The sequence below is a fragment of the Thermobia domestica genome, chromosome 3 (assembly GCF_964235325.1).
Source record: "Thermobia domestica chromosome 3, izTheDome1.hap1.1, whole genome shotgun sequence".
NCBI lineage: Eukaryota > Metazoa > Arthropoda > Insecta > Zygentoma > Lepismatidae > Thermobia > Thermobia domestica.
Window position 1 is genome coordinate 251,740,569 of NC_137456.1, and position 227,245 is coordinate 251,967,813.

At 34.9% G+C, this 227,245-nt stretch overlaps 1 protein-coding gene and 1 long non-coding RNA gene across 8 annotated transcripts; one reads left to right on the forward strand and one right to left on the reverse strand.

Annotated features, from left to right (window-relative positions):
• Positions 1–8,464: 8,464 nt before the first annotated feature.
• LOC145681013 (uncharacterized) lies at positions 8,465–135,321 on the forward strand. Of its 7 annotated transcripts, none has more exons than XM_081752282.1 (6): positions 8,483–8,618; positions 95,642–96,020; positions 112,848–112,977; positions 117,851–118,008; positions 127,839–128,038; positions 134,040–135,321. In XM_081752282.1, exons 3-6 carry the CDS (start codon positions 112,863–112,865, stop codon positions 134,962–134,964), a joined length of 1,398 nt encoding a protein of 465 aa, XP_081608408.1. In that variant the 5' UTR covers positions 8,483–8,618; positions 95,642–96,020; positions 112,848–112,862; the 3' UTR covers positions 134,965–135,321. The 7 variants fall into 7 exon arrangements, with proteins under 7 accessions (XP_081608405.1, XP_081608408.1, XP_081608409.1 ...); XM_081752281.1 differs by lacking the exon at positions 8,483–8,618 and adding an exon at positions 89,521–89,853; XM_081752279.1 differs by lacking the exon at positions 95,642–96,020 and having other exon boundaries at positions 8,465–8,618.
• Positions 70,580–87,103, reverse strand: LOC145681612 (uncharacterized). The gene is made up of 3 exons (XR_014130835.1): positions 86,879–87,103; positions 72,067–72,208; positions 70,580–71,097 (listed from the first exon to the last, which is right to left on the reverse strand). It is a non-coding gene; the product is annotated as an uncharacterized LOC145681612 (long non-coding RNA).
• Positions 135,322–227,245: the final 91,924 nt, after the last annotated feature.

Consider the following 227,245-nt stretch of genomic DNA (forward strand, 5'->3'; position numbering starts at 1 on the left):
TTATTCGAAAATAAATTTGAAATATAATTTCTTTAATACTAATTGTCCGAAAGTGAATAGTTTTCATGTTGTTAAACAAAGTATTATGCGCTATATGAAAATATAAGGCTTGCACTAATATTTTCGCTATATGAAAATTCTAAGGAAAATGGGAACTGTGCATTTCGAAAGACATATTTTACATTTAAAACGTTTTTAATCAGTCCAATGAGAATGTAACTGTCTGAAAATTATGCTTTTCATATTATTTTACAAAATAGCTTGAGACACAAGGCGTCATATTTTCAAACCACCGCCCAGCTGAATTTGATATTTCTGGAGTTTGTATTAAAATGTTTATGAAACAGACTCAGTGTATAAATTTAACAGTATATCATCGAGAGATAAATTTACAACACAATAAACAGTTATACAATTAAATATGTTAAGAATTTAGAAGAGAAAATATTAGTGATATAGTATGACTATTAACTTAACATCTGAAACGTACTTCAGAGAACTAGGGATATTAATTTTTGTTAATCACATTTCTTATTTAGACAAGATCAACTCACAATAAAATGATCTTCTCGATCACACTGTCCATCGCAGGTACACAATAAAGAGCACACTTACCCCAAGTTTTGACACTTGCAAGAATGTTGGCAAAGAGTCTTGCAACCACAGAGAATAAGTTATCTACAATGCGCAGAAACTTCTGGAAGAAAGGACCACAGAGGATAATGGGCACTTTCTGGAGAGCTTGAGACCAGTAATACCCGGCCTGTAGGGCAGCTCGCAGACAGTGTTGAAATAAGGCTGCCTCTGTAGGTGGGATCCCTTCGTAAGAACAATTCTTTTTCGTCATTAATTTTTGTCGACAGTCGTTAACATTTAGTAAAGAACTAGAGCGATCGTACAGGAGTACGGTGAAGCGTTGAAGAGCTGCGAAGTCCTGAGCTGAAATTTCAGAAGGAGTAACTGAAAATTTGATGAATGTATCCGTTATTTCAGGGAATGCTTGCCACACCTGCCAATCTGTCTTCTTGCCATGACCACCAAAAGCGGACACTGTCACACCCTGTAAATGCGTGCCAAAAGAGCAGGACTTTTGAGTGAGACTTTTCTAGGCTTGTTGCAATTTCATGGACAGGAATATATCTCTTATTTTTACCAGTCCCATATTCAATCCACAAGTGTGATACATTGAGCTCAAAGAATAAAGCAACGGCAATAACAACAACATCAGAATCGACAGTTTTAATTGAGATATTCTTATGTCCATGGTTGCTGGCATGCAATGCATGCAAGAACATGCGTGTGTCTGCTTCTTCTTGTTTGCAGGGCATAAGGCTTGTTACGTCCATATTGCTGATGCGGTATCATCACATGCACACACAATCGCTCTCTTACCATCCGAATCACTTATGTTCTGTAAGTGTTTACACAGAAGTCGAAATAAATCAGTTTTGTTTTCAGAATTATTCAAAAACAATGCCCATTTTTTTGGGAGTGAGTGTGGAGTCTTTCATAAATATTCTTAGTCCTTTTTCTCGTTGGTCTCCTTCTTCTTTTCTCAGACTGTCGAATCATAATTGTCAAAGACTATGTCCATTCTGACGACATCACTCGCAAACTTTTCTAAAAATGGTTGAAATGTGTTAGTGTAATACATAGAAAACGTCTGTCGTGGAATAGGCTTCAGCATGTGAGCTAATACTGCTCCATCAAATATAATACGGTACACTAGGTACATCGTATTGTGATGTTTCAAGTGGTTCTAAGCAAGAAGTAACATCTGATTTTGTTCCCTTGCGCAATTGACCATTTGAAGAGAGTGACGGAGGATACGAAAGGTTTTCGTGAGCAAAGGAATCTTTGACGTCTCCACCTAGACTTTGACAAGCTATGTATAAGCGAGAAAACAGGCTACAGTCACTCTTTAAAATTGACTCATTGAGTCCTTTCTTCGTTCCTTCTTTTTGCGATGTGTGAAAAAGCGAAAGTTTATTTCTTTTAATCGGCTCTCTTAAAGGCGCCCAAAATTTGAATTGGGCCGAGAAAAATAAATCATATAATATTATGCATAACACATATTTAAGAGTCGAAGGCAATCTTGGATTTATAACGTCATATACTCGCCTTTCGCCTCAAAGAAAAGACAGTAACTTATGTTACTTTATGATTCTACATACGAAAAAAGATATTGGTGGTTGTTGCACGTTTCTATCGTTTGTCTAATGCGAGAAGTAAATAATTTTCATAATCCGTATGTAAGCCATGGCGCCATACTGTGTTTATGATGTCATATACTGGCTTCTAGACACAAAGGGGAGCCAATCACATGTTATGTCAAGATTCTTCACATCCAAAGAAAGATATTGGCGGTTATTGCATGTTTCTATTATTTTTTCTGTGGCGAGAAATTCCCATTTCTCATACCGGAGATAAACCGCGTCAGCCATCTTGGATTTATGACGTTATAAAGGGTTTTCAGCACTGACAGGAGATAAACGCTTGTGATTTGCTATTCTCCACGTTAAAAGGAACATACTGGTAGTGGTACTATGTTTCTATTATCAAAGGGCCAATGGAACTACAAATGCCATATAACTACATCTACGGATACATTCGAACATTATTCACCAAAGTTCGACATTTAGTCCTACAAAAAATTGATTATCTCAGTTATTCGTTGAGATACATCAATGATTCTGGTCGCGTTCGAAAGCTATTGACATGGCCTTTGACGATTGTTTCAAAGTATTTTTCCATAATCATAGCAGTTTCAAAGGTATTTGCTATAAAACATAGAAAATCGTTTTGAAAATAAACATTTTTCCAATTTGAGACGCCATATTTAGAAATGGCGGCAATATAAGGCAAGTATTTATAATGACAATAGAGGTACAATGTATTCTCTGCAAAATAAAGGAGAAGCGAAGTTTCTACCTTGAATGGTAATCGAGTTATACATTTTTAAACTCAGTTGAGTCGAAATTCGTTGGCGGCCATTTTGATGACGTCATATACCTAAAACAAGACCCCCGCCGAGGTGGTTCTATATCAGGATTTACTTATTAATAGGCCTATCATCCCTGAAAGTGGCATGTTGGTATCACATTTTGCATGATCCAGTCGCTAAGCTACTACACTATTGACGAGTGCTCACATATTTCAAAAGAAACAGCACATTTCTATATGTTATGAGTCCTGAGAAAAAAATTGGAGGTGTTATAACTTGAATACACCTCGTACAAGTCACAGCTAGGGTATCAGAGTGTTAAGAACTGATAATAGTCCAGGGGCGACCCATTGGTCCTGTTGGATCGAAAAGGTAGAGAGCAAATTATTACTGGACTTTGTCTAATGGTACTAGCGGCTGATTTTTGGCTTGGTCACATGTTCTGAAAACCGTGAGTTTTTTTTTTTTTTTTTGGGGGGGGGCAATATGACCGCCAAGGTCAAAGGTCTCCGAAAAATTACTCAATATTAGAAATCTTTAAATATATTTAAAACGGTTGAGTTTGTTGAAAAATAGCCTTCTGCAAAAGTTGTTCAGAATCAAATTTACAGCAAATTCACTGTTTTTGCCTTTTTCTCCAGTGGTGTAGCGTGATCAAAAATTTAGAGGGGCACTATTTCCTAAACTATAAATATCTGAATCATACAAATATCAATATGATAAAGAGGTAAGTAGATATTTCAGGGAAGAAATTTGGGGCATGTACCTTCATGTTCTAAGCCCCCCCCCCCCTCCGAAAGCGACGCTCTTGTCTAAAACCTACCTTTATCGCAAAAATGCGCGCAAAGTTAAATTAAAGTTAAATGAAAATATAAATATTATGATGCACGAAACCAACTCGAATGGGTGATAACTAATCATAGAATTGTGAAACAAGAGAGATGATCAGTTTTACTGACTTAGTATTTTTGCGTATGAATACCTTTCGTGAAACTTGTACTCATTTGATAAATGAAATGGAATATTACACTTTTTGAGGCATGTGTTATAAAGTAAGGGGGTATAGGAAACGAAAATCATGGAGTGAATGTTGTATGTTACTGGGAATTGAAGTATTGATCTCATGGTTGATAGCTAAGTGTTGTATCATTGATGGAAGGTATAGAAATAAATTTTGTAGCAGATCTAAAATGAAAACTTGCTTGAGAAATCAAACTTTTTCCCTACGTGTATAAACAGGTGTTGTTTAGAAGGAATGCAGTTGATGCAGATACTAGCAGATTGCAAGTGCGAATTCTATTACTAAACGAGGCAAAAGATACGAAGTGAAATATGTTTGTTGCGGGGGATCGATGTCCGAACTTTAGTATTGAAGATTTATTTCTTATGATGGGGTGTACATGGAAATTTTATAAATATATGTTTTATTAGAACCGAATGAGATTTTAAAATATATCGGGTTTTTCGATCTTAGAAACAAGGGGAAACAGAATTGCATAGAAGGTATGTATGTTTCTTGGTTAGGTCAGCGTACTACGAGAAAAGAAACTAGTGGGAATCTTATAGTGGCGTAGCAACACATTTTTATGGTAATTGATATATTTGTAGCTTACTAGATGTCGTTTCACGTTAGAAATGTTAAGTTTAGGGATGACTAAAGAATGGAGAACTTAGTATTGTATTCTATATGAAGTTTGAAGATATATAAGTGATCACCTCTGTATATATGGGTACATATGTATATGGCTGGATTTATGTTTGTAGCTGTGTATGTAATTGTAAATGAAGTCTGGCCGTGCAGCACATATACGTGTTACGCTATGTCAGCACTTTTAAGATGAGTAAAACTGAAGAACGGTAAATTAATTATGCGAGAGAAGATGGGGGAACTCCGAGAAACCCACTACATTTTATAAAATAATCCAAACCTGAGGTTTGTCATGAAAGTGTTTAAATAATTGACCGGTGGAACGAATCCGGGATCCCAACCACCAGAGTTAAAATGAAATCTCCGAGTTTTTTACGTCCCACAGTTATGCCAGTTAGGCTAAAGGAGACTGTGAAGATAAGATATGAATGAAATGTTGGAATGAAGAAAGTGCGAGGAATCGGGGAATATCATTAGAAAATTCATATATTGTTTATCACAAACTTACTTGGTTGTGATCAAACTATAAACCATCAAAGGTAACCACTTTATCACTAAACCAGTACGGTACCGAAAAAAACATATACAGTTGATAGCTAAAGAGAGAGATGTTATTGCTGAACTGTGTCACATGTTTTGTATATTCTTTTGTAACTTGAAGAGAAATGCTACCTACATTTTACGAAATTTTATTAATATGTGGAGATTTTTTTTAATTTGGTGGGGCTCCAACACCACTCTATTCAATGAAAAGCTTTAATAATTATTTTTGATTGATTGAGTATGCCTAGCAGGAGTTGAACAAGAGACCGCTCCCAGCAAAGGCGAGAACGTTACCGAATACATCAGTTAATTTACTCAAAATACAATAATTTTGTTGAATTTCTTTTGGGAGAATTGTTTCCTCTATTAACATAATTATTTAGTTAGACTAATAAGTAAGTTGATTAAACATATGAGTTGAAAAGTACTATGCTGGGATGTTAACAATTGTCGTATGTTATTTTTCGAGTTTTTAAATAGAAGTGTTTGCTAGACATACGCTCGGGTTAATTTTTCGTACATACTTTGATTTTTTGTGGGCTTTTTTGTAAACTATTTTGTACTGTTGATACATATGTAGCTTAAAGTATTATTATTATTATTCATACTTTTTAGTAACGATATAAAGGGCATGAACAAACTTGTGAATAAGAAAAGACTGAGGGACACACACAGAAATTTTTGTCGGGCGGGTTACGGGACATAATAAATGTGTATATATGGAAAAATTAGATTACAGAAAATTCTGGAAAGGAAAGAAGTTGATGAAATTAGAGCATTGTAGTTTGGTTGGAATGCTAACTATACTGAAATTAATTTATTTACTTGGAAGCGAACTTGGGATTACATATACTGAAGATCGGAGTTTTTAACGGTAGGAAATATTATTGTATTCTGTTTGTTAAAATCAAATTCTTATTAATGTAAATTGAAACACAGTTAAACGATTTAAGATTTACAGTTTGAAGAATATTATTCCTCGCAGAGCACACAATCCGGAAAACAGAGAAAGGGCGAAATCTGCATAGTCCCTAAGTGGTAGGCAACCCAATATGCTTCAGTCCGCTTTGTATTATCTAATCTGAAGAACATCCACTAGAAAGAAAGATATCATGTGAATACACTATAAATAAAATGTTTGTAGTTTATTATTATTATTTGATTACTCTAACATAAGCTTTGTTATATGGAAAGCTGATGAAATTTTTGGTAAAGAAACAATTTGATCGGACCGTGAAAAATTGTTCACTTGAGTTTAGAGTTGCAAAAACATATACGTTTCCGCTGAAAATCAAACGATGGTGTCCTTACATGAAAGACATAAACGTTATTTGGTTAGGCATGAACTAGATTTATAATATAAGACTAATATATATATATTGTAGAAATAAACCCCGTCTTTAAGATATATTTTAAGTTTACGTCCCGCATTTAGGCTAAAGGAGAAGTTAATGTTTTTTCTAGTTTCGTATTATAAAAGCTGTATTATAAAAGCCGGGAAAATCCACGAGCAGAATGTTTGTCCACTATAATTTATAAAATAATTCAAACCTGAGGTTTGTCATGAAAATGTTCAAATAATTGGCGGGGGGCTGGGATCAAACCCAAATACCGGAGGTGAACGCTCTACCACTGAACGACCTGCCCTTACTACTATTGGTAAAAAGTTAGGTTATAATATAAGAAAAAGGAAAAGTATCGTGTCATTTTAATATATGTATGTTTTAAAGTCTGTACATTTTCATAATAGAGAAAACTTCCTGTTTTTATAGGATAAAATAATTGTGCGAACATTTAATTTATACTACATTGCCTTAGAATTAAGCTTATTATTTTCTGATAGTATAAAAAGAAACATTTCTTTATTATTTCAGATTATGGATTCACAATTCCCATGCGAATATCCGCTGTGTGCTGTTCGCTATTGTGAAAACAAAATAAGAATGAGGGGGCTAATAAATTTTATTATTTATCTGATATAACACATGGGCTGAAAAGTTCCGGGCCTAACACATAGATGGCGCTAGTTGTATTGCAGTCACCTTGTTTTCAGTGAATACTAACCTTCACAAGACAGCTGTGAGAATTTCATGATATTCTATTCATTCGTCTGTGAGTTATTGTGCTAAGAGTGACCCTACTTGTGTTAGTTTCAAAACAATGGATCAAAAACAATTTCGTGTTTTAATTTTACACTGCTTCTTGATGGGAAAAAATACCGTTCAAGCGAAGCAATGGCTTGAAAAGTGTTATGGGGACTCCGCTCCATCAGAAACAACAATAAAACGTTGGTTTGCTGACTTCAAACGTGGTCGTAGAGACACCGATGATGCAGAACGCAGTGGACGTCCAAATGAGGCAGTAACATCAGAAAACATAAAAAAAATCCACAAACTTGTTTTGAATGATCGAAAAGTGAAGGTGCGTGAGTTAGCTGACATCGTAAAGATATCAAAAGAACGTGTTGGCTTTATATTGCATGAGCATTTGACTATGAGAAAGCTCTGTTCAAAGTGGGTGCCGCGTTTGCTCACTGTTGACCAAAAACAAGAACGTGTTGATGCTTCTGAGCAGTGTTTGGCCATGTTTAAACGTAACAAACCGGACTTTTTGCGTCGATATGTGACCATGGATGAAACATGGATCCATCACTTCACTCCGGAATCAAAACGATCGGCATCTGAGTGGACAGCAACTGGTGAACCTCGTCCAAAGCGCCCGAAAGCACAACAATCGGCTGGCAAGGTTATGGCCTCGGTATTTTGGGATGTGCGTGGTGTAATATTCATCGACTATCTTGAGAAAGGACATACCATCAACAGTGACTATTATATAGCGTTATTGGAGCGTTTGAAGGCCGAAATTGCAAAGAAACGACCGCATATGGCAAAGAAAAACTTTTGTATCATCAAGACAACGCACCGTGTCACAAGTCAATCAAAACAATGGCAAAACTACATGAATTGAACTTCGAATTGCTCCCACATCCACCGTATTCGCCAGATTTGGCTCCCAGCGACTACTGGCTGTTCGCAGACCTGAAAAAAATGCTCGCCGGTAAGAAATTTCGCACGAATGAAGAGGTTATCGCTGCAACTGAGGCCTATTTTGAGGCAAAAGATAAATCGTTCTACAAAAGTGGTATTGTATTGTTAGAGCGGCGCTGGACTGATTGCGTTGCTCTTCATGGAGATTACGTTGATGAATAAAGCTAATTTTGAACCAAAAAAACGGTGTTTTCTTTGTTAGGCCCGGGACTTTTCAGCCCATGTGTTATGTCCAAATAATAAGAACAATTTAAAATGGCATATATGTACTGCCTGTGTTAATACAGTGATGTTAGATATTTTCACAAAAGAAAAAAAGAGACATGAAATTTTGGGTCTACCGTGGGAGTTAGAAGGGAAGTGGAGAAGAAGAGAGAGACTGCAATTGGTAGCAAAGAAGCAAATGACCGAAAAGAATGTGGAAGAAGTAGAAGAGGTAATGCATGATAACTAATATGAAGTAATTTTAGGATTATAAATAAATAAGAAAAGAACATGTAAATGATAAATGTAAAATACATATATAAATATATATATATATAAAATTGTGTGGGTGAAGGTAAAAGCGAAGTGTATTTTTTCTCCTTTTTATTCTAATATGTGAGTAAGTGAGTTATTTTAAAAATTGTGATTTTTACCCAAGAGCGCTGCTATTTGAGACATGAACCTATATTTACAAAACTCATATCATTATTCAAATAATATTCTGTGATCTAAACTATCGTGAACCACTTAAAACGTACATTGAAAAAAATAGTTTGTTTGACACACATACATTAAGAGAAAAAAAAGTGGGAAGAAAATAGTTTTTATTTACAGCCTCTAACAGTACGTGAAGGTAAGTAATTTTGAAAATCCTGTAATAGAATCAACGGGCATACGCAGAACAGGAGGGTCATACGCGAGCAATTATAATGATTAGTTGATTGTTTTCTTTTACAGAACTTTGATTTTTGGTACAATCTAATGATAAGAGCTAAGCTATATAACTCAACGATTTACAGCTAACATAGAATGTGAACCACATAAGCAAATTGAAGTTGGATTTATCATTCCAAAATTATTATTATTATTATTATTATTATTATTGCTGTTTTGATTTTGCATACATATGGAACCTGAGTCGAATTATAGGAAATTTTGTTTTTTCAGTTAACACGAAGAATTGTTGCTAATATACGTTAAATGTTTAGTTAATGATATGCAGAGAAGGAAAAGGTGATTTCAGTTAGAAGCTTAATACTGAAAAAAATGAATTCAGACATAAGATAGGATTATGATTTTTCCTCTAGTTATCAACTAAAATGAATATCCTTTTAAAGGCGACGAAAAATGTAGAATTTGGATAGTGATTGAACATCTTACGTAAAAGTATAAACATTCCACTACTCTATCTATCTATGTATCTATCTATCTATCTATCTATCTATCTATATATATATATATATATATATTAAATACATAAAAATGCTTGGTAACGGAAATATCTTTTGTGGTGTGTCTGAAACAAGTTTTGATCCTTCTTACTTAAATAATCCTTCACCTCTATGGATCACTGATTGATTTTTTTAGAAAGAGAGAGCATGGGACAGCCTTAAAGGGTTCTTTTACCCCCCACAAACTGTTGTTAGTTGTCGCCAACGTGACCGCTGTCAGAGTTGGTACAACTCCGCCCCCACTTGGGTAGTTAAATTCCAGCAAAATGAGAAAGCTTTTCTTCCTTCCTCCCTATTCTCAGTTAACAATATATATATATATATATATATATATATATATATATATATATATATATATATATATATATATATATATATATATATATATATATTTCAACTACGAAAAAGGGCAAGGAATTGAGGCAACATTGGTTTCTAACTCAAAAGAATCATGAATCTCTACCACGTGTCGTGTAGAGTGGCGAGCGGGAGGGGTGGACAAGGTTTTCAGAACTCTGTAAGTATATTACAATGGTTCATTCTATTTGACGAAAAGGAAAGTGAAAATTTCTTTAAAATAGTCTTTTTTGAGTAAGGGGAACAAGTTTATGAGATTAGGAAAGACTTGTCGGACAATGCTTTTGTTGTTAGTAAAATTACTTCTAATCACGCTCTGAAATATAGCATCCAAGAAATATAATTCCAACATATAGTTTTTATATTATAGGTATAAATTTTAACGGAGGATCACTGTAATTTGAGATAGCTTGTTGTACAAAAAGCAGATGGAACACAAGCTGTCTTATTAGGAAATAAGGTCTATTTTTTCATTAAAGAACACGGAGAGATATGAATAATGAAAAGAAAAAATCCATAAGCTTCGTGTTGCATAAATACAAATTTTGATTAGTACAAGCTTATCCACACAGTGGCGCTGTTTTTTCAATAATAACTAAGTATATATATATATATATATATATATATATATATATATATATATATATATATATATATAAGGTAGCTATTCTATGATTTGGGGGTTATTCCTTGATGTAAACAATCTGAAATTTCATGGAGAATTCGCATATCGTTAAGAATTCGAGTTTGGTCTATGCATTGTAAAGTAAGCTTGCGAGGGAGTAAATTTTCATAAAAACTACGATATGACATTGCTTTCATGTTATATCTGTGTCAGCACATAGGTACAGTGATAAGTATCAGAATATTTTCACGGTCTCCTATACTGTTCCCACTATTCAGATATTTTGAGAAATATCTTAATAGAAAAACAAAATGTATTGCTAGTAAATGAGAATATTTTTGCAATTTGGTTATGTCATTTTTTTATGAACGTTAGCTTTATTTTGAGGGAGCGCAATAGTGAAGCCTTACGAAGGATTCATATAGTACTAGTACATGTTTGCTGTAGGTGAAATGAAATCTTTGAGTTTTAGGTTAAAGGAAACGGTGATTTTTTGTAGCATTGGTTTCTTGGAAGGTAAATAGAAAGTGGAAGGAAAATCCAGGAACACAATGTTGTTCACTACAAATTATAAAATAATCCAAACCTGAGGTTTGTCATGAAAATGATCAAATAATTGGCGGAGGCTGGGATGAAACCCTGGAACCCCCCGCATTAGAAATAAACGCTCTACCACTGAGCCATCGCGCTCCCCTCGCTCTAGGATTCAAAGACAACGGAAAATATTTGAATGTTTTATGCTTCGAATTGGGGGAGCATGGTTTATGTGGAAAGCTTAATGACTGTACAACATATTTTAAATGGAGGTGTGGAGGGAGTATAACTCATAAATCATAAAGAAATACTTTATTACAGAGTGAAGATTAAATGAAGTATCATATGTAAACAGTGTGGCACTGACTCATTGCTCTGGAAAAATTCAATGAGGGACCACTCTATCAAAACAGCACTGGGTCATCACAGTGCTATGATGAACCTTAACTAGTAGAAGTAAACACTCTTCCATTGATATATCGCATCCATACATCAAAAGATAAACTAATCAAAGATATTTGGGTGTTGATAGTAGCAAAAAGTTAATGTCGATTGTGATAAAGTGTATGTTTTCAAATATCACCCGTAAACTATATGAACGGCAAAACTAAAAATGTAAATTAAAAGGAAAGCAGTTGGAAATTTCTTATTGTCACAAATTCTGTCAAGGAATTTGAAGCTTAAAAATCTTATCTGTTGTTTTCAAATATATGGAGAGGTATAAAAAGAAAATGAAAAAACAATATAACATTCACGAATTAGATAACCAAACCATGTACGAAAAATAAATTTTAGATGCCCTAGAGCAGCGTTTCCCAACCGGTGTGCCGCGGCACACTGGTGTGCCGCGAATGGGCCGCTGGTGTGCCGCGAGAAAATCGAAACAAATTATTAATTCTATACGAACCAAATTGCAAGACAGGGGAAAATGTATATTTATATTTCACATTACTATGAACCTCTACTATAAATCTACAATTTTAAATTTCATACTGTGTTATTTTTCTGTACATTTTTAATGTTGAAAAACGTATTTATCATTGTCATGACCATTATTACTTCTTTATTGTTGCACACTATTTCGTAACTTGAAATTTTAACATATCATTCAATAAATTCAACAAAGCAAGCATGCTTACAAATTACCTACATTTGTGTTTTAAAAGTATAGGAGATTTGTTTATTTGTTCGTTATTTAGTGATCTTCCCTTTTAGTTAGAGGTTAGATACAGTTTTCGAAAGAGAAAGTGGATTTTTAAAAACCCGAATCCTATATTTCATTGCTATTGTTTTCTATTTTAAAATTAGAATGAAAAATAAGTATAATGATTTAGCACAGGGGAAAATCAGTGATCGAACTTTCTTCTCTGTAAGAAGGAAATTAGTAATCACATTAAAATACCACGGTAATTATATATATATATATATATATATATATATATATATATATATATATATATATATATATATATGGGTGTGCCGCGAGAATTCAAGTTACACCTGTAGTGTGCCGCAAGTTGAAAAAGGTTGGGAAACGCTGCCCTAGAGGTAAATGAAAGGGCAATATTAAAACGAGTTTCAATAGGGGAAACCTAGACACAGATGGGAGTACACTATTAAGATGAATTTCAGAAAAAATAATGATGAAAAGTAAAACATGGCGTAGCCTCTGGATTCCATGAACCATAAAACTTTGATAGAGCGTGGAAATTTTAGGGGGAAAACCTATATGTACACTGTAAACTAAAAAAGTAGGCAGTCAGTGTAAATAAGAGGGGAAATAGTCAATAGATAATCATATAGAAAATGAAAACAACCAAAGAAACAGAGAGAGAGATACAAATAGAGACAGAGAGAGAGAGAGAGAGACAGAGACAGACAGACAGACAGAGAGAAAGAGAGAGATACATACAAACAGAGACAAAGAGAGTGCATGTGTTAGAGAGAGACAGACAGAGACAGAAAAACAGAGAAACACATAAAAACAACTGAACTTTTTCTTCTATATTTAGGCTTGTATGGACATAATGTTTGCTTCCTAAGGTACAACATTAGAATATTTTACATATGTTCTCTTAAAAAACACAACAGTTAATGTTGTTGCTATCCGATAATATATCTGTAATAGTTACTTAATCATCCGACTGATATGAATGAAGTAATTTGTACTAGTAGTGCAATACTTCAATAAACATATGTACGTTTATTATACATGAAACTTTTGAAAACGTGATTCTATATGGCATGCATATAAAATAAGGAAACAAGAGTTCAAACTGAAAATTTACTTTTAGTATAAAACCCTGAGATGTGTGAACAGGTCACATAATACTTTAAAATATGTATATTTATTCAAATGTACAAATTATATCGTGTTAACTTCTCATATGTACAAATGATATTACTAATACAAACTAAAAATAGGATATATGAATAGAATTTCAAGTACATGCAAACGAAATTAAAGAATAGCGTTTTATCAGTAGAATTACGGATGAATCTCGTGATATTAAAAATAGGATATATCAATAGTTATATAAGACAATGAGATGAACTTATAAATAGGATATATGTACGATAATATAAACATTTATCGATAGACATTTTGTCTTCATTTATTTATATTTTCCATTTGCAAATATATATATATGTTAGTGTCTATAATTCTTATAAAGTTGAACTTACCAATGGTACATTACTTTCAGGAAACATTTAAATATCAATGTACGAAAATTAAATATGGTGGCGGGAATGTTAATGTGAACCCGTTTTGTTCGCCATTTTATCGTGCACACGCAAATGGAAAAGCCGCAAACGGGACGCAGCGAAAAAAGCGTACCGGCAATTGCGGGGGATACTTCCGGCATCCGGGACTAACAACGCCGGGCAAGTAAGATGGCACACGGATGCGGCGCTCGGGCAAAGTAATGGCGGTAGTGGTACGTCAAGTAGAAAACAGATGGCGTTGCCTATGGTAAAAAATGGCAGTGACTATGGTAGATATTGCCAACTTTTTCTGCATAATTCATATATTATCAACGGTAAGGCTTGTATATACCCTTATATCTTATACATATAGACAAGTAAAAGAGTTGGGTAGTACATGTAGACGAATAAGACAGTTCATATTGTGCATGTAGTACACCCTCCAACGCTTAATATTTTAAAATGGGTGACATTCCCATGTTCCTAAGGAAACATGATCCCTGCTATGTACTTGTGTTGTTATGGATTTAATACTAATACCGACAACCCCATCCCCTACATGACTACTAATGTTAGTTAAACGTACAGTCTTAAACTTGCACCCTCAGGCTTACTAAGTTGAAAAAGCATGGCTAACTTTTCCTATAAAATGTATTGCTATGTAGAGTACAGCATATATAACGGTTAGCATTTGGTATATGCGATATAAAGGCACTATATGCGTGGTGAACGGAATAGGTAATGGATAAGACTTAGTAAACGTGAACATTTCTGCTAGACAAGATATGTATTCATACATAGTATTTGATTTACGATACACATTTGGTAAGCACATACATTAGACACAACAAAAATTTGCCGATTTTTTTTGTTTTTCGAGTTTTCTGGACTTCCTATGTAGATTTTCAGTATATCCTTTTAATATTCTTATTATTGAGGTACAGATGCATGTCTTCACTGTTCTAGTTTTTTTCATTTTTTAGTCATTTAACACACTTAATACTTTGATAACCATATGTCAATGTCAGTAACACTATCATAATTTAATCATACTCTTTTGTTTTCAACTTTTTTCATGTTAGACCTGAATACGATGACAAACCATGGTTTTCGTACAATCCTCCATGGTTTTTTAAAATTATTTTCTCAATTTTGTTACGATCTTAAAAATGATCAAAATTAATTTTACTTCAGCGTTCTACTGTCCAAAGTGATTCCTCTAATTTTAAATACATAATCAAGTTTCCCCGTTTTAACTTCTTTCATTCTATATGCAAAATTGTTTAGCCCCTAATCCAATAAACATGTCAATTTCCCACCCCCTTCTAAAACTTTACTAACATCGGTGTTATTAATACGTTCACACACATTTAACAACGAGTTTCTATAAGAATTTAAATAGGATCACAAATGAAATTTGCTCTTCCGACTAATTTATTAGAATATAAATAATTAGTATTTTCGGAATCCAGTTAAAAACGAGTTTCCAAAGGAAACGATCCTTAAAATAATCACTATTTCAGAATTTTATTCTTGGGAGGTTTTGTAGTAAAACGAATTATTTGTAGGTTCACAGCATAGCTATTCTTAGGAGTTTTTTACGTCGTTGTATAAACATAATGTTGTACGTGTCAGTAAAAAACATGGTCTGGTCCTGCAATTGTCAATAGGTTATGAAGCAAAGCCTTGCGCCGAACATTTAAAATTTTCCATGGTTTTATATATGATAGAATGATATGTTGCGATCCATTGGGTAATACACTTTGTACCTCATATTGTGATGCCTATAGATAACATTTTTTAGAGTATCCACACTTACAGATTGCGATAAATTGTTTCCATATATATATATATATATATATATATATATATATATATATATATATATATATATATATATATATATTGCATTTTCCATATAACGAGTTGAAGAATATTTTGAAAATATACCTCAGACCAGGGTTCGAATAAATATTTTCCGTTAAATGAATGCATTCATGTCCATAATAGTCTGCAATATATTTCTCTTTGTCTCCTTTAGTCTTACACTAGCTGGTAAATCCTAGACTCCTGTTTCATTTTTAGGAAGGAATTCACATAGTCCCGGAAAAAACTATCCGGATAATTGAAATTCCCAAATCTCAATAATTTGCAGAATTTTGTATCCGAGCTGTAAAGCTACATGAAGTTCAGGGGTACAGTACGTACTAGTGATAACACGAACGGAATCGCAGTGCATGCAATTCTTAATACTTTTATCCACACACGTGCGGCATAACCCAAACAAAAGGCGTCCATTACACATGTATATAATAAAATTGGAAAATATGTTTTTTGAAGGTAAAATGATGAATTCCATGAATACTTCCTACTTGTGGAATCTTCGGTCCACTTATGAATTTTTGATTTACTTGCAGGCAATGGCTCACGTGCCATTACCCAAGGGTATAACAATATTACATCATAATATGCTACGAACTCTTCGTTGCTGCATTCGTACAATGCATTCAAACATTCGGTGCGTCCACCATGAAAACTATCCTTAGGTACCATGTGATCCACAAGATCTTGACAGTGTTTAAATAAACTCTTGTAATTTTTTGTCGTTTCTCTACATTCGCATTCCCACATTTCAATCACATTAAGATTTATTTTTTTTTAAGAAATGCTATTTTCGTGGTCATACCGGTCTTGTAGCGATGTACCTTGCTTAGAGGTGGTATTTAAGGGTCGCAGTTCAGGCACCCGTGATAGTAACTCATGAAATTCGGACACTATTTTTTCCTCCCAAATCGTTTCTCCAATCCATTTCCGGAATGGTGGATTTCATTACCAGTACATTGCCTTTAGGTTTTGACGATCACGATGATCGAACCCATAGAGTAAATATAAGGCAAATTACATCAGTATTGCCAAACTATGAATAGTTAACGCGACGATAAAACATTGGATACCATTTGTTTTATCCTCAATTAAGTTTGAAAATTTAATGACATCCTTTCTACATTATTCCGTCATTCTCTTTTACAAGTTGTATTGCTCGCAACTTAAAACACGTTCTTCGTACCAGGCGATAAGTTGGTTTCGATCTGCAGTGCTCCTTAAATCATGGTCAAAATACTTTAGCTCAGCCTACATAATTTTGGTTTAATCTGAAAATGAAACTAACTGAATCCATTTTTATCTCCGCATACAAAGCATATATCATCAAGCTTCGTGTCCTTAAACATGTAGCATGCAAGAATACAGTTCACGTTATGTTCTTGTTCTCCCTGTTCATTTTTAGGAAGGAACATCGTTTCGACATCAAGAAGGTATCTACATGCTGCACCGTAGCTGTTTCAACAAAACAAATATGCTCATCGTTTACATATGTATAACATGTTTTACAATAACGTTCACCACATTCATGTTCGGACTTATGTGAACGCATGTCAACCATATCACCGTATAGACTCTTTCCGCAAACAAATACTGTTTTATGATTGACAAAGCATTCATCCCTAGAAAACATTCTATGACAATCAATGAACTCGAGTTTAATATTATTATAATTATTACACATTGTGATACTATTCACACATTGTGTATTTGAAGATACTCTTATGATTTTCTGTATGATGTCCAAACAATACTGTCAATAACTTTTCTTGTTTAATAGCGTTCATGAAATATAATTAACGCACCTCGTAATATTACTGTTACTATTTTCTTTTTCGAACTGAGTATGAAATTACAAACTAAATGTATCTGGGTACGATATTAGATTTTGAAAAGTGATAGTGAGATTTTGAATATTTTAAAATAACAAAGGTAAAAAAGGTATTGTTTAAAAAATAATATAAGAAATACTTTTAACGAATAATATTTTATGTACAAAAGAAAATTTTGCTGATAATATAAATTTAAAAATCTTGTGTATAAATATGTAAAAGTTATGAATCATGAATAAAGTACGACATACAATGCTATATAATATTTTCAGTAAACGCAAAAGGAGCCATAATTAAAAAAATCCAATAAGCAATATAAAATTTATTTACAATTTATACCTTTTCAATCATTTGTACATGTTTCACTAACAAAACTAAATTAAAAATTATAAAAGAAATCCTCGAGGAGTAATTCTAAAATTAAGTGAATATAATTTTTGTTTAATAAAATATATAACGCATAATTAAATGCTCATTCATCAATTTCAATATTATCCTTTGATACAAATTCTTCATATAAATCATCAAAAGTCTGTATATTTACTATAGCACGCCATGCATTATAGCATATCATAGTCTAAAGTAATGCATTCATGTTCATCTAAAATACTTCTATTTTCAAAACAGCCGTGACCCAAAAGTCGACATTGCGGGTTCCATCTTGAAATACATTCTAACACAGGGTTAATTTGCAGTAAAAGAAGTACAATTATACACGCAATGATTATTTTCTATATGCATTTTTGTCTTTAAAAACAGTTGCACTAACTGTGAAATGTAAGAATCAGAAAACGAAACGCCTTCGTATGATAAATCTATTTAAAAGCGTTTTATTTTTGTATAAGTACTGCTTAAGCAATGTATCTTGAAATAAAGTTCAAACACTATGTCACGAGTTTTTTTCTTAACCCTTAATACCGCAAGGTATTTCAGTTACACAAAACCGCAAGGTGTGTCCAATGGACTCATTGCGATTTTTCACCTCATTTCGTTTTCAATACTTTAATATTTTATTTTTTCTTAACTGCAATTTTGTAGAAATGTGTATTTAAAATCAATAAATTCTAACGTAAGTGAAATATATAATATTCAGTGTTTCCAACCCCTTTGCATTACGAAAATCTTTCAGTTTTACGTCCCACGGATATGCCGGTTAGGCTAAAGGAGACGGTGATTATGAGAGATGAGTGAAATGGTGGAATGAATAAAGTGGGAGGAAACGGGAGAACCCCGAGAAAACCCACGAGCACGGTGTTTGTCCCCTTTGCATTACGAAAGATAAGAGACAACCAATTTGTAAAAGTAAAGACAAATATACTCATGTTCATAGATATATTTTCAATATATGTTCATAGATATATTTTTGTATATTATTGACATAACATGGATTAGGTTGTACATTGAACATCAAAATACTCTAATATAAGGAAAAATATATAATATTCAGTGTTTCCATCTCTTTGTACTACCAAAGATAAACAACTACTTTGAAAAATTGAACACTAATGTTTTCTTCACAGACTTGTTTGGTATTGTTGACAAAACATTCAACAATTCACACATTTAACATCACTACATTCTACATTCTAATACAAGACAATATATATATTGTTCAGGGTTTCCATTCTCAAGTATCTAATGTATGATAAGCTACTCATTTGAAAAAATTTGAAAATATTTAATATTTTCTTAGTACATATGTGCTGATATATCATTGACATTACATTTTTGTATATTTCCCCTTAAGAGTTACCCATGGTGCATTTCAGATACTTTCTGATAAGACTTGAGTGCTCATAGCAGACATTCTTCTTGTAATTATCACACACTTGTCTCTGCATTCTGCACTCTTTGGGATTACATATGTAGCATCTTCTCTTGGACGTAGATTTCAGTGTGCCAACACGTGTGGATGATATACTTCACTGAGCTGCCGAAACATCACGTGTCACGTCGATTGCAGTAAGAACAGGTCTCTGAAGTCCTAATTTTCTTCTTCGATGGATTTGAGGGAGAACCAAGGATTCCGCCAACTCCACAAGAAACATATGTCGTCTCGAGTTCGCTTTTCTTATATTCCACTGAGGATTGATATTCAACCACACAACATAGGCGGCGGCAACAGCAGATACATCCAGAAGATTCATGAAGAATGCTAGTGGCCATCGATTGGTTTTCCTTTTGCAGGAGTAGCAGTGTATTAATTGATCTAAACTATCAACGCCGACTTTTGTTTCATTATAATACAGCATTATTTCTGGCTTCTTTTCTTTATCAACAACTATATAGTAAGTGCTGTGCATATTTGACAAAAGAATAACAGCCTTTTTCGGTTTCGAGCAATAGGAAACTAATGTGAACCCGAAGATAGATGATTGCTCAACCCTGTTCTGGCTTGGTTTAAATTCTTCAGGAACAAATGGTTTATTTTTTCTCACAGTGCCTACTATTGTTAGACCGTTTCTTAGTAAGGTTTTTCCGAGTTCCATGTATGTAAAAAAATTGTCACAAGTTATATTTCTGTTAGTTCGATAATATGGTTCCGCTAAAGATAAAGCAACTGCCTCTAATATTATTTCGTGCTTTTATTTTGGAAGAAGTTGGAACGTCCTTATTCCAACGGGTCCCATTTTTACCTACATATTCACTTACACTTGAACGAGAAGGTACTTGAATGTCATTATCACTATCCGAAGCACTTTCTTGATCTTCATGTTCAAGATCACGATCAAGATGTTCGTGTTCACGTGATCCGCCTCACTCGAATCACTTTCAAGTGTTTCATCAAATAGCAATTCTTCATCTGAGTTTATACTGTAATGTGAACACGATTCATCAGCAGCAAGTATTGGTCGATTTCTGTATCATTCAGTTTTCTTTTTGCCATATTTACACATAAAGTATACTCACAAACACAAAGGAAAATATTTCAAAAGATAAATAACCTGGAATAACATTCACCAACACAAAAGCAAGGGAAAACAAATGAATTACTAAAGGCGCATAACAATATTGCAAGCCACATCTGTCAAGAAAGCAACTACATACATACAAGAGATACTTTACTAAATTTTATCAACATAAATATCGAAAAAGAGACAAACAAAGAAAGACAACACGAAAGAAGAACGCAAGTAAGAACGAGGGGATGATAAAACGCCTGATAATTGATTCAAAATTTTTGAAAATACAATTATTCAATACATTTTAAATATGTGTCCATTGGACACATCTTGCGGCATTAACAAACTAAAAGTATTAATCCCGCCATATGCAACAAGAATCAGCACCTAGAACGAAATTACTTCGGTAATATAATGCTATTGAGTAGTTAGAAGCATATCTAGAAGGTAAAGAAAATTTTAAAAATAATAAAGATACAGCTTCCAAAAATTCAAAGCTATGTGTCCATTGGACACACCTTGCGGTATTAAGGGTTAATTACAAATTCCCACACAGCACGTTTCAAAGTATTATCACACTCTAATGTACATGAAGTCTTTCATCTAGTATTCTTATTGAACAAGCAAAGCAAAGTAATGGTTCATTCACTTGATATTTTCAGAGTTCTTTTACGCACAACTCACTTATGTTAAATCGATTGCACTTACAGTTCACAATATCTAATTCAGGAATTTCAATATGTGAATTAGGATACACTTTTTCAAATCGAATTTAATCATCATATCGATAAAATCTAAACGAATCAATATTTTTCTTTACGAAATAATATTTTCAGTTTATCTTGTTGTTCTTCAGAAATATCATCATCTACAAAAATGACTTTATGCCTATTAGCAGATTTAATTTCTTTTTCTCTCCAAATATACTCGGAAACACATACACGTCTACTACACATCTTCGCAAATACTGTTCTACTTAAACATTCTTAGAAATATACAAATGCGGAAGCGCACAAAACTTTCAACGAATGCGCATGCGTGCTACAAAAGTTAACATTATTTTTCTCCAATCATATTCATGCCATGTAAAAAATATTTGTGCGAAAATATGTCTTGCAAAATTAGAATCAGAAAATATCAAAGGAAATAGAACGTTTTCATAATGTTTGTTAAAAATATATTGAATAAGAATATAATCCTTCTTACTATGAATATTGTGATTTCATATATATTTTCATAATTTCCTTGTACGTATCGTATTCTGATAAAATACTAAGTTTCCAAGTCCAACACATGTTTACTTTTTAAGATACAGCTATGTATATTATTTTTCAAACCGTTAAAACATTCATTGCAAAAAAAAACTTTGGTATCCAGTTAATTAAAGTGGACGTAATACAATTAATGTCATTAAGTGATTTCTTACATATGCAATTCATACTTTTGCTACTGCACAAATGCGTTTTCTAAGAAGAAAATAAACTCAACAACTAACAAACAGTATCGAAACTGTTTCTTCTCTACAAGTGTTGCCGTGAAACATTTATTTCGTGTTATAAACTCTGTCGTTCTCTAAAGTATGAAACATTTGTATTGCAAGTTGTAATACTTTAGTAGTTACTTAGTTGGTTTTGCCTTTCAAGTTTCTTCTCTCCAAGATTATTTTTTACTCATGTTTAAGTTTAAATAGTTTCTTAAAGTGTAAAACGATATAACGAAAAATTAAAATAATACACACATGAAACGATACTAATTAAATAATAAATGTAAATGCAAAAGAATATAAATGAAAAACATGTATTACTTTCCAACATTTTCCTTCGTAAAGTTTTTTCTATTTATTTTATTAAGTTTTTTTCGCAAAAGAAAAAGACAACTTTTTACTATAATGGGAAGTTTATTTGATTCTATATTTTGCAATTTATCATACAGTTACAAAAATTGAAATTACAGCAGTCATATTGCAATAGTTATTAAACGAATCAAGCAAACATGATCTTTGCGCATACAGTGTGTTTCATAGTGCAGATTGTTTATTTTGCAAATTAATTATAGCTACTGGAATTTTTAAACAATCTAACGGAAGTAAATTGTATTCTACAAGTGATTTAATTAAACTATGCAAATTTAGTGTATCACATGAAGTTAAACAAAATTCATGATTTGAAATTTTAGAACCTTGTATGTCAGTAATGTATTCATTAACACATGTTAAAAATTCATGTTTACGTTCCAATAAAAAAAACAAATTCCGTGTTCACGCATTTTTTCGTTTAAAGTTTATACTTGAGATTTCACTATGTCGTTCTTCATACAAATCAATGAGTTAATTGGTTGTATAACAGCAAAAAGTTCCAATATCATGAAGAAATAGACAGTAATGTTCACAAGAAATATTGTTTAAACGTAAGTTTACACATAGTTTTTAAAAGACAAACTTCACTAATATGCTCATCATCCATTAGTAAGTAAAATATAAACACAAATTCATGATTAAATGTAATCATATAGTTTAAATGTTTTTTCTTGTACTTCAAAGTAATTACACACGTTTCATTTTCTGCCAATCTTTAAACTATATATACAAACATAATTCACTTCACGAATGTTTAATTTATTTTCACATTGGTAAACACTTACTTCGAATATGATTTCTTCCTGTCCTTAGTTTTAAAAATTTCAATCACTTCACTTAAAAGTTTGTTGTCCCTTTGTTCAATGGGATCATAATATGTTTCGTAAAAGATCTCTTGTGTACATATTCCAATCATATGTGATTTTGCATAGGTATAAAACAGTTCATCGATTTCTATTTCTATTAGATTTTGTACTGCCCTTTCCACCAATTATTCTTCAGACATGAAGAGGCATTCGTTGCCGTTTTGGTTCTCATCCCCTTCAGCAGATCCGTAGCATATTAAAATTTTGTTCGTCTCCCAACAATTAACTGCTTTCAAAATACAATTTGGGTCCACTAAAATTTTCGCACGTACAATCCAATCTCCAAAATTCTCGTTAATAACGAAGGAGATGAAGGTGATGACGGTGTAACTGTTGGTGATGGTATCTGCCGCCCTTCAAAATCACTTTCATCTGATAATGAAATAATATCATCATCCGAAGATGACGATAAATACACTTCAACAGTCCGGGGAATCTGGTCTGTGCTTTGGCTTTTTCCTCGGGAAATCAGTTTTTCCTGTCTTCATCTTCTTTCTCGGTGGTGATGGTGGACACAGTAGTGTCCTTGTCCTCAAAAACTATCTTGCGTACGGTAGCCATAGCAGCTAATACATACATTTTACTAAAATACCGTATTGCAACGTTTACGTCAAACAAAATGGCGTTCTAACCACACCATGTTCATACAACTCTCCTATCCTGTTCAAGGGCAAAATTATTTTTATCATGCCAGCCATGTATTTTTCAAAAATATTCAAAACAATCCATACTCCCCCTATACAAGAAAGAAAGCAAATCTTTACAAAAAGAAATTGTCCCCCCAAAATTCTCATGTGTCCATTTTCTCTTGTAAATACGGTGTGTGCGTGTCTTTACTCATGGCTAAACATTCGTAAACATTTATTATTTTTATTCTTATGTTCACATGAATAAACTCAAGGTTAACACTTTTCTCTTTTTCAAAATTCCATATGTACTCTCATTTCATCTTTAGTCGTTGTCGCGTCCGCACACGCGGGTGTTTTCCGTTCGCGCACCTTCCCGCGCCGCGTTTCCGCCACCGGGTTCTAACAAGATTTTTTAAAATTATTTTTCATAAACATCCCACCTGCAAAAGCGATGTATACATATTCCCACGCTATCGACATCTGGTACTATTCTTTCTTTTTGTTTACAATTCATCTTTCGCAAGTCAACAACAATCATTGTCATGCCATTTATTCTTTTTAAAACATACACCTGCTTAGCGCTGTATACACGATTTCTCTCTCATCCTCTGTTATCCTTTTTCTTTTTCTTTAGTATTCAACGTTCGTAAATTAACAACCCTTTTCCTACACCCAAACTCTTTTTCGCAATTATTCTTTTTTAAAAACATACAGCTGCATAGCGTTGTGTACATGATTTCTCTTTTATCCTCTGTTATTACCCTTTTTCTTTGTTTAGTATTCAAGGTTCGTAAGTCAATAACAGCTCTTCTCCCCTAAAAGCATTGTATACATGATTTCACTTTTACTATCTATTATTATCCCCCAATTATTCTTTTTAAAACATACAGCTGCATAGCCTTGTGTACATGATTTCTCTTTTATCCTCTAATACACTTATTCTTTTGATTAATATTGATAGCTCACAAGTCAACAACAAACCCTTCCCCTCTTTTCCCAATTCTTTTTAAACATACAGCTGCATAGCGTTGTATACACGATTTCCCTTTTATCCTCTATTATTATACTTTTGTTTAGTATTCATAGCTCACAAGTCAACAACAAACCCTTCCCCCTCTCTACCCAATTATTCTTTTTAAACATACAACTGCATAGCGTTGTGTACATGCTTTCTCTTTTATCCTCTATTATCCTTTTTTCTTTTGTTTAGTATTCAAGGTTCGTAAGTCAACAACAGCCCTTCTCCCCAAAAGCATTGTATACACGATTTCACTTTTACTACCTATTATTATACTTTCTTTTGTTTACATACCGTCAAAGGACTCCCCACACCTATCATTTTCTATTCTCTTTTGTTTACGTTGCCCACACTCACTACAGCCAGGCGTTACTTTCGAGTCAATATTTAGCCATAAATCTACTCTCATTTACATTGACTGCATTGACAAAAGCAGGAGGCAACGAATAAGAGGAGGATGCATGAACGGGATTTCTTCGCTCCAAACGCTAATGCTCATAAGATTGTATACACACAGATTTTCCTTTGTGTGCGTGAGAAACTTTTGCGAGCGCAGTTCGTTGCACGAGATCTTGTAACTGGACTTTTATACCGTCTAACTGAGCGATCAAGCTATTTCTTTCTTCAGGCAGACTTACAGTTTCATTTACGTTCTGAGTAGTACTATCTAAAGTATTTTCTTTTTGCTGTATAGCATTATTACCAACAGAATGTATATTGTATTCATCTGTTATTGCCAAGGACTTCGATCGCTGACTACGCATGCTGACAAGAAAATTAACCCTTTCCTCTAAACCTAAAGACTTTGCTAACTCAATAACAGTCTTATAAGATTTTCTTACGACTACAGAATAGAACGAAGGCAATAACCCATCGATTATCAAGTTAATTTGTTCGGTCAACGGCATCTTCGGATCGTACTCGAGTATTAATTTCCACTTACGAAAAATGTAATATAAGACAGATTCAGAATTTAACTGTTCCTTATTTCTCATTTCTTGCTCTAAAACTTGCGAAATTATATTATCGTCATAAGCTTCTATTAATTTCTTCTTAATCTGTACATACATGAGATTATCATATTCTGCAGTTGATTGTAAAGCTAACAGATAAGCACGAGCCCTATTTTCTAAACAATACGGCAACAAATGAGGTTTCTGTGCGTCACGTAGGTTATGAAGGACAGAAAAATCCTCAAAATGACTAAAAATGACAACTGACTGGTTCAATTTGCCAGAAAATCGGGGGTTCTAAACGAACTAAGGCAGAAGATATAGCACTAGCATTATATATATTTTCAAATCACACTTAGAATAAATATCTTACACTATATATATATATATATATATCGAACACCAGTGTAAATAACACTTCTTATATACTAACAAAAAGAAAAACAAAATATATAAACTTGGCAAAATTTTCTCTTCTCACCCACTTAATCAACTAAGGAACTATGAAACAAAAATTACTCTAACAAAGCAAAATAAACGTAGCGAGGTTGGGCAAGTGGTTAAAAATAACTCTACTCAATTTCTGTCAACAAACTATAAATTACACTGTACAAATTACTCAAAATGCATCGTTATTACCGTTTAAAATCTCAAAAGTACCTGACTTATCTATCGAATTTAATCGTAGAATCATAATCAATCGAAATTTTAAGGTCGTAACAAAGGCGAAGGCTCACAGCATCTCCATCATGCTGTGATGAGCTGTTCGAAATATTTGAAAATTTGGGATCTTAAAGCATCTACCACCATGTACCGGTGCTGTGTCATCAGTTGTAGCTCAGAATAATCTCTAAAAGTACTCATAGAATAATGTAACAATTGGGGATGGAACTGATGCACAACTCCGTACTTAACAAGTAAATTATGATTGACTTTAAAATTCAAATGTTTCTAATTTTGAAAAATGACTAGTTATAAGAAACAGGTGAGAAAGAGAAAGGATGTAACTAAGAAATAGGAATGAGCACTAGCCTGATAATTCCAACAAGGCTGGCGTCGTCCTGGTCATCTGGAACGATGAAGGGTTTGCCATGGAGGAACCTGGATGTTTTGGTAACAGCCAACAACTTGAACTCAATCCTGCTGGACTGCTACGGGCGTCGAACTCTCTCCGTGATGCGTCTCTACAATAATGCGTCTTTAGGATATCCTCTTACATCTTCATTCCACTAATCTCAACTGACGAAAGTATCTGAGGCCATGAACCGGCAGAAAGTTATTCTTTAAACATGGAGTCGGTCATCCTCCAATGGTGGGATCTGCTTGTCTCCGATGATCCTTCACCTTCCTCAACTTCATGACGAATACTCCTTGTGTTCCTCGTGGTTTTGTTTGGCTGTAGAATGAGTTAAGCGTCCAAAGAATCGGGAAGTATCAGGCTATGCTTGAAGGTATGCGGAAAGGTAAGAAGGAACGTAGTCGAGTTTATTAACAAAAATGTGTTTAGACCAGGTGTCTGAGAATGTACAATCCTGATCAAAGGTTTCTTCCAATGAGTTTTCAAGAGTTCATGATTCTTTCGTTAATAATGTAACTTAATAAAATAATCAAATTTAGTAAATTAGAGTTTATACAATTATCTCATCGTCACTTCATATCCAATACACAGTTACTTCACAATAGAGTACAATGGTTTACATATTAAATTTGGGAGTCATCGTTCCCTTTGATGAGTATTGATTTTGGATCCTTATTACGTTATATGGAGGCGTATTTAAAATTATTCCCTTAAATTTGATAAGTACTTTGTGATCCATTTTGTTCCGCTTCAGGATGAGCATGGATACCTTACATGTGTTGCAATCGTCCCAAGTTCGATTTTTGGTGTTAGTTTCAGGAAATGTTGAATTTAACGTCCCCGCGAAAACGATGAAAAGTGATAGGACGAAATAGGGGAAACATGAACTTACTTCGTTGTGGATTGAAGCAGAAACCTCACATATTAGAGACAAGCGCTGAGCCACCGTACTCCATTCAGTGCCAGCAGTTTCGCGTATGAAAAGAAGACGAGCAGATTTAAGCGGATTATGTTACATTACACATTTCGGTGCGAGCAGTTTTTTACACTAGGTTTGTTTCATTTAGAAAAGGAGATCTGTGTTATTTTTCACTTCGTGTACGACTTTGACCTTGAAGGAAACCTTGCTGACTCAGTGCTAAGCGTTGGCATTAAATCGTATAAACATAACCTTATTCTTTAGTTGGATGTATTTAGAGATGAATCAGACTTTCAGGATTGTTGGTTCGAATCTAGTTGTGTTCGTTGTAAGTCAGTGCCTGAGCGATACTACAATAATAGTTGCGTGATTTTTCAGTGTTGCCACCATTATCAGAATGAATCGATTCATTTAGTCGGAGCAGTTTCGTGACGAAAACACAAATTTTTTATTTCGTACACAAATTTTTCTGAAACAGAATTTTGTTTTGTACACAAAAAAATTCTGAAACAATTTTATTTTGTATACAAAAATTTTTCTGAATCAGATTTGTTTCGTACACAAAATAATTTCTGAAACAATTTTATTTTGTGCACAAAACTTTTTATTTCGTACACGAAAAAAGCTCTGAAACAAAAATTTAGTTTGATTTTTTTTCGCAAAACATTGATTTCAGAAAATTTATTTTACCGGTAAACTGGTTCAGAAAAAGAAATTAAAATCGCAATACAGAAAAAGAATTTGATTTTAGGATGTGAAATAAAACACAGAATTTGTTTTTTTCAATTTTCTGTACGTTTATTTTTATCATGTGAAATAGAATGCAGAATTTCTTGTTTTCTCCATCATTGTATACATTTATTTTTCTTCAAAGAAAGGCGTGTCCGTGACGGGTACAAATTCTGTAAAGACAAAATAAAACATATGAATATACGTGGTAATATTTGTTTCCTGTGAAAGATGAAAAATGGATTAACAATGAACAAAAACTAACTGATCAAGAGAGAGAGAGGTGAGAAAAAGAAAAGCAAATGTGACGTACCTGAATTCCTTTTTTTTTCCACTGGTTTCTGCAAGGTGATGCGACTTGAGTTTGTCTCCGTTCGTGCATCGTTGAAGCATGTCTCGTGTTGCAGTTGTCTCTTTACCCATCTTTGGGAGGTGATGGTGGTGGTTTAGGGAAAAATATGGATGTTATTCTGTTTTCGCTCTTTTATACCCATAGGACTGTGTGTCTGGTGTTACTCGGCGTGTTTTATAGTTGAAACTGCACTTCTTTTCTTTTCTTCAGGTTTTGTGACAAGATGATCGTGGGTTCTGTAAATTTTGTGTGGCGTGCTAATGGAGATTTTTTCACTGGATTGATTTACGATCATTTACTCCAGACTATTGAAATTTAACTTTTGACTTGCTGTATAATTGAGTGTAAATCCACGAATTTTGCATACATAACTGGTTGATTTCGTGTCGGGGTCGTAGATTTCTAAAGCGTACTGTTTTGGACCACCAGACACGAATTTGTTTATGTATGCTTTTGGTCCAATTGATTCCAATTGACATTGAACCAAGTAATACTTTTGGTTCTATTGTGGGCTCTAATGGTCATTGCGTAAATATCACGGAATCTGTATCGAAATATAGTACTCTTTCTTGCAGCAATTCTTAATATTTGTAGAGTTCCAGACGAGCTTGACACGTTGTAAATGCTCCAAGGGCAACATTAGCATTGTGATTTTGTACTGGAACATCTTCATACTGCCAATAAAGTTATAACAACGAATCATTAACAGGTAAAATTTGGTTGACTTTTATATCTGGAGCAGTTAATTTCTTATAGTTCTTTGGGGTCGTTAATGATGGTCGTTTGGCTGAAATTGTCTCTTATAGCGAGTCGTCCCCAGAAGGCATTCAAACAGAGTTTTGCAAGACTACGACGTACTGAATTTGTCATTATATTTGCTGCATCCAAAGTTATGTCTTGAATATACTGCTGCTTTTCTTCGGTGACGCAATTGGCAGGCCATCCAGAGGCTTCTAGCTTAGATTTCAAAAATGTGTTAACCCTATGGGGATCCCATGATACAATTTGTACCATACAGGGTGTTTCATGGTGCATTAACTCCTATTTGAGCTTTTTCGTCCGGTTTTTTTTTTTTTTCAAGTCCAGAGACATTGTAGAAGACATTACGTATGGTTTCACACCTTCCTGCGTCGAGACATAGGAGGTGATGACGTCATAAGTCTAAAATTTATATTTTCGTGTAATACCTTTTGGGGGGGGGTATGTAAAGTATTTTTGGCAAGCTTATTTTTGCACGTAGAAGATTGAAATTTTGCACAAACATGCAGTCCACCGAGTAGTATTTACCAGATTTTTTCAGATTTCTGCGTTAAAACGGGGGATCCAGAGGGTCAAAAAGTTGAAAAAGGGATATTTTTACTCAAAAATCCCGTTTTTCCTCATTTTCCCGCCTTAGACACATGATGGAGACAAGTGAATGGTACCGCCTGAAAGGCAGTTCTATTCTGAAGAGAATGATGTGCGACACATGGCTCTAGGGTAATTAGGGAAGTGTCAGGGAATTTTTATCAAAATATACTTCTGTATAGGGGAATTTTCGACATTTTCGGTATTATTTTTGTGCTGGCTTATTTTTGCACCTAGAAGATTGAAATTGTGCACAAACATTCAGTCTACCGAGTAGTATTTTCCAGATTTTTTGATCAGATTTCTGCGTTAAAACAGGGGGGTACAAAGGGGCTAAACGTTGAAAAAGGGAAATTTTTACCAAAAAAATCCCTTTCACGGGATTTTCCCGCCTTAGATACATGATGGGGGCAAGTGAATGGTACCGCCTGAAAGGCAGTTCTCTTCTGAAGAGAATGATGGGCGAAACAAGACCCTAGGGTAATTAGTGATGTCTCAGGGAATGTTTAAAAATTTCCCTCTGTATACGGGAATATGGGACATTGTCGGTATATATTTTTTTGACGGGCTTACTTTTGCACCTGGAAAATTGGAATTGTGCATAAACATTCAGCCCTCCGAGTAGTATTTACCAGATTTTTTTCAGATCTCTGCGTTAAAACAGGGTGGCTCCAGGGGGGCTAAAAGTTGAAAAAAGGATATTTAGACTCAAAAAATCCCGTTTTTCCTCATTTTCCCGCCTTAGATACATGATGGAGACACGTGAGTCATACCGACTGAAAGGCAGTTCTATTCGGAAGAGATTGATGGGCGAAACATGACCCTAGGGTAATTTGGGATGTCTCAGGAAATTTTTTACCTGAGATCATGGTGTTTTACGGTAATTTGGGGCATGGTGGGAATTCCTGATAAAATTTTCCCCGCCCTTGGTGTTGAAAGTAGAAACTTGAAATTTGGCACACACATTCAGTATACTAAGTACTATTTATCAGATTTTTTTAGATGGCTACGTTCACACAGGGCCGCTCCAGAGGGGCCCAAAGTGCGAGAAAAATTTTTCCCTCCGAAATTTTCCCTTTGACATCATTTTCCCCGCTCCTGGTATATGGTATGAACATGCAAGTGGTATCATTTGAAAACCAGCTCCATTCTGAAGAGAATGAGGTATGAACCATGATCCTAAGATAAATAGTGACGATGCAGTAGCTGCTTGACTGAAAGTCTAAAAAATAGCCCAAAAACCCCGGATCTCTTAAGGGTTAATGTATTCGCTGAATAATCCGCCAGTCTTGGTTTCAGGATCATATACGGTGATGTCGTAATCCCAAATTTCGTAAATTTCAACGATTTGATACCCAAGTTCAATGGCTTTTTGAATTTCATAGGACAACCACGTTCCTGTTAGACTTCGTTCACAGTTGGAATGTGTACATTCAGAATCTTGATTTAATGCTGTTTATATTTTATATTAATTCCTTTTCTGAAAAAATGGAACAAAGTAAAGGTAAAATGCCTGGTACACCAAAGAAACTGAGGGAGAGAAGGGGAGTTGTCGAAAGAAGAGAAATCGTATAGGGCTAAGAAATTCAAAACGAAATGGATAGAAGACGAACGATTCAAACATTGGTTAAGACCAGCGCCAGAAAATGAATTAAAATGCAAATGCATTGCTTGTAACGTTATTACTTGTTGTGGGAAAAGTGAAATTGAAAAACATGCAGCCGGGAAGACGCACACTCAAAATGTGAAAACAATAAGTAATGTGAAACAGCGTGTCTTCGTTTTCTCAAGGAGAAACTTCCAATGAACAAAATTTCAAAGATAAGGTTAAAACTGCTGAATTTAAGTTAGCTGCGTTCGTTGGTGAATATAATGTTCCATTTCAGTCGGTAGATCATCTTGTTCCTGTGCTGAGAGAAATATTTCCTGAGTAAAATAGCTCAGGAGATAAAAATGGGGAGGCAGAAATGTGTAGCGTTATTGAACAATGTTGTTGCCAAGGTAGAAGTGAACGAAACGGTACAAATTCTTAAAAACACTAAATTCTCTGTTCTCGTTGACGAGAGTACGGACGTATGTTCAGAAAAATATTTGTGTTTTGGTGAGATACGTTTCTCTCCTTAATAGACGCGTCAGAACAGAACTTTTAGAATTGATTCCTTTACGCGTAGCAGAATATTCCGCAGAAGATTTATACAACGCCTTCAAAGGATACCTAAGATCCAAAGAAATTTCCTGAATAATATATTAGGCATTGCAAGTGATGTAATGATAGGGACTAAAAATTCTTTTTTCACTAAGCCTCAAGAGGATGTTCGAAAAGTTTTGTTAATGAAATGTATTTGCCATTCTGCAGCCTTAGCTGCGAGCAAGGCGTGCTCAAAATTACCGAGATCTCCTTCGAGCGGTTTCAAATTACGTGTCGGGTGTGCTAAACGATGCTTTCAATTACAGGAGTTACAAGAATATTTCAATGTAGAAAAAAAGAAAATACTAAAATTAAGTTCCACAATAGGGTGGGCCGAAAAACTCATTTTTTTATTTCGAAGTTGTAATAGCGCGGAAAAGTTGCGAACTATATAGACAAAGAAAAATAAAAAAAAAAATTATCAAAATCGGTTGACATCTTCCGGTCGCGCATAGACCCTAAAGTTTCACAAAATATGGAAAAAAAAATCATTTTTGCGATTATTTTTTTAAATTTTTGAGTTAAATGTTTTCGTAATGTAATAGTTTTTAACGTCTTCAAATAGAGCCTAAAAACATTGTATTTTAATTTGGTTCAGATCAGTTGATATCTTCCGGTCGCGCATAGGACCTAAAATTTGTCAAAATATTGAAAATGTTACATTTTTACGAGTTTTTTAAAAAATATCTTTAATAAACTGTTTTTAAACATAATACTTTAAACATAATACAAACATAAAAATAATATTTTTATTTTTGAACATGAGAACATTGTGATCTATTAAGATGTGAATAAATTAACAACTTCCCATTGCGCAATGATCCCAATGCTATAGAAAAACAGTGCCTAAAAAAGATAGTCCTGTGATATGATGGGTGATAACAGTAACAACGTGCATGGTACTTTTTGACTTGCTCTATATTTAAAAAGCTTAAATATTTATTAAGCTCATTCAAAAAGGTTTCGTAGAATTATTAAGGAAGAGCATTACCCGCTGATTCAAGAACCCGGCTCACTGTAAGTTGGCCACGTTACTCCAAATTCTGGAATCTCTGAAGATATTGTCAAGTCTGTAATTTCTTAACTGTCTGAGCGTGGTATTTCTCTTGAAAATCTAATTGTCATCGGATGTGATGGTACTGCTGTGAATACAGGTTGAAAAACTGATCTGGTTCGCCGAGTTGAACTTCATTTGAGGAAACCTGTACAATGGGCAATTTGCCTACTTTATTTTAATGATTTATCATTCCGCCACATGTTTGAGCACCTGGATGAGCCTAGTTGTTCTAAAGGGCCAATCGGTGAAAAGTTCGTAGGCTGCCAAAAACTTCCGGTGGTTAACTTCCAGAGTATTGACTGTCAGATCCCAGAGATAGACAGAAACGTGCTTAGCAAAGATCAGCAATACCTACTTCATATATCAAAGGCAATAAAATCAGGAACCTGTAATGAAGATTTGGCTGTACGAGATCCTGGGCACTTATCACATTCGAGGTGTTGCCAAAAGCAAACAGAACTCTCAGATTGTACATTAGTGAAGAAAGTCACTCACCTGAACTTCAAGAACTAGTTTTGTTTATACAGGGTGCGGCACGTAAAACCGGCCCGTAAAGTGAACACATAAAGTGAAATATAATGTATTGAATATGATTAACTACAACACATAAATGAAATGTAATGTATTGAATATGACTACTCACCTTCACAGCAGGTGCTGAAAGTGTCCTCCGCCCACTTCAACACACATGTGAGCACGATTGAGGAGATTCATATATACCCTTGTCAGTTCTTGTGTTGTAATGCTATTGGTGACATCCTGGATCCTGGTCTTGAGTTCTTCAATTGTGTGTGGATTTGTTTCGTATACTCTTCCCTTTAACAGTCCCCATAAGTAAAAGTCACACGTGGACAAGTCTGGTGACCGAGGAGGCCACAAGCCTTTGCTGATTGTCCTCTCTGGTGTAAACATCTCATGTACAAGGGACAATGATGCAGCTGATGTGTGGCATGTTGCACCGTCCTGCTGAAAGTAACATAACTGACGCTCCTCTTCGGTCAAGTGTGTATAAAACTCCTTCAGGATTCTCATATACACGTCACTGTTCAGGTGTGCAGACAGATGGTCGTCTGTTCCTGGGAGCATTTTGAACCGATCATGTACGCCGCCATTTTTCAATCAATTCCTGAATGGTGCTTTTTGCTGGCACAGAACGTCCTGGAAATTTCTCCCGAAAGAAATTCTTTGTTTTCACAAAAGATCCAGTGAGAATGAACCCTTCAACAATGGCAACACGCTCGGGTATCGAATACGGCATTATCACACACTGACACTCACCCGGCTTAACACAACGAGGCCTTTTTCTCAACTGGTTTCGACAAGTTTCACTGACTGCGGCTGCACGTGACTGCTGCAGGTCACGTAAGTCGACCCGACCTCGACACTAGGCATGGGCGCGAGACGCGAGAAGTCTCGTCTCGTCTCGTCTCGCAAACGAGACGAGAACGCGAGACGAGACTTATAATATTTTGCGAGACGAGAACGCGAGACGAGACCTGATATCTTTTGCGAGACGAGACTTAAACAAGTCTCGCGAGACTTCTCGCGGTCTCGCATAGTTTACATTTGTGATATTGATATGGTATTCTTTTGCAAGTACCATCATACATATTGAAGAGAAGATAGTTAATAATGTCAGGATCAAGTTTTGTAATAAACATGGGTGTACCGACAGTAGAGCGCCAGCAAAGGGTGATGGCAAAAGAGCGACGACCAGGAGAGCGTTAGCCAAGAGATCGACGGGTCAAAAGGAGACGCACAAAGAAAGCGACAGCCAGGAGAGCGACGGTCCAAAAGGGCGACACACAGAGATCGATAAACTATGGATCAAATGCTTGAAACGTGGTCATAATTCAAAATCAGTAAAAATGGACAAAAATTGCTATAATGAGGCTTTTGATCTTGTTAATTATCAATTTGACATCAAATAAAAAAAATGGAGGACCAAATTTGGAAAAAGTAAAATTGGCGAACTGGACTTGGTACATTGGTGCATTTGACTTTGTTGATTACAAACTTACTAATTAGACATTAAAATTTAAAAATTCAAAATGGCGGATCCATATAGCGGACTGTGTTTGAAAAAGTTTGAGATTCGAGAGGGAAAGATACTTTGTCTACTTCAATAGCTAGGACAGAGTCAATCTACCAGTCATTTATTAATTAAAATATAACTTAATGAAGTCATTTTAATTTTTCAGTTAAATGATTGTTCTTCTCCCCCTTATTTTTCGAAACCTTAGTCCTCAACCATATAGAATCATTCCACTTGAAAGCGAAAAATCGAGCAAGACGGTCGATTATGTGAATGATAATAACCAGAAATATATATATATAAAGTTCTAAACCGTGTGGAACAAAAAGGCACAGTGGAATACTAACAATATTTTGATTCCAGCAAGAAATATGCTTCCTCCACAAGTGGTGAAAATTTCAATTTGTATTTAGACTTACTTCTGTCCCGGCATGTGTTTACGTGGCTGCACGTTCCTTGCTGCTTCACGTTCCTTAGCAGCTGTAAAATTCCACAAAAACATTCTTGTAAACAAAGTCCGGGTGTAAAAAGGAATGCAATCACAAACGAGAATCGAGTTTTTCTGTTTTCACTCCTTTTAGTAGACTCAGTTCACGATTGTTTGTAATTGCTTGCAAAATTTGATTTTGTTTGTAGCGGTTTCAGACCCTGGAATGCAGACAACACAACAATCTTGATGTAGCGTTGGAGCTTCAAAAGGCTGTAATGGTCACATCTGTTTTGGAGATTGATATGTATTGCTTTCTTTTCTTTTTTTCTCTTTCTTTCTTTCTTTCTTTCTTCTTTTTTGAATTTTGGAGCAACAACAACAATATAAAGTGACAACAAGAAAACAGATACTTTAGTGAGGCTCAGAAACAAATTTGAGCGTTTTAGTCATTTCCGATCAGAAGTTAGAGGGGGCATAGCTCAGCATCCGTTCTCTATGCACTATATACTTTATACCACTAGCACTAATAGGAATTAGAAACACAAAAGATGATTTTCTTTTCTATAGAAAGTACAGATGATACTTATTATTCTCTCAAAATTACGTTCCCTTTGACACAACAAATTTTTCAATATTTCTTCCGAAAATATAATTTTGGTTTAATTCATCGACTTGGACTAAAAAGATCCAAATATTTCGCAACCCAAAATGTGTATTTGCGTCACTATTACGTGGTAAAAGAAAAAAAAGGACTGTCCACATATCTATAGTGCAATTTTCAATTTATTTATTTATTTATTCATTTTCGATAGAGCTCCAAAAAAATGAACATAACTTAAGATTCAACTATGGCCGTATCTTCAACATGAATGGCGTGCATTACAAACTATTTCATTTTCCTTCCTATCAGATATTGATAAGTGTTGAGACAAACACTCAAATCTCGAATGCGACCGCACGAAGATTTTGACATAATTTGTCGTTTCCACATGGAATAACTCTGTAGGTATTGTCTGCATGTTCAGCCGAATCTCCATGGAACTTATTCCCTTCATCACCTTCGTTTGAGTCGTCTAAATTTTTGTCAGCTTCCGTGTTGGAAATAATTAGAAGGTTTACAGCTTCAGATGACAAATTCTTCATTTTCTTATGGAATGATTTGCCCAAAGAAGAAATGAAAGGACCTGTTGTTGCCAAAAGCCTTCGGAACTTATCATCCATGTTTTCAATACGAAAACAGTTTTGAGAGAAATTCTGACAAGCTGACAAGAATTCAGACGGTTCAGACGATGAATTCGATAAAGATTCGGCTGAACGTGTAGACACTTATATGGTTGAGGATGAAGCTTTCGCAAAAGAAGGAGAACAACAATTGTTTCGCTGAAAATATCTTCAGTATATTGTCCACTGATTTCGCGTGTTTATTCTTTATATAACTCCTCTTATACCATTACCACGCTAAATAAACACCAAAAATGAATTGAATTCAGGCCTTGTCATACCGAAATTGAAAATGTTTATTATTTGCCTAAACAAAGAGCTAAATTTCCGTATTTTGTTTTGTTTAATCTTGTTTTTGAGGCGAGAGATAGAGACTGGGCGAGACAAAATCAAATCTGTCTCGCCTCGTGACCAGGACTGGTTATATTCAAGAAACAGTTCACATTTGTTTCGAGATAATACATTAACGACATCTCAAGATAGACTAATTTTTCCTCTTGTCGCATCTCGTGAGCATCACTAGTTAATATAAAAACTACTGTCATAATTATGAACTCCCCAAAAATGTTAATGTTCTACAAAATTGATACCTTAGAAGTGCATGGTTCTCATCAAAACATCCCTTCCACACAACATCATCACCTGAAATCGTAGAGACAATCGTAGACGAAGGCAAGTCAGTAACTAATAGTTTATTTCTAAACTTCTGGGCTAGCATTTATTTGAACATTTACTATAAATTATGTTGACTAGTGGAAATAAAAAAAAATACAATTTTCCTTTGTATTATGAAATTTGTATTGATTTTTTATGTTTTACTGTTATTTTGGTAGTTTCAAAGTATCTAGTTAACGGGGTAAGTGTTGTGACTTTCCGGCAACACTGATAGTTGCTTAGTTAGCTGTTCTTGTTTCTTCAAATGGTTTGGTCAGGTTGTCACAATTACTGATTTCATAATAGGTTTAAGTTAACAAGGTTAATCAAAATCTAGTTATTTTAGGAGATTTCCTCATGACAAAAGATTCAAGAAATAAAGATTGTGTTAGTTTTTCTTTCTCACTACTTTCACAAAATGCAATAAAATAGATTCTTCCATTATCTACACTGTTTTCTTTATTTTCTCTTTGGGGTCGTGAGCCAAGATCTTTGGTCATAAAGTTCTTGAGGAGGAGGAGGCAAATAGGAGAAAAAAACCGACACGTTTTGTCTTGTGTATCCACCCTCCTCCTGATGATGAGACAACATCTTGACAAATCATAAAAGCAGGATAGCAAACACCAGTACAATACATTTTTTTAAAAATTTCTTTATTGAGGACATATTTGGAAGCTGTCTTTTCGAAAGATTTTGTAGACGGAAACAATGAACTTAGGTAACATTGCATATTCGCGGCTGCGGTTTCCGGTCTTCTGTTATTGCACCCTCGGTAAAAATATCCTAGTTCAAAAATATACGGCTCGCTTTGATTTTTCCTTCAGTGCAGAAATTCGACGTCAGAGTATACCATATCTTCTCTCTCTCTCTCTCTCTCTCTCTCTCTCTCTCTCTCTCTCTCTGTTTCTGTCTGTCTCTGACACTCTGACTTTCTTATAATATATATGAGGGAAAAAGACACGTGTTTAGTTCCAATGTGATGTAAAGCCTCTGGGTTTAGAACAGATTTATTCCCTCTGCCCACCAAATTGTTTTCTTACGGTAACTTGTTTTATGAAGGCAGAAGGGCCTATTGGCTTGTTTAAGAAGGAAAATTTTTTAGTCAAAATAAAGCAGTTGTTTCTTTCCGTAAACATAAATTTAGGATAAATGGATTTATGGCTGCAAGATGGATCCTCTCACCAAAACCAAAACTGATATCTGCTTAGCTTTTATTCGTCAGAAAAGGAGGGGGAGAAAAATGCTGTCGGTACTCCACTACTTTTTTATGGTTTTGTTTTGATTTTGAGGAAAAAACTAGTGTTTCAGATTGCAAACAGTTTGAAATATTATTTCATAATAATAATAATAATATAAATAATAATAATAATAATAATTTTATTTAAGCTCATTGTAGTCTTTCTTGTAGTTATTAAAGATTAATCTCTTAACTCTCAATTGTTAAGAAAACGTTTAGATGAAAGTGCATTTAAGTTGTGAAATATATATTACTAACGCTGCATGTTTACTATAAATACGGCTATTTGAGTTACCGTTCTTACCAAGTTATTTGAAAGCTTTTATCTTGCAAGTAAAATTACTCAAATGTAACGTACCGATTTCATTCATACTTCACATAAACAGAGACTACAGAAAACTGGCATTTTTTAATACCGAGAATGTGGGGTGTAAAATCAAGCATTGTGAATCGGAATGAGTGGATAAGCATTGTGTAACAATGCAACTATGAAACAAAACTATGTAAACTTTGAGTATACATTATTTCAAAAGGGTCGAATGAAGACTACATTATTCCAGTATTGATTTGCGAGACCGCGAGACCAACGCGAGAAGTCTCGCGCGAGACCGCGAGACGAGACTTCCAAATTTTTGCGAGACGCGAGACAAGAACTTATTTCTGCGAGACGAGACGAGACGCGAGACGAGAACAGCTTTTGATTTTGCGAGACGAGACGAGACTTGTTTCAGTTCTCGTCTCGTTTGGTCTCGCGCCCATGCCTACTCGACACGCCATCTCTTGGTAGGAAGGTAGATTATTTAAGTGTTGCCAAAAACACAATATACCAGAATATTACGACGGGCCGGTTTTACGTGCCGCACCCTGTATTAAAATCATACATGCCAATGTGGTTTACTATCAAAACAAGTAAACACTTTACAGACGGCCCGAAACTTGTTTACCAAGCAGTACAGTCTACCAGGTATTTGCCAAAACCTTTGCTTGATGTTGTCGACCCTGTGATCGAACGGAATGTTTTTTCGCCCACCCAGAACACATACTGTTAGCCATGACTCAAGATGACAGAGAACACAAGAGAGCTCGGACTGCGAAGAATTCTGAAGGCAAGGCAGAGAGATGCAAGAAGAACATTCATGCCACCAAAAATCAACTTTAATGCGCAAGAATACTCAGAAATTATCAACTGGATGGATTGTGAATAATTTTCTCCCCCATTGTTGGCAGAAATCAGTGACGACGAGATCAAATTGGACATCGGCAGTGATTCAATCCCTGACTGGAATATTACTTTCAAGCAATTCCCAGTTCACACGCAGGCTGTTGAACGCTGTGTAAAACTCGTCACGGAAGGCTCAGGAAAAGTTTGTGGAGCTGAATCACAAGATGCATTTATAAGAACCACTCTCCTGTCCAGATCATCTATGCCTAAATTCACCAGTAAATCAGTCTTCAAAGTACCTTAGGCTACAAAATAGAGAAGAGCACTAATGGACACTGGAAAGATTCAACTAACATGGATTATTTATTTAGAACTGTTTCTTCCTCTTTTTTAATAAAAGTAAGTTTATTGTTAAAAACTACATTGTAACTTAAATAAATATTTAAGCTTTTTAAATATAGAGCAAGTCAAAAAGTACCATGCACGTTGTTACTGATATCACCCATCATGTCACAGGACTATCTTTTTTAGGTACCGGTACTGTTTATCTATTGCATTGGGATCATTGCGCAATGGGAAGTTGTTAATTTATTCGCATCTTAATAAAACACAATGTTCTTATGTTCAAAAATAAAAATACTGTAAGTATTACGTTTAAAAACAGTTTATTAAAGATATTTTTTAAAAACTCGTAAAAATGTAACATTTTCAATATTTTGACAAATTTTAGGTCCTATGCGCGACCGGAAGATATCAACTGATCTAAACCAAATTAAAATACAATGTTTTTAGGCTCTACTTGAAGACGTTAAAAACTATTACATTACGAAAACATTTAATTCAAAAATTTAAAAAAATAATCGCAAAAATGATTTTTTTTTTCATATTTTGTGAAACTTTAGGGTCTATGCGCGACCGGAAGATGTCAACCGATTTTGATAATTTTTTTTATTTTTCTTTGTCTATATAATTCGCAACTTTTCCGCGCTATTACAACTTCGAAATAAAAAAATGAGTTTTCTCGGCCCACCCTATTCCACAAGGTGATTAGCACTTCATCAATGTGTTGTTTGTTCAAGAACTGGGACGTGCTTCTTCATTATTTCCAGATTGCCGTGTTCCAAGATCATCTTAAGAGTGCTGAGTTTATTTTGAAAGAACTGAACAATCAGTACAAAAAAAGCTTATTTGTTGTTTCTCAAATACGTTTTAGAATATGTTAACAAATTCAATGCCCTATTTCAATCCCGAAGTGTACCGATTCATAAAATATCAAAGAATGCAGTATTATTGTTAAAACAAATATGCCAAAATTTCCTTTTACCAGCAGTTTTGAAAGATGCAAATTCCCTAACGTCTCTAAACGTATCAAATCGCCAGCACTTCCTTCCCTTGAATGAAGTATATGTTGGGCCGGAATGTAGAGATATTCTTTGCGAACTTCCTGCTGATGGTGTGCACGATTTTAAGAACAAATGTTTGCAATTTTATATTGTGGCTGCTGAAGAACTTTTAAAACGTGTATCCACTACAAATTTTTTGTTCAAAGAAATGGCTTTCCTGGATCCGAACATTGCCCTTGTTGTTGAAGGAAGAAGAAAACTTTCAGAGCTAAGAGAACTTGGAAAATTCTTCAATGATGTTGATAGAAACCAAGTAACAATAGAGTTGAGAAATTTACCAAACTCTTTCACTGAAGAACAGAAAGCAGTTATGAGTAAAATGGAAATAGACGAAATGTGGCATGAAATTTCAAAGACCAAGGATTTCACCGGGGAGATACAATTTCCCAGTGTGGGAACATTGTCAAAAATTGTACTTACTATCCATTTCATAAAGATAGGCCCCTGACTTCGAGGTGCTGCTGTGACGTCCAGTCAAAACTTATACTGCATTGTCGTACCTCGTTGGAATTGTTGAAATGTTGTCTTTTCAATACTTAAGACATACAAATTTTCTTTGTACTGTATAATGAGAAAAAAATAGAAATTAATGAAAAAGTGCGTATTTTTTCGTATTTTTTTGGTAAATCAATGTTTGTAGGACTATATCTCGGAAAGGAGTTAACATGAAATAATTTCCTGTGCAAGATATGTAGATGCATATATTACCTGCAAGTTCTGAAAATTTCATTACTCAACACGTAGTAATTTTCTTGTTATTCAGCAAAAAGTGAGACATCATTATCTCTGAATTGCGGCGGTGTATTAACAATCTGAAAAAACTTTTAGAAAGATCTTAAAGTAGCTTTTTCAACCAAACTGTTTTGACTTGTTTTAAAAGATAAACAATCACAAATATGACATTATGATTTTCTCTGCTTTGCGCCCTTCGCTATCGCAGTTTATACGGAGTGCTACGTTGCCACATTTTCCTGACGCGTATACACTCTCAGCCGGACGGGTATTTAAACTTGTTACGCACTGCCCGTCACTTTTTAGAGATATTTTTAAAATGTAATGTCTCCACAGATTTTAAACCAATTTCTTAGAAATTAACAGGATATACAGTAAATGTACCATTTTTCAAAATTAGAAAAGCGAACTCTTATCTTGTTTGGATTTGCATGTGATGGTCCTCGAAAATTTGTTGATTTTTGTCAGTTCTTCACTTATTGCACGCAGTACAAAATACACTTGCACAGAAACAAAAACACGCACAAAGTTTATTATATGATACAACCTTAGTTGATATGTAATATTGAGTTTACAATTCACAGAAAATCTGTTTTCAGATCTAAGAGCTCCAAGCTACATTAGAATCTGCCTTTGAATAGGAATGACGCGTTTTTTTTTTCGGCGCAGCCTCAGGTTTACTTGAAACAGAGTTACTATCTTGTTCACTCCCGGATACGCCACTGAGCACAGAATAATCAATGTCCTTACTATTAATTACTAACTCATAACCGTCTGAGTCAGAGTCATTCATCAGTTCTGCAATTTCATTATCGCTAAACATTTTGCCTCTTCTTTTTGTAATACCGCCGCTCGTGAAGGAATATCCACTTTTTTTTTTTTTTTTTTTTTATCAAAAAGCACAAGATATACTCATGAAAATATAAATGCCGGTTCGTCCGTCTCATTGCAATGAACCCATATGATATGAATGCGTGTGTAAGTTTTTGACGCCTACGAACCGAAGGGAAGCATTGAAGACTTAATCAGTGCGACGTGATTAGACGCAAATACATCCCTCGTCACCTACTCATTGCATTGTTTTCTTTCGTTGAAAGAAAACAAAGGACCCATTCTGTGTTACTGTACATTCGGCAAGGGAATTGATCGCAGAACTTGGGTGAACACGTGATTGCCAAGGCACATTTCTTTTTAACCTTTAACATGTTCGTAAGCTGGAGAGTGTGTATACTGATAGATCTTGAGGTAGAAATGGAGCAATTGTTTATAAATATTAGGGAAGATAGCAGGAGCAGCGATGAGTCAACAAAGTCATGACGAAAGTGAATGAAGTAAATAGATTAAGAGATGAGTTTTTGGATGTGTTACTTCAACGTTTTATTTCGATTACATTGAGATGTGTACAGTCATGTCCAAAATTATTGTCGCATATCTATAACTGTCTTCTTGTAAGAATATAATTTGATAATGATTTTGCAGGGTACTTTTAATACTGATACTATATGTAGAATCGGGAAATGTATATTTGTGGTATATTTCATAGGAAAAGAATACGAAAATTAGCATGAGTAAAACAAAATGTTGCTAAATGGATAAGAAAATTTTAGTTTCGTTTTATTGTTCTTATTTACTGCTCTTTTGACATGAAATTTTCCACATAGCCTACATGTCTTTGCCGATTATACACATACTAACATTATAAGAAATACCAGGCGAATTCGTTATCAAATTATATTCCTACAATAACATATTTATAGACATGCGACAATAATTTTAGACATGAGTGTACATGCATTAATGTTTTTATGATGTTGTGAAAGATTATAATAAATACTTTTTCCTATTACATTCTTATGAAGTAGGCTTCGCGCTACAAGCTTCCTGAACGCGACAACACAGCACGACAGCGTTGCCGCACTTCCATTTACTGTATGCTGTTTCTTCATATAAGCGCGGGGAATTTAAAGATTGGGTTGCAACATGGCTCACCGCTTAACGCAGAGAACATGTTGAAGTAAACATATTTTTTTTTAAAAAAATAAAAACTCTACCAACTAACCCCTTTTTTTGTTAATAGTTCCAAATATTTGGAACACTAGACTTCCAAATTTTCGAACAGTATTTTGTACGTTTCTCTACCTACCATGGTAAAGGAGATCAGAGCTTCGCACATTTGTTTTAATTACACAAAAAATATCAAGTGATCAAAATTGAACTTTTCACAACTTACAGTTAATGGATGCATCTACATATTGTACACAGGAAATTATTTCACGTGATCTCTTTTCTGAGATATAGCTCTATAAACATTGATCTACCAAAAAAGTACGAAAAAATACGCACTTTTTCATTAATTTTTATTTTTTTCTCACTACATAGTACAAAGAAAATGTTTATGTCTTAAGTATTAAAAAGATAACATTCCAGCAATTCCAACGAGGTACGACAATGCAATATAAGTTTTGACTGGATGTCACGGCAGCACCGCTAAGTCAGGGGCCTATCTTTATGAAATGGATAGTAGTTTGCCACACTCAAATGCGGAAGCAGAAAGAATATTTTCTTCAATAGTGACAGATGTCAAAAATAAGAAGAGAAATCGGATAGGTGATACGTCTTTAAATGCTATTTCAATAACAAGGTCACATTTTCAATCCAAGGGCATAGACTGCAGAAATTATAGAGTTAAGAAGCAGTGACGACGCCAGAGGGGGGGCAAGGGGGGCGAGCGCCCCCCTAGTAGCTACTTCTGCCCCCCTGACTGCCACCTAGACTGCCCCAGTAGTACTTGGTCCTGGATCTATCCAAAACTGGGGGAGGTAATTACAATAGAAACCTATTGTATTTGTAAGAGAGAAGCACCAGCGGGGCGCCCGGAGACAATGGGTAGAGAGTATAGTTGTATAGAAATACACTATTGTTTAAATGACATATGATGACAGGTAATGGCTGTAGTACTATTGTATGTATAGTACTGACACAAAAGAGAATAATAAAAGAGAAACCTTGGAAACTTGTTGAACAATGCTAACTTGTTATAAAGAATAATAAAAGAAAAATCTTGGGAAAATCATTGAACAAGGGTATAAAGAAATAATAGAACTATACAATTCTTTGCAGATGTATGTAAAGAGAAACCTCGCAGCTGTATGCGTTAAAGAATATTAATTTAGGTGCTGAACAATAGCGGATTGTTATAAAAAGAGTTTTTAACCCGGCGGCGGAAACGCGGACGCGGCGCGGGAAGGCGCGGGGGCGCGAACGGAAAATACCCGCGTGCGCGGGCGCGAGCGCGTGACGTCATTTGAAATTTTTATTTAAATATTCGTTTTAAAAAATAGGCATGTATAGTTTTGTTAGCGATGGAGAACCGTCAGTTTGTAGAAGACGTTGATGTGAAGCATAAGTTAGACGCTGAGAGTGAATATCCAGATTCTCCAGATTGTACATTTGATGAAAATGAATTAGAAAGATATGAAAACGATAATATAAAAGTTTATGCAAGTGATAGTGATGCGGGAATAGATAATGAAGTGTATGAATTTTCGCAAGATAATTCAGATTTTGAGGCAAAATCAAATGACGAAGTGGTATCAAATGTGGATACGCCGCCATGTTCACCTGATTTATCAGAATTAAGTTGGAACTGTGAATGTGGTGTTAACTATGTGGATGTGAACTGTGTAAGAGACTGCATTGCGAAATGGAAACCAAATGATTATTTAATATGCTATGCATGTTATTGGCATGATACATGTGAATGGTCTCATGAATGTTTTTATTGTAATGATGACGTTTTAGACATTCGTGTTTGGTCTGTGTTAGTGAATCCTCGTGTACAGGAGGAATTATTTGACATTTATGCAGAAACACATACAGTTATTACAACATTGACAAGAGATTATTTTAATATTACATTTGGTGAACTATCAGTGGATGTGAATGTGCGAAAAGAACTTTTAAGTATTTTCCTTGAAAAAGACAGATCGAACGAGTATAGTGAAGTGTGTTAAGAAAACGTACTGTACATAATGTATTTCGAAAATAATTTTTGTGTATCATGTAGTGAAGAACATATTACTGAAGTTTGTGTTTTAAAAACTATAAGTGCATACTTACGTTTTAATAATAATATTTCTTGTGAACAATGCTTGCTGCATCTTGAACATCAATGTTTATTTCACGATGATATTGGAACTTTTGCTGTAGGATATTTATCCAACGACATAACTGTTATTGATTTATATGAAGTGTTTGAAGAACACCATAGTGAAATTTCAAGTATAAACTTTATACGCAAAACGCGTGATTGTTTAAAGAACACTGAATTTGTTGGACAAATTATACCATTTTTCTTAGAACGTAAACATAAAATTTCACCATGTGTTAATGAATACATTATTGACATACAAGGTTTTAAGATTTCAAATCATGAATTTATTATACGTGAATTTTGTTTAACTGCGTGTGATGATACAGTAAATTTGCATTGTTTAATAAAATCACCAGTAGAATACAATATACTTCCATTAGGTTGTCAAAAACAAATTGAATGGTTAACATTAAACTTACATGGATTAACTTGGAATGATAAATGCGGTTATACCGTATCACACATACGTAACCTTATATATCAACTTTGTAAACAAGATGCAACCTTTTATTGTAAAGGTGCAGAAAAAACACTTTGGATTAAAAATATTTTTGCACTAGCTAATGTTATTGATTTGGAAAGTAAACAGTGTCCACCATTAAACACAATGCATGCAAATGTATTTAATGATTATTGTGCTTTTCATGAACAAAATATTAAACTTGAGAAAAAATCAGGATGTGCATTTCGTAATGCACAACAGTTATGTTATTGGTGGAAGTTTCAACGTACTATAACATTAACTAATGCATTTGCAAAGTTGTAAAAAGGATATGATATGTTCTTGTAAATAAAAATACAAGATTTTCAATTGTAAATAAAAAATTTTTATTAAACTAATCTACTTGTTTTTTCTTTTTCATTATATTGGTTACATGATTGAATACAATTTTATCATTTTGTTTAAGATTATTTTTTTGAACAAATTTAAACATTCGTTAAAGCTTTTCTTTCGTACAATATGATGCAAAAAGTACAACACAAATTGTCCACACAAGATTGAATTATCATCTTGATATGCGGAACTATTTGTAAAATATATTTTACAATTTTTATTTAAAAAAGTTTTTATTTCTTTTGGAAATGGTAATGCTAGGCTATCGAAGTAGTATCCTCTTTGATTTTCATCAATGAATACACACACCCAATGTGTACCACTTGAAGATGAATTGCTTAAATTTATAATAAGTCCAGCCGGTGGTTGCACAGTTTTTGGTATTCTATCAATAGGATAAATGCCATGCACATTTGCACCAGTAACTTTATCACGAAGTAACACTTTTATTAAATCATCCGTGTACATAACTTTTGTTTTTTAAATTCACATCACTTCACTTCACTTTATACGCGTATATGTTGGAAGACCTAGTGGAGTATATGGAATATTCTCATAAAACGAAATAACATGTTTAAAATATTCATGACAGAGTTTTTTTATAACTTTTCCAATAACGATGAATGGTGCTAACGCATAAAAAATACTTTTGACAAACTTCATAGTATGATACCTTGCAACTCTTTGAATAATCAAGCAAAAATATTACAATATACAATGTTTAACACACTTTGTACCAGTAGGACACATGTAATTCATATGCTTAGAAGTGAACAGTTATACTTCTTTTATTAAAATGATACTTTTAAAAAGTATTATCAGTATATATATTTCTATCTTTATCAATTTGAATTAAAGAATCAAACTGAGCGTACACAATACATGTTATAGGCTCAGTTAAATTTTGAGAAAAGGAAACTTTAATATTTACAGGTGCATCACGCACAAGGTCCCACGTACAATCATCTAATGTTGCTGTAGGTGATAGAATAAATGCATAAAGAGTATAGCCGTGTGGATATTCTTCAGGAGTAATAGTATGTGCATCATCTTTATAATATAAACCAGTACCGGAAAACAGAGAATGGTAACTTAGAAGGTACAAATTGTTTTGAAAATCGGGGGTGAGGGGACTGGGAGGAAAAGATTTTGATCCAACTTGTAGCTGCAGTTTGTTAACGTTAAAGTGTTGAAAATGAAATGGATTTAGTTCAGATTTTCCATTAAATGCCGAATTGGAAACAAACCCGATAACAACACCTTTAGGTACGTTACCCAGAAAAATATTATCAAGATTGTATGAATTAACGTTTGCAGGAATAGTATATGATCTTGTTTGTACTCTTGTAAGGGGATATTTTGCTGTTTCATGATTCATATTAGTATTGATTTCCATTGCCAAATGAGGTGCAACATCAATGCGACGTATATGTAAAGTAACATCTTCAAGTTTTACTTTATAAGAAGTATTTGCAGGAGATAATAAACAAAAAGCATCTTTACTACGATGTAATTTTATACGAAGACCTACTTTATTTACAAGTGCTCTTGGTAATCCAGCAATATCTGTATACAGACGACCATACATTTCAAACGATTTACTATTTTTAATATAATTAGCACGTTGTTGAAAACCTACATTAGCATTACCTATGGTATCAAATTGTTTAGCAGTATCTTTATACCACATACCTAATTTCAAATGTGTATCAGAAGCATCACGGGAATAATTTAATAATGTTTCAAGGTACGCACGATAAGGATAAAATCCTGATGAAGAAGTAATTAATTTATCATTTAATGAAATGTCAATTTGACTAAATAATGAATGTAGAAAATTATTTGTTGGTGCTACAACATCAGTGTCAGCTAATGCTGTATCATCAGGTTTTGTAATTTTACAACGTACGTAAAGATAAAGATATGCAGTATGAATAAATTCTCCTGTTTCACCGGGAATAAAAAATTCAATAGGTCCATCAGAACTTAATGTTGAAATTGGACGGTATTCAGCATTAAAGCAAGATTCAATTGCAGTTTGTGTCATTGGAGTACTAAATAAATCGAAATCGTTAGTACAGCATTCCACACTGTTTGAATTAAGTAGTGCCATTATGAAAATATATCTGTAACACGACTTATTTTTCTTTTTACTTTTCTTTTGCTTTTGCTTTTGTTTGTACGCTTACGTTTAGTTGGAGGTCCAAAGCGAACAATTGCCGGAGCTTTACGCTTGCGTGGCCGTCTCTTACCACTTCCAGTTAATAACTGACCAACTTTGTTAGCAGCTTTTGTCTTTAATGTTTCACTAGCTTCTTTTACACGCGCACGAACAGATTCTTTAAATGGTTTATCTTCTAATACATCACCCGCTACTTGTATTCCCGTTTGTAATGCTTGTCGACCTAAAGTTTTTGCACCCTGTTTAAGAAATGGTAATGCAAAACGAAATAATCCTTGGAAGAAACTACCTATACCATGTCCACGTTGATATACAGGTCCTGAAAAGTATGGGATACCATGTCCGTAATGCCGTCTAAATTTCATGTTTAAAATATAATTAATTAATTACTTTTTATTAGGAGAGCGCTTAAAATGAAGTGTAACACTTAGTGTCCCAGAACGAAATGGCAAATTTCGTCCTGCATGGTCTTTTAATAGTATTTCAATACTGTTAAATGAAAACTTTGCAAGTGGTAGATAATGAATATCTTGAAATGTTAATGTTTTTACTTTACCGTATTTTACATTTGATGTTGTTGCAATACGTAATAAAGGTGCTTTTGTATCACCTAGAAACTGATATTGTATGATATCAGTATAAATAAAAATTTGATGAGGATATCCAATATCAACATACGGTTGTTTAAATCCACGTTTATACAAAACAAGATCTTTATGTTGACGAAGTCCTAATTGCATTGCTAATGTTGCTGATAATAAGGCATATTCAACACGATCACTACAATCTACTTGTACAATATTTGATAAAGAAAATTTTATATCTTTTGATATTTTATTTAATTCATCAATAATATGATGTGCAGAGTGATAATATCCACTTACAATTTTACCTTTTTGTGCTTCTTCATTTTTTATTTTATACCACATAACATTTTCTCCATCGTTAACATTATAACATGTTAAAGGAACATGTAATTCACTTAATCCTACATGCCAATCGGTTTCTGATAATTGAATATTATTTTTTAGTTGATTAATAAAATGTGTTGGACTATTTGTAGGATATACATCAGTACTTGCGTTTGATACAAGTGTAATGTAAAAACTATCATCAATACTTTCAGAAATCATTTTCGTTTAAAGTGAAGTGTTAAGTTTGAAGTTCCAAATTGAAATGGCAATTTTAAACCGTGCTCATCTTTTAAGTTTACTTCAATCGTGTTAAAATAAGATTTTACAACTTTAACATATTGTGGTGTGTGAAATAGAAAACATTTTACATCTCCGTGCTCAATATTATAAGCACTAACTTTACGAAGTACTGGTCCAATATTTTCTTGTTGTTTTACAATATCAACACAAACATTAAAAACGTTTGGTATATTATATTCTAAATTGCATGGAAATTTTGCACGTGTTACGCTTGGAATATCTTCATTAACTGGTTTTACAAAAACAGCATCTGTAAACTCTGTTGTATTTTCATTTATAAATCCCAGTAAATGTTGCAATCCGCGTGTCATTCCAATAACACAAAAATCTTTTAATTTTAAAGAATGTCTAATTCCAACTTGATTTTTATTTTTATAATATTTTAACATGCGTAATTCTTCAGGAATCATTTCTAAAATGGATGTAATAGAAGTATAGTATCCTGGTGTAATATCAACATCTACAATTTCAAGTTCATCATTAACGATGGTTTCAATTACAATTTTTTCATTTTTACCAACATTATAAAAACTAAAAGGAACATTAAGTTGTGTTAATGCAACATACCATTCTCCTTCACTTAAGTGAATAGGTTGTGCTAACTTTACTATAAATGAAGAAGTTGTATTATCAGTAAAAATTTCACTACTAGCATTTGAAGGAAGAGTAACATAGAAATCATGTTCTATCATTGAACTCATTTTGAAGACTGAACAGAATTTGTTTTAATCCATGAATTCATACTTGATGGATATCCCAACCACTTTACATACATCATATCTTTTTTTCGTTTTAGTACTTTTTCAATTAAAAATGTTTTGTTTGAATTTACATTTACTTTTTGTAATTCTTCTATGTAAAATATTCCTTTAATTTCCTCATCATTCCAATCTTTTAATTTATATGTAATAGGATTTGTCGGAATACATTTATCAACAATAAAAATTTCTTGTGACCATTTTGGTAAATATCCCTTTTCTAATTTATGTTTATATTTACTAACACGCACATAATCACCAGGGTGAAATTTACATGTTAATTTGTTTTTATTTGTTTTATTACCGTACAACGTATTCAAAATTTGATCAACATTAGAGTAATTTACATTGGCCGGTGCCATTTTAATACTACTATGATACGAATGATTATAATTTTTTACAAATTGATCTAAGACATCTATATAACGGTATGTATTTTTAGCCGTAAAATAACGATACAATTTTTCTTTTAATGTCCTTATAAAACGTTCAGCTAATGCACATTTAATTTCTGAATGTACACTATAATGATTAATTTCGTATTCTTTAAATAAACGTTTTACATGTTGATTATAAAATTCTGTACCTAAATCGGTTTGTACATTAAACACGGGTAGTTTAAAATTTTTTAAAATTTTTTTGATTGCTTTTGCCATTTCAGGACCTGTTTTTGTTTTTAAGGGAACACAATACGCATACCGTGAAAAAATATCGATACAACATAATATATACTTATAATTTTTGTTATACTTGGCAATATTTTGCATATCTGCTAAATCCATTTGTAATGTTTCATTTGGTGCACTAACATAATATTGTTTACGTTGAAACACTTTACGTGCTGGTGCATGTAATGTATATGCATCTTGAGATGCTAACCAATTTTTAATTTTCTTTTTTGATAATTTTGTTTTTCCTTGTAATGTTTTAATACTTGATAAAGAAGCAGGATTCGTATAATCATAATATAATTTTGACAATTTTCCCATTTTTATTTACATTTTATATTCTTTCCAGTTTTTAAAAATATTTGTTACTAGTGTTGGACTTTGTGATTTTTTAACTTTGCTATGTGATTTCACTATAGGAGTAGAAATAAATTCACGTGGTACATTAAGATCATCCAATAAAATTTTAAATTCGTGAATGCCTATAGGATTTCTTGAATATTTTCGTGTACGAACAACATCATTTATTAAATCAATAATATTAGAACCTGGTATTATTTTTCCTTGAATACGTACTGTTCCTGATTGATCCCAATGAATTTTATCAGAACTTGTTAACTGTTTTAATAATAGATCTGTTTTCCTTCGTTGTGTTTTTGGTACTGATTGTAAAATGTCTGATACAAAGGGTAAAATAGAATTATTTTTTTCTTCTTCTTGAGATAATGATGATGATGATGTTTGAGGAACATCTTTTTCAATAATAGGTAATGTAATTGGATTTTGTGAAACTGATGAAGTATAATTTAAATATTGTTGTAATGCTTGCTGATACAATTTCCATTTTTCTTCAATACTAAGATTACGACGTTGTAAAATACTATTCATTTCTTCATCTAAACGCGATTGATGTGAATCTATTGATTTTATATTCGCATGCATTTGTTGCATTGCATTTTCAGGCACTAATATCATTTTACGAAATTCCGACATAGTTATCTTCCAAACAAACTACTTGCTACTGCACCAAGTAATGGTCCTAAAATTAATGGTAAAAATGCCCCACCTTTCTGTAATAAAATTTTCTTTTTCTTATTAAGTGCTGTACGTTGTGCAGATAAAGCACGCAAGATCTTTTTATGTCTACGTAAACGTTGCTTCTGACGCGAATTCAACGGAATGTTTCCTTTTATTGTGTTTTTAGCAACTTGTGAAATAGTACGTATTAAATCACCAGATGCATGTCGTATAATTTGTTTTCGCTTTGCGCTTTTGCATTTGCACAAAGCACGGAGAGTATCAAAGTGTTGTTTCACCTTCAACATCTTGAACTAAACTAAACGTAAATGATTGAATTACTGTCTTTTACATTTGCATATACATGCAGTGTTTCATTAGGAAAAATATTTGTACGTAATCGTAATGCATCATTTGTTTTTTGAGTCAAGTCAAATAACAAATAAGTGTGAGGTTCACGTGTTACATCTTCGAACACATTCACAACTTGCTTACTATATCGTGGCATAATTTGTCTTGCTAAATATTGTATTTGTAATTTATCACGAGGATTTTTAAATACTATAATATAATGTGCATTTAAACTTATATCACGAGCATGTTTTCCTTTTGGAAATAAATTTTGAACAATAAATATTACTGTTAATTTTTTATGATGTGCATATTTTGTAAATAAGTTTGCAACATCACCATTGGTTTCAGACATTAAGTCATCTAATATTAATATGATTGTACGTGGGACCTTGTGCGTGATGCACCTGTAAATATTAAAGTTTCCTTTTCTCAAAATTTAACTGAGCCTATAACATGTATTGTGTACGCTCAGTTTGATTCTTTAATTCAAATTGATAAAGATAGAAATATATATACTGATAATACTTTTTAAAAGTATCATTTTAATAAAAGAAGTATAACTGTTCACTTCTAAGCATATGAATTACATGTGTCCTACTGGTACAAAGTGTGTTAAACATTGTATATTGTAATATTTTTGCTTGATTATTCAAAGAGTTGCAAGGTATCATACTATGAAGTTTGTCAAAAGTATTTTTTATGCGTTAGCACCATTCATCGTTATTGGAAAAGTTATAAAAAACTCTGTCATGAATATTTTAAACATGTTATTTCGTTTTATGAGAATATTCCATATACTCCACTAGGTCTTCCAACATATACGCGTATAAAGTGAAGTGAAGTGATGTGAATTTAAAAAACAAAAGTTATGTACACGGATGATTTAATAAAAGTGTTACTTCGTGATAAAGTTACTGGTGCAAATGTGCATGGCATTTATCCTATTGATAGAATACCAAAAACTGTGCAACCACCGGCTGGACTTATTATAAATTTAAGCAATTCATCTTCAAGTGGTACACATTGGGTGTGTGTATTCATTGATGAAAATCAAAGAGGATACTACTTCGATAGCCTAGCATTACCATTTCCAAAAGAAATAAAAACTTTTTTAAATAAAAATTGTAAAATATATTTTACAAATAGTTCCGCATATCAAGATGATAATTCAATCTTGTGTGGACAATTTGTGTTGTACTTTTTGCATCATATTGTACGAAAGAAAAGCTTTAACGAATGTTTAAATTTGTTCAAAAAAAATAATCTTAAACAAAATGATAAAATTGTATTCAATCATGTAACCAATATAATGAAAAAGAAAAAACAAGTAGATTAGTTTAATAAAAATTTTTTATTTACAATTGAAAATCTTGTATTTTTATTTACAAGAACATATCATATCCTTTTTACAACTTTGCAAATGCATTAGTTAATGTTATAGTACGTTGAAACTTCCACCAATAACATAACTGTTGTGCATTACGAAATGCACATCCTGATTTTTTCTCAAGTTTAATATTTTGTTCATGAAAAGCACAATAATCATTAAATACATTTGCATGCATTGTGTTTAATGGTGGACACTGTTTACTTTCCAAATCAATAACATTAGCTAGTGCAAAAATATTTTTAATCCAAAGTGTTTTTTCTGCACCTTTACAATAAAAGGTTGCATCTTGTTTACAAAGTTGATATATAAGGTTACGTATGTGTGATACGGTATAACCGCATTTATCATTCCAAGTTAATCCATGTAAGTTTAATGTTAACCATTCAATTTGTTTTTGACAACCTAATGGAAGTATATTGTATTCTACTGGTGATTTTATTAAACAATGCAAATTTACTGTATCATCACACGCAGTTAAACAAAATTCACGTATAATAAATTCATGATTTGAAATCTTAAAACCTTGTATGTCAATAATGTATTCATTAACACATGGTGAAATTTTATGTTTACGTTCTAAGAAAAATGGTATAATTTGTCCAACAAATTCAGTGTTCTTTAAACAATCACGCGTTTTGCGTATAAAGTTTATACTTGAAATTTCACTATGGTGTTCTTCAAACACTTCATATAAATCAATAACAGTTATGTCGTTGGATAAATATCCTACAGCAAAAGTTCCAATATCATCGTGAAATAAACATTGATGTTCAAGATGCAGCAAGCATTGTTCACAAGAAATATTATTATTAAAACGTAAGTATGCACTTATAGTTTTTAAAACACAAACTTCAGTAATATGTTCTTCACTACATGATACACAAAAATTATTTTCGAAATACATTATGTACAGTACGTTTTCTTAACACACTTCACTATACTCGTTCGATCTGTCTTTTTCAAGGAAAATACTTAAAAGTTCTTTTCGCACATTCACATCCACTGATAGTTCACCAAATGTAATATTAAAATAATCTCTTGTCAATGTTGTAATAACTGTATGTGTTTCTGCATAAATGTCAAATAATTCCTCCTGTACACGAGGATTCACTAACACAGACCAAACACGAATGTCTAAAACGTCATCATTACAATAAAAACATTCATGAGACCATTCACATGTATCATGCCAATAACATGCATAGCATATTAAATAATCATTTGGTTTCCATTTCGCAATGCAGTCTCTTACACAGTTCACATCCACATAGTTAACACCACATTCACAGTTCCAACTTAATTCTGATAAATCAGGTGAACATGGCGGCGTATCCACATTGATACCACTTCGTCATTTGATTTTGCCTCAAAATCTGAATTATCTTGCGAAAATTCATACACTTCATTATCTATTCCCGCATCACTATCACTTGCATAAACTTTTATATTATCGTTTTCATATCTTTCTAATTCATTTTCATCAAATGTACAATCTGGAGAATCTGGATATTCACTCTCAGCGTCTAACTTATGCTTCACATCAACGTCTTCTACAAACTGACGGTTCTCCATCGCTAACAAAACTATACATGCCTATTTTTTAAAACGAATATTTAAATAAAAATTTCAAATGACGTCACGCGCTCGCGCCCGCGCACGCGGGTATTTTCCGTTCGCGCCCCCGCGCCTTCCCGCGCCGCGTCCGCGTTTCCGCCGCCGGGTTAAAAACTCTTTTTATAACAATCCGCTATTGTTCAGCACCTAAATTAATATTCTTTAACGCATACAGCTGCGAGGTTTCTCTTTACATAGATCTGCAAAGAATTGTATAGTTCTATTATTTCTTTATACCCTTGTTCAATGATTTTCCCAAGATTTTTCTTTTATTATTCTTTATAACAAGTTAGCATTGTTCAACAAGTTTCCAAGGTTTCTCTTTTATTATTCTCTTTTGTGTCAGTACTATACATACAATAGTACTACAGCCATTACCTGTCATCATATGTCATTTAAACAATAGTGTATTTCTATACAACTATACTCTCTACCCATTGTCTCCGGGCGCCCCGCTGGTGCTTCTCTCTTACAAATACAATAGGTTTCTATTGTAATTACCTCCCCCAGTTTTGGATAGATCCAGGACCAAGTACTACTTGCCCCCCCCAGACTCCTACAATCTTTAAACATTCTACACGTAGCATTTTATATGACTATCATAACCAATCTCATTGTCAAATTGTAGTTTACTTTCCATGCATTTACTATGTGGCAGAATAGTCTTCAAGCTTTCTTCTTTGAGCGTCTGGGTATGCACGCATATTTCTGGTTTCTAATTTAGCGCCTTTTGAGGTAAATTTCAGTTATACTTCTTTCTTATGATTTTTAATTATTGTGCCTAGCGAACAATAGTAGATTTGGTCGACTTGTTTTCTTCTCATTGGATCAACTTCGATTGGAAACAAAAGAAAGGTAAAACCAGTTACGCAACTTGTTTGTATTTATCCAGGTTTGAAGTTTTCAGTTTCATATTTTGTTTTATTTAAAACTTCTTTTTTCTGAAACAGTATTCTCGGCTTTCAGTATTCAGAGGATGTGCTTACAACAGCTTAGTTTGCAACTACCAGGGCTTAATTTTTTGAAGGGGATAAAAAGAGTTGTGTTTTCCCTTCCTGCAAATGATAATAATAAATTTATGGAATTAAATTGATTCCCAATAAAACGTATTGTCAGAGTGCTGATCTTTCGTTAGTAATTGGTATATACTAGTGCTCCCTTACTCATTTTGTTTCAAAGTACTGACGTGACGTCTACCATATTGATTAGGAACTGCTGAAAAATTCGTAGCCCAACCCAGAAGGAGTGCACGTGGAATGGTGAAGTTTTACTTCTTCTATACTTCCCCCGAGAGTCAATATACTACCTTGTACAGTGCTCCAGTTTTTGCAGAAAAGTTAAAAAATCTGAAGATTTCCTCGTACCACTGTTCGTAGCACTACCCCTGTCAGATCTAAAATGGCGTCGTTTCAAGTGTTATTTAAGTTTGGGAAATAAGTACACGTAATAGACGGAGCTAAATCTGCGGAATAAAAATGATGATCTAGACATTGAAATCCTAGATTATGCAATGTCAGTTGTGTTCGCAGAGGCTTGATGGACAGGTGTATTCTTCTGAAGGAACAGAATTCCTTTATTTTCATTTTCCGCGGCGTTGAACTTCGAATTTTTCTTTCAGTTTTGCAAGAAATGTAGAGATTCTGGATTATATATCTGACCGTTGCGGAGGTAGTCTATGGATACGACTCCATACTTATTCCAGAAGAATGTTGCAAACAGTTTCTCAACCTACTTCTGTGTCTTGAACTTCTTGGGGCGAGAGAGAAATGAGTGCTACTACTCCATTGACTGTTGTTTCGTTTCAGGATCATAGTGGCGCAACCATATTTCATCTATGGTTACTATTCGCGAGCGAAATTGATCAGCATCAGGGTCAAACTGGAAGAAGACTTCTCTTAATGCCATCACTCTTTTATTCAGGCTATGTCCACCACTGGCTGAAATGCTGTAATTTTCAAGAATAATGTCACAAATTGCATCCATGACTTCGGGAAGAGTCATTGCTTTTAATCATCCTGGATGTAAAGCATAATTTGTTGAGAAATCGGCACGTTTATACTAAGCCACTTATTTCTTCACCACTGTATATAACGGAGGAGAGTCCCGTGTTGTTTCACTGATTTCCTAATTAATTTACTTCAGTGACTTTCCTTTGTGGAACAAAAATGTTATAACAGTTAGGATCTGGATGTTCGTGAAATTCGCTGTTGGGGCACACAATCACTTCAGAGGCCTGAGAAACAATAAGAATTTCATTATTAATATGAAAATTTGTATTTGTACATACAGAGATACAGATGGTGATCAGAAAAATGGAAACACCTAAACGAAATTGCAACTTACCAGATTAATATTGTGTCGGGCCGCCTTTCGCCTTCAGAACAGCCTTGATGTGACGTGGGATGGAGGCATAGAGGTCGTGAAAAGTAGCAAGTGGAATTTTACACCATTCCTCGTGCAGGGCATCCGCCAGTTCTGTGATAGAGGTGGAAATCGTCGCCGGAGTCGTGTTTCCAAGACGGACCACAGATGTTCAATTATGTTCAGATCTGAGGATTGGGCGGGCCAGGGGAGATGTTGAACTTCATCCCGATGTTCCTCAAACCACGCTGCAACAACGCCAGCTGTGTGAATGGGTGCATTATCATCCTGGAAGATGGCGTCATTGTCCGGGAACAACATCTGGACCATAGGATGCAAGTGGTCTCCTAAAATTGCAACATAATCGTTGGCAGTGATTCGTCCGCTAAGTGTGACCACAGGACTCAATGAAAAGCATGATATGGCGGCCCACACCATCACCGAGCCGCCGCCATGTTTCACAGTTGGGCGGAGACACTGCAGATCATAAGCTTCTTTGGGCGTTCTCCACACATAAACACGGCCCGTGGTTGGGAATAGGATGAAGGATGACTCATCCGAACATATCACACGTTTCCAGTCCTCAACGGTCCAAGTTGATGGTCGCGGCACCATTTGCGGCGTGCGAAAGCGTTATGGTCCCTGATGAGCAGCTTGGCCCGTGCAACACACCCCGCGAGTTCATGTCATGTAATTCGTGGCGGACTGTGATTGTCGAAACAGGGTGGGGGAGGTGCTGATTGAGTTCCTCCGTCACTTGCTCCGCAGTGGCACGACGGTTCTGCGTGACAATACGCTTTAATACCCGGCGTGACCTGTCACTCATGATTTTCTTCCGCCCACTGTTCCGCTTCCCCGATGTGGTTTTCCCGTGTGTTGTGTAGGCCGTCATCACCTTCGACACAGTCCCACGCGACACACCTAACACAATAGTCACTGCCGTCACACTCACTCCACATAAACGCGCACCAACAATTTGCCCTCTTTGAAAATCTGAGAGGTCTCCCATTTTACACTATCTCCGTCTGCTGCAGCTACTGGACACTGCTGTTCCACTGCGCCTGACGTAGTATGGAGACCGACCTAACACACCACCACCAGCGGTCCGGCGCTGCGGGCGCCACGACACCACTGCCAACCCATACATCTGACGTGTTGCCAACTACAGGTGTTTCCATTTTTCTGATCACCATCTGTATGTTTCCCTAACTACGGTTTCATTTTTCTACCTAGTACCTACATTCCTTCTGGATTGCACAACGATATTTTCAGTAGCTCCTCATAAATTCTCTCTCTCTCTCTCTCTCTCTCTCTCTATATATATATATATATATATATATATATATATATATATATATATATATATATATATATAGAGAGAGAGAGAGAGAGAGAGAGAGAGACGTAGCATATAGTTACTAGACGAATGTGTTACTTGTAGCATACGGAAAATAATTCAATTTATGTTTAGGCTTCAAAAGTTTCATTAAAAGATATTTCATGTGCAGACGTTACTTATTTGTTAATTTCCAATTTTACGTGAAATAACTTTAATTTATAATCATATAGGTCTAATATAAAAACAGCAACGAAATACACAATGTAATGTAAAATAAGTCAAACGTAATATGTCATTTCTGGTATGCCAAATAGCCGCCCCCCCCCGAAAATGTATCTGCCCCTTCTTTGCCCCCCTAAGAACTTAAAGCTGCCGTCGTCACTGTTAAGAAGTCACATTTGCAGTTGCATGCAACAAATGTTTTGTATAACAATTGATTCCGACAGAATTCTGTTGCAGAAAACAACAATATAAGCAATGAGGAAAAAGAACGGAATTGCATATTACTTTTTTTTTTGCAACAATGCAATGCACCAGTGGCGGCGTAGGGGGCGGGGCGAGCGGTGTCCCTGCCCCGGGCCCCACTTTGTGGGGGCCCCCGACGGTAGGTAAAAAATAATTACTAAGGAACCTTGTTAGCATGAGCCGTACAAGGGACGTCAAGGTTTATAATCCACACCTTCCCTAAATGTAAACGCAATTAATTGTCAATCAATATTACACCAAATAACGGATGAAACAACAGAAATATCAATATAATAAAGGTAATCAGTGCTGGATTTTTGTATAAGCTAAACAAACTATAAGCTTCGGGCCTCATTCTCTTGGGGACCCGAAAGAAATTTAAAGAAAATACTGAATGTAAATTAAAAATAATTAAAATAAAAGTTTCATTATCTTGGAGGCTCAAAAAAAAAATAAAAAAATAAAATAAAATTGAAAGGAAAAAGCTCTGAATATAGGTGAAAAATAAAGTAAATGTTTCATACTCTTGAGGGCCCCAAAGAATTTTAAAGGAAAAGGCAGAATGTAGGCGAAAAAATAAAACAGGCGTTTCACTTTCTTGGGGCCTCCAAGAATTTTTTAAATGAATGTAGGTGAAAAATAAAAATTTTACTCTCTTGGGGCCCCAAAGAAATTTCAAGGAAAAAATGTATGTGGATTGAAATATGAATAAAATAAAAGTTTCACTCTGTTCAATAACCTCAGAGAAATTTAAAGAAAAGCTGAGTGTAGATTAAAATATAATGAAAGTCAAAGTATACTGTGTTATTTACATTCTAAGGTCTTATGATGCAAGTATTGGGGCCCCGTCTGCTAGCCTGCTTCCTAAACTATCACTGTTTATTTATTTATTTATTTATTTATTTATTTATTCATATATCAGTTCAAGAGAAGGGTAGAAAGAAGGGATCAACGTATATAATGCTTTGTTAGGGTACTAGCATTCTGTTCCTAATTAAAAGCTCTTTGGTGCAGATGCTACAGTCGCTGATCCACTTGTTTTCCTTTTGTCTTTATTATTTTGTCTTTTACAAGTCGCACTTCAGAGAGCGAAACCCTTTTGTTTAGCTGGTTTCCCCATTTCTGCTCTTGGTTTTTGGCGTATCGTATGAATTTACATTTCAGCCCACAAATTTAGAGTGAAGAAAATGTTCAATAAGAGAACAAGTGCTCAAATAATCAAAATACTTCAGCATTATATTTAATTCAATTCCTGATTGTTCTCATATAGAACACTTGCCACAAATAATTCGATTTGTTGACATACAACGTGATTCTGTTCAAGTTTGGGAAGCATTTATTGATTTCATCTCTGTCGAAGGAAAGACTGCTGAGAGTATTTCTGCTGAAATACTGAAGAAACTTCAATGTGATAGGCTTGGTATTAAGATTCCAGAGGCCAGTCTTGTGATAATCAGGCTACAATGGCCGGGCAATATTCTGGAGTTCAAACTTTGATACAGAATATATCCTTTGGCCATTTTCGTTCCTTGTAACAATAATTCATTGAACCTTGTGGCTTATATGCTGCGCACATTAACGTTCTGGTGGTGACTTTGTTGGGAGCAATGGAACGTTTGTTGGTATTCTTCTCTAGATCTACTCACCGATGGATGTGCTGCAAAATCACGTAAAGATTGGTCTGAAACGTGAAAATGACACTAGAGGGAGTTCAAAAGCAGAAGCTTTAAAGGCACTTTCTAGTCAATTGGATGAAGTAATTGATCTGTTGGAAGATGTGCGTGACACTTCGATTGAAATGCTTGATACTAAAAGAGATGCTGGTCTTCTTCTTGCAAGCATCCAGTCATTTAACTTCATCGCTTTACTATATTTCTGGTCTGCAAATCTCTCATATATTGATCGGATCCAAAAATGCTCCCATCTCAGGATATGAATTTCAAACTCTTATTCAGTTACAGAGCCTGGTTAACACCATTAATATCTGGAGACTCGAGCTAGGCAAGGAAAGCATATCCACAGCTGACAGAAGTTGCAGGGCATGGAACATAACTGTGGGTACACATAGTAGAAGGAGATGCATGCCTGGAGAAGCAAAGAATGAAACCCCCACCCTGACTGCACAGGCCGAAGTGTGAGAGCGAGGAAAGGCTAAAAGCATGTTGCTCTGATTTGGCTTTGTTCTACCCGAATGACTTATTATTCCAGGATTGTAAGGATTTAATCCGTTCACTAAGGTGTGCTCAGAAAGCTAAAGAACAACTTGACTTTTCACCACAAGGTATTCTGAAATATGTATCTTCAATGAGGCTTGAAATTTACTAAAGTTTGGCAACCGCTCTTCAGATTTTGATAACACTGCCCGTATCTGTCGCATAATGTGAAAGGTTTTTCACCAAAACGAAACTGATAAAATCATACTTGCGTTCCACAATGAGTCAGAAAAGATTCACGAATCTAGCCATTCTTTCTATCGAAAATGAAGTAGCATCCACTGGATTCTGATAATATAGTTGAGACTTTCGCTGCTAGCAAAGCAAAGAAGGTATCATTCTGAATGTTGGTGGAACAGGCTAATATGGTAGTGGAACTACTGTCGAAAGTAGTTTCATGTTCCAAGTAAAGACAATAAAAATACAAAAGTACCAAAAGAAAATGAAATCTTTGTTTTACGTCCCACGGTTATGCCGGTTAGGCTAAAGAGGTCGGTGATGATGAGAAATGAATGAAAAAATGGAATGAAGAAAGTGGGAGGAAACGGGAGAACCCCGAGAAAACCCACGAGCACGATGTTTGTCCACCACAAAGTCCGGGACCCCAAGCACCGGAGATCAACGCTCTACCACTGAGCCACCCCGCCCTCAAAAGTACCAAAAGAGTAATAAAAAACTGTCAAGATTTGTCAATTGACTGGTGATAGGTGGTAATGAAAAGTAGGATGGTATAACTCGTAGTAGAATTCTGTGCTCACGTTCTATAATATCCCCAATTATTCAATATATTCAGGATTTTTTTGTTATAATGTATTCTAACACTAAGTATGTTGCAAATAGTCATAAGTAATAGAATATAAACATGACTGAATTATTAGATAAATATAAAATAATCTAATCATAAAACAAGTGCGAAATCTGGAAATAATAGTAAAAAAACAAGCAGGAGTGCTTAATTATTTATTGATATTTCGGCAAAGCAGCGGGACTAAATAGATCGTACATTATCACTGGAGAGAAACCGAATGTTAAAGTGAATGGAGCTAATTGTAGAAAGAAAAATCTAATCAAATAAAACCCATCTAACGTAAATTTAGACAGGTGAGAAACATGAATAAACTTAACCATATGAGAAATTGCGCAGGAGAAACACCAAAGGCGAGAACCGAACAAAAATATTCTAGAAAACATAGAGCTTACATTTAAAAATCGCATCGGTTATATTGTTATTTGCAATTTTTGCAATATCAGCTCATTGTTACGTTTTGTACGTAAATTTGTCTCTAACTGTATTATTAGAAGCATTACTTCCACTATTCCATCTATTTACAGTACGCATTGATACTATGATAGTATAGGGGTAGGATAAATTCTGGATTCTTGATTGTTATGTTTTGTTTGTTCTTAAGATTGTTATTTATGTAGTGGGTTGTAGTTTCCGTTACACTTGTATCACTAATCCTTTTTCTATCGTGTCCTTTGTTTAAAAATGAATAAAAAAGAAAAGAATATGTAATGATAATCGTGGTCCAATTTTATTTGTAGATACCAGTCTGAAGGCGGTTCTAAGCATTTAAAAAATAGACAGGGATGCTGAATGTCAGCCCTATTTGTTTAATATATCCCAGATTATAATGATCTAAACACCCACACCAACGGAAAAGGGGGAGGAGCAAACGGAAAGAATGATTATGTAAATGAAGGTAAAAAATAGAAGTGTATAAATCACGATTGTTTGAAAAGGAGCCCCAACCTACTTCACCGGTCCCGGGCCCCAGTTTGCCTTACGCCGCCACTGCAATGCACTACGAACTTTAACTTATTTTTAATAGTGTATATACGTATTTAAATTGTGCTATCGTAAAACTATTAACTTGTTTAGTACTTTTAAAATAGTTTAGTTGTAGTGTTCCTGTGTATCAATCGAAACGAACTTCCAGAGACGGAATATCAAAACTCATGTTTTGGGCGTTAAACTACATACTCCACAATCTATCGATATTTCTATACTAATAGTTCGTGTGTAAAAGTAATCGTAAGTGTACATAAGGTGATCATAGCAGAAAATAATAATATTTGGAGGAATCACTGGCGACTGGTGAAGTAGGATCACTTTGGTAAGAAATATTTTTATTGTAGTCTGTTTCCTTCCTCGTTTTCAACTGTTTCAGCTTCCTTAGATTTAACTATTTGATTTCAGTAACTTGTCATTAGTGTTCTAATTTTTAAATAGCTCCTAAATATTTTTTAAGGAAAACTATTCAAGGGAACTGAATCCCTTGGATTCGGAAGTCTTCGCTCCAGGGGCGTCATTTAGGGGGGGCAGGGAGGGGCATTTGCCCCCCTGAGTTTGAGATATGTATATAGATGTTATCAATAGTAGTAAATCAGTGAAACACGCGAAATTTTATTTATATCAAGGGGTCTTGCCCTCCCCAAGCAAAATCTGAAATGACGCTCCTGCTTTGCTCCTTGCGAGAGGTCGCGAACTCAAATCCCCGTAAGCAGAGGTGTCGTTAGCCTATTGCAAGGGAGTGGGTACATCCCTTAAGTCAATATGCGCACCCCAGTTTTTCACGGAAGGTAACATTGCAGTAATAACAGATCAAAAGCACAAATGTATGTTGTGGAAATATGAGCACGGTATAACAATCCATAGAACGCAATAATCCTCTCTTTAAACAATGATTATATATATTATATATATATATATATATATATATATATATATATATATATATATATATATATATATATATATATATATATATATATATATATACGAAAGGTAGGGAAATTTTATCTTGAAAAGGGAATTTTTGAGCATTCCCGAGGTAAATTTTAACTTGAAGACCTAGCATCACTGGGACGAATCTATACGCTATCTCAGACTAGTTGATAGGAAAACAAGAACACTCCCCTACTCTCCTCCTCTTTCTCGCCGCAAGAGGGGAAAGCAGGAATACCACCCCTGACAGGGAAGGAAACGTTTGAGACATTCATATCAGTATATTGTTTAAAATCTAAATTTTCCACTCCACTACGCGCGCGCTTTCTGTCAATGTGAAGGAGTTTGCTGTTCCTTTTAGCTACTCTTAACCCACCCATCATTCACAACTTCAATTAATATGTTATTTTAAGAAAAGGATATAGCATTGTTTATGTATTTTATAGGACTAATAAATATTGATTTGACCATAACAGTTATTTATAAACCAAATTTATGCTGATTCTTTTATTTGACATATGTTCCCACTGTAAAGAAAGAAACAAAAATAGTTGTATATTCGATTGGACATCGAATACGTGGAATATCGCTGTGAAGATTGTATGAATTTAGCGTGTGTGAACTCTATAGTGTGTGAAAATACTGTTGTGCTTGTATATAGTAGGGATTGTATTAGTGGATGTATGTGTAATACATACAAAAATATATTTATTTATTTGTAACGTGTTTTTAGTGTGCGTGTTAAGCAAGATTCTAGAATCTCTTCCAGTTCTGTGATAAAACATAAACGCGGAAAAGCTTTGAGAAGTGGTGAGAGGCCTGCGTTTTGAATGTGTTTAATTCTTTGAGAGAACATCATCCTCATTTAAAGGTAGAACAATTGGCCGACATGACTGCAAAACAGACAGGGGTGGGACAAGCAACTGTGTACAGAATCCGACGGGAGGCTAAATTTAATGAAAATAAACTCAAAAGTCCAAAAAAAAGACGCGCAAAAGCACTTCCCTACTTGAAAAATACGACGATTTTACGAAGTCGGCTATTCGATCGAAAGTACATCAGTTCTTTTTCCGAAATGAGTTGCCAACGTTAGATACGTTAGATAAAATTGTCAGCAATAAACACCGATGATGACCTTCCATTTTTCTCTCGTGCAACTTTGCACAGACTATTAAAAGTTATAAAATTTAAATACGCGTTGCGCAACAGGAAAGGTTTCATAGTTGATAGGGATGATATTGTGACCTGGAGGAGAAAGTATCTCCGCTATCTTCATGGAAAACTGCAGGCCAGTAGCCAGTCCAAAAATGTAAAGGGGGTCCGGTAGAATTTAGGGGGGATCCAATCACATTATAGTTCATCAACATATTATTGTTCATTTTCAAGTCTACAGTGAAAATTTTAGGGAAGCCAGTAAAAATTTAGGGGGGCCGGCCCCTAGACCCCCTTTGATACGGGCCTGAAAAGGAGTCGACACACTTTTTAGTTTTCTTGTCATATGTTGTTATATTATTGTTGCCATATGTTACGGAGGAATGGGGGCTCAGTGGTACATTATTTATTTCCGGTCCGGTCCTTGGTCATGTAAATTCGTGGCTAATGGCATCGTGTCAGTGAGTTTTCTCGGGGTTCTCCCTTTGCTGCCACTTTCCTCTTCCATCAATACTTCCTTATCATTCATTTTCCATTATCATAGTCTCCTTTAATCTATATGGCATACGTGCGAAACGTTAACTAAATATGTCCTTTCATTTTTTTCATGCATATGTTGGTGTATTAACAAAAAAGAAACCTGATAAAATCATCGTGCTGATACAATAAATTGTGTACAAGGTCCAACCCTGCCATCAGTTGTAATGCGCACTCGAGTAGCAGACATAGTCCGCTATTCCAACGCTTCTGCACACCCCCGCTTTTTAAATTAATGAGCATACTTAAATTGAGTTGACAGTTACTTGTTAACCTGTTTTGGTTACTCTGTTTAATGTGTTAAGAACGAAGAAGTACGTACACATTTACCTGAGAGTTTCAATCCGTTATTTACACACTGTTTTTTTTAAGTATCTACATAGCAGCGAATGGGGGTTTGTATTGCTAAAGAGAACAGCAACACAACCCCCGTCTCAAACTGTAGGCAGCTAGCAGGTGGGTGGTGGGGATAGAAGTTCCTATCAACTTGTCTGAGATAGATTTTAGGATCAACTAAATAGTCTTTTCCCGTTAGAGTATGTTGATCTGTGTCTTCTGACAAGCCTTAAAGATGCGTATAGCATAACATAACTATGTTCGGTGACACTACCCCAAGGGCGTCAATCCTGGGGGGGGGGGGGAGAAAAGCTCATGTAAGACCCCTTATTGTATTTATGAATATACAATGTTTGGCATAATTTCAGTGTAATTTGTCATAAAATCTTCATATAGAGATGGTGATCAGAAAAATTGAAACACCTGAACGAAATTGCAACTTACCAGATTAATATGGTGTCGGGCCACCTTTCGCCTTCAGAACAGCCTTGATGCGACGTGGGATGGAGGCATAGAGGTCGTGAATGGTAGCAAGTGGAATTTTACACCATTCCTCGTGCAGGGCATCGGCCAGTTCTGTGAGAGAGGATGGAGGTGGAAATCTTTGCCGGAGTCGTGTTTCCAAGACGGACCACAGATGTTCAATTATGTTGAGATCTGGGGATTGGGCGGGCCAGGGAAGGTGTTGAACTTCATCCCGATGTTCCTCAAGCCACGCTGCAACAACGCCAGCTGTGTGAATGGGTGCATTATCATCCTGAAAAATGGCGTCATTGTCCGGGAACAACATCCGGACCATAGGATGCAAGTGGTCTCCTAAAATTGCGACATAATCGTTGGCAGTGATTCGTCCGCTAAGTGTGACCACAGGACCCAATGAAAACCATGATATTGCGGCCTACAGCATCACCGAGCCGCCGCCATGTTTCACAGTGGGCGGAGACACTGCAGATCATAAGCTTCTTTGGGCACACATAAACACGGCCCGTGGTTGGGAATAGGGTGAAGGATGACTCATCCGACCATATCACACGTTTCCAGTCCTCAACGGTCCAAGTTGCATGGTTGCGGCACCATTTCCCACACAGCAATGAAATATTTTCAAAACGTTTCTAAAACGTGCCATCATTTTCCTTCAGAAAATGTATCCTACTTCCCTTAAGGAAATATATTCCATATGTTTTTGAAAACATTTTCCACATAATACTGAAAACATTCTCTGAATATACTCAAAAACGTTGTAGAAATATTTTATACGCCGTTAGAGAAGATTTCCAAAAAATGTTTCCTGTACGATTTCCAAACATTACTGAAAATGTATTTGAAACGTTTTATACAATGTTAACGGAATGGTTTTTAAAATGTTTCTCATGGAATATTTTAAAATTATTTACCAGTAACACAGACAATATTTTCCTACATATGCCAAAATATATTTAGTGAATATTTTTTGTACATCTCAGAAAATATTTAGAGAATAGTTTCTGTGCATGACAAAATATTTAGGGAATATTTTCTGTACATGACAAAATATTTACAGAATATTTTCTGTACATGATAGAATGCGAAGCCCATAGGCCAACCCGGTTACCATTGCAGATACGGAAACAAGGTAAGATATAGAAGGAAATTTTTAAAATGCAGCAAGTTTTGTATTTATATTAGTATACTGCCCAATAGTAACGAGAAGTACAAAGCTGCCACTGTTGGATAACACTGAATGAAAGAAAGTGTGGTTTGAAATTATTTGGACCAAAGGGAACGGAAAGACACAATGAAAAATATAGTGCAAGACCCAATTTCGCGTCCTTCGTATCTGCTCTTCCTCCCCCCCCCCAACACCGTGGTTGCTACGCCACTGGCGTAGATATTGCATTTGCATGTTTATTCTTCACTGTGTCTCCTTTCAATTCTTCTTGGTGTAGCTAATTTTAAACCACACATTATTTCATTCGTGTAGCCCAACATGATGTATGGTAACGCATTTTCTTTATTGAGCGGTACACTAGTACAAAAACAAAAGTGTTGCTGGAATTTAAAAGTGTCCTTACATATCTAACCTTGTTTTCATATCTGCAATAGTAACCGAGTTGGCCTATGGGCTCCAGCCTTTTGCGTCATTGTGTATATATAATGGCTTCTTCCTGGGAACAAATAGTGGGTCGAAAACAAGGCGGCCATACTGTGACATAGCAGCTGGAAGAAAACATAATATTCTTCTGTCCAATTTTACCTGCTTAGACGCCTTTGCCTCACTCTGTCTTCATGACGAAAAACCATTGCGGCCCACAGACTCAGACAAAATAAATAAATTAATTAATAAATAAAAATAAAATAAAAAATAATAATAATAATAAAGAGTGTAAATTGTAACTACAATAATGTTAGCTTGTTCTCATAATTTTAAGCATTATTTTTTACTCAAAATCTTATTTATACAAATGGTTTCTGGGTGTTCCACTGGTGCTACTGGTATGTGACCACGTCGGGGTGTCTTATGTGACTTACGAGATTCAAACTGGATATCAGTGTGTTCATAATCGTCGCCTGCCAGTTTTGAAAGCGGCTGTATTGGATCCATAAAAAAAAAAATGAGGTTTAGACATCCAATTCAAGAAACAATTGTTGGCAAACCTTTTCCTATCTTAAAAATAATAAATTCAATATAGCCGCTTTGAAAACTGGCACGCGATGATTGTGAAGACTAATTTGCAGTCTGAACCTCGCAATATGATATAAGACACCCCAACATACATACACGGCGTGGCCACATACCAGTAGTAGCAGTGGAACACCCAGAAACATTCTGTGCATAAATAAGATTTTGAGGAGAAAAAAAATATGAGAGCAAGCTAATATTATGTAGTTATAATTTACACTGTCCACTATAATAAATATGCATATATATCAGTTTATATCGGTTAGTAGTTAAATAAAAATATAAATGTACACTATTCTGGTTTTATTTATTTAAATTCTCTTCAGCAGAATCTTCATGCTGCTCGTATTATTTGTTTCTATACATTAAGAACAATCTTCTCAAATATCAGAAATTCACATTTTAACTTGTAAAAACTTGTTCCAGGAAATTATGTCACTGACACGCTAATTCAATAAAAATCAACAACAATAATATTTATGGATGTTGCAAAAAATATGTTCCACAAATCTACGGCGCATGGGGAATAGATCTTTTCACGAAATGTCACTTTTTTGCTACTTTCAAGAAATATCACATTGCTGAATAACAAGAAATACTCATTTGCTTCTGTATAATCTCACTTTTGATTACCACAACTAACTATAAATTCGACGCTGCGAATTGTCAGTTAAAGTTCTGTGGAACTGCAGCTGAATTCTTAACTGATTTTCTTGTTCGTCTCTGTATGACATGTTGAAGCCAAATCCCAATAATCTACGCGATCTCATCGTTAGTTACGTTTCTCTCGTGTTGCAGTTTCTGAAAATAAAAATAATAGGCAGTGTTTAATAACATAATAACAGCAGGGAATGATTAGAGATCAATTATTACATCTTAAACTTACAAAAATATTTAAAATGTTTGTGTAGGACCTACAGTAGGTTGTGAAGACAATAATGTGTTACAAAAGTAACATCCTGAAGAAAGTGTAAAGGGCAAGGAAGACAACAGCTAAAGCTGAAGGTGACATACCTCAGACTGTAGCTTAATTACGGTTGTTTTAACATGTTGAAGTTGTCGCACTTTTATTTTTAAAAAGTATAGCATTTTATAAATATTAAACCTAATATTAAAAATAATAATAATTTGAAAACATGTGGCAGCATTTGAGTTGATGAAGAACTAGCGTCTCATTCCGAAGGCTCCGATCTCAAATCTGGGCCTGATCATTCTTTTTCCCCTCAGTCGCACAAGATGAATGCCGAGATGGTTACTAAGGCTTTGATGACCGCTACCTTGCTCGATTTCTTTGCCACGGAGCAGGCCATACATATTACTTTGCCTTATACAAATGAATAATTTTGATAATGTAGGAATTAATCATGAAATGCTCAAGAAAACTACCAACATGACAGAACAATTCAGTAAAAAGATGAAATATATTTTATACATATTCAGCTCTCTCTTCCACGGACACTTAAATGTAACGTGTCACTTGAGGACAGGAAAATTGCACATTTTGCTAAAATAAGGATTTCCAAAGCCTTTTAAATGTTATAACAGCGGTTGCAGTATATGCTTTTGGGAAATAAAGTTCACAGGAAGATGGTTCTGAGAAGTATTCATGGCACAATAGTAAGTATTTAAAGCGAAGAAAATAAAAAGGGCACCAGATTTTTTTTAAATACAATATTTTAAACATAGTGTATCCCTCTTCAAATGACAACTTCTATATTTTGTTTTCCACTCTGAAAATGAGATTAAAGAACAGTAGGGAGAGTTTCTTACCTATTATTGTGTTAGTGGTTAACGAGAAAAGCTCTTTCCTTTTGCAACGTGCCAAATAAATTGCTCAGCTCACTTGTCTTTTTCATGATGTTTCTTGTGATGGCTTCTAAGCTGTGGCCTCCCAGTTTTTCATTTCTTAGACCTGTAATGAAATACACATTAAGCACTCAAGTAATAGTAATGGAAATTTAGAGCATACAACTGATGCCCTTAAACAAATTACATTGATTTTAAACGACAGTCTCACCGAGTCAGTTGCAATTGGCGCATCCTCAAAAATTAATATTTGCACTGACGTTTTATTTTTCCAATAAAAGAAAAATTACATACTAATTTTCAAGCAGTTGTACAGGTTTGGCAAAAACCATGGTTTTTATTGAAAAAAAGTTATTTTTTGTTTAAATAATTTACTCTATGTATTTATATTAGATATGGACAGAAATTAATTTGTTTCGTCTTGGTGTTATTATGCAACAACAAGGTTATGCTGAAAGGGAATCCAAACCGCTTCTCGGGTTACATCCAAGAGAAATTGTCCATTTGGACACGAAACCGGGACTAATTGGTCACAAGTGAGATTGTCGACTCACTCACGAAGGACTCCTGATAAAAATACGTTATACTGATCTTTACATAGGCCTAGTTGTTAATATAATTGTCAAGAGTCATTTCGGAAGGACAAAAAGATAAGTAGTTACAGAAGTAAAAACATTATACAGAATTACATATAAATCAAGAAACTCCCGCCTTAGCCATTGGGAAAATCCTATTATTAGTTTAAATGTATTTGTATGTAATATTTTAAGTTCAACGTATCATATTAAATGACAAATTTATTATGTAGATAACATTCAACAAAATTAAAACAAAGTCGAATCCAAGCTGATGTTGGAAGCTACGTAGGCAGTTGATACATTTTGCCAATTTCTATCAATATATTTAAGCAACCTTGGCTTCTTTATAAAACAACAGGCATTCAGGCAAGTAGAAATATACAATTTGGTTTCGTTTCGTATGTTTAGCCTTAACATCCTTATGAAATACAAAAGTTATCACGAAGAAGACTTTCGCTTAAAGGGACACCTAATCGCTACTTGGTTTACACTTGAAAGATGGGTTGTGGTTCGACCGAGAATTGAACACGGGACCCCTTGATTAAAAGATGAAAAGTAGATAAACATAATGCAGATGGTGTGATATGTGGAAACGTCACCATGAAGTTCACACGATTTAAAGCATTTTTCGTTCTTTTTTTCTTTTTTTGGTTTAAACCTGTTGCGTTTTTTGAAAAAAAAACAGCTGTTTAAACCAGCCAACCCTGCCGTTGTAAATTAGAAATTGATGAAAGCAACGTTTCTATAAAAAATATTATGAAATCTACAGGAAGACGAGGAGCATTTCACCGGTCGTTCAGATCTCCTACGTAATACTAAGCGCAATTATTGTATTACTTTGTACTCCTTTTTTTCTCTTCGCTCAAACAATACAGACTACAGAAGAAAAATGCAATATAGAAATTCTTTGAACTAAGCATGACGAAAATATTACTTCAACACTAGCAACAAATTAAACAGAATATATATATGCAAATCATTATCGTTATTATTTGTTTTAAGCACTATATCATGATAAGGTCGGAGCTTTAAGAACCCCTCAGATTAAATATTCTATAACGTATATGACTTCAAATAGAACAAAACAACTAAACACATTGAAATTTATTTTGTGTCACAAGAAGTAATGGCATTTTTGAGAGCATCAGTAGCATGAGATTGTCGGACAGACGAGAGAGCAGAGTATATACAACGAGAGCTACATTAGGTGGACGAATTTAGTTGGATCTTAGCAAAATACGGTTTGCCCAGTTAACGGGGCGAGCTTAGGTAGTTTTGCATTACATGGTTAGTGGGTTGGCTTTAAAGCTTACTCAGAATTCATTGTTACGGATGTATTACGTAAAACAAAAGGATCTACATTAGCCATCTTTATAACGGAATAAACACACAACAATTCTTCAGAATAATTATGCACTTTGTGACGCTTATTACACCTATGAAATATCAGGTAATATTTTTCAAAATTCGTATTAAAATAAATTATTCATTAACACAAGCCAATTTATCACTTGCTTGCACGTCCAAAGTTTACCAAGCTGAGCCACAATATACGGTGACAAACTTCAATCATACAAATACAGCAACTTCTCTCGTTAGTTCGATGGCCTGCATAGAATTTTCAAAATAAATCACTTACTCTTCTTGAAGATTTATATAAATACGTATATTTCTATTGTAAGATATCTTATTTTTTTATAAAAACAATCCAAAACTTGTTTGAATCACTATTTCTTTCACGCCACCACACCTTGCGCAAAAACGTAAAATGCTTCTGCACATTTTCCTTTTGTTCTTCTTCTTCTTCTACTACTCTGCAAAATCGTCTCTCGTTCTGTCCTACACCCTTCAATGTACACTTAGCTTACGATTTTAGATTCTTATATCGTTAGTACGCCTAAAACAATGATTTATAGTTTAGCACTATGCAAACTAGCTTACTACAGATGTAAATTATTTCTAAATTGTTAAATTACTGATTTTTTAAATAATTTGTGGCCAGTAAAATAGCATAAATATCTGAGATTCGCAAAACTATACGCAAAGAGTGTTATGGGGGCCACACAAATCTACATATGTGACATGTACGTTACATACTCCCGCCTCTCCATTAAAAATTTAATGGTAATTACATTTTTCTTAGTCCAAGCTTAAAATTTGTTTATATACTATAATAAAACTTACTTAACATAATGTTTACAGTACAGTTCTCTCTTTAATGTTTAGGGTAATCTTTTAACAAATCCTTCCGTTTCTCATCCGTACAATCGAAGATTTTTAAGTTTCGAAAGTTTTCAGTACCAAGAACTTCACCTTGTAATGTGTGTAATAGTGCTCGATTCCTCAATACCTTTACTACTAGATACGGACCTGAATACACATTCATCCATTTAGCAGATTCTTTCTTTAAGATAGATGACAAGTAGTGAGTGCGAAGCATGACTAGTTGTCCTTCCTTAAGTTCGACCTGTTGTCTATTACTGTTTGCAATACTTTTATCCTTACCGGAAACAATTATATACGGAGTTTTATCTTCCACATGTTCTACGTTCTTGGGCCATGGAAAAGCTTTCCTAAAACTGTCAACACTGGAATAATTCAAAAATGACTCACCAGGTACTCCATTTATACTAGTGCAATATGAGTGGTTCAAAAGACGATGGATTTCCACTAAATACCGGTTCCATTTCGTCTGATCCTGTCTACTATATAGACGAATCAACCTATTCAACTCCTTATGGCTTCTCTCAGTTACTCCATTCGAAGTGGGAGAGTAACTCGAGGTGAGGATATGGCGAATTCCATATTTCTTACAGAAATCCTTCCACATGTTAGAAGTAAACTGTGAACCACGATCTGATACGATTTGTTCTGGATATGGTAATAAATGGAAATATTTCTTCTCGAGGCTCGTGACGATTTCCTTGGTATGAGCAGTTCGCAAAGGGAGAAACGTCACAAAACGTGAGTGTATATCAATTATAAACAGGATATAATGATATCCTTCACTAGGAGGTAACCTCCCTACAATATCTATGCCTAGTTTCACGTGCGGCGCATCCGACTCAATATGGCATACTTGTCTAGTGATTGCTCGAGTAGAAAACTTTGTCTGTGCACATTCTACACAGCTGTTAATATATCGTTTAAATGTATATCTCTGCTTCCTCCAATAGAAGAACGACTTAGAGAACTTCAGACATTTTCGTACTCCAAAATGCCCCATTGAGTGTATGGAATTTACTAATTCTTCTACGCAGCTTTCTGGGATTACCAGAAGCCATCGAGAGCTTTTCGGCGGTCGTAAATATAAGAGCTCATTATATAACGTTAACTTATTGTTCGAACTTGTATTTCCCAACTGTTGTTTCAGCTTTAAGCACATGCCATCCTTTCCTTGTTCTCGTTTTATCTTCTCGTAATCAATCTCAGAAAATTGTGACCTCGACAGAAAATTGATGTAATGCACTTCTGGTTCAGCTTCAACATTAGGAGGGCTACGACTCAAAGTATCTGCAACGGTGTTCTCCTTTCCAGGCCAATGCTCGAACTTCAAATCAAATTTTTGCAACTTTAACAGCATCCTCGTTGTTCTTGGATCAAGACCTCTTTGAGTGAATGCATTAGTAGCGGCTGCATTATCCGTGTGGACATAGGTCTTTCGTCCTATGATATATTGTTGGAAGTGCTCGCACAAAAATAGTATAGCTAACAACTCAAGCTGTGAGATAGAGAGAGATAACTCATGCGGTTTCACTCGACGGCTTGCAAAACCGATAACTCGCTGTTCCTTTTGATCTATGTCCTCTTCACCTGTCGGGTATTGTGCTAAATATCCAGCTAGGTTTTCCATGCATGCATCACTGTATATATGGAAAGGAAGAGAGAAATCTGGTTGGTCAAGTGCCGGCGGATTACTCATAACTACTCTAAGCTTATAAAACGAATCAAGTGCTTCCTGATCGATTACAAATTTTCGATCCTTTTTTAATAAACCATAGAGTTTTGTCGTAAGCTCTGCATATTTAGGAATAAATCGATTTCTCCAGTTAACTAATCCCAAAAACCGTCTAAGCTGTTTTCTAGTTTTAGGTATCGGGAAGCATCTTATAGGCTCATTTAATTTAGGGTCTACCTTTATCTCTGTTCCACTCACTGTGACCCAAAAATTTTATCTCAGTTTTGAAAAATTCACACTTCTTAAAATTTAAAGAAAAGTTAGCCCTTTCAAAAATGTCAAATACTTGTCTTAGATGTTCTAGATGATCAGTCTGTGTAACACTTTTCACAAGTACATCGTCTAAATAGAGAACTACAAAGTCACGAGTTGACTCATCAAAAAATTGCGTCATCACATGTTGAAATATGGCTGGAGAACTTTTAAGACCTTGCGGAAGCACCGTTAAGACGTATTGACAACCCTTATAAATAAAGCTAGTACAATCGTACGAAGCTGGATGAATACTTATTCCATAGTATGCGCTGGAAGCGTCGTAAGTTGAGAACCAGTGAGCCTTCGCCACACGATGAAGCAGATCATTAATCGGCTCTACCTGTACTTGGGGAGCAATAATTTTTTCATTAATAGCCCTCAGGTCCAGTACAGGACGAACTCCTCCAGATGACTTCCTGACTACATGAACTGGATTTTTATACGGTGATAACTTTTTCTTGGCAATACCTAACTTCAACCATTTTTCAAGCTCCGCTTCAAATTCCGCTTGCATATTTTGTGGCACAGGATAGATAGGTTTAACGAGTGGCGAATTATCTTTTAATTGTATTCGATATGGAGGCGCTTTAACTCTGCGAGGGTGTTCCGAGAACAAACCCCGATATCGCATCAGTATTTTACGGAGTTCTTCTCTAATTTCATCTGGTAGATCATTTCGTGAATTTATATACTCATTAATATCTTCCTCGTTTACATTACAATCAGAATTTAGGGACGATTCGGTGGTAGTCATCCTTTCTGGCTTTTCTTCAGATGACATATCTGGCGATGTAGCTTGGCAGAGTACAATTGGGTCACACATAAAAGTCCTTTTTCCCGTTCTTTCTAAATTAATCTCCAAGTCCTCATACGGCACCTTCACTAACATCACACTAGGCTGGTCAGTAGAAACTGTCACAATATTACCATTACTATCTCTCATTGTAATCTTCTTTTCACCTCTATCTAAAATTACTTTAAACTGATCCAAAAATGGACATCCAAGTAGTATATCGACGCGCAGATACTGAATAACAAACATCGTCACTTCGAAAATATGGTCCTGAATACTTAAATTAAACGTCTGTACACCCTTAACTATAAATGTTTCCTTTCCAGCAAACGCTCCCAACTTTAGGTTAGAATATGGTCTCAGCTTCGCTGATGGGAATCGTTTCTTAAGTTTACACCAAACTTCCCAATCCATAAGAGACAGTTCAGATCCGGAATCAATAATACAGGTTAATTGCAGTCCCCCTATATTTCCCTTCACTGTAGGGGAATTTGAGAAATACCTGACCTCGTTTTCCTTCTCAGATTCTTCTTCCTCCACCACAAAATTTACATCAAATCGTACGAATGAAGTTGGATTAGACATATCACCTAAAGAATTTTCTTCTAAGTTAAACCTTGGAATATTTATTGGGCCACGAATTTCGTTTACAATGGGGTGTTCAGATTTTTCGCAGTTATCCTCCCCCACTAAACAAGGTAACTGCGGGGCTAGTTTGTTGACTTAGGGATTGTTTCGTCTTCATCACTATGTCTAGGATTTCTAGAATAGTGTCTACTCTGATCGTTCTCGGAACTACCTTGGTTATTGCCATTGTTATTACATTCAGAGTTATGATTTATATTTCGATTATTAAAGTTATATCCGTAACTATATCCTCTTCCTCGTCCACGACCATTTCTCCTATTATATGAACCGTTTCCCTTGTTATGAGCCAAATGTTTCATTATTACCTGACTGTAATCTTTGATTATTCCTATTCCAGTGAGGCTGATAATCTCGATTATTTCGATTACCACTAAAACACTGGTATCCATTATTGTCACTATTACTATTTTGGGAACTTGGTGGTGATCTATTGTTAGTTCGTGTATAAGTCAAAAATTCTGTCTGGCTACCGGATTCCACTTGCGTTTGAGGCATCTTATTGGTTTTAGTTTGCCGCACAAAAAACCTTTTAGGTGGAGGGCGAGAGTCAATAGAATTCGTTTGTCCTGCTAACGCAGCTATTTTTGCCGTTAACTCTTTAACATTTTTGCATAAATGAGAGGCTATAGTCCGGGACTCTTCTGGCGGCAAACTTTTTACTACTAAATCCACAATTTCAGCTTCATCCGGATTATTAACAATTTGGAAATAATCGTCTATCAATCGCCAGGTAAACTCTATCAACGACGAATCCTTCATTTTGTCGTATCGGCGAGATTGTAACTCCCACTTTTGCGCCCGTTCGAGTTGATCATTACAGTACATCTCCCGAAATAACCGTTCAAAATCCGCATAAGACTTAATACTATGTTCGACACTTTTATACCACGCTCGGGCATATGATGTTAATTGCTCTTTTGCGATTTCTAAACGTTCCTCATCGGTTAGTGACGGGTAGTTCGATAAACATCTTTGAAGTTTTTCCAAGAACTCACGAGGTTTTCCTTTTGTAGTATTTCCATCATACGTAGGGAAATAGCTACGGTCACTAAGTTTAGGTTTCTTTATTGATACTAACTTGGAGTCAGGTACAGTCTCTCTGGGATTCTCATGCGAAATAGAATTAGAAGTAAGATAGTTACACGTTACCGTCTGAGTATTGCTATTGGGAGGAGGTTTAATATAATGGCCATTATCGTATACTCCGGGAGTAAATACTCCACATCTTAGGCTTGATTCCGTCGTCTGTGCATTTCCAACTCGCGAATAAAAACTAGGGCTTGGTTGAGAGATGAAAACTCCGCTGGTCATACCTCCAAACAAATAAGGTGCTGACCAGGTGGTATTTACGCCTCCAGTTGTAATAATACTATTAGTTACTCAAGTAGTAGCTGCCTTTGTGGAATTGATAGCGGTTGGTGGCTCCCCACTCACGGTCTTGAAGGTCGTTTCATTTATAATCGATTTATCTTGGTTTATTCCTTCATACCTTCTCTTCCGAGAAATTCCTAACTCGCCAGTATCAAGAAGTGTTGGCTTTAACTCAATAGCTATTAGTCGGTTATTAATTTCACTAATATCCTCTGCAGTTTTTCTCTGTATATCATTTAACTTCTGTTGCATTCCCCGCGTAGTGGCATCAATTAATTGTAAATCCATTTCTAACTTCTCAGACTGTTTACGCAACTTGCTGACATCCCCTGTGTAAGAAACCATATTCGATTCGTAAAGTTCAAACCGAGAAGAAATGCCCTGAACGGTGGTATTTACCTCCCTCAACCCTTCTTGGGTTTGCATGGTCTGCTCCCGTACAGCAGAAACTTTAGCGTCAACTTCAATAACCTGAGTTTCAAAATTTTTAACTTGTTCGTTTACTGCTCCTATTCTTTTCTCTATCGCGTCATTTACGCGCTCGTCTACTTCTTTAATCTGAATCTTGAGATCATCTGCTGTCGTTAGAGATATAATCTCAGAATTAGCTCTACTTAGACCGTCATTTAAATCCTGCTGTACTAAGTCAATTTTCTTATCGATAGCATTAGTGATACTTCCTACTCTACGACTCATATTGTCGAATCTCACAGACATGTTCTCAAACCTATCCTTACAATCATCCTGTAACCTTTTAAACTGGTTTTCATTGTTTAATTGAACAGCTTGAATCTGACTTTCTAAATTCTTTATCTTACGATCTACATGAGCAGTTACTCCACTTATCGTGGCGTTTATTCTAGTAACCATAGTTTCCATTTGATTGTTTAAGTTAGTCAACCGAGTATCCATAGTTTGATTATTTTGCTGCATCATTACTAATTGTGTCATTAAATCTGACAATGTTATCTCCGTAGTTTTCTCTTCCGAGCGGTTGTCTTTATTGGGTTCGCTTCTCTCGATTGCATGCTCTAAAGTATTCCCATTAGCCGTACTACTTATGTCACTTGTTTCATTTCCCTGATTGGAAATTCCCTTGCTTATCGGTGTCGACTGAGGTTTAAGACCAACACCAATAAAACCATTCGTAATACTCGTATTCGCATTCATCGTACCATTACTAACGGTAACTGATATTGGCGGTTCCTTCCGACAGTACAAGCATCGCCACCCCTGATCATTTTGTAATGCTACGTTTTGTTCATCTGTCTCGGGTAAACCCAAGCAATTGAAATGATACCATTCATTACACTGCGTACACTGTACCCAGTACGTATATAAGTCATGTTCAGTACGGTCACATATGTGACACGGTTTATTTTCAGAGTTATTACTCCCTTTAAAGGTATTAGTCGAATTCGTTGAATCCATCGTTTACAAAATATACTCACACAGTTCAAACAATATAAATGTATCTCTTTGCTTCTTTTCATATAATAGCCTCACCACTAACCATGCAAGCTAACTTCCTAATATTCATTTTGCTCTCTACTCTCGTCTGCTCTCTCACTCTTAGTTTTTTTTCTCTTCGAAGACTTCACAATCTTAGTGATTTCCTTTCGAAGACGAGGACATCAGAATCCTGTCACGGTCGCCATTTTGTAACCTTCCCTTCCTTGCCCCTCTCTGTTCCCTTGTTAGCCCTCAGTAGATTTCCCGATGAAAACCACTGGAGGCAAACTTCATCCGAAGAATTTTTTTTACCGTGTTACTTGCTCGCACAAAGAAACTAATTGGGGCAAAGAAAGAGAGGTAAAGTTTGGGAGAAAAGACGTAGAAGGCGAGTGTAATACTGATAATTAGTTCTTTAGTCATTCAACCTTAAATTATATATATACGTATATATCTGGAACACAATACTTGCGATATCTCTAACATTTACGCACCTACGTCTCAGAATATAACCGACGATTAGTCACTAAAGAGTAATATATTAGTATTATTAATTTTCTAAAAGAATACGAAAGCTAATATTATTAATGAAGTTACTATTTACATTTACGTAAGATAACTTTAAAGAAAATTAACGAATAGAATGAAATAAAGAAATAGCACAAACTTACCATATATATATATATATATATATATATATATATATATATATATATATCGATATATTTCAATAAAATGAATATTCTGCAACGTTTACAAATACGGCAGGTGTCTGCACATAGAAACCTTTAAATACTTCTCAAATTTTATGTACTGTCTCAGGCTATTTAGTAAAAAAAGTTTTCTTTTTTTTTACGAAGATCCGTAGGAACGATGACTTTAGCACAATGGATTTTTTTACACTAATCGCTTTTAGAATGTCTCACTCGTTTTGATGATGCACTGTTTATAAATGTAGTCCTATCATCACACAAATGGTGGACGCATCTGATAAGTTTTGAAAAATATGCAGTTACACATTCCGGTATTTCACACTATTTATAACGTCTGTAGTTTACATTTAGAAAATACTCAATTTCATACGAGTTACAACGTGCTATTCACTTAATTACTGTGTATGTATCACACGTAGTTTCATATTAAACTTGACATTCAACTTCACAATAATACAACAAAATACTAAGAATAACTGTAAAGGATAATATCTAATAAAAGAGCTACTCAACTCCACTGTATGACTTTACGATGGATTCCAAAGAAAATCTTTTATCTAAGAAATAATTCAGTTACTGAGAATAGCATATAATTAATATTAATTGGAACTATTAACAACTTGATTCGCACTATAGCTGTGGAAGGAATATCATAGGATAATTATCCGGTCAAACCTTTAAACTTCTTAATACTTCCTAATCTATATGTTTGTATTAGCGTCTTCCGTCTTCGGAACTACTCAACACCATCCTACATGTCAATAATCTCATGAACGTCACCGCTTCAAGCCGCTACTTGAATCTGATTGATTTTTTTTTCAAGTTGGAAATAACTCACAAGTAAAAGCTACTGTTTTTTTTATTTAATTTGATTTTTTTGTACTGTTGCCAACGATAATAATCATAAATTTTCCGCTTCCAATATCAGTAGTATGCAATATGTAGCATTTCACCGGTCGTTCAGATCTCCTACGTAATACTAAGCGCAATTATTGTATTACTTTGTACTCCTTTTTTTCTCTTCGCTCAAACAATACAGACTACAGAAGAAAAATGCAATATAGAAATTCTTTGAACTAAGCATGACGAAAATATTACTTCAACACTAGCAACAAATTAAACAGAATATATATATGCAAATCATTATCGTTATTATTTGTTTTAAGCACTATATCATGATAAGGTCGGAGCTTTAAGAACCCCTCAGATTAAATATTCTATAACGTATATGACTTCAAATAGAACAAAACAACTAAACACATTGAAATTTATTTTGTGTCACAAGAAGTAATGGCATTTTTGAGAGCATCAGTAGCATGAGATTGTCGGACAGACGAGAGAGCAGAGTATATACAACGAGAGCTACATTAGGTGGACGAATTTAGTTGGATCTTAGCAAAATACGGTTTGCCCAGTTAACGGGGCGAGCTTAGGTAGTTTTGCATTACATGGTTAGTGGGTTGGCTTTAAAGCTTACTCAGAATTCATTGTTACGGATGTATTACGTAAAACAAAAGGATCTACATTAGCCATCTTTATAACGGAATAAACACACAACAATTCTTCAGAATAATTATGCACTTTGTGACGCTTATTACACCTATGAAATATCAGGTAATATTTTTCAAAATTCGTATTAAAATAAATTATTCATTAACACAAGCCAATTTATCACTTGCTTGCACGTCCAAAGTTTACCAAGCTGAGCCACAATATACGGTGACAAACTTCAATCATACAAATACAGCAACTTCTCTCGTTAGTTCGATGGCCTGCATAGAATTTTCAAAATAAATCACTTACTCTTCTTGAAGATTTATATAAATACGTATATTTCTATTGTAAGATATCTTATTTTTTTTATAAAAACAATCCAAAACTTGTTTGAATCACTATTTCTTTCACGCCACCACACCTTGCGCAAAAACGTAAAATGCTTCTGCACATTTTCCTTTTGTTCTTCTTCTTCTTCTACTACTCTGCAAAATCGTCTCTCGTTCTGTCCTGCACCCTTCAATGCACACTTAGCTTACGATTTTAGATTCTTATATCGTTAGTACGCCTAAAACAATGATTTATAGTTTAGCACTATGCAAACTAGCTTACTACAGATGTAAATTATTTCTAAATTGTTAAATTACTGATTTTTTAAATAATTTGTGGCCAGTAAAATAGCATAAATATCTGAGATTCGCAAAATTATACGCAAAGAGTGTTATGGGGGCCACACAAATCTACATATGTGACATGTACGTTACAATATGCTAGGTGAAATATTTACATTCGCCTGCCGCAAATCACTTAAGAGACAATAACAAAATTAGCGAAAGAATTATAATTTTTCAACAAATATTTCGAGCGGCACGCCAATAGTAAACCTGCACACAGAATTAGGCAATACTCTAGCAGGCTGTTGTACCAAATTTTGACGCATTTCTTGCATCTTCCAGTTTCTTTTTGCAGAACATGCACTAAATGAAAAATCCTTTAAGTTTCACGTCCCACGCTTATGCCGCTTAGGCTAAAGAAGACGGTGATAATGAGAGATGAGTGAAATGAAGAAAGTGGGGGAAACGGGAGAACCCCGAGAAAACCCACGAGCACGACGTTTGTTCACCACAAAGTCGACACGGCGCGAGCTGGCATCGAACCAGGGACCCCAAGAACCGGAGGTGAACGCTCTAGCACTAAGCAACCGCGCCTCCCTATGCACTAAATGAGGAGCTCTAGAAGAAAAGGCGAAACAACTTGTGCTAGGTGGCCAGTAAAAAAACAAGAACGCTATTTAACCGAGTCAGGGCAGAAGCACAGCAGGGGGGCCCGAGCGACAGCGTAGGGAGCAGGAACATCAGCGACAGGGGGTGGCGGGTACGCATAAAAGAGGATGGTCATTCACAATATTTGTAATTATTCTTATCTTCAAAAACACTTAATTTCGATCCTTTTTTTAAAACAAAAACACCTTTCACAGCTAATACACGTGTGTTACACCTTCTTTCTTTCTCACCTTTACGACTGAAAATAGTGTATGCAGGGCTATTGCCTCTGTTCTGAATTTTTCTTCGTGAATACATCTTTTCCACACTTTGCGCAGTTGATTTTACGCGCTTCACCATACCATGACTCTGCATAAACTTTATAATCCTTCTCTCTTTACTACACAATTCTTTAAAAAAAAAAATCACATTACGGCCATCGCAGATGTTCACAACTGACGTATGAACCGGAAATTCCCGTCGCTTACTCTTACCCTATTTGCATTCAAAATCCATTTCAATAAGATGTGCAATGACAGAAATAACTTACATTCACACTCTTATTCCTTCACGAAAAATACTTCACATTTTACCTATAAATTTTGCTCTCGATGTAAACGTCTGCTCGAATGAACCCCACAATTATCATAACCCAGTGGTGTATTTAAGGGGGGCTTCCGGGTTTAAGCCCATTGAAATTGTACTTACTATATTAAAGTAAATAAATTATCTTTCAGAATTTTTTCATCTCCAGGAACAAAGTTAGCCAAGCGTCTGTCCCCTAAAAAAAATCGTGAATACGTCATTAAAATGGTAATATACGCGCCATTATCCCTTGATCAAAATAGAAGAGTACGTGCCTGCTCCCTTCGGAAGCACCCCCTTGGGCCTCCGCCTTCACCCTCCATGACTCGGTTAGATGGTATTCGTGCTTTTTAGTAGCCCCCTAACACAGATTGATTTCTATTTTTTGTACTGTACTTCTTATCCACACATCAGGACTCAGTATAAATACGCAAATCGTAAAAGAATTGTAACTTTTCGACAATTAATTCTGACGGTCTCCTTGAATTTTATCTATGCCAAGTGAAAAATTTATACTTCGCTTGGCGAAAATCATTGAATACACAACAAGAAAGAAAGTGGCGAAAGAATTATATCTCAGTAAGTATTTCGAGCAGTGTTTCTTCCAGACCTGTTTTTGGGAGGGCAGTGCCCCCCGGAGCATCCAAAACAATACTTTACAATAATAACTAGAATAGTATTAGCAATGCCCCCGGAACATTACTTCTGAAAGAAACAGAGATTTCGAGTGGCACGCCAGAAGTAAATCTACACGCAGAATTATTATAACCTGTCATTAAAATGGTAATATACGCCTGGTAACTCTTTACTTTGGGCAAGGTAGTAATATTATAAAATACAAATCGCCGAGCGAGCGTTAGCGATTGAAGGCGGATTAGAGCCCCGTTATCTTCTGTCTTTCCTTCTTGAGAACTGTAACTAACTGCAGGAACAGGTTCAGATGAATGGTTTATTGCCACTGCCTTGCCTAAAGTAAAGACTTGCCCACATCTTTTCCCTTTGGAAAGCATCTACTCGCTCCTGTTGTCCTCCACCTTCGCCCTGTTCTGATTCAGATAGTATTGTTGCGGGAAGTTTCTAGAACACAGGTCCCCATATAGGTTAACAGATTTCTTTCTCTATACCAAAGTAAAGTATTTAATTCACATAGTATTGCCGAGCGAGCGTTAGCAAGTGAAAGCGGGTTAGAGTCCCGCAGGGCACGTTGATTTATGTCTATATTACATATAAATGGGAAGGGAGACCTGTGTTCTAGAGCCCTGCCTATTGGTGCTTTTTAGTGGCCACGTAGGCTGATTTGTATTTTTTGCACTGTAGTTTTTACGTGATACATCCGGCCCCGTATATATATATACGCAAATCATAAAATAATAACTGTAATTTTTCGACAATTACTTCTGACGCTCCCTTAGAATCTCATCTATGCCATGTGACGTATTTCAAATCGCCTATCGAAAATCACTTAGGAGACAATAAAAAGAAAGTTATTAAAATAATTCATTTTTCAGCAATTATTTCGAATGGTGAGCCAAAAGAAACCTGCACGGTATTTTATGTATAATCATAAACAATGGAAATCTAGCCTCCCACATGAATTTATTACAGACAATAAAGCTAAATTTTACAGACAATAAAGCTAAATTATTTTATGTAATCGTTCTACTTACCGACTTTTGTTGTAAGCTTCATTTCATTTCATTTCGGCCTCCAATTGGACACCTTCTTCATAGGCACGACCGTTCAGATCCAGATGCCTTCTTCCTATTTATATAATAAATATAACTGTAAAATGGTAACATTCGAATTAGTGTTTCACATGAATCTTTGATCTTTAGAATTGCCGGGATTCTGTCACAATTTCACAGGAACAGATCAACATTGAAATTCAACATATCGCGCAAGGAATGCTGGTACTTTTGAGAAACAAATGACGGTTGATGTAGCGATGCTATTTTGCGATCTGAAATAAATGCCTGTGCGATGTCACCAAGATATTATAAATTTCAAATTTTTAACAAATATATTTATTTGATGCTGCTATAATTAGTATAATGATTGGTAATAATGCTACTACGATACTCTTGTGAGAGAATTGATTCAACATTCGATAAAATATTCTGGAAATAATTCTAAAATATTGCATGAAAATATTTCATTTAAGTTATAGGACAAGGTAACAAAAACATTTCCATACAAAATTAATAGGCGTTTTAAAAATATTTCTCATATTACGAACGAATCTATTTTTAAAATATTCGAAATATTTTAAAAATTATATTTCATATGTTTTCTTGTAACAATAGAAAAGATTGCATATGACATGTTGGAAAACATTTTATTCTGTTCACAGGCCTATTCTGTTTTCTTTATCATGTAGGCCCTATGTAAAACATTTTTAGTATTACTTCGAAAACATTTTCTCTTTCAACTAGAGGTAAAAAGTGCGGGGGGATGCCGCCCCCACCTGGCAAAAATATGTACGGCGTCTCCCCAGTTCCTAAAAAAAAATACAATGGTCAAAGATAGTCAGGGGCAATGGCGTGACGTCATCCGCTACCTACCGTCCCCCCACCTTTTCAAATCCACTTTTACCCCTGCTCTCAACATTGAAAACATATTACATTACATTCAACACAATATTTCTATTACAATTTGTGAAAATTTTCCTTACATTATTTTCTACTAACGTTCTAAAAATGCGCATCCTGTCAGTGGCGTATTTACGATTTTGTTTCGTGGAGGGAATTTTTGCTAACTTTATTCCTGGACATGTGAAAATTGTTCAGGATATTTTATTTACTTTAATATAGTAAAACAAATTTTGGTGGGACTTAAGCCCGGAAAGCTTATTTAAGGCCACTGCTTCCTGTACTTCATTAAATGTTCTCCAAACACATTTTAAAAAATATTTCCGGCAAATATTTGGGATACTTCTCAGATCTAACAAGGAATATGTTTTCTCTAATAACGGAAGAGTATATTCTGAAAACAATGTAAAAATGTTTCTATAATAGACCTATATCAGAAAATGTTGTTCACTAAAGACACAAAATATTTTCCAAAACAGAATGGAAAACATTTTTCTATTCATTTTTAATGTTTTCTTTTATCTGCTTTAAAGTTTTATATTCAAAATTTGATAAAATATTCTGGAAATAATACTAAAATATCATACGAAAATGTTTAATTTAAGTTATAGAAGAAGATTACCAAAATACTTTTGTAAAAATTAAGTAAACCTTTTAAAAACATTTCTGAAAAATATTTCTTATATTACGAAATATTTTTTTAAATATTCTAAATGTTTTTATAATATATATTTAATACGTTTTCTCGTGAAAATAGAAAATATTGCAAATAACGTATTAGAAAACATTTTTTAAATATGTGGAGTATATTTCGTTTCATTGTTTTCCGTATGACATATGGAAAACATTTTTAGTATCATTTCAAAAATATTTCCCTTCTCAACAGTGAAAATATATTAAATTAGATCCAAAACAATATTTCTAATATATTTTGTGAATATTTTCCTGGATTTACTTTCCGGCAAGCATTCTCAAAATGTACTCCAGGTAATTTTTGAAATGTTTTACAAACATTTTTGGGAAAATATTTTCGGGAAATATTTGGAATATATTGGGGAAACCAGCATGGAAATGTACAGAGAAGGAAAATCTTTTGGAAACCAAGGAAAATATTTTCTTTTGATTGAGGAAATATTCCTTGCTGTGTGGGTTGCGGCGTGCGAAAGCGTTATGGTCCCTGATGAGCGGTTTGGCCCGTGCAACACGACCCCGTAAGTTTATTCCGTGTAATTCGCGGCGGACTGTGATTGTCGAAACAGGGTGTGAGAGGTGCTGATTGAGTTCCTCGGTCACTTGCTCCGCAGTGGACGACGGTTCTGCGTGACAATGCGCTTTAATACCCGGCGTGACCTGTCACTCATGATTTTCTTCCGCCCACAGTTCCGCTTCCCCGATGTTGTTTTCCCGTGTGTTGTGTAGGCCGTCATCACCTTCGACACTGTCCCACGCGACACACCTAACAAAGTAGCCACTGCCGTCACACTCACTCCACATAACCGCGCACCAACAATTTGATCTCTTTGAAAATCTGAGAGGTCTCTCATTTTACACTACCTCCGTCTTCTGCAGCCAATGGACACTGCTGTTCCACTGTGCCTGACGTAGTATTGAGACCGACCTAACAAACCACTACCAGCGGTCCGAAGCTGCGGGCGCCACGACACCAGTGCCAACCCATATATCTGACGTGTTGCCAACTACAGGTGTTTCCATTTTTCTGATCACCATCTGTATATGCCTTCTGCATCTGAATACCCTCCCCCAAATTTACAGAGAAATTGCCGTCCTTGACTATCTTTTTTTTTCTTAACAATCGTTAATTTTCTCAATTTTACTTTGAACCGGCTAATCGTCCACGCTGTTCAATACTGTAACATATAAATCGATTATAATTTTAAATATTAGTGATGAAGTCGACTGGGCTCTTTAGCTGTAATGTAGATACCTGCAAGGTTGATAAGATAAGGCAGTCAAGCTTTTTGGAAGTTTATCGTTGGCCTAAAGTTTATCGTAAAGAATTGAGATAGGCCTACTGAAGGTGTTACAATTGATTTGTGAGTAATTGACTGTGAATTTACTTGTGAATGTTTCCAGCAGGGGCGGCTTTAGGGTTTTAATTTTGGGTAGGCCCGCTCCCTCGCTTATGTATACATATACACATTTGATTGATTAATGACAGTAGGAAATTACCTTTACAGTAGTGGTTGATGCTATTTGTTAAATAATTATCTAACATTAATATAAATAGTGGAAAATATATTTACTATTTATTGTATCTTAGAATTTATATATTTTTCAAAATTTTTGGGACCCTAACCGCTGAAGCGGCCACTGGTTTTGAGGGAAGTAAATATTAGTAAGAGGTTATGAGAAGGTTCTAGAACACAGGTCCCTTTATATAGGTTAGTAGTTAGGTTGGTTCATTTCTGTACAAAATTTAATATATAATTCATACAGAATTGCTGAGCGAGCGTTAGCGAGTGAAGGCGGGTTAGGGCCCCGAAGGGCATGTTTTCGGTCTTTATTACAGCTAAATACAAAGAGGGGACCTGTATTCTAGAACCTTGCCACAGATTATATTACATTTAATATTTACCGATATAATAATGCTCATCAAATACTGCATTAATTACTTCTCATTAAGTTAATTCGACATACTCGAATATTTACCAATTGCATATGAGAATATAGTTCAGATCTGCAATAGTGTTTCAACTAGAAATTTTCTACATATATCTTTCCTTTTTGACATGATCGACTGTAGTTGCTTCAAGCATCGTATCCTGTATGTAACGTGACATGTCTCGGTGAAAGTTACCACCAAGAGGATATATTCTGTAATTATTAAATACAGCATTTTATACACCATGAAAATAAATATTTGTGCGAAAAACTCGATCCACAAAAGGTTTATGCTGTATAACCGGACCACATGAAAATAATAATAATAAAAATGGTTGGATTACGTAGCTTAGATTAGGTTCAGTTACATTCAAAACAGAGGCGTGTAAACTTTTACAATTTGGAATAGAAAATCACTATGTGGATAGAAAGATGGCGTCGGATGTATGGTGTAAAAATTACCTTTACAGTAGTGTAAGATTAGGTGGCCCCTAAAAAGCACGAATGCATCTAATCAGGTCAGGGCAAGGTAAAGGTTATTGGCCTGCGTGATAGCGCGGGTGTGTCCAAAGGGAGCAGGCGCATCAGTAACGGTGGGTACGCACGTATACGCGGGTACTGAAAAACAGGCGGGCTTTGGCAATGATATGAGTTTTTGTGCCACTTGTCATGCTTTGACTAGTAATGCTCCACTTATAAACGTAACATGCGATACAGCTTAAGTACACTGCAGAAATACGCCCTCGTACTGACGACCTAGGAAGTTAGGTTGTTTCGTTTGTAATTGGAAAACTGAAACATGATAGATGGTCACAACCTTGAAATAAGTAAATCCTTTAATACGTGCACCCAATGCACACGCGCTATTCACTACTAGAGGGATGGTAAATTTAATGATAAAGCATAAGATAATGGCTTGTTTAGTACCATTTCCACACTGCCTTTCTCGTCAATAAATCACAATTCTTTTACGATTTGCGTTCAAATACGGGGTCCGGATATATAGTATAAAAACTTTAGTGCAAAAAACGCAAACCAAGTTATGCTAGGTGGCCTCTGGAAACTACGAATGCTATCTAACCGAGTCAGAGCTGGGCGTAGCCGGGACCCGAGCGTCACTCAGGGGGTGCGAGCGAAGGAAGCAGGCGCGTCAGTGAATGTAGTGAAAACGAGTGGGTTTCGGCAGTAATTGAGTTTGAATATCAATTGTCATGGTATAGTGGTAGTAGCGCTCCACTTGTAAAAATAAACTATAGCTTCTGTAAACTATACAGAAATAAACCGGTGGTGGAAAATAGTATCACCGGTCATCTTTCATATGCACTCACTTAGGTAAATGTTTCGCAGAAGGGGTCCAGAAATAGGCAAAACATACAAAAATTTACAGGAGAAATGGAAGATGCAAGTACTTAGACCTAACACAAGCTAACCAAATCTAACCTAATGAAATCAACTAACTTAAACTAACATAATATTATTAGAAGTAAGCAAAATTCTATAACTTTTTGAAAATTAGCTGGAGCCATATACTAATATAATCTAACGTAACATAACCGTAACTAATCTGAACCAGCCTAAACTAAACTAATGTAAATATAAACTACCGAAATTGTAACATTTCTTAGAAAAATTAGCTGGATCTCTTCTGCTAAATATTGTCTCTGAGCTATTTTATCCGTTGTTAAAACATTTATAATGATTTTACACTAGTAACCCTAAAATTATAAACATAATACAGCTGTATTACTTTGTATTTCATTTTGTTGTTTGCAGAAATTTGATCCTTATAAATATGTCTTTTCATGGAAATTATTAAATTTTATTTGTAAATCTTGTAAGATGTGGTGCACCAAAAGTATACCAGCACCCTTTTGTCTTTTTTTTTTTTTTTTTTTAATTGGGAGGTATCCAATTTAACAATATAGCGCCTGGTATTAATATCAGTGGGATGTGCAGTATGGTTAGCATAGTAATTCTTCAATTATGTACTTTTATTAAATAGAACTATTTCACAATGTTGATAAACGTCATTCGGTCAGACAGGAAATCTCTTCACCTGTATGGCACAAAAAGGGTAGGATTTCCTGCAAGATATGACGTAACATTTTTCCGAAGTTAAATCCTAAGATATTTCCTAGGATTGATCTCGTAGTGTATAGAGAGCCTAATATTCAGAACTGTAGTAATAGTTTAGGTGGACGAGAGTTTGTTCGGCAGATGCAAATTTAATATCGGTCGAATGTGCCGCATTCTGAAGTGGATAGTAGCTGGTACGCAGTCTATCGAGAATACGTGGTTAAATTTAAAGAGGAATTTAAATTTAACTTATCGTTCTGATAATTTGATGCTTCATTTCGCTTATTTAAGAAAGAGAAGGTTTGCTGCTGATTGTTCCATTGACTTGGTGAGATTTAATTTATTTTTCTTCGTCATGCTGCAGTGGTTTATAATTAGTGGTGAATGATTTTTTTCTTATTACATTAGCTTTATAGTAGTGGTTTGATTATTTATTGTTGTTTTAGATGTTTTTATGGTACTTGAGCGGGGGATTTGGGGGGCGGTAGCCCCCCCATTTATATCTCAAAATTGATAGTCACCGTTTCACCTGAATTGATTTCTCGGAAGTCTTCGGCGTCAGTTCTCAAGTATATTGCCCTTGTACGTAGCAATTGAAGAGTAAATTCTTGATGAGTGTGGTAAATCATTTGGTTAGCAATCATATTCTATTATCATTGTCATGATATATTTTAGTTTGCTGGTGCGAAGTTAGATTACGATTACTTATTAGGTGGTCTGCAAAACTCGTCCAGAATTTACTTTTCGATTGCTGCGATTCATGGGATTATTTTTGGGAATTTATCTCTGAACTGTTTCGAGGAATCGGTTCCAATGAATGTTCGGCATAAAGTGCACTCTTACCCAAACATCCTCCTAACTTGAACTGTTTCGCTCACCTGACTTGTATTGTATTTATTTCGTCCTTTTTTCATACATTTAGCACTATTGCACTTTCACTCATTCTTCATCAGAAGCTAAAATAAACTCTCCAATTCACCCGGTAAATTTCCTCAACTTGGTCAGCGATAAAGCCTTAATTTCACAAAAGAAAAGTAATACTTATTGTGGTGCAGGGTTCATAGAGTAGTAAGGTTGGGTCATATCGGAAAATATACTTTTATTGGCTATAGGAGCAGAGCGAGAGAAGCACAGACACAGGACAGACGACGTTTGGCATTTACAGAATAAATAATTATATTAATTGTTGCGTACCTTTTTCTTAATGGTTAACTGTTTGTCTTTGGGCTTCGTTTTAGTTGAGATTTTCTTCTTTAGGCTGAAGTTGATTTTTCGAACGTTATTGTTCCTATTCATGTACTTCATTTGAAAAAAGCATCCTAGTTCTCACAACAGCTTGAATAAACATCCTAGTTCTCACAACAGCTTAATTAATGATTCATGCACATTTTTCATTTGTATTTCCAATCATTTTATTTGTACATTTTTTACTAAACAATAAGTTGCTGGTTGCCATTTACATAATTGAAAATCAGCTCGAATCCTTTTGCTTTTGTTGCTCATTGCTTTGATCGAACGTGGAGACCACCAGTGGCGCAGATTACTGTATCATTGGGGTAGGGGAATTCAGGTATATATATATCATTGTCAGTAACCAAGTGAAAATTCAAACAAATACAGTATCAAATTTCTAGGGGTCCAATCAAATTTTGGTGGGATGGGCTCCTGCAGACCCCAGGATCGGCGCCCATGGAGACCACCAACCACCATAAGGCATAGAAACTCTGCCCAACTCTCAAATGCTTTACCTAATTGGGAGGAAAACATCTCTATATTTTATCTATTAACTTGCCATATTTTCTTCCTCAATGAGCGATGTATTCAGCAAGGTACGGAAAACTTTTCACTGGTTTGTTCCGTTGTAAACACACAGCGGAAGTTGAAACATTGAAGTGGTCATTCTTTCGGGACTAGAGAATTCATATTTTGTATATAGTTTTCATTTCTAGTACGAGGAATCCCTGGTTCAATCCCAGGTTATATAAGCTTGTAGTGGACAAGGTGTCTATGGTTTTCCCTTGGGTTCTCCTGTTTCCACCTATATCCCTATTCCATAATTCTTTCATAACAATTCATAAATTATCTATCTCCATAAGCCTATAGGGCATAGTAATGGAACGTGAACCTGAATTACTTCATTTTTTGTTTACACACATGCCTTTTACATATATATATATATATATATATATATATATATATATATATATATATATATATATATATATGTAAAAAGTACTATGTTTGCACTGGAGCTTCCTCGTGGCCATATGATTAGTGTACGTACTTTCAGCGCTGGAGATCGGGGTTCGATTCGCAGTCACAGCTCATGTTATATGGTTCGGATTTGACGTTAAGCAGGTCTCATATAGCCTCGCTGCTGCTGAAGTGTACATTAAACTCTCATATGACAAGAACAATTACTTTGCACTTTTAGTTTTTTTTTACTGTACTTAGCATAATTGGAAACTGTGCAGCAAGACATTCTTTTCATGTCAAATTTTGTAAATAATTTACAGTTACAAAACAGTACCATACAAGACAAATTCTACTTAAATTTGACCTAAACATAGTATGTAACACCAGTCATACCCACACATATATATACAATAGAAGATCAATCAGAAAACTAAAATAATCATTAGTACTAAACCTCCGAAATAAGCCTATATATATATATATATATATATATATATATATATATATATATATATATATATATATATATATATATATAAAGTACGAAGCACTTCAATAGCCAGAGCAAATTGCGGAAGCAGAATTTTCTCTCTCATACTTATAAAGCTCTCTTATTAATACTTTAGTTCTTAGTTGGGAAGAATAATGTTAGGAGTAGTATTTGGAAGCTCATTGTATCCCTTGGGATATGTAATTTAATCAAACAGAATGATAAATACTCAAATCAAACCAAGAGCTACTACAATAATTTCAAAATTTAATTTTTAACAGTTCAGCCGTTTCCTCATATTTTACGAGGGCGTGTTAAAAGTTATCTACACTTTTGTCATAACTTTTCTTACATTGCTCACTTTGTGTTCTGTCCTCATATATTTTATTGTTATACTGTTGTGGTAATGCTGTGAAAGTGTGATCATAATTCCTCCATTTTTTTTCCTTCTGTTGCAGATATATCATGGCTGCTCCATTAGAAGTTTGCACCAAAGAGAAACAACGAGCAGTAACCCGATTCCTCTGGTCGGTGGGTGTCAAAGGATCAGACATTCAACGCAGACTATCATCGCAATATGGGAGAAGTGCACTATCACGTAAAACTGTTTTTGTGTCTCGAGAAGTTTAAAAGTGGTTGAACAAGTGTAACGTATGAAGAGGGAGCAGGACGGCCATCAACCTCCACTACACATGATAATATTCAGCAAGCTCGAGAGATGGTTCTGGCGAATAGGCGAATCACTATCGATGAGGTAGCATCTGCTTTGAACATCAGTCATGGCTCTGCCCATCAAATCATCCACGACGAGCTGGGTTTTCATAAAGTCTGTACACGGTGGGTACCAAAATACAGCGCAATTTTGACGTGCCTTCGTATAATTAAAAATCGGAAAACCAAATTGTATAGAAATTGCTTCCTTTTCCCTTTAGAAGACATATTTTTGCAAACGCTGACTTGTGTGACGTGTTCAATTACTTCTAATTAAGAGTTTGTGTACCAAGATTCAAGTCCCTAACTTGGAGTACTGGTGAGATACTTTGTTTTTGGGATACGATTTGAACCCTGTTTGTCACGCCTTAGGATAGACATTTGAACAAAAATGACATGACATAAATTCGGCTCGAGCCATGTGCAAAATATGTTCAAACATTCATTTCAATCGGCTCAGCCATTTTCTCATGAAAAGGCCACACACAGCGTCCTTTTAATTCCTGCTGTAAAATACTTATATGCTCCTATCGTGACGTCATGCTCAGAACAAATTTAAAATGGGTGTGCGCTTTACCTCCCCCTGATTGTGGTGCAGATTTTCAATAGAAATCCCACTGAGAATTAGATGTACAGTGCCTTTCTGACCAATCGACTCTTAGTACTTTCAAAGATCGTATGTTGTTAGTTACTTTGTATTCCTCGATGCAGGTTAATTTTTCTAGTACATATCCGTTATAGCTTGTAAACACTGTTTCATAAAAGAATATTCGTAAGAAAAACTCGTAGTATCAATGCGTGGTAGGTAATCAGTAAAAGTAAGATTTCTATATATTCCAATTCAGAGCAAGAAGCTGTTGTTGGGCTACTCAATTTAATTTAAAACATAAAACACTTAATTTGAAGACAAAAATTCGCATCTCCTTTAGCCTAAAGAACATAAGAGTGAAACGTTAAACTAAATAGTTTTATTTTCTTTCTTCATGTGGTTCTACATCTGCTGAGGGTCACGATATTAAGTTCAATTAATACACATTTACTGTGGTAGGGCTTGCACAAATTTTACGCGTTGCGACTGTCGTTTTTTACTAGACATGCTTGTACGTATCAGAAACGTGAACATTCAGAAAAACTGAAATATCCAAGCTGGAAGCATTTGAATTGTGATGTTGGCGCAGAATGCAGAATGCGCATATCCTAGACCGAAAGGAGAAGGAATGAAGACATAGTAAAGGAAGCTAATGAAGGACGACAAATCATGAAGATAATAGGAAAAAGAAGAAACAGCATGCTTGGCTATCTTTATTCGGCACTCCGATTGGATCACCGTGTTGCTGGAAGGGAAAACGTAGAAGGAAAACAGGACTAAAAAGACCAAGGATAGAATACCTAAATGCAGTTACAAAGCAGAGACCTTATCAAAGTATAAAACAGCTCTCCCAAGGGAGAGAGATAAGTTTTAAAATTTTCATGTTGCTCTTGTACATAGGTATTCGTTTTGCGACGCCGGAGACTGCAGAAGCATATGTGAACAAAGGTAAGAAACAAGGGACATAGTCATTCTCTCTTTCACTTGAATGGTGCTTTCACTAATTCCTTTGAAACATTCCTTGATCTTTGTATATTTTACATTATGAATGCCGCAATGTTCGTGCGTTTTTGCACAGTCGTCTTCTCTTCCTTATTTGTTATTGCATGTTCGTGATGATCTCATTATAAACTTAATTTTATTAATGCGTCCCTTTACAGCATTGAGGTTATATCAGACAAGCAACTACAGTTTAAGGGGAAATTCGAATCCTCTCCATGTAATCAAATTGAATGCTCTCTCACCAGAAATCGAATCCCGTAATACGTGTACCAAAGGCTCACATGCTCCTTTTAGGATCTTATGGTACAATTTGTACCATAGGAGTGTTTCATGGTACATTGCGTTATAACTCTCCTATTTGAGCTTTTTCGTCCTTTTTTTTTTTTTTTTTTTTTTCAAGCCCAGAGGCATTGTAGAACACGTTACGTATGGTTTCACACCTTCCTGCGTCGAGACATAGGAGGTGATGACGTCGTAACTTTAAACAATATATTTTCTTTTATTAGGCATATGTTCAATATTTTTTGGCGGGCAGCTGCGTTTTCGAAGTGGAATTACCCAAAATGGCAGATTGAAATGTCACGTATCCATGTAGACAATTGCACAATACGTTCAGTACCACCTCTTGTAAACGGTCTATTAATAATAAAAAGTCACTAACAACAATGTGGGTACATACTATGCCTAAGGGGAAGTCGTACGGTGAGGTGAACCTTGACAGCAGCCATCTTGAATTCAGGCTGTAAATAGGAATAAAGTTTTGGGTTGGACTAGAATTCAAGCAGAAAAACATTGGTAGCAATAGTTTTAAGATACGTGCATTTGGTAAAAAGTTACAGGCATTTTTATTGTGTATGTTTCCATGTGCACAACTCCCGAATGAAACAGCTGTCCCTTTCACCTGGTATATGGTATGGGCATGTAAGTGGTACCATTTGAAAGCCTGCTCTATTCTGAAGAGAATGAGGTGTGAACCATGATCCTAGGATAAATAATGACGATACAGTAGCTGCTTGACTGAAAGTCTAAAAAATACACCAAAAACCCAAGATCCTAAAAGTTATTAAGGGGAAATTCGGATCCTCTGCTTGTAATCAAATTGAATGCTCTCTCACCAGGAATCGAATCCCGTAATGCGTGCACCCAAGGCTCACGTGCTATTCACTACTAGAAGGAAGGTAACTATAGTGGACGGTATCTAATGATATAGCATAAGATAATGGCTTGTTCGTACTACTAAAATACATAAACCCTAATTTAAAAAATAAATAAAAAGAAAAGCATGAACACTTTCAGACTAAAATCAGTTTTGAACACTTGTGGTATTTTTCTATTTCTGGGACTTTGTACTTATTTCGAGCAGAAAGCATGACAGGTGCTGTGACGACTTCTTTTATCTTGTCCATTTTATACCAGATTTTGGCACTTGGTTCTGGCCACTTCTAGCTTATTGCATCACTATTGGTCATAGTACTAATTTCAACATCGTCTCCAGATTTTGCAGTTCCGCGGTGGTTCAGTGGTAGATTGTTCACTTCTGGTGCTGGGGTCCTTGGTCCGACCCCAGCTTGCGCCAAGCGAGCTTTCTGGTGGACAAACACCATGTGCGTGTGTTTTCTGGGGTTCTCCTGTTTCCTTCCACTTTGCAGTTATAATTCCAGGGAAGTATTCGCCTCCATATTCAACAATTACATACATGTTAGATTTAATATCAATATCTGAAGTCATTGGATAACTTGCCATTGGGATCTTCATTTAATGAGCTGCTGGAAGTGTTATGAAGTGAATAAGCATCTGATTCTAGAGCTACCTGTATCGTCCTCCATTCTTTAGGTTGACACGTTTTGTTCTCTCTTGTTAATGTTCTTCGGCTTCCACGCTCTTCCCTTTTACGCTTCTTTTCTGCTGCTTTTTCCATCTTGTCTTTTTGTGCTGTTTCGTGATACTCCTTCAATGTTTTGAAAGGTAGCTGTGAACGGTGCTCTTTTCCTTGATCGACTTCTTTTCTTCTCTGAATCCTCAATCTTCGGCCAATGTAGATGTTTATCCCAAATAACTTTTTGTTGGTCCAGCCACTGGCTCTGGTGTTTCTGAAGGATGTGTGGTAAAAGTAACAGTTACATTTTTTGATGAGTCAGTTTGTTTATTTTCAGATGTTGGTAAAATACTTACGTTGTCTTCCAATGTTATGACGTTGCCCACTGTGAGTGAACTTACATTCTGATTTCTAATTTTTACTTTACAGTGCCATGTTTGTTGGTCAGTGGGAGTGATGTGGTGCAACTCGTAAGCTCCTTGCCCATGTCGGTCCCGCGCTGACCTATGTTTAAGGAGTGCGTACGGGATTGCTAGAGGAGTTACGTTATTTCTTCCAGCGAGTGGTCCAATGTGGTGTTGCTTTGACAACACGCTTTTTTGGTATCAAGTCGTGTAAATATCTTTCAATTCTTCGGGGCCGGCCTTTCCCTAAAAGGAGTCCAGAACACGAGAGAAATAGTAGGGTCTCTGTAAATGAAGATTTGTTGGAAAGTTCGACTCCAGTGGTTTGCTACTTTGTAAATAAAGAAAAATCTCTACTCCATGTATCAGTAGTGGGATTAAGGGCTTGTTCCTATTTATCAATAAAATTAGAAATTACTCACCTCGGACAGACATTACGAAACTGGAGACTGGAACATCGTTCATGGAAACAATGAGGAGAACTGAGTCAAAGAAGTTGCTTAAGGTAGCAAGCCATTAACTTAAGCAACTTAAACATTGCTTATGTTAGCAAGGTACAGTAGTAACATAATGTCAACTGAATATTAGTCACGTAGTGATTTAATATTAAGATCTCCTAAACGCAACCGATGAGGCGATTGAATCAGAGCTGTCGAATTAATATGTAGTAGAAGTAGCTTGGATTAAAAATCGGGAGTCAAGATGAACTGCTTCCAGCCAGGTCATAAAGTCTTTCAGTCTATTTATATTCACGGAATTCATGAAGATTGATTATTATCGACTCAGAGTTCCACCAGACATGTCTAGTTCTCTCCGTTGTTTTCAGTATTATCATTTCGGGCACACCAACAAGTCGTATACTTTGACGGCAGCTATTATTCTTTATGAGGAAAGTCGTGGTGGAGAGTCCTGTATAGTGACCTAGCCTTATTGCGTCAATTGTGAGGTGATCTTTCTTCTTGGTCTAGGGCTGTCCAGTTTTCTAGAAAGAGGTGTATGCGAGCGCTCATGTCCACTGCCGATGCTAACCATCTTCTAGAAGAAATCATTCCAACCTCTCTTCCTATTCTGTTTACCTTTGCTACAGCTACTTCTGGGAAGTGGGTAGCGATCGAGACTGTCGATATTTCCACTTAAACTGGATATTTAGATCTAAGAGACCTGATGTATAAACCCTGGTCATACTGTTATCTAACGAACCTCCAGAAACATCATGTCCATATTAGTAGTACCAAACTAATGACATCTCGTCGTCACTCACTATACATAACTGGCTTCAAATAAGTCAAAATACATCGTTATTTTAAAGACCTAGTCATCTCTCAGAGGGAGGCGAAATCTCAATCGGTTCAAAAACACCTTTGATTTAACTGAAATCGGGATAGGGTGGAAGACGAACTAATGGATAAGTAAGTGGACAGTAATTGGTTCACAAAGTTGAAACCTTAAAGACTTCAATAGCCACCTTTATGAATGGAAACAACTATTATAAGTTTGTAGGAAACGTATTTTCAGCGGCGGGTCTTTCCTTTGATGTATTACGTGCTATATAGAAACGATAAACGCACTGATGGTCGAGCAGCTGTTTGCGTTTCCATCGATTTGTCGGATGTGTTTTTCGTTGCAGGCATATCCACCCAAATTCTTGTTCACAAATAATTGTAATGCTAGTTTTCTTAGCTGACCCGATCACGATTTGGTCCTAGACCCGAAGTATTTATATCAGCCAATCTACTTTAGATGTATCACCATTTGAGCCACCCGTTTTGATTATCGTACATCTGAACGCTTACCACTGCTTCTGGGGGTCTATTCGCAGAGAAGATTGTGACCGTCAGATGACTGACTTTAATGAAATAGTTGGAATATTCGTTCTCAATGATCGCAGATCTTCTAATTTCTCTACTGACCTTGGTACTTATTCACATATTGATTTTTATGCAGTACGACCATAACTGGCTCATGTGAAGTGTACATCCCGCCCTACACCAGTGATTTCTTGATAATAGCTGCAGACCTGCTTTTAGCCAAACTGAATCACATTATCCGCTTCTACTTGAAACGCTGATTTGCAAACTTTTTTTTTTAATTGAGTGAAATTTCACCCGTCTGATAATTTTTCTGTAACTGCTTCTGTAGATCTATTTGAACAGGCTGTTACAGATGCTGTATGTGGCTCCGTTCCGGACAAGTGCCTACGTGGGTGAGTTTAATGGTGTTTCGAGGACATCAAAGAGACTATCAAACTTGTCGCCACGCTGTTGCCATTTTCAATCTGCATCCCTCTGTCGAGAATCTCCAACAGTTTTGCATTCTGTTGCTTGTGCCATTAAATCATCGAAGCGCCAAAGTTAAAAAGACTCTCCCTGAATGACTGGGCACAATGTGTCTATGGCATAACTTTGGTTTGCTCATTCAGTATTCATAGTACTGTACTATTCCTAGTGTGCCTATTTAAAAGTAGATCGTTCTTAAAGCAAACCTCACAAAGGTAGGCCACATTTTGGGCTAACACTTTTCTTCTATTTCTGACATCGTACACTGTTGTGTAGAGACTTTTCTATTTTCATCGAGCGGAACCATTAAACTTCTGTAATGTTAACCTATCTTTCACTGCTCTCGAGCTAGGCTCGTTTATGAATTGTCCAGGGATTGATCATATTTTCTAGCTTACGATATTTTCCACTTCTCGCGCGATAATCACCTTGCGATATTGCAGTTGTGTACGATTAGCATGTGGTCAGAGGAGAGTTTTCTTTGCGATGACGTGAGGTTCTTGTACTATCAGTCTAAATGAGAGACATCTACAGGCTTCAGAGTCACGAGTTTTTGAAGGCATGGTGAACAACCGCCTGTTGTAGTACTTCAAGTCACATTTTCTCTTGAGCAACATCAGTATGACATTTCCATTCTTCCAACCACTACTGACAATCTTGCTTATCTCAACAGCCAGATTCAGGAATCCTTGTTGCATGGAGAGGACTGTTTCTGTATTCTTTGATTTGAAAAAGGCTTCTGACAGAGCATTGCGTTACGAAATATTAAAAAGAGTTCACGACTGGGATCTTTGTGACCATGTACGTAAGTTTGTAGCGCACTTTCTGGAGGAGATTAGTTTAGGGAGCACGTTTTTCACAATTTCTGCAAGAAAACTGCGTTCCTCAAGGCTGTCTTCATAGGTTTACTAATTGCTATCGTCGTTAATGGTGTTCTGCCGCACATTCAACCTCCTGTCTGTAGCCTGCTTTACGTTGATGATTTTGTGTTTTATTGTAACTGTCGAATAAAACAGGCTTTCTTTTCTTTTCCTTTTTTTCTTAGGAAACTCTATGAACTAACTCCTGCTCCCCTCCCCCCAAAAAGGAACTTTACTTATTGATACGGAGATTTAAGTCAAATAGTTTCTTTTTAAACTTATGATTTTAATCATATTTATTTTGTTTAAAATACAAGTAAAAATGCGATTCTTCTGACCATTCTGGGACACTAATCAATTGTAAATCTGAACCTTGTACCTTAATCTGTGTGATGGTAGAATCTTCATATTGCAAGTTTAAACAAAGTACTGTGTTTCGATTTTTATATCACAGTGAATGGGCCAACAATTTTGACAATGTACTGATTTAATCATTTCATATTGTTGGAAAATGAGGAGGGAGTTTCAATTCATTTGATATTCAATACTCATACTATTTCAGAATAGTACATATTATGGTAATGTATCCGAAAGGGGGAAGGGAGGTCAAAATTTATATCAAAAATAGAGTGCATCAGGAGTCTCTCGAGTTAGGAAAATGGAAACTTGGCATAAAAACTTCTCATTAAAAATAATTTAGCATGTCTCTCAGTGGTTTCAAACCGGAAATTTCTATAATTTTACCTCCATTTTCAAATCCACATTGTCTGTCTGATCATAATGGGAAAACGGTTGAATCGTTTGAACGAACCAATCGTAAAGAAGGTGGAAGAAGGAGGGGGGGTTAAAATGTATTCTACAAATAAGAATATCTAACGAGTCCTCATGTTCGGAAAATGAAACATCGTATATGGCTACTTTATTATAAGTAAGTGGCCACGTGTTTCAGCGTTTTAGGAAATTCCGCTTCTAAAGGAATTGCCAATTTCTATTCTATGATATTCTCAATATATAAAGATAACATCGACGTTGTCTGTTTCATCGCCACGGAAAACGGGTGAAAGTAGGGTAAAAAGTGGATTTAAAAAAGTAGGGAACGCCGTGCGTATCTTTGCCCATTATAATTTCTTAGGAAGTGGGGGACGCCATGGATATTTTTTTGGAAGTGGAGTAACGACGTCCCCCCCCGCGTTCCGTCTCATTTTTCCCCCTGGGTGAACTAACTAACTAACTAACTAACTCTATGGCCTATGGAACCCGGAGGTTCAGTGCCGCGTTCACAAAAGCTCTCCACTGACTTCTATCCTTAGCTAATTGCATCCAGTTTCTACTTTGTATTCCTATCTCTGCGAGATCCATCTTAATATTGTCCTCCCATCTGCGCCTAGGTCTTCCTAATGGTCGTTTTCCTATGGGTCTACCAGTCAAGACTTTGAAAGCGTTTCTACTTTCTTCCATTCTAGCCACATGACCTGCCCACCTAAGCCTCCTAGACTTGACGACCCTAACAATGTTGGGTAAACCGTATAAACTATGTAGTTTACCATGTTTCACAACCATACAGAACAACAGGCATGATTATCGTTTTATATATTTTAAGCTTCAAATTTCTCGACAGAATTCGCGACGACAAGAGATTTTGAACCGAATAGTAACACGAATTCCCTGCTTTTAGTCGACATTTAATTTCTTCGTGAATATGATTTTTGTCTGTTAATATTGATCCTAAATATTTGAAAGTATCCACTTTATCAAAAGCATTATTTAATATTTTAACGCCTCCACAATTTGCCGTATTACGGTCCCGACGCACTTCCATGTATTTAGTTTTCTCTGCATTTACTTCTAAACCCATGTCCCTGCAAGCGTTTAATAAGATCTCTGCATTTATTTCTAGTGTTCTTCTATCATCCCCTATTAAATTTACATCATCAGCATATGCCATAACCTGGTGAATGCCGTTCAACTCTAGGCCCTGGTTGCTATCTTTGATTTTCCTTATGGCGTATTCCAGCACAAAGTTAAATAATAATGGCGACAACGCATCTCCTTGTTTCAGGCCATTTTCGACGTGGAAGCTCGTGGACAAAAATTTTCCTACCCGGACTTTACTTTGGGATTCACTTAAACATATCTTAATTAATCTAATTAGCTTTCTCGGTATTCCAAGTTCTGTAAGAACGTTGTATAATGTTTCTCTTCTAACCGAGTCGTAAGCCTTTCTAAAATCAATAAATAGTTGATGTACCGGGGTATTGTATTCCCACTTCTTTTCGAGTATTTGGCGAATGGTAAATATTTGGTCGATAGTTGATCGATTTCGTCTAAATCCGCACTGATAATCTCCAATAATTTCATCTGCGTATGGGGTCAATCTTGCTAACAGAATATTTGAAAGGATTTTATAGGATGTTGACAGAAGAGAAATGCCTCGATAATTATTACAGTCAGTTTTGTCGCCTTTCTTGTGAATTGGAACAATGATTGATTCTTTCCACTCTTGTGGCAATTCTTCCTTGTTCCAGATAAGGAGAATGAGTTTGTGTATCTTGTTCCACAATTTTTCGCCTCCAGCTAAAATTAACTCAGCCGGAATTTCATCTACACCCGGAGATTTGTGTTTCTTCAATTTCTTTATAGCGGCTTCCACTTCTATTCGATTGGGTTCTGGAATATACGGTTCTGCGGTGTGTATCTCCTTTTCTCCACGCACATTAGTTTTTGGCTGCGTGTTCAGCAAATCGTCAAAGAAATCTTTCCATCTATTTAAGAGGCTATCCGTATCGGTGAGAACTGTTCCGTCAGATTTCTTTAATATATAAGCACGAGGTTGATAGCCTTTCTTAAATTCGTTGATCCCCTTATACATGTCCCGAATATTTTTATTTTTACTATTATCTTCAAGTTCCTTAATTTTAGCTTTCAAAAAATCCCGTTTCTTTGTTCTATAAGTTTTGGAAGTTTCCCGCCTGATATCTGCGAAATTTTGTGTAGTTGTTTCATTCGGATTTTGTAGCCACCGTAATTTTGCCTGTTTTCTCTTCTCTGCTAGTTTAATGCATTCTTGGTCGAACCATGGTTTGTTCCTACGTATTTCCGCGTGTCCCAATTTTTCTATTGCTGAACTTTTAATGCTATCTCTAATTTCAATCCAAGTATCCTCAACACTAGTGCACTCCGAGTCTTCTAAAACCGCGAATCTATTCGAAACTTCAATCTGGTATTCCTCTCTTACCTGGCTCTCTTCTAATTTCTTTAAATTAAATCTCTCCGTTTTCGGACATTGAATATTACCTTTATTCAACGATAATCTCTCCCGTATTATCGCTACTACCAGGTAGTGATCAGTGTCACAATCAGCCCCTCTAAACGACCGGACGTCAATTATGCTAGATTGTCTTCTTCTATCTACTAAAACGTGATCAATTTGATTATGTGTTTTTCCGTCTGGTGATGTCCAAGTGTATTTATGAACGTCGCGATGTGGGAATTTTGTACTCTTCACGATTAGGTTTTTGGATGTTGCAAAGTTCACGAGTCTAACACCGTTGTCATTACTTTCCTTATGCAAACTTTCGTTCCCTATAATCGGTTTGAAAATATCCTCTCGTCCTACCTTCGCATTGAAATCCCCTAATAGAATCTTCATATGGTATCGCGGGAGTTGGTCAAATATCCGTTCCACTTCTTCGTAAAAACTATCTTTTATATCGTCACCCTTATCTTCAGTTGGAGCATGTACATTTAAAACAATAATATCACACCACCGTCCCTTAAGAGTAATAAAAGAAAGTCTGTCAGTAACAAATTCAACCCGTTTAATTGCTGGTAATATTCGTTTGTGAACGAAAAACCCTGTTCCTAACTGGTGATTTTTATTTCCTTCCCCGTAAAAGAACGTAAAATTTCCGGAATTCTCAGATCCATTTCCTTCCCACCTAACTTCCTGAACTCCTACTAAGTCCATCCTGTATTTCTCTAACTCACTCGTTACAGATTTTAACGCGCCTGCCCTATAAAGACTTCTAATATTCCATGTTCCAAATCTCATGTCCATTTTCTTTTGCTGATGTCGTGCCAAGTTATCAGTCCTTGTCCGAGGCTTTTGTGAATGTTTCTGAACAAGTACCTTTTTTCACAGGATGAGGGTGTTAGCCTTACCCAAATCCCCAAGCTGGAGGACCACTCCTAGTCGTCTGTCCGCGACTGCTTATTCAGTATATTCGCAGCTAACCTCTATATCTAGAGGCCTTCTCCTCGATCCGCAACCTGAGGACGCGCCATGCCGTGGTGACAGGAACCCACGTTAGCATAGCCCCCTGGGTGAAGGGGTTTGAAATTATTTTTTGAGCATTTGACTTATCTTGTAACTTTCATGAAAATACATATTCTAAGGGAGAAGAGATTCAAAATTTATGACAAGAGTAATGTATCTGACGAGCGCTTCAAGCTAAGCATATGGAATTCGTAACATTAAATAATTAATGAAAATAAGTTGTAGCATGTGTTTGAGGGGTTTCGAAAATTCTGCCTGTAAAAAGGAGAAACATTTCTGTAATATTTTAATTTTCTATTTTGTATTCATAAAATGACGGAAGAGAGAACACAGTTAATCTGTTTAAGATGGATTGCGAAACTGAATGAAAATGAACTTGGATTGATCTGGGTATTTGTCATTAGCTCTACATTAGGATTGAAATGGTATTCTATGGGAAGAGGGGGAAGGAGGTGTAGGTTATTCGAATACAATAACGGCCACATCGTTTGAAAGTTTTATTATTATTATTATTATTATTATTATTTATTATTTATTATTTATTATTTAAAAATGATTGGCACTTGGGTCTAGTTGAGTTTTTGTCTTTCCATTTCGATTCAAATACTAATCGTAAGAGGGTGGAAAAGAGGACTGAAATCTTTCTGTCAAGTATTTGCCGTAAATCTATTCTTCCTGTGGTAAAAACGAGCATTTCAGCTAGTGGTGATACTATAGTAGGAGGAAAAATAAGAAAATATATTTAAGAAGAAAAAAGAAAACATTCTTGATTAGAAGCACCTTGCTGCCAGAAGATATTACATAGTGTAGCATTACTTTTGTCATACTGGGTGCAGGTAACTTGAAATTAAATACTTACATTCATGCACAATTCATACTGATATGCAAGTTTACCTTGAATGATTTTACAATTTTAAAGCAAAAAATACTGATATTCAGTATGGAAAAGTTATGATGAAAAGAGTATGAAAAATTATATTCAGTTTATTAAAAAAAGAACTTTTAAAAGAAGAATATATATATACTAGCGCAAGAATATTTTTCAGTTTGCGAAGTGGTAGCGTACTATACACGTGCATATTTATTTTAGTTCTTTATCAGAATTATCTTTCTTTCGTCCAATTAATTGCGAAGTGAATTCTGAGGATAACTGTGGCCACCCACTCATAAATATTAGGAGAACAATAATATACTGCTACTAGGTAACTGTCACGTGTGTGAAACACCTTCGAAAAAACGTAACATAAATGTCAGGAAACCCTCGATTGCATTTTTATTCAAACATCATATAAGAAAGAAACTTGAAACTCTGTATTTTACCGGTTAGTTTTATTATTATTATTATTATTATTATTTAAATCGTAATTTTTTTTTTCAATTTTGTGACATCAAAACTCGAGGGACGTTAAGATGGAGGCCATTCTACAAAGTGGGCGGCGGTAATTTTGTCACCGGAAACTTCGTCACCGGAAAGTTCGTCACGGTAATTTCGTCACTGGTAATTTTGTCACGATAATATCATCACCAGTGTCTTTTAGAACATAATACAAGTACAATGAATGAATCGAAAAAGTTTTTGAAATTGCTTTCTTTAATCTTCAACTGAAGCAAATCGAAATATTATAATAATAATAATAATAATAATAATAATAATAATAATAATAATAATAATAATAATAATAATAATAATAATAATAATAATAATAATTATTATTATTATTATTATTATTATTATTATTATTATTATTATTATTATTATTAAATAAAGAGTTACATATTTTAGATATCGTATTTGAGATAAGAGATAAAAGTTTCCAGTAATTCTATCAGAAATATTATCAACTCGTGTACAGCATTGCTTTTTTTCACCTGACTCACTCAACGTGGAGAAAGGTTCAAGAGATTGGATTCACAGAACGGTGCAAGAGCAATGACTATTATGGGAGAAAATGAACGGATTGGCATTTCTTCCCGCAACAGATGTGCATCAGGAATACAAGAGGCTTCAGAGGAAGAGCTGAAACTTCTGGACAATTTTGATAGTACTTAATTTAACAAGTTGAAGAAATGGTTTCAACTAAGCTACATCAAGATGCTGTGGGTCTACCACCAAAAAAGAAACTAAAAGAGTGTTTCAGATTTTGCAGAAACGGCTCCAGTCTCTGTGCATAACGTATAACATTGGAACTAAATGTTTGAAAAAAAATTGCTTGTTGTTTCCTATCATGTTATGAATAGTAGAAAATCAATCTGTAAAACTCTTATTGCATTATAACAAGTTATATTTTTTTTCTATTTTCTGTTCTGAAATTTTGAAAACTTAATATTTGAAATCCATTAGCTACACATTTTGCCTGTGCTTTTAACATTTTCTGAAGCTGACATTATGTTCTTTTATTATTGTTTGTTCTTGCGTCAAGTATCCGAAACTTCGATTTTCCAGAGTCGAACACCAACTGAATTGTTTTCCAAGTTTGATTAAGATAAGATTAGCTGTTTTGGTCGTTTACTTTGTCTCTACTTAGTTCAACAAAGGTGAAAAAATGACCATGACAAAATTTCCTACATTCTAATATTTTGGTGACAAAATTACAGGTGACGAAATTATTATGTCAAAATTTCCGGTGACAAAATAACCTACATGATAATATTTTGGTGACGAAAATTCCGGTGGCGAAATTTCCGGTGACGAAATTACCTAAGTTCCTACAAAGTAGCTGGGAGCTTTGCTCTCCTTTTTTATTCATTTTTTATATTTAACCAGTTTTTACTTTAGTACATTTTCCATTTTATTACCTAGGTACAATCTTTACTGTGTTACAAATATTTTTACTATATTTAGCGCCACTTTTCTTTCTTCTATACATAATATAAGTTGAAAAACAAATTAACTGTCGACCGGCCAATCGTCCATATTGGATGGGCCATTTTGTGATACATTTTTATTTTTAAAGAATAATCAGTGATATAGTCGACCTTGGCTTGATTAAGCTGCGACTCTGAAACTTTATTCCTCGGAAGAGGATCAAGACAAGACAAGACATCAAAACTCAAATCCACACCAACGAAGGAGAGGCAAGTATATTATCGACCAGTTGTTTGAACAAAAAAATTATTTAGGTACTTGAATTAATTCCACTAACAGAATTAACTCTTTACTTTGGGCAAGACAGTGATATCCTGTTAGTGTTAGTATTATTCATATGTTGTCACTGATTTCTTGCTGTTCCTTATTCACATAGATATTTTCTCACTAATGTCGTTGCTGTTCCTGATTCATATAGTATTGCCTAGCGAGCGTTAGCGAGTGAAGGCGGGTGAGAGCCCCGCAGGGCACGTTGTTTTCTGTCTTTCGTTCTTGGGAACTGTATCTGTAACTGCGGGAACCGGTTATTGTCACTGCCTTGCCTAAAGTAAAGATTTGCCCCACTGTTCACTGTTTTTTGCAACAAACATTCATGTTTATTTCAAAAGAACGGTACAGTATATCTTATTTAAGGTATTGCCCTTCGTAAGCTACAACCTTCTTTCACCTTTCGGGTTACATGTCTTCTACGATAATAATATAAGAATAAGGTTCTTTTGAGGGGATCCACTCATCGAACCCTTTGTTAATATCTTCAAAATATCTGAAATGTTGTTCAGAAAGGTCATGCTTCATCAACTGAAACAAATGTTTATCTGAAGAAGCGACGTCTGGTAAATAGGGCGTGCGGGGTAAGTCCAAAGTTTAGTTCACTAGATTTGCAATATGTGGTTTGGCATTGTCATGCAGAATAATAATTATGTCGTGTTTTTTGTCATATTGCAGGCGTTTTTGTGAGTGCTTGATTCAGATTGAGTAACTGTTCGGTAGCGTTCAGCATTAGCGGTTTGACCCGGTTGCAGCAGCTAATAATAGACTACACCGACTTGGTTTGACCAAATGTGCAGCATGATCTCGTTTCCATGAATATCCTGTTGTGATGTTGATGTTGATGGTTCGCTGGAACGCGCCCATTACTTCCTGCGCTTAGGATTGTCATATCGAATCCACTTCTCATCGCCAGTCACAATTCGGTGCAAAAATGAATTTCGTTCTTGTTTCTGAAGCAGCAATTCACCAATGATTAAATATTTCGTAACGTCTCATTCTGTCAATTCCCATTCTGTGGTACCGAGTTCTCTAATTTCTGGGTTACTCTCATTGCTTTTTACGTCTATTGACAGTTGACGCATTGATACTTAGTATTTCAGACAATATAAGCGTATGAGATAAATCTTGTAGTAATTTCTCTTATTCTTTATCTTCAGATTTTTCTGCTTACCAGGACGCTCTTTGTCACTCACATCAAAAGCGTTGTCTTTGTATCGTCTAAATCAATTTTTGAAAGTTGATCCAGATAAAGCGTGCTCTCCATAGACCTCCACTAGCAAACGATGACTTTCAGCAGTGGATTTCTTGAGATAAAAGCAGAAGGGTAGTACTACCCGCATTTTTTTTAAAGGGTTAGGGAAGAAAAATTTTGACATTTTCAAAACAATAAATGATTCTTTTCTTTTTTACTCCAATCTAAGGTCACTCACTGCTATTAGAGCCTATTGATAAACTTCTATATACGCCTAGTTGTTTTACTTTCCGCTATGTTACAATAGCGCTAGTCCTCTCTATTAGTCAATGGTAAGAATAACTTCCAGCACTTAACGTCTTCAGGTGTGTGGTTTAATAAAGAGGAAAGATGATAAACGGAGAAGATAAAAGCACTGTGTCCTGTCTTGGAAGTACATACCAATCATAAATATTGTTTCTCCTTACTGGAATGGCTAATGCGGAGCTTTAAATGCTCACGTATCCCAGGCGCTACTCCTGATAAGAACGTAAATCCTTTAATATACATCGAGTAGTCACTCAGATTCCACTTCAAGCTATAAGTTTCATCGTTATGTTCTCACTATTGAAGAAGAACGATAATTAAGCCCAATAATAAATCTACCGTATTATTATCTTTGTTATTATAGGAGCGAGAGGCTTAATATGCATAAAAGTAAATCATTATCTGCATTTCAAAATTCGATACTTATCATCGTTATATTGTTTTATGAAATGTACTCGCTTCAAAAGTCTTTCAAATAAGGAATGTACAAAGAGAGAATGAAAAGAAAAGGATTATTTCTTCAACTGGAATCGACGTGTAAAAACCAGGTATTATTTTCTATTTTTAGGACTGTATCCATTCTGGCAAATGCTACGTAAGTGTAAGGGGAAGTAACACAACTAAAGTGCTATGTTGGTAATTTTGAATGTTGTCTTCTGGTGAGTCTCAGAAACCGTGGCAGTACAAATACTAATTTTCCGAAAGAAACTTTCGAGCTTCGTAAATAACAACATACGAAACAATCCAAACTCTGATACCACATGAATGAAAGGCTAATAACCATTGGAATATTCCGAACTTCAACTATTTTATAAAAAAAGGAAGAAATGCAAACTAAATGTAGTGGTTTAATCAATAAAAGGAATTCTGACCAAAGCATGTATTATCTAATAAATAATAGCGTTACAGTTTCGGCAAAGTATCTTTGCCTTCATCAAACACAGTATCGCTATTATTTGTTAAATAATATATGCTTTGGTCAGAATCTCTTTTATTATGTACAAAGCTAGAGTGAATGGTATTCAGTGGTTTATTAAAATTGTTAGGGTTATACATTTAGTGTATAAATTTTGTTATTATTTATTTATTTTTTCAGGAATTCATAAAAAAAATGGCTTTGTGGATGTCTCCCTGTACGCTTCAAAATCTAGCCGGAAAGAAGTTAATTGCTAATCTCCTGCATTGTACATTTACAGATGTTGAGACTGGACCTTTGTATCAGTTGCGTAAGTTATTTTGTTTCGTACTGTTTTCTGTGTCGGTTCGTAGTGAAAGGTGTGAAGTGTAATTGTATAATAAATTACGTTACAAAGTCTATAAAAGTTGTATTGTCACCACGCTTATAATATCGAATGTTTCTTACGATTTTAATAACGATTTTGGAGGTATTGTTATTATGCCGTATCCTTCAAGATAAAGTATTTTTATTTAATATAGTGTTTTTCGGTCGTGAAGATTCATGAATTTCAGTAATCATGAAGTCATAAAAAGTAATCAAATTGTGCTTCATGTCGTGAAGTGTTTAAAATTATAGCTGTTATTGCTACTTCGGTAACACTGGAAAACGCAATTTGTTGCAAATGATCATTTATGAGGGTCAGGGGCGTACGCAGGGGTTGAGTCGTGGGGGTCCGGACTCCCCTCCGAAATTTCGACTTTTGTGTAAATCTAGCCTAATTTTAGGGGCAACTTTAGGAACTTTAATATGAAATACTCTCATATTGAGTTTGGACCCCTCCCGAAATAAATTCTTGCGTAGCTACGCTACTGATGAGGGTTATAGCTTGACATACGAAGTTCAGCTTTGATGGAATGACAAGTAACTTGAGTTCGTGTTAATATGCAACTTTCGTTGTTTCTCGTTATTTTCGCTACTGCTTGTGCAGTACCGCGAAAATCAAAGGTTTGTCACTATGCAAATGTTGCGGTTACATTTTCAATTTTAAAAAAATCGGGTGTGATTTTGTACAATTGTGGCTTGCGTTTAGCTAAGTTGCTTTGATACTGCTTTTCCAAAGACGAAGATTGAAAGTCCAGTGCAACTTCGTCCACATGAGACAGTCTTCATTTTCTTCTGTGATGTTTGTAGAATTATTACTAAGAGTGACTCCACGATAACAAAGATGCAGAGTAGCGCAGACTATTTAAAAACACTCAAAAGTGTTAACGTAAAAATCTACAATCCGAATAACGATGGAACTTCAAATTTATGCAAAGTGTCTTTTAAGTGAAAATAAAACTAACCAGTTACAAGAAAGCAGTGGCGTGATATTGGAGAGGCCGTACCGAAACTAATGCAATGGTCGATCTAACTTTTCTTTTAACTGACATAGATCGTCCAGACTCCAGATATTGTTTGATTCATTCTGTATACAAGTTTGTAATAATTCTTCTCTCATTGCAAATAAATAATGGACGCAAAGTACAAACAACGTATCGTTTGAGTTCTTGATAATAGAGGGATGCAATCGGTTCGGTGTCCAGTAAAAACTGTAGAATATTTACGAAGAGGAGGATATTCACAAGAATGATGTGCACAAGTTAATGAAATAGTTTATAAAGAAAAGCCAGCTGTGGTAACAAACCATACAGCGATAGACCATCAATTGCAACCACTGCGACAAATTTTCGACGATTGAATTATAATTGGTTAAGGGGAGCAGACGAGTTACAATCTGCGATCTCACTGCAAAGTGAGCTGTCATAACAATACAGTACAAAAGATGGTGGAAGACTTAACTTTAGTTTCTGTTAAATAAAGTATGTGCGAAGTGAATACGTTCGCAGTTGACATCTAATATGTAGAAGAAAAGGACGGTTATTTGTGATCTTATCTGGTGGAAGAATTCGATTTATGTGTATTTAAGAGACAACGAAACGTGAGCGTAATTTCCTGATTCAGAGACGAGAAAAAAAAATCAGTCCTAGGAATTGTGACACTCCACTCGTCTAAGGAATAAAATGTTCAAGAATCAGAAGGTGGTGGATTTATTGGGAGAGATGATAACATCATTCTCATGATTTTTAGTTTTTAATGTGGCTGCACTGTGTCCCAGTGTATATAGTTATATCGAAATATGTATATAAAGATACTTACTGATGTGCTTATATCATATTGAACATTAACATTATTTGCGATCATTTTAATGCAAAATATAACATTTATTCTCTTATATGGTGGTCTCTCGCGTTAAATCAAAACTTTATTCAGCTGATTACTTCGAAATATTTTCCAAAACTTCAAGCATTCAGTATATTCAATGTAGTCATTGGAAATCCAACCTTGAAAGGTGATAAAGGTTAAAAACTCTACCCTGATTCGTATTTTGTCAAATATTTTTAAAGGGACTGAAATAGAATTGATAGTTCGGAACAGAAATGAACAATATAAGGTGAAAATTTGGAATAACTGTAATTGTGATTATGTATCCATAACACTATTGAGAACCAGCTGAGTTTAAATTAGTTACCGTACTGAAATAATAACATATTTCAAAATATTGTGCATTATTTTAACTCGTTATTATTTTGTTGGATACGTAATAGGAATTACTTCTTAACTTCTGTATAAGTTTGACAGTCATCAGTTCCTTTTCTACGAGAAATTAAGATTTTTTTTTTCAGAAACGTTGTCTATTCCCCCCTTCCCATATAGAACTCAAAATAGTCTCTGGTGAATACAAGAACTGGGGGCCAGATGAGAAAGAAATGTTTGATGTATGTTAGGAAATAGTGAAAACGGGAGAATGAAGATGTTCCCATTCATCTCATCCCAAGGTGGCCCGTGGGATTACATCTTGTTTATTTCGGCAAATACTGGAAGTAATATAGCTAGCATCACACTCCAGTCACCTTTATCCCAATGTTAGATGAACCCTGATCTCTTTGCAACGAAGGTAGATAAGAAAACAAATCTCGTCTCCATCGGGGATCGAACTCAGGCCAGCCAGTTTTTAGGCTGACGTCTTACTGTTTGCGCTTCTAAGGGAAGAATAGTTATTTATTTATTTATTTATTTATTTTCAGACCGTGATAATTTAGTTGGAACGAAACAAGGAAATAACACTGACATTTTTATAAAAAGGCCTTGTGTCCATCTTAAACACAAATTAAACATAACTTTCTTACAAGGCTGTCTATATTCTTTATTATAAATTAACGAGAAATGTTACAGTTTCGGAAGTATATCACTTCCTTCTTCAGACTACTATTCCAACTGAAATCATAGATAACATAACATAACTTGTTATCTCTACCAATCAAGAATCTTTTTTTTTATTATTATTATTATTATTCATTAAAATTCAAAATATATGCCCATTGATGTGACAATTTTAAACTCTTAACAGAAATAATACATTTTTAATTAATCTTTATAATTCTTTTAACATATATTAACTAAATTACATACTAATTAACTATCTAAATATTGAAATTTTCTACCTAATATTGAATACTAAATTTTCTACCTGAATATTGATTACTAATTAACTACGTGAATATTGAAAAACATATAAATAAAATTTAACCCTATATTGTCCTTATATTCTACTTTTCTTCTTTCTTCCCTTTTCAAAATGTCCTCCAATTCTTCATTAATACTCAAGCCACTATTCAAGTTCATAGCTTTAACGTACACTTCTTTTATCCTCTTCGCTTCTTTCCACTTCCTAACCAGTTGTTTCCCTTCATATTCCAATATTTTCGCTCCTTCCCAGTTTACTTCGTGGCCTGTTTCATCTACGTTCTTGTAAATGGCATTCGTGTCTCTCTTCAATCTTACATCATCTTTATGCTGTTTTAAACGTTCTTGCATTCTCTTCTTGGTTTCTCCTATATACACCTTATCACACATCCCACACGGTACTTCATATATCACTCCTTTCTTACATAATTCCGCTGACGTTCTCATCTTCTTTTTCTTGATGATATCTATTATCTTCATTCCTCCTTGCCTGTACGTCTTAATACCTTCTCTCTTAAAAATTCTTCTTATCTTCTCTGATATCACCCCTGTACTTTCAATACCATGCCATCTTTTCTTCTTGTCCTCTTCTTTCTCTTCTTCTTTCTCACTTTTCTTCCTTCTCTTCCTGCTCTTTTTCTTGTCCTTTTCACTGTAACCGTTGTCTTTCAATTGTTCCCATAGTCTTTCTATATCTTTCTACTTTTGATCTTCCTTCGTATTTATCATTTTGATCTTCTCTTCCATATTCCTAATGAAAGTAATTTTTGTTCCTTCATCGACATCACTTCTGGGAAGAAGTGAAAATATTGGAATATGAAGGGAGACAACTGGTTAGGAAGTGGAAAGAAGCGAAGAGGATAAAAGAAGTGTACGTTAAAGCTATAAACTTGAATAGTGGCTTGAGTATTAATGAAGAATGGGAGAACATTTTGAAAAGGGAAGAAAGAAGAAAGAAGAAAAGTAGAATATAAGGACAATATAGGGTTAAATTTTATTTATATGTTTTTCAATATTCACGTAGTTAATTAGTAATCAATATTCAGGTAGAAAATTTAGTATTCAATATTAGGTAGAAAATTTCAATATTTAGATAGTTAATTAGTATTTAATTTAGTTAATATATGTTAAAAGAAATATAAAGATTAATTAACAATGTATTATTTCTGTTAAGAGTTTAACCTTGTCACAACAATGGGCATATATTTTGAATTTTAATGAAAAATGAGAAAAAAAATGATTCTTGATTAGTAGAGATAACAAATTATGTTGTGTTATCTATGATTTCAGTTGGAATAGTAGTCTGAAGAAGGAAGTGATATACTTCCGAAACTGTAACATTACTCTTTAATTTATAATAAAGAATATAGACAGCCTTGTAAGAAAGTTATGTTTAATTTGTGGAAATAACACTGTGAAATGTACAGAGTAATTGGTTAAATATTTTGTAAAACTGTGTTCGCTTTGTGTGTTAAATTCTGCTATGCATTAGTGTAGAAGATGATCGTATTAAGTCCATCTTACTTATTCAGCTTTGTATATTAGTTCAAATCTTTTCGCTTTGCGAAAATGGTATATAGTGTAACATACACTACATGTATAGTTGTACAGTAAATATATATATTTTTTTTCAGCTAGTGTAATTGTAGAAGAACTGTTTATGCTTGCTCTTTGCTTAGAAAAGAAATTAAAGTGGAGAGATGAATACAAAGTGTTTTTAACTCCGAATGTACGGTGGACGTTTGTAAAGTTCGACGAAGACCTTCTTAACTTTGTGGATAAAACCTGCACGGTATGTTATAATTTATTTTGCTTTGCATACTAGCGATATTTTGTTTCTGTTTTCTGTGTAGTAAACTGTCAAGTCGTAAATTCCAATTTATGTATTGATAGGATAGATACTTAATATTAACGAGGTTGGGTTTTAAAATCAATCCACAGGATAGTGTTTGAAATTCTAAATACAATGTTTACCATTCTTTCGTTTTCGGATGATACCTTTCGTTAAAAAAAAGTAAGGGAAAAAATACGTTTCACAATAACACTCCACTACTGAAATTTATAATGAATTGAGAGGGAGAGGGTAAACTTTTCTCTCCTCTCCGCAATGTTAAAAAAAAATGTTCCTCGATTACTTGTTATTTTGTATTCTGTCTACGGGCAGGTTCTTTGACTAATGAGTATATTTCCTTTCTTAAGTTTGGGCTGAAAATGTTTCTCAGTCTTCAGCTTCCTCTTTTAAATCAAAATATTTTTTTCTCATTTTCTTTCAATCTTTTCTTCTATGGGGTTATGAAGAAGACAATTTCTTCGCAAGATGTGTTCAATCCAATTGTCTTTCTCACTTGTACAATAGTGCCTAAAGCATTCTCTTCTCTCCTACCCGTTTCAAAATATCTTCGTTTGTTACTTTCTCTGTCCATTTTATCTTCATCTTCCTCCAACGCCACATCTCAAAGTTATCAGATTACATTAGATTTATTTATCATCTGTAGACCACATTACATGTACGTTTGTAGAAAATGGTACCGTATAGAACTTGTCAGTACATAAAATAGATACAATACTTAGAACAAATACAATGCCCTTGTTTCTAACAACTTGTGGAAATACCAATTCTATAATCTATATAAGAATGATATATATAGATTTAATTACTGTATATGTGTATTTTTGTTTTTATACTTGCAGCGTTCTATTGTTCCCCAACCGTCTTCTTTGTACTCAAGCAGAAAATTTACCCTAACCGCCATAATAAATAACACTCCAAACAAGCCATAAACGACACGTGTGTAGTGTCGAGCTGATGCGTTGTTGCCATCGCTAAACTTATATTAACCATTACATATGATATTAATATATATCAATAATAATAATAAAAAGAAGAAGCATAAAAGCAATCCAATAATAGTAGTATGGACAGGTGCGGATCAAGGACCGATTTCTGGGGGTGGCAATGAAAGATTCAGTTCCTTTCTCATTGGGCCTTTGCAGCACTATACCTGTAAGAAGGGGGAGGGAAGAGGGAGGAGAACAACTAAACAAGTTTGGTACGTAGAAACATTATCATTATGGAATTATATGATTTAACAATATGCTATATTTAAGAGTAAAATAAGCACATATCAAGATACTAACGACTGATAAATTTTTCCGTGACTTCATATACAAATTGGTTTATATGAAATGAAATCTTTCAGTTTAACGTGCCACAACTATGCCCTTTAGGTTAAAGGAGACGGAAAATTAAGGCAAGTGAATGATGGTGGAAGAATTAGTGAAATGAGAATGTAAGAGGAAATCCCCGAGCAAACCCCACAAACTTACCTTGTCGGGGATCGAATTAGCAGCTACAAGTATCGCCAAGCAATCCTAGCCGATTCCATCACCTGATTCCTCTTTTTAAGGCGACAAAAACAAAATTTAAGTTTCTTGAGAAGCTCTCAAGCATTGTTACCTCATAAGGAAAGCTTAGATACTGCTTCCAAATGTATCAACAGTTTACCCACGATTAGCGATTGTCCCGTGCTATGAAATTGATAAATCTCTCTGCTAATTAGATCATACGAAAAATTATTACCACTTTATTACTTATTAATTCTACCTTTATAAAATTTTACTTTTCTGTTCGTCTTCTTTTTGGCATGACTGGACGTCTCTGTATGTTTCTCAAGGTTTCTCTGTATAATGTTAGAATTTTAACTATTTCTGAAATTAATCTTTTCCCAAACAATTATGTACATTGCACACAAATGCTTGATTCTGTTAGACTATCTGGAAGTGCTGGTCTCTTCGGGATCCGAAGTAAAATGCGCAGCAAAATTTGCGGGAGAAATTATTTCATTTGTATCCCAAGGTCCCCACATGTTTTCTGAAATAACGACCAACTATCAACAACATAACGGGGAAAAAGCTGTAACAAAAGTAACGAAAACAAAAACAATGAAAAATTAACGAAAATAAAAGTAATGAAAAGAAAAACAATGAAAATAAAATTAACGAAAAAACTAATCATAACATAACTCAAAAAGGACACGCATTGTCTTTCTACCTAGACTACACAGCAGAATTAGTAAGCAAGAGGGTGAAAATTGCAACATCACTTTCTCTTTCAGCATGTCGACTGGAAGACCACCCTTAACTGGAAGGACTCGTTGAAATATCCGTCTCATGCAACAAAGAAACATGTGGTTTTCTTCTATGGTGTTCCACTTTCTTTGAAGCCACCTGAGGACGTTTGTCCGCGCCAATAATACTGTCTGATATATACAATAGAAATTTAATTAGTTTTCTAATGTAGATATTCTCTAACTTCCGTAATATCCAAGTCTCCTAACCATTCATTCCGATACTCCATATATAGCACTTCATCACGTTTTTTTAGCCCAATGTGAAGCCTGCAAGTTAGGAGTGATCTTTTCTTATTAAATGCGTCTTTGGCTATAGCAATTCTTAATCTGATTTCTTTGGTGCAGTAAGCGTTTCCCTTCAAAAAGGCTTCTCAAATATTTGAATTGATCAGTCTCCCAGGTATTGAACTGATCAGCCTCTTCCAGCTCTCGTTGTTCTACTCTGATCTTTAAGGGTGTGTTTCCACGAAATATTATCATAACCTCCTACCCAACTCTGTTGATTTCCATCCCATATTGTTTCCCAATGTTAACTATTTTATCCATCATCTCCTATAGTCCTTCAGTTCTAGCTATAATAACCATGTCATCCACATACTTCATTTTGTTAATGATCTGCCCTCCAATCCTGAAATCTCCAACTTTCTTTAATGCTTCCTATATTGAACATTCACTATAATCGTTGAATATTTTGGTGACATACTACATCTTGTCTGACTCCCCCTCCCAATCCCCAAACTATTGGTTTCTCCTTGATTAAAGTGCAGCTTCACTCTTTGTCCTGTGAACAGGTTGCGAATGAGTCGACGATCCTTCCAGCTGGCCCGATTTCTTTAAATATTTTCAGCAGTTAGGACCAGTTGTCTCGATCGAAAGCTTTTTACCAATCGATGAAGCACAGACACAACTCTTCCCGTACGTCAAGAATTCGTTCAAATATAATTCTCAACAACCCAGTAGCATCTCTGGTACCTTTTTCTTTCCGGAATCTAAATTGATCTTCCTGCAACATCTCTTTTATCTTATTTTCCTGGCGCCTACCCAGTGTGCGCGCAATAATCTTTTCAGTCTGGAGAAATAAGACTAGTGTTTCTGTGATCACTTGATTTCTTTGCCTGGATTTTCTTAGGTAATTCAATCGTTATAACATTAAGAAAATCCTTGATCATTCTTCACTCAGGTATATCTTGTTAATCAGTAAAGTCAGTATTTTCATTACATTGTCTCCTAATCCCTGGGGTAAATCCGGTAATATTTCAAGATATCCAGTGATCTTAATTCTTACCATTTCTTTGATGGCTTGTACTATTTCACTTTTCAATATACTGGGCTCTTTTTCTTCTGCATCTACCTCTTCCTCTAGTCCGATCGCCATATTTCTTGGGCGGTGCTTCTGGTCATAGAGATCTTTTATGTAATCCTCTTAGATCCTGAGGATGTGTTGATGGTCAATAACATCCATCTAAACGCGTACGTACTTCTGTTAGCTTTCTGTCTCAATTCCTGCGCTTTCTGATACAGCGAACTATACTTCAGCACCGTTGAAATTTCATTATTTCTTCACATGTATTCCATGTACTTCTGTCTGGCTCTCAGTTTCTTCTCTCAATTCATTATTCAGCCTTTTGTATTATTTGATGTCTGGTTTTCGCCCTTCTGCGTTCCTTAATCTTCTTAAGCATCGCTTCAGTTACTCACGATTTCCTCTGGGGTCTTTCTATCCTGGCAATTTGTTGTTGAGTGTCTCTAGCAAACTGTTTCTTTTGTCCGTTCTTTGATATTACTGTTTATACTACATAGTTGTTCAAAATTCCATTTTCGATTTCTTTTCCAAGTTATCTTGATGGACTTTAATTAGATTTGCACTTGCTTGATTAAAACGTTTCGAAATATTTGCATAAGAAGATTTTCAAAATGCGTATTGTCAGCTGTTATACAAAAGTTGTTTCCCATCTATAGTGATAGTTTTCGCAAGCAGTGGCTGGATCACACACTCACTCACACACACACACACACACACACACATATATATATATATATATATATATATATATATATATATAGTGTTTCAAAACAACACCGACAGCGTTTGGGAGGTGATTCCTGACACCAAGATAAGACAAAAAGTATAGGCCAACCTGGGTGTATAAATGCTTCCTTTCGGAGTTATAGGCTGCCGAAAACATGAAAAAATGACCTTTAAAGGTCCAAAGCTCCAAAACTATGGGACCTACCATAGTCGGGTCAAGACTTCACTTAGAAACTATAGCGCTCAGGTATACACTGGATAAAACGGGCTTCAAATCTGCTTTACACTGGATAAAGCGGCAAACTATAGTTTAGCCCCTCCATTGATCACACCCTGGATCCACCACTTATCTATCTATCTACACACACACACATACACACACATATATATATAATTCTCGACACCTGTAATGAACTTTAATATTAAAGGATACCACCAAAGATCTTTTACTGGGGAAACTACATAACGGCGCTTTCCGACGCCAAATACAGTTATAGTGTCATAATGAAGATGTGCAGGAACGTGGATTCACCGTGTCGGAGATGTCATAGCTCATGTTTTAAAAGAGGCAGGAAAGGCGAGAAGTGGGGCGATTCCTGTAGACAGAAACACAGTAACTTGCCATGCTACTGCGAGGCGTACACCATCTAATATCTGAAAAGTACAGGCTCTTGTCACAGAGACGAACTCAGATACATAGAGAGGTATTGCACACCATGTTGGAACATCCTGCAAGACAATTTACACCATAATTCATCATGTTTTTGGGTTGGAGAAACGTTAAAAGGGACATACTCAGAAACTGTTGTCAAAACACATCTCAGAACGTCCCCCCAATTACCCACAGCTCTGCGATCATCGTCTGGCTGGTGATAGAAGGAAACACATAACTGCACTGCATGATACATATGCATGCTTCAACAACTGTAACAGACAGCGTTAACTTTCTACAGAAAACGTGGTGTTACAAAGACTTCTAAGGATGGTACTATCGATGTAGGAAAAGACTTGGAAAGGACTCAGGATCGTTTGTGGCTTGTAACATTATTACAGGTCACCAGTAGTGTCACATGAAATCCAGTTACAGTAAAAATAGCCTTCTGACACCAATTTACCGCCATGACATTTCTTTTCTGTATGGGAGAAAGGTAAATGAGATATGGCTGTATCAAAATCAGGCATCCAGCCATACCTCTCATTCGAGCGTCTCTTTCAACAAATGGCAGCTGAAACTGGCAACCATACCATTTCCTTTATCCACGTTGCAATGAAATCTCTGAATGTCTCACCAATGAACTAATGGCCTTCGGTCTTCTAAAACGGATCTTGGCATAGTGGAGAGCTCGAATCATGACGCCCTGTGAAAAATCTGTAAAAAGGAGTAGTTACGACAGTACATTTCTACACTATGTGCTAGCTTCCTCCAATGAAAACTTTATACTGGCTGATAGCAATAGTGAAAGGCCACCAATTATAGCATTATTGGTGGTGGTGTCATGGAATTTTCTGGAATAGATGCGTCTGAAAATTATAACTTTAGATCAGAAACAGGCTCTGTATTTTGTATTGCTTTTACTTTCTTTTATTACTAGCTCAGAATTAATATAACCTTATTCTTCGCCCATCCCTAAAAATAAACAAGAAGCCTGCGTAAGACTTTCTGTAACTTGTTTTACTATTTGCGTTCTATTTCTAATATTTATTTTTAAATGCAGTATATCCCAGGGAAAATTAGCGTTCTTTCGGTATGGTAGGGTAGGTCGTTCTAAATAAGAAGTTTATATGACCGTGTGTCCCATTGTCAGCCATTTATGGGTTACAGGTTGTGAACCATTTTTGACCTTTTATTGTGCATTGCTCATTCTGTAGTTATTCTGCAGAAATGAGACATAGCGCATTGTATGGCGACGGAATGATTTTTCCAACGGTGTGCAGCATGTGATAATGTTGTCTTTGAAATGGAAGTCTGTAGAATAACTGCAGGATGAGGAATAAACAACATAAGATCATAAACGGTTCACAACCTGTACCTCTCAAAATATTAAGACTACACTCTGTAAAGAAAAAATAGCGACACTCGCTCGGATAAAGTTTTCTCAACATACATTAACCAATATGAGTTTTTACATGAGTTACTGATAATATCACAATGCATATTCTTAATGAGCAGTTCATTCTTAATACTTGCGCCGCAGTTTCAGGGTTTTTATATGCATATAATGAATTTATATGCATATATTAGTAGCTATGTGTGTTTTCAGCAAAAACGGCTGTGGGAAGAATTATACATAAAAGTATGAAATATCAACAATAATAGGACAAAACAAAAAACGTAAATTCTTAAGAGTAAGACATATTGTGTATGAACATTGAGAAGTGCAATACATCGAACTAGATTTCGTATGTGGACCATGGGCTTTAGGACTTGCAGGGGAATCGTCTAGGCATTTTAGTGACAAGGCTATTGCATAATGCAACCTTCATTTCATGGAATCATTCCCGGATTATTTGTTTCGTGAGTTCCATTCTATCCGAGATAGTTGTCTATTGAGTCTTCTGCTCATATCGACCCAAACTTTACAATTGGATTCATGTCAAGTGAGTTTGGAGGCCACATGTGTCTTTGAATAGTCATATTCTTGCACCACGTATTAACGATTTTCGTTCATTCACATGAAGCATTTACGTCCTGAAAAGTGAAGTAGTCCATATCTTCTAAAGGAAAGTTATCTTTAGCTGTTTGAAGAATTTTACGTACCAGAATTTGAAAACATTTTTGTACATCAAATGACTCTTCACATATATCCATTGTTCTGACGTCTTTGACAGTGAAGCAAGCTCATACCATCACTTAGTAACTGAATATTTGCATCTCTTAAACAAAATCCGTATCAAGTTTCTCGCTCATTCGTATCCACAACTTCACACTACTATCGTTTCCAACTATTCTAAACCTTTTCCAACGGAGAAAACAACATGCTTCCAGTTGTCATAAGTCCATTTAGCATATCGCCTCACAAACGTACGTGTTGAAGTCTTCAGTGTTTTTGTTAGTTTCGACTTTCCAGGCGGTTTTTTCTTCGTAATATCTTCCTCATACAGTTAAGACAATACAGTCGTACGACTGAGTGCAGTTCCGAGATCAAAACGATTTTTGGGGAAGCCATTGCAGTGCCATTGATTTTATTTGGCGATCAGCTCTGGGTGATGCTTTCTTTTTTCTATTACACTGTTGACGAAGGGATGATTTCTTATACTATTTTTGCTTGTGAATTACTCTTTCTGCCGTCGAATGGTAAATTCTGAGTATTCCAGCCATCTCCCTTAGAGATGTAACTTAGCTGTGCAAAGCAAGAAGTATGTCTTGTTCACGTGACGACAAGTCACATTTCTTACCAATCATACTTATTTACAGTTCACATAGCAACAATTTCATACAACACTGCACAACAACAATATTGCCACTTGACACTGTTCAAACAATTACAAAGCATAGAACAATCACAAAATGCTAATCACCTGGGCTTACACATCACAAATGCAATGCAGAATTCTCACCCCAATCATTTACGAGACGCTCTCAGGTGCCATCTGGAGAGAATATTACTGATACCTAAATAATTAGTAAGCGCCATTGTACACCATAGGTGTCACAGATAATGAAAATGAATTATCACACTCATAATTTCCTTCTATTCCTCTTCTAGCCGGCTGCAACTATGGTTTTCTGTGTAAGTGAACTTGAGAATTGAGGTGTCGCTATTTTTTCTTTACAGAGTGTAGGACACATGGTCATGTGAGCTTCTTCGCATACAATGATCTCTCCTATCATACCTTCCAAAGAGACGCTTTTCCTCCTGGGACACCCTGTATATACATATATTTGGAAGATATGAAGTAGAATAATGATGTTAACGAAGCTCGGGAGTCTTTAGAAGCTGTAGTTAGGGAAACCTATAGTGATTAAAATTAATTTCTATTGAATTAATACTTAATTTGAATTGCAGCCTTCATAGTTCCAAATTTTGGCTATTTAGTTTTATATGTCACTGTTTCCATCTTATCGTCCTAAAAACATGGCTCTATTTTATTTTCTTCTAAGCTGTTAATGTACTTGGTGCCAATACGTTTTCAAATTACTAAAAGAAGAAAAATTGTTTTCTAACCGTGTTAATTTTAGTTATTAGAATTTTATAGCATGAAGAAGAGAGATAATGCAAAATATGTTCGGATATATGAACAAATGAATTATATACAAACGATATTAACCATTAGAAAATATGAGTATTTTTTTTTATAAGAAATTAGGAGCTTAGGGGAAAAATTTGTCATTGGGGCAAAATTTCGTATATCGAATCTAGTGGAAATCTGACCCTATGATGGAATATCCGATCAACAAAGCTGAACCAAAGCTCTTCAGATACTATATAAATTTGTGGCAAGATACTTCTGCAACATTATAGTTGTGTGTAATTTAAATACTAGGGCCATGCCATATCCCATGCTAGCAGATACCCCAATATTAAGTTTTAAAGGTATAGATCTTGTTCAAAAACTTTTGTTCATTCACCTGTCTTTTAAAAAGCCGTATGTCAATACAAGGTCTCTGTTTGAAATCAAAATACTAATTTTTCTACGTATAGGTGTGACAGTACGGCTTTTTGAAGACATGGGTTACAATTTTTTAAAACGCGATTGCACAATAGGCTAAATAAATGTTTTCTTCGCTTAGAGTTCAATTCTACATATACAGTATTAAGTCGAATGTAGTGCACAGGTTTTTAAGCGAACTTTTGCCTTCAAAATTAGGGTACATAATGGAATCAAAGACAAATTTACCTTATTTAAGATAAACTTATTGTGTAAGATAAATGTTCAATGTGCTCATTACATTCACCAGCAAAGTCTTTTCTCTTTTCAAGATGTTGAAATTCTTGTGCACATTAGATTCTAGTAAATACTGCAACCTTTTCTTTTACATTTAAAGTCTTCACAGGTATTCATTTTTACATTTGAAAGTCTGTTGAAAAGTAATACAGAAAAACTGTACACACTTTGTTTAGTTTGTATTTGGAATATGTAGTTTGTATTCTCAATTGAAAATACTCACCTTAGTGAACGTAGCCAAAATTGAAAGTTGGTAAGGTTTACGCAATGCTGACGACCTACAAAAGCACTTACTTATTCCATGTAATATAATTCATTTCGAAGGAAGAAATTTTACAGTTATGAATAATAGCATCAGTGGCGTACGCAAGAGAGGTTTTCGGGTTTCCAAGTCCCCCCTTTGAACAAAATGTTATGGAAAAATAAACATTTACCGTAGTAAGATATGTATACAAATACCTGAAATTACATGAACTTCAAAGCTTGGAATTTCCGCTTGACCAGCTTTTGCGTACACCACTGAGTAACATATTAGAAATTTGAGTGACAGTAACACATCAATTCTTGTCTTTTCAGAACTTGAAATGGCTTTTCCTGGACATGAGTGCTAAACGAACTACACGTGACGTAGAAGGTAAACTTATTGAACTAAAAAAGAAATACGATATTGTTGATTGTGAAGGCCAGTTTTTGCTACAGTTTGAAGATTATTGCCTACACGAATTAAGAAGCATTATTAACTCCACTTCCACTATGAAAAGTTGGGAATTATTTAGGTACAATTATATGATAGATAGTCAAGTTTCTTCTAAAATTGAGATTTTAGTAATTCTATGTGTGTATACATAAAGATGAGTTAAATAATGTAAACACTTAATAAAAGAGAGAATGACATACCTAATAAGTATGAGAAAAAGACCACATTTGCCATCCAAAAGAGCGGGAATCCTCATAGGAAGAGAAGCACACAAGTTCTAGATTGTGTTTAGTGGCACTTTATACCATTTTTCATGCAAAGCGTTCTCTAATTTCTTGTGAGTTGATGGTGGAGGGTAACGCAACCTCTTTTTGTTTTCCAAAACGGTCCATATTTTATTCAAATCTAGTGGAGCACATGGGATGTTCCTGTTGATGCTCAAACTACGTTTGAAGTTCGTAGAGCACAGTTGTCCAAAGTGAGAGTCCAGATAATTGAAAGGGAGTCTACATAGGTACGCACTAGCCATAACGAGCCAGAACCCTAGTCCGAGCAATCGCGAAACGTGATGAGATTAGTGAGTACGAGCACGAGCTAGTAGAAGCCCATTGAAGACTGAGCCTTAGCCCTTATTGACCGTTGCTGAGGGGTAACGACCCCGAGCTCTATCAGCAACCGTAAACTTCATTGAAATTAGTGAGTTCGAGATCCATTGAAGAAAATGAGTCTGAACGAGCCCCGATTGCAAAATTGCCATCTTTATCCTAGAGATGTGACTTGGAGCCATGTCATCCTAGTAGATTCCGTCACCTTGTAGGTAACTATGTGTGTGCCATTGGTTGAACGTGTCCCCGAAATGGACTTTCAGACTAACAGTCATTGTTACATGTACAGTAATTAGACAGTGGCAGTTTTAGCGGGCAGGCACGGGCCTACCCAAAAATTTTGAAAAATATATAAACGCTAAAAAATACAATAAAGAGTAAATATATTTTCGACTATCTATATTAATGATAGATAATTATTTAACAAATAGCATCAACCACTACTGTAAAAGTAATTTTCTGCTGTCATTAATCAATCAAATATATATATATGTATCTATAAACGAGGGAGCGAGCCTACCCAAAATTAAAATCCTAAAGCCGCCCTTGTAGTTTGAACTGCAGAATATCAGGATATGACAGCCCACATATCATAGATCCATTCACCTGACATGCTTGGGTTTTGGAAGAAGATAGTTGAAATCATTGATGGGTAAACTATAATCCGTGGTCTAGATGCAGTCTCCTGAAATATATCTGGTGCTCCACGTGATTCGTAATGTAATGAATGAAAATGAGTAAGGAAAATAAATAATCCTCGATTATGGTTTTCTCCTTTTCTTCAATTTATATTTAACTTAGTGACCATATATTAATGTATTTACTTACCCACGATATTGGAATGTTATGCTACCATGCTGTTTGAGAAGAAACCACTGAGAAAGACATCTGGAACAAATAAAAATAAGATATTAGTAAATTCATTTAGTGTATTAACTTTAGATAATTCATGTACAATGTTCTATGCTGAGAATAAGAAATTGCTATACCATTGGGAAAAGTAGACAAGGAGAAGCTTCAAACATTTACAATGAATGTTGAATTTCCACTGTTCAGACACAAGAATACAATGCAAGAAGTTGTATGCTTCTAAAGAAGAGAAACTGAGTGACTAATTCGAAATATACAGAAGAAGAAAAATTAAAAGGATCACTATTAGATGAATAATTCGATCCATTATGTACAAATAATTCCCACTCAACTTCGGAAATTAGTCTAAAGCTCTCGGATTTTATGCACTAAAATAAAACTGCTAATTACTGCTTAAATAACACACAATAATAATAATAATAATAATAATAATAATAATAATAATAATAATAATAATAATAATAAGTTATTATTATTATTATTATTATTGCATTGTGCTTTCTTGTAACGAATTCTGCAGTGTATTCAATAAGGAGCTCCGCAGTGGATTATAGCATAAAGATAACATTGAAACAATCTAGTACCGAAAATGTTGAAAATAGTTTGTCTTAGCTTGAAAGCATAGTTCAATCCTATCCTCCTACTAGACATTTTTGCAAACACTCGAAGTAACGATTAGTGATCACTAAGTTTTATATAGGAAAGTTTAGAAAAAATGAAATAGAAAATGCCAAATTATGAGGAAATATGAAAATTTATTTTGGACTATTTTTCCATGTTTTAAAGATAAATGGAATAAACAACTGGTCATAAAATTAATACTTTCTTAGTATATACTACACACCATTCGCAGAACTACTGTTTGTTGCAGTAAATAACGACAAGTTTCTCCATGTGTTTGGAAGCAGTTTTATATCTTGTGTCTGTCAAGGTAGTTTTGCAGGATGAGAAGCTCGCTCCACTTTACATGAAGTAAAAGGCGCATACTTGTATCGTGCTACAGTCCGTACATTAATATCTGCTGGAATAGATGATTTCATTCTTTGAGTATTCTTCACATTCAACGCTAATTTAGTATGCCGCTGCAACTAGAATTTTGTACTTGCAGACATCTGCGTAAATTCAGAAAATAATCTATAATTTGAGTTGCATTACTTTCAACAAACAAGTGATTTAGTTACAGAAGCCTTAGTTATTAGTTAGTATGTCAAGTGAAAATGGGACAGTGGCTGTTGACTAAGCTCAGCGGACCAAAAATTAGTCATTCCATAGAGAAATCACGGTAATACCTCGTAATACCACCTTTGGCTCTGAAAACCGTCTCGATTCGACGAGGAAGGGAGCCTTCAGGATTCTGTAGTTGTGGCTGAAACTAGATCTGTGGGCCATAAGGAAATGAACTTGCCTTTGCTCTGGTAATAATAATGTGATGACTAATATTTTGTCTGGTGAGTTTCTTTCAGTTTGTCATAAAATTTCAAAAGAATGATAATCAAATGTAGAAAGTATTAAAACTTCCCAATCCAAATATCAGTATGGCCTCTTTCCGGTAATAAGGTACAAAGCGGTACCCAGCTCCATGGAGTAGAGGCAGCGTCGTGGATTTTAACCTGGCTTGGGTTAAGCCACAGAAGCAAATATAGCCCAGAACAAAAATGAGCCTTAACGTAATAAGCAGTCCCCCTTTTCTTTCTTTTTCTTTTCTTTTCTTTCTTTTTTTTTTTTTTTTTAAAGTAACTTACATTTTGATAAGTTCTTGTTCAAAATATCTAGAATGGCCTGCTGAGTTGCAAAAATAAATAAATGAAATTCTCAAAGAAGACATTCAGTACTTCAGAATATTTACAAAAGCATTGAAATTATTGCCCAAGTAATCTAATAGAATAACAATAATTTTTATATTAAAAAGGGCAATGATATACATATCTTTTTTGTACAGTAGGTTTACTAAACTGTTTTCCCATCTGTACGGTTAAGTTTAAATTCAGAGTGCCTATCTCGAATTTCGGCTTTCGGTATTTTCGTATCTCTTATTTCTAGCATAGAGACGTGTTCAAATTATTAGACTCACCCTGGAAAAATGCGAAATTGATGTTGCAGTCCTCATTTCGGAGTTCTATAACATGTAATTTAATGGTTAAACTACCAATATAGAATCTTTCATTTGTTTACTGTACACTTGAAGTGGTGATATCACCGTTGAACAGCAGATGACATTAGTAGAGGGGAGGGAGTTCTGAAAGTGGCATTTCAGTTGTAAGCAGTTATTGTGGTTTCTAACAAGAAGTTACAATCTGAAGTATTGTGGTTGCAGTCGTAAGCAGTTACGACATTTTAAGCGTTCAACAGTTCGAATGGGCCAGTTTACAGTGATCTTGACGTGTTTTGTGTATTAATCTTTTATTCTACGACGTCCTGTGATCGCGGCATAATTTGAAAAGCCAGAGATCTTTCTTTGCGTAAAGTGGAAGTTGTCAAAACACTTTTGGCGGAAGGAACGTATACACAACAAATTGCTATTAGAGCTGTGGTAGGGCAAAAATCTGTGAGTAAAATCTCCGTTGCGATGAGCAAGAAGGAAATGTATCAGCAAAATAGGCTTAGGAAGTGTGGGCGAAATCCAAAGCTATCGCTAAGAGGTATCAAAAAACTAAAAAGATTGGCTCTGGGAAACAGAAACGCAACGTCTAGAGATTTAAGCATAAAAATGGCTGAGTGTGGTGTAGACATTTCGCTTGAAAATATTCGAAGGATTCTTTGTGCTGAGGGAATAAAAGCACTCAGATCAAGAAAGAAAGCAAAAATTACTCCAATCATGGCAGAGAAGCGCCTCGAATGGGCACGAGGCGTAGAACATTGGACTGGTGATGATTTGGGAATAGGTGTTTCAGTGAGGAGTCATGTGTCTTCGTGTCTGCTGAATGTTTACAATATGTGCGACGTCGAGCTGGAGAGGAATTCAAGTTGGAATGCCTCCAACAAACGGCGAAGCATCCTACTTCAGTCATGGTCTGGTGTGTGATGTTTGCCTTCGGGCCTGAAAAACTGTATATAACAGAGGGAATAATAAAGCACGACCAATACCTACAAGTTCTTTAAGAAGAACTCCTTCACCAGATTGCAATCTAGTTTGAGGACGCACACTTTATCTTTATGCATGATGAAGCTCCATGCCGCCGGGGCAAAACTATGACAAAATTCTTCGAGAACAACGAAATTAGTGTTCTTCCGTAGCCGGGCAATAGTCCTGATATAAACCCGATTGAAAACACCTGGAGCTTCATGAAGAAAAAGCTAAAGAAGAAGCATATTACAACCAAACACCAATTGATCGAGGAGATAAACAATTTGTGGTATCATGATGCTGAGTTGAAGTCAAAATGTGCTAAACTCGTATATAGCATGCCACAAAGGATAAAAGACTTAATAAAGAATAACGGATTTCATAGGAAATAGTAATCTTTGTGTGAGAGATCATTTTCTTGTAAGTATTCCATTTCATTTTTTGTTTCTAATTTAGATACACACACTGTATAGTTTTTATATTTAAATGTCACGTACGCATTTGTTTAATTGATATTGAAAATCATGTGCCATGACCTCAAGAAATTAGAATAGAGTTCCAGAACAGTAATTTGGACTAAGTTCAAGCGCATTTTCTGACGTAATATTGTAAGAACACTAAAATATTCAGAAACTGAATGTTGAGTTCAATAATTTGAACACGTCTGTACAGTTCTGCATGTCCTGCGCTGAAGAGTCACAAGTCACAATAATGACGCACAGCAACTGATGGACAGAGATGTTCTATTTACTAGCCTGTCCCTCCCAAACGCCCCCAAGGGTTTCAGAACTAGTCATCCTCAACAATCGCTAAAGATAAATATAGATGTATGGCGTAAGAAAACATGTTTACACAACATTCTGCTTCAGAAATGAATAGAAAAACCCAAAGAATAATAAATAAATAAATAAAAATCAAATTGTTTCTGTTTCCATCAATATTATTATAATTAAGAAAGTTCGATACAAAACATTAAAATATAAAGAATTTGGTAAAATATGAAGCTTTTCCCAAAATGTGAAATATGCAAATTTTTCTTACGTGCGATGGCTTCTGTGACTATCGAAACACATACATCTCAACTTTGATCACTGTCCGGTTAAAAAAAGAAAAAAAAATCATAAAAATAACTTCTAGTAATAACATTCCTCAGTACTTCACGATCCTGATACTGTTCAATGATTCAATAGTATGTCACATGATCTCTATACTTGTCACCCACACAGAACACGTGTTCAACCAAAAAAAAAAAAAAAAAAAAAACACTTGTTCATTGTTGATAGTAATGCACTGACCTTTGACACATCGTTATTGTTCAGTATACATCTCTATTGAGTTGATAGCTAAAATCTAATGTATCGAACATTTGCATAACGTAAACATGCACAAAGAGAAAAGTGAATATTCAAATCCTTTCTCACAATAACAAGTATCTTGTAACGCTTTTTTGAAACGTACTGTATCTACATTTGAGTTGTAATCTCATTGTTCAGACTTAACGATTTTTATTACCGCATCATTGTTGTTCTTTTATTTTGTAGGTTATTGTCCAAGAAACGCAACACAGGTTTTATCAACCAATGTCTTTCAAGTGAAAACCATTCAATTCAAATGTTGGATGTCTATACCCTTGATGTGCCAGTGAATTATCTTTGCGTTATTTTGGACAGTTTACCGCAGCTACAAATTCTGAATCATCCTCTTGTTGCTGCGGCATTGCATAAAATTAGTCGGGAGCGTGAAAGCAACATTCCCCGTTACACTTTGGTCAACATTGAACTTGTAGAATGGAAACTTTCAGGCCTTTTAGACAGGGACGAAGAAGAAGAATTTCAGTATAATAATTTAAGAATTTTCATCGGAGCGGTTGTACACCTGTGCCCTTGTATGAAAATTGTAGAAATAATTTTTGACTATGGACCATCACGTGAGGACCTACTGCCATTATTAGAATTGAAGGCCCTTGAGAGTCTGATTTTGCAACGCGTGTATCCTAATGGAGTATATAATGTATTTGACGATTGTATTTTGCCTCTTCTAAAGCAAAATGGGCCTATTATAAAACTTCTGCATTTAGAAGTAATTTCATCCATTGATATCAACGCAATTGCCAGTTTGTGCCCAAATATAGAGTGGCTGGGAATCGACTCATGCCTTGTGTTAGAAAATGTGAATGACTTACTGCCAATGAATAACTTGAAGACCTTGTATCTGGCGAGTGCAGAGGCATATGGCGAATTCCCTGTGAATTATTACAAGTTCCTATTGTCAAATCCAAAGTTACAAGAATTATTAATTGTTGAAAGTAGCATTTCAAGTGATATTTTACGACAGTTACTGTCAGAAGACAATATTTTAGAAGAATTGAAGTTTATGTGTCTGATAGATTCTTGCTGTATCGCAGAAGAATGTATAAAAAATTTGTTCTCAGAAAAGAAATCGCTCAGAGAAGTATATGTAGAATAACATACCATTAAAACAGAGGAAGAGGCTACTAATGTGATTGATGTGGGTGGCCATGACAGAAAATTTGGATAAAACAATCGTAATTTAGATTTAGTTAAGACTCTTTAACTTATCTGTGAAAATTGAGATCACCTGCAGAATTCTTTAAATTGCAACACGTAATTGCGTGTTTATGTTATATGTGTAGCTTTGGTCATGCAAGTATTTGTTTATACGGGTACTTCTGAGTTATTATGTAATATAGTCCCGTTTTGTGTAAGACCTGAATACAATATTTATCATACGCTTCGAAAAGAAATAAGATAATTTGTAATCTGAAATTTGGAAATAAAATTATTTTGCTTACTATTCATTAAATATCGATCTTTGTATTGTTTTTTTGCGTTGTTTGTTTGTTTGTATTGTTTGTTTCATTTGCGAAGTTTTTCATGCGGAAATATAAGAACAGCTTGGTATTAAAGGTTCACATAATGACTTAGACTTCAACTTTTCTTTTATAATTAGTGTGAAATATGGCTTATGCAAACGTCATTTAATATTTGAAAGTGACGGGCAAACGATTTCGGTGACAGTTCGATAGAAAGCTAATTTCAGTTGAAAGTGGACAGAGTTACCATACATTAACAATTTAGCGAAGCGAATCAGTCCTTCAAACATGATCGGTCACAGTGAATGATTACAAAGACTGATTACTGAATGATTACAAAGATTCCCCATAGATACTGAAATAGTGCTTTTCTTGAAGGTTTGCTTAAATAAATTCAGAATCAAAATTCATTAAATCTATTCCAAAACAACGGGTTTACAAAATAAATTGTAAATTTCCCGTATATACTGTTCGACATAATGAAATTCGCACAGAATGTGTGTGTCTGCAGAGGACATGCTGATCTTTGAAGGTTCCAGTAAACTGACTATCGTAGAATACACTGAAATATCTGTATGACGCTATTAGTTCGACGAGAATAGTCGTAAATAACACGAGTATAGTTGTGTGTGTTATTCAAGAGTCTATATCTGCATTGCCAAGACGATGCCACTGAACTATTTTGCAAGTACAGAAATGTAAGCGTATGTGTATCTTGAGACTACTAGAAGTCTGGTAGATGTGTGTGAGAATTGCCGCTTGTATGGTTCTTGGCGTGTCAATTTCAAGCTTTGAAGAAAACAGTGCTGTTCTGTAATAATGTGGACATTTTTTTATCATAATTTTTCTTCATCGCTTCTCTGTACTATCAAACATGCTATTTCAGAAACAGTTTTCTACTGGTCCTTTAATTTGTCATTTGGAACAGACAGTAGTTGACAGAATAATAAAAACAAAACGTTATGTGGAAAAAAAGTTCTGTTAACATTTGATTCAACAGAGAAAGAAACGCAGATGATGTAAAATATTTTACAAGACATTATTGGATATGTACTTTTTACAATAGTGGTTATGTACTTCTCATAATAAAAGGAAAATTGTTATATCTGAATGAACAGAGGAAGAAACGTAAATATTATAAAATCTTTTTCAATACTCTTTTTTATTCTTTTATTCAAGATAACTTCATAGTTCGTTAGTAAAATACTAAATCCTCATTTTATTGTCCTAACAAACCAATATATGTTGCGAGTAAGGTAGTTTAGATTGGTACAGGTCCTGGGCCTTCAGTACTTAAGTCACGCTTCCCCCACCCCCATTACGAAACCCTGGCTAAACGAACTACCAATATATGTCCCAGTAAGATAGTTTAGAATAATCGAGCCCCTGGTATGATAACCACAATATTTCATGCCACGGCCTCCCCTCCTTTACGAAATCCTGGTACGTGCCTGCCCCTACCCAGTATCTGATGATTCTTTATCTTCTAAGGCGTCACTTAAGGCTTTTAGTGACAAACTTTAATTGAGAGGAAGACATAATCAAGACTCGCGAACGTTATCTGGAAAAATAATTCCTCTTGACTTGAAAGAAATGTTGAATTTCCTGACATCGCGGTATGATATATCTAAACTCATGTTGGAAGGTCTTACAAATCCTTCAGTAATTGCAGCCGGAAATAAAATCGGCAACCATTGAACTGAAACAAAAAGAAAATATGGAGGATTGTTTTCCGAGGAATACCTGTGGCATTTTGTACCAGCTCTCGTATCGTCTTTGATCTACCTTACTACATCTACTTTCCGTCATATACTTGTGTTTTAGTGATTGTGTTATATTTTCTGCGTGCAGTGTTCAGTATTAATTTATTAGCCTCCTTCGGGGCATTTATCTAATATGACCACCCAATAGGATGGAACGTCTTTGCCTCTACCATCTGGCTCTCAACCTGAAACCTTGATACCAGATCTACCTATGTCAGAATTTCATCGGCCTCCAAGTCCGGCTATGGAAGTCACCATTATCACCGATTAACCTTTTTCTATGGCTGCCCAGCGTTCTGTTACATATAAATCCCACCATTTGGCTCCTTTTGTGGCACACATTACCGTCAAAGATCATTCCAAGCCTGCGGGGAAACCCCTTCCCATGGCTCTTGGGCGTATTCTCTTTAAATTCAAAGTAACGGGAAACGCCTGTTTTGATACCATCGGTCGCAATTTAATCAAGGCAACATATGACAGTGCTACACATATTAATACCGTGCTTACCAATGCTATTTTTGAACAACAAGGTTGGACGGGGTACTTACGTAACTCTGCTGTTATTACTATGGGCGTCATTACAGATGTGCCTATAGATGTCTCGATGGAAGATCTCTCCGACATACTGTGTGCTGGAACTCTTGTCATACATGCACGAAGGATGGAACGTTTTCCTCGGAAATCGTCAACTGAATCTGTACAAAAGTCAGATGCTCCTAACACACCTAGTGCTCAACCGGTACAGCTAACTCGTATTCCTACACCACACTGTATTACGCTATTGTGAAATACCTTTGAACAACTCTCGTATACGCAACAAGATTTCTTAGAACCAGCGTACAGAAGGACAAAATTCTTGGAATCATAGTACTGCGAAGTTTCTCGCTCACAAGTTTTTCTATGTGTGTGTGTGGTTGCTCGCCCACTTTTCTCTTCGTATGGCCTAATTTGGAAGAAGAATTTAGCTCAGCTTAGCTTTCTTCACCCTCCTACCCAAGCTGAATTGCGGAACTAAAAGGCAGTACCGGACTATTTGCATATTTTATTTAAAAAAAAAATACTGATTATTCATATTGCCATGTGTTTAAATGTGGTTAGTGTGTTCTCAATAATGGAATAATCAATCAATCAGTCTTTATTAGTGAAGCAACTACCTAAAAACTAAATGTTTTGTGGGAACTATCTTTCGTTTTAATAGTGTATCCATACGCGTCTATGTGCGAAAACAGAGTAGCACTCACATGGCGCGAGGAGTGGAACTCCAGCCAGAATAGAGAACAGAGCACATTGTTCCCCATTCCAGTTTTATTTATTTAGTGATTATTATAACATGAAAATTCTTAACGTAACTCTCCAGACTTATTTATTACTAATTCTTCAACTAGAATAATAGCCTGAAAGGAAATTTTAATGTTAAAGTGCTTCGAAAGTTCCAGTTATCTATAAAAATGTACGAAACGACGAAATACAGTAGTCTATGTTAATCAGGATAGACGATGGAATCAGCATGTGGGAGGAGTGAAAACATTTTAACAACAGTACATAAATTCCCCATCTCCAGTGAACAGTGCCTACGTCTTCGGTTGTTCGATTTTCGTTATCGTAAAAAAAAGCGCGGATACTTCGGTATTCGGTTATCAGCGCTATACGGGGCCACACTACTACGCTCTGAAAAGTATTTTAGTTCTTGTAAAATGTGAAGTGCTACAATAATTAAAAAGCTTGAAATATACATATCAAACATGTTTTGTGGGTGTTAATTAATACACCAAGTTATCATAATAAAAATATGAAAGTGTGCATGCTATATAATGATATTTTGTATTAGAGGATAAGTATTGTGTATGTATTTGTTTCATTATGTTTACAGCTTTCGGAGTGCCACAAGTCGGTGTTGTTTTTCGCAGAATATATGGAGTAGGAATATGTATATCACACCCAACGTTCCCCGAACTTCTGACTATAAACTTGGAACCACTACTGGGAACGATCAGCTGATTCGGCTGAGGCATGGTGGAAAGACTACAAGGTGGATGCAATGCAGTGCTACATTCTTGTCGCTCTGGCGCATGACTTCATTTTGGTTGCAGACGTGGCCAGCGAGAGTCAGATGAACTTTTAACAAGCGCTTACTCGCTGGTATCTTACACGCAAACTTCTCTTCTATTTATAGTGATTTTCAACGAAGTAAACATTTTAGTACAAACAATAATTCTATAAACGTAATGTAATCAATGCTTAAGCTAAGTGAATTCAAAGGAAGGTATTTACAATAGCAAAAGAAACAGCAATATCAGTTCATATTAAACAACTTTGAAGCTTGAACAAGCCGATATTGCTCACTACATTTTCTGCTTTTTCTTTCTTTCTTTCTTTCTTTCTTTCTTTTTTTAATATCTGAAGTAATACACTACAGTAGGTATAGGCCTGAATAATCTATAACACAGTGTGTCGTTAATGCATTTCATTATTATATATTTATGTATGCTCAAGTATATTTTCGTAACACATTGATCGGTTTTGATTTCCTATTATTATTATTTTGCTTGAAAGAGAATTCTTTACTGTTGACCCCATATAAATTTTGAGAATATCTCAAGGGAGAATTCATGGTTTTCGTAAACAGAAATGCACGTACGTATATTTTCGTTATGCTTGAACATTTTTTAAAAGGTTGCTCCCACGTAAGTTTCGTCAGAATCTCAGGGGAAGTTAAAAACTTTATTGAGCAGGGACGCACGTATTTAATACTTTAAACATCGTTTTTATTTTTGATTTATAAAAAAAAAATCATCTTATTTGAAGTCGCTGATCGCTTATTTAAACAAAAGGTTTGGTGAAACTGACAGTTCTCTGAATATTAGTGTCAAAATTTACGCCATAACAAACTGTATTATTAAACATTTGTACGAAATAAAATGTTACATATACTATTGTGTTCTAAAAATATATAGGGCCTAGAAATAAATATGTATATACAAAGCAGCTCAAAGAAATTGCAACTTGACTATTTCAAGCAAGAAACAAAGTACTAGGCGTAGGTGAGGACGATGTAGGGGTGTTACAGCTAGACTAGAAAACATATAAACCATAAAATTACATAATTTTCTTAATTTTCTTGATAAGTTTTCTCTTTTCTGTCCCGTGGACTAAAGAAGACAAAACATAAATGCAAGTTAATGATTATGTGGAATTTGGTAGAATGAGAATGCGGGAGTACTCCGAGAAACTCACGGACACGATGTTGTCCACCACAAACATTTGATCGAGAAGCGGACCAGTATCCCTTGCACCAGAGGTGAGCCTTCTGCCACTGAGCCACCGTGCTTCCGTGATTGGTTGAGAATCTACCATATTTTAAAATTTACTGCAGTCATTCTTAATATTGTAATTCTGGAGGGGGCCCCTAAATATGTATATGTAATTATCCAAAGTTATGATTAAAATGAACAAAAATTTACAAATCTCAGTGTAAAAATGTCCCGACAATGTCGCCCTGACATGGTAGGTGGATACTTTATTCAATTGATCTAATACATTGTTATATATCTTTGTAACCGTTAATCGTTATTCCGAACCTTCCATTCGTTAGTTAATTTAAAGTGCAACGTCCCGTTTTAGCACCGAGGCTACAGGGAATGCAGACCTCCATAATGAAATGGGACCTGAACTACTTTAACGCGTTCAATGCTCTCCATTTGCGTAACTGAGGGAGGTAAGCCTCCAGATCATCGTGCCTCCCTTCTCGAGTTACATGCCTGCCTTTGTGGGGAAAATTTTGTCTCAATATCTTACGTAGAATGAAATGATGATAGAAATGATAACCTTTTCCGGTTCCCCTCCCTCATGATTTCGAATCCGGGTCTTGCCTCAAAGTTCGTCTTTTTAAATCGTACTATTGGATTTTTGTATGCAGAATCAACACAAGCTACTGTAGCTCTATATATTATTATTACATACTATTAATACTAAAAACAAACTACATAATGAAATCGTTTTTTTATAATTTCATTTAACATGGCATTTATTTATTACTTTTATGTAAAACTTACCATATTTTAGGTTTATTTTGTCCTATCGCCTGCAAGCTAAAATCCGTTTCTAGAGACATTCTTTTTGAGGAAATCTAAAGTATTTTTAGTTCCCTTAGTTTTTTTTGTAATAATTACTACAGCCGTACACTGCACAGTTAGGCATTATCGATATCATTTAAAAGAACAAAGTAACAAAGAATGTCTACTTGTCACTTAAAGCCGCGCCTTTTCCCGTTGTCTCTTGCAAACCAGATGACGTCACAGCCACGACAGCGCTTCAGGCGACATGCGCATGCAACCTCGCAACACACGCGAGCAACCACACAGTGCGCATGCAACCACAGCATGCGACTTGTGCATGCAACCATGGTCTTTCCACCATGCGCTGAGATGCATATAGGGAGTTACCCCGAACAAGATGTAAAGTTAATGCCAATAGTCCATGGTTCGAATCCCGACTTTCATCATTTTTGTTCTTTGTTGGTTAATATAGGTACTTGTGGGTTGGTATCATTCAGTCCAAGAGTCTGTTTTCTTTTATGAATCAGTACAATTACGTTCAAGGATCAAACCTGATACCATTAAATCTGTTTACACAGTAATCCACAGGAGAACGAACCCATATATCCTCTCATATATGGCTCTTCCCTCACAGGAACATGAACCCAAATACCCTCATAACTGGTCCTAACTTTTGACAGCCAATTGCTTCCCTTCGAGTGTTCTTTATATTACTGCGGTTTCAAAGTTGCTCAATATGCATTTTTAGCGAAAATATGCCGGAAATGTTACTAGTAGTGGAGTATATACCGGTTCTAGCACACCCCCCAAGCAACGAATTAGCCCAAATCTTTAAAAGAAATCTAGTTCACGCACACTTTTTGACTATCGTTTCCCCTCCAGGTGTTAGTTTAAGTATACATCCCCCATCCCAGTACTTTTGGTAAATATTATTTAACACAGAAAGATAGCACAATGTTAAAATGAGATTGCATAGGCTTTTATGACATTTAAAATCATAAAAACTTACATCTAAAAACTCTATAACATAAATAAATTTTCAAAGTAAAAAGCAGCAAAATTGTGCACAGGTGGACCTGAGAGGACTTAAGCCTTTCTCTTATTTATTTATTTGGTTTTGCTTTTGGCTGCCTCTCAGGCCCCTTTTTCTCTGTTTCTCTTTCTGTTGCTTCTACTGCTGCTTTTGTTGTGCCTCCGTTTTCCTTTCCAGACTAGCGCTAGTCTCCATTCACGTCAACTCCCTCTGATTTGTTTGGCTTGTAGAGGAGAGAGTGAAAATCCTTCTTCTGGCTTGGAGGCGATTCGAACCTGCGACGTCGACCACGCCAATAACTACTCATAGATGGCCAGACCATGAGCGAGTCCGCTCGGCTAACACGAACTCAAGGAAATCAAGTGAAAATCGGTCCTTATATATGAACAAATACTTCTACAAGCAACGCCATCTATTAGCAAAGTGATAAACTAAATGATATGCAACGCCATCTACTGAGTGAGTAACTTCTTGAATATGTTCACCTAGCCGGCAAATTTAGCTTAAGCATCAATGTTCAAAAAGAAAAAATGTCAGTGTTGCCAACCCACTTATCAAATATTATAGTGTTTACCCTAAATATTTTTAAGAGGATAGTTTTACCCCTCCATAGTTACAATGCGCTAACTCATCAAATAAAAAAGTTGGCAAATTTCTAAAAAAAAGTTAGCAACATTGCAAAAAATAAAAATTGAGATATTTGAAAAATAAAAAAAATACTGGCGTAATCTACATAAAATTCTAAGTCTTTTTTAAAGAATAACATTTTCCCGAAAACTCAATGATAAACCCGTAAAAAATTCCCGAAATTTTGAATTTGCTATAACTTCGCCAAATATTCTTCGATTTTTAAAATTCAAACCACAATCAATAGAAAAAAATACTATCTTTTGAATGACTTGCAGGTTGCATAACTCTAAGAATATTATTACAAAAACTTAAATAACTCTCTTATTTATATATGGATCTTTAAAATTCAAATGGCATTGCATTCTTATGTCTAAAGGTCTTAGTTTTATAGCTTTATAACCATAAAACAAAATCAATTAACTATAATTTAAAACATACTTAAAATTACAAGTTCGGATACTGATAATGGAATCTTTTGCTAACTTTGTTCTCTACGGGAAACAATGATTTCTTAAACTCAGTCCATTGGTCATAGTTTAAGCTGAATAAACAACCATTAATTTCGAAGACAACTTCTGTGCTTTCTTGTACATTCTTAATGATTACACTGAAATTATTAGTAAGAATAAATTTCTTTTGAGGATCCATACTAACCACTCCATTTTTTACTTTAGAAAATTTTTTAAATCATTTTTGTTACTTCTTAGATTCATTTTTAAAGAATAGCTGGTGTATTTTATAACCATTAGAACGATCTTTCATTCCATCATACCTCATAAGCAGTTTCTTAGTTTTCATCTCTTTTAAAACTTGATCAGTATATTCATTATATCTCTGTGGCAATAAGGTTTTGTATTTCTCATTTAGATGTATTAATACCCTTTCCCCAGTGTATTTCGTTTGTATCAGTTTCCATGACGTTATTTTGTATGATTTTCCTTCTTCCAAATCTTGCAATTTAACAAGCTTTAAAATGTTAATTTTGTTTTTCTTGTTTAATTGTGAGGCCATTTCTCATTTATTGTATAAAACTTTTAAAAATTTGTTCATTTTTGTAGTAATCTTATCTCGTTATATATATAGTTAATTCTATCAACAGTATCATATATTCGTCTGTTAATTCTCCATTCATTACTTTAATAACATTAAGCTCATCCTTAAACATAGCAATTTGAGTAACCATATTCTTATAATACTCTTTCTTCGAGGTAATATTAAATCGTGTAGAGAAGCCAGTGATAACGGCAGAAGCAGATGCAAATGCTGTTGTAATAATCGGATAAACTGTAACAGGAATAAATATATTTATAAACCCTGTAGAAGCAGAAAGCAGTATCGAAAATGCAATAAGAGTAACATAAATACATTTTAATCTCTTAAATTTCCTCTTATTTTTCGCTAGTAAGTTTTGAAGTGTTAATATTGTATCCTCAATTAATGCAATTAGATTCTCTCGTGGAATGTTATCTGGAATATTCAATTTATTAAATAAGTTTTTATGATCATTTTTAAATTATCGGTTTCATTAAATAAACAAAGTGGAACGTTTCGTTCCTAGTAAACACAATTCATCATTCATCTTAGCTTAAACACAAGTGGAACGATTCGCTCCGTTTGTACGGTTTGGATCACAATCTGTTTATCTTCTTGGTCTATATATAAGTTTTAATGATATTACCATAAAAACACTTACAAACTAAACATATAATTGATTTATATCTTTTCGATTATTTTTTCTTTTTGAACATCATATTCAAGGTTTTTCTTGTCAATCATTACAACATAACAAATCGTTCTATCTGGTACATCGCTTTCAAAATTAAGTTAATTTCAAATTGGTTCTATCATTTACAGTTACTGATTTATGCTTGCTTGTGTTAATCACAAACATCGGTCTATTTTCTAAAAACTCTTTAGGATAATAAAACACCTCAGTGTTTCCAATTATAACTCTTGTATATCGTATACATTTCGTAAGCTTTGAGATATTTATGCTTTTCAAAATCTAAGTTCAGGGATTCTAAAGGAAAAGATCCATTTCTAGAATTACGAAAATGGATATTCTGTACTTTACAATGATCAAAATAGTTTGAATCTTTCTTGGTTATCATTTTTATCAGTTTGGAAAAATGCAATCACAAAATTAGGCATATCAAATTCACTTGAGTTAAATTGTGTGGTTAGATCGAATTCCAAATATTTACCTGTAACTGATTTTTGTAAACATTGATATGTGTTGAAGGAAATAGGACTCTTACCCTCTTTTAACATGTTAGTTCTTAGCAAGGTAGCATAGTTAGGTTCATAATTAACAATAGGTATTCTCAACTCCATATTTGTAATCTTAACTTTACCTGGATGTGGTTGATCATTCTCATACGTTTCATCCTGCTTTTCTAGTTTTCCAAATAGCAAATGCATTATCATCAGAACCACTTCTTTTAAATGTATATTTCAATCCTCCTTTCGACATATCTTTATAATCAGAACAAAATCCTGGTAAAAGTCTTAGTAAAAATACTAATTCTTCATGTTCTTCGCCATGTAATTCCTTCCCATCCACATTCATCATAATGATTTGCTTCTGGTTTTGAAATTGTACATGTGTTTACAGCTGTCGAAGTTAAACCAGGATAATCTATAATGTCCAATATTTGTCCATGTTTACTAACTTGTATTTGAGAAAATAGATGTGGGAAGAAGTTATTAACAAGTCTAATATTTTGACCAGCAGTATATTCTCCATGAGCATCTCTACCTCTAATTTCAAAAGTTACATAAATATCGGCATAATAAGGATGAACGAACCCAACCACAACATCCATATGAAACTCAATAGATCTGTTTGGTTTATTTAAATTTTCAATTGTCTTTTGATTAGGTTTAAAAGATTGTAATTCATATGACTATTTTATCCATATTTATTATAAAGAAAAAATACTGTTATCGTTTCATGAGTTCAACCCATAAAACAAACTTAAATATAACTTCTCCAAATATCCTTATTTCTATTCACCTGATTAATGATTTCTGAAAAACTATATCCATCTGTAAACATTTTTAATACTACAATACATAAATACCCACAGATTACCTCGTTAAAATGTTGTATACGATTGCTACTGTACTCTATATTATGACCAAGGTATTTTACGAGTGTCTTTGGTAGATTACCTCCGAACGAATCAAACAGATACTTTCTATTTACTTCTTTCCAATAACAAATCCAATGAGTTCCTATATTTTTAGACGTGTCAAAATTAACAATAGCACACTCATTCTTCTCTGGTTGTTTAGGTAATTCACTCATAAATACGCATCTAAAGTTTTTTTTATCCTAAGCTGTTTAACAAGATGAATTAGATCTATGTTACTTAAGGCTTTGATTTCTTTTTCTTTACTGTTTTGGGCTTTAAGTTTCTTTGGAAGCTTACCACCGTGTTTCTCTTCCATTGCTAAGTTATGTCTCTTGTTCTTCTAATTCTGCTTTATTCTTTTTCACATCTTCCACCGTTTTGACTACAGTAGCAACTCCAGCAGTAGCAGAACCAAGAGCACCTATTAAAGCTAGAATGGTTGGAATAGTAAATATAAAATCTCCATAGTGAACTTTATTATCATTTGCCCTCATTGCTTTGTTTATTTTCTTAAGGTATAGAAAGAGTTAAATGCATTTTTGTACCTTCTTTCATCTTTTTAGCTTTATCATTTATCTGTTTCTTAGTTAAAATGTGATCAATATTTAATTGTTTAAGTTCCTCGTTAAAAATTGTAAATGTAAAACTACTTAACTTCATACTTATGTTTATTATAAAACTTTTATGGTAAAATCCATAAAAATTAAACACAGTACTTATAAACCTAAACCAAACCTTACTTTTGCATTCATAGCCAAAGCAGTTCCCAAAGCTGGTATTCGTTCTGTTATCAAGCTTGCATCTTTAGCAAAAGCTCTTTCCCATGCTTTATTTTCTAATTCTTTGTCTGCAATATGTCTAGAAACTATATCTATTATCTCTGTAGTAAATATCATGTTCTCTACAAGCTTCATCTAATGGATTAATACCTTTATCTCCTCTTTCTAATCTTTCTTGCAGCTTCGTAAAAGGCCCGCAAAATTCATAGCCTGGAATACGCAACTCTGGTTTCCCCTTCATGCTTAAAATCCTATTCATTAATCCTTTTCCATACTTCTCACTGTTCCAAAATTTTGGTGGTAACGTATTCAATTTCCTTATCAAATAACCTATGCCCTTTGGATCATTAGGAATAAATTGTGTGAGTTTAGAATTAATCATATCCATTATGCCTACTTTTTCATTATAAAAGTTATCATCTTCCAGCTTTTTCTTCTCCATCTATAACTATTAATCGATCAATTAATTTTCTCACATCATCCATCCATATATATTCTTTAGGTAATTCGTTGTATATTTTTATTCCTTTTCCAGACTTTGGTGTTTTCTTTCTTGGTGGTGTTTGTTCTAGTGTTGGTTTTATATATCTTTCCCAAATAGGTTTGATAATTTCTTTGTATTTTTCACTTCTACTACATCGTTGTTTTCTTGCATTTCGATCATTGTTATGAAATACTACATTAGAATCAATAACTATTTGTGTATATTTTTCTAGATCATCTTGATTATAGTTTTTTGGATTATGTTTTGTTAGTAATTCCCATAAACCTTCTGTTCCTGTATTATGTCGATTATTAATAACTAAATCATCATGAATTTTAACTTCCGTATCCCCAATCATATGTACGATTTTTCCATCATCATCATATGGTTGAATTCCAAAACTTTTATCATTTCTAGTTGCATAATATCTCGAAGCAACCTTACCAAAATTGGTAGCTGTTAAAGATTCTATTCCTTCTACTTTATACTTAATTTGCTTTTTCATATTTAATTTCTTTTGTTATAGGCATATCATTTTCACTTATTGAACTCTCATACATAGGAGGTGTTACTAATAAGCTTTAATCTACTTTCGCGCTTTTATTTACAACTGGAACTAACTCTTGAATTAAATTTTTATTTTATTCTGCTACTTTTGATATATTATGTCCTAAGCTTCAATTGCGTCTATAACAGGTTGATCTTGTTCTTTATATTTTTCATATTTGCTTCGATTAGCTTGTTTAATTTCCTTAAATCTTTTAACAAGTTCTTCTTTTAACTTTATACATTTCTTAGCTTCAGCAGCATCTAACTGACTCATTTATTATATAAAGAAAAAATAAAAATGTAACCTAACGTAATACAACATACACGTTTAGATACGTTCAATCACGTTTCACTCCAGTCTATACTTTTAAAAAGTCTTTAATTTATTTTCTGTATTTCCCATTACTCGTTTTCCTAGTCATATTTATTGTTAAGAAATCATGCTCTTTTTCCCAACACTTATTGCATAAAGATTGCAATTTTTCAAACGACATATCTGATCCAACAAATTCATCATATATGTGTTTTAAATTTGTTATCCTCTCTAAAGATGCGAAGAAAATTTATCTCTTATTAGCTGTTTTGGTACTTTAGAATATGTTTGTCCGAGATAGAAACAGTTCAAACCTTTATGACGGTCTCGAGTAAAATATTCTCTAACATGGTTTTGTTGTTCTAAAATGAAATCATCAAACACTACCACGGAATCGTTCTCACACTCATCTAATGTTATAATCTCTTCGTTGTTTCCTTTTACTATTGCAATTGTCTTATTAATATCTCGTTCTATGTCTTGAAAAAGTTGTATTAGCTGTTGGTATTTAGATTGATGTAAACTTTTAGAATAGATATAAACATTTGTATATTTAAGCCAATCCGATGCTAGTAAAAAGTTATCAATCATTAGTGTTGTTTTACCACAACCACTAGGTCCTACAATTAAACATCTTATATCATCAGGTAGCAATATACCATTCTTTTTTTACAATTTGGTCTGATAACCTTACTCGGATATCCCATTTATTCATTTCAACTTTTATTATATAATAAATGAAAGTATTTAATTTAAACGGTTATTCATCTGTACTAAGCATGTACTTGCATTATCCATTTGAAAACGATTTAGAAGTAGCTGTTGCAGAATTTTATACAACATACTTAACACCAAACATTACAGAGAAAAATAATAAGTTAACAATTTGTAGCCTTCCTGACTATCCTTATCTTACAAGACAACTCATAGTTCAACCTGGTTAATATAATTTAAAAGAATTAGAAGAACATATTAAATCAATTCTTCCATACACCGACGTTTTTAAAGCTACTTTAAGTATTAAATTCACCGAAGATAGAAAGAAAAACAGAGTTAAAATATTTAGCACATTCTGTGATATAACCTTAGATACCATTAACACTGTATTAGGTTTGTCAGAAGATATTAGCTAAAGGTTCAGAACATGTTGGAGATAAGGCGCCAAAGTTTCACCCATTCGATACTATAAATATTCACTGTGATTTAGCAGAAGGCATGATTTTAAAACAATGATACAACACAACGAAACAGATTTAATTCCAACGTTTAGAACAAATGCAGAATTTGGAGAACCAATTATTTATGAGCCTAAAGAAAAAATATTTTCCCCAATAGATCACGACAAATTTAATAATATCAAAGTTTCAATTCGAGATGAGAATGGTCATTTGATTGATTTTGGTGGAGCTCGTATAACTGTTCTTCTCGCTGTTAAATAGGTATAAATTTTGTATATAATAAATATGGATATCTTTGGTAATGTAAAAAGTAGGAAGAATGGTGTCATTAGTGATCTAGATAAAGTTTTTACATCAAATAATATAACATGGGTTGATTTTAAAAAGAAAAGACTTGTTAATGTAGCTGATGCTATTGACCAACAAGATGTAGTAACTTTTCATCAACTTGAGTCAATAAATAGTCAATTAGAAAGTGATGAAACAAATTTGAGGATGTATTAAAATCATTACAAAACACATACACAAAAATAGATGATGTTAACGCTTTTCGGAAAGAACATATAGAGGAAACCCAGAAGACTAATAATAATGTAGTTCTTTTGTTTAGTGCCAGGTTCCTATATCATAATTCAATAAATACAAAGCATAAATATCATCGCAGTTAGATAATGTTAGAAAGAATGATATAGATAAATTTGTTACAAAAGATTTCCAAAAATCAAACAAGGAAGCAAATATGTTCATTATGAAGAAAAAAAAATTATAAATCTATTATGTCGATTGAGAACTAAGAATGTTAAAGACCCAATCTTTAGAATATTTAATCTATCGAATAGTTATAAGTTTCTCTATAACACTAGTTAACAAAGGTTTTGTTACATAAAAGGAAATACCTGTTCTTAAAGGAACTTTTTGCGCTGAATTCGAATATGCACTCGGTTTTTCTCCATCACGTACGATTTTCCCGTAACAGAGGGATTTTCGGGAAAATCGCTCAAAAATTTCCCTTTTCGTTTACTTTACACCCCAAGATCTTGTCCCCTTGCATATACTAACATAGAAATTATACCTAAGTATACTTTGATTCATATTTAACAAACCCTCCAAGTTTCGTAATAATCGCTTTATTCTTTCTAGAGAAATAAATATGTTTGTATGTATACTGTGTGTACTGTTTATTGCACCTTATAGTAATGCTTTCAGATCTTTTAAGTTGAGGTAAAACGTTTTGCTTTATTACCACAAACACATATATAAAATATAATACAATATAATTTACAAGTGTGACAATTTACAATAAACAATAATACAAATGTACCAAAAGGTCATGAAAAGACAATCAAAACTATCAAAATATATGAAACTTCCATTGGGTTACAAAAACGTACACTACTTCCTTCTTTTGTAAGAAATGTTGCATTCTCTAACAAGACCCCAACAATAGTCCCCCATCATTGAATGATCCCATCGTCCCTGGTACCTTTTCTCCATTGTCATTATATCTTGGTGGAATCTTTCCCCCTGTTCGTCGCTGAGAGCACCTAGGTTAGCAGGAAAGAAGCTGAGGTGGGAGTGCAAAAAGTGGATTTTTAAAGACATCTTACAACCCAACTCTTTGTATTTCTGTATCATGTCCTGTACGATTTCTGTGTAACTCTCAGCTTTGTTATTGCCCAGAAAGTTGCGCACAACACACTTAAATGCTGTCCAGGCAGCTAGCTCAGCACTGTTTAACTTGCTGTCAAAGCTATCATCAAGCATTAATTTCCTAATTTGGGGACCAATAAACACTCCCGCTGAAATCTTAGCATCACTCAGGTTAGGGAACTTATCTCGCAAATACTTGAAACCTTCACCAGATGTGTCCATGGCTTTGACAAAGTTTTTCATAAGTCCTAACTTGATATGAAGTGGCGGTAGTAATATCTTATTAGGATCTACCAAAGGAGCGTATTTGACGTTGCATTCTCCAGGTACGTAATTCACTCTAGGTTCCCATTCCTTCACTTCATAATGTTTGTCATCAGCTCGGCTATCCCATAAACATAAAAAACATTGGTACTTCGTGTAACCGCACTGCAGTCCTAATAAAATACCAATTACCTTGAGATCACAACATATTTGCCAACAATGGTCCTTGTAATTTATAAGATTTAGCAAAGTTGACATGGTGTCATAGGATTCCTTAATCTTCACTGAGTGCGCAAGTGGTATAGAAGGTTTTTTATTTCCATTATGTAAAAGGACAGCTTTCAGGCTGACCTTTGACGCGTCGATAAATAACCTCCATTCTTCTGGAACGTAAGGAATTCCTAGCTCCGCCATCAACCCATTTATATCCGTACATACGCACACATTATCTTGCATTGAGAAATAGCTTGAAAATTGAACATGCCTTTTCCTGTACACTGATATGTTCGTTTCTGCATCCAATAAGTTCCACTGCTGGAGCCTTGATCCCAGAAGTTCCGCCTCTTGTTTTGTCAGGTGCAAATCACGGACTAGGTTAGGACAAAACGAAAAAACTTGGAGAATTGTATATATATGTATTAAGATATACATATAACTTACTGTACGTTTAAAAAAATATACGTTGGAAGTACATTCTATTTTTATACACGTTTCTAATTTACAGAGAGCAATACAAGTGTGTTGTTGACTATTGTAAATATTCATTTTTATGTCTGTGTTTGTAGTAATAAAGCAAATCGTTTTTACCCCAACTCAGGAGATCTGAAAGCATTACTATCAGGTGCAATAAACAGTGCACACAGTATACATACAAATATATTTATTTCTCTAGAAAGAACAAAGTGATTTTTACGAAACTTTTAGGGTTTATTAAATATAAATCAAGGTATACTTAGGTATAATTTCTATGTTACTATATGTAAGGGGACAGGAGCTAGGGGAATAAAATATCTGAAAAAGGGAAATTTTTGAGGGAATTTCCCGAAAATCCCTCTGTTACGGGAAAACTACGTGATGGAGAGAAACCGAGTGCATATTCGAATTCAGCGCAAAAAGTTCCTTTAAGATCAAATGATTTTTCTCATGTAACAAACAAAAAGTTTAAATTTGTTAACTAGTGTAATGGGAAAATAATGCATATGGAATTAAGTTTGGATAAATACTATCTACATATATTTTTGAACGATACTTTAGTTGAAACTTTTCCTTTAGACGTTAAAAATGGTGATATAATTACGTTTCAAGCAGATAAAAATTCAGCTTTCGAAGGACAATTACTATCTGTTATTATGTACGTAGAAAGAGAACTTAAATGATTTTCTATATAATAAACAGGATGTATTGTGTTAAGTGCAAGAAATCAACAGATACGAAGAAAAATACCATTAGAATAGAACAAAGAATGGAAAATATATTAAGAAAGGTATTTGTTCTATATGTGGTGTTACTAAATCTCAATTCGTTAGAAAGATTGACTAGAAGAAGGTAAAGGTATTAGAGAAGACAGAAGAAATTCATAAACCTTACAGAAAGAATTATCCTAGGCTAAGTGTTATTACTAAAGGTATAGATGACATGGCAAGCTGATCTTGTAGAAATGGATAGTTGTGTGTTAGAAGGTGTCTCCAAGTTAATAAAGGTTATAAGTATTTGATAACGATTATAGATGTATTTTCGAAATATGCTTTTGCTGTTCCCGTTAAAGATAAGAGTGGTAAAAATGTTACAGAAGCGTTTGAACCAATATTAAAAATTAGAAAACCTAATAATTTACAAACAGATCAAAGCAAAGAATTTTACAATAAGGAATTTAAGAAGTTGAGAGGTAAATAAGATTAATTACTCAACCTATAGCGGTAAGAAAGCTGTTGTCGAAAGATTCAATAGAACACTTAAACAAAACATGTGGATGAAGTTTACAACACAAGGAAATTATAAATGGATAGAGATATTACCAACACTAGTTAGCGAATATAATAATGAAATTCATATAACAATTGGTTTGAAGCCTATAGATGTTAACAAGAAGAATAAACGAACAATATTGGAGAAAGTTTATCAAAAAGAATATAAGCGTGTTAAACATAAATACAAATTAGGCGATTATGTTCGTATAAGTAAATCGAAAGGATTATTTGAGAAAGGATATACACTTAATTGGTCAACAGAAGTATTTGTTATTAGCGAAGTTATCCCATCTAATCCACCTACGTATAGAATTAAAGATTTAGAAGAAGAGGATGTACAAAATAGATTTTACGAACCAAAACTATTAAAGACGAAACACAAAGATGAATACTTGGTGGAGAAGGTGTTAAGAAAGAAAGGTAAAGTATACGTTAAATGGCTAGGATTTGATGATTCACATAATAATTGGATAGATAAAAGTAATGTTGTAGTGCAAATATAAATGTTATCTTTTATGGTTATTATTCCATAAAAGGCTAGTATATTATAATAACAAACTAAGTTAACCGAATTCGGACTACTTTTGAAAACTCAACTCATACAATAACGAAAAACTATCCTTCTAATTCTAGGAACTTTATTAAAGCAACTTACGAAATAAAACTTGCAGATAGCGAGGAAAAATAAGTTAAAAAATTATCTTCTAAGCAATAAATATGGGTACTATGATAGTTCTCTTAGTTTAAATGATATTTGTTACGAACAGATTAAAGACAATTATTGGTATGGTATTTTTGGTGATTTCAAATTGATTATAGATAAGAGTACAGGATATTTCAATGCTACTAAGTTGTGTCAAAATGGGGGAAAAGAATTTAAACATTGGACAGGGTTAGATAAATCAAAAGATCTCCTACGATATTATAACAATAAATTATTTGGGCCAGATCTGCACCACTAAAACTCATTTTACATAGTTGAGTCAAAATAAACAAATAAACAAGTTCTATTAGTATCAGGAACATATGTAAGAAAAGAATTAATATTGAGTATCTCGTTTTGGATTTCACTAGAGTTTTATGATAAGTGTTACAATATAATCGAAGATTACTTCACAAAACTTTAAACTGATTCAAGAAGACCGAACAGAGTTGCAAATAAGAGTAGGGAAAATAGAACAAACAATGGAGATTGAGAATTCAAAACGAGGGCTTAAAGGTAATTGCAGCACCATATACAGACGATAATTCAAAAGATAATTGCCTAATCATATACAAGAACAAACTTAATGATCCTTTCCCTTATTATGCTATCAGATGCCAAAAGAATAGCCTATATAAGCCTCTTAATGAAGCAGAAGAAACATATCCGAATCATGAGATAATATACGAAAAGTTTAGAGATCCTAACAGTATTAAGTTATTCAACCTTATGCAGCAAGAACTAGATATTCGTAAAGGTAAGGGTAATGAGTTTTGGACATCCCTATCAGAAGAAGATTTGGTTAAAGAAATTGATGGTTTATATGATCGGTTAATATCTAATCCTGTGTAGAAACTTAGTTCGTAGTGATGAAAGATTTTCTATATAATAAAAATGGAGAAACATTTTGATTTATTACATAATAGACTCACGAAGATCTTAAACTCTTAGCAACACTATTAGAAAAACAAATATTATTAAAAGAAAAGGAGATGATATTAAATGAAAAAGAGAATGCAAAACACTCACAAAAATCAAATTGGGGTAGTGAAAGTGAAAATGATAATGATGGTTACGAAAGTTATGATGAAGTAGATTCTTAAGTCGCAGCGGTGTTTTAAGAAACTATTTACATAAAAGCCATGTAAAGAGTGAAAATGAATTACTAACTTTGATGGGTTATTCCCATGAAAGCCCTGTCTTAATAGAATATGCTAATAAACATCAATTTTCAGTATTAGCTGTTGTATTAAATAACGAAAATTATTATTTTTTTTATTTTCTATAATACAAGGGGATGGCTTCGATACTTGCTGCTAAGCCTATATTCGACAACGTATGTATTTATTTAAATATCAAAGACAAAATTAACTTTAGTAAATCATTCAACATGCTAAATCATTTATTTAAAAAATCATCAACAGAAAACAAAGAACTAGAGCGCTTTATGTTAAAATCTAATGCTATGGATCTTCCTTCTAATATACTAGAAACTTTAACAGAAGAGCAGTGGAATAAAATTTGTACAGGTAATTTGTCTGAAGATTGGATGAGAAGATACGATAAAATTAACTTTGATCTAATAGCAGAGCATCAATACCTTTCAGATGATTTTATAAGAGATTATGATGATAAAATTAACTTTTATGCTTTATCATATCATCAAGAGTTATCAGAGGCTATTATGAGGGAATATGCTGACAAGACAGACTTGGGGATAATAGCAGAATATTGTAATAGTAGAACTAATAAACTATCTGAATCATTCATGAGAGAATTTGAAAACAAAGCTTATTGGGAAGTATACACAAATGTAGAAATACCAAGAAATTTATATTATTAAACCGAAAATGATTTAGTTTTCATTAGATCAATAGTAGCTTTGATGGGTTATTACCATGAAAGCCATATTCTAATACAATATGCTAATAGACATCGAGATTTTCCACGTCACATGAATATTAGCTGTTCTATTAGATAACGAAAATGATTAAAATTATTTTTTATAGAATAAAAAACAATTATGAGTAATTTTATTAAACATAAAGTAATTGAATTAAAAAACTGATGTAAAGGAAAGGGGATAGAAGGTTATTCCCGATTAAGAAAAGTAGAACTTATTGACCGTATTAAAGAACATGAAGATGAACAAAACAGATTAAACTTTAACCAAATATTTCCATTTCAAGACATCTTTGGAAAACCAAAACCTAAGAGATTAGGTAGGAAGAAAGCTTTAAAACTGTTCCCATTTAAACAAGAGATTTTTGGAGATCCGAAGCCTAAAAGAGCGAATATAAGTGTTGAACTAAAAGAAACTTCATTTAAATATAGATTACATACTTTCAAAATAAAAAAAAGGTGGATATAAAGACCCAAACCCTACGTTCAATTAGCAAACCGGTTAAAAGTATGATTAAAAATGGATTTAAATATTTTAATGCACTTAAGGTAAATATGTTATTTACATGTAGCTTCAAAAAAGATAAACAGATTCAAGAACATAATTTTAAAACATCAAATGAAGTTATACTTCAATTCACTGATCTAAATGAGTATTATAAAAATGCAACTAGAAAAATTAGGACAGAGATGGAAGAGTTTCAAGGAAAGGGTTCAGGTTGGACTTTACATTCTGTTGACTATGTTGAACTAAGAATTAACAAATACGTAGCAATGAATGGATGATCATATATAGAACTTCTAGAAACAATTCAAAGAAAAGCATGCATTAATATTAAAAACAAAGATCAAAAATGTTTCTTATGGTCTGTTCTAAGAGCATTACATCCTGCTGATAGAAATCCACAAAGAGTTCCTGGACAATATGAGCGAGAATTGGATAAATATTTTAAAGATATTCCCTTTCCTGTACAGTCCGCGACATAAAATTTGTTACAAACTCCAAATGAATAACAAACTCTTGCCCAGTTCTCTTATGCATTCCCGCAATACATGTATCAGTCGATTAGTTGCTTCTAGTATTTATTCCAACTCCTCCCCGTCCTCCACCTTTCCTTGTCTAAAGCAGTGTGTGTGACGTAGTACACTCCATTCAGCTGAAAAAGAAACAGGAATCAAGTTTACAACGTTATAGAATTAAAACAGTCTTTTCCATTCGTTTGTTCTGAAATATTTTTAAGAGCCTAAATTAAAGTCTCACAATCTTCCCAGAGCTTCATAAATATCTTTAGTTTCATTCTTTTCTTTCTTTAAAGAGTGCAAGCTAGTAAGATGCTCCCTAAGAAATCTATGGAAATTGCCAAGAGCTCTAAAATATCTACGGACAGAAACGAGTTTTATTCAATGATTCATTTAATTTCTTTTCAGTAAGTGCAAGCAAATGTTTCAGGGGCGTCATTTGGGCAGGACAGGAGGGTGTAATTCCCTCTCTCTCGAGCTTCATAAATACGTATTTTTTGATCAAATGTATAGTAATACACTAATAAAAAGTGAAAATCTTATGTCGCAGGAGAATCTCTTCCTCCCCCCCCCCCGAATAAAGTCTAAAAGACACTGGTTTTAACAACAAACCTATAGAGATACGATAGCACATTGCTAAAGAGCTTACATTTGGTTTCAAGAGTCGAAGGTTTGATCTCAACCCATATGACTTCCTGGGTGACATTGCGAGAGAGAGAGAGAGAGAGGGGGGGATTCAAGTATGGAGACAGAGAGGGATGATTTGTATACACAGATTTAGAATTGGGAAAAAATGATCGGACAGCATTCGTATTATGACGAAAATTCTGATTTTGTGAAAGATAAGAAGGGAAGTTTTCGAACTGCGAGGATCACATTAGGCAGTTGTCGAATTAATGTGGAGAACTCTTTTTAGAACATTCGATGATTACGAAAGGAGAGAAAGATCTTCAGAACTGACGAATTAAGATTTTAAAAAATCTGGTTTCGTCGACGGGTTTCGAACTACGAACCTTGTGGTCATCGAACCATGACTTTATCCATTCTACTACGGAGGATTCTATTACTCGTTCACATACGTTTCCCTTAGCTGCGTTGAAAGCTACCTTAAGGGGATATTCCAAAAGTTGACTCGGTAGATGCGCTGTTCAGTTAGGACGTAAACCTCTTGTAACTTAGTTACAATGTGCAAAATGAACTTCCTCTTCTTCAGGACACTTTAAAGCTTTAAAATTTGTTACTATTGTTTTAATTAAGTGACATTTGATAGAACCATCTGATAAAGTAGTGCCAAGCCCTGTGCGTCATTGTTTGTTAGGTGAATGGTTAATGTAAGTTACTCCTACGTGGATTGTCCGAGCTTCCAATCAAGACCATTCTTATTGATTACTTTATTTGAGCTACGCTGATACTGTATATTCCACAAGTTCAAGTTTGAAGTAATGTAGTCACAGTTTAATTCGAAATAATTTTCCAATATTATATTTGTTACTAAATTTACATGGCACTCCTCACTTGTTTGTAGCCCTGCATAAATGCAAAATTGTTTTAAAAGTATATTTTACTTTCAAGTATTATTGATTTTTTTTAAATTGTCCTTCAAATTTATTTTATAATTATTTTCTGTTTCTTAATTATAACATATTTTCTATTTATATTTTATTCTATGTTACACGTTTATTATTTACATTTTATGTCTTACCTTTGAAGAGGAGCTTTTGACAATTCAGAGCAGCAGGGACATACACAGGATGCAGGCCTTGGCAATCCAGAGCTTTTGCCCCCACGAAATCACTACTTTTTTGTTTGTATATATATATATATAATTTTATAGATGGTGATAGCAGGGGCGGATCCAGGGGAGTATGTTTGGAGTAATCGCATCCCCAGAATAGGGAACTTTTTATACTTTTTATTAAAAAAAAACATATCCTAAGTATTTTTCATCTTTGTATTATAAACGTAAATTAAAACCTAAAGTAGATAGGCCTTGCTTTCTTAAGAAAGTTAATTCTCCAGAAGAGCTCTTTCTCATTTTCTATTTTTTCTTTTCTTTCTTTTCTTTTCTTTCTTTTTTCTTTTCTTTTTTTGCAATCCGCTCTTACCTTGATTTGACTTCGAACGACCGCCCCTCCCAAACAATCATCCTGGATCCGCCCCTGGATGATAGACATTTTAGTAAAATATGCCCTCAATCGCTGAAATAAATTCCTGTCAAGCTTTCGATCGCTGAAATAAATTTCTGTCTACGGCCCTGGAAAACAGTGACGATTTTAGGGAGTGATCAGTTAGTAATGCCTCCCTTGAGCAATGACACTTCCCCAGAAGTCATATCTTCGATAATTCAGAATGTGATTTGTGCATTATCACTTTTCACTCTCAGTGTCTTGAAACGCACCAAAAAGGAACTGTTCTGAAGTATTTACTGGTTCTCCCTATGACCCCATTTCAATATGGCCAACCTTGGACATATACACATCTGAAATATCACCTTTTATATCAGTGATCCCGAAAACTATCCATTCGACACAAATATAGGATATTTTCGATTCTTTATTCCTGTCACCCTCCCATTGTCAACTCGAAGCCAACCAAGGCTTATTTTGGACTTATGCAGCATCCACAGTGTCACTTTTCATCTTTGCATATGAATTCGACACTAACTTCGTTCGTATTTGACTACTTTCACATGTCACCTTCACCTCTTGGTAGGGATTTTTTCAGTATCTCGCCCCCACAACTATGGAGAAATTTCAACCAACTAAGTATAATTATAAATTATCATCTGAAACACAACAGTACGGGTGATCTTTTTCGCAGAGGAATTCGTTAACTACTGTTTCAATATCAATGTATTGGCTTTTTTTGCTGTCCATGCTGAAGATTGCCAAAGGGCTAAACTTCATCTGCACTATTGTGCAATGAATATAGGTTTTAGTGGTTTCGTTTACTGAATACTCGCTTGGATGTTGCTCTCGTCACAGAAAAAGTTATATACAGTTATAAAAGAAAAATGAAATGAAAGTTTTACGTCCCACGATTATGCCGACTATGCTAATGGAGAGAATAATGGTGAGAAATAAATGAAAGTGTTTAATGAAAAAAGTGGGAGGAAACGGGAGAAACCTGAGGACACAGCTTCTTTTTCATGTAAGGCTGAAGTAGTCTCATTTTAGACATCGAGGAAAAATAGTGGAATTACAAATTTTCAATGGGCACCGTTTTACTCTGGGCTCCCTCAACGCACTGCCGTTAGTTACGTCACTGTTCAGGATGTATGATGCAGCTTCTGCTTTTAGGAATACTTTCTAAGGCAATACGAGTTTTTTTTAACTACTGTGTGAATTAAGTTGTATTTGCTAAAAGTGTCGGTTAAAGGAAACTAAAGATCCTACACTCAAACACAAATAATCTCTTTCGAAACTCTAATGGAAAACGAAACGAATCGTCCTAAACATGTTACGCTTTTGAAGAGAAAAAGAGCAAAGCAGTAGTTGCCCATACGCTTAATGGTGTTTCTTGGATACAAATTTATAACTTACAAAAGTCATGTTCACGTCATGGTTTGATAGATGAAGGGTTACTAAAAGGAATTCTTACGCTGGTGGTCGTGGGTTCGAATCTCTGCTCTTCTTGTTACTTTTTTCTCTTATCTACACTTAGTTTGTGCATTCCAAACCTCAAAGTTTGGTTTGGATTATTTATGAAAGCAGGTAGAGAATTAATTGTAGTCGAAATTAGTTTCAAATATGAGATTATAATTACATATTTTGTCTTTAACTTATTACGTATCAATTTTTATATCAAATTTTCCAGTCTTTATTTAATTCCTCTTCCGGTGTAATACAATGAACATTTGCAGAGCGACGTCAGTCGGACGAAAGTACTATATTCCATTGTTACTCTAATATACCTAGGTATTTGTTCATATATTTATAAATTGTTTACTAAGTAAAAACTTATGGCGGTCCACATTATGTGTCATATAATAGACCGTACGAAGGCGGACATAGCAGAAGGCGTATTGCAAATATCCCTGGTGATAAAAAGTAGGAGTCTTCACTAGATTCGAACCACTGTTACAGGCGGTTTTGGTTTACATAGTAAGCATAATACCACTCGGTCACCAAGTCTCGCACGTTAGCCTCTTTATTAATGCAGAACATACTGAGACACTTACATTCACTGGTGTCGCGTAATGTATTTCATAAAATTTTGTTAATAAGTGGGTCGAATTAGGTAGCCCTCTAGAGGGCTGATGGTGTTGTGGGCGAGCATTTATTAATAGTGTGTATAGTCCCCTTGGGACTCGATTACAGCTGCCATACGCCGTGGCATTGAATCCACCAGGCGAGAGATATAGCGTTGGGTGCAACAGATCGACCACGCATCTTCAACATGCTCCCAAAGATCATTAGATGTTCGTGGAGGATTGTTCGACCAGGTTTCCCGCAATGTTCTTGCAACAGAGGCCCACATATTTTCAATAGGGTTCAGATCTGCTCCATGAGGAACCCACTCAACTATTTCGACATCAGGTTGCCTCTGCAACCATGTCTGAACCACATTTGAATTATGTATCGAGCTATTGTCCTTTTGCAAATATAATATGCCGTCACCTACATGAGCTTTTATTTCCGGAAGCGTTTCATCCAGATGTTCCACATACTTGTGGGCGTTTAGGCGACAAGGAATCCTGTAGATTTCTCCGAAATTTGCAGCCTTGCATATCCATGCCCAACAGTGGACAGTTACATGTCCCATTCGACCAGAACGGGAAACGTATTCAGAGGCATACCTTTTTCCAGGGGGGCGGTAAACACGCTTCGGCCCAAAGTTTGCACTGGGAAATATTTTTTCGTCTGTGAAAACGACCTCGTCCCACACACGTGCAATATTTAACTGTGCAAACGCCAGACGGTCAACCATGTGGTCGTCTGTTAGTCGCTCCTTAACAGCTGCCCTGTATGATCTCAAACCAAAGGATTTGAGTCTACGACGGACAGTCGTAACATCGCCTGGGAAATTTGTTTCCTCTCGTAACTGTCGGGCAGACATGAAATTGTGCTCACGGCATTGGGCAATTATACTCTGGTCTTCTTCGGCAGAGGAAACTCTTTGTCGCCCACTTTCTCTTTTACGTCTTACATATCCTGTTTCCTCATATCTCCTCCACCACCTCTGTGCTGTAGCACGGTTAACGCCATATCTCGCGCCTGCCTCGCTATAGTTCATGCCCGCATGCTCAATTAAAGCAATCACGCTGCTTTTAACAGAAGCTTCGTAGTGAGCCATTTTCACACCAGAAGCAAAATGATAGCTTTGCTTAGGTGTTTGAACGGAACGTGCTTCATGTGACGTCACGTAACAAGGCGGAGTTTCCTCTCATTGCTGTAGACGATATCGTACGCCCTCTGCTGGGTGTTTCGTGACGGAAAAAGTGCTTTTAAGCAGTTCATGGCGACCGCTTTGAAATCAAATGTAAAGTATGAGAATTAAATTTGTCATATCTGTAGTTTGGTGTAGAGACAAAACAAAATTGGAAACCAAAGGTTTAAGAACAACTCAGATTATTAATATAAAACAAGTCAAATTATTATTAACTTGTATTATCATACAAGAAATGCGAGGATTTTGAAACAAAGAAAAATAACTTAGAAATTTGCAACTGAAGACAAAAAAAACTAAAACACACTAAAGGGTATGAGTAGGGGATTAATGGGGACGTCAGCAATGAGGCTATATGTCCCCGTCTCGATTAACGCGAGGGATGGATTTTACCATTTCACTTTGACGGAATAACGTAGAAGATGGAGAGGAGGGGGAAGATACATAACAGCTATAAATATAAAAATAAAAGTGACAATGTTCGGTGGTGAATAACTCTTGAACTACCCGATCGTTCTCAATTACACTTTGAACATAGATGAAATTCGAACCTGGGAAGCTTTTTGTTATTTTATTTTGATATTAGAACTTGCGGAAGAGGAGGGGTGGGTAAATATATGAAAATGAATAAAACTTAATAACTCTTGAACAATCCGACTGATCCCAATCAATCAAACATTCAATATAACATGTTAGATAAGGTTCGGATCTGGGATGTTTTCATTTTTTGCCTTGACGGCACAATGTAGGGGAGGGGAAGGGGGGACTATGTAAAAAAAATAAAAATAAAAATGCTGTCTTGGTGACTTCATCACGCTTAAACCACCGAACTGATCTTAATCAAATTATCATCATAGATGAGGTTCGGACCTGGGGTGTTTTTTATCATATCCCTTTGATGGTAGGACGTAGGGTAGGAGGAGGGGAGGGGAGATATCTATAAAAATGAATAAAACTTAACAACTCTTGAACCACCTGACCGATCTCGATCTAATTTTCAACATAGACGACGTTCGGGCCTAGAAACTTTTGTTTTAATATTTTCACTTTGACGGTACATCATAGGACAGGATAAGAGAAGGGGAGATTAATATATAAAAATAAATAGAACAACTCTGAACCACCCAACAGATTTCGATCATATTTTCAACGTACATGACATTCGGGCCTGGGATAATTTTTGTCATGCCGTGCCCCCAACATGGAGAGGGGAGAGGGATACATAAAATCATCGAAAATGACCAATATCAAAGAGTGCTTTAGTAATAGTAAAACCATACCATATTACTATTTTTCTTTAATTTAGCCCAGCGAAATCGGGGTGCGACTTAGATTCGAGGACGTCTTAAGTTCGAGTAGTTATCGAGAAATAATTAAAGATATTAACGTGTTATTGAATTACTTTGCTAATAATAATAATAATAATAATAATAATAATAATAATAATAATAATAATAATAATAATAACTATTATTATTATTATTATTATTGATTTGATCATTCAAATATTGAAAAATCAAAATATTCAAATACCTTAAGACAATTAAACGTGTGTCATCGCCGACTAATGATCACCAAAACTTCTAAATTTAAACAAAATATTCACACATGGTTCCGACTTGAGAACCTCCAGATTATTAGCTAGCGCCTTGAGCACAGATCCACGCTCTATATGCGTTAAATGGTATGTTTTAGTATGTTTAAATTAGATTTCCTTGCCTCCAGTTACAAAATTCTAAGTTAGTATTTTTCATTCTTTCAAAATTTCTTTCGATTTTTTTAAATCATATAAGTCAATAATCTTTGGCGTAGTTTATATTAATAACGTGGTTGTTCTTAAACCTTTCGTTCGCTATTTGGTTTCTTCTCCACACCAAACTACAGATATGATACTTTTAATTCTCATACTTGTCATTTGGTTTCAAAGCAGTCACCATTATCTGGTAAAGCAATTTTGTTCGCCACGATTCATGAGTTTTGTAACAAAACACGTCAAGAAATTAGTTAAATGAAGGCTGCAAGAGTTTATATCAAAGTTGAGTATTGTGAGCTAGTGACAAGCATGTAATAACGTCTCGTATTTGAAAATAATGTTAGCTGCTTTTAATTCACTAACTGGTATTAGATTTAATTCAAGCTTAAAGAATTGGAATGAACAAACTCAGTGTAGCTTAAAGAAACAAAACGTAAGAACGGACGAGATTAGAACCCTGGGCCACTAATACAAAAATCCTGTTCACTAACCCCTCACCTAACAAGCCATCAACTTCTATAAGTTTTAAATTTGCAAGCAAATGATACCATTATACGTTTGTGCAATCAATGTTTTGCTGTTTTCCTCTTCAAGAACGTAACATGTTTACGACGATTCGTTTCGTTTTCCATTAGAGCTTCTGGAGAGATGATTTGTGTTTGAGTATAGGATCTTTTGTTTCCTTTAACCGACAGTTCTAGCAAATACAACTCAATTGAAACAGCTGTAAAAAAAACTTAGTACTGTCTTAGAAAGTATTCCTAAAAGGGAGAAACTCCATCGTGCACCCTGAACAGTGACGGGAGTGCGTTGAGCGAGGCCAACAGCAAAATGGGGTTCATTGAAGATTCGTAACTCCACTTTGAAGGGTTTTAATTAATTTTACACTTTTTCCTCAATGTCTAAAATGTAACTACTTAGCCTTAGATGAAAAGGAAGTTGTGAAGGAGCTATAGACTGTGAAGTCTACCGAAAAGATTTATCACGTCCTTGCAGCAACTATTTCCAGCAAAAGGGAATAAGTACATCCCTTATTCCCTAACAAAGTACCTAAGTTTTCAGAAACGCGAAAAAAAACCTCCCCGAGACGTATTTGTATTTGTTTCAACACGTGTATAACTGATTAATTGTAGCAAAAGAACTGACAAACTCTAAGACAAGAAGAAGAATCTTGTATTGTAGCACTGCAATTGGTGAGAAAAGCTTAAAAGTGGAAAAAATATTTTTATGTACTTATTCCCTTTTTCCAATCAGTGGTTCAATTATGAGCCTAAAGTTTTGAGGTGTTTAAAATAATAACAATAAGAAGAAAACTTATTAACTGGTAGGTTACGCTGGACTCTTAATTGTGTATATGGAATAATGGAACGTGGAATTTGGATTTCTGTTGGCGATCAATTAATCTTTACCCTAGTAGGGAATACTGGTTGGTCCGGATTTCGAACAGTAATGAAGATCAAGATTGATTGAACTTTCAACTTAGAATGAAATAAATAAACTAATCTTATACAACTTTCATTGATAGTAGTGTTCCGTATTTGTTTAGACGCCTGTTCTTTTATAACTTTACCTATGGTGCATGGAGTTGTTGCTTAGATCCCAGCTCGCGCTGAATGAACTTTATTATGGACAAACACCGTGTGCATGAGTTTTCTCGGGTTTCTCCAGTTTGCTCCCACTTTCTTCATTAAACGATTTCATTCGTTTCTCACCATCACTGTCTCCATTAGCGTAGTCGGCATAACGTGGGACGTAAAACTTAAATATTTCGTTTCGTTTTTCTTTTATAACTGTATCTCACTTTTCCTGTGACGAGAGCATCATCTAAGCGAGTATCCAGTGAATTAAACCACTATATTCATAGCACAATAGCACAGAATGAAGTTTAGCTCTTTGGCAATCTCCAGCATGCAGAGCAAAAAAAGCCAATACATTGATATTGAAACAGTAGTTAACGAATTCCTCTGCGAAAAATCACCCGTACTGTTGTGTTTCAGATGATAATTTATAATTATACTTAGTTGGTTGAAATTTCTCCATAGTTGTGGGGGCGAGATACTGAAAAAATCCCTACCAAGAGGTGAAGGTGACATGTGAAAGTAGTCAAATACGAACGAAGTTAGTGTCGAATTCATATGCAAAGATGAAAAGTGACACTGTGGATGCTGCATAAGTCCAAAATAAGCCTTGGTTGGCTTCGAGTTGACAATGGGAGGGTGACAGGAATAAAGAATCGAAAATATCCTATATTTGTGTCGAATGGATAGTTTTCGGGATCACTGACATAAAAGGTGATATTTCAAATGTGTATATGTCCAAGGTTGGCCATATTGAAATGGGGTCATAGGGAGAACCAGTAAATACTTCAGAACAGTTCCTTTTTGGTGCGTTTCAAGACACTGAGAGTGAAAAGTGATAATGCACAAATCACATTCTGAATTATCGAAGATATGACTTCTGGGGAAGTGTCGTTGCTCCAGGGAGGCATTACTAACTGATCACTCCCTAAAATCGTCACTGTTTTGCAGGGCCGTAGACAGAAATTTATTTCAGCGATCGAAAGCTTGACAGGAATTTATTTCAGCGATTGAGGGCATATTTTACTAAAATGTCTATCATCCAGGGGCGGATCCAGGATGATTGTTTGGGAGGGGCGGTCGTTCGAAGTCAAATCAAAGTAAGAGCGGATTGCAAAAAAAGAAAGAAAGAAAGAAAAGAAAAAAACAAATTTAGAAAAGGAGAAGTAGCTCTTCTGCAGAATTAACTTCCTTAAGAAAGTAAGGCCTATCTACTTTAGGTTTTAATTTACGTTTATAATACAAAGATGAAAAATACTTAGGATATGTTTTATTTTTAAAATAAAAAGTATAAAAAGTTCCCTATTCTGGGGGATGTGATCGCCCGCTCGCACTCCCCTGAATCCGCCCCTGCTATCACCATCTCTAAAATTAGATATAATTTACAAAAAAAAGTAGTGATTTCGTGGGGGCAAAAGCTCTTGATTGCAAAGGCCTGCATCCTGTGTATGTCCCTCCTGCTCTGAATTGTCAAAAGCTCCTCTTCAAAGGTAAGACATAAAATATAAATAATAAACGTGTAACAGAATACAATATAAATAGAAAATATCTTATAATTAAGAAATAGAAAATAATTATAAAACAAAGTTGAAGGACAATTAAAAAAACAATAAAACTTGAAAGTAAAATATACTTTTAAAACAATTTTGCATTTATGCAGGGCTACAAACAAGTGAGGAGTGCCATGTAAATTTAGTAACAAATATAATATTGGAAAATTATTTCGAATTAAACTAGCTGTGACTACATTACTTCAAACTTGAACTTGTGGAATATACAGTATGAGCGTAGCTCAAATAAAATAATCAATAAAAATGGTCTTGATTGGAAGCTCGGACCATCCACGTAGGAGTAACTTACATTAACCATTCACCTAACAAACAATGACGCACAGGGCTTGGCACTACTTTATCAGATGGTTCTATCAAATGTCACTTAATTAAAACAATAGTAACAAATTTTAAAGCTTTAAAAAGTGTCCTGAAGAAGAGGAAGTTCATTTTGCACATTGTAACTAAGTTACAAGAGGTTTACGTCCTATCTGAACGGCGCATCCACCGAGTCAACTTTTGGAATATCCCCTTAAGGTAGCTTTCAACGCAGCTAAGGGAAACGTATGTGAACGAGTAATAGAATCCTCCGTAGTAGAATGGATAAAGTCATGGTTCGATGACCACAAGGTTCGTAGTTCGAAACCCGTCGACGAAACCAGATTTTTTAAAATCTTAACTCGTCAGTTCTGAAGATCTTTCTCTCCTTTAGTAATCATCGGATGCTCTAAAAAGAGTTCTCCACATTAATTCGACAACTGCCTAATGTGATCCTCGCAGTTCGAAAACTTCCCTTCTTATCTTTCACAAAATCAGAATTTTCGTCATAATACGAATGCTGTCCGATCATTTTTTCCCAATTCTAAATCTGTGTATACAAATCATCCCTCTCTGTCTCCATACTTGAACCACCCCACTCTCTCTCTCTCTCTCTCTCTCTCGCAATGTCACCTAGGAAGTCATATGGGTTGAGATCAAACCTTCGACTCTTGAAACCAAATGTAAGCTCTTTAGCAATGTGCTATCGTATCTCTATAGGTTTGTTGTTAAAACCAGTGTCTTTTAGACTTTATTCGGGGGGGGGGGGAAGGAAGAGATTCTCCGGCGACATAAGATTTTCACTTTTTATTAGTGTATTACTATACATTTGATCAAAAAATACGTATTTATGAAGCTCGAGAGAGGGGGAATTACACCCTCCTGTCCTGCCCAAATGACGCCCCTGAAACATTTGCTTGCACTTACTGAAAAGAAATTAAATGAATCATTGAATAAAACTCGTTTCTGTCCGTAGATATTTTAGAGCTCTTGGCAATTTCCATAGATTTCTTAGGGAGCATCTTACTAGCTTGCACTCTTTAAAGAAAGAAAAGAATGAAACTAAAGATATTTATGAAGCTCTGGGAAGATTGTGAGACTTTAATTTAGGCTCTTAAAAATATTTCAGAACAAACGAATGGAAAAGACTGTTTTAAAGCTATAACGTTGTAAACTTGATTCCTGTTTCTTTTTCAGCTGAATGGAGTGTACTACGTCACACACACTGCTTTAGACAAGGAGAGGTGGAGGACGGGGAGGAGTTGGAATAAATACTAGAAGCAATTAATCGATTGATACATGTATTGCGGGAATGCATAAGAAAACTGGGCAAGAGTTTGTTATTAATTTGGACTTAGAATTTTTGTAACAAATTTTATGCCGCGGACTGTACAAATTACTGATATAGCAAAATTTGAAAATAGAGCTAATATATCTATTAGTGTCTTTACCATAGATGATAATGAAAAATCTACCCACTTAGAATACCCAAAGAAGGAAAGCAAAATCATATTCGTCTTTTATATTTAAAGAAAAGAAATAAAACACATTACTGTTTGATTAAAGATTTATGGAGGCTTGTTGGAAGTCAAATAACAAAAACTGAACATAAGAGATTTTTATGTGAGGGATGTTTAGCTAAGCATTTTAAATCAGAAGAATTATTAAAACGGCATGAAGAATACTGTGGTTTACATTCTGCTGCTAAGATCATTTTGCCTAGAGATGGGAATAAGTTATTAGAATTTGTAAATGATAAGCATTCTTTAAGAATACCATTCACAATAATAGCAGACTTAGAATCAATACTAAAAAGAATAAGTACATGTCAGCCTGATCCTGAAAGATCCTACTCAAATCCTTATCAACTACATGAACCTAATAGTTTTATTTACTATGTGAAAAGCACTTTAGATTCCTATACAAGTGAACCAGTAAAATACATAGGAGATAATGTAGCAGATGAGCTTATAAAAAGGTTAACAGAAGAAGCAATCAAAATAGCAAAAATATATGATACTTATACACCTATGACTCTATTATCTGAGGAAGAAAAAGAGATATATGAATCAGCTACAATATGCCGTATTTGTGAAGGAAGTCTTGAAGCTCTGCCACGTTTATTAGTGAAGAAAATAGAAAGCTTAAAGATTAAAATTGAGTATTTAAAGAAAAAGATAGAAGAAGGAGTTATACACTTGGAAGAAGAACATCATTTTAAATTAGAGGATGAAGAGGATGATAGCATAACAAAAATAAAAGAGCAGAGAAAAGAGATAAAAGAAGTTTTAGTAGAATGTAAGAAAGAATATAAAAAGCTTAAAAATGGTAGAGATGCATGTAAAACAAAATTACATGATCATGATCATTTAACAGGTAAATTTAGAGGTGCCGCTCATTCTTATTGTAATATAAGATATACAAATCCAAGATTTATTCCTGTATATTTCCACAATCTCTCTAGGTATGGTGCGCATTTATTTATAAAAAGTTTAGGAGGTGGGGATGAGACAAAAAAAAAATAGATGTAATAGCTAACACTGAACAAAACTACATTACATTCTCAAAAACCATTCGGTATAAAGATGCAAAAGGAAAAGATAGATCTATCAAGTTAAGATTCATTGATTCATTCAGAGTTTTACTAAAAGGCTTAGCAGAGTTAGCGAAGAATTTAAAGCCAGAACAATTTCGAGAAACATCAAAGTTTTTCCCAATTGATAAACTTGATCTAGTTAATATTAAAGGTGATTATCCATTTGATTATGTTGATTCTAAAGAAAAGTTAGAAGAATCTGTTCCATTATCTATAGAAAAATTTACAAACAGATTAACAGGAGAAAGAATGAATCCTGAGTGCCATAAGCATCATGTACGAGTTTGTAAAGAATTTGATTTTAAAAAGCTAAGTGAATATACTCAATTTTATAATAAGACAGATGTTCTTCAACTAACAGATATTGAAAATATTAGAGATATAACTCTTAAAACATAAATTAGATCCAGCGTGGTATCTTACCGGTCCTGGTGTTTTCTGGGATGCAATGTTAATGACGACAAAAGAAAAATTAGAATTATTGACTGACTATGACAAATTACTATTTATAGAGAAAGGTATAAGAGGTGGAATTTCTCAATGTTCAAACCGATATGCAGTTGCTAATAATAAATACTTAGATAACTTTGATAAGAAGAAAATAAGCTCTTATATAACCTACATGGATGGAAATAACGAGTATGGTTGGGCGATGAATCATCACATGCCGTATGGAGGTTTTCAATGGATATATGTTAATAAGTATAATGAGAAACACTTAGCAAAAACAATACTAGAAACAAAAGATCATTCTGAAGATGGTTATATTTTAGAAGTGGACTTAGAATATCCAAAGAAACTCCATAATAAACATTCAGATTTTCCCTTAGCTCCAGAAAACTATATTAATAACAAAAAGCTTCCAAAGTTATTAGCAACTCTATATGATAAAGAACATTATATACTACACTATCAAAACCTTAAATTCTATTTGTCACAAGGAATGAAACTTAAAAAAATACATAAGGCAATAACATTTAAACAATCAGCCTGGTTAAAGAAATATTAGATCTAAATACTAATATACGGTCAGTAGTGAAAAAATGATCCATCTGGCTCAGCGTTTGCCAACTCACAAGCCCCTGGGAAAATGACCACAGTGCACCGTGAGCCCACGGTCTTTTACGACCTCCATTTAGGGGTGTATTCGTTCTCTTTTATGACCACTTTTTAGGGGTGTACTCATTCTCTTTTACGACCTCCTCCATTTTAAGGGGGTGTACTCGTTTTCAACCCCTACGAACACATAACATTACGTAACACACAGCAGAACATAAGAGTACGTAACATAACAAGGGTGTATTCATTCAACCCCTACGAACACATAGAAGAGAAGATAACACATAACACTACGTAACACACAGCACAACAGATAATACATGGCGTATTTTCCAACCCCTATTTTAAGATAACAGAAATTACGAACACATAGAAGAGCAGATAACACATAACATAGCAGGGGTGAACTCGTTCCCTTTTTCAACCCCTATTTTAACATAGCAGAAATGACATAAGCATGTCCTCAAACTACTGACCATTGTGAACAAAGGTCAATTGGTCATCAAGGTCGAAAACAGAGCCACATTTAGCAATAGGTCATCAGGTACTACATGTCCCAAAATTAGTGGTCATCGAGGTCAAAGACCAAAATACTTAAAACCAAATAACTCTTAAATGGATCCACATATTGAGGTGCTGTTTCCACATTTAGTAATCGGTCATCAACTACTACAAGTTCCAAAATACTAATCATCGAGGTCAAAGGTCAACATACTTAAAACCTAATAACACGAAAACTGAGCCACATACTCAGGTGCTGTTTCCACATTGAGTAATAGGTCATCAACTACTACAAGTTCCAAAATAATGATCATCGAGGTCAAAGGTCAAAGTACTTAAAACCTAATAACACGAAAACTGAGCCACATATTGAGGTGCTGTTTCCACATTTAGTAATAATATTGCTGAGATTCGGATATTATATTTTGCTGTTTATCTAACTTTTAGAATATTGTAAAATCGTTAATTGCTGTCTTCCAACTATAGAACACCAATTAGTGTTTTTTCTAATAACCTATTATTCTTAACGTTCAACAATTATTCACTGTAAAGCAATGCTTATAGAATTCTTTTCTCGGAAAAATCAGCTGTAGGCATGAAAAAGTAATTGGGGCTGTTCCCACTATAGAACACCAATTAGTGTTTTTTCTAATAACCTATTATTCTTAACGATCAACAATTATTCACTGTAACGCTATATTGAAAGCAAAATTCTTCTCGGAAAAAATCAGGTGTTTGCAAGAAAAATTAATTGGGGCTGTTCCCACTATAGAACACCAAGAAGTGTTTTTACAATAACGTATTCTTCCTAACATTTTTAGTGATATTTTCTAAACATGAAAATAGAAAAAAGCAAATTAGTATTACATTTCTTACATTACAAAATCATCCAAAAATCGCATATTAGGCGTATCCCACATAACTGGCTCAGCATTGGCCAACTCACGAGCCCCTGGGAAATTGAGCACCTTACACCGTGAACCCACGGTCTTTTACGACCTCCATTTTAGGGGTGTATTCGTTCTCTTTTATGAGCACTTTTTCAACATAGCAGACAAAGAACATAGCAAAGGGGTACGAACACATAACATCCTCCATTTTAGGGGTGGACTCGTTTTCCAAGCCTTATTTTAATGTAACATTATTTTCTTTTACGGGGGTAGCAACACCCCCAACCCTCCTCCTTTCTCATCCAGGGCTTGGGACCGGCAATGGCGGAGTTTAAAAAAATAACATCATCATACTCTCATAAATGAATAAAGCATAATATCATTAGCATCAATAGTAGTGAGTGAGAATTTGTTTAAAAAATCCTGCATCGAATACCCAGATGCACGACATGCTAGATATAGGAAACAGTAATGTCCACAAAATTGAGATAAATCACCTTGAATACGTCTATTATTCCATGTATAATACAGACAGTTTCGTTTTAAAAACCTTATATGATGTTGTATATAGGGAGGTATACCATAGCTATCGAAATACTCTCCCACACACATATTAGATATATAAACAGCAACCCAATGTTCACCAGGTTTATCACTAGAATCAGTGTTTATAATTATGGCGGCTGGAAATGTATGAATAAACAAAGGTAACTCATCAGCAGCATACACACCAATAAAATGATCTTTAGGCAAATTTTGTTGTAATGCTTCATAAAGCTCAATTGTATTTAACATTTTCTTTCTTTAATTAATATATATTTTTCTCTGGAAATCAATTTCTAATTCTGAAGAGAATTCACCATAAATAATTGTTGTTACAGGAGATGGCAGTGCTTCTTTAAAATGAACCTCTAAACGTACACTTCCTTGCCGTTGCGGACTAGTATGAAATGCAGCACTTGCGCTTGAATCAGGAGTTAAATCAAACACCAGTAGAGTATAACCATTAGGATATTCAGCGAGTGAAATATTACCTTGATTAGAATAATAAATACCTGAACCTGTAAATAACGTAGAATATGCTTGTACATATAGCTTATTATCAAAATCTGGTTGTAAAGGTTTGAAAGGCATTGGATTTCCATCAACATACAATGTAAAAAATGACATACTAAAATGTTGAAAATTGAATGGGTTTGTTTGATAAGTAGCATTGAAAGCAGCATTAATAACAAAACCAATAATAATACGTTTAGGCACTATGCCTAAAAACAGATCTGGAAGTGTACTATCCATAATTCCTTGTGGCAGAGTTTCTGTCTTCACCTGCACTTTTGTTATAGGATATTTTATTCTAAATTTAGGATTTTGTACTTTATTTTGTGCTATTTTAACTGCTGGTGATACATCAACCTTTTTCACAAGCAATGTTGCATCTGTAATTACAACTTTTCCATCAGCATCTGCGTCACCCATTAGACAAAATGTAGGTTTAGCTGGAATTAGTTTAATACGCAATTGTACACCATTCAGTAAAAATTTCTCCTGATTGAAAATATCAGCATGAATATAACCCAATAATTCAAATGACTGACTTAAAGCAGTGAGAAGAAAACGTTGTTTAAATCCTACATTAGCATCGGCCACACTGTCCATATGCCCTGCAGTATCTTTAAACCACATTGATGTTTGAAGATTGTTTTAGCTTCAGTATTATAATTTAGTAGTTTTTCAATATACGATCGATATGGATATGTATGTGAAGAGTAGGAAATAATTTGATTATTTAAATATAATTGCACTTCACTGATCATTGCATTGAGAAAATCATTTACAGGGCCGATTTTCTTATCGGCAGAAGTTAAATTAGAACCATCTGATTTAGTAATTTTACCTTTAACATATAACATTCTGTGCGGTAAGTCAATATAGTCATCACCATGACCGGGGACTACAAATTCTATTGGTGCATTATCAGCTATTGAAGCCATAGGTTTATATGGAACTATTTTATTACCTATAATACTGGTTTGAGTGGGTAAACCAGCAAATAAATCTAATTCTGATTTCATACACTCACACTGCATTTTTCTTACTATTAATATTCACACATGGTAAAATTTACAATACCATATTACGTATACGAAAATGTAATTTTACACATACACTGCCATATTGGAAAGGAAGTGGATTACCTGTACTATCTCTTAAATCAATAATAATTTGATCAAATTGTTTACGTTGCACAGTGATATAATGAGGATTATCAAAAATATGTACATTATTAATACCATGCTCTGTAATATTTGTATTTATAATACGTAACAACGGAGCTACGGTGTCACCCACCATTTGTGGTTCTACAATATCACTGTAAATATACATAAGTGTAGGTAGCGCTTTTTGTAAATCAGGTGGATAACGAGCATGATGAACAAGTGCAATATCTTCCTGCTGTATATGATCAAAACCTAGTATTCTGGCTAGTTCAGGAGATAGGCGTACTTCTATATGCTTCTCTTCATCTTTTATTACTCTATTAACCTCAATTCGTTTCACTGATGCTTTGACTTTTAATTGTAAATTTAATATATCACTTTTATGATTAATTTGAGATAGAATATCATCAACATGATAATAGTGGCCTGGTAAGATTTGAGTTATGTTCCAGTTTTTTGTAGTAATGAGACGATAATAAATATTATTTGTATATTTGGAAACATTCTGAAATGAACTTGTATAATGCACTTCAACAACAGCTGTTTCCCACACTCCCTTCTCCAGTACAATAGGTTGATATAATTTAGTAGTATAACAAGCAAGAGTATTTTGAGGAAAATATTCCATAGAACTATTGCTAGGAAGTGTGAGATAAAAACTATCACTTTGCTCCATAATTAATCAATCAAAAATATCTTTGGATCTTTTTATCCGTTTCACACCAGCACCACTAAAATGAACTTTCTTTCTTTTTCTTCTTCCAGATCCTTCCAACACTTGATTTAATTTATTTTGAGCTTCTTGCCATCGATCATGCAAAGACTCTTCAATAGGTCTATTATTATCTAGTACATCTCCTGCTACATTAATTCCTGTACGTATCAATTCTTTACCAACAGTTTTTGCACCTTGTTTTAATAAAGGAAATACAGTACGAAATAAACCTCCTAGAAAACTACCAATGCCATAACCTTCTTGATGTGCTGTACCTCTATACACGTTATAATTACCTCCTGCTTGATGTATGTAATAATTAAGGTAGGGCTCATTCATCTTTCTATATACTTAAAAATATCAATAGATTACAATAGAATATTATTATTATTGCTTATAAGTACACCATTTGCGTTTACGGGGTGGAGGACCATCCTCTTCGTCCTCTTCGTCTTCTGTTAGTTTTCTAATATAATCTATTCGTTGAGGATTACCAATGTACTCTAAGGGTATATTGGCTTTTGCTAATAATGTAGCAAAAGGTTTCCAGCCGGCAACTGAAATATTTTTCTTACGACATCTAACAAAATCGGATATCAAATCCAGTATATTTGCACCTGGAATTAATTGATTATTAATATTCACATTTCCATTATCGTCCCATTGAATATTTGGATTTTGTTTCAATTTACGTAATAAAGGTCTTGCTTTACGTTTACAAATTTCAGGGAGAGTAGATATTATTTCATCATCCTCCTCCTCGTCCTCCTCGTCCTCTTGTTCTTCCTCCGTAGTAGTTGTTGCTGTTGTTGTAACTGCTGCCGGTTTTTGAATTATATTTAAATATTTTTCTAAGACTTCTCTATATTTTGTCCATTTTTCTTCTGCATTTAAACTTTTATTATTTAAAATTTCTTTCATTTCATCATCAAGATTAGATATCGTTTAATAATGATGTAATTTTTCTGGTGAGATTAAAATAAGTTTTTGTGCGTTTTGCATAATTATTTAATTAAACTAGATAGTATACCTCCAATAATAGGTGCAAGCAAAGCAGTAAGAAAACCACCTTTTTGTATAATTATTCGTTTTTTCTTTTGTTTTAATGACGGACCTTTTTTCACCAAATATCTCAGTTCCTTTTTATATTTTTTAGCTTATTTATCTCTGTTTTATTTAATGGAACATTTCCCTGTAATACGTTATAGGAACATTCACAAATAGAGCGAATTAAATCAGGATCTGCATTTTGTAAAATTGCCTTACGTGCTTTCGGTTTTGACTTTGCTAAAAGTTTTAACAAATGTGCATTTTCCTTACTAATTTTTTTACGGCTATTAAAGCACAAATAGTTGTTAGAATATAAACCATATTACAATTATTATTTTTTTACAGGTACATAAACATAATTAAAATAATCTGTTGGAAAGATATTTGTCCGAACTCGCTGCTCATCAGGAGTATTTTGTTTTAAATCAAAGAGTAAATAACCATGTGCAATTCGAGTTGCATCTTAATATGCTTCTTGAATAAATTTTGTATTACCTGGATACAATTGTCGTGCGAGATAATTAATTTGAGCTTGGTCTCTAGGATTTTTAAAACAAACAATATAATGACAATTTAACGAAATATCCCGCATTCCTTTTTGTTGATGGAAAATATTCTGTGTGATAAATATTACACTTATATTTCTATGATGGCTTCCCTTAGTAAAAATATCTACAATCCAATGGTCACACTCACGCATTAAATCATCTATAATGACAAGATGTGGACCCTCATGTGCTTGAAATTCATTATTTTGAGGTAAACCTTCTTTAAACGTACAGTTTGAAAGAGTATCATACAACGGTTGCCATTCACCATAACACCATACAATATTTTTAAATAACTTACTATAATGGTCAAGAAATGTTTTAACAAAATATGATTTTCCACATCCTGTAGGACCTGCTACCATACATGTAAAAGGAATTTTCCATTCCATCTCTATTACAGATATAATGCTAGAATTTAAAATACTTGTGACGACATGCTTCACCTATAAATTCTCGACTTCTCTTTTTTTACAATATAGTATGTTTTAAATCAATCCAAGAATTTTCACTTTTTGGCAAACCTAACCATTTCACATAGGCCTTATTATTTTTCTTTCGCAACACTTTTTCAATTAAATATGTTTTTGGAAATTTCGTTAATTGTAATTCGTGTACGTAAAATCTTCCTTCAATAGGTTTATTATTTGAGTCTACTAAGTGATATGTCGGAGAATTAGTGAAGAAAACTTTAGCAATTCGAAAAATTTCTGTACTCCAATTGCGTGTAAAACCTCTATCAAAACCAGGACGCTTAAGTTTACTAATTCTTACATATTCACCTATCTTAAATTTACTTTTTCTTTTTATCACAGAAAACTTTTTGCAATAGATGTTTGTCAATAGATGTTTTTCATTTTCTTTTTTAATAGCGTCGATAGGTTTCATTTTAATAGTGGAATGAATAGTATTATTATAATTATGTAGTAATTCCGGCAGAATGCCAATCCATTTATAATTTCCCTGCAGTGTAAATTTTCTCCACATTAAATTACGTAATGATCTATTAAATCTTTCAATAATACTTGCTTTCACATCACTGTACGTGGAATAATGTTTAATGTTATTTTGGTTCATCGCCTTCTGAAACTCTGTTATAAAAGTCTCGACCCCTGTCAGTTTGTAAAAATTTAGGGCTTTTGTTTGCTTTTCTCATTACTGTTATAAATGCTTGTGTAATTTCTTTCCCAGTTTTATTTTTCACAGGAATAGCCCAAGCATATTTAGAGAATGTATCTATCACAGTTAATAAATATTTGAAATTTCGATTAATTTTTGCTAGACCTTTCAATTTTCCACTATTCATTTCAACTAAATCAGCTTGCCATAAATCATGAATCCCTTTCGTTATAACAGGTATTCGAGGATAGTTTCGTCTTGCACTTTTATGTAATTCTGCAACTATTTGTTCTCGAACTGATTGTGACATATTTTTTTAATACTAATATATCCAAAAAAATTATATCATATTTATAATATACAAATCGTACATTTTACATTTTTATTATAATACCCCCAAGGAACAGTGTGTATATTACAATTTAAAATTTTTCTTTTGTCATCATACGGATCTAACGCTAATTTTGTTACCTGATTTGTTGTTAAATTATGGTATTTACTTTTAATTTCAAATTGTGTTTTATGGATCGTTTCGTTTTTAAATATACATAATTTATAATCGTCAAACGTAATTTGCTCTTTAACTATATTTTTCTTAATCCCTTTACATTTTTTCAATTCTTTATTTTCACCAGTTTTTATTGCATAAGTTTTGGCTCATAGGCCTACATACTCAATCATAGGAACTCCACCTAATTCGTCTTTCATTTTACCCAAAACGTGTTTATTTTGTGTGCTATATAAAGAATTATTTTCAGGAAAATTTGAGGTGTCAAAATACTCATTCATATCTTTTATATCGTTATAAATATTGTTAGTTTTAATATGGTAAATAAAAGAGTCAGTATCCATATACGCAATTCTAATATTATCTCTATATCGCGGATTCATTATATTATAATGAAAGTTATATAGTGCTAATTTTGATAATTCTAAAACTGTTGCTCCTACGTAAATTGGTTTATTAAGGGTTACCGATTTTTTTACCATATGAAACAATGCCAAATTATCATCCAATTTTACCCAATTTTGAAACTGATTTTGCGCTACTAATTTTTTACACTTTTTTCATTGTTAATTAATTTTATATCAATTCGTTTTCGTACATTCTCCATTGTCTTTCCGTATACAGAATTATTTAATAACTTATAGAAATCTTTTTCAAATTCAATTGTAGCATTTGCACGGCGTTGAGTATTTTCTTGAATATAAGATGCAAGCCATTTAGATTGACGAAACCATAATATTTTATGTACTTTTACCAATATTAAACCTTGTTTTAGATAAAATTGTAATACTCTATAATGCAAGATATAATTCGATTTCGATTTAAGTGTCAATAGTAATTTTGAATATTTACCATTCGGTGGAACTTCATTAGTTGGAGCACAAGGGAAATCAGAATGGTATTCGTGTAAATAATTTGGATACTCTAAGTCCACTTCTAGAAAAAATCCCCATTCACTATCCGTGGGCCAATTGATAATTTTATGTTTGTCTTGCCAATTGTAATTTTATCCTCCCACCGAAAACCACCATATGGTAAATAGTCAATCATTGATAGTCCGTACAGATTGTTCATGTCAATATACAGTAAATAAGATTTTTCTTTTTCCGCATCAAAATCATGTACGTAAGGATTATTAGCTTTGGCATACGTTAACACAGCTTGAGTAATACCTCCGCGAATCGATTTTTCTACAAACATATACATATTGATATCTGATAAAAGTTCAAGTTCAATTTTTGTTCTATATAACATGGCTTGCCATGCCAACCCAGGTGCAGTAAAACAATTAATCGGATCAATACAAAAAGCATTTAAACATGTCTTTCTAAAATTCTCCAACACATCTGCTGTGAGAAGTACATCACATTTTAAATATAGATCGTGGTAGTCCCCTAAATTTTCACATTTAAACACACGCCAAATCAGTTTTGCATATTGATAATCAATCTCGGAAATTTGTGTTCCATTCAATTTGCTACTAAACGCCTCTCTTCCAGGAAATTCAGTTTCTTTAAATGTATCTAAATTTGTTATGTATTCATAAAAATAAATCCCCTTACGGAGAATTAAAGGAAACTTTTCATTGGAAAAATATTGCTTTGTATAGACAAATTGCTCAGGTTTTAATTTTGACACCAAATTTTCGAGACTATACGATAGGAATTTAAATAAGTCTACAAAACGTAACTCGATAGGTCTACCATTAAAATTAAAGTGCTTAGAGAATGTTATGTATTTCTCAGTGCTTTCAGCAATTACCGAAATATTTCCAGGGGTGCAACCTAATTCTTTCACAAATAAATGTGCATCATACCCAGACAAATTATGGAAGAAGACAGGGATAAAATTACTTTGACGTTTAATTTGTAAATTACAATTGTTGCACACCGTGGCAATAAATTGACCAGTTAAATGGTTATGATGTTTAACTTTTCTATTGTTACTCGTATATTTACTATCGCAAACCGAGCATTCAGTGGATAGGTTAAACTCCTGTAACTGAGAACTATTTAATGGTATTAATGTTTTTGTTGATCTAATATGTTTATGATTTTTCTTAATTCATTCTCCATAGCAGACATAAACTTCATCGATACATTTTCTCCCCGATAAATAACTAAATCTGATTTCATATAGTTGTTACTCCAACATACAATATAACCAAAACTGCATGGTATATGTTGGTGAATTTGTATTGTATGAGATCCACTTTGTTTATTTATAGGTTTTAATAAACTTTCCATATCTGCAATTATTATCACATCATTCTGTAATAACAATTTCAATTTTCGAAATTTTAAAACTTCTCCTTGTTTCGGCATGTTAATTTTGGTTGGAGTGTGTTCTTTACATAATTTGTCATGTTCATCTAATTTTGATTTGTTATAAAAAGATATTAAACATCGTCTACAAATAAATGTTTGATGACTACCTAACTGATGTCTAAACCATTTAAATTTGTAATTAAACAATAATGAGAGTTTAAATATAATAAATCAATATGTTTACCTACAGCTGTGTTTTCGCTTATACGTAACGGGAAAATAGTTTCATAATCATAAATAATGCCATATATATTAATGGAAATTTGTTCCTTAGGAAATACAGAATTATACATATGTTCAAATTTGCTTATGTGTTCTATTTCAACAGGAAACTTTATATTGTTTTTTTCAAATAATGGTAATAAAGTATTAATATATTGTATGTAATTATTCACACGATATGGATTATCTTTTGTGGGATGCAACGCAGCTAGAATGCAGTACATAAAACATCTATTATCGTTATTTTCAATATTTAAAACACATTTTGTGGATAAAATCCATTGAGGCAATTTTACATAAGTTTTCTCTTTATGACTCTTCAATAACGCATTGATATTTTTTATTAGACAATAATGACTGTTGCAATTTTCTTCATAATACAGTAAATCTATACGTTTATCTACAGCTGTGTTTTCGCTTATACGTAACGGGAAAATAGTTTCATGATCATAATTAATGCCATATATATTAATGGAAATTTGTTCCTTAGGAAATACAGAATTATACATATGTTCAAATTTGCTTATGTGTTCTATTTCAACGGGAAACTTTATATTGTTTTTTTTTTCAAATAATGGTAATAAAGTATTAATATATTGTATGTAATTATTCACACGATATGGATTATCTTTTGTGGGATGCAACGCAGCTAGAATGCAGTACATAAAACATCTATTATCGTTATTTTCAATATTTAAAACACATTTTGTGGATAAAATCCATTGAGGCAATTTTACATAAGTTTTCTCTTTATGACTCTTCAATAACGCATTGATATTTTTTATTAGACAATAATGACTTGCAATTTTCTTCACAATACAGTAAATCTATACGTTTATCTACAGCTGTGTTTTCGCTTATACGTAACGGGAAAATAGTTTCATGATCATAATTAATGCCATATATATTAATGGAAATTTGTTCCTTAGGAAATACAGAATTATACATATGTTCAAATTTGCTTATGTGTTCTATTTCAACGGGAAACTTTATATTGTTTTTTTCAAATAATGGTAATAAAGTATTAATATATTGTATCTAATTATTTACACGATATGGATGTTCTTTTGCGGGATGCAACGCAACTAGAATGCAGTACATAAAACATCTATTATCGTTATTTTGAATATTTAAAACACAATTCTTTTTGGATAAAATCCATTGAGGTAATTTTATAAAAGAAGAAGCGGAAAGGATCATATTTACTGATTTTAATTTCTAAGTGATGGTTTGGTTCAGAACATAAAGACCACCCTGATTTCTTAATTGCTCTATTTTCTTGTTCAACTAAAATTTTATTAAATAGTTTTTCTATTATAGAATTCACATCTGTACTCGGTAAAATAATTTCGTTACCACTATTTACAAAGAATCGACATGTTTCTAAATCTACTGGTTTTACAAAAGTTGTAGCCAAAGAAAGATTTACTTTAAATGCTGAATTATCTTGTTCCTGTTTTAATATATCTAAACAGTCTTTTCTTTTATTCTTTAAAAAACATCCACTATCCTCATTTAAATCAGTATCACATTTTAAAATAATTTTTTTAAAATTATTATTAAATAGAGTATCAGAATTGATAGTATTTGATTTAACCTTTTTTGTTGCCATTTTTTTAAACGAACTCTTCAAAGTTACTATAATAATTTTGAACTGAGTTTTTATAATATAATATTATTATAAAATGTCTTACTTACAAAAGAAAACAAAACCACACTATTAATAAACCACACTAATAATATAAACGCACACACAAAAAATATCTGAACTTTACGCTTCACACGGTAAACATGAAGTGATTACAAAAAAACATGTCGGTCAGTCTTTTATACCTGTCTGACCGCATTGCGTAATATTGCGCAATAGTATGAGTCATCCTCGGGGATTCCCCTCTTTTTTATACCTTTGTGATTGATTACATTACGTTCAGGGATTCCTATCATTGAATGACAAGTTATTGTCTGTTAAAGAGAAAACTAGGTCAATGTTTTTTAAAATCCGGATGAATGACGTAATGAGAATTATCTACATATGGCGGAAGTTATTATGTAACTGATAACAAAACACGGAAGTTTCGCATTCTTTAAATCATCTCTGCTATGTTCAAATATAGGTTAAAACAAGTTCACTCCTTAAAAGAATCTTTGCTATAGGGTTCGAATGTATTATCTGTTATGTTCAAATAAGGGTTGGAAAACGAGTACACCCCTAAAATGAAGGTGTTCGTACCCCTTTGCTATGTTCTTTGTCTGCTCATAAAAGTGTTCAAAAAAGAGAACGAGTGTACCCCTAAAATGGAGGTCGTAAAAGACCGTGGGTTCACGGTGTAAGGTGCTCAATTTTCCAGAGACTCGTGAGTTGGCCAATGCTGAGCCAGTTATGTGGGATACGCCTAATATGCGATTTTTGGATGATTTTGTAATGTAAGAAATGTAATAATACTTTCCTTTTTTCTATTTTCAGGTTTAGAAAATATCACTAAAAATGTTAGGAAGAATACGTTATTGTAAAAACACTTCTTGGTGTTCTATAGTGGGAACAGCCCCAATTAATTTTTCTTGCAAACACCTGATTTTTTCCGAGAAGAATTTTGCTTTCAATAAAGCGTTACAGTGAATAATTGTTGATCGTTAAGAATAATAGGTTATTAGAAAAAACACTAATTGGTGTTCTATAGTGGGAACAGCCCCAATTACTTTTTCATGCCAACAGCTGATTTTTCCGAGAATAATTGTTGATCGTTAAGAATAATAGGTTATTAGAAAAAAACACTAATTGGTGTTCTATAGTTGGAAGACAGCAATTAAGATAAAACAGCAAGCATTAACGATTTTACAATATTCTAAAAGTTAGATAAACAGCAAAATATAATATCCGAATCTCAGCAATATTATTACTAAATGTGGAAACAGCACCTCAATATGTGGCTCAGTTTTCGTGTTATTAAATTTTAAGTATGTTGACCTTTGACCTCGGTGATTAGTATTTTGGAACTTGTAGTAGTTGATGACCGATTACTAAATGTGGAAACAGCACCTCAATATGTGGCTCAGTTTTCGTGTTATTAGGTTTTAAGTATGTTGACCTTTGACCTCGATGATTAGTATTTTGGAACTTGTAGTAGTTGATGACCTATTACTAAATGTGGAAACACCACTTCGATATTTGGCTCAGTTTTCGAGTTATTAGGTTTTAAGTATGTTGACCTTTGACCTCGATGATCAGTACTTTTTTAACATGTAGTAGTTGGTGACCGATTACTAAATGTGGAAACAGCACCTCAATATGTGGATCCATTTAAGAGTTATTTGGTTTTAAGTATTTTGGTCTTTGACCTCGATGACCACTAATTTTGGGGCATGTAGTACCTGATGACCTATTGCTAAATGTGGCTCTGTTTTCGACCTTGATGACCAATTGCTAAATGTGGAAACAGCACCTCGATATGTTGTTTGGTTTCTTAGTTTGACCTTTGTTCACAATGGTCAGTAGTTTGAGGACATGCTTATGTCATTTATGCTATGTTAAATTAGGGGTTGAAAAAGGGAACGAGTTCACCCCTGCTATGTTATGTGTTCGTAATTTCTAATAGGGGTTGGAAAATACGCCATGTATTATCTGTTGTGCTGTGTGTTACGTAGTGTTATGTGTTCGTAGGGGTTGAACGAGTACACCCTTGTTATGTTACGTACACTTATGTTCTGCTGTGTGTTACGTGTTCGTAGGGGTTGAAATAAAAGGGAACGAGTAAAAGAGAATGAGTACACCCCTAAAAAGTGCTCATAAAAGAGAACGAATACACCCCTAAATGGAGGTCGTAAAAGACCGTGGGCTCACGGTGTAAGGTGCTCAATTTCCCAGGGGCTTGTGAGTTGTTCAATGCTGAGCCAGATCGATCATTTTTCTACTACTACGGTCACAAGCAGAGAATGCATTTGAGAAGGATTTTTATAAGTTGACTAATAATGCTGTTTTTGGTAAAACTATGGAAAATATAAGAAAAAGAACAAATGTAAGATTAGTACATAATGAAAATTTGTTAGAGAATTTAGTAACTATACCTAGCTTCGAAGATAGAACGATATTCTCTGAGAATTTAGCTGCTATTCATATGTATAAAACTAAAATTTTATTTAACAAACCTACCTATGTAGGGATGGCAGTACTAGATATTTCTAAAATATGTTTGTATGATTTTTACTACAATGTTTTGAAAAAGAGATATGGAGAGAATGTAAAATTGTTAATGACTGATACTGATTCTGTTATAGCACATATAGAAACAAGACTTTTACAAAGATATGAGAGATATGTATGAATATTTAGATACCTCTGATTATAAAGAAAACAATGAATATGGATTGAAATTAGTTAATGAAAAGGTATTAGAAATATTTAAAGATGAATTGAAAGGTGTTGTAATAGAGAAGGTTGTAGGTCTAAAATCAAAAATGTATGCTATTAAAAAGAAAGGGGTAGATCAGGATGAACAGATTAGAAAAGCAAAGGGTATAAAGAAAAGTGTAGTTATAAAAAATATATCATTTGAGGATTATGAGAACTGTGTTTTAGAAAAGAAAGATATATAAAATACAAAATCATATTCGTAGTAAAAAGCGTAATGTATACTCAGTAGAAGAAAACAAGTTAGCTTTAAGTGCTTATGATGATAAGAGATATATATTGAATGGTGGTATACATACTCTAGCTTGTGGTCATTATAAGATAGAATTAAGGAAATATTTGATTCCCAAGTTAAAAGAGTCATATGATCAATGTACTAAGAGTAGACGAGAAAGAGAAACACAACGAATAGAAGAGGTAAATTAGATTTAAGTTCTTTATAGTTAATTGCTATAAAGTTCTATACGCAAACAACTCTTTGGCCAGTTTTCATATGCCAAAAGTCTAGTCTCAAAAATATAGTCAAAATTGTGCTAGTCAACTAATGTTAAAAATGCTTAGTAATTACGTTAGTCATCTAGTGGCGATTTGTAGTTAGTGATATTATACCCATTTTCTTTAAATTCTGACATTTTACTTTGTATCCAATCATGAAGTTTTATATGGGATATGGAACAAAAGGTTTCATTATAATATGCAGGAATTCCACATACAACACATTTATTATTAATATTTCTTCCATTAGTTAAGTCATAACAAGATGTAGTTTCGTTCCTTCTAGTAAAATATGGTGGTAAACCAACACGTATTATATCTTCAAATAAAATAACTTTGTGGTGCTGGTAATGTAAAACCTACGGGGTTATATGTTGAATCTACAAACTTACATTCTGATAATGTAGCTGGTCTTAAAATCATAAATCATGTGTCTACATCCTTAAAGAAAAGATACATTATTTTTATAAAGTCATGCACTAACATTTTATTATGTATTTCAACCACTCGTTCTATTGATGAGAGTGAATAATCTATCAACGGTCCAGAATATTTTAAACCCTGTTCAATTTCTTTATTGAGATTCTCTGCTCTATAACATCTTTTACAGTTATCATACCTCTTGTTTCCATTTTTAGCCAACTCTTGGAATTGTTTTAATTCTCCACAAATTACACACTTTTTCTTGATTTATTAAATATAAAATATCCAAAATAGTTAGTTCATTTTTGTTTGATTTTAAATGTCATAAAGTCCTACTCAATCTGACTTTAACATTGTGCTATCTTTCTGTGTTAAATAATATTTGCCAAAAGTACTGGGAGGGGGAATATATACTTAAACTAACACCTGAAGGGAAAACGATAGTCAAAAAGTGTGCGTGAACTAGATTTTTTTTAAAGATTTGGGCTAATTCGTTGCTTGGGGGGTGTGCTAGAACCGGTATATACTCCACTACCGTTACTGATACGTGCACATCGTCAAAACCTGTAAATCCGCCGCAAGATGTCGTTAATGCGATCAGGGACATGCCTCCGATCAATGTTGTAATCCTAGAATCTGTCTACATTGTGGTGCACCTAAGTGACAGAGAACCCTGCTTGTTTTGAACGCCAACATCAGTAAAAATTACAAGAAATTTTGTTCAAATCTAAAATAACCCGCAATGAAGCCCGCAAGTTACGAGGATGGGGTGAAAAGTTCTCGGCCTGACACAGAGATGGCACTCCAAGCAACAAAATTTTATTCTTGCCTGTAAACGCTTTTCAGTTGTTCGTATAACAAGCGTTAACTTGTTCTCCGAAGTAGTTTGTGTGCAGGCATTGTTATAGTTAGACATATTGAGTGTTAGTTGTGAAAATGGATAAACTTATGTATCGTGCGGTAGTAGTAGTTAATAACAAACATCAAACCAGTTATCAGTGATTACTTCCGGTTGATATCACTGTGGGTTTAATACTAAGACTTATTTTATACAGGGTAAATTATCACTTTGGTTCCCTCTTAATTATAATTGTTATTTTGCGGAACTGGGGTAGATATAAATAGAGGATACAGGAAATGTTGATATGTGTATCAAGCTTGTTAGAGGGAATTGTAGCATGATAATTAATCGAGTAAGATACTTTTAATTGAAACTGACTTCCTGAAAATGTTGATTTGATAGTCAGAAACAGAATGATCTCTTTTTTTTCTCCTATTGATAACTCCCTTTTGCGTGGGCAAAGGAAAAATTTGGATAACGATTATACTATCAAATAGGAAGAACATTTAGCTAAAAGTTTGAATAATAAGCGAGGGGAACTTAATTAGATATTGATTTCGTTTTGCATGGAGAAGCGGAACTTTTCGGATAACGATTATAATATTAATTAGAAAGATAAGTTATAAGAGAACGTGGGTTAAAGGCGGTTGGTACCTCTTCGCTGAGTCGAGTTTTCCCCTATCTAATAACATTGGAACTTTTTTCGTGTTTTTCTGAGCAAGCAATGAACAAAAACTTGCATGGAGTCAGGTCGATAATAAAGAATTCGTTATATGAGCTTATAATTTTACTAAAAGCCTCCTATTAAGTTATTCATTCCCCCTTTTTCTTCATGTGAAGATTTGCAACAGTGCGATCTCTGTTTCTCCCTGTTTGTGTTAGCAGCGTGAGGGAAATTCGGGCCAGCCATTTAAAACAGGTTTTTAAACTCTGTCCATGTCACATCTGTGGAATGAAATTTTCTAGACCTCTCGTCTTTTTCGAGGACAGATTTATGGCACTAAAAAGGAGTGGGCGCTCTTTTATTTTCTTTGCTAAACCTGTTGCTTTTAGTATATTCGTCTAGTCTCATTCGGAGTTCTTGTGGTTACTTTCAAACATAGCAAGGTGCCTCTTGCATCTCATGTATTTCAGTCTTACACTTGGTGATTGGTTATACAAATATAAATTAGCAGACGATTGTGATAGCAGATAAATTTCCTATGTGGAGACCGCGGTGGCTCAGTGGTAGAGCGTTCATCTCTGGTGCATGGGGTCCTTGGTTTGATCCCAGCTCGCGCTAAGTAAACTTTGTGGTGGACAAACACCGTGTGCATGGGTTTTCTCGGGGTTCTCCCGTTTCCTCCCACCTTCTTCATTCCACTATTTCATTCATTACTTATCATCACCGTCTCCTTTAGCCTAACCGGCATAATTGTGGAACGTAAAACTTACAGATTTCATTTCATTTTCAAATTTCCTGTGTGAAATAATAATAATAATGATAATAATAGGGCATTCGTGGCACAAGTGATTGTAACGAGCAAGGAATATCTGTGCAGCTTGCCACTAGTAACTTAGTTAAAATGTGGGGTTACCACATCGGTTCCTCCTTACCGGTTTGTTTCCCTGACGGGAGACTGGCCGCACTGCTGACAGCAGTGGGGTTTTCACATTGAAAATGCCAGCGCTCTTTGACTTTTGTAACCTCACGAAAACAGGTAAACCAGTGGAGATAGCATTCTGGAATAATTATATATATATGTATTTGCAGGCCCGGGCCGTATCCAGAGGGAGTCTAGCCCCCCCCCCCTAAATTTTCGCTGGCACCCTAAACTTTTCACGGTAGGCTTGCAAATGAACTATAATATGGTGATAAACTATGATATGGTTGGATCGGGTCCCCCTAACTTCAGCCGCCCCCTACATTTTTGGGCTGGCTACCAGCCTGTGTATATGTATTTGAAACTGTTAATAGTAGTATAGAATGTTTATGCTAAATAATAATTTCATTTTTACCACATACGAAGGAAATTTAGAAATAAACTTTTTTTTGTTACACAAATGTGTTCTTAGCGTGAATGCTGTCGAATTCTATTCCTCGTGATGACAGATTTTCCGCTGTTGTTTCAGTATCGTGAGGCAATTGGGAAACTGAAGAACTGACCACACATTACCCTTCTAAGAGAGCACATTTGTAGGAGAAAGTGAAGTGTAATATCAGGGATTCTTTTACTACACAAGAAAACATCTATACATAATGAAATATGTACTGTTAATGTAGATACAAACGTCATTTTCTTATTACTACTTTTCGAAATATGAATAAGGACTTATTTGTTGATAACAGGGAATAGGGACTTATTAGTGTTACCTGCTAATAATAACCTTGTAACTTACGCATTCTAAATATGAAATATTTATTTTCCAGATGGTGAACGCGAAGTTTCATCTATAGCTACAACATATATACAAATAGCACAACACACATTAACAGAATAATTTTAATTTTATGCATTATTTTTTCATGCTTCATTTTAAAATATAGGGCTTTTTTGTTGAAGTACACAAATTTGTCAATATCATACATATTAAACTAAAACATTACCGTATGAGTGTAAAAATATGTGATGGAATACTTTGTTATATCAAGCCACAACATTATGTAAAAGAAGTTAGAAAACAAAATAAACAAGCAGTATACTGTAATCAAAATGCTAAATATCAGCGAAGCACTGTTCACAATTTAAATATCTATGAGCATACTCCAAAATCCCTAGGCAAGTTTCTACATTGAAAAAAAGGTAAACAAAATTCACAAGGCCACGCTAAACATAAATACAGAAGAAGTTAAATAAAAAAATGTTATTAGTAAAATTTCTACTCTTCCCCTCCAAAATTATGTCTCAAATCAAGTAAGTAACTTACTTAAATTATACTGCCCTACCACGTTTTAATTTTGTTGATAGGTGGCCAAAGTTACACTTGAAGTATTGACTTCAATAAATACAAATAAATCAAACAAAACACTAACATTTCACATTTATTTATACAATGAGTATGTCATAGTTTTTTAAAAAACAATTTTCATTTCATGTATAACTTTTAAAAGAAATAATTTGGTTTCAAATGTTAATTTCACGCAAAAAGAAAGAAAGAAAGAAAAATATACTATGGCAAATTAAAGTGAGATTACAGCATTACAGTACATAAAAACTATTTTTTGTTATATTATACTATGTACATTGCAAGATCAAACCACAAGTTCTCTAAACGTGCACATTCCATTTTAAGAAGTAGTTCAAATAAGATGCTAACGAAATTTTGCTGACAACTCTCGAAACTTTAACTAAGAAGCAACTTTAAAAAAATTGACAAGAGTTATAGGTATACTTCATGAGTGAGTAAAGACAAATATAGATTAAAGAGAGATCTTTTTTTAAAAAAAAAATCTACAGTTAACAAGAATATAGTTAAACAAATCTAAAAGATTCTATAAAATAGATTTAAACAAATCTTCGATCAGATCAATTGATTTCCTAAATTCTCTTTGTATCACATTTTATATAAATATTAAAAACATAAAAAATAAATGTATACAATATATATTGGTGTTGTTGCCCATTATTATGTTTGATCTAAATCTAAAGTTGACTGGTAATAGGTACTATTTTGAGCACTATTCGCTGTTACAAACCATACACTTTATTTCAAATTGAAATATAATAAATAAAATATAAATAGTTCTCTTAGCAAGATACGTTACTATAAAACTAGTTTTTCTTTTACCAGTATAGAAGTTTATTATAAATACCTCATATATAGATAGAATGGGCACTGGAGTCAAGAAAAATATGTCTCTTCATGTATCAAAAAAAGTTAATAATAATAATAATAATAATAAAGTGACATTCGCTTTCGTATACATTAAAAAGCATCTTTATTCAATAGAGACAGTTCGCTTTTAATTACTTACAACTGCCTATACTTGACGGGGGGAAAAGCTTATGTAAAGAAGAATGGATTTGTTCTCGCTGTTTATTTTTTCTGCTTTCAGCAAAGAAAACGTACTCCAACGCCTCCTCACTGTAATGCCATAAATATGTCATTGTTGAAAAGGGTCCCCTCACAGCTGTGGACAATGTTCAAACTTCAAAGTAATCCTAAATCGCCGCAACTTGCTAGAAGAGAGAACGCAGTGTCGTCAATGCGTTGTTGCAAATCTTCACATGAAAAAAGGGGGAATGAACAACTTAATTGGAGGCTTTCAGTAAAATTATAAGCTCATATAATGAATCCTTTATTATCGACCTGATTCCATGCAAATTTTTGTAAGGATTTGTTCATTGCTTGATGAGAAAAACACGAAAAAAGTTCCATTGTTATTAGATAGGCGAAAACGACTCAGCGAAGAGAAAACAGCCGCCTTAAAAGACGTAAGTTTGGAATGGAAGAAGATAAATCGCTCCCCCTCTCTGGATAAGAAGCAAACTTAATATTGATTTTAAGTGGAAAATATCCCTTTCTAAATAAATTGTAATTATATAGACGGCGTAATTTTGATTTGTGTCAACGATTGTTGAGTTGTCTGTGGCTATATTTTGTATGTTTTATTGTGTTGATTTGAAGGCTATGTTTCATCGTTGAATTTAAGAAACTATCCATATTAAGTGAATATTAAAAATATAAGATGAAACAAATGCCCTTTTCTCTTAATGAATATGTTTGTGGAATAGTGAATAATGTTTATTTTGATGTTTGGGGTAGGGCTACAAATGGGTATTGAAGGCAAGCACTTTAGGAAATATAAAATGAAATGTGGACCCTTTTTTACCTTTTATTGGACATATTTGTGGAATAATGCTTATTTTGGTGTTTGGGTTAGGATCACAAACGAGTATTGAAGGCAAGCACTTTAGGATAAAATGAAAGGTTAGAAGAAGAAAGAGCTTTATCTGTATAGTTTAGTATACACAAATTGGGTTAGAAACTTCACAGCTTACATGGTGATTATAGGATGGAGTGTTGCTTTATTTTTCTTTCTTAAAATTGAAATGCATTATATAGACTTTTTGTAAGAGAATATTGTGAGAACCTTCCTAGTTTTAAGATGCAAGAAGCTTGTCAGACAAAGATAACAGTTGTCTTTGAGGATAGGAGGTATTGTTGTGATTGGAAGAGTGACCGTAGCCGTCGTAATAGGAAAGACTCTTGTCATTCAAAGAGTGATAATGGGAGTTGGGGTGGTGTTTTGAACTAGGAGGGATTTGTTGTTTTTGACATGGCATTTAGAAGAGATTATATGGCCGTCAATGAGTACTTTAATCTTGTTTCATTCAGTAAATGGTGCATTGATTTACATAGATACAGTAGTTTTAAAAATGAGATTGCCTAATTTAAATATTTAAGAACAGAATGGGAAATAAAAAGAGTACCAGTGGCGTATAAGCTGCGGTATACTATTTTGTTTATTATTTTGTGTTTAACGGGAGACGTATGATTAAGGTAACCATAGGCGCCGACTTTGGGGGGCAGGGCACTTTTGGCCCCCCCAATATTTAAAGGTGGGGTCCTCGCCCCCCATATAATCCAGTTGAGGAAGAATTACCAAAGAGGACCAAGAATTTCTGTCGTAAATTACTTCGTGCCTTTAATTCAATATTAAGAACAGGCTTCTTATTCGATAGAAAGCACCGTTCGTTTTCCTCTCGACCCAGCTATTTCTCTCTATTCTTCTCCACGCACATATTTCGAAAGCCTCCAATTGTTTCTCATCATTTCTGCGTAATGTCCATGTTTCTGTCCTATAAATACAGTAAAATACAGTACACGAAGCATTTTATGAGTTTTTTTCAACTCTAAGGCCCCACAAAATAGTATTTTCTTCATCCTAAAGGCTTCTTTCGCCATTTCTATTCTTGCTTTTATTTCAGGTTCGCATGTCATATCACTAATAATACTACTCAGACATCAAAAACTAGTCATCTGTTTTCTTTCCCATTCCTACTTCTATATACCGATCGCTTCGTTTCAATCACCATGGATTTTTTCTTTATAACATTTATTTTCATCCCATATTCTTCAGAAGCCTTTCTCAAGTTTTCTATGTCATTAATTTTCTTTCTAGATTCTGCAACAACAATCATATCAACCCTAAACCGTATACACCTCATCATTCTATTTCCTACCGAAATTCAGTCTTCATTATGAAAACTCATTTTTGATATCCCTTCTACATAGCTATTAAATAATGTCGGCGAAATATATAATATCTGTTGAACTCACCTTCCAATTACACTGTCTGTCTACTGTGCATGCGCCAGTGAATTTCCATGGAAGATCATGAATAATTCTGATAATTTATATAATATTTACGGACGAATACGTAATAGAACCTATATGAATAACATATATCATTCCTCAATGTAACGAATACGGTAAACATTATTACAGCAGGATGAAATAGGTGTAAACTTCAGATACTACAAAATGCATTTCACTTGCTTTCCCCGCTGGTCTAGTGGCTAGCACGTGTGCCTAAGGTGTATGGGGTCCCGGGTTCGATTCCCGGTGGGAGAGTTTGGAATTTTAATTCTCTTAGATGTTTTTGTATTCATGTTCCTGTCGTTCAATATTAACGGAAATGATTGTAAAACGTATAAAACCGAGAAGAAAATAGAGACAAGTTATTCAGATACGTTCAGTGAATCAGTTAACTTAAAGAAAAGAAACAAAGTGCCTAAGGCAATTGTCTGTAAACTGAAAGGAACTCTTAAAGGTTAGTTCCAGTCCCACCTAGGTAACATTTTTCTTTTACCTGTTCTCGAAGTTTCCCTTTGTATTTCTATCGGATTCGATTAAATAGAACTACGAATAGAGACCACGTTGAATTCATTTATTGACTAAGCCTGAAATTCTGATAAAAGTATGGCTATGATTTGATTATTATTATTATTATTATTATTATTATTATTATTATTATTATTATTATTATTATTATTATTATTATTATATTATTATTATTATTATTTAAAGTACGAGGTTTCAAATGAGGCGATCCAGTATTTACGTAAACAAAATGATAATTTATTTGATAATATTCACTAGTCCACTATACATTTGCGAGGTTTTGCTTTGGGAAATGTAGTGTATACAACATTGAATAGTAAAAGTATTACAATAAAAATATATTATTAAAAATATTGATTAAGTAATTGGAATTAAACATACTTTCCAGTAAGAATTATATAGAGAGAGGGTTACTTTAAAGTGCGATGCAAACGAATATTCGAGTTTTAATCTGATTAGAAATCGATAACCTACACAATATTATTTACTTTATTAGTTCTATAAATCTTTATGCTTATCGTATTATAATTCACTTTAAAATTATGGTTTTTCCATTTCAAAACGTAGAATGAGAAATAAATGTAATTTTTTTGGTTAAGGAAACCTTTCAAACAGTGATGATTTCAGGGCATGACCTGTGGGAGAATTTGAGACTCTGTCGACATAAATTTCCCCCTTCGTGGCCATAAGTTATCTTCGGTCATGCTCAAAGTGGACTAATAATGTTTTATCAGTTTTATCTCATTCATATATTGACCATTACCGGGGGAGAATCTTCTGAAATCGTCAATGCTTATAATTAGTTTTTCATTACAAATCAAAGCATAATAATGAAATATTGAACATAATATTTTGTTCTCAGCTGTGGAATTTAGATTTGCAATTCATATAATGTTCCCTTCTACTGGAATTTGAGAGAAAAGTAGTTGTCAAAGATTTATTTAAAGAAATGTCCTCAGTAGTAGAAAATGGATCGATCTGGCTCAACCTAGAACATATGAGGACAACTCACAAGCCCCTGAGAAATTGAGCACCTTACACCGTGAGCCCACGGTCTTTTACGACCTCCATTTTAGGGGTGAATTTATTCCCTTTTATGAGCACTTTTAGGGGGTGTACTCGTTCCCTTTTATGAGCACTTTTTAGGGGGTGAACTCGTTCCCTTTTATGAGCATATTTTCCAACCCCTACGAACACATAGAAGAGCAGATAACACATAAGAGTACGTAACACACAGCAGATAACACATAAGATTACGTAACATAACAAGGGTGTACTCGTTCTCTTTTATGAGCACATTTTAAGGGTGAACTCGCTCCCTTTTATGAGCACTTTTTCAACCCCTATTTTAACATAGCAGATAACACATAAGATTACGAACACATAGAAGAGGAGATAACACATAAGAGTACGTAACATAATAAGGGTGTACTCGTTCTCTTTTATGACCACTTTTTCCAACCCCTATTTTAACATAGCAGAAATTACACTGAGACTATGAACACACAGCAGAACAGATAATACATAGCACAGCTAATAAAAGAGCATGGCTTATTTTCCAACCCTTATTTTAACATAGCAGATAGCAAGCAGAAAAAGCACGAAAAAGGGGAAGATGGTGCTACATTTTGTATTATTTTTGTGTCATCCAGAGAACAATTTAAATTGACTCTCACTGACAATTCAGTTGCCAGAGTCCAATGTTTGTAATATTACAATACTACAAATTGATCCATTTATAAAATAATATAGTTAACTTTAGCTCTAATATGTTCTATTCATACACAATGAAATGCATATGCTACAATGTCTCAGTGTTCATTTACAGAATTAAATAATTGTTTATCTTTCTCTAAAAACATTTCTACTATTTTGTTGATATAATAATCACACTCTGTAATGTATTCATATACCAGATTAAATTTTTTCTCCACAGTATAAGTGTTCTTAATATTACAACCTTTAAAATGCTTCTTTAAATAAAGTTTATAGATTTTCTCTCTAATTTCACGTTTAATTAAGATCGTCCACACCTTTTGTAATAATTCGTAATCATACTGCAGGAAACAGTTGTGATCTTTTTCATTTTCATTATGTTTAGATCATGCTTCACATAATCATACTGAATTTGGTGTATACTCATTAAATAATTGTATAACACATGTATTACTAATACTTTCACTAGTACACCCGCACTCATTAGCTTTCACTTCAAAACAGGTAATATTTGAAATATTGTCATCATCACTTTCTGGGAGTATTTCATCATTATATCTATTATACCGTCTAAAATAATACACTTCTTCTATTTCCTGTGTTGGATATATGATTCTCACTTTATCACGTAATTCATCTGGCAAATCGGGGTCAGACGGGTGAATTAACAGTATAGGTTTTTCGTTTTCATGCTGAATTTCTTTTTCTCTAGGTGAAACATAAACAATTTCCATGCTCTTCAGCAAAAACAAATCAAGTGTGATACATCTATTTATATACCTAGAATAAAAGCATTCTATGCATTCTCCGTGTTTAATAATATGTTTCAAGCAATACAAAACATCATGATGTATGTTCTATTATTTTCTAAATATACTCCATAAACTTATATTCCATTATAATAAAATACATAAATGCAAAAATATATATTTGAAGTTTCATATAATTTACCTTAGACGAGGAAAGAAAGTTTTAAAAATATAATTGAATCATTGAACAATAGGCAGTACCTTAGCAATACAAATGTTAGGTAACCCATTCGTAACGTTGCTTAAATATCTGCAGCACTCTTTATAGACGGTGTGGAACATGGAACTTTGAAAACTTTTCTTACTTTGATATGATTCCTTCTGCTGTGATCAAAAAATGGCCATGCATGCTGTCATGATTTGTCGTCCTTCATCATTTTTCGTTAGTACGCTAATTGCTACGGAGTCTGTTCTACAGAATTAAGTTGGTTAAATCTTATGTTCAAATATGCAATTAATGACCGGAAAACTTTAGACTTCAGTGTCGGCGTTAGTATTTTGTCAACCGATACTAAATGTAAGGCTTAATTCGCTTAACGCACGTCTATTAACCATATAACTATGAGCCTTACTTAGTGATGGGAGAGGCAATTTAAATTGTTCTCTGGATGACAAACTATACAAAATGTAGCACCACAAAGATAAAAATACCGAGCTTGTTATAATGGACCTTCGTGGTTGGTATAAAACTAAAAGGGGCTTTTTCTGCTTGCTATAAAAGTGAATAGGTCACACAAATTTTGCTTTTCCCTGGTTGGTACAGAAAGTAGACCTTCTCCGCTTTTTTAATTGCAAACAAATTTATTCATTCTTCAATAGGTCACTCAAATTTAATAGCACAAAAAGGCTAGTTACCATTGACCTTCTTTGCTTAAGCCACTCAAATTTATTCTTTCCTTTTTCTGCTTGTAACAAAAGTGAATAGGTCACACCAATTTATTCTTTTGTTTGTTTAAATAGTACAATATGGTCAAGAAATTGGGTAGACCAAAAACACAAAAAGTTATAACATGCTGAGCTATTTAAAATGGTATTTCCTTGCTTTTTTCGGTTTGATACAAATTTTACAAAAAGGCATAAAATTCTAAGCCAGTTAAAAATGGTTCTCGTTGGTACAAAAGGAAATAGGACACCCCAATAAATGGCACAAAAAGTATAGAATGCTGATCCTTCTTCTCCTTTTCTGGTTAGTACAAATTTATACCTTCATTTACTTGATTATTACAAAGTGTTAATTCTTTCCTTTTTCTGCTTGGCTATTTAAAATAACCCTTCTTTGATTTTCTTCTGATTGGTACAAAAATAAAATTTCGTTTTTTTGGGTAGTACAAAATTGTACAGAAATATTAAACTAGTTAAAATGGTCCTTCTTCACTTTTTTTCTGGTTCATACAAAGCTAAAATACTCCATCCAATTTGAGTAAAATGGTTCATGTTCACTTTCTCAAATGTAGCCCTTCGTTTTGTTTAAAAATTCTAAGCTAGATAAAAATGGCATTTCTCCTTGGCATTTCTCCTTAAATTTATCCCCTCGTTTTTTAAATATTTAACATGACATATCTTTGCTTTCTTTCTTGTTACTCCATCCAAATTAATTTTTGCGTTACAGAAATTCTGCGCTAGTTAAAAAGATCTTTTTTCGTTTTTTCTTTCGTTTATTTGAGTAGTACAAAATGGTATAAAATACTCAGGAAGTTAAAATGGTTCTTCCTTGTTTGGTATAAAAAAGTAGAACACCCAAATTTGTTCTTTCGTTCATTGAGCTAGTATAAAGGTATATAAATTCTGAGTTAGCTAAATTGGACCTTCTTCGATTTTTCTGGTTAGTACAAAAAACAGGTCACTCAAATTTATCCCATCGTTTTGTTTAAATAGTACAAAAAGGTACAGAAATTCTCAGTTAGTTAAAATGGGTCTTCTTCGCTTTTTCTGATTAGTACAATTTTGTTCCTTCGTGAAAATACTCAGCTACAAAATTAAATAGCTCACTCATATTTTTGCCGTCGTTTATTAGACTAGTTTAAAATGATATAAAATGATCCTTTTTTTGCTTATTCCTTTGTTTGTTGAAATAATACAAAATGGTATAAAATACTCAACTTCGGTTTTTCAAATTAAATAGCTCACTCAAATGCATTACTTCGTTTAATTGATTTTAGAGTTGACACAAATTATAAGTCACTCAAATTTATTCCTTTGTTTATTTGAATACTCCAAAATGGTGCAATTTCTTTTTTTTCTTGGTGGTACAAAACTAAATACTCCATTGTTTATTTGAGTAGTAAAATTATATAAAATAGTCCTTCTTCGCCTTTTGCTGAGCCATTTCTCATTGGTACAAAATTGAATAGATCACTTAAATTTATTCTTTCGTATATTTAAATATTCAGCTAGTTCATTTTTTCTCGTTGGTATAAAAAGTAGAACATCGAAATTATTCTTTCATTACAGAAATTATGAACTTGTTAAAATGGTCCTTCTTCGTTTTTTTCTGATTGATACAAAAATAGAACATTTCAGTAGTTCAAAAGTTACATAATGGTCAATTTTCGTTTCTTTAAACAGTACATAATGAGCTAGTTAAAGTAGCTCTTCTTCTCTTTTCCAGTTGGTACAAAAGAAAATAGTCCACCTAAATTTTATTTATACTTCACTTCTTTTTTCTAGTTGGTACAAAACTAAATACTCTATTCCTTCGTTTATTTGAATAATGGCCCTTCACTTTTTCCAGTTGGTACCTAAGGAAATAATCCAATCAAATTTTTCTGGTTCGTAAAAACTAAACACTCCATCCAAATTTGAGTATTACAAAAATGAAATGAAATTCTGAGTTAGTTTAAAAAATGGTCCTTCTTGCTACAAAATTGGAAAGCTCACTCAAGAGTACAAAATAGTATTGAACTTCTGAGCCGGTTAAATTTATCCGATTGTTTGTTTCTTTAAATAGTACAAAATGATTTAAAATACGCAGTTATTTCTCGTTGGTGCAAAATTGAATAGGTCACTCAAATTCACCCCTTCGTTTGTTTAAATATTAGAACATGGTCTAGAAAAATGACATTTCTCATTGGTACAATATTCCTTCGTTTATTTAATTAGTACAAGAAGACCTATAATTCTCAGCTAGTTAAAATGGCATATCTTTGCTTTCTTTCTTGTTAATACAAAAGTAAATAAGCCACTCAAATTTATTCCTTCTTCACTTTTTTTTCTGCTTTGTACAAAATTGAATAGATCACACAAATTTACTAAATGAGGAAACGTTATCTCAATATGTGGTTTCATTTATGAGATTGACCTCGATGACCATTATTTTTGGAACTTGTACTAGTTGATGACCTCTTGCTAATTGTGGAAACAGCACCTCAATATTTGGCTCCGTTTTCGAGTTTTTGACCTTTGACCTCGATGGTCATTATTTTGGAACTTGTACTAGTTGATGACCTCTTGCTAAATGTGGAAACAGCACCTCAATATTTGGCTCCGTTTTCGAGTTATTAGGTTTTAGGTACTTTGACCTTTGACCTCGATGGTCATTATTTTGGACCTTGCAGTGGTTGATGACCAATTACTAAATGTGGAAACACCACTTCAATATTTGGCTCCGTTTTCGAGTTATTAGGTTTTAAATATATTGACCTTTGACCTCGATGGTCATTATTTTGGAACTTGTAGTAGTTGATGAACTATTACTAAATGTGGAAACAGCACCTCAATACGTTGCTTCGTTTTCGAGTTATTAGGTTTAAGTATTTTGACCTTTGACCTCGATGGTCATTATTTTGGAACTTGCAGTGGTTGATGACCAATTACTAAATGTGGAAACACCACTTCAATACTTGGCTCCGTTTTCGAGTTATTAGGTTTAAGTATTTTGACCTTTGACCTCGATGGTCATTATTTTGAAACTTGCAGTGATTGATGAACTATTACTAAATGTGGAAACAGCACCTCAATATTTGACTCCGTTTCCGGGCTATTAGGTTTTAAGTAAGTTGACCTTCGACCTCGATGGTCATTATTTTTGGAACTTGTAGTAGTTGATGACCAATTACTAAATGTGGAAACAGCACCTCAATATGTTGCGTCGTTTACGAGTGATTGGATTTTAAGTGTCATACAAAGGGCGTATCCAACATAAACTATAAGACCCAGGTAAAAATAGGTATGATATTCGTAATCAGCATGTTCGAAAACCCCCATATACTGAGTTTCATCCAAATAGGTTAAAATTGTCATAAAAAGGGCGTATCCAACATAAACTATAAGACCCAGGTAAAAATAGGTATGATATTCGTAATCAGCATGTCCGAAAAACCCCATATACCGAGTTTCACCCAAATTGGTTAAAATTGTCATAGAAAGGGCGTATGCCACATAAACTATAGGACCCAGGTAAAGATAGGTATTATATTCGTACTCAGCATGGTCGAAAACCCCCATATGCCGAGTTTCATCCAAATCGGTTCAAAGAGCGTATCGAATCACTATGTTACATAGGTATTCATTGTCTTAAAATAGGGGTTGAAAAAAAATCTTATGTAATTCCTGCTATGGTAAAATAGGGGTTGCAAAAGTAATTATAAAAAGAGAACGAGTACACCTCTTAAAATGTACTCATAAAAGGGAATGAATTTTATGTATTCTCTGGTCTGCTGTGTGTTCGTAGTCTCAGTGTAATTTCTGCTATGTTCAATTAGGGGTGGAGAAAATGAATACACCCCCTGTGCTATGTCCGCTATGTTTCGTAGTCTCTGTTATGGTAAAATAAGGGTTGGAAAATAAGCCGTATTAGATCTGCTATGTAATCTGTGCTATGTTATAATAAGGGGTTGGAAAATATGCTCATAAAAGGGAATAAATTCACCCCTAAAATGGAGGTTGTTGTGTTTATTATCTGCTCTGCTATGTGTTCGTAACTGCTATGTTACATACTCTTATGCTAAGGGGTTGAAAACGAATACACCTCTGCTATGTGTTCGTAGTCTTATGCTATGTTAAAATAGGGGTTGGAAAATATGCTCATAAAAGAGAACGAGTCCACCCCTAAAATGCTGTGTGTTCATAGTCTCAGTGTAATTTCTGCTATGTTAAAATAAGGGTTGGAAAATAAGCCATGCTCTTTTATTAGCTGTGCTATGTATTATCTGTTCTGCTGTGTGTTCATAGTCTCAGTGTAATTTCTGCTATGTTAAAATAAGGGTTGAAAAATATGCTCATAAAAGGGAATGAATACACCCTTGTTATGTTACGTACTCTTATGTTATCTGCTCTGCTGTGTGTTACGTAGTCTTGTGTGTTATATGCTTTGCTATGTGTTCGTAATTTTATGTGTTATCTGCTATGTTAAAATAGGGGTTGAAAAATATGCTCATAAAAGAGAACGAGTACACCCTTGTTATGTTACGTACTCTTATGTGTTATCTGTTCTGCTGTGTGTTTCATATTCTTATCTGTTATCTGATCTTCTGTTATGTTCTGCTATGTGTTCGTAGGGGTTGGAAAATATGCTCATAAAAGGGAACGAGTTCACCCCCTAAAAAGTGCTCATAAAAGGGAACGAATACACCCCCTAAAAAGTGCTCATAAAAGGGAATAAATTCACCCCTAAAATGGAGGTCGTAAAAGACCGTGGGCTCACGGTGTACGGTGCTCAATTTCTCAGGGGCTCGTGAGTTGGCCTAGGTTGTCCTCATATGTTCCAGATCGATCCATTTTCTACTACTGTCCTCAGTCCTCTGATGAAAATAGGAACACACTTTAAAAACAAACAAAAAAAACGAATACTCCCTTCAGGGTTTGAACACATAAATTTCTAATTGATAGACTAGTGACCCAAACCACTCGACCAGTTCGTATGTCTTCAGTGAGTTTCTTTTGACTTTTGGGTACAGTAGTTTCCTGCTCCACACTTCTTTTTATTTATGTCAATACGACTATAAGTTTGTGGTGAATATTTGGCATTTACAGGTCTTGCAATGCATAAAAGTCTTTCTCGTATAAATTATATTCAATTTTACGTCCTAATAACTTATATACAACAGGTTGAATCTGTGAAATGATTGGAGTTGGAGTGATCGTAAATGTTTTCATAGTTAGGAGCCTGGATATGCAAACCCGCTCAACGTGGGGATTTACTTTTGAGAAATTTGGTACATTGAGTTATACAAAAAAAAAAAAAAAAAATCAATTGAGTCAAAAGATACAGTTATATACAACAAAAATACAGGTATACTTTAAGATGATAAAAAAAAGAAAAGAAAAAAGTGGTACTTTTAACAAACACACACACACAAGTACTAAAGAACTACAAGTGAAGAAAGAAAAAGCATATAAATACAAAGATGAAAACAAACACAAATCGATCAATAATATAGAAACAAAATAAGTTATGCTTGTGATTCACAACGCAGGGAGGAGGGTGATGAAATATTTTTACAATGCATGATTATTTAACAAGGAATATGTACCAAGTCAAGTCTGATTTCATTTACGTAGTTCAAGTGATAGAATACAAATCGGTTGAATCATGTAAAAGGAGGCGAAGAAGAGAAATACTGTTTTGGAGATGACTGGAACTCTGATTCGCTTCAGTAAACAGTATATAAAAAGAGAAGAAGAGAAATGAAATCTTTAAGTTTTACGTCCCACGATAATGCCGGCTAGGCTAAATGAGACGGTGCTGATGAGAAATGGATGAAATGATGGAATGAAGAAAGTGGGAGGAAACGAGAGAATCCTAAGAAAACCCACGCACACAGGGTTTGTTCACCACAAAGTTCACTTTGCATGAGCAGGGTTCGAGCCAGGGACCCATACATGAGAAGTGAACGTTCTATCACTGAGCAACCACGGCCTCGAAATGAAATGAAATCTTTCAGTTTAATGTCCCCCCGAAATGTACTTTAGGCTAAGAAACGCAATGATTAAGACAAATGAAGGATGATGGAAGAATTGGTAGAGTGAAAATGTGGGAGGAATGGAGAGTGCCTTAAGAAAATCCACGGTTAAAATATTTTACACGACTAAATTACTTGATCGGGAATAGAACCAAAGACTCCAAGCATCAGCGGTAGGCGCGTATATAGAAATAAAATATTGTGCTTATAAATCAAGAATAGTCTGAACATGAATCCTATTACAGAGCTTAGTATTGATTTATTTTCATGTTATTAAGAATACCTGTAACGCGGGAGAAAGCAGCTTCCAACTTTCATTTTGACACTTTTTATTTGTTTTTATAATGAAGAATAAAATTCCATACATTTTAGATGTATGTGTTAATATGGTGCCAAGGGAAAGACCGACTGGAATAGAATACCTAGTTATTCGGTATGTTAAATTTCCACGTGTCTTTGAAATTAAATTAATTACGCTTCCTTCAAAGAACATTGTTATTAAGATTTAATAGTTGTAAATTTTCAACAGTAACAATAATTAAATTAGTTACCTTGACGATTCTCGAGTAAACTTCGTATGGGCGAAAGCTACGTGTTGGAAGGTAAGCTCGAGACATGAAAATAATTAAATTTCGATCATGACTGTTGTTTATTTTGTAGTTCGTTGGTTATGACTGTTGTAGTTTGTTAGTCAAACACGACTGTAAACGATTCTTCACAATTTTTAGTTTGGGATAAATTTTCTAGCAAGTAGCTACACTCTCGATGGAATCATTATGTGTATTTTTATTGTTGAACACAAATTTGGAAATGTCTGAAAAGAACTCTCATACGAGTATGCAGCTCTGAAACAAAATGATAAACATTTAGGGGACATGGTGGCTCAGTAGTAGACCGTTGAATTCTGGAGTATGGAGCCCTAGTTCGATCCCAGCTCGTGCCAAGAGGAATTCGTGGTGGATAAACACCGTATTCGTGGGTTTTCTTAGGGACCTCCTGTTCCCTCCCACTTTTTTCATTCGCTATTGCATTCATTTCTCATCATCACAATCTCCTTTAGCCTAGCTGGCATAACCATGGGACGTAAAAAGGAAAGATTTCATTTCATTTTATTTTCAGAATAAACATTTGGAGCACTTTTTCTCTTGACTGTAGTGTTCATATAAGAGTTCATTACATTGTTCAGCATTCTCCTCTTTTTCTGATCCTTTAAAGAGTTTTTAAGTTTCTAGATAGAATAATAGGTGACAAACTGCATAACTTTATGTAATAATTACTATCTACTGCATTTTATGGGTATGCACTTTCCAAAACACATTCTTAGAGATTTCTTCCGTGGTTAGAGTTACATTATACATTTTTAAAGAGTCTAACCAATAAAAGTCAATCAAAATATCTCTGCGTGGAACAAATCTATCATAAATGCTGTTTGCAGCTCAATCTGAAAGGTTGAAATACCAAATATTGTTGTAAGTTTTTTTAGAATCTGACATTTATAAGTCTGCTTTCATTCTGAGAGATTTGAGTACTTGTATTTTGTTCCTTTCTTGTTGTTCTGGGATTCTTTCTGTCTCGAAGAAAAGTTTTCGTTTCCATGCTGATGCCGTCACTTTGGAAAAAACATTGAAGTAACGTAATGTATTTCTTAAAAGTCTTTAGCATATTTTCAGGTTGGTAAGGTTGGGATTTCTATTCTTTTTTCTTTCTTTTTTTCTACGAGTTTATTTCCGTCTTCAATATTCCTTTATTCTTCTTTTTAGTCTTGAGATTCCGCTGGTGCTTGGGTAGTTCGTGTCTGCTTGCATTATACATGGGGGGTCCAAAAGTAGGTATATACACCTGCATTTATTAAAACATTCTAGCTTATGGGTTTATTTGCTTCCGCTGTTCCGAGCTTAAGGTATAAGTGAAAAGGCTTTAAGAACAAATTATTAAGAAACTAAGTCTATCTGATGGGTAACAATAAGAAATTATATAAAAAGCAATGAGTTGATCAGTACCAGGCTGTATACCTACTTTTGGGCCACCCTGTATATGTAGAACGAGGTTTTATGTTGAATTAAATTTTGTGCTTATGGTTCTCTTAATATGTTTATTTAATTACTTGACATCTGTCTAACACTTGATGATTTTTAGATTTCGCCTTTTTTGAAATAGTTGGGGACTGAAAATAACAATGTGAAAAGACTCGTAAGCCAATTTGAGCGTGATCCGATTAAATGGCTAGGTGGGAAATTTCTTTGCTCTGGTGGGGATTTGCCCCAAGCCAGCCCTGAAATCACGTCTGTAGTTTAAAACACTGTAGAATATCCGTACAATTATAATCATCATGTGAAAGTTAAGATGGTTAAGTAAATATTGAGAGGATACATTGTTTGACACACTTTGCAGTACTACCAGGTACTGCCAACATAACTTAAAGTTATAACGGCAACCAAGTAAGTTCTGTCGCTTTTTCACCCACCACCTTCGAACATCGATATGTCACCTAAGACGTACCTGGAAGATCAAAACTAGTCTCCATCAGCATCGACGACCTTCTGCCGACGTTCTGGAAAGCTATTGATTTCATTGCAGTAGAACTTAGTGGGCTGTGAAGCGAAGAAGGTATCAAGTGCATTTTGCACCCCTACTAGGGATTTGAACTGGCGTCCTCTAAAGTGATTGTTCAGGGAATGGAACAGGTGATAATCAGTCGGTGTAATGTCCGAGGAGTATGGGGGATGCAATAGAATTTCGCATCCAAGGCGTAGAGTGGTGTCCCGGGTCATTCTAGCCGCGTGGAGCTTAGCATTCTCCTCTAACTGGAGGACCGCTTTGCGATTCAGAAGGGACACCACTGATCCAGAGTTTTGAGATTTTATCGAGCACAGTTCAACTGCTAATAGTACACAGCTGCATTGAAGCTCTGACCAGCTGGTATTAGTTCCCGATGCACGATGCCGCGAGCAGTCCACCAAACACACAGGAGAACCTTCTGGTGCAGTGCTGGTTTCGGTTGTTTTGGAACCGGTTTATGGAATGCTAACCAATGATGACGGCGCCGTGGAGCTTCGTACAGGACCCACTTCTCATCGCATGCCAACACCCTGTTCAGAAATGGCTCCTTCCTCAGACGAGACAACAAAGAAACAGATGTCTGCTCGCGTTGCCTTCTGGCCCGGAGTCAAATCATGTGGTACCCATTGACCCAACTTGTAGTTCTTCCCAAGTTGATAGAGCTGGTGCCGAATGGTTTCTCCACTCACACTGAATTGTAGTACCCAGTTCCTCATATGTCAGGCCACTGTTCGCCTCAATTGCTGCCTGTAGATTTTCATTTTGCACATGTGTTGGTCTTCCGGCACGTGGTGCTTCTTCGAGTGTTTATCACAGTCCTCAAACTTGTTAAGCCATCGCTGCACTGTTCGCGTAGCCACGACACCCTCACCAAAGGCTTGGCATATCTTGCGCCCTGCTGCAGCAGCATTTGACCTCAGTTTGAACTCGTAGAGCATACACGCCTTATGACGCTCTGTAGAGGTCCCATATTCACTCTGTCCTTCCGCAAGTTCAAGGTGTAACGGAACTGCTACAATCAGGTATTATGTTGGATATACCATACAAACAACGACCTTCGCCTTATCTCTATTCGCATTCAACTCACGGTATGAGAGCCAATTGGGCACAGACCTCCACAAAAAGCAACAGAACTCCCTTGGTTACCTGCATCCGATTATTAATCTACATGTAAACCAAAAACTTACTGTACAGTACAGTTTAGCTGAATTCGCTCGTTACAAGATTCAAGTGAAGCCTCTATTCAGAAAACACATTAAACAAAAATTCCGTTCGAATCCCCTCTTGGCTATATAGTAAACATTCACGCTTTTGCTGTGGGAGATGCAGGTTCGATTCCTTGTAATAGTCCGCTTGATTAGAATTCTAAGTCAGCAGTAGGTCCATGTCTCATGTAGCCTTGATGCTGAAATGGACGCTAAATGCCAAATAAATCACTCAACCAATAAAAAATCCAGTTCCATAAATAGTCACAAGAAGTGTTGTTGACATTAACAATATACTGAAATAATCTACGTTTAAGATAGATTATATGTAAACATCTTTATAACTCTATTGTTGAGTGGTTTGTCATTTATCAATCTGAAGCAACGTGATTTATTTGTTTATTTAAATTTGTTATTTTTTAATGTTTTTAAAAAGAATAATATTTAAAAGTGGAAATCAAAATCTTTTAGATGTTTTAAAACATAAAATGTGTTAAAATATTAAAATCTTACATTATACGTCTTGGTGTTTTTTTTTTTTTTTCTTTTGTGATGCAAACTTCTTTCACACCAAAACCCCATTAAGTGAAAAACCACGTTTAAGAAAGGAAATCTCACAGAAATCATTGTTTCAGATTATATTGTAGTAAAATTCCACTAAAGGTTTCGGTTTTAGTATTGACCTTCATATATGGAAGGGAAATCAACATCGAAAAATCGAAAGTCATGAGAATATCCATTAGAAACGGTTCCTTACGGGTCAGGGTAGAACAAAGACAGGTCCAAGAAGTCAATAATTTCAAGTATCTGGAAAGTGTTTTGACGAGAGACGTTTACAGCAGCAAGGAAATCAGGTAAAGAATTGTCACATCCAAGAAGCATTCAACAAGAAAAGATCACTGTTAACTGGGAGGCTTAATATTGGACTAAGAAAGAAGTAGATCAAGTGCTATATATGGAGTATAGTACTATATGCTTCAGAGACTTGGACATTACGGAAGTTAGAGAAAAAATATTGAGAGAGCTTCGAAATGTGGTTAGGAGAAGATGGAGAAAATGAACAGAGAAAGTAACAAAGATATTTTAAGGGGATAGAAGAGGGCGCTTTTAGCCAACGTCTTTCGTACGAAGGTCAATTAGATTGGACATATCTTGCGAAGAAATTGTCTTCTTTATACCGCCATAGAAAGAAGGATGGAAGGAAAACGAAGAATAGGAAAAAGAACACAACTGATCGATTTGAAAAACAAGGAAATATCTGGAGTTAAAAGCGGAAGTTGAACATCGAAAACGTGAAACAAACATTTCCAGGTCCAAATCCAAAATTAAGAAAATAAATAATTTTTAGAAACCCTAATCAGTCCCAAGAGCTATCAAAAGGAAGAATACTTCATAATAATAACAAATCACTTATATTCCGTGGTTGTACACGGTGTTATAATAATAATAATAATAATAATAGTAATAATAATAATAACATAGAGCAAGATAGCAAGAAACGGTTTCTTCAATATGACTTTAATGTTTCAAGAATACATTCTGTCTTGGCTTGAATATGGGTGAGTTTCGGACTAGTTACTACTCGCTGTATATCGAAGGCTAGCAACCTTATTCGAAATCGAAATCTGGACGACGAAAACAGAAAGCATGTGTTAGGTTTTCATTATGTCAAGCCAACCATTCTTTCATTCTTAGAGCGAACCACGTTTCATTATTTTTACTTTGAAACTGCAGTTAAAAGAGACAAAAGTTTCAGTAGGAATGAAAGCGTAAGATTAAGTCCATTCTAACATCATTAAACTAATATATTCATTATTCACAATAAAAAAACTTTGACTAAACCAGCGATGGGTAAACTACGGTACGTAGGTCACATCCGGCTTCCTGAAAGGTTCTATCCGGGTGAATCAATGTATCTCAGTTTCAGTGTTGGGTAAGTTACTTGTAAAAATGTAACGCGTTACAAGTTACTTTACTTTCTCTTAAAATGTAACGCGTTACTTGCCCCCAAAAAGTAACTGTTACTTTACTTCAAAAGTAACACGTTACTAACGCGTTACTTTTAGGTCCGAAACTTTAAAAATGTGAAAAAAATTATGACTTCAATTTTCCGTACTACTATTACTACTGCTACTACTACTACTACTACAGCTATTATTATTATTATTATTATTATTATTATTATTATTATTATTATTATTATTGCACGTTCTGAATCGCTTTATGTAAATGCAAGGACAAATTTTTACTTGATATATGAACATGTAATGTAACATTGATAAAATGAAATACTGCGTTACTCGTAGGGATGAACACGAGCAAGTTCGAGCGAGTTTTCTTTGACACTCGATTCGACTAGAAACACATCTTTGAGCTCGCCCGAGCACTCGACTCGAAAAATTTCCTCCAACTCGACTCGAGCCAAATCCGATGTGTAGTTTCGAGTAAATTTTTCAAGTATATTACATAGACAGTATAATTATTATCAATGACACTATTACTACTACAACTTTTATTATTATTATTATTATTATTATTATTATTATTATTATTATTATTATTATTATTATTATTATTATTATTATTATTATTGTTATTATAACAACACTGTATATAAAAAGAAAGATAGGCAGTTTGTATTTGAATACTAAAAAACTAGTTGATTGCCAACCTTGGTAGTCGTGAAGTCTAGGAGCCAAGGACATTGTTCACGAGCTTCTGAATTTGGATTGAGGGTCTAGGTTGAGTATTCGGGCTCGAGCTAAACACTGTTAAAAGTTATAGTACTGGCCAAATATCTTCAAAACTGTTCGGCCCGGGTTTAGAATTGTCAACGACTCGAGCAGCTCGACTCACAGCTCATTCACTATCGACCCGAACCGAGAAGTAAGCCGAGCCAACAGCTCACCCAACCGACTCGGCTAGAGCCCTCGGCTCAGTTGAGCCGAACCGAGCAAATGGCTCATCCCTACCAAGCCAGCTCCAGCCAATGGTTCACCCCAAGTGAGCCGGCTCGAGCCATCTTCTCAGTTGAGCCAAGCCGAACTGAGCTTGTTATAAAAAATCTCTTGTGGTCTCGTTATCGAGACGAGACGAGATGCGAGCAGTGTCCCCTCTCGTGAGCAACACTAAAAGTATTCCATGGCTTTCGTTTCCCAGTGTAATCAGGCCATGAAAACGAACGAGCAATTTATCAAACTCGACTGGACTCGAAACTTGACGCGAAAAACTAAATCGGCTCGGAACTCGACTCGAGGATATTACCCTTGAATTGACTCGAAACTCAACTCGAATTCGAGTCGAGTCGAGTTTTAGCTTGACTCGTGTTCATCCCTATGCGTTAGAAAAAATGGTTGCTTATTATTATTCTGCTAAACTAATTATATAATAATAACAATGTTGTTATGTAAAATTAAATAAAAAATATAGAGAAACATTACACTACTCTATAATCAACGGGACTCTAGGATACGCAAACTGATCTGAAAGAACTCCAATATTACATACCATCAGCAAACTATTTTCTAGTAATAAAGTAGACCTGCTCATCAAAACACAGTTTATTCATATTGACCCCTTACTGTAAATCGTTAATTATGGCACCCTAGTTGTTGATAAATATTTTCTGCCGGGGCACTTCAGATACTTTACTTTTAAATTCTGTCCACCATCATCCTCAGCTCTTAAGAAAAAAGTATTTTTTCAAATGTTCGAACGGTAAAATATTTTCGTTCTCCATCTTTATAAAAACAAAACCAATCAAAGTAAAATAGACTACCGGTATCATTGCACTCCTAGTTCACTCACTAAATATATTGATTTGGAGCTGTCAAAATCTACGACAAAATCTTCCAGGTGTTTGCAATCAGTACACGTGATTTCCCTAAGGCTGTCCTCATCTTCAAAAAACAGCAAGTGGCAGTACGAACTTATCTGTTTCTCTGTGTATCTGTGACTGTCGGTCACTGACATACGTAGTTCATGCTCTATTGTTTCATTCTGAGAAATTCACTTACAGGAAAGAAACACTTATTTCCGAAAAAAATACATATATGTAGTATTACTCATCCGAAATGTAACGCGAAAAAAGTAACGCAAACTAGGTACGTTACTTAAAAATTTGTAACGCGTTACCGTTACAGTTACTTTGGAAAAAATGTAACGCGTTACTAGGAAACGTTACTTAAAAAGTAACGCGTTACTTGCGTTACGTTACTTCCCAACACTGCTCAGTTTCAATCTAACCATTTTACGAGAAACTAATACAAATGTACTCACGAGGGACGTAAGCATGGGTGAGTCCTGGGGGTTCGAAAAAGGCCCCGAAATCCCGACTTTCTATAAATTTAGTCTAATTTTAGGAGTAATTTTACAAATTTCAGTATAGCTTATCCTCATATTGAATTTCAACACCCAAGAAGCTTTAGGCCCCTCCCGAAATAAATTACCGCATAAGTACCTGGCATTCAGAACTTTATTAATCATATTCATACTCATAATCTTTCAATCATTAATAGAGCTAAATGTTACAATTTTGTAAGATTATATTGACCTGTCTAAAGTTTTTTTCTTTGATTTCCTTTTTGTAAAGTTTCCCCATCACCGATCTAAAACACTAGATACGCATTGACAAATACTATAAATATTTGGATGTTCGTTTCATTCAAATTTAATGTATATTTATTTCTTTAAAAAAGGAAAACTATTGTTTGTCCTTATATTGTAATACCAAATGCCCCATTTACAATATATGCCTCTCTATGTGTGCCAATTTTTATATTCCTTAAGCAAAACGCTCCCCCCCCCCCCCCCACACACACACAACTTCTATCTCCAATGTTCAAAAGAGACACTTAGTAGATTTATCACTTCCGAGTTTTCTCTTCTGTTCAGTTGTCTAAAATTAATTTCCAGGGAGCCTACAAGGTGAAGGGGTTTCTGACACGAATATGTTTTAGGAAGAGTGAAACAGGATGCGTTCCAAAACACGAGCAACTAAAAGTTAGTATGAAAATGATTTAATTTATGCAAGAACAACATTTACAGTTCCATGTCATATAAAGAAAGGATGGGTTATTGGAAGATAAAAGTCAGCGAAAAAGTTTAAATTATATATTACTTCTGTAGAGACGCTATTCACACTATTTATGGACTGCGTCGTGGACCTTAGGGGAAGTAATCATTCCTGAATTCGAACTTGATTAAAATATACAATTTGTGTCAAACAAAGAATCATACCGAACATAGGCGCCAATCCTGGGGACGAGGAGACCCTCCTGAAGTTTACTTGCCTCAACGTATTTGTATGACGATACTCATTAATGTCTTGCTAGATGATATCTGACAAACGTGAATTGATCCCTCCCCCCCAACAAAAAACTATGCAGAAACTGGCGCCGCTGATACTAAAGACTATCATCTAATACCTTATTAATAAGTGTGTTTAAAACTCAACAGTTTGTGTATTTATTACGCTGATATTTAGAACATAGAAATATTAGGTTGGTGCAAGTGAAATGCCCGCTTCGACGGATGGAGGGAAGTTCGCCTCAATAACATACGACAGGGGTGGACTAAAGTCACCCGTCTAGCATCACAAACTCTGTACATGTCCATCACACAGGCTGGAATATCCAGAAGTCAAGATTCAGTGCGTTGTTAAACGGGTAGTGTGAAAATGAGCTATTCCTCATTACGAATTTAAACTGGAATTTCCTGCACACCAAGTAACAAATAATATTAACTGATATTGGATGAGAAAAAAATGAATGAACGAACAATGCACCATTGGCTTTTCAAATTTCGTTTCGGCGACTTCCCATTTGCCAAGAAGCATCGGGGCTACGGAGGCTTAGACGCGTGGAATTTCTGACATCCAAGCTCGTGGCAATTGCGCATTGAGGAGGAAAATAACATCTATGTGGGTTTTCTCAGGGTTCTTCCGTTTCTTCACACTTTCTGATTTTCATTTTTTCATTTATTCTCATTACCGGCATATTTCACCTACACAGAATACTCGTGGGACGTAAAGCTGAAAGATTTTATTTCAAGAATTGCCGTCTAAAGGTGTGCAGGTCCCTGAGTGTAAGAAATACGCAGAAAAGTCTCCTGTATTGAATAGTCATTTTAGATGAAAAATTGATATATTATGTGAATCGTAAACGGCAAGGACAACTGTTCTATTTTGATCAACCTTCAGGACAGTTTCCTAACCTATCTTTCCATCTACAGGTGCTGTTCTTATTAGTTTGGTGGCCTATGGTGGGTGAATATCGTTCTCGTGAGAGTGTAACCTCTGGCGCAGATCTTTACAAAACTGAACTCCGTAAAATACACTACTTTATCCATAAGTATGATCAACAGACACTCTGTTATCCTCAAAATGCAAGCTCACATCTCGCGCAAGGGATGATTCTTGTTCTCCCTGACTTGCAGTATAAAACTATTCATCAGCCACCGTAATGCTCTTATATGACTCCCACTAACTACCACTTATTCGGGTATCTCGACCTCAATAATTTCTTAGGACGCAAAATCTGATCATTGAATCTGGTGGTTAACGTGTAGCTGAAAATTTTGTCGCATCAGAACCTCCAAACTCTCCACGGAATGCATTCGTTGGCTGAACAATCGTAAAACTGTGTGGTTACAGACGGCGACTATTTGATTAATCGGGCATTGCAGTTTTAATTTTCGAGAGACAGCGGGCTTCGCAAATTAAGATCTGGGGCGTACACTTCATTCGCATCAATTTAGTAGTTAAAATGTAATAAGTAATGATTAATAAACAATATTTAATTTCTATTTCATACAGCATTTGCACGAAGTTTTCAATTTAAAAATATAACATCATTCGGCGATCTTCTTCTAAATTTACTGTGTCTGTGATTGGAGAGGACAGGGGATGGCTAAGGGGCGGAGGAGGCCATCCCCTAAAACCATTTACCAACATCAGCAAGTGAGAGAATTATGCCAACCTGAATGAATACAGCAGAATTAATGGAAAACATCATTTGGCGTCCTTCTTCTAAATTTACTGTGTCTGTGATTGGAGAGGACAGGGGATGGCTAGGGGGCGGAGGAGGCCATCCCCTAAAACCATTTACCAATATCAGCAATAGAACAAGTAAGAAAATTATGTCAACCTGAATGAATACAACAGAATTAATGGAAAACATCATTTTGCGTCCTTCTTCTAAATTTACTGTGTCTGTGATTGGAGAGGACAGGGGATGGCTAAGGGGCGGAGGAGGCCATCCCCTAAAACCATTTACCAACATCAGCAATAGAACAATTAAGAGAATTATGTCAACCTGAATGAATACAGCAGAATTAATGGAAAACATCATTTTGCGTCCTTCTTCTAAATTTACTGTGTCTGTGATTGGAGAGGACAGGGGATGGCTAAGGGGTGGAGGAGGCCATCCCCTAAAACCATTTACCAACATCAGCAATAGAACAATTAAGAGAATTATGCCAACCTGAATGAATACAGCAGAATTAATGGAAAACAACATTTGGCGTCCTTCTTCTAAATTTACTGTGTCTGTGATTGGAGAGGACAGGGGATGGCTAAGGGGCGGAGGAGGCCATCCCCTAAAACCATTTACCAACATCAGCAAGTGAGAGAATTATGCCAACCTGAATGAATACAGCAGAATTAATGGAAAACATCATTTGGCGTCCTTCTTCTAAATTTACTGTGTCTGTGATTGGAGAGGACAGGGGATGGCTAAGGGGCGGAGGAGGCCATTCCCTAAAACCATTTACTAACATCAGCAATAGAACAAGTGAGAGAATTATGTCAACCTGAATGAAGACAGCAGAATTAATGGAAAACATCATGTGTCGTCCTTCTTCTAAATTTACTGTGTCTATTCTTGGAGAGGACAGGGGATGGCTAAGGGGCGGAGGAGGTCATCCCCTAATACCATTTACCAACATCAACTTTAGAACAAGTGACAGAATTGTGTTAACCTGAAAGAAGACAACAATATAATTGAAGACATAACTCGGCGTCATTCTTCTAAGTGTACTGTATCTATGATGGTCAAGAGGCGAAAGAAAACAATCCCAAATAGAAATGTCCAATGTCATTCTTGCAACATGGAACAGGATAAAGTTATCCTCAACCAAGGCAACAATTGTAGTTGATAACACAGTTCAACATTCTACTTCTAATTTTCTATGTCGTTGAAGTGGATAGGAGATGGCTAAAAGGACAGAGCAGATCTTTCTAAGGAATATGCATCGACTTAAATCTTGTTATAGATAAATGATTACCATAGATTAATGAAGCGCACAGTAATAATTTATAACAGGACTGACACCTCGGAATCTTTAATTGTCATTGCTACAGAGGATAGATTGACTATAACGTATAGAACTGTGGAAAAACACATCATACAAAGACATGTTGATAGAATGTCACAAGGATGCATAGTATATATAAATGAAAGACCTATACAAATAATATATTAAACCTTACTACTTATAATTTCTAGACTTGTAGTTTGAAAGAAGAAAACGTGTGGGTAATATAACGCCGCAGACAAACTTGAAGTCAAATTATTTCTGGCATCAGGCAAAAGTACGTAAAACATCCTGGCACGACCTACGAATGCAGCACTAGAAATCCTTCGGAACATTGGATTTAACAAGAATTCTGTTATTCTGTTCCTTCAACAGTGGGATGAAATAATATAAGAAATCTCACATTGAAATACTATCGTTAACGTTAGTAATATTAAACATGCCTACAAGGAAACACTACAGCTTCATTTTTAGCTTTTAGTTGAGAGAAAAGTGTTTCTATTCGAGGTACTACTCAAGTAAAATATATTGTTGTATCAACTTGAATAGCTTAATAAAACTTTAGCTCTGACGTCTGAGGTAAAGTGTATTTCCTTCTCTGGAACATACATTGTAAAACTTTAATCCCTTAATAAATATATTCCTTGTTTATAATTTATGTACTTAGAAATGAATGTTAGGAACATTATTTGTAAATTTAGTTTGTTGCCTTACCTGTGAATTCTTCTCTTTTCCTTTGTTGAAAAGTCCAATAATTAAAAGGATCAGGTGCCACTTTTAGGATTATGAGCGTCACCTTTATGAGTATATGCATGACTGTTAGGAATATAAGGTAGAGAACTGCGCGTGTCACTGTCAGGAGCAAGTGTGTCATTATTAGAAGTATGTGTGTAATTGATAACTGTACGTTTGTTACTTTGAACTGTTGAAGAACTAATCTCCAAACTTCATGTCACCCATTTCAACTTCATCATCATCTGCAGAACCTTTTGTACATATCAAAACTAAGTAAATGAATGCGTCAGGAGTTAGTATTCTCAGTCCTCAATAAAATCAACAGTGAGTAGACATTTGCAGTTCCCTGCTCACTCGTCACAAATGTGAGCCGTTTCTGGACAAGAATGGTGAATAGGGATTTAAGGTGGGTCATCTATCATAACTTATACGCAAACGTCAGTGGGACAAGGATTGGAGATGAACACAGGAACTGTGCCAAAAGCAGGACCTCCACTCCTACAAAGTAGTGTTAAATGTTTGGTGGGATATCCGTGGTGGATCTAATTTAAGCCTTTGGATATGTAACGAGACGATCAATGCAATATCTGCTGTGAGCAGCCCTACAAACTACATTGTTGAAGAAATGTCCTGTTCTGGTTCATGGCAAGAGTGTGCTTATCCATGACTATAAGGTGTGCCCACAAACGGCAAGAAGGACTCGTGCTAAGATTAAGGAATGTGGTTGGGACAAAATCCCATCCGGCATTTTCACCAGATCTTGAACCAACTGACTACTATCGTACTCGCAGCCTGAGAAACCACCTTTCCGGGAAGACACTACGAGATGGGGATGACGTACATGACCAATGACCAAGTTTTCTGCTTCGAAATCGGTGACTTCTTTCAGTGGGGATTCAGCAACTGGCTGATGGTGGAAGAGTGTAGTGGAGTCCAATGGAGACTGTTTTCCTGACTAACAGGTTCCAGAGAAGTTATGGTTCTACAGTATTCCTCACGGTGCAAAAACACGACATTATTAATGGATGAGCCGGTAATAAACTGCCCGTATCTCGGAATCTCTTAAGATTACTGGCATGAAATTTTGTATTGGATTTCTCATTCAGAATAATCAGATATGTGTTTGAGCGCTTTTTGTTTTTATAATTGGTCTAGGATGAAAGAAAGTAGGAATAAAAAGGGGCCAAGGGTTCAATTATTATAAGCTCTTTAAGTCGAATCTCTTAAGGTCAAATACATAAAATTTGGTACTTGAACTTTTCATTTAAAATATTAAAACATGTGTTTTGGCGCTCTTTTTATATTTCATTTCTTTAGACCAGAAAAAAATTAGATGGACAGAAAAAAGTAAGATTACAAGAGTTCAATATTGTAAAATGCCGTATCTCGGAATCCTTTAATGTTACAGGCATAAAATTTGGTATTTTTACTTCTTGTTTAAAGTATTTTAACGCTTGTTTCAGCGCTTTTTAATATTTGTCCTAGTAGAGGGGGAGAGGGGGGAACTCGGATTCCCTGAAGGTTCCATAAATATGAATAAATTGACATGAAATTCGGTGTTTGAATTGTTCGTTGAAAATAATTTGTCCTAGAAGATATATATATTTGTCCTAGAAGAGGAGAAGGGAGATAAAAAACGGGTAGGTGTTCTTATTATTGTAATCAGATGTTCGTATCTCGAAATCCCTTAAGGTTAGAGATATGAAATTTAAAGTTTGGATGAATTTCATCTTTAATTAAATATGTGTTTCAGCACTTTCAGATGATGTAAGCCGGAAGAAAAAGGATTGGGATGTTTCCCTAACATGACCGTCGACATTCGAATTTTGGGCGAAACTTTCACTTTAGACGAATTCTGTATGAAAGGAGCAGGAGGAAGAACTTAAGATATTGCTCACAGTAATTAGTGAGAGTATCCTATTTGCTAGTAATAGATATTCTTGGCAGAGGAATTACACCGGCAGCAGGTTACACTTGCTTGTTAACTGGACTTTATGACTGACTCTTATGAAGAAATATACGACGATTTTAAATTTAGTGTGCATTTGCACCAAAAAGTGACGTCATCAATATGGTGGCCGTGCGACAACATCCACTTACTTTTGAGGCGTTCAGAAGCCAAACTGATTAACTCCATCGTTTTTAGTTTTCTACACATCCTTTTTTAGTTGGATAAGATACATTCTTTCCAGAGGCAAAACCGATTAACTTCATAGTATAACAATTTGCCACTTGAACGCGTAAACGTTCTGATCAGTCTCATTTAAATATATTGCATCTCGTTACTAAAATGTTCTCTACTGAAAAATCTCCTTTGATGGAGTTAGCACTCGGCTATTTGGTAGCGTTTGCAAAGCGTATTTATTGCTCATGCGTACGCTTCGAATACGCTGACCATGTATTTAAATGTAGATGGCTAATCACAAACGCGAAAGCAATAAAAACGCAGAGAAAACGTCAGCTCGAGCGTATTTGGTGCGTTTCGGAACAATAGACCGCCTGCTGTTTAAAAGATGTCTAAAGGAAGGACAAAAAGGAAAGACGTGTTGCCAGGCAAAGGGATTCTAGAAAGAAACAACTGCTTGGAAGATGCTTTGTGCAGAGTATTGGAACTCTGCTAGTATAGACCTGGACCTGGCAAAAAGACCCGGAAACCCTGACTGGCTCACAGTACGATTTATAACTCTGGCTAAACTGAAATTACCGAGTAGCCACTTTGACCGCGATCCCTGCGGGGGGTAACGCATTCTCAAATAGCCATACACTTAATCGGTTTGATATCTGAATGTCTCAATTATAGTTCGTCACAGAGTTGAGATGGAAATCTAATGATGATGTCAAGTTAAAAGTAATGCATGCCCAAAGTATTTTGGGATAGTACAAATCTTGTACGGTGTCGCCATCTTTAAAGATGACGGCTATTATCTACAAAATTAAGTTATATTTCATTATCAGGGTTATTATAAATGATTGGATCGATTTCACAGCTCTAGAATAACTGTATTACAGTATATATTGCGATAATTTATTTCACACAGAAAAACTCAAAAAAAGTTTTTGTTAACAATTACAAATATTCAATATGTGTCCTCTTAGTGATTCGACAGAAATCAAGCCGAAAATCAAGTTCTTCCCACACTCGGCGCGACATGTCCCTATCAATGAGTTCAAAAGCATTGTTGATGTTTGCTCGCAATTCTGGCAGGTTTGCTGGTAGAGGAGATGTGAATACTGAATCTTTCACATAACCCCACACAAAAAATCAAAGATCTACGCATGGGGTTAGGTCAGGAGTGTGTGGAAGCCATGACATTAAATGCCTTCTCGACTCCTGCCGCCATCTTGCCTCATTACTCACTGCTGAGCTCTCGTGGGAGAAGTCTGAAGTACACCTGCAACAAATACATTTTTTGAGTTTTCTACGTTACTGTTGAGTTTTGTTACAATATCTCAATTACTAGAGCTACAGTGAATTTGTGAAACCGCTTCAATCATTTATAATAACCCTGTAATTACTTTATGGTGGGTAATTATGGAACTACTAGAGATACATAAAATCAGATCGGAGTATACGTTATTGAGTAGAATCCAACCTTTCCATCTATATTATTATTGCTTCCCTGTCTTGGAAACTGAGAATACTAAGTTCATTTTATGCAGAACAATACGTTGAAGTTCGTGACGCTTGGTTACGTTAAGACCTACTTTACAGTTTTTAAATAATTTTGATTGACTGACATGAAAACAATTGCAATTATATATTAACACGTCCATTTGTCAATCGTCTTGAAAATTAATATGGACGCAGACTATGGCACATTGTAAGTAGCAATGACTTGTTCCAAAGGTTTGCTCTGCATGAAGTAACAATAAAATTTCGAACAATAATGTAGCCCAGAGCATATATTCTCAATATTTATTTTATTCAATTTTCTATTTTATTAATCATTTCTATGTTTCTGGAAAATTAAAAATTATCCATTGGGTCATTGTAGCAGTATGAAGTAAAGAAATGTTAAACAATAAAAACATTACATAAGTTACGAGTTGTTTGTTAAGATTGATGTAATGATTATATAACTTTGGTATTAAGGAAGATACGACGCGGTGCATTATTGTAACTTTTGTAAAGGAGAAAAGAATCCGAAATAGTTACAAACTGGAAAGAATTAAGGAAATTTATGTAATAAAACTTTGTAAGTAATTTGTTACCACCAACACAATTTCGGGTGTGTCAAAACTGCTAGTATCGCCGACGAGAACATTCTGGAGATTCTCGTCTCTGATCAACTATGAGGAAACTGACAAGTTTACTGGAGCAGAGAACAACGAACCTTTGACGTAAAGATGATGAAGCTAAATCAACTCGAACACAGACATAAATACAAGGAAATATATACGGTCTACAAGGTATGATCACCAAACACGATATATTAACTTAAATTTCATCAAACACCATAAAAATACCTTACATAGTTCTCTCAATACTCCCCTGCCCTCCCACATTCCCATTACACCGATCACCATTCAGTTGCTTTAATCATACGTCTCCCGTTAAATTCAAAATAGTAAACAATATATACCGCAGCTTATACGCTACTGGTACTCTTTTTATTTCCCATTCTGTTTCTTAAATTTAAATCAGGCAATCTCATTTTTAAAACTACTGTATCCATGTAAATCAATACACCATTTACTGAATAAAACAGGATTAAAATACTCTTTGGCGGCCATATAATCTCTTATAAGTTCCATGTCAAAAGAACAAATCCCTCCTAGTTCAAAACACCACCCCAACTCCCATTATCACTCTTTGAATGACAAGAGTCCTTCCTATTACGGCGGCTACGGTCACTCTTCCAATCACAACAGTCCCTCCTATCCTCAAAGACCACTGTTATCTTTGACAAGCTTCCTTCCATCTTAAAACTAGGAAACTTCTCACAATATCCTCTTACAAAAATCTATTTAATGCATTCCAATTTTAAGAAAGCAAAGCAACACACCATCCTATAATCACCATATAAGCTGTTAAGTTTCTAACCCAATTTGTGTATGCGAAACTATACCGATAAAGCTGTATCTTCTTGTAACCATTCCTTTTATCCTAAAGTGCTTGCCTTCAATACCCGTTTGTAGTCCTTCCCCAAACATCAAAATAAACATTATTCACGATTCCACAAACATTTTCACTAAGAGAAAAAAAGCATTTGTCTCATCTTATATTTTTAATATTCACTTAATACGGATAAAGTTTCTTAAATTCAACGATGAAACACAGCCTTCAAATCAACACAATAAAACATACAAAATATAACCACAGAAAACTCAACAACAACTCCTCGTTGACACAAATCAAAATTACGCCGTCTATATAATTACAATTTATTTAGAAAGGGACATTTTCCACTTAAAATCAATATTAAGTTTGCTTCTTATCCAGAGAGGAGGAGCGATTTATCATCTTCCATTCCAAGCTTAAGTCTTTTAACTCACGTTTTCTTATAACTTATCTTTCCCATTATTATTATAATCGTTATCCGAAAACTTACGCTTTCCCGCTAAACGAAATCAATATCTAACTAAGTTCCCCTTGCTTATTATTCACACTTTTAACTAACTGTTCTTCCTATTTGATAGTATAATCGATATCCAAATCCTCCCTTTGCCCACGCAAAAGGGAGTTATCAATAGGAGAAAAAAGAGATCATTCTGTTTCTGACTACCAAATCAGCATCTTCAGGAAGTCAGCTTCAATTAAAAGTATCTTACTCGATTATCATGCTACAATTCCCTCTAACAAGATTGATACACATATCAACATATCCTGTATCCTCTTTTCATATCTACCCCAGTTCCGCAAAATAACAATTATAATTAAGAGGTAGTTACAGTAATAATTTACCCTGTATATTAGGTCTTAGTATCAAATCCACAGTGATATCAACCGGAAGAAATCACTGATAACTGTTTTGTTGTTTGTCATTTACTACTTGGGTTATCAAATTTTTCATTTTGGATAGATTAACCAGTACGGAAATACATCCGAAGTTGACAAAAGTATATTGGGACTTTGCTCCTTCCATACCAGCCGTTAAAAGTGGGCAGCTGAATTTAAAGTTGGTCGCACATCCTTCGAAGTTTACCCACGTGAATGAAGGCCGAAAATCGCAACCACAGTCCACACCGGAAATCAAAAAAGTGCATGATGGACGACAGGAGAGTGAGATAACTGAGAGTGGGAGATGACGGAGGATCGGATACGAAACATCTTGCGCAAAGAACTAGGGATTTGAAAGCTCTGAGCAAGATGGGTGCCGCATTTGCTGACTAGCCAACAAAAGAAATGCGAAAACGATTTTCGCAGCAATCTTCGGACCGATTCAAAAAGGATCCGACCGATTTTGTGCGGCGATTTATGGCAATGGATAAGACATAGGTTCACCACGCCAGAAATGAAACAGCAGTCCAAGCAGTTGGTTGAATCCGGTGGTGCAGCGCCTAGGAAAACTAATACAATCGTATCGGCCAGAAAGGTGATGGCCAGTGTATTTTTGGATGCGAAAGGGATCCTATTAATTGATTACCTTGCATAAGGAAGAACAATTAGAGGCGAATATTACTCCAAACTTATTGACCAGCTGGATGTCAAAATTCGCGAGAAGAGGCCTGGCTTGAAGAAGAAGAAAGTCATCTTTCAGCAGGACAACGCACCTGTGCACAAAGTTGCGTTGGCGATGGGAAATCTGCGGGATTTGGAGTACGATTTGCTCAGGCGTCCTCCATATTCACATGATTCGGCACAATTTGACTTCTATTTGTTCTCAAACTTGAAGAAATTTCTTTCTGAGAAGCGCTTCACATCGAATGCAGAAGTTGAGAAGGTCGTAGATTACTATTTTTACAACCTTCCAAATTCACTTCCGGGAAGGAATACAGGGGTTGTTCAGTCTACATTTGGCCAATTTCGACTTACCTAAAATTTAGAAGAATCCATGGCGGCAGGTCCGTAAGTGCTCAATGTGTTTCTCTTATTTTCTAACAATAGCCCGGTAGCGTTATTTCCACTGTAATAGGCTTCTCTGATGAACTGGGAGGGGAATCTTGTCCCATTCCCTTTGCACAGCTTTCCACAGTCCTTCCACAGTTGTCACACGCCGTTTTCCCAAAGCCCGCTTCAACAATCCAAACCCACAATAATCCATAGGACTTGCATCTCGAGATGTAACAAGTAACTCATTGAAATGTATCAATACCACTTGCCTCCACCTCGCTGTAGAATGCGAGGGACGATCGTGAGGTATATGATGAGGCCTTGCCCATGTGAATGCGCACCAGATTGGCGTCATTTCCGTACATTGTTGGAATCTCATGCTCGTAGATCGGCTGCATGATCTGCTCCTGAAAATACAGCGAATTTATTTTGCAGCTATTCGCCACCCTACGAATCTTCAGTTTACCTCGGTAACAGTAGCCAGTAGCGACCATGAACCTTTTTTGGGAAGGATTCGTTACAGACACGGACCCACCTTCTGAAATTCTTGGCGCCTTTCTCTCGGTACATGATGGCTCTCGGTTTGCCGCAGACGGAAAGGTAAATCCATGCTTCATCGAGCGTTACGACGTACATCCACCTTTCTTTTGCCAGATGCCGTTCGTACAACTTCCGGGCGTTACACTTTCGTTCCTTTTGGTGGGCATCCGTATGAAGATGGCCGAGAGACAATTAGCCATACACCTTTGTGTTGGAAAATATTGTTGCATTGCCCTTTGCGAAGTTTCCTCTGCATGGTAGGGGTGACCTTGGTGCATTTCCGTTTCCTAGGCAACTTCGTTGCTGATCCAAATGGTGGAGCTTCGTTTCCCTGCACTTTTTATAACATTTTTTATTCCAGGGGGCGCGGTGGCTCAGTGGTAGAGCGTTCACCTCCGGTGCTTGGGGCTCCTGGTTCGATCCCAGCTCACGCCTTGTGGACTTTGTGGTGGACAAACACCGTGCTCGTGGGTTTTCTCAGGGTTCTCCCGTTTCCTTTCACTTTCTTCATTCCACCATTTCACTCATTTCTCATTATCATCGTCTCCTTTAGCCTAACCGGCATAAGCGTGGGACGTTAAACTTAAAGATTTCATTTATTTCATTTTTTTATTCCACTTAAACTGATGTTGCAACCATTCTTGCATTGTGTTCTAATAACAGAAACACTAAAGTGGGCGTCATAAAGAGCCGCAACATAGCTTTCCCAATACCGGCTTAGTTTGGGCTGCATTTTGGTCATAGAGCGGAAACCCACACACTTGGAAACAAATTTTACACAACACTTACAATAATGGTCCTGTTTTGTGCGTTATTGTCGTCCGCGCGGAAAAACAACTCCTTTCTTAGGAAGCCACTGCACAACACTGCAGAACGCCACGAGCCAGGTCGCGTGAGTCCATTCTGCCCTTGAGGGGGAAGGAACGAAATCGGCCAAACGTAGGCTGAACAACCTCTGTACTGATGTTGGAGAAACGCTTTACCAAGTTTATTAAAGTTAAGTGATGGAAAGTTATGTCGAAAAATAAAATCATTTTTGAACTGGAATTCGCAGTCTTTCATTGTCAGGCCGGGAACTTTCCACCCCGCCCTCGTACATACCAGGCAAGCTACTTATGCCCAAACAGTACAGGCCTCATCACGTCCACATATTACATTTAGTTTCACTATTCGTCCATGACCACTATCCAGTGCGCAGCGCCCGTCACCTGCCTCGCCGAGACGCCATGCTCGACCCACTACTACTTCAACCACATCAGGTCATGACGCACAGCCTAGCACGTTGCAAGCAAATTCTTATGAGGCGAACAGGGTTATTATCTTCTGGGAATCCTTCCTTGTCTGTTTCTTCATCTCTTCCACCAGCTTCTTCCATTCGTGTCCACCGAGAACTGCCAAAAAACGTAGTGCGCCAACTTCAATCTATCTCACCTGCATCAACACTTTAAGACTGTACACCTATGGACCCTCCGAATGTCCTCAAAGCTCAATCCAAAGCCATTCGAACTGTTCTGTTTCAACAACTAATGAGCACCAATCTTTTCAACGATAGTGACCTGGAACCTGCGCTTAGCACTATCTCACATTTTTTTAGGATGCCGCGAACTAATGTAATTACAACCTTACAGGGGAATATTCATCAAATATAGGGTAAGCAACTGGCGTTACAACGAATATGTGCTATTTATTAACCATCCATAATTTTGCTTTAAGAAGTTTCGTCATTTCATCATTTCCAATTACACATCCCAGGTTATCATCTGCTACTGGAGAATCGACCAAATCATTATGGAGGCACCCCTCTGGGGATTCGACGAGGACTTTCCTACACTCTCCTCACTGAGATACACCACCACCGTCTCACTCAATTGTTTTAGTGGTACCAATTTTATCAACGTTTATTCACGTCCAGAAACTCGTCTTACCGCTTATCGGACCCGTTTGTTTCACCACTTCCCACACTCCACTGTTATCATAGGGGAACCCTAACACGAAGAGCCCCTTGTGGGACAATTTATCAACGAATATGACCGGCACGGACCTGATTACGACTCTACGCCACTGCACATACCTACTAGCAAACGAAGGTACTTCGATTAGACTGCTTTCACTTCAGTCCAGACCTAGTGCTCCTGATATTACTCCTCACTTCGGAGTTGTACACTTTGTGGTGGACAAACACCGTGCTCGTGGGTTTTCTCGTGTTTCTCCCGTTTCCTCCCACTTCCTTCATTCCACCATTTCATTCATTTTGGGGGGCTCAGTGGTAGAGCGTTCACCTCCGGTGCTTGGGATCCCTGGTTCGATCCCAGCTCGAGCCGTGTGGACTTTGTAGTGGGCAAACACCGTGCTCGTGGGTTTTCTCGGGGTTCTCCCGTTTCCTCCCACTTTCTTCATTCCACCATTTCACTCATCTCTCATCATCACTGTTTCCTTTAGCCTAACCGGCATAACCGTAGGACGTAAAACTTAGATTTCATTTCATTCATTTTCATTTCATTCATTTATCATAATCACCGTCTCCTTTAGCCTAACCGGCATAACCGCGGGACGTAAAACTCAAAAGATTTCATTTCATTTTTCCCCGAAGTTGTACATCCAGCATACCTGCAGAATTCACGGCTATGCACATGCAAGTGACCACTTTCCTATCCTCTTGACTCTCCACTCATCATGAGATGCCTGTTTGGCATTTAGCTTCGAACAGTTGCTCCCTCAATCTCTTCCTGAAAACTCATCACCATTACGACCAAATTACATTTCCAAAGCACTTCCGAGATCTTTTCCGCGAGTGCACTACGGAAGCAAATTAACAATCTGTGTAGCACCTTCAGAACGCTATTTTGCTAGCTGGCCGCAAAGCTGTCACATCTACGAAGGCGACAGTCTTGCACCAGTCGTTCAACCACAAGCACTCCACCCTGGTGGGACAGTGAGTGCCAGCGCAGTTGCAACTAGCGCAGGTGTTGTCAATATGAGTACCTCCGAAGCCGATCACGAGAAACTTATCTTCGCTATCAGGAAGACCATCGACGTATACAAGGTTCCAAATAAAGCTCACTGAATATAGTTTTGCCAAACTCTAACTCTCTCCGCTACACCTCGACGCTTATAGCATTATATACGTATCAAAACGCAAGGGTATATTCAGTGGCCTCCAGCCAACGATTCTCAATGAAGACTTATCTCGTGTCATGCAATGGTTACTCCCGCCACTCCTTACCGGCTCGTCACTTCAGTACTGCTTGGTCCCACCTGAAGTTAATCCTCCTGTACTTCCTATTACAGCTAGAGCTCCACCGAATACTTCATGAGTTCTTTCACCTCTCCCGGTGTAGATGGTGTCACTTATCGTCACCTTCATGCCTGCGGATTCACCTATCTT

Bases quoted from the DNA above. Each gene is read 5' to 3' on its own strand.
- LOC145681013 (XM_081752279.1), top strand. From the start codon at position 8,472: ATGTTAGATATTTTCACAAAAGAAAAAAAGAGACATGAAATTTTGGGT. The intron at 112,978-117,850 runs GTAAGTTATTTT...ATTTTTTTTCAG, and splicing joins TGGACCTTTGTATCAGTTGC to CTAGTGTAATTGTAGAAGAA. The intron at 118,009-127,838 runs GTATGTTATAAT...TTGTCTTTTCAG, and splicing joins TTGTGGATAAAACCTGCACG to AACTTGAAATGGCTTTTCCT.